Genomic DNA, 239,749 nt, shown 5'->3' with positions numbered 1-239,749 from the left:
CGGGCCGCGGCCCGGTCCCTCCAGGCGGCCGTGAGCGCGGGGCAGCGCCGGTGGGTGCGGAGCGCTCCCGGCCCCACCGCCGGGGAGCGGGGAACGTGCGCGGAGGGAGAGCCGCGGGACCCTGGAGGAGCGCGGGTGCCGAGCAGTTGTAGAGCTGCGCGCTATTTTCAAAGCCCGGGCGGCCGGCGAGAAGGGGCAGCCCGGGCTGCACCGCAGAGCAGCGCGGCTCCCGCGAGGGAGAAGTCGCGACAGCTGCCACGACTGAGGCTCTGACAGCCGGAAGTAACAACAGTGCCAAACATTCCTTTTTTCCCCCCTCTTCCTTTTACAAATCAAGTTGTTTTTACCCCCTCCCGAGCAGGCAGGTATCAGAGAGCAGGCACGTTCCCCCGCACTCCCGCTGCCCGCGCCCCGCCGTGCGGTACAACTTCGTGGATACTCTTATGTGCCTGCGCAGGGCGATGGGGTGAGCCCGCCCTGTTCCTTCGCACGCTCCCCGGGCTGGGAGTTACTGTAGCTCCCCGAGACTGGGGAAATGCTACCCGTCATCGGTAGCCCTAGGCAGTGATAATCGCAGTTGTGCAAGCAGTGTTCCATATATCCAGTTCTCTCGTTTGTTAGTCGAAATAAAAGCATTGGCTTCAATCTGTATCAGAATTTGGATGACTGCCTAGTTTCGAATGTAGCTCCTTCCACAGACCATATATAAAGATCACACAAAATAAATAGGAGAGCACAGAAGAGTACTGGTAGTTACCAATTATCTGGTAACTGTTGTTACCAAATCGTGTAACAACTCTTTTGAAGTCAAAATACTTAACTCCTTGACAAGAATTGCCACTGGTTTATTACTCAGGTCTGGTGTGAAATTTATACATTCTTCCAGACATCCCAATTGACTTTGGCTTAACTGGGAATCACAATGCCTGGAATACTTCACAGCTTGATCCAAAATCGATGATACAGTTTCAAATTAGCCTTAATCATGATTTTACAATAAAATAAGATCTTTTTATTGATACTTTTTCTAATACAAATTAGAGACAACATTGTTGAGACCTTCTTCTGTGTTTTTAAACATTGCAGGGCCAGTGGAATTTCACTGAGGTCTGCCATTGGCAGACATACACTTGGTAACACCATTTGGAATAAAATTTTAATACAGGTAGTTTCGCTGCAAGAGCAACAAAAGTTTCTTATTTTGAAAATATGTAGGTCCTATTTAGAACAGGTAGTGGTGACCCATCTACTGCATGCTACTGAGGTGGTCCTTTGTGTAGCATTTGTAGGTTGGCTTGAAATTGCAAGGCGTAACCACCATCTTTCAATAAATAGGCTACAAGAAGATACTAGGCAAATGTTTTTTTTTCCCAAACCAAAGGTAAGTACAAGGTTGCTCGGCAGCTTGAGTACTGTGGGCAGAGGATGTTCTGCAGTCTGCTCAGGGAGCCTGGCAGTATGTAGGAGACTGTTCAAAGAAAACAAAGGCAAGAACTCAGGAACACCATGAAACCAAAGCACAAAGCAGCTCTAAAGCATGCTCAGGAAAGCCAGTGGCCTTTGTACTGGGTGCTGGCTGAAAGAGGCTGGAGCAGGAAGATACTCATGTGTTTTGAACCCTCCCATGCATGAGAAAGAAAGAATTGTAATTACAGATCCTGAAAACAGATTTAATTGCATCAAAGGACTCTTATTTCTTCACAATTTCCCATCCTAATTAGGAAAACATACAGGTTATTTTGGCTAGCTGTGCTGCTTAGGGAGGACAATATTTATCGGGGTCAGCTGGTTTCTAATGAGGAAAGACTCTGAATTGCATTCTTGGTGAGTGCAACGTGAATGTGAAAGAAATCATAGATTTGTTTACAGAAACAATGATGAAAAAGATGGGAAGAATTCAAGAAAAAGACCTCTGGATTTTGAGCAAGAAGTCTGGGAAGGTGACGTAGTTTATGATTTCATCATAGTGAATAACTGCAATAAAACCTGGGACGAGTACCTTACACATTCAGTCTGTGGTGATTTCCTTAAAAGATAATGCAACAACAGTGAGTAAGCAAATGGTTTGCACTGAGCAAGAAGCATCTACATTTTGTTATCTAAGCTTATTTAAAAAATAGGGGTTTCAAGGGGGACCTTGACAGCTCAAAATCTTCTTGGGGAAAAAGGTGTTGCAGTATATGAACTCATGAGTCTAACAAAGACAGACAAAAAGGAGAATGTTTCCAAGAAAAAAAATAAAATTGAGGGCGATTCTGCAAACTCAGTTCTTCAAACTGCCACTAAAGTACAGTGTTTGTTCAGATGTGCAAAAGGAATCCATTTCAGTGGTCATCAGAGAGCGTTTAAGCATCTTCTGAACAATGTTCCTGTGACTACTCTTGTCTTGGCTTAACAGTTTTGAAATCTCACTCATATTTTACACATAAGCTGTGCTTACGGTTTGAGGGTGATGTTGACAGAGGAACAACAAATGCTCCCTATGAGTACATCAAAAGAGTGTCTAAACTAGAACTGCACAAGGAAAAAGACTCTCAGGAGGTCTAGATGAGAATGATATTCTGTTATTGGTGTGAAATTTTCCTATAAGAAAGCTCCAGTAAATGTGTAAGTACATGAGATTAGATAAACTGTCATTTCTTAAATGGTTTATTATATTATTTCAGCTTGTAAGGAGAGCCATCCTTTTAGACTTCAGTGAATGATTAATGTAGCTAAAATGGGGCACATATTTAGTGGTCTGGGTTAATATTTATTGATACTGGTGGATTCACTTGCTGCTATTCATTCAAGGTGAGCATAAGAAACTACTGAGTATATGTTCTATGCCAAAGAAGTTTGAAACTGGACTCATCACTCCATTAACATACTTTCTTCAACTCACAAAAATTTTGGTCTCAAATCTTTCTAGAAACTAAAAAACTTGAGCCAGCAATGCTTTGGCTGAGGGCTGGATGATAAAGCTCCCTCTCTCTTCATTGTTGCTTTATTGCTCCGTGCAACTGACTGGGCAGAACACGGCTGAGAAGGAGTAAGAGCCCTCCAGGGCAAGGAGAGCTCAATAGCTGGTGTAACAGTTCAACACTGTTAAAGCTGGTGATCAGATGAGCTGAAAGAGCCTCTGAGACAAACCCATGTCTCCAGCATTCATTGCAAAATTTAATTCTCTGAACTTTTTTACTCTTTAAAAGTTATCTGCTTTATCCACATTTTAGTTTTATCATGTAATTTGAAATACAGTCTCACTAGATTTCTGTTTAATCTGTTTAATGTGAGTTAAATCAGCAGTTTAAAGCAGAATGAGTTGGTGTTTTTTTAATATTTTTGCAAAATCCAGGAATAGAAGGAATAATTAAGCATTTAGAGTTCCACAACTATTTCTGTAGATTTTTAAAGTTGTATTTTAGGAAAATATTTTTCTATCATTTAGGAATAATTAAAATGTTCTGGAAATATTTCAGTCACATTCAGTATAATTCAAACAGCAATTCTGAATTTGAAATAGAGCACCTTCTGTAAGTTTGGCAGATAATTTTGTGATGCTTACTTTTAGAATTAAGAAAGCAATCTGTAATTTTAGAAGACTACTTATGTTAAATACAAAGCTAAAATAATAAAGTACCATTTTAGACTCATTACTTTGTAGAACTTCTTCAGTAAAATAAAGCAGCACTAAAGTCCAAAATGGTATTTAATGGTCAATGTGATCAATGAAGGAGGAGCAAAAAGTTTCAGAGCAGATGAAGAGAGACAAGTAACTTGGTAAAGGCAGTGCAGCAATGACTGTGGACAGATATAGAACAAAAATTTGAGAAAAAAGCTCAGGGTCAAGTCCCTGAAAGACATTGCCAGGCTTAAGGGCTGCACCAGCCAGGCTGTCATACAGTACCATATGAAAAAAGGATGCAAAGATATCCTAGAAGAAAATTACAAACAAAAATCAGACCACCACTACTGTAGGAGTTACAGTATGTGAACATAAATGAGGGCAGATTTCAGAATGGGGTTCTCCTAACAGCTTGCATTTTGTGTACAACATTACAGTTGCACAGCAGGATCCTAAAGACTACAAGTGTTGTGGGTGAAGAAATGCTCTAAAGAAAGGAGTTAATTAAATTTGACTCAGTTTCATTCAAATTGTGCTGGACAATGTGGCAATTACTCTACTGCATGCTAGCAGTGCCACAGAGAAAGTCTGAGACATCGTTGTGTTTGTCTTTGCCATTGTGTATGACATAGATGTTCAATATTTATTTTCGTTTCTAAAATTTAAGACACAGTGTTTGGGTAAGTTAGTGCGTGCTCCAGGTTTTTTTTCTCTTTCCTCAAGTAATTATTATTTGGAGTAGTGTTATTAATAAGGTGTCAATACTCAAGACTCAAGCCTTCCGCTTGCCTGTTTCTCTCTCATTGCAGTGATATTTATGCCGCAGAAAACTTTAAAGGTGGGATATCCAGCGGAACTTTAGAAACAGAAGCAGCTCCAGCAAAGGGGGACTGCCCTCTCTCATTCCCAAACATGTCTGTCATGCAAAGCTCCAAGGAGAGGCCATTCTGATGAATTACATATCAGTGTCTACCTTGCTGGATTAACTTCCATAGATCAGTATCTTCTTTGCTGCTTGCTCACCAAGATATAGGTTCTTCAAGGATAAGGCTCTCTGCAGAAGGGTGAATTTAATTAATTATTAGTTCCATTACATCATTTTACAGCCCACCCAGGATGCTGTTCCCCAGAAATGCTCTGAATTAATACCCTGACCACATATTCTGGCCACAGAAACACTAATTTTAGATGAAGGTTGGTGGAACATCACTGAAACTTGCATTGAGTGCAGCTGGTCTTTGAAAGCTAAGGAAGACTCTTTATGTTACAGCTCCAAGACACAGATGGAGATAAAATTAGAAGAATCCCCGAAGTCTCCTAAGCCTCAAAGTAAAATATTGGCAGTTGAATTTCAAAGTTGCATTAAAAGAAAGAAATCTTTATTGCCAGGAAGGCTGAACAGAAGACACTTGAGACTTTCCTCATCTTACAAGCCCCATTCCTGAAGTGTCCAAACCATCAGAGCCACTTGCCACATTGGCAAATTCATGAGAGAAAAAAAGAGGGAAGGAAAGAAATGAGAACATTGTAGAATTGTCTGACATGGTGGTTCAAGACCATGCTGGGTTTCTCAAGCACAACAAGCAGATGTTGATGTGACAAGGAGGCAGGGGGTCCCAATAACAGCATCCCACTGAAAGCTGTTGGAAAACAAAAGTCCGTCAGTGCATTTTTTGGCCTGAAAACTGGAGTAAAAAGTAAAGCTGTTGGCACAGCTTTATAGGATTTACAGGATTTTAAGAAATAAAGTTTGTGGCTATTGTTGATTCTACTGATTTCCAGTGCAAGAAATATTATGCTTTTGTACAGTCCCTGTTTGCATTCAAGTGTCTCCTACTCTGCAAGGACTTTTGAAAATGGGCCAACTGGTTCAACCAGATTTGACACAGGCTGAGAGTTTTCAACAATAATTATGTTCCTACCATTTTCTTAAAAATAGGCAGCCGGAGGGAGAGAGGATAAAGAAAGACCTTGCAAGATCAGTCAACGGAAAGGTTACAGCAAGAGATCACCACTTATAAGCCTCTAGAGGATCCTGTATAAGCCACTCAAGGCTGAAACATGATGAATGTATTAGTCACAAGAAAAGCTTTATTTTGAAGTTGCATCTCTTTTAAAGCCAAAGTCAGTCAGCCAAGAGACACACACTGGGAGGGTAACTGGGTACTTTAATACTGGAGTTCACAGCACAATTTCTTACTCTGATATGCTAGTTTCTGTCTGACCAAGCAGTTTTATAGAAAATCCAAAGTGTTTCTATACAATAAAAGTGCATTCCCTGGTCTGAATTATAATCAGGAAAGGTACAAAAATAATGTGAAATGAACTCTGCCCACACACAACTAAACTTTTTTAAAAAAAATTAATAACATTATACCTCTGTGTTGTTTCACAGCATTATTTAAAATGCCTTCTGTTAAAATGTTTATATCACAGTTACATCTCTTTATGTACATATAACACACTTATTAATGCATTTTTCAGATACATAAAATATAACCCTAAATACTTTGAAAGTAAGTCCTTATAAGGTATCTTATTTTTATTATTCAGATTCCCTAGTATTTTTTAAACAATAGCTATGTATAAGCAAAGAGACAAGTATAGAGAGTCTAGAGTTTAGACTACCACCTAAAACTAAACCAATACAGTTTGAAATCAAATAAGAAGCATTCTGTGTATCTTTTATACTGAAGTATTAGTTAGATTATAAAAAACAAAAAGGAAAAGCATGATCTTATACATAAATGAGCTCTGTCCTTCAGTTATCATTAATTTCAAATAAATAAGGCAATGTTTTGAAATTCTGTCAATCCAAGTATTGCTTGACACCATCTAGGTTTGGAATATACATAGAAAAAAAGTAATAAATGTTAAAGACATTACAAGAAACAAATTTAGCTTCAAAAATATACTTTTTTTTTAATATAGCTAAGTCTGAATCGTAATTGTGTCAAATAAAGTAAAAACAAAAGAATGAGATAAAATAGGACATAGAATTTAGATATATGGTATAAATTTCACCACAAAGAGAAAATAATTTTAAGTCAAATTTAGAGCTTATTTTGACATTTCCAAATCAAAACATTCAGGTTTTATTTTGAAAAGAAATTTCTCATTTAAAAATATTTTACAGGACAAAATAAGTATAAAGTGAAACACTTGGACTAAAGAAAATCTTTTGCATTAACAGGAACTTATTTTATATTTTTTTAATAAAAAACCTTGTATATCACTTGAGCTGAATGTTTTTTTCCCAACCTATTTTCAATTTACATTTTGAATCCAATAATACATTGTCCAGATGTACCAAGAAATAGCAAACTTATTACTAAAGTCTTTCCTACCATAAGCCCTAAAGGAAGTGGGAAAAAGAAACTTGAATTTCCCAAATCTAAGCAAACAAGTGATCTATCAGAAACAATCACTGAGCTTCATGCTATTCTAAGATGACTAAAAAAATAGTGTCTGATGAATAGAATGCATTAACTGCATCTGCATGGGAGAAAGACCTGACAACCACCTGTTCTTATTTAAAAATTGCTATCAGACATTTGCCTTGTCAGCTTCTAGAATAGCTTTAAAAACGTCATTAGCAGCTGGTGGGTTGTCCCTGTTTCAGGAATTACTACTAAGGATTCACTTAGGATTCACTTTGGCAGTATATTGATCCAATTAGACATATTCAAGATGCATACTAGTACTCTGGGAAGATAAACAAAGTGTTTGTTCTTTTTATTGGCAGGCTGAAGTTTCTATTTTCATAGGGCTTGAAACCAGACTGGATGATTTCTTAGGTGTCACAGCTAGAGCTATTTCAGAATTTGATTCCTAGGTTTTCTGACTGTAGAGCTGCCAGCTTGTTTTGCACTTCTTATTTTTGGTACAGAAGGATGAAAGGCTATTCACAGTGACTTTTTAATGCAGGAAATACCATTGAGAGATAACTACTACACTGAGGGACCTTCAACTAAAAAGATCACTCCTATATCATTCTTAGTGTTATTCTTACAGCAAAAGTCACTGGGGATGTACCCATTTAAGGGAAAAAGCACTTGTTTCTGTATCTTCATTCGAGTAGTAATATAGTACAACTTGTGGCCAGAAAGCAAGTTATTGCTTAAAGATTCTGTTTCTGCATTTAGTACCTCTTAAAACTTTAAACAAGAATGTCTTTGGCGATTAATCCAAAGTACAATGAAATAATTGAAAAACCATGTTCCATCTGAAATTCATGTTCTTTGGATGAGGTTCGTGAGCAGAGTCCTTAACAACCACCCCACATGCTCACCTGGTGTATCTTTGCCTGCAAGCCAGCACTAAGGCAGTGGTTTACCTTGACTGTGATATCATCTGGAATGACGAGCTGGCAAGTCCACAGCCTTCCACTGGCACTTGGAGAGCAGGTCTCAAGTGTCACAGCATGGGAATCAAAGCCGGGTGATCCTCAAGTACAGCTATGCTGAATCATAGGAAATGAAAGAGAGCTGTACTTTCATTATAGACTTTCTCCACACTGAGGTTTAAACCTCTAATAGCAGAGTTACAGGCCGAGTCTGAAAAGTTGTGCTTTAATATGGTCATAACAACTGCAATTTAGGCTACAGAAAAGCTGATTACAGCAACTTGGTTTAAACATGAAAATAAAACCACAGAGCTGCTCACATGGATGTCTTATGGGGTGAGTAGATGAGTACAGCAAAACATCACAAGACATAACAGGAAGGAGAGTGGAATCAACAGAATATTTGCCTTGAGGCACAATCTAGCTCTGATATATTTATTGTCCCTGTAGCTCTAGGTGGAGATCATAACCTTGTGGTAAAGTGTGTTGGCAAAGTAAATGATGCTGTGTTTGTAATCTTTCCAAAGACTGGTATCCTAGTGAGACTTTGGAAGACTTAGGTCTAAGGAGACTTAGACCTGCCAGCAAAAAACCAAGTCCTTGTATGCTGCTAATGTGTCCCATTTACAGGTCACACAACAACCTGGCATGCCTTTGGAAGGTCTGATTTGAATGCATGGATGTGCACTGGATGATTTTGGCTGCAAACCTTTCCACCAAGTCATTCCCCAGTACTTGGGCTGACATTCCAAACCACTGAGTATTTTTAAGCAGCTGGCCATTTCTTAACATCAGTAATAGAAAATATTTCTTGCTCCCTAGTTCCTAAGTTTCTTCCCAAAATTACTTCTCAGATGCAGAGTAGGAAACGTTCAGCTCCACAGTAATGAAAGCTCAATAACTTTTCTACTTGTCTACTTGTGCTTTAATTGTTTGACTCTTACTGTTATTTTTTAGCATTTATTTTCTGACCCAAAAGACTCACCAGCATAGCCTAGAGTAGGAATTTTAAATCTAATAAAATTTAAGCAGGGCCATTTCTGGGTTGTTTTACTCTCATTGATTTGATCTTTTTTTCTCCGTTGTGAAAGCTTCGCACCCATGGTCTAACTACCCAGATTTTCTGGAAAAATACAAGAATCAGTTCCATAAACATAGCAAACCCCTTGAAATCTATTCCAAAAATAGTATCTTTCCAGCATGTATGAAATACACAAAAGGCATGTGATGTGGAAAAGAAGTTGAGTTAAAATAAATGGTAATATGCCACAATCTACTAATAAAATAAATTTATTTACTTAACATTCAATTCACATTAGACTTTACAGATGTTCAAAATATGAGCAAGTTAGCTCTACTGGAACAAGACTCTGCATATTTGGCCTCACCATGTAGTTGAGCTCCTCTGTGTGCCACAAAGCCTTAGTTCACTTTCCACAAACTGAGGCAGAAGTGTTGAACTACTAATGCTTGGTGTAGTTTCCTTCACACCCATTTCAGGTGATGGGAATGAGCACAGCTCTGCTGACACTGGGACCACACTCATAGGCATTAGTGAGAAATTTGACCTTTCCTTTCTGTGGCACAGGGAAATTTAGAAAAAGTACAGGATGGGAGTGCAAGAGTAAAGTATTCTCATTAAACTTGAGTGCCATCATTGTGAGACATAAAACTTTTATTAGAGGTCATTGGGTGAGATCTACATAGCTTGTTCATTGCTGTCCTTAGATTATTCCTAGCTAATAAAAGCTCGTAGTCATTAAAAGTTGGTATTGTGTTGCATCACAAAGTTTCTTTTGTACTTAAATACATACATATAAAAAAGGGGAATTCTTTGAGTCATCTTCTCTTTAAAATAAGATACTGTGACTCAGAGCTCCTTCAAATTAGTGTGAAAATACATAGTCACCCATTTGACATGATGACATTCATGTGAAAAAAACCTGTAATCAATCACAGCCATGGCTTTTTTACATTTTCTGCACCCTGTAATCTGCCCACTTAACTCCACCTCCCTGTGGGTTTCCTCTCACACTTCAAGCCCTGAGCTAGGCACCAGGACAGAAACAATCAGAAAATTCTTTTCCTCTTATTTCAAAATTAATTGACCTAGAGGTACAAAATAAGAAACTTTCAGTTCAGAATTAGATGAATTTTTTGATGATTAACTGTTAAAATAAAAGTTCTTAAGAAAAAAAATTATCACCAAAAGAAAATATTACCATGTTCCCATGCCAGTTATTTCTATCCATGATTTTGCTGCTCAGGGAAAAACCAGTTTTGGAAAATATCCTTGAAAAGGAAAGCATTTAGACACAGGGTAGATTTAAAGTCAGCAGGTATATCTGGCTTGTCTTTGCTTGATTTATGGACTGTGGAGGAGATCTACAGTTCATGTAGATAGTAAGTCTGAAAACTCTTTTTTGAACAATTTTAAAATAAAAAAGAGCAGTAGCTTTTGTTTGTTGTTTGGTTGGGTTTTTTGTTTGGTTGCAGTTTTTTGCATTGTTATTTGTATTATATAGTTTTAAATCAGTACTATATGGAGAAATAATGAATAACACTAGATACAGCATATGTTCAATTTCTTATGAAGTTAATTTTTTTGAAGTGAACACTTTGCAATCATTCTTGCTAGCTCTATGATCTTGTTTCCAAGAAAGCCTAGGCTTTATTTACTTTCATATTTTTGCTATATAACTGCATTTAGTTTGACATTCCTCATATGAACCATATTCTGATAAATAAAAAATCCAACAAAATTTAGTAAGTTTTTACCTGCATGTTGAAAAAGCAGCTTCCAAGTTTGTGTGCAGAAAGCAACATGCAGAAAGGAAAGAAAATCAAAATATTGCTAGATGTTTGCATAGATATGAGTTAGGTCCTCAGGATTTTTTTAATCTGTATTTTCTCACATATTAGAATTTAGTTGACAGTCATGGAACTCTGTCTTGTTAAGCAACTTCTATTAAAGAAAAACAGTATTCTCAAATATATCTAGTACAATTCACATCTGGCTCCTTAGAGGACAAGCTCAATTAAGCAACTGTTTCACTCGTGTTGCAAACCACGGTACTCTCTTAGGAGCTGGAGAGGGAGATAAGAATGACCACAGTGACACTAGACCAGGTTGCTCAAAGCCTCATCTAATCTGGCCTTGAACACTTCCAGGCACGGAGTATCCACAACTTCTCTAGGCAACCTCTCAATCCTGTCAAGGTCCCTCTGGATGGCATCCCTTCCCTCCAGTGTGTCAACTGCACTGCACAGCTTGGTGCCATCAGCAAACTTGCTGTCCGTGTCACTGACAAAGATGTCAAACAGTTCTGATCCCAATACCAACCCCTAAGGAATGTCACTTGGACATTGAACTGTTGACCGCAACTCTTTGAGTGTGACCATCCAGCCAATTCCTTATCCACTGAGTGGTCCATCCATCAAATTCATGCCTTTGCAGTTTAGAGACAAGGATGTTGTGTGGGACAGTGTCAAATGCTTTTTGGCAGGTAGATGACATCAGTCTCTTTTCCTTCATCCACCACTGCTGTAACCCCATCATAGAGGGTCATCAAATTAGTTAGGCATGACTTGCCCTTAGTGAAGCCTCCTTATTTTGCATGTGCCTTTCACATGTTTTCTCAAGGGTGGGAATATACATTTACCTCTCCACCCTGTCCCTGAAATACTTTTTTCTTTGTGCAAGTTTTGCATTTGAATTGATTCGAGTTGCACAAATCTATCCCTATTTAAAGAGCTGAAAATTGTAGTAAGTAATATGCTCATTCCTTTTCAAACAAATCCTATTAGTTCACTTCAAAATACCTTCATCTTCTTAAACTACAGTAATGCCACTCTGTTCTGAAGGCCAGTGTGAACTGATACCATTTTTGGGAGACTGAGATTTTCAACTGGCAAGAAATGAATGAAATCAGGGGGAAAAAAAAAAGCTGATTTTGTGCCAATTTTTGGGATATCAGTTCTGCCAATTGACTGTCATCCACTACTAGCAGATGTGCTACAAAAGCAGATGAAATTCATTGTTAGCATGTTGCTTGGTGGCCAAAGCCAATTACAAAATGGAGAATTGAGCCATTATAATACAAGAATTTGCATATGGAAATTACATGTATTTACATATAGTGATAAGTATTTTCAAACTGCTTAAAGGAAGGCTTGATTAAACTCCTTTTATGTTAGTATGCATTAGCATAGCTCCTTATTTCATACACAGTACAGAATTTTTTTACTATTATACTTTAGACCAATACTTTATTTTTTGCTGATCATATTTCTTACTCTTTATAAATGTTTTGCAAGATAGTATACACTTTGATACCTCACAATAAAAATCTATAATGATTGCCAGGAAGAGAAAAACTTTTTTTACAGAACATGAGTTAAAAAAGCAGATTGAAATGGGTTGTTAAATCTGGTGAGGAGAGCCTGAAGGGAGAATTAATAAATATTTTCAAGTATATAATAGTTTGCTGGTTTGAGGAAAGTAATACACTCCTTATTTCTTACCCTTTTCTTAGTGGATAAGGTAATGTGCTTAAAGCAGCAAGGGAGACAGATTACATGCTATGGAAAGCATTTCCAACAGATACAGGTTGTGGAGCACAGAATAGATTGCCTAGGGTGATCGTTGCATCTTTCCTGTTGGAAGTTTTTAAAGAATGCATAATACACACCTCCCTTAAGAGTCTTTTGGGCAGGACTGATCCTGTTTGGGATAGGAATGACTTCTCTGAGTTTCTCCATCCTTAATTTCTATGAATTCTTTGAGTAGTCTCGATAGTTTCCCACAGAATTCATATTGCAAACTGTTCTAATGCCTGTTATAACAACATTGCCAGGTGCTATTTGCATGATATTTGCATGCACAAGTCTTGTGCTCGGCTTTATTTCTGTGACATTAACTGCCTCCCATGTCTTGGCCCCGTTTTCTTCACTAAAGAAGGACAGAAGTGTATGCATCTAGTTTTTTAGAGTAGTAAAGAAAATCTTGCCTCTGTTTTGAATTTTTCTGATCCTCTGTCCAAAAGACTTAGTAGAAATAAGACAGTGGTATAAACGCTGTGATCAGGTCTAGTTTTTCACTTTTCCACCAATTGCAGCCAGAGAAGTTAAGGAAAATAAACTAGATTGGAAATTTCTGTTGTGGTTTCATAATTGGAGGGGACTGAGGAGATGGAGAGACTGAGACAGGGGTTGGATTAATGACATCATATTGAAAAATCTATATTTAAAATAAGTTCTAATTCATACAGTGGTATCTTAAAATATTTTGCTATAAGCCTTGAAATAAATGTTTCAAAACTAATTTATATATTACATATATGCATATATGCATACCTGTACACAAACACATCTTTCATTTTAAGTTAATTCTATTACTGGCAATATTTAAAAGAATTAAATGCAGATTTACTAAATCAGACATTGAAAACATTCACATAGATCTAGTATCTAGAAATACCCTTGCTTTCTATCAATCAAATGCATATTATAAATATTTCTATACAAATTTAATATGCTTCATATTTACAAATATATAGGAATAACTCTTTTGTATTCCTTCCTTCCCAAATTAGGCTACGTGAAACATACTTGATTGCTATGACAGAACCATTTGCATCATTACCTTTTTACAATATAACATGAGTTAATCTTGAAACCTTTTTACCCCAAAAGTCTCACTGACATTTACAGATTTACCTGGGGAAAAAAAAGAGTAACAAAGACACAAAATTTTTAGTTGTTTTATTTCTATGGTACCAGAACAACCCAAACATTCGAACTCCCCCCACGTGTAGGTACTTAATCTCTCTTTAAAATTCTACTATGTTCTTTCCTCAAATGCTGAATAAACATTTCCTTTCTGTAATATCTATATCCAAGCTGAAAAACAGAAGGTCTGCTTTGGCTGTTTTGTGGCATTCCTGTCATGCAAGACATTCATGTGTCTGACTTAACAAGGCAAGTGTTGCTTCAGTACACTCTTTTTTTACAAACAAGTCTAAGATACTCTAAACTCATTGCTAAAACTCACTGATCAAATCTGATTATCTCACTTTCCAAGCACTGCCAAATCCTCTTGTACAGCTTCAACAAATGCAGCTTTCCCCATTCTGTATGCTCAGAAAGCTGCACCAATGGTCATTCTCCCAACCTGGGGCTTTGACCATGGCCCTCCTCCATTGGTTCTCCATAACTTCAGATGTATGGTATCTGTTCTCATGCCCAGGGTCCTAGATCCTCCTAAAATTATAGTCTTTCATTGGAGACTGTGATTGCATTCTGGTCTCCATCACATTACTGATTAATTTTCATGGAAGCACATTTATACATTCTTCTGCTAGAGAGGTAAAGCTTATTATCTGTTTTCAAGTAATAAAACCTATTTATTTATGATTTGCTCAATGTTTCCACTATTTGCTTAACAAATGAGAACTTCACTGCAAATTAATAAAAAAATAAAAGAATAAAAAATGAAAAGAAAAATATGTATTAGTTTCTGCCTGTAGGCAGGTTCTTGTGACATATTTTTAACCAGAACTAATTTTTAACAAAGGTTTCTATTTGTTAATAACTCTAAAACTGGCTGTGGAGTGGTAAAAGAGGCAAGGACTATACATGAACAAAAAAGGCCTTTATTTTCACAGGGAAAATTTTGGACGGTTTTCAGCTTTTACTTGAAACCTTCTATGTTCATAAGATTTTTTTTTTTTTGTAAATAATGAAAACTCAGTTTTCCAAGGATAAGAGATACGCTTTAGAAAAAAACCCAAAACAAACAACCAGTTTATGAGAGTAGTCTGCCATTGAAGAACAGCTTTGATAGCAAATATTTGACTAGCCTGAACAAAGACCTTGCTTTTCTAGGGAAACTATTTCCATTTTCAACACATATTGCTGCTCCTTTCCACTTTGCCCACTGGTATAGACAAGAATCACGGATTTCCACTTGTGCCTGGGAGCCTGGCTGTACCAGCCCCCAGGGTGCAGAGCCCCTGGGGCTCTCTAAGTAGCTTGAACATCTTGAACAGCACTTACTTGAAATGGCTGCTATTTGGGTTTTCATTTCTAAGAAAGAAGAATTGTGATTTTGCTCCCTAAACTAAGTACTGTAGCAGTAAAATAATATGTTCCACAACAGATTCTAGAAAGAGATATTACACTAAACAAAGCATTCTAAGATTATTTCATCCAGAATAACATCACTCTTTTATGGTTTGGGAGACCTATGTTTATCTCTTGAAGAATATGACTCATTCTTCTCCCCGCTATCTTTGCAAAGTAACTCCTCCTATGGAAAAATATAATTTCACAACCGCTCGCTGACTTAGCCAGACACATCATGGGTTCAGAGTGAATTGCAGGTGCACCTAACAGTCTGTTCTAGCTGTTTTGTGCTGTTTTGTGTGAAAAGTACTGGGAAGATTAGCCAATGCTGTGAAGCCTGGATGTAACAGGTAGACTTACATGTGCTCATGCCATAAACTGGATACAAAGGGGAAGGAAATGAAAAATAAGGAAAACGGGTGGATATGATAAACCAAAGCAAACAGATTAGTCAGTTAAAATTAATACAGTTGGTAGCTTATATTCTGCTTCCTGCTTAGCTCATGTTGATTTTTAGGGTGTAAATGAGAGTAATATTTGGTCCAATTCGGGAAGGTTTTGTTTAGCTTGTTTTCAGGCTTCTCTATGTGTGGAAACAAACAAGAATGTGAATTGCTGAGGCTACTTTTTATTTTGGAAAACAAAATCTGAACAATTCTTGGAAACTAGTCCCATGCATTACATTAATCAGATTGCCAATAATAGCTCCTGTTGTGAGAAGGCTGGTAAAAGAACAAGGTGAAAATCTTACAACCAAGCTAATTCTAATTCCTAGTTTTACCACTAACTGGCAAGGAAGAATATACCCTGTTCAGAAATCTTATTTAAAAGTCTATTCCCTTATTACATGACAAACAAGCTTTCAAAATAAGAGGTGAGTGGACTTAATTGATGGAAAGGCCTGGTGAGTGCCTGGGGAAGGAAAGGTTTTCAAGCGCATCAGAATTACCAAAATGTTGAAAATGGATCTCACAGTGACTTACACTCTTAGGGACTTAAGTTATCCCAATTTTTGGGAGAAAGTAAAATTGATATTATTAAGCACACAGTAAGTTGCACAACATATGTGCTTATATATATTAAAAAATATTTTCTAGGAGTTGTTGGAAAAGCAATCATTTGCGGTTCTTTTTTCAATGGTAAGTCATGCATAACATAAAGAAAAGGAAGGGGAGGTGTGTAAAATCAACACACCTCTAACCAGTGCAACTTGTTATAGCATACTGCTTAGGGCACACAGGATTTTAGAATCAATTATTTGCGTTAATAACAAAAGGAATTTAAGATGTCTACAATTTAACATAGATTTAGCTAGGCTTTTGTGGCTAATGATGTGGGTATTCAAAACACATAGAACAAAAGCATGCATGCCCAATTATTTAAGAACTAACTTTGCTCTAAATAGAATTTTCCAAATACATTAGCAAAATATATAATTTTATAACTTATTTCTGACTATGTCCCAAAGTTTTGTAATGAAAAGAAAATGAGGAGTAAAAAAGCACAAAACATAAAAGAATGAGTCAAAATCTTTTCTTCTGCTGGCAAATATCCAGAGTGTTCTAATTGGTTCTAGCATAACTGAGATTAGAAACTCTCGGAGATAGTGCAATAAATTGGCCCAGGAGATGAGAAATATAATTCCAACTCATTCCATGGCCATGTGATAACTCTGTTGAGCTCTGCAAGAAGCTTGCTAAGCGTTACGCAATGCATAGCCATACAAAAATCTTTAGTACAGCTGATACTTGATGAGGGAGATTGAATTCAATTAAATATCTTTACATCTGAGTAGGAGGCAACAGGCACATTCTCTTTTCCAAACAGCTCTGGGATGCTGAGTAACGCTGATGGGATGTAAGGATACCGAGCATGAAAGAAATATTTCTGCATTCTTTTTATAGAATGTGAAGAATAACAAAGTTAGTAGTTTAATTTTGTATTCTCTTAAGTCACTGAGTTAATTCTTTTGAGACACACATTGGCACTGAAAAATATACTGTGCCTGTCTGAGTTGGGTGGTAGAAGGAATGAGACTTATTAACATGTAAATAGATTTATCTGAGCACTAAAATGGACATGCTATGTAAACAGCTGTGCCAGAGAAACTGATTTTACCAAGTGGACTCAGAAGACAAAGGATCACCTGATGAAGATGATGAGAGTCAGCTTTCAAAAAAAATTAGAGATTAGGAAGGAAGTGTCACACACCATTTTAGGTAAATGGTGTGCCATCAGAGGAACAGCAATAATTATAGATATCAAAAGAGGCCCTAATTAGGAGAGAAAGGCACATGCAGGAAGGGAGAGCTCAAATTAAAAAAAATACTCAAGAGTGGCAACAAAATGGGAATGTGGAAATTTAGAACATGTTTTCAGTGATTTCACAGAAGTCCGCAGACTGGCGGCACCACTAAATTTTCTGGCATCTGCACAAATATTGCTGCTATCATGTCCCTGAGGAAGGAAGGTGAGAGAAGAGCCTGTAAAGAGACAGAGATCTGGAAAAACCATGCTTGCTGATATCTTGAGGAAAGGAGAGTATGTACATCCAGTGACCATGGGTTACTGTGGTTCCCTTTGTACAAAGAAAGAGCAGATAGAGCTGCAGGAAGCTTGACAGGGCACTAGAGTTCTCTGAGGCCAATGGAAGCACACAGATTTCTGCCATGCCATGAGCCAGGTGCCACAGCCAGGGTGCCTCTGCCAGTGAGTGTTTCATCATGGCGATGGATAAAGGCACTGGTAAATTTGCAGTTGAGTACCTTCCCATCGCAGAAAAGCCATCTAGAAGTTTAGTATCATGCAGTTTAAAGCAAGGACATGCTGAAGTGAAAGTCTTTGTTTTCAAAGGCATATTTTTCCCCTCTAAGAAATATACATGAAACACCCAAGAATGTGAATAGCATGGACCTATGAATATAAATAGCATAAGCAAGAAGGTAAATAAAGTAAACTTGAGGAGCTTCAGGGTCAGGCTTACAGTAGAAATAAAGGGAAGGAAGCATGTCCAATGAAGAAAGATGCAGTTATTCCAGAAGTGGAAAACTGCCAGGCTGAGATTTGCCACAACAGGCATTGGAAGTCTTCAAATGAAAAGGCCTGGGAAGCATTGCAATTACTCTGTCTTGCTTCATCTCACATACTGCACACTTTAGAAAGCTAAATGCCTATCACGTGTTTCTTGAATAGCATCCCTCGCCACAGAGTTCCAGAACTGTTTCTAACAAGGAAGCTCAGAAACAGGCTCATATGCTTACTAAATCAACAATTCTGCTTGATTTAAAAAAAAAAGGAAAGAAAACCAAAAAACCCTCAGAAAACTACATTCATAACATCAAATGGGTTTATTCTAGTTCATAAAAATGCTGCATAAGGTCTTCAAAATTAAAAAATAAAGTTCCTGGAAGTAAGCCTAATTTCCGTTTTGTGAAGGCCAATATTTGAAGAACTAAGTTTTTAAGTACATTTGGGGTATTTAGCAGTATTAATCTTTTTCCTTGGTGATTTTTATATTTAATTCTAAAAAACATAGTGACAGCAATATTAGAAGTTAATGGTTAAGGACTCATTCATTAATGTTAGAAGTGTAAGGGTACTTAGTTAAAACAATTCCACAGATTACAGTCTATATGGCAGACTTTAATACTCAACACTCCTATAAAAAGAGCTCCCAGGAAATTGGTCAGAAAATAGAAGAATTTGTTTCACTTTTTGACTTATCATATAGTACTCAATTGTACTTTATAGTTAGACACTTAGACTAGGAAAGCTTTAGTCTTCCAAAATTATCTTTGTTCTTTGGAAGATGTTTTTTTGTCACTAGAAGACTATCTGAATGCTTCTGTAAGGAATGAGAAGAAGGATTAACCCACTTTTGATCATTTGTAATCTGCAAAGCTCTAATATAATGATTTCAATGTTTGCTTTCTTGAACAACATATAGTTTCTTCTACAACTATATTAAGATAGTATCTAGTTTAGAGATTATGAACAGAAAACTTAAAAAATTAACACTAACAGTTTAAGAGGTGAGTGTAATGGGGTAATGGAACTGCCATATGAGTCTATCTGTTTCCCTAGGAATCACACCCAAATGGAGGACTGGCTTACAGTACATTTTTAAACAGGTCATAGACATTGCACAGATTGCCACCATTTCAGACAGTCCCTTGCTAAGTAAATACACAAATCTCAGAACTGAATTTTTGTGCTGTATCACACAAATTTTTGCTTACTGGTCCTTAGGAAAAGTTGAAGGACACAGATATTTCACTATTAGTCACCTACCATTATTAAATATTTCTTATATTCTTTGGTGTCTTTCTGGATTTGGCTATCCTAAATAAAGGTGACTTTCCCCATATTTCTCTTTACCGGATCATGAATACACAAAAAATATTGGCTGTCACATACAGTTATCTGTAACATCAACATATATTTGATCTACTCATTATGTTACTAAAAGATTCATAAATTGAGAAAAAAATCCAAGTTCCTGACATGTATTTGGTCAACAGATTACTGTTTGTATGCAATAACCTATGAGCTAATTTCTACATAACCTTTACTTTTATAGCCAGATGGAAAAAGAAGAACTGATGGCATTTGTGGTAGAAAGAATGCTAACCAGGCATTCATTTTGTTACAGATGTCAAACACAGAGGTGCTTCTACATTATTTCCAGTTTAAAGACTGCAGTGGTTGATTTAAAGTACTGCTATACTTAAAACTAAAAGCTATTTGACTGTGATCTGCGTCAAAGAAAAATGCCATTCTTTGGCTTTCCATTTACAGAAAGATTTAATTATACTTGCAAGGTTCAGGTTTTTTTAGAAGCAGAAAACATTTCCAGATATGTTCTTGGATTCCTGACTGTGCTGCAGCTGTTTAGACAGCTCTGCTCTTGCATACTCAGAAGCCAATATAGCTGAAAGTGGAGGGATTGTCAGTGTCATAAATACTGGTGGGGGGCAAACTTTCTAAACAGATCAACCTTGCTTTCACTCCACAGTCCTCCAATGATTGTGACGTATGGAGCATATCCATCCTGCTCTAGGGATACTAAAGGATCCTGTACCACCTTGCATAGCTGCTCTGAGAAGGTTTTGTGGACATTGCTAAGAAAACTTTCAGGACCCCTTTTGGGTCAGCGATGTCATTCAGGGGCATGGCTGGACATAACCACCAAATTTAAGATCTCTTAGGTACTTGTCTGAAATATTGGCTACTGATCTCAGCAGCATTCCAAACCAGTGTGATACGTGCATGCTTGGCTGTATCTGCTACATACTGCTGGGTAAAAAGCATAGGCATAAGGTAATGGTATACCTTTTAAGCGAAGAAAACAACATTATCTCTAGATTAGTAGTCATCAGTCCTGCTATAAAGAATCACTTAAGAACTGCCAAGAACAGCGAACAATCTTTTTCCCCAACTAGTGTTATTCATTGTTTATTTTGTGAAGCAGTTGATACATGAAAATAGAACTTGATTATTTAAATGCACTGATAATCATCTTTTCCCTTTGTAGCATGACATAAAATACAGCTAGGAGATGTGTTGATTCTCGCAGAAATCAAAAGTAATTTTATTCCATACGTAAGAAGTAGAAAATAGTCACAATTCAGATTTCACAGTTCCTGAGGCAAGCATGGTACCACTGCTTGCATGGCTTGCCTCATGTCACACCCAAGCACTGTGCTGAGACACTACTTTTAAATGTCAATAAGGTTGTGAAAGCAATCTAGGTTAATTGCTGAGAATGAGCAAAACCATCTTTATTCTTGTGGTTTGCAGTTCTAGAAACAAAATCAGAAATGTTTTCTGTTGTAACTGGTTGAGCAGAATAGAGAGTGATGTGGTTTTGTGGTTTCCTTAGTTGTACCAGGAACTAACCAAAATACCCACTGGTCTTCTTGCCTGTTATTCTCTTCATTAGTTTTCTTGAGTCATTACTACACAATACAATATAAAAAGGGGACCTCTAAGACATTCTAAGTCGTTTTTTGTTTGTTTGTTTCTATTTTCATTATATTTAATTTCTCTTTTGCAGTAGACTTCAGGTTTGCACTGTATGGATCGTTCAAATGTCATTGTTGAGTCATAATCCAACATGCATCATAGAACTATAAGATGTTGTTAAACATTAATCTCAGTGCACAGTTTAACAAGATAAAAGCATTAGTTTTCAAACACTTATCTCTTACCCTTATGCTATCTTAGTTTTAATTAAATGGTGACTATGTCTCTTTATGGCCCCTTTTTCATGCAAGTAGGATATCTGAAATAGAAGAAAGGGAATTAAATTAAATTCTGCTCCTGCAAATCATTTTGGTAGAACATATATTTACAGCTGCGTGTCTTAAAATGAACAAGTAAATTGTAGGTGAATTGAAAATTGTTTAATGTTCAAAATATGCTTGGTTAATGAGAGGGTAGTCTTGGAAAGCATCCCTAAGATCTTGCCCTGCTTTATTCTTCCCCAGGCATTTGCTGCTAGTGGCAGGATAACAGACTAACATGAACTGTTGATCTGAACTAATATGGCTTCTGTAGAAGTGAAAGAGAACTTTAAATTTAAGTTGAAAGAAACTAAAGACTCAAGAAGGGGAGTCTGAAGTAAATGCAACTCACTAACTCCTGTCCAAGATACTTCAGAAAGAAATACAAACATGTGAATCTGACCACTACTAAAAGAACTTGAGAAAAGCATTTTAGATAGAAGGCAAAAATGGAAGCAAAGATACCATATCTATGAAGAGCCTGGATTAGACATAATAAAATCTTTTAAGATTATGAATTTAGTTTAGGGTGACACTGCCACTTCCCTTAAGGATCAGAATTTAGTGTTAGATACATAAAAAATTTCTTACTATGTCAAGTCACTCTGAGATAAAGAACTACCAGTCAAACCTCTTGCTATGCCACTCACAGGCATTTGTGAGGGCTAGAGGAGCATCTCCTGTCTATGTGAATGATCTTGTTTTTAGAGTTCTTGTTTAATACTTTCTAATATTACTGTAGCAGGTATTCTTTTCCAGATACCAGTAGGACGATCTAATTTTGGTTCAATTTAAATTTTGTAAGTGAAATGTACCCTCCTATCCCAGTACTGTCTCCTAAATGATCAACATTAGCTCCTGACCATTCTCACGGTCCTGCCTAGTGATTTGACTTTTTCACTGTCTCTTGGTCCTCTCTGCCACCAAAGGGGGTGGTAGAAAGGTATTGTTGCTTACAAATATAGCTTTCACCAGAAACACACCTGGACTGAAGTGCCTTTATTGGGCGATTAAGAAGACTGTAGCCCATCAGCTCTGCTCCCCCAATGAAGAAACAGTCCTGTGGCTGTGGAGAGGCCTCTTCCTGGAATGATGAAGGTTTGGTGAGTTGGCACCACTTCCATGATTAATACAACACTTTCATGAAAAAAATTGACCTCCCAATAGTGCGTAGTGGCTGAGGCAGAAGCACTACCACACACCTCACCAGCCTAGACCAGAAGCTGCACAAAACAAGTCAGACTGCACTGACTCTTCCACACAGACTCCACTTGTAGTGAGCTGTCCTGGCCTTTTTGAAATTGTATACAATACGAACTATGGTTTCTGGGTTTGGTTTTGTATTTTTTTTTTCCTCCTCAGGACGTTTCTCTCTCGTTTTCAGAAAAGAAAATAAACAACACCATTTCTGCAGCTAAAATTCTCTTCATTACTATACAAAAATTAGTTTTCTTCCTCATGCTGAATTCCTGGTCCTGAAACATCATCTCCCTCAAACCTAAGTTAATTTATATTTAAAGTTTTGTTTTGGCTTTCCAGCCTTCTAAAATATTCATTAAAAGGTTTATCTAGTTCTCCAAATTATGTTAGTAAACTAGGACAGTTTATTTGTATTTGTTTGCATAAAATCTTCAGTAAACGAGCAACAAATTAAATTTGATTCATAAATGAACAGTGTCTTTTATGAAGTTAATATGAGTTCATACCTCTCTCTGTTGCAGAGCAAAATTTGACTAACTCATACAGTAAACAGTTTCCACTCACTTTTTTTCATATATACATATTTTAAAGTAGCTCCTTTGCAACTTAATGATGTTAATAAACTTTTATTTGTAAAATTAAGTTAATATGATTTGTTTTTAACCCTTTCATATGCCTTCCTCCACCCTGAAAATCTACAAAATCTTGCTTTTTTAATGTTTGTCATTTTATTCACTTAAACAATTTTTTAAAATTTTGTTTCAGCTCCACCTCTGTTTTCACCTCCTTTCAGTAATGCCTGAGTTCTTTTAATTGCGTGTTTCCATCCCAGCTGCACCTCCTTGTGCTGAGCCTGGCTCAGATGTATGTGGTTAATTGGCTGTGCAGGTGTAACCACTTGGAGTCACCCACTGTTCCAAGTCAACAAGCTTTGTAGAAAGGTCAAACAAATAAGTCCAAAGGGAAAATATGTTTTAGAAGTGGCCATTATAGAAGTATATCAGGATTGTAAAGCTGAATTATTCAAGTGCTGCTTTTGAGTTACTATGTGAACATTTTGTGATCTGACTCCTGTTCCTTCAAGTGATGAAGCACCCTGTAGCACTATGTCTCCTTGAACAAATTTAATTTGATTCCAGTTGTGAATGTTTCAGTCAACTGTGTGGCAGATGCTTCAGACTAGCCACTATGAAACAAAACAACTGTAATTAAAATTTCCACTCCAACATGCCCAGGAATTTGCAAAAGAAAGGTACTGTCAACTTTGGAAGTCAGGCCAGGTGAAAACTGGGTACTGTTCTTTCTTCTTGTTTGTGTAGTCCTTTGTTCTGTACTTCATATCTTAATTATTAAAGAAAAAAAATCCTTTGTTTCAAGCTAAACAAAACTGCAAAGTTATGTACATACAGATCCCTGTTCATTGTTGCTTTCTCTGATTATTTTTTTTTGCGTTATAAGACAAGTAAAAAAGGAGTCGAAGCACTATCAAGTCAGGGGATAGCATAACCAAATGAGAAGTATAATTTATTCCTTTGCTTTGCATGGGTCTAATGCCTGCTACACACAGAATGAAGCAAAGAATCCTCATTGTCTTTCATATAGGGGTCAAACATGCCAATACATGTTAAGACAGTTGTAGAGTACTTGCTGCATAAGGGTAAACAGCAAATAAAAAAGTGGGTAGACTTGCTTGTTTGGTATGTGTGAGGTATAGCATAAACACCCCAGTGCTCACATCAGACACACTTTACTTATTTGCATTTGTTTTCAACTAGATCACTCTGTGCAGATGTGGCTGAAAACACTAGAGTTAATAAAACCTAAACAGTATTATTCAAATACCCTCTCTCTATACAAACACCTGAGAAGGTATCTAAGCATATAATGCATTGCTGTTTCCTAGAATTATTCCTGTAGCACAATTTGTTTGCAGAAGTTCAAAGACTAGTAAAATGCTAAAATAGTTACAGAATTATGGAATCATTGCTCCACTTCCTCCGCCCTTTCTGGATCATAAACCCCTGGCTTTCATTTCAACAAATGTGTGGAAATGATTGCCTATAACGAGAACATGCGGAAGGGTTTGGGCTTGCCCACTCTGAATGAAACTGAATGCAAGAACTTCAAACGTGGTTCTGAGGTGGAACAGCACCTCTTCAATACATTCAGCACTGAGCCAGGCCTGTGGATGCACCCCGCTGCCACTCAAAGGGGTCGCTGTGGCTTGCTTGGAAGGGTGCCCTGGAGTGTGCATCAGTATAGCCATACCTCAGAGTGGTTTGTATTTAGGTACATATATTTAGACATGATGATGACGACTGTAAAATGTAGGTGTTCTAGCTTATGGACTTGTATAGCACACATTATATAACCAAAACTCTTTATTTGGTTTGGTCATTGTCCATTTATATTTTCTGTCTTGATGGATTTTTATCTTAAATACTGTTAACGCTACACTCACTTTGGGCACTAATTACCACAGGAATATATTTTATACAGAACAAATGCACCTTTCCCTAAGCTTTCCTCTTTAGTACAAGGCCTATCCCTCATTTAGCCTTGTTTTTAATACATGTGATGTCATTGTTTAAGAGACTGAACACTTTTCACAATACTGGTGCAATAAAAAGAGGTAGTAGTTCATGTTATCCTAGAGATTTAGAACGCTTTTGAGGTAAGTCTGGATTCCAAATTGATTGAAATCAACTTGAATAAGTAATTTCATCTCACTTTGGATCATGTCTTTAATTTACACACACGCACCCCACTCTGGCAGGACATGGAAAAATCAGGTAGTCCTAAATTCCCCATATATGCTGAGGTCTGTTGGCACTTTTTCCTCGTTGCTCAAGAAAGTAGAATAACTGTGAGGATTTTTTTCCCTCATAACTGGAAGCAACAAATTAAATGCTGGATTGTAAATGATCTTCCTTTGACCTTTGTCTGCAACTATATATCTAACTTTGAGGGGTGTTCTATCACTACATTGCAATAGTGGAAAAATGAGATATAGTAATGGGTGAATGATGCCCAGCCACCAGTTACTATCCTACTCTCATGTCCTCTGCTGGAGTTAAAAGATTAACCCAACACTTGCGTCACTAGGGGGAAAAAAAAGAAAAAGATAAGTATTCTCATTAAATAAACAAGGGAGGAAAATGTTCAGCCCATTATCCTGGAAGCTACATACTACAGGAATTGCAGTCAATGCAGTTTTCAATTTCAGTGTTTTATATATAAAATTTTCATACATAAGATCAGTTTGTACGGCTGAAGTATTGTAATTTTGCATGTTTGCTTCTCTTGAAATCTTTAACCAGTTTTCCTTCTTGTTTCTGTAGGTTATACAGGTCTATGTGACAAAATAAACTTTGACAGAATTCAAAACTTGTTAAATTAACAGTTCTAGATAATATACATCTTCAGAGCAAAAAAGAAATATTATCATAACATTTATGTCTAACTCAAATGCTAACACCTTATACTACAGAAAGGCTGCACAAATACTAAAGTACTTTCAGTTTGGCAAGTGGGACCTGTTGTGGGTTTCCTTCACCCTGAAGCTCTGCTATTTACAGAAACACTCAGCCAGGATTGCTCTATCCCTAGTAAGGAAAGACCTTAAACTAGAGGGCTTGGCTGGAACAGTGCAGGTGTTGATCTGGAGATTATCTCAGCTTCCTCATTCTGTGGTCCTGTGTGATAATGTGGGAGGTGGCAACTACCGAATTATTGTTGGGGTTTGGACAATTTTTTCCTTTTTTTGATGTTCTAAATATAATGTTGACACAATGCTTATCAACAGATAAAGCAAGTAATAATATGAAGAATTACTGTCATCTGTGAGATTCTTGTGATGGGTAAATAACAGCTTCTAAAAGTTAAGCTCATCAATGAGACCTGGTATTGCAGAATAAGGACTGATAGCACTGACACCTTATCTACATCTATGCATGGAAAGGTAGAATAGATTGGGTCTGAAGAGACCTGGGCAAAGAAAGGCAATGAAAAGAACCAATCAGTGTGTGCTTCATTATGAAAAGAGGTACCTATTTAAAAAAACAAAACTCCTCAGCCCTTCCTCAGCAGGTTTTATCAAATTACCATAATGTTTTTGGATAAAGCTACAAACATCTGTCCTAATATCAATATAATAAGCACAGATTCTCATAAGACTTTTTGATTTAAGACATCTTGATTAATAAATAAAATAACAAAAGAATAAATGTCATGGGGACTACAACAGCTCCAAAGATAATTTTTAGCATGCTGTTGTAAGCAGAGCATAAAGGTACTGGAAAGGGAAGGAAGATTAAGGGGTAGAAGGGCTTTCCCCTCTTATCTCTCCTCCCTCCTGCTCTGAGCACTAGCAGCAGCAATATGACCACTGTTGGTCATATCAGGCTTTTGCAAATGCTTAGGACTTCTCAAATATCTTTCCTCCATTCACTTTGCAGTAGGGCAATCAAAAGACCTAGAGACCTATTCTACTGATGGTTGTACAGACAAGAAGTATTTAAGTACTTTTCAAGTAAAAAGTTACAATTAGGGCTGAAAAACAGCAGTAAAACTTTAATGAAGTTTGCTCTGTTTAGCTCGTAAAAGATGAGTTCAATCTATTAGAAAAATTATGGAAGGCACAGAAATTTTAGAACAAGGATATTCAGCCTACTGCTCCAATACAAAATAGGAAATTGTAGCTAGACTAAAAATAAAAGATAAGTTTTTAATGGCTACAGTGATTAATGAGCTGGTAACCAAAGGCTGTGGCTACCAGTGTTTCCAGTGATCATCCATTATTAGAAATTATCAAATCAGGAATGAATATTTTAGGAAAGGTGCACTCTGATGCAAGCAGGAATTAAACCATTCTAGTCTTTTCTTTCCTGGCATTGAGACTAGATGAGTACATTTGTTCCTAAAGCCTTAATGATGCCCAACATTTTAGGCAGCAGAAGCCACAGAGCTTCCTACAGAGGATCACGGGACATGGCTTCTCATCATTGGATGAGACATCTGGAATTTAATGAAAGTTCAGACATTGTCTGTCGTGTTGGGTGCAAGCCCAGTGATAGGACAGGACAGGACAGGCAAACAGTCTTGTTGAGTGACCCAGAACACCTCCAAATTCCCCTAACATAACATGCATGCCCTTGCTATGGGGCTGAGGGACTGGTTTTAATAATGTGATTGATACATATCGTACTGTGGAAGGCCGTGGCTTCCTCAGGAAACTGGGGAGAGGAGGAAATAAGCAAGATGCTCTGAGTCATCACCCGTCTGTCTTTGAGATGGGCACGAGGTGCAACCTGCATTGCTTTCACTAGTAGAGTGCTAATTGGGAACTCCTGCCTATATTTATGAGGGTGAGGATTCAGGACTCCTTTCTTAATGCCATCACCAATTTAATGCAGAAGACAGATAATTAGATGTCCTTTGAAGAGGCATCCTGAGGTTAGTCCTATAAAACTAATATCTGAAAAGTTTTCTGATCTATTATTTTATATCAGAATATTTATGATCAATGTGTAAGTGATATAGAATGATACTCTGTTCTAGCTTTTCAGTGAAGTTGCTGCTGGGTAATAGCTGATGCCCTTTCTGAAAGCCAAAGAACAACAGTGTCTCTATCCTGCATAAGGAGTTGGACTGAGATTTTGTAAGTGGAGTGTACTTGGCCCAGAAGGATGTTAAAGCAGTCTTGTTTATCTTCACTGCACGCATTTTTTAGTAAAGATTTGCTGTTGGGAGATGCAAAAGACTCAAATATAAGCAAGCATTTTATGAAATTATTAAAGGCAAATTGTCAATATCCAGTTTATAATTTCCCTTATACATCTTACTCACCTGAATAGCTTACGAGCTTTTCTGACTCAGTTTGGGTTTTTTCCCCAGTCTTCCTGTTTCCATCTTAATTCCCAAATTTCTGGTGCACTTCCTTGTAGTAGCCTCCAGGGAGACAAAAGTAGAACATGAAAGTGGGAGCATAAAATCCAAACTGTTTCATTGCCCACCATATGTAAAGTAAGACATAAGCAGCAGCTACTGATATAAAAGCTTTTAGAAGAAAGGTCAAGCTCTTTGGTAGTGACCAATGTGTTGTAGGACAGGAATAGAAGATTATGTAATGTAGTATGCGATATTTTTGTTGTATATTTGTCTTGTATGTTACTCAGAGGAGATAACAATAATAGATGTAGCATGAAGACACATTTCCTGGCATGAGCTTAGACACAGTAATGCTAGATAGTCCCAAATGGAAAAGAAAGGGATTTGTTGTGCTGAATGTCCTTGTGAGACTAATCACTCTAATATTTTTTTTATGTGTGAGCTCCAAAACTGTATGTTTTTATGGTATATGCAACTCGTTATTAATATAAATACACTGTACCTCAATAATATGTAACTAATGTAAAGAAGCATGCTATTCTTACAGAAAAGAGTACACCTGGAATTATGGATTTAAATAGAAGGAAGAGAATTGGGGAGTATATATTTTGATTCAGCTGTGTTTGAGAAGGGTTTGAAAAACTTTTGTTCCTGGAAACAATGAGATACAAACCTGTTTGCATAGTTGATCTCTGGCCAGAAAGGATTCCTGTCAAGTGAAATATTAACCCATAAGGAATGCAGTTTCTTAGGGCAATGAGCTATTGGCTTCAAACAAACCTTTAATGCAGAGCTAGAGTGACCATTTAAAAAACATGTATGCATCCAGTGGTCTAGATGGCTGCCAGAGCAGAACAGGATTACCCTATCTTTTAGCTATAGCTTACCTGTTTGTAATTGGCCTGGTTCTGTAGTGCTGAAAAGTAATTTCTAGCTGTATAGTGGCCAAATGTCAATTACTTTGGTTGTGTCATTGCTGCAGGCAGGTGTTCATATTATGCAAACTATCATAGCAGCTGGGAACTCTATTAGTAATTCTAATGTTTCAGGATAGAGAGAGAGTTCAAAGAATGTTTTCTTCCATTTCTGTTCTGTGGAGCAGAGTCTCTTCTGGGACTAATGATCTTCCTAAGCAAGGTCAAATTTACACTGGATTCATGACATAAGAGTCATGAAAAGGGCAACACGACAAGCTCTGAGCCTGCTGAGGGTGATAGGTATCAAGTCCCAAACCTAATTCCTTTGCAGCAGGATGTGCTAGTTCTGCTAGTGAGTGCCAAGTTCAAGCTGCACTCACTGAACCCGCCAGGTAGTTGCTGCTACAGGAAATGCTTTTTAGCTCCCGGGAGGTATTTGTGCTAAAATGCCAAAATACCAGTGGAACAACTCATTCCTCTTGTCAACTGAGAAAGGGCTAAGCCTCTAAAGCACAACCTAGACCATAATGTTCATGGTAAATTGTGTGTTTCCCTCTTTTTTTGTTTGGGAAGTATGACTTTCTGTCCATGGGCTCTGATGTGCTTTGCAGGTGTTCGTATGTACAGCTGGGGGAGGTCCAAATGTGCTGGACTCACAGCTGTGGAATAATTAAAAAAAACAACACAACTGTGTTCTCTGCAGAGTGAGTTTCTTCTTTTAAGCACCTTTCACTTCCCAGTGACTTGGTGGCACCATGGAGATACTAACAGTAGGACTGATTTGCTGCTTTTTATGCTGCTTTTTTTCAATCCACTCATGGGTTCTTGTAGATTTCTTATGATAAGAACTTTTTGACTAGGAAGTTGTGGGCAGGGAAGATAGAAGGACGTAAACATTACATGCCAAATCCTACTCACTTGTGACACTGAAATGGGAATTTATTCATGGAAGGCATATGACCTTACAAGAAAAATGAAAGGCTTTATTAATAGCAATATTAAAACTATCATTGCTAGGAAGCTGGGTTAATCCAGAAGAAAGGGGTGGCTCCCTTTGCTGTGCTTTTATTTTTTTATTTTTCACAGTGTCATTCCAACATTCATTTCACATTGGATGCGTTCACAGTCACAGCAGAAAGAGTAAGAAAATACTTCCTCTCGAGTTTCTTCTTGCACTAAATGTGTGACTGTAGCCTCAGAGGAGAACTGTTCTGGACAGTGTCCAGGAAGTGTCTCAGCTCTCATTAAACACAGATCATTAAACATATTGCATGAAGAGTCACTGTGGCTGTCACATATAGTTAAGCCATGCTGCTGCTGTTACCACTATGTAAAAGGTTACATTTTAGTACCGTTACAATTTTGCCCACAAAAAGATGGAGAAAATGAACCAAAGCAGCCACTTTGCTTTCCCTAGATCCTTCCTATCTCATACCTGTTAATATTGACCTGTGGAGGGATTGCACTCCTCAGCAAATAACTTGTCAGTGGCTTACAGGCAGAGTTGATTGAAAACTCTGGCTACATGCATTTGTGGGCCCACAGTTTGTGTTGCTTTCAATGACAAGGAAACAAAGACTTCTAAGGGACTAATTCTTTGAAACACTAAACATTTCTGGCAGGGCCCTTTGAGTAGAAAGTGGGGACCCGATACTCTTGCAGAACCTAAGTGAATGTAGTTTTAAAAAAAGATAAAAGAGAGAAAATACAGCCTTAAAGGGGATTTATAAATGCCTTCCCAACAGGAGGAACTACTGAGCTCTTACAACAGCATCTAGAGTCTTCATAAGGTCATCTTTCTGATGGAGTCATATGGAAAACAGCGCATCAGACTGCCCCCTCGTCAGTTAGTGATAAAATTGCTGCTAAGCCCATGGACAGGATGGGTCCTGATGTGATGGAGATCACTGCTACTATTTTTAGTCTGTATTTCAATAGCTTCAGAAGTCTTAAGCAGGTCTCATCTTGTCTCTCGTCCCTATCACAGAAATCTTTGCTGTACTATCAGTTACTACGTGTTTGAAGCTAGGATGCAGACTAGTTCCAGCCTTCTTCCAATGTGTTTTTGGTAATACACAGGCAGAGCATTTAGTCATCTGTGATACAAGTACACCTGGTGGTTAATGTTATTGCAGTACAACTAGCAGAAAAAGAATAAACTGTGTGAGACAGGGACTAAATGTTTGAATAGAAAATCTCCTTCCTTTAAAAAAACAAGCCCAAAACCAAAAAACAAAACCACAAATACCCCTTACTGATTCCATGTTCCACTTAGCTAGTTCTGCTTTTATGTAAAAAACCCCCAGAACAGAATAAAAACCCCACCCCAAAAGAAACAAACAACCCTCCCCCCAAAGCCACAGTTAAGGTGATAAGGTGACTGATAGATAAATTAACCAATTGGATTTCAGCTTGCTTAGATCTATGTGATAACCCAGATCTTGTAACTGGGAGCACTAACTATATGTAAAACAAAAAAAGAAAAAAAGAAAAGCTAAATTTTGAAGATAATCTGTCACCCCCAAATTTAAGGAAATGGCATCCTGTTGTTTTATCTTCATAATGACAGAAGATAAACAGATAATTTTATTTGTGATCCAAACAGAAACATATTCTGGCATCTGTTCTAGGCCAATAGTTGCTCTTGCTATGAACATGCTTACATTTTATTGCATTGGGCTATTTGCCACTTTATGTAAGCTACACCAGCTGCTCTTGCTCTTGCACGACAGATTACTGTATGCAGCATTCTGGTTTTCCCTAAAGCAGATAACGCTCTGTAAAATCCGGATAACTAAGTCTCTAGGAAGCGATTGTAAGTTATATTAAAGCTGTGATAACTGAGAACAGAAACAGCCTTGAAGAACTGTACTAAAAAGCTGCTATGTCAAGGGAAGATTGTGGTTGTGGGTAGCTGGTTTTGTTACCGTGCCTAATGTATGTTCTGCTTTCCGTAGAATTGGCACACAATTAAGAGAAATATTAATAATAAATGTAAACACTAAGAACATTTCTATTTTGATTTTTATGGCAATGAAATACATTGAAATCGGTTCAGATCTACTTGAAAATAAAGCCCCTGAATCCTCTTTTTTGCATTTCTGTGACAGGTTTCATGCTCTGTTTTCTTGGCAACCTTCTGCATGGAAAGCAGCATTATGCAAATAAAAACTGAAATGCGAATCACAGAGGAAAAATATAACACAATTTTTCTTGACATCTCGGTGATATAGGATGGATCATGTTATCACAAAACTAAATCAAGTTCTTTTTCTGAGTTGTAAACTCTGCCTCACCTACATTTTAAAACCAGTTTTCCTATGATTTGGATGCAACGTGGCCGCAAAATCATATTAATTCCAAATTTAGGAATGTCATGCTTAAGTGGTAGTTGAACTTTGCTGGTTTCGACTAGGTGTTGGTAATTAAAGCGCTTGTGAGTACAAGGTTGTGTAGGCACTGCTGCTGCAGGAAAAAGTCAAAGTATAATTGGTCTGAGGGTGTGGAGAGAAGCAGCAGGGGATGCTGGTAGGGACAGTAAAAGCTCAACAGGGTTACGGAAACCTGCCAAATCTCTATCCTCACTGCAGGGAGCTCCTCATGCTGCCAGGCAGTAAGGAAAACAGATGGCTGTTGCTTTTGAAGCCACTAACATTCATTTCTGTGCCTGTTGTGTATTTTTTCCTCCTTCCCCTCAAGTTTCCAACTCCTGCAGTAGCTCCTGTAGCAGCCAGCCATTGGCAGACATGTTGGAAGGCAGCCACGCAGGCGGGTGAGTTTCAGCTGAAGATGATGGTTGCTTTGTTTTGGTTTTCCTTTTCCCCAAGCTGCCTCCACAATTTGGCAAAGAGATGTCAGGATTAGAAATAGTGGGATTGGAGAATATGCCAGAGTCTATTAGAGAGAAAGAGGCAGAGCTATACTAAATGGGGAGATGGAGCAGTGCCAGCAGGAGTGTGGGTGTGGAGGTTTGGATGCAACTAGCACAGCGGGCCAAACATACCCTAACATGGACCCTTCACAGTTACGCGCTGAATAGTCCTCTATATTTGTGCTTATTTTCAGTGGGGTGTAAACGATACCTATAGATGGGGCCTTGTTTTTTCCTCAGAACCAGCAATCATGTGGATCCTGTGAAGTCTGTAGCATGCATCAGCTAGAAGTCGTTTCACCGAATGCTCTAAATCAAATCTCTGTGTCTAAAAGAGAACACGAGATGGAAAAAAAAATTATGTTTAAGTTTGTTTCCAATGTATTTCACTTACTCTGAAGGATTGTAAGACTGGTTTTTCCCTTAGCTTTCTGGAACTTTTAATGCATTTGTATGCTATTGTGAAGAGTAATAAAGTAGTGGTTTGAAGGAAGACAGAAATGTGTAGGATTTAATTGTATAATATCATGAAGAAGATATCAAAGAAAGAAGCAGGCTCGGGCTGAGTTAGCAAGTCAATGAAATATACGTATAGATTGACATGAGGAGTAATGATGGCACATGGCTGACTTGTCACCTACCTGAGAGGAAAAAATCTGCCCTTGTGAAAGTTTTCTGACTGTTGATCTCAACCAATGAGTGATTCATGCTTTTAACAGATGTTTCTGATTTAGGCCAATGAAAGCTTATGGGAGCTTTTTCTAGTCTCTGAGGGAAGAGCGCCAGCCCAATCAAACAAGCAAATTTGGAGCTTGGCATTTCAATTTATTAGCAAAGCTGGATCATTTCCTCTTGCGGAAGCTGTGTGCCATCATTATTCTATGACACCATAAAAATTTGATAATTAGTACCGACTTGTTATTTTTGCCATCTCGTGCACTTAATCATTTAGCCACTATTGTTATCTACCAAGTAAGACACTAAAGCCACTTATTCAAAAGGCCTGTCTGGCTTGTCCAAAATAGCTCACAATTCCCAAACCAGCAAAATATGTTGCATATAATTACTCATGTAGCTGCCCCAGCTACATGAGTAATTGTAGCAAACATTTCTAGACGCACAGCCACAAAACAAACTCAAGATGGCTCTGTGTTAGCCAGGATTTGCCTTTTTAAAATTATTGCTAATGTCATTAACATCATAAAGCAAAGTAATGGGACTCTCTGGCAGAGGCCAAACACACCAGAAAGGATCTCAGTCAGTAACATAATGTAACAATAAAACCAAATTCATGGGCTTGGTAATCAGAAACTATATCTTGATTTTTATCAGCTACATAGTTACTGCAAATTTTCATCAAATTTCATCTGCATGATGCTCAAGTCCAGTATTGCTTGGCTTTTAGATTGGCATGGCATAATGTATAATTTGTTTCATACCTACCTTGTATAATAGTTGAAAATCAGTGACATCTCTGGAAGACACAAAGTTTCATAATATAAAAAAATATATACAGTGAATCAGCCTTCTCTTTAGAATATTCAGAAGTGATTTGATGGCAAATGTTTACATGGAATTAGTGGGAGTCCCAAGGGACTGTTCATGTCTCCTCTTTGTGCTGTGTGACAGAGTTGCCAGTTCATGGGGTTGGAAAGCAGTTTGCTTCAGTTGCTTCCTCCACACTGCTGCTGCATCTCATCTCACTGCTGCTGCTGAATTTGTCAGAAACCACTTCCCAAAAAAACCAGGTGTCAAAATTTGACAATATTTTGTGTATTTCAGTGATGTCAGTCACTATACTCACACACTCTTTTGTGTGGATATTTGGAAGCCAAACTGAAACTAAGTGTAAGGTCTTTAAAGCAGATCAACAAATGAACCGAGGGAGATAATGAGGGGATTTTGGAGAACAGTTATTGCTACGATCAAGGAACTCCAATAGAGGCATCTAAATATTGGACAGAGGTGTATGTTTAATTTATATTCTTTTACATTTACCTATGATGGCATAGTTTATCATCATTCTTTCGTCTGGTCTTTGGTTTATGAGCCTCACATGGGAAAGATAAATTTAGCATAAAATAGCCATAGTGCATTAAATCACAAAAAGAAAAAAATCCAGTCAATAAGTTCTATGGAAACTGAACTTAGGACTCACTGCTGAGGATTTCAGAGCTATGGATGAGTATTTTTTATTACTGCTGTAGAACACAGTCCATCAAACTACCAGTAAGTATACACCAATAGACTAAAACACCTGTAGACACTGATAAATCTACTTAGACTTGAAATGATCATTTGATAAAAAAGATAACATTTCTAAAGAAAGACTGTAATATAGGTATAGATACTTAATTTATGGCTTCCATTTAGGGATGGTCTGTGATTAAAGCACTACATTATTTCTTTGCTTTTAGCCCCAAGTAACCTTGCGTCCCTTGCAGTATTTGAACCTGCAAGTTGCTGAAGCATCTGGTGCAGAGTGTAGAACACGAGTGAACATTTGAAAATGAGTGGCAAGGGTTTTCTTGGCTCATTAATATTAACATCATTGCCTTGTGGAATCTGAAATAAGATAAGTGTTGCTTTGTTACTTCCTACTCTCAATAGTCTTGGAATTTTATTTTTTTATGTGCTGTGGATACAGGTTTTATACCCCTGCAAAGAGAAATTACATTTTCTCCAAGACCTTAATTTACAATGTGGCACAGTGGTATGTGTGATAAGAGACACGGGACCTCTGGAAGTATACGTAGTTCCCTGTTGTGATGCTGCTGTTTATTTCATTTCTCTGAGCATGTATTTTTTGAAATGTACTTGAGGAAGATGCAAAACCTCATGTTAGTGGATTCAGGGGGTTGAAGGGAATTAATTATATCAGCCTGAAAATGTGGAGTAAATTATTTGATTCCATCCTAAAGAGGGGGCTGAGAGAGCTGTGTGTTTTCTCACAGGTTTGACTCTGGAATGGGAAATTTTTCTCACAGCTGGGGGATTTAATAATCTCCTGGCTGCAGGCTTTGAACTGAAAATACACCCTACTATCAGAGTGAGGTTCCTCAGGCCCTAATATGGGATTATGGTGATAATCGCATGGTTTAATAAAATGTTGTATTCGGGATTTGTGCAGTAGCTGTTCAGACCATGTCAGCATAAGCACTGGCCATGACAACAGGATGTGCAAACTCTCAGCTCTGCTTAGAGCAGAAGGCAGCAGGCCAGTAAAGAGGCAATGTTTCTAAACATTTTTATAAAAGATGACATGGTAAAGTTTCGTGCGTTTTTTACAGGCTGCACTGCATGGAACAGTGCTGCCCTTTGTGTAGACACTGAGATCTATTTCAGTTCTGGGGGAAGGAAAAGAGAAATCAAATGATTAATCAAGGCACTGTTCAAAGTCACAATGTGTGTGCAGGAGGAAAACCTGCCTGAAAATACTTCTAGAGGCAGGGAGTGAAACCCTGAAATGATGATTTCAGGGGAAGAAAAATCCTAAAGCATCCAGTACATCTTCCAAGGTTTCTTTCCCTTCATTTCCCGATCAGAGCTAGAAATGGAGGAGAGAAATGCATTACATGTAGTTTCCCCCTGTTGCTCATGTTGTGCTGTATAAGTACTCAGAAAACCCCCAAAGATTTTATTTGTTTCAGTCACAAAGAAAACTTTCAAACTGTGACATCTTCAGGGAGAAATGAGTGCATAAAATGCAATGGTACTGCTTTCATTGCCTGAGCCTCCTTCCTGCATTACAGCCTGCTTCTCATTTTGACCCAGCTACCCAGCAGTCCCTATTCATGGGGTCAACTGGAATGTTCTCAATATAACGCGCCAAAGTCCAAGAAGGCATCAAAAGTTGCCCAGTGAGCAAATGCCCCTGAAGTAATTTCATTGCTTGGGAATGATTCTTCTTACATGTTGGAAATGTCTTGCGGCTGTAACAGGAAGCTGACAGTGTCCTGCAAACATGTCCCTCTTAGGTTTTAGTGTATGTTTATCATTAAAAACAAGGTACTGAGATTCAAAGCAATACCAGCAAACGCTCCTTCCATGCCACTCTGAAAGGCTTGCTTGTGCGATATAATGAAGCCATTTAAAATTGATACTTTCTGAGAAAAATATAGAAAAGGGACTAAAGTCATTGTGCGCATACCGGACTCCCTAAGAATTTCATCTGGATAACTACTGGTAGCTGTTCTCTTGGGCTGAATTTCAATGAGTGACAGAAAGAAGGGTTCTTGTACCTTTTGATCAATGGAACCTTTAGTAATTCTGTGTAACAACACATATTTAAAGAATGGCTAGAAAATAACCACTAGTAGAATACAAGACACTGTAACTTTTTTTTTAATAGTATTCATTAAATAACTGCTTTCTGGTTACTTCTATACTACTGCATCTTATTTTTTGAGAGTATATGGAACAGTGATGGTGTAGGTTGTTTGCTGTGACTCTCCTGTAAATACCAAGAACATTAACATATAATCAATAATCCTGTGTAATTCTGATAATTTTGGTCAAAAATGTGCATAATCTCTCTCTCTCATTTGCTGGTTTGTTTTTTTTTTTTTTGGTGTTTGTTTGTTTGTTTTGTTTTGTTTTTGTTTTTTTTTTGGTGTGTGCAGTCCTTACATAATGTTAATGGTTGATTTTTGCCTGCCCTGGCTTCCTGAAGAATTGCTGTTCCTTGTATATAAGTATAACCATGTATGGTTTCCTTACTGGGATTATTAGAAAAATCTATTCTTGAGCAGTGATCAAGCTTGAAGTGAAGGGACTAATTTGATCACAACCTTTTAGCATCTGACTTAACCCTCTTTTTGGGACTGTTCATCCTCTCTGCCTACATCTTCAATTGGTAGCACAGCTGCTGCTGATCTATGCAGTGGACACTTAAAGTGCCCACAAATATCCTACACTCTGAGAAATTTTTTGTTTAAGAAAAAACAGATGAATTGCTGTAACAGAACATACTTTAGATTGAATTTGTCTATCTTGTTACCTAGAATTAAGTACTGTTTAAACTAGTACTGCAACGGATCTTAACAACTGCATGTGGCTGATGGGAGTTTCTGATCATACACAATCAGGATAAGCTTTCACTTCACTACAGCTTTGAAATTCTATATAATTATATGAATAAATCTTTAGGGTATATATAGATTTACAATTGCCTTAATTAATTTTTGAAACCATAGTGATGGGAAAATGTCATGTGATTCAATATTTGTTTTCCAATCAGCCAACTAACCAGGTGTCTATATATCTCTATGTATTTTCAGTGTGACACAACTGGGACCACAGGCTCAGCTTCCTTCCTTCCTGTTGGGATGTATACATATGGATACTCAGAAATACTATGAAGAAATTAAATAAGATTATTCAGCAATAAATCAGAATTTCTGGTTCTGGCCGGCTTTTAAGTTTGGATCTGCAAACAGTTGAAGATCAAAAGTTGAAACTTCTGTATTTTCTAATCTAATTTTATATCTCATTCTTCAGATTTCATGAGTATTTTAACGTTTTGCAGATATCAGGACATTTTCCTTTATTGAGCTTATCCAGGGGCATTCAGGAAACCTTACAAAGTGATGATCCCATCTATTTTCTGGGGTATTCTAGTCCTTATAGTATAAATCTCACATTTAAACTCCACAGTAAGACATACTGGCAACTTCTTTTTGAAGAAGATTCATGTTAAAAATGCCTCTGTGGCATCGACCTGCTTTTAATTTAGAATGTTTTCACTTTTTTGCAGTATTACTGGACAAGAGAACCTTGTGGACTTCTTGTCCTTGTAAGGATTTGCAAAAACACCCTGAAACAATGTTTAGTGAGACTATGCTTTGTACTAGCTGAAATTATGTTGGTGAGGGTCGGTAACATGAAATTAAATGATACACACTAAGATAGGCTTTGTTGTCTGGAAAAGTGGAAAGCAAAGAAAGAGGAGGAGGAATGTCTGGGTAAGGATGACTACTGTGTAGTAGCAAGCTGACTGTGATTTCAGAGAAAATACATCTAATTTTGTCTTAGGGAACTCCCTGAATTTGCACCTGGTGTTCTACAGAAATAGGTATGTCTTGAGTCCAAAATGCTGAAAATTTTAATGGAGTTCCAAGTTTTTCCATACCTTTTTTGTGAATGGTAGCTTTCCAGAAATCATTATAACAAGCATGGAAATGACAGGAATAGTGCTAGAAGTGAAGCTCCACATGAATTTTCTATTTCAGCAGGGTTCAGAGTTTCAAGAAAATCAAGCAACTGATAGATGGGTCACATCCCTGCTTGGCCTTAGGGCCAGCTGCCACTCTGCATACATGAATGCACAAGTCATCTCAATGCCTACAGTAGGAGGTAGCCCCATGGATTAGGGTAACATGACAGCTTGTTGGAAATTAGAGCAGAGAGAGGGGGCCTGCAGAAGTTTATAAGCAGAACAGGTGGCGGAAAGTAAGAGGTAATCACACATTTTAAATTAAAAAGAAAAAAGAATCTCTGGGGGCTGTATGGCCTCAAAATCTTCAGCTAGGTCTAGGAAGGCTCCTTTGAGACACAATGCATCAGTCACCTAGCAGCCATGTTTTGGCAGGCTGGTCTGCCTCCAAAAAGCCTATTCCCTTAGTCTTCTGTAGGGGATTTATATGCTTCACTGGATGTCCACCTGCTGCATGTGTATGTCAGTGCCAGCTCCTGAAGACCCATTGCAGGTGCAAGGGGGTTTTGGTGTTGTTTTTCGTCCTTGGGGTAGACTTTTGGGATACATGCTGCAATTTCTTGCCTGCATACAAGGTGTAATGAGGAACAGATAAGAAATGAGCTGAATAGTCTTGCTGCTTCTGATAATATGGAGTTAAAGGATGCAGATCCTTAACTGCATGATGCACTACTCTCAGATCGTTTCAATACTGACTGTTAAACTTTTGTTACCAGAAGGCCAACAGATTCATGCCCTATACTGTCAAAGTAGCAGTGATCCTGAGAGCACAGGGTAGTCTAGAAAGATTTCTATTTCTTATGAGGTAATAGTTTGTATAAGGAAAAAGAATGGAAACACGTCAATGCAAAAAAACTCGTTTTCTGGTATTTTAAGAGTCTCTGCAGGTTTCATCAACAGAATCTCAGTGTGGTAAGACTCCATTACTTCAGAAAAGATTTTATCCTTGCATGCAATTTATATAGCTGCTAAATAAGAAGGCAAACAAAGGAATTTGTCAAAAGCCTTGATTTGATATATAGTACTTCCTCTTCTTTCCCTACTTCCAGTGCCATTGCTTTGACTCTGGGTGGTGGTGGTCTATATACATGCCTTATATGAACACTTGTAAGAATCTTCTCTGTACATTTCCATTTTACTTATTATTTTCACGGGTTTTTTATCCATCTCGCTTGCTGTTCACAATGACTGACCATTCACCTTTTGAAATATTGCTGGCATTCTCATTCTGTTCCCTCCAGGCGCTGAAAGTCAAAAAGCCAAGGCTGTGTGGCAGGTGGGCAAGTGCTTCTTGTGCAAATACATTCATTTGCATGTGAATGTGCTCATTTGCACACAAATACTTGCATTCATAGGAATAAAAGGATTCTCCCCATGTGCACCATTTGCGAAAACAAAAACTGGATTCATGAAACTACTCAGAAAAGTCGGGGAGAGGTCAGGTCTCCTGCCATTTTCACTTTGGTAGCATGTTTACAACCTGATAATATACCTCTGAAAAGAATCAAAATTCAGTCTTCAAGTACTGTTGATTTTTAAACGTTTTACTGCAAAAGGTAAGGGTTGTCTTTCCATAGTGTGCATACAGAGCCAGATGGTCTCAATCCTAATGGGGACCACTAGAAAGTACCACGGCATAAAAAAAATTAGGAGGTCAAAAAATTTCTCCTGAGAATTGCTGATATTGAGCAGAAACTCTGAAAGCCTTATACTATTAATTTTTTTAGATCTATAGTAGATAAATTTGTATTAAGCCTGTGGTTTTGTAATACCTTTTACTTGAGATCATCACTATCACATGCACTCCTGCTTCCTTACCTGGCTCACAATTCTGTATACAGGTCACTTTTCTATGAGGAATTGCCAGCCAAATGCAAAGCGTGTCAGGAAACCCAAACAGTAATATGTATCTAAATAATTTGGGTGATGCCATCAGCAAGAGACAGTCATCGTAAGAGATAAGGTCAGCCAATGCTTGATAACAGACTACTGCCAATGCTTTTTAAAATGGTTTGTACATTTTGAATTGCATTTTAGGTGGGATGAGAGGGACTGTTGGAAGAGCGCACTCATTTAAATTTTGGAAGTTTCCTTTATGTAGTAGATGTTGAGCTAACCAAAAAAGTCTTTAAAATTTTTTCTAATATGACTGCTGCTAATGTTTGAGATGAGAAATTGCAGAGCTTGGAATCTTCCACCAGAAATTCCTTTCTGGACACTGAAATGTTTCCTATTACATTCTGATAGTCATGGCTCTGCTCAGATGAAAATGATCTGAAGAAGATTTTGAAGTAAGAAGAGGTGATTTTAGTGTTTCTTAAGACATTTCATCCCAAGACCTTGATTATATTCCAAGGATGGTTTAGAAGACTAAATAGGTTAATGGAAATGATATGTAATTCTGTAGTTCTTGTTTATTTCTGTCATGCAGCACCTAAGACATTCAATTACATTTGTAGGTCTGCACCAAAGATGAGGGCTGAAGATGCTGATACTGCAAGGTTTATTAATTGGCTTCCCATGATTTGCAGTGTGTAATAATATATTTTGAAAACTACTGGTTCAGTACTTGTGGTGGTTTTAGAGTAGTTGGTACAGTACAGTAAGAGTGACCATAGCTATGATACAGTTGCTCCTTTTACATATGCAGATTGTAATGGAGTTCAGTAGAAGTCTGTATCTGAAACTCAAAGGCCCTTGTTAAGGGAGGTTATCCCCCAGAAACAGAGCATCAGGATGGTGACTATAGGGAGGTATTTGGCAGAGGTGATGTTGGCTAGCAGTCTACTGCTACTTCTGGTAAAGAAAGAGCCAATAGCCCATCATGGGGAGAGTGATTTGGTGAGACTGTCCTGAAATCCAGTTAACTTACAAAATTTTCAAAAGTTAAATATTTGCCATGGTCTAAAGCAGAAGCAGGCATGGAAAAAGTTAGATTCTTCTTGTGCCTTGCACCTTCTGAGAGGCACCTGGTAGCAGCATAGAGGAGCTCTAACACTTTTATAAATCGGGCACATTAACCAGATAATTTATAGTCATTACAGTCAATATGTGTTTCAAAAACCCAAGAAAAGAATAGGATGGGGTTATTCCTGGCCAGTGTTTGGAAAGATGAAAAAGAAATAACAGGAAGATGTTTCACAGCTTTTTCAGAACCACAACTCAAAGGAATCATTATAAAGTGAAGAAGTAAAGGCCAGTGTCGCTGTCTTGCACAGAAGGATCTAAAAACTTTTTGTATTTTCTATCTCTGATTTCATTACTCCTAATAACTCGTTTCCTGATGGAAGGTAAAGAGGCACCTGAAATATAGATTTGAGTCCTTTTAGTTAAACCTTTATCTCTTTGTCATAGCGGGTTTTTTTCTTCTGTAGTTTCATTCATCTGCTCTACTGGAACTTTCAGTCGCACAGTGTTAAAATATGGCTGTTCTAAGCTAATATGCATTAACTTTTTAAAACCTGTTTTATACATAACCTATTGTATTAATATAAAACGTTAAGGCCATTTTTTCATTTCCTGGGAATGGCCCATTACATTGTGAGCAATCTACTCTTGCTTTTTTAGAAAAGACTTTGAACTCAATACAAAAGGAAAATATAATCATGTACAACTATAAAGACTGCTTTTTTCCCTTTTGTGCAGTGTAACAGAGGTGGATGAGTAGCATGGTAATGAAGAGATGGACCGTCTTTATTAGCAGGCTCGGTTAAAGGGTTCTTTTCAGAACTTCAACTTTTCTTATCTTCTTAGTTTTCAAAATGACGTCTATTTGGACTCTTTCCTTTTCTTGACTTTCTTTTAAATATGTCTAACAGACTGGCAAAGCCCAGCCAGTTCATCCTTCTTTCCAAAGAAGGCTAGATACAAAGTCTAGTGGTTTCGATGCTTCCATAGAAGATTTCCATATATTTAGAGAAGTATTGCTATTTGCATTGCTTAGGAAATAGTCACGTGTACTGATGTCGCACAGTCATTCTTTAATTTTTCTAAAAACAAACACAACAAACCCCTGGGATGATGTTTTTATACTGTAGTTAAAGGAGGCTAATGATATAGGAAGTTTCTTTGAGTAACAAAATAGGACTAGAAATACCATTTAACCCTCTGCCCTAGAAATTGGTTAATATAGTAGATTTGTAGAGGACTATTTGATGATCTCTCGCCCTCTTCTACAGTGTGCTCCACAACCTTTTTTGATATTTCTCTGCTCCTCCTCCATGCTCCCTATTTTTCTGCTGTTCCTCCTTCTGCTTCAGCATTCTTTGTTATATAGACAGTTCACTTTTAATCTTGCTCAGTTAAGGATTCCACTACAGTAAAAGGAAATTGCCATGTGACTGCAAAAAAATTCAGTCTGGGTGGTAGAACAACTGAAAACTACCTTCCCTACTGCCTTTCTGGTGCAGAGGAAGTATCCCATCATCACTGTGTTGAGCTCTGAGGAAGGAACCTCAAAAATAACAACCAAGAAGCAGGAAGTATTATTTATTATCTGAGGCTGGAAAACTGGAACCTTAGTTTGTTGACTGGTATTTCCTTCTTATAGCATTATAAAGAATATCACAGATATAAAATGTGTATAGTTATGTTACAGTCCCCTGTGAAGGACAATTATTGTTGTATTACTCCGAGTAGAATATTCAGTCCAGGAGAGTTGCTATTTAGCGTGTATATCTTCGGCACACTACTCTGTTAATAGATCTTGGTCTTGAAAGCATATGGCTCTTATAAAAAGACTACAAAGCAAAATGAAAGTATAAATAAGAAATTATGAATTGTGTAGACTGAAGGATACAAATAATGTCATAGCAAAGTTGATTCTGGTTAGATCTCATCTCATGAGCAGCTCAGAATAATGAATATGATTAATTTGTTCAATAGATGATGTGCTCCAGCAAAACCAACTACTTGCTTTCCAAGACTTCCAAGGCACGTACACAGAAATAGTGTGACAAGGTGATTTAAGGCCTTTGTTGTAACAGGTGAAACAGTGAAAATTTGTAGAACTGCGAATCAATAAGAGTTATTTTGATATGAGTCATCTAGAATACGCTTAGAGAAGGAACTTGGACTAGATGATCTCTGGAGGTCCTTTCATCCTCAAGGATTCAGTGATTCTGTGAACCATAATTTTTTTCTGCATATAAACTAAATCAATGGTTATATAGAATTTATATTTCACTATTTACAGGAATTTACCCAGAAAAAACAACTTAAGAATGTGTGTGTATGTATGTACTTCAGCAATAGTATTACGATCCCAGAGAATTATACCCCAAAACTGACATAAATTGCATGTTTATCAAATCAACCATTACAAAGTGATTTACACAGATATGTAAGAATTATTTTAGATGCATATGGAAATCTTCTGTCATCACTGGCAGTAAGTCTAGGTTTAGCTTTTCATCAAAGATTATTTAAGAATTGATTGTTCTATTTACATTAATTGGCTAGAGGTGGATTTAATTAGATAAAAGAATAACAATTAAAACAGTTGTAGTTTCTTTTTTAATTTTAACCCAGAATGGTTACTATAATCTGCTCTTTGTAACATAGACTTATTTTCAGGATGAAAAATATTCCTCCAAAAGAAAATTATTAAATATAAAGGAGACACTTTTGCCAAGTCTACAAACTGCTTAGGTCATCTTCACTGTTTAAAACTCTCTTTAGATATGAGCACCATCTGTAGTTACAATAGCATTTTTTCTGGGAAATTAGTTTTTTTAAATAAAAAACTAAATTTTCTTGGAAACATACCAAATGCTGAATTTTTGGGGCAAATTCTTTTTTTTTTTTTCTAACATTTGAACACCAGGCACATAACTAGAAGTACTTTCTGTTTCCTTTGGGATCTTCAGCTGTATTTGATTGCTTAGAAATATAAAACAGTTCTATACCTGATGATGGTCAAGAAATAACAAGATGTAACTTGTGCATAACTAGCATATGTGATCACAATAGTGTAACAAGTCCTGATGTGGTTATTTTGAACTGCCTACAAGATGTATAAAATCACTTTTCCTTTGCTGCCAGTTCTCACTCTATTCTTCCTTAATTTTAGTCAGTATATTGCTGTATTGAAGGGATTCACTTTTTAGTACAAGTACCTGCCCAGTATGAGGCTTTTCAGGTGATTGTGAAAGCTCCCAAGACCACATTTTTATACTGATATGATCATTTTCATGTAATTTAAAAAGAAACATATACATTTAAATGGGGCTTTTTTGTAAATTTGAGATTATTAGTCTCTCATTGAGACACAGGTGTGTTGCTGAAGGGTTATCTGGAAGGTAAAGCAAAAACTTTTAAATGCTCTGCAAAGAATTCCTATTGTCCTCAAATAGTTGTCATTCACTGGCTGCAGCCCATGCCAGGAAGGTATCAATCTTAATATTTCATTTGATAAGAGAAAATCATAAAGACAATTTGCATCATCTCTGTAAATGCTGTAGTATCTTTTCCAAAGGTTCAATTATATGAAACATTTCTCAGCCTTACTATATTTATTACATCTCTTCTAGATCAAGTGGTATGCATTCTTCTATACAAAAATGAATTTGGAACTTGGAGTTGAGCAAGAAGTGTTGCAACTATCAGGTTATTGTCATACCATGAAGTATGTGAAAACAGCCTTGGCTCAGTCTGCTGATCTGATGAATTGGGCCTGTGCTATCCAAACTTGCAATATAAACTGATGCATTGTGTCTTAGGTCTATTAACTTCCATTTAAAAGCATGAATTCTGTCAGTTCAAGTGAACTTTGTAAGAGCTGTTCGGGTCTAGGCAGCCCATTGGGACAACATGGTTAAGGCATACTGGTTTCTGTAGCATGCAGCCAGCTTCACACCCATCTGCCCTCTGCTCCTTACAGTAAGTATTGATGACATGCTCCTTAGAGTAAGTATTGATGAAATGGTAAGAAAGTCCCCACATACTTTGTACAAGTCTAAACAAGACTGGAAATGGGTATACTGAATATTCAGATGGTAAGCTGCCTGAAAAGAAACTGTAGGGGTACACTCATTTTGCTCAGATAAATGTCAGTGCTTCTGAGAATGTGCACGTCACACACTACAAAATGTTTGGCCTAGCCACACACTCTACAACACTGGGATCTCCTTTCTAGCAACAGAAAAGCTAAAATAGGTATGAACTTCTAAAAAATTACTTTATTCATTATATAAATGTGTCATCATACAGTATGTCATAATTTAGTCATCATACAATAGTGTTGGTCTTTGCAATCTCATGCATATCCCATTACTTTACCAGAAGAAAACTCATGTCCCTAACTGTGCGTGCAGACTTCCTGTCATTAATCTTTCCCATGTCTTTACGGCAAAGAAAAGCATCAGGTTGGGTTGAAGGACTAGGACATGGCTGACTGGTGATGATACAGCAACCAGCCCTTTTATAGGAACAGCAATTGAGATTTTGGCTGAACAGAACACAGCAAAGGTTCAACAATACATTGCATTTTAACCAGGAAGATGATTCACCATCCTCCAAACAAATATGACTCTCCTTTCAGCACCACATCAGTGCTGCCTGAAGGCATTGGACCCTGGTGCTCAGACTCTGGACGAAGAGGTAAAAGGGACCCCGTGACAGTACGTTTTCATCAGATGGTGGATGTACCCCAAGCACAGCTTGTGTGCTGTGCAGCTGACCAGGCTTGCTCAGCAAATCTGTTCCAATAATCTGCTCATGTCCGTGCAAAGACCTCAAATTTTACTTCTCTCTGAAACGTTAAGTTTAAATTTCGAACATCTATTATCAATAAGCTGAGTAAAGAGACAAAATGCAAAGCAAAATGTTTAGATTTCCAAATGAGAGGAGTTGAAAATCTGTGACTGTGTAGCTTTTTGAAGCTTAGCAAACAAGTAATCTGGAGGTATAAAAAATAGGAAGATAGATTTGCTTTCAATTACTAATTCTGCCAATTCAAGATTAGAGCAGAGATGAAACAGAAGTACCACAGATTTAGAACCTAACTTTGAAACTGATGAATTACATTTTAGATGCAACACATAAATAAATTGAATCATTCACTAGTACAAGACATCTGCAAAACCAATAGATGAGCAGGACTGAACAACAGAATAATTAATTTTTAAAGGATATTAAGAAAAGCCATGAATATTTTGGACAAGATAAAAAAAATGGCATTGTAAATATTAACTGATTGAACCAGAAAGAAAATATCTAGAATCAGGTACTTTATTATAGTCCTCAGTAGCATTTAGTTGCATTTTCTCTGAAATACCTAGTACTTGCTGCTGTCAGTGGCTGAACAATGTGCTGGGCAAAGCAATGATTTGATTAAGGGTGACAAATATGACCTTTCTGTTCCAGAAGAAACAGACTAATTCCTGCATCCTATTTTGTCATTTTCCTTTGAGACTATTGACAAAGGTTATTCCTTCTGGCAAATTTCTTTTTAATGATTGTTTAGAGTTCAATAACTTAGAAGGAAACGCATTGACTGTATATTTCTCTTCAGCCACACATGGGCCTTCTCATGCACTGCAGATGAAAATGGTTACTACCCAGACTAATGTTGGCTTCATGACACACTGGTGTGTTTCAGGCCCTTCTGGCAATTCCCAAGGAACATGGCCCTTTACGGAGGGACTGTTCAATCTGTGGGGAGGGCATGGGAGGGGCTGAGATGAATCAGACACAGGTAGTTGAACTGCCACATTCATGCATAACACTTCATGGCTTTTTGGGGTTGAGAAAAACAGCAAGACTTTTCAGATAGTGACTTGTTTCATTTTCTTTATCTCAGTTATAGTGGTATCCAAATATGGAAATAAGGTTAAATTTGGCTCAGCTTCTGAAAAACCGAGTTTGAACTTATGCTTTAAAGTGCAGCTGCAGTGTTGCTGTGAAATATGCTGCTAAAACTGTATATCTAGATTGAAGGAAAGAAAGTATTTTAGAATTTAGTAAAAGATAAAGCTGCTGGCTGAAGGGTGACAGGTTGCTGTAGCAGCATTTTTTCGTGCTAAGCTTTTGCTTGCTCTGTTAAATAGTCTGGTTATAGTCTTTTAAATAAATTCAGAAATATTTCATTTGAAATATAGGCTTAGGTAAGCCATGGACTTAATCACTATAATGATAGGATTTGCAACTCATTTGTATTTTCATCCTTAGCTGAATGTAATACTATTTTATGACACTCAAACACTTGTAATAAAATCATTTATAGCTAATAAAGAAACCACTGGCTTATTTTTATGGAAAGTATGTACAAAGCTTGTGTAATGTTGAACATTAGAGACAGTAAAAAAAACAGAAAAAAATTAATATAATGTGTTATTTTTCTTCCCATTCTTAACCCTTATTCAAGGAGTTAAGTTATTCTAGTCCATATAGGGTAATTGCAAAGCCTGGATTAATGCTCTGGATTTATTGCTCTTTCAGTACGAAGTCTACTTCGAATGGTATTACATTATACATTTAATAGCACCTTTTTTTTTTCCCCTGATGCTTGTGCAGTATTCTTTACCACTCTAATTGTTGGACAAAAGTTAATGTGACTGTGTAAGCTCAGCTTGAAGTTTTAGATCCCCAGAATTCTGGAGGGACAGAAATCCTGTTCTCATTGTTGACTATTGAGCAAAATGTGCTCCATCCCATACACATACCAAAACAGATATGAATATAACTGGAAAGTAGTATTGCTGGTTTTATTTACTGGTGTGTTGATTCTTACTGTGAGTTTCTGGTTTTAACGAGGAAGTTGGGAACTAGTTTGTGTGAAGAGTAGAAATATTTTGGCTTTTACTGCTTCTTCTTGTAAAGAACAACAGAAAACACCCGGCTCTCAAAACAGTTCAGTGTGTTGCTTATGTGAGGTATTGTACTGCTGTCAAGCTCAGACAGGAATTGTCTCACCTTTCTTTCTTTTCCTCTTTCCTGTAGCTTATATATGCCATCTGAGCTGAATTACCAAAAATATGTAAAGTATTTTAAAATTTGAGTAGAAATTATAGAAATTGTCTTTCCTTTGGAAAAACACCTTCTTTAGCATGACTGTAATAAAAAGACATGTTAAAGGTAGCCATTTCTTATGGTGCATTTAGACAAGGATTCTTCATGCTGTATTTGGAGATCACTGATTATCAGCAGAGCTATTCATGATAATGAATATTGTGATATGTGTACAAATATGTGAATATTGTGATATGTGTAGAGAAAAACACTTATATCTTTGTAATTAACTTATAAAGCATTTAAACACATCTTTTGTGCTTAGTAATTTCCTCAGCCTCATCATTAGTACATGTGTCAATGAAGACCTGAACAGTATTAATATTTTGATATTCTATCTGCATGTATGTAAGCAGTGTTTTGTGAGTGGGAAGAGAAGTTAAAGCTGGTGTAGTTAGTATTTAGAGTTCCTGTTTTCTTTTATACACCCACACAACAGGAAATGTTCCACAACTTTAAAAGCACATCTGAGGTCAAGAAAAAGTTTGTTTTATTGTTGTTTTGTTCTACTTCCAACAGTTTTATATTATCACTGTTTGATTTAAAATTGTATTTTGGAAGAGAAGGAGTACTGTTCTTGAATTTTTTTTAATTGTTGTTCTCTTTATCAATCAAGCTTACTGGAAGTAGGGAAAAGCCTAATGAATTAATAAAAAAAAGAGAATAGGAAAGAAAAAAAGAATAGCTATGGGCCATGCTGATATCATGAAGCTTCTAGTAGCCCTCAATTTGTGCACATATTGTAAATAATTGAAGTACTAGGAAATCAGTAGGCAATAATACTTATAAGGCATTAAAGCATAAATTTAATTGTTGATCCAGTTTTAAATCACTGAGTTATTTATTTCATAAGAAAAGTTTTTATTTGCTTGTTATAATAATATATAACTACTTTATATAAATATAATTTGAGAGACATAAATGTCAGTAATGTGACCTATCGCCTCTACAAAGCAAATCGAAAAGATCCATTTGAGAACCTTGTATTTGAGTGATTAAACAAAATGCAATTATCAGAGACTGAAGCCTAAACTGTGTAAAAACTTGCACTGAAAGGCACTAATACAAACCGAATGTGAACAGAACAAGAATCTGTCCATTCACACACTGTACACTCGGGAAATTTCACAACTTATGAGGGAGGCTCATGTCTTATGCTACCCCTCCTCCCAACAAATCATGGGCCCGTAGATCTGGTAGGAACTTCTAGAAGTCACCTAGCCCATTGTCCTGCCATACATGGGTTCAGTGATGGTTCTATCATTCCTGATTTCTTTATTAATTATTTATTTTTTATTTTTCATTAATTCTTTATTTCTTCATTTCCTTATTTCTTCCTAAAAAATTTCATAACAGACAACGTTCAATCTCTTTAGGCCAACTATTCCAGTCTTCCAGTACATTTGCAGTTAGATTTCTCCCCCCACTCCCAAATTTTCTTCCACTTCATTACTTCTTGCCCTGTGCAAGGTAGACAGGGAAAACACTTAATATTATTCTCCTCTTTACAAAGTCCTTTTATATCCTTTAAGACTGTTACCATGTTGCCTCTAGTCCTCTCACACTGAAACCATCCTGAAATACAGTGCCCAAAATTGGACACAGTGCTTTAGCTGTGGCCTAAGCAATGCATAGCAGAGCAGAGGAATTATTTCTCGCGCCCTGTATGTTATTCTCCTATTTATGCATTTCAAGATCATGTTACTGTTTTGCTTTTTTTGCTTGTTGAAAGCTTTCCTTTTTTGTTTTGCTACAGTGTGCTCAGATGTAGAAAGATTTTTTTTCTAATGCAAGCTAGATGTTGTAGCTAGATGTTCCCAGGACAAATGTCAGTTATTTTTAAAATATGTCAAAACCAAATTCTGACTCTAATTTTAACCTTCTACATGCTGATTGTGAGCAGCACTACATGACTTGCCAAAGATTCCAGCTGCCTTTTTTCTGTCATATTCCAAGCAATGCAAACACACAAAATATTCTGATCTGGCAGCCAGAGCCTGAATGCCGAAGTGTAGAACAAAGTGCATTATAGTTATTTATTGTAAAGATTAGCTGTGCACAGGCATATATTTATACACTTTCACATAGGCTTTTGCACACACAAACACTTTTTCTGTATTCCATACAATGGAATAAGAAAAGCAGAGTAAATGCAAAAGTGCTGGAGCTTGGCTGGTCTATCTTATGCTACCCTGCTTGGTCTTCATTTTCCATTTGTTTTGGTGGAATCGGCTCAGTGCCTTTTACTTTAAGCAGGAATTCAACACTACATATTTTGTTGAGTCAGAAATAAATCTGAATTTTAAAGTCTTTGAACTCTAACCCCTCAGTTGGATAGCGCTAAGAAATTTTGACTAAGTGTCATTAGTATAGGGTGCCATCCATGTTGGAACTGTTTTTCAGAATGTTTTTATATCATATGCCCCTTAGAGTTTTCCTTGACCTGTATTTCAGAAGAAAAAGTATTTCTTTGTTTAAAAAAAAATCAAACTGTTACTGATTTTCAAATTATAAAGTGATGGTTATACAAAATTTAAGTACCATAAGCCTTGTCAACAGATTTAATTGTATCATTTCCATATGAATAAAATGCGATGGATGTGGCTCAAAAGTTGATTCAGACTCAAAGAGAACTGCCTCACAGGCAGTTGAGTCTTACAGCTCTTCCTCAAGTTGATGGAAAAAGTTGTGTGTATCCACATAGAGACTGCTAAATTTCTGTACTGTATACATAGACTTTAGTATCTATGTGGGCCTTTTGAAATCAAGTGGACTGCAGAAAGAGACTTGTTTGGAGAAGATTGTCGTAGCAGGGATTTACCCATATTATCTATATATATCTATGTATCTATGTATGTATGTGTGTATATATATGTCTGTGTGTGTGTATTTATGTGTATACGTATATATATACGTATAAAGGCTAGCCTTCACTAGGTGTTACAAAGGAAGATGTTATTTCTTTTCAAGAATTTCCTAATAATCTTTATGTGCAAACTTTCTGATAGATCAAAACTCACTTGTGATGAACTAATCATATGGTACTTTGCAATGTCAAACACTTTTAACACAATGCATTTTCAAGTATTTCTGCAAGCACAGAATGGAGTATCTGTGGTTTTGGCATTTAGTAGTAGTGATCTGGATCTATATGATGGGAGTGCATTACTTTAAAAGAAATCTGGATAACTGCTGATAAAAATGTTCTCCGAGGAAGGAACGCAAAGACAGCTTCAAGAGGGCTTAGAAATCTATTTGGCTTTTCTGCTGGGAGACTTGGCTGCCCATCAGTCTCTCTTTTATACTTCTCGTTCTGAGTAATGTGTTCACTTCTAGTCATGTAAAAACAACTCCCTTTGTACATTTCCATGAGATCAGTACAGATGCATTCTTATAGTTCAGTGAAGTTTGTTTGACAGTCTGCTAAAATTGTAATTGCTGAATCATCACTGCCTGTCCATTGTGAGTAAATCCCTCTTACCTTTTGAACAACATGACTCATTTTGAAGGATACAAAAGGTATTCATTATTGTTATCTCTTCTTGGCCCAAGTAGCTGCCCACATTTTGAGATCACACAAACTGCTTCTGTTGGAAAAGAAGCTCATGATAAGAGCTCCCTGTACAGAGCTGCATTGAAGAATGTTTGAAGATCTTATTTTGTGCTTATAGGAGGATCTAAATAACAACAAATTCTTTTCCTGTGCCATCACCAGGTTTCAGCACAAAATGTTTGGAAGTTTTTCTAATAATCATTTTCCTAGAGCTATTTTGGGTTACATTTCATGTTTTCTTATTATTTTTTGCTATTTCTCGTGTTTCTCTTCTTTCTACTTTATATAAAAGTAGATGGATATTACCCAAAATCACCTCTTTCCAGTTCATTTCAAATCATTGCAGTCTCATGTAGAGTGATTACACATGTTTGCACAGTTAATTGAAGCCTCTCTTATTTAGTTTATCTACAAGACATTTGTTTCAATAGCCTATTTGAACTTGACCCATGCAAATACTATTCTGTATCAGCTTGGAAGAAAAGAGCATGGTGTCTGTGACTTTCACCTGGACCAGCTTAGATTTAATATTACGAAAATTGAGTCTCTTTTCCTTTTATTTTAGATGCTCCGTCTTCTCCCCTCATCCAGACCAGCAACCTTGCTATCATATCTTTTTGTCCTATGCCCAGGTTACAGATTTGTCTGACAAGTCTATGAATTTTCTCTTTTCTGTGCACTGATCACCTTGTCTGTATAATCCTTACAAAATGTACTTTTGAAAGCATATCAGTTCTGGACTCCAAAAAAAGTAAGTGTGGAAAGGAGGAAAATAATGCTCCTGTGATGCTGCTTCTTCAAGTAATATGGAGTATACAATGCTTCACCTGAGTTAATGAGTTCTGTACTTCACACTGCTCAAATTACAAGATGGGGGAAGTCACGTCAGGCCAAAGGTGAGAACCAAATACCTGCAAACGCAAAGGAGGTTGTGCAGATTTGACTGGTCAAGCTCTCTCCTCTATGTCTATTCTGGTAGAATCAACCAGATGACCTGTGCATAAGCCTAGTTTCACTGTCATATGGCTGGCTGATGAACACATGCACCAAGCGTTAAAATATTAGTTTTCTGTGGTATCCTGAGATGAGAAACTGCTTTCTGTACCCTGGGCCTCTTGAGAACCAATCTCCAGACAGCTTTCTCTTATTCCCTGTATTATGTGTCACAGTTTCTTCCCTCCAGTTTTTCACTTGTACCATGACTCACCTCTTTTATTTTCCTTTCTCCTCTCTCTTCCCCCTGCTTAGATCTCAGCTGAGTAGTAAACAAGTGGCTTAACTACCTCCACCTATGGTCTGGCCCTATCTCCTCCCTAAGCCCCCTCTAAGCTTTAATTACCGTCACAATCTTTGTCTCTATCATAAATAATCTGTAAAGCATCCCATTCATCTCTCACTCTTTCCTTCTTACCCTGTATCACACAACTCTCACCAGCATATGAGTACTTCAGTTCTCTGCCCCACTTGCCTTCAATTTCACTTACCAGGAGGCAGGAAGGTGGTCTAAAGAGGGCTAAGTTTGGATACCCTTGCTTTTATTCCCCAGTGGGCTGGAAGACCAGGACTCAATTGTGAGAATCACAAGGCAGAGGAATACACAGTATTCCTATTGCAAGATGAAACTGTTTGGCCAGACAGTGGTGGTTTCCTCTCGTGTTTCAGGCCATGACTCAGACTAAGCCAGAATTGCAGAATATGTGATGGAAATTGCAAATTGGATGGCTACATGCCAGTTAAATCTGTAAATTGGCCAGTAAGAGTGCCCCACCTGTCTAAGGAGATGATATATTCTTTGCAAGGATCTTCTGTGTTTTGTATGATGGTGAGAACCAGGCAGAATCAGAAAAAAATGAAATTTATGCTTTTTTAAACAGCCACTAAACCACAGCTTTCTGGAACTGTTGGTGTCCTGCTGTACAGCTGTAGGTACTACTTTTCAGACAGAAAAAAACCCTAATATAAGAAAGTGGATGTTAAAACCCACATAAAATGTTGTTGATCACTCTGTTTTTTTCCTTGCATTCCTAGCACAGTAGCCTATCATTCTAGAATAGGTAAATTCCATTGCCAGTGGAAATTTCACACGAGGAAGGATTTCGTAACAGTGGGTTTTGCAAGGCACATTTGTAGCAAACAAATGCCAACCATTCCTCTTCTCTACTGCAGGGTAATTGTGTTACAGTGAAAGGCTTTTAACTACGAATCTGACTGAATTGCTCAAAACCCCCAGGAGACATTCCTGGAACATGAATTTCAGTCTGGCATGCTGAACGCACTGTTCCTGCAGCTGCTGCTATCGCTGACCAGATACTCTGTAGGAGGAGAGCACTTCAAGACAGTGGTGGCAAGGCAATCCTGAGAGAGTGTGGGAGAGAATAGTGCTGCTTCAGAGCATGAAATAGCATTGACTAAAAGCTTCAGCATAGATTTTAGAAGTGTTATAAGAAGTAGCAATTTCATATACAAAACACCCATCTCTATAATGAGTCACTGACTGTCATTCTGCTGACCACAGCCTTCTAAGTACTTCACTGTTTGGTTAATCTGAGAAATGTAATAAAAAAGGAAGCACTTTCTAATTTTTCGGGTTACTTTCAAACCCCAAATAAATTAAATTCTGTCGTGTACTATACTACTTATAGCAATGATCAACTGTGTATCAAGGATTGCCCTTTCTCAACAGTGTCTGGTTCATATATTTATTTAATGAACATAAGCACGTAAAGGTGCTTATTATGGAGTAGCTGTCATAATTTTGATTTATACTTATGAAAGCATGGTGTTGGCACTAAGCTCCTGGAACCTTTTTCTTTTCATCTTGATGCCCTGCCCAAAAGAAATTAAGAGGCCTTGTTGCAGTTCTAATTTTCTTCTGGAAAACAATACAGAAACACACTTCAAATAATATTATTCTCTTACCCTAAACAGCTGAGTACATAAGGAAAGGACACAAGACTTAAAGAGTCCTTCTATAGATACTGTCTCTTATCAGTTTTTTATCTGATATCAATTACTAAACTTTGTGTTCCCAAACTGAACTCACTCTTTAGAAAGAGCATTTTAAATGCTCTCAGCTCTATTTAGGAAGACCTATGCTGCTCAGAACCCTCTTCTCCCTTCCCGGGGCTGACCACTTTCTGAGCAAGGGAAGAGCCTTTACAAGAACCAGTCCTAGCACACAGCTCTTTAGGTAGTAAAACAGAGCAAGCTGAGAACAGTGTTTTAATTTCTCATTGTATCATCTGTGTACCGGCATGTTTCTGTGAGTAATCTTTTTATTTCTGTTCAGGAAGAAGTAGGTGCAAACCTAAACAAAGCAATAGGAGACAGGATACTTCTAACAAAGTGACTCATTTCTTTTTGGCCAGTGGATTGAGATGAAAAACAAAAGATTTCCGAAGCTGTATGACACACACAACCAATATTCTCCTTCTCTAACGGTATTTCAAAAAACAGTAATGCATGAGAAAATCCCTAAAACTGTTCAACAGCATCTTTCAAAAATGTAAGTGCACAGAGGGCTGAATTTTGTTCTGATAAGCAAAATATTCTAATGCACAGGATTTTAGAGTTGTGCCAGAAGATAAATGGATGGGCAGGGGCAGTGTCAGACACTTACCCATCGTTGCAAGGTCACAAAGTCCTAGAGGATGTAAGAGTTCATCCATGCTCACAGAGTTCATCTGTGCCACAACAGCCTGAAAGAGAGAAAATGGGCAAAGTGACAGGTTTGTTATGGAAGTCCATAACAAAAGTATTTGAAATCTAGGATAACAAGGGGCCAGGCTATAGGGCCAGGGACATGGGAAATACTCTGAATGAAGGAAACTCACGACACTTCTGTGAAATATATTCTTTATGGCTAGACCAGGATCAAGCACATTCTCAACAGCTTTTGGGGGGCTGTCATAAATGTACTGGGCTTTGTTCTGGTGCTGTAACTCAGGGAGGCCTCCCATCATATACTTGCAAGGAAGTATAAAGGCACTCAAATATGCAAGTAGTCCATTAAGGCATTTTTATTTTGTCATTTCCTCTGAGAACAAAAATCGTACTCTATTGGCCGTTTATTTTAAAGGATCCTTCAAGAACACACCATAAGTCCTATGAAGAGCTGCTTTTGTCCATTCAGATTTGGAATCTTTCAGATTTGTATGGTAAACAGCTGTCATTACTGGGGTATTGGATGTGATCTCAGTGTGTGCATTGTAACTGCATCCTCATGCAACTCAGCAGTGAGAGACCAGAGTCAAAAAGTAGCATTAGGTTGTCCAAACAGATCTCAAAGCTGGAGGATAGCGATTTCAGATCATGTGAAATTTTGCGGTCTATACTTGCCAGGTATATACAAGCTGTAAATGTTTTCAGATCCCACATAGTAAGAGCTCCAGATTGGAAAAAAAAAAATCTGCTCAGGGCTTAACACCTAGAAGGCATTTGGCTTTAAAAGTTAGATTTTGAAAAGAAGCAGGAACTTCTGAAACTCATTATTGTTTGGCCTGATAGACAACAAAAGCTGAAAAAATATTTTCCTACATTTCCCTTGCTCTCTTTCAATATGGGGTCAAGCTCTATCAGGAAATCTGCCAGATCTCACGTTTCTTCTGCATTCAAGCCTAGTAGAAGTGATACCTACTTTTCTCAAGTCTGTTGAATGACACAGGTACAGGTTGTAGGCATAAAGCACATTTTGGCTCATGGGATTGTATCTAAGCTAAATGTTGCTCTTGGTTGAGGTGGGAGAAAGAGAGCCTTTATTGGCCTGAAAACAGCCTCCAAAAAGCTGCTGGACTGCAACCAAGGAGGAGGATGACAGCCTGAGGAGAACACTAGGCTTATAATTCTTTTATTTCTCATTTGTGCTGTTTACAATTCTGAGAGCTCCTTGTCTTGTCATCAAGTCTCTTACCAAGCTCAGCCAAGAAGCAGCCTATTTAGTTTGCTTTTGTTGAAGCTCCTTTTGCCTATAGCTATAAAATTTGGGGGTGTTAGCTCATAAAGGTAGATCTTAACTCTTCAGAAACCATCATGTTAGGTACCTGTCTTACAGATGTACAATGTCAAGGATAAAAAGAGCATAGATAAGAGTTGTCCTCTCCCAAATATAAAAAAAAACCCTGCAAGTGGGAAATCTTTCAACGATGTGATGCGTGTAGCCCATACAAATGTGATTAATACATAACAAGGGCAGGACCTGTGTAAGATTAATTACTATGCCTGAGGAACATGCATTCTCCAAAAGAGAACAGAATAGCTGGATACTACTGGGGATCTCAGTGAGCTAATCAAAATACATGTAGGTCAGCACTAATGTTGTGAGATTGCTCACAGGACCCCAAATAGCTCAGGTGTCTCATTCTGTTGTTCAGACTCTTAAAGAACAGTTTACAACATTGGTTCAAATGGGATTTTTTTAAAAATAAAATTTTATTCCTTTTTAGTGAAACTCAAGATGGTGCCTTTTTAATGTTTGTGTCAAAATATGAAAACATAAACCAAATTCTTTAGATGGCCAAAATAGATATTTTCAATTTATTTTAAAAAAAAATAGTTTTTTTTTAAATCTGAAACTGATAAGAATTGTTATAAAAATTCAAACTCCCTAACTCTTCCAAGAAGTAATTATAGCTGCAAATGAAGAATTTACTTGAACATTTTCTGAATGTAGCTTTCATTCTGTACCTTGACAATTTGAGAAAAGAGATACAGTATTCATCATACATATTAAGGCGATGAAGGCTGAAATATTGTCTTTGCTTTCAAAGTGCTCAGCATATTTTAATAAGATGGTGTAATATAGCCATGTGTGCAGGCATATTGATTTTTTAATTGAAAATTTCATTGGTTTCTATTTTAAAAGGATTAAAGATGTCTACCAAAGCCCCTCAACAATTAAGTAATAACTGCATATTGCACATTTTCATATGTGAATATTAAATTTTTCCACACTAGAGCTAATTGATGTGACATCAGTGAAAAGCAAAACAGACTTCTTTTGTGGTTTTAATGACCTCTTGGTCTTTTAGATTCAAAGTGCTATTACAAAAAACACCTAACAGGTACAACCCTGCAGAACTCCCATAATATTGGCATTATGAAGTTTTCTAACTTGGACTTTGCACATCTTGCAAGGCAGCTAGTCACAAAGTTGGAAACTTAATTTCTGCTTAAAATTCTGGACTCAGAAGTAAGTTTCAGGTGCAGCCCCCATTTTTTTCCAGTGGAGTTGTGATCTTATGATACTTCTTTAAAGCCACTGGTGACTAGTAGCTTGAAAAGTATTTTTCACCACTTTTTTTGCGTACTTGTCTAAAGACAGAAGATGAAATACTGGTTCAGACTGTAGAAATGTATAATTTCATGGGAAATTACTCATGGGATAATTAGCATGGCATTCTCAAGGAATGTGTATTATTGACTGTTCAGATCTCTTTATACTTGAAAGGTGTAGAAACTTTCTGACTTTCAATAAATACCTATACAGCTCAAGGGTATAAACCAGGACAGATATCATCCTGCCTTTGAGAAAAGTTGCTTCCTGTATAAAACTGAACTCTATAAGAATTTCTAGCTCAGGACAGAGTTGAACAGTAGTTCTGCTACCTTCCTTCATCCAGTGAGACCCAGAGAAAGATGAGGAGGAATAGGATTAGCAGGGATGGAGGAACAGCAGGAAAAACACTTTGCATAACACACTGCCTTGAAGTCACAGTACATGTACACAGAACTTCATGTTGCCAATGCTACTATATCATTGGGAAGAAGGTTTTTTGACTGGTTCAAGTGATGGGTTACTGTGTTAAACACAGATATATAAGTCTGTATTACTGGGACAGTAGCACTCCCATTGCCTGTGAAGGCATACTTCTAAACATCTAAGTAAGAAGCCATTTTCAGTTTTATAAAGAAAAAATGTAATTGAAAAGTATTTCTTGAATTCATTCCATATCTTGTGCTCTGTATAATCATGTGGAACTATTTGAAGTTTTTGGAAATGTTGTGCCTGGACTCAGCTTTATCAAAGGTTCCACTGATTCTTTTGGTGAGGATGTTTCAGTTTCATATTGGCTTTTTAAATTTTGATATATAACACGTTGCGGATTAGTAAAATACATCTTCCAAATAAATATAGACCTTTTAGTTGGGGGCTGAGGGGGAGGACGACATTGAGTAAATTGTATTTCCGAGTCACGAATAACTGAAGTGGTGTTTCTGAGTTGCTTAGTTACAGTTTCTGTTTACTTGGCAGTGGAGTTCACTGAAAATATTTTAGCTTCTGCTCCTGACAGCTACAAACGTGCATTCACATGTAATCTTATAAACTAATATACTGTTAAATGGATGCCCAATACACCTCCTCAAATGTGAGCAGTGGATAGCATTGCCAAGTTGCAAAGTCAACACTGAACAGCACAGTCACGCTCAGCTAATTACAAAAAGTTTTCACTGGTTGGTCCATTTCTTCAGCTGTTAATAGTCTGCCCTGCCATATGCAGAACAAAGTTCAAGAGTAAACACTGAACAAAAAGTTCATGAACAATTTGCTAGACTAGTTGGCAGAAGCCAAGCTGCACTAATGGCCTCAGGAGACTGATGCTGACTTTATGCCAATTTCAAATCTCTGCTCAGCCTCCCCAGTTTACCAAAAAAGCTACTTTTCCTTTCAGCCACACTGATAAGGGCAACATGAGGAAGCCTGGTATATGACTAATGCTTACCAAGTGTTACAAGGCTGTATGGAGGGAAATATGCAACCTTGTGACCCTGACTCAGAATAGCCAAGTTCCATCTGCTCTGGAACTTCAAATGGGAAGAAGACCTCTATTTCTTACTGGACATGTTTGGAGGCAGGGTAAGGAATGTCAATGACTCCAATCTTGTTCATTTTAAGCTGCAAAATTTTCATTAAAATAATCAAAAAAATACCCTAAACCTTTCTGGGAATAGTTAATGTTTAGAGATCAAGACAACCCTCAGATTTGTAGCTTAAAGGATGTGACTTAAACGCAGTCAGGAGTCAAAAAGTAAAGAAAGACTTGGTTGTATTGGCAGACGAAGTAACTTCAGAGTTCAGAGAGCTGCAGGAACACAAAATGCAAATGGAGCAAATGGGTCCATTTACAACAAAATGTTGTATTATCATGACATAACATACCACATATGCATGTTGTTAGGACTAAAATATCTATGGAATTTGAAAAGTTCTCAGGAAGTATTTCACAGCTCAAGGAGCTGCATTCGATACAGTAAAATCCTGTGAGATACTATTTCAATAAGTAAAGAGAGACTAACCACAGTGTTTAAAATTACTGGTAGCTTATCTTGAAAGGATCAGATGATCACATTTTTTATCTGAAAACAGAAACAGTGCGAACTACTTAGAAATATACAGTTGGTGAACTCAGGGCTGAGACAAAAAATTAAAACAGCATTCTCTTACTTTCTGGGAGAATGAATCATCTTCATAAAGTTTTATATGGTAAAATTGTGATAAGTCATGATACATTCAATACTTTTCCTTTCTTTTTTAACACATGACTTTAACCAGGGAAAGCTCAGAAACTGCAACTATAGAATCTCAGAAAACTACAGAAGTAGAATGAACAGGTACTATAGATTACAGCATATTCAGCATATTAATCAGAGCCTGACAGTGTCTTTCACTACAAAATTTGGTATGATTCTTCTGCTGGCATTTGTTGCAGGGAATCATTATGATAGATATATTAAAAAACATACATGAAAAATACGACTGATTCCTCCTTAACCAAATTGAGTAATTCCCAAGTGTGTCATTACTCCTGAAGCCATGTGTTTAAACCCACACTAGAGTATGCCTGAAATCTCACTGACATTTTTCCCCTGAAATATCAATATAATGCACCTTTAACATCCTGAATACTTAGTTTAAAAAAGAAAACCACTAAAGGATCAGTTAGCTGTATAGGAAATACTACTAATAATTCATTATGATTGAGCAGTTTAGGTTTGATTCAATTATTTTGCCATTTCTTAGTCTGATAGTTGTCAATTTTGTGCATCTTTTTAGCTTATTTGAATCCACTAACCAGAGAAACTCTAATCATTGTGTACCATCTTTACAGGACGGGTGCCTTTGGCTATTGTTAGAGATCACTCTTGTTTTACAGGGAGAAATTAATTATTTATGAAATCAAATAACTCTAATTTCTACAACGCTTACAATCACTGACAAAAAAATAGATAATAAACTGAATGATACCGTCAGAGACTTTTTGTTGTTGCTTTTTAAACCATCATCATTATAGTGATACAACAGAAAAAAACTGAAAAGAATTTACAAGAATAGGAATAACATCCCTGATCACATAAAGACTTCAGTATATACATACTTGACTGTCCCTCTACCACTGAAATAAAAGGAATTCTCAAATTATCTAATGCTACAAATGTGTAAACATCTTCAGAAAAGAACACAAAATGTTAATTACTTTCTGCCTGCTTTTTAAAATGCTTTGTAGATCCTCTTTGACAACAGCTGGAATGATAAGCAACAGCACATGGCTTAGAATAATCTAGGAATATGCTTCCATTGCCCCATACATTGCTGCAGACAATTATTTCCTAGATCTATATTTTCCACATTCTTTCTCTTGTTTCCATGTTATTTGCAAAAATGTAGTCTCATACTGAAAGATTTTCTAATCCTGTCTTTGGAGGCAGGAGAGAAGGCTGGGGCTTTTTTTCTTTTCTTTTTTTTTTTTTTTTTAAATGACAATGAAGTCTGAACACTTCTGGTGACAGCCAAAGGCTCCCTAACCTCCAACAGGGTCTGGTCCAGTGGCCTGGGAGCTGATAGTTGGTTCTATTTTCAAAGTCTGACTTAGTTTTGTCTAACTTTGCCAGTCCAAGAAGAATTTCTATTTTATCAGAAACTGAACAAGCCCAGTTTCATAAATGAATGAAGTTATTTTTAGATACTTTGCTTTGAAGAAGATTTCTGGAATTTTCAACATAAGCATTTCAACACATTTCTCAGTAGATGGTCTTTTAATTTCTGGTTTGATACAGAGCTGTGGAGTTCATTTAAAAGTATTTATTCCTCTGTGTACTCTTTGGAAAGTTAAATTTAATTATATTCATTGAGAGAAGAATTAAAGCATGGATCGTGCACACTGACAAATGCAATTCACTTTGCAAATTATTTTTATGGCCATGTTGGAGAAGGCAGCAGGTATTCACTTTTCAGTGATAGAAACAGTTCTGTTTCTTGCAGTGGAATATTAAACAGCAAAAACATTGAGAATTATAATAATGATCTTTCTACCAAGGGTCACGTTGCTGTAAGGTCACTTGGTTACACTTCAGAATTAATTCTCACACAGTTCCTTTTTTATTTAATTTATGAGAAATCTAAAAAGCTGTTGTTAAGATTGCATACAAATCCTTCTTCGTGCACCATGGGGAGATCAGTGGTTTTGGTTAAAACTAAAATTAGAAAAATAAAAATGCCAAGATGAAAAGGCAATAGTCTAAATTAAGGCACAGTAACAATTTAAAGGGAGCAGAAGGAAAGTATTATCAGAAGAGATACAAATCTCATAAGCTTCTTGCACTACAAATGCAGACAACTGAAGCACAAAACCACTACTTTTAAATCCCTCTGGTATAGTGTCTTATATTTGAGGTGTCTGCTATGGCATAAAACCTTCTTATGCCAGAAAATGAGCATAATTTTCATAAGCAGTGCTTTTGAAATAATTTGAAATGTAGAGTACATTAGAGCATAATATTAATCTGATTTCATGTTCTAGCAGTTGCAAGTGCAAAAGCATCATGCAACAGTATGATTTATACCAACCACATTAATACTCTTGGAGTGCTTGTTAATAGTACCAAAATGCTGGCAATTTTTGTCTCTACAAAGTGAATGTGTTTGTATTTCTTGTACCCAGCAGCCTTAGGTGATGGATTGAAAATTTGATTCCACTTTCTCCAAAACCCCATGCAGGGTAATGGCCAGTCTTCGCGAACGAAGATTTGGGGAAAGGTCTTTTACCTTTCCAGCCTGCGCAATGGATTTTTTAGGTGAGACACAGCCTGCGCTGAACTGAGCCCACCCTTTAATCCTAAGGTTCATCTGCCGGGGCCAAGCAAGCTTGGACAATGGCAGTGAGGTCCTCAGGACGTAGGTTTGTTTAGAGTGTCCTTCTCATAGATGGATGGCCTCACAGGGCTAACGGGCTCCATCTGCCCGGGGAACTGGCTGGATTCGAACCTGGGTTGCAGAGGTGAGAGTCCTGCATGCTAACCACTAGGCCACCAGGGGTCCCCACCATGCAGGGTAGTGATGAATGATATTGTCTCTGTGTCCTAAGTTTAGGGTTTACAGGATCTACAGGGCCACTTCTGCATAACTTTCACAGGTGTAACATTTATATTCCACTCCTACTCCAATCTCACTCAAGTTAATGGCAAAACTTCTGTGTCCCTGAAAGCTTTTTCTTGGGCTCTTGGCACCATATGGAAGCAGTACCATTAGCTTGGTTTGCATCCCCTGTCAGACTGCTGCTGCATACCTGCTAACCAGAAGAATCTGTATAAAACAGAAGCTTTCAAGGTTTTCTTCTTCCCGTGCCCCATCCATCTGTTAGCTTTAAATAATACCTTATGGATAAGCTTATATGGTCAAAATAAGAGACCGGGTACCTGTGTCATCTGGGAATATGTAACAGGTTTGGTAACACAAGTAGCTCACACAAGAAAGGCTGGCTGCCTGTTGGAGTGCTCTGCAATACTGAGACCATTGCATTAGTAAAGTTCAGTCAGTAGTGGTGGATGCTTCTCACTAAATATCGCTGCTAAATATAACTGTATTAAGTCTTCCAGACTCACCAGTGAGCAAACATAAGAGCCTTACCTTATAAGTAATTAAAGTTACTACTCTAAAGCCACCACTCCACCGCTGCCTAAGTCTGGGATTTATATGTGCTCGAGACCTTAATACTAAAACTCAAGCACGTCCCCAAAACAAGGCTGTATCATAACAGAGGCATAGGTGCACTTCATCACTGGTGATAATACTGTGACATCAAATATTTTCTTTGTAAAGAACAATGCCAATAGCTAATGCCTGAAAATGTTTTGTAAGGAAGTGAGTGTAGTACTGCAGCATTTTTATATTAGTCGGTCTTGCACAATGCTGTCCCTCCTTTCCTTCCTGTCCAATACTATTTTAGCAATTTTCAAGGTTTTTAAAAGATCAGGCCAGAAAACAAGAGCCAGGACTTGAATTTCATACTATTCACAAATGGAAGGCGTAGGGAAAATGCAAAGTATCGAGTGATCACAATCACTGCCTTTTTTCCTACTGAAAAGACTCTTTCCGTATTCACATAGGGTAAACTCAAAGGAAAAGCACATAAAAATGCTTTTTCTCTTCACGGTATTTCTTTGGCATGGATAAGAAGTATTTAAAGTACAGCAGATGTGCTTATGTTGTACAATGGAAATGGAGTCTTTTATAACATCTGTTTAAATATTTTTACTTCAATACATATATTGCTGTAATTGGACAGTGGCATGCTATCCTCATCATCTTCTTTCCCAGAACTGTGTTAGTTTCAAATATTTAAATGTTTTACAAGATTATAATAAGATGACATAGTATTTCTTGGTTTATTGAAGGCAAAACTAAAAATGCCTTAAATTAAAGTTGTATGATTTGCCTATTTCCCTGGTTTATCTGCCAGCAAATATTAACCGAAGCATTTTTTGTGAATTTTTGTACTATCTTCTCAATAGAAGGATCCTGTAATCTCATCTCTTCCAGAGAGGAGAATGCCTAGAATAAATCAGTCCCTCTGCCAAAGTGAAATGAGATGGGTTAGTCAGAGGCAATGTGTGCTTACAATGTACATCACTTAAGACTCAAAGACCTTAGCTGAAACCCCAAAATTTTTATGTAAGTAAGCCTGAAAAATATCAACAATAGCAGTGAACCTGTGCTTTGCTTTTTTCAGTTTTCCTGAAACCATGCTGCATTGGAAAGACATGAAGTATCTGCATCCCCAATCCACACTGATTTCACCTCAGAAAATGTATTAGGTTGTGTAAAAGGCATAAACGTAACAAAACTTCCCAAACCTTATAATTACTCTGTTTAGAAACTGTTTTGACAAAGGTGGGGTAACAAACTACTGTTATTTTGAGGGTCTAAATTACTAATGAGAGCAAACATAGGTACTTCTATGAACTCTTCTTTTGAGACATCTGCTAAGGAGATAAAAGGAGAAGAATGGGTGCATGTGCTTCTAAAAAATACATAGAGGTGACATCATTTTTTGGTGAGCACAGGGCTCATAGATTGATCAGGTTTAGCTCTCATGCTGGGGCTGTCACATAACGATCCCTGGGGACTACGACAACATGAGGGCAGTTGGATATTCTGAATATCCAGTGAGGGTTGAAAGCATGCCAGAAAGGTCTTCAGAGGGCAATATTGCTGGGCTGTATTGACATCTAGTCCAGCTGTACTGACATCCCTGTCAAGTAGTGAAGTAAAAGGATCACAGGGAATCCTGGTGTGAACTGTCCCCAGAAAGCCTCTTCCAGCCCAGCCCTCTGAGGCACCCAGTAGGTTAATTTTTGCTCTTAGCTAGAGGAAATTTTCACATGCAGTAGGAAAAGCTGGCCACTACTGCTGGTCACAAATGATATTTTAATAACAGCATTAAAATTGCAAAGTCAAGCACTCAAAATCTAGGAAATGACTGATTAAAATTATCCATGGCAAACTTGTTATTTATGATCAGATTCCTTTTTTTTCACACGGTTGCTTCTCCAATGCAGTGAGCAAATAGACTATGCTTCTCCAATGAACCCTTTTTTCTCTGTGTTGCTCATGCATTTTGTTTAATTTAATAGGTCTGTTCAGAACCTATTGTGACCACAAGGTTAATGATATCTTTATGAGCTTTTCTCTGCTCTCATCATTGTAGAATCAAGGTGCTCTTAAAATATTAAGAACTTTCACAACAGAACTGGGAAATACAGAGGTATCACTTATTCCCTCTTTTCATATGACTCAGCAGGATAGACTTAGAGGCTGGAGCTCAAGATGAAGCCAGACTCCTCTCAGAGATGTCCAGAGACAGAACAAGAGACAATAGACACAAACTGAAGTGTAGGAAATTTCACTTAAATGTTAAAAAAAATCCCAACCAACTGTAAAAGCGACTGAATAATGGAACAGGTTACATCAAATAGAAAGAGAACACAAAAATCAAAATGTCAAAAAATGTTAATATGAAATATTCCCTGCCTTGTCAGAAGCAAGTTGTAGCTATGGGAGGATAATGAAAGCTGCCAGCAATTGTGCAATACTTTGTCACTTCTCTTTCCCTTTTCGGGAACGCTTCCAAACACCAGATAGCTGATGAGCCTTACATTAATGAGAAGGTACTTCCTCACTGCATTTCTTGGCTGCTCGTAGAAGCCCAGCTTCTACTGCTTAGAGTCTAAGAGGTCTTTGTCTTCTGTTACTTTCCTGGTGGTAACTTAATTTCATTTCTTTATCTGCACTGAATTTTCTAAAAGAGATTCTTCTCTATGGTCTTTGAGAAATTCAGATCCTGTAAAAAATTGGAGTCAATGCACTTCTGACCCAGTAATCTCTTGTCTTTCCAGTCTGATGCTTGCCTCTTATGCTCTTTTTTTGCCAGCCTCTCATCTGCTTTTTTTCTTAGCTTTTGATTATCTATCCTTTCCATCTTTCTACTATGTAAGAAGCATTAGAAAAATGGACACTTCAAGATAATTTAAAACTGTTAGGCATGAATGTTGCTACTTTCAGGGGACAAGGGAGAATCTGAAACGTGAAGTCTTTTTTCCAGCAGGAAAATCAGAGAATGCCTGAGGTGTACGTTGTACAGCCTCTGCTTAAAGCTTTCAGGTTTGTGTAAATTTTCTTTAGAACCAATACAATTTATATGTGAAAAGAACCCCTATGCTTTGAACTAGATAATTATTGGGTTTATGCTACCATGGTGTCATTAACATATTTTTAATCCATACAGGTTTCGTCCTGTTGTTTTTACACACACGAGGTAGCACCTCACAATTGCTATTTCACTACTTGGCTGCTGTGCTGTGTTTCCTGTTACATAACTCAATAGTCTGGTTGAAAACCAACAAATGCCACCTGTCTGTACCAGCCAGGATGCAGCCCACAGCCACGGCAGATTCTGTCCCCACTTACCAATTGGTTTACCCTTTTTTCTCAGCCAGAATACATTACTAGAATTGCCCATGCTGTATTCAAGTCACTCTTAGTGTGAATTATTTGTGAGTATAAGCCTGCAAGCGAATTTATTGTAAGGTGTATTTTCAAAGCTGTGAAAAGAAGACTGTAAACATTACACATAACCTGAGGTGTACTGTGTAATCTACACAATGTAAATAAATTATGTTTGTCTTTCTTTTTTCATTTGCCTAATTTCATTATTTGATTTTTATGGGTGTGTGTTGGTGCCCCCAGCAGGCTCTCAGAAAAATTAAATCTGTAATCCTGTGAATCACACCTTGCAGAAAGAATTGACTTGTTTACTGTATCGTGATGAATAGAATAGCTGCATTGAATGTATATGAAGCTGCACAACATCTTACTATATAAATGTGTTGTCATGTGCAAATGTGTGTGATGATCTTTACCTAAAGCAGAACATATTGCATTGTAGAAGTAAATATAAAGCTCTGAATGTGTTCATTATAGTACTTCTGTGATGCTAACCACAATCCTGCCTTTAGAGTAGTGAAGAACACGTATATAAAAAGGACAGTCTCAGACCTAATGAATGTCCTTGACTCTCATTGAATGTATTTATGAAATTATTACTTGCGCTGGAATCATTTACGGGTTTTATCTGAATTGCACTCAAAGTAGTGTGCCTCCTTGACTGAAAGAATTTGCAGAAAATAATTAAAAGACTTGTTTCTTTATTCACTGCAGATCACAAGCCATTATTTCATATCAAGTCTAATTAAATTACATGTTCCAGTTTTATAGGACTCATTCATAAAGCTTTTTAGGATTGCTTAGTTTATGACATGGATAATGTTTTACAGATCTCAATTGTACAAACAGGGAATCCATGTGACAGTAAGGTTGCTCACTTCAGGCATTGGGAACTGGAGAGGGAAAGCTATTGAAATCACCTTTGACCTACACAACAGGGATTTTATTTGCCTGGAATCTAAGTACCATGTTCCTTTTCCCCTTGAAAACCTCAAATTCTAAGGAGAGGTGTAGTACTCACATAAATAAAAGTGTCTACTACTGAAAGGTTGTTTCATGAATTATCACGAAGGAGCTCAGGGCGAGTGCAGTCAACTGATTTTATGCCCCATATCTTGTGAATAATACACATACAGAGATAAATAGAAGAATCTTGACATTGCATCGGAGCTTTGTTTTTTAAGTACCTATGCATCAATACAAATACATAACAGAGAAAAAAGTTATAAATAGATATATTTGATTTCTGGAACTGATTGCTAGGAGAAATGGGGAATGGACTTCAGAAAATATAAATTTCCTATAGTGATCAAGCAATGTTAAAAATAAAATCTATTTGAATTTATTCTGAAAAGATCAATATTGTGAAAATAAGGGATGTAAGGAGGATCATGTTCTACCCATTACAAATTTTCTTGCTGTAGTATCATCTATGAGGACATAGAGATCACAAGGTTGTTTAATGGAGTAGCTTGATCCTAAGCATTTGCAGGCTTCCCCTCAGACTCCAAACAAAAAAATGATGAAAACTAGATATTTGATAATAAAAATTATGATAGCCTAATCGCTTCAACAGCAGCGGTAGCAAACTTAGGGGCAGGTCGTGAACTAGTGCTCTTTCTGCCCAGAAGTATATCCATCTGTATCTAGCGGAGAGAGCTGACACCAAGTTGTGAAGATAAAACTTGGCCTGGACAGTTAAAATATGTTCATCTGGCTCTGCAGCTAAGCAAAACCACCTTTTCTTTCAGCCTTCAATGAAAATCTGTGATTGCTGAAATATAGCAAAGCTGGCAAGGAAGGATAAAGGAATAAGGAATTACACATTTAGACAATAAGAACTTTCATTTGCTTTTGTACCTTGGGTGAAAGAATGAGTGAATAATTACAATCCAATGATTAATTCCATTAGCCATGGTAAGATAAGTATGTTCAAGAGAAAGTGAGACATTTGAGCTGACAGTGCAGTGTACTTACTCATAAGTACACTGGTGTTTCCAAGTGCATTCCTTGTGTTATAAATGAACACATGTAGGGTCTGGCCCAGAGACAGCACAGCTGCTTTCAGGCAGTGAGGAGCTGAAATAATGTACCTGTCAGCCCTTGTGGGTAATGTGGAGAGTCAGTTCAGCACTCCATGAACCCTATTCCTACGACTGGACATAAAGCAAGACCCTTTTCATCAAGTCTCTGATTCAGCCCCAGCTGATGAGTTTGATTCGGGTCTGTTAAGAAGCACTGATGTGTCTGCTCTGTACTCAGAGAGTGTGGGTCTAATTCTATTGTCTCCTGAATGCTATACTGAAAGGGACACAGCACAGTACAAGTCCCAGTCTGCTTCATATCTTTGGCAACTGCAAAGTATTTTCCTGATATTTATAATTTTGGAATTCCTTGTGTTGTCCTGGGTTGTGCATACAAAGTTCTGTTTTAACACAGTATGCTGATGTGTCCATAGAACTAAACACTAATAAATTAAAATAATATGTAAAGCATTGCATCTTCACAGAACTATACTTCATCATGTAGTTAATCTTTACAATATTCTTGTGATTAAGTTAGAACTTAGTGTTTATTTATTTCAATAGACTTTCTCTTTCCTGTGAAATAAGATTCTGACATTCTGCCTTCCAATGCCAGCGCAACCATCTAGGTCTTAACATAACTGAGGAAGTATATTAAACAGAATAGCTCCATTTATACCTTCCCCTGCTCATCCAGTTTTGTAAGACTTGAAGAATTTGACAAAAATCCAATGGAGAAAGCCCCTATTCAAAAGAAAGTGGTTAAACAGAAAATATGAAAACTATGCACACCCATAATGTTGTTAACGTTAATAATTTGAAGCCTATTTCTGTGTGGTTTCTCTGAGTCTTTTTTGAATTAATCTCAGGATACGGGCTCAGATTTCAGGTGTGCAAATCAAATGACCATCTGTTCAAAATGTGACGCCACAGAAAGGCTTTGATATTGGTCTTCAAACAGAAAAATGTTTACAGCACTTCTGTGCAACATGCTGCTAAACCTGTGCCAAGTAATAATACAAAAGGGGATTGCTCTGCCTCGTGTTTTCTTAATGAGAAATGTAACATGGACTCATTGCATTTCATGCTATGAATTTGAGAGTATTTTATTTCAAGGAGTATAGACTAACTTAATACTGATTGTGTTGGCCCTTACTATGGACAATGCTTTTAGTTTACTTCATTAGGAAGGACAATGTCATATAAGGATGGGTAAAATGATGCAGAACACAGCGTTATATACAGTGAACAGTCAATCTTTTACTGTCCAGAAAATCTTCATAACTTGTAAGGCCTATATAAATTGGATATACGCTATAAGTCCAGTCAACTCTTTTGCTTTCAGGAATTTAGGAAACAGTTCTGTCCTGTTGAAAAAACAGTGAACTACCAACTAATTTTAAAGAGCCTAGAATCTAAACTTTATCAATTCATATAAATATCAACTCAGTTGTATTTTCTCTGCCTTGCACCTGTGCTTATGCTACACCTTCTATAGAGGACATTGTATGTTTTCTTTCCAGTATATCTGTTTCTTGCTTGTCTGTCCATATCTATCTCACTTATATCTGTTTTGTTCTTGGCAACACTGAGACCTTTTCCTGAGAATGTCTTGGTAGAGCTATAAGAAGTGTGGTGGGCTGCCTGAATTATAGGGGAAATGGCTTTTGGTGCCATGGAATTTCTGAAGAAGGTGCTTTGAAGGGAACTGGAGAGTTGTCCTGAATTAGTAAGGAGAACAGGAGAAAGAAAAAGATAGAACATGGAATGATGCAGGAAGTTAATGTGGAAAGGAAGTCCCTACTTGTTCTAAAACAGCCTTTGTTATATCACTGTATGTTGGGTTTAAGGATTAGCATTGGAGAGGAGAATCAGTATGTTGCTTGTAGGCTTTACAGGACAGTTTTATTAATACATGCATTGGTTTAAAGTTTGTACGTCATCACATCTTTTGCAGCTTCCCCAGCATACAAATCCCAAAAGAACTCACATACAGGTTTCTCCATCTTTGTTCCACTATATCCCAATTACTCCTTTGAAGTCCGTAGGTGTTGTGTGTGTACAACTGAAAATACGTTTTGGTTCCTACAACTCTAACCACACTGAATGTGGCACTGCTGTATTCTAAACATGGATCACAGTTCTGTCAGACTCAATCTTCCTTCCAAAACTTCTGAGTGACACATGAATTTAAACTATTATTTGAGGTAGAATTTATGTACTCATTCTGAACTTAAACTATTTAAATTGGCTTCCACATGACAACACAAAACATGCTTTAAATCAGCCTAAGTGACAAAAATGAGTTTCTCTAGAGAAAGGAAATATTAAATGTTTTGAAACTTGTGGAGCTGGCCTTATCTTACCTTGTGTCCAACTTGCATTTTAGGGACAAAGGATGTAGTCAATGCCTTGTGCTATCAACTAGATTCAGTACAGTCAGCTTGGATTACAAGAGTCCTGAGGCTGAGCAATACTTCCACAGACATAGGAATCAGGAGAGTTCATTGGTGGCTGGAAACCAGCTGTTTCCCCAAGGTATTCTCTTGAACACAGATGGCCAGAACTGAGGACTGAGCTTCTGGAGTTTTTTTGTGAGTTTGCTCTGAAATCAAAATTGCTTTATGATGCTAACTGGGAGGTTATAGATTCTGTGACCACTAATGTGTCACTATATCATAACTAATTTCTTTAGTATGGGCTATCATACATAGCATCCAAAACTGCTGTAGAAAATAAGGCAATCCCTACTGCCCTTTAACATTATTATTATTGCAGTTACTTGAAACCTCTTAAGTTTTTGGTATAATTAGTGGTATAAAGAGGTTTCCACAACAGCCCTCCTCTGTTCCCTGTTACTGTGTAATCATAATAAACATATTTAGTAATTTTTTTCAAGCTCTAACAACTATGATTTAGTCTTTTGGTTCAAGAATTCAACATGATTTGCCTTATGTCCCATAATGCAAACAACTATTTGGACCCTACACATTTGAACTCTTAACACTTTCACAAGCATGTGAAAACTTGAGGTCTGGTTGATTTCTGGTTTTCTGTGGTTTAAGGGCTCCTGCATGGCTCTGTCGCTCCTTCATAAACTGTGGAAAGTTAAAAGGCCAGTTGATCTTTCACATACCTCCGGTGAAAGCTGTCCATTTCCCAGCAGCAACCTCCTTTGAAAGCAGCTGCCATTTTAATTTTTTGGCTGCATAATCAAGTCTCACAAATCAACTGGGAGAAATTAAATGTGAAGCATTACTGTGGAGTTCCACAAATGCCGAAAAAAGGGTTTTGTTTATGAGAAAGGGATTTTCCAACCACCAGTCATTTTAACGAGGCATAGTCCTTTTATGTTTTCTCAAGTGAAACTTCATAAAAGGTGCAATAAAAGGCATGTGTAGATACAGGTGAGACTGAGCACAAGTGAATTTTTGGCCATTAACAATTCCTGGGTCTCAAATATCTTTTTGGGTCATCTTTTTTTCATGCAAGTGTATAGCTTACAAGAGTAATGAAGAATGGACACTGTGAGGCACCAAGAGGAGGTACAGAGTATAAACTAATAAAGTGTGCTTTAGTATTTTCCTTCTAGTGTATGCTCTCCCAAGTGAATGGGCACTTGACCCCATTAACATAAGGCCAATACTCTAAAATTATATGTTACCTAGGCTTGTTATGGTCTGAATTCTTAAGAGTCACAGGATAATCCGCATTTGATTTGACTTATCATAGGAGATATATAACGTTTATTTGACACCTTTTATCTCAAGAGAACATGCACTGACCTGGTGTCCAGGATTTCTGACTTCAGTAGTCAGGAGCTCCTGACATTTCTGTGGAGTTTAGAGACCCTTTGATTGACAAAGGCTGATATCTGTACCCATCAATTATTTATTCACTGCTTCTCTGTTTCTCTGAGAAGTTTTACTCGTGTCTTAATCAGAAAGCTACATGATTACTCATAATACTGAGATAATTCTGGCTGTCTTGCTCTAATTGCTCTCTAATTGGGACACTTCTGAATGAAGTATAGATGTACCCAGGGTTCCTACTTCCTACCAGGGTTTCCCACGCTGGGCCTGTCTAGTTTATATAATCCCCAAAGTGTTAAACTCTCGTTTAATGGTTACTCCACAAAAAGGTACCTCTCTCTGAGTGCTGCCTGCCCACAGCCACGCACCTGAGCCACACCCGCTTAGTGCCGACAGGCCTTGCATTCCTCGGAGTCAAAAGCACTGGTAACTGCAGAGGGCTGTCCCAGGGCAGGCAGGCTGCTCGGTCACGGGTGGGGCCATGAGGACTGACACAGGTTTTCACAGGCCCTATCCCGGTAAAGCACGCCGAGGGGATATTCCAGCCCAGTATTCCGAGGGGACATTCCCGCCCAGCCTTCCTCCCGCTTCCCAGGGCGGTCACGCTGCCGGCGCCCCTGGCGCGGCCTCGCCCGCCCCCTGGCGGCCGGGGCGGTGCGTGCAGGCGCCGCTCTGGGTCCGGGCCGGCGCTGCCCCGGGCGGACCCCCCGGCACCGGCACCGGCACCGGCGCTGCTGCCGTGCCCGCGGAACAGCCCGTGAGGAAAGGTAAAGGCCTTCAGCTAGGAGATATTTCTGGGATCCTTCTCCGGCCTGACGCCAGTTAAGTGGAAAATGCATCTTCTGCAGCTTAAACTGGGCTGAGGGGAGAATGGGCAGTAAGGGCTGCCTTGTGTGACGGCTCTGGAAGGAAAATTGTAATTATGTGGAATAACGTGATGAATGTTTTATAATGGTACAAAATTAGTGAGCTTTATTGATTCGTCTGTAATGTACATACTGTGTTATAAATCATTAATTTGACTGAGAATTTTAGAGTTTCTTACCTTTTAAGCTCTTGTTCTATTGGCTCCCAAACACTTGCATATTGACGAATGAATAGCATTGATTTTCCTCGAGTAGATTGACTGCTTAGATGCAAAAAATTCTCATTTTTTTCCCTATGGACTATAGCAAAGGAAGAACTGCAGCTTTGATCTCACTGACTGGCAGCCTCTTCTATTCCTCTGGCATGCACTTCAATTTTTTTTTTGAGGCAAAATGAAAGAATTCCCTTTTTTGGCATTCTCCTCTGCTATGCCAATTTCTTAGCAGTATCCGTTTAGCAAAAGGGATTTTTAGATACATTTCCTTAGATTTTACATCATACTGTTTAGTATCCCAATGTTAACATTTATTTCTGCTAAAGTGCTAAAGAAGCTGTAGCAGCAATGCAGCCAATTAAAAGGCAGATGTGAAATGTGAAGTAGCACATGTCTGTAAGAAAATTACACTTGGTACAGCCAAAGAAATTTCAACAGAGGGCAGAGAAGATAGCCCATGGAGGACTGTGAAAGGCACTGGCAGATGCTCACCGTCTGAATTAATCATTTGTCCCCACACTGTAGAGCAGAGAGGAGTTATAAGCCTGAAGGAAGGCACAGTTTGAGTTTTACTTTGCTATCATACACATGAAACCCCAAACATCCTGCTGAGATTTGTACAGCTTCCTACCCTTCTCCCATGGTACTCAAGGCAAGTTGTAAGCAGAAGCTTATGGTCATGCACTGATTACTTGGGAAGATATTATCTAGATCCTGAAATATTTTATAGGAAATATTTCATGTAGAAATTTGCAAAACAGGGAGACCTGCTGCTCTGCATTCCTTCTTCCGTTCATCAGTTCTTAAATCATACATTAGCATCATTAAAAATCCTGCACTTTGCAGGCCACACTATGAGAACAGGAGGGTGTGGGTAATTCTCATTGTACAGTAGACTCACCTTTCTCATGCTCTGTCTTGGGTTCCTTCCAAGTGCTAAATCCTGTTCACAGGCTATACTGCCCAGCTCATTTTTCACCTACAATAAACAAGAAGCCTTAGGACACAATTTCATTTGCAATGACAGTATGGACAGCAGGCTGGAGGAAGCCTTCAGGAAAAATCCTGGAATGTGGACTGCGCCTTCCTTTTGCTCACCGTGTGTTTACTGCTGGGGGCACAGACACACAGGGATCTGGAGTGCTGGTAGAATACTCCTGAGCTGACTATTTTAATTAAAAAGCTTGTACTTCCCCCCCATTTCAAACCCAGTCAAGGACATCTCTGGTGAAGCAAGGGCAGGGACCAGTGTGCGGGCACTGGGGAGCTCGCGAAAGCCAGAGGGGGACGACAACACCTCTCAAGAGGGGAGTGACTTCTTTCCGCCCCCTCCCCGGGCCGCTCCCCCCCCGGCTGCGAGGGCGCAGGGCGGGGGTGCCTCGGCGGCTCCGGTCGCAGCGCGGCCGCGGTCGGGAGGGCGGCGGGCGGACCCGCACCCGCACCGCGGCTGCGGCGGGGCCTGGGCGAGCCCATCGCGCCGTGCGTGGAGGGAGGGAGCGAGCGAGGGAGGGAGGACGGACGGACCGACCGACCGGCGGGCGAGCGGGGGGAGCCGCAGCCAGCCGGGTGCGCGGCGACCTGAGCCCTGTCCAACATGGTCGCCGCTCACACCTCCCATTCCGCGTCCTCCGGCGAGTGGATCGCGTGCCTGGATAAAAGGTATCGACATCCTCACGGGAGCGGCTGCGGAGGGATGCTGCGTGTATGTGTACATGTCTGTGTGTGTCTCTGTGTGTGAGTGCGTGTGCGCGCTGACACCCCCTCCCCGCTCCCCATCAGATCCTGCCTTACATAAGGAGCGTGCAGGTGGGAAGCAAAACGCCCGGAGGAAGCCGGGGCGGCGGGGCAGGGGGAGGGCTGGAAATGCACCGGGCAGCGGAGGGGATGGGCAGTGCCCGCTGGGATTGCTGCTCCCCGCCGGGAAAATGCTGCACGTGGTGGAGGAGAGGGAGCTCCGGGGCGGGGAGAGGGCCTGGGGCTGCCGGGCTGGGACCCGCCGTGCCGGCCACGGCAGACTCGCCACATTCAGCCCCAGTCCAACCTCCACCCCGGCGGCCCGGCCGCTGCCGCCCGCACCTCCCCTCCCCTCGGCGCACCGGCCCCGCCTCGCCTCCCCTCAGCACACCGCCCCCGCCTCGCCTCAGCCACTTCGCAGCCTCCGCCCTGCAAGGCGGAGCGGTCGGTCGGGCGATGAGGGACTTTTGCTTCGGTGGCAGCGGCCACTTCTCCTCGCTGCGGCGTCCTGGGGGCCCGCGGTTGTGCCCCCGGCACCGCGTGGGTGAGAGCCACGGATGGGCTGACGTGTGCTCAGAGGTGGTGTGCGCGCTGCTAAAAATACTGTCAAATTCATTATTAAAAAAAATAATTAAAAATTCTTTGGAGTGCTTTCCCTCGGGTGCTGCAGCCAAAAGTCTCGCAGCGTCGAGTTGTGTGGTGGGTGGTTTGAACGCCCTTTTGCTCTATTCCTACCTTCACCAATTCCTGGATTAGTTCAGAAGTCATTTGATTTCCGAGTGCTCACTGTGTCTCCTGTAGTCTAGGAAAATCATTAACAAAAATTTAGACCATAAATACACTATACGATTCAAACAAAGCTTACGTGGTGTATGGCACTTTACTGAGCATCACGAGCCAGCTTTTGACAGGTGGTGCCATTTGGGGCTCTGCTGTGGAGAGAAGCTTTTGTGCACATACAAGGAACATTCCCCTTCTCGTATTTTCTTCCATTTCCAGGTAACCTCCTAGTGTTGTGGGCTGCACCTCTAATTAGGTGTTCCTTAATAGTCCAAGCAACAAACTGTAACAAGTTAATGAAACTTTTGGTCTAGACTCTACCACAGATATTGATTCCCCCTCTGTAACGTGTCTTAAGAGAAGACTAACCTCTTAGAGGTTAAATAATATGTTGAAAGTACTCTTAAATGTACAAGCAGAACTGCTGATGGTTATCTAGCCATATAGAAACCAAATAGAGGCAGAGGGCCTGATTGTCTGTAAGCTGACATTGAGCCGATGTGAAGAAGGAGAGGATGAGCCCCAGTACGTTTAGATAGGTGATCCAATCATTTCTGTTTTTGTAAATGCAATACATCATGAGATCTAAATTGTAAACTAATATTCAGGGTTCATGTCTAATGAAGTGCATAGCCTTGGGGAGTGGATGATGTATTTAGGAAACATATGTGAGGCATTTAATTTATAAATCTTGTCTGCCATTATTTTGTATGGAAATTAATATGCTGACCATTTCTGTAATGGGAATTTCATTAGAACTATTAAGATAAACGTTTTTCTTCACTTTTTGGTATTTGGAGTAAGCTAGTAGCACCGATTTGTTGAGTGGAAACAATCAGTTCCAAGCGCTTTTAAGAATTATGCCTTATCCTTTCTCAGAAGGCAGTCTGTATGTAGGACAAACCCATAACATGAGAGATTGTAGTTTTTTTCCTGGTCTCTGCTATGCTCTGCTTTGTGGTCGTAGGAAGTACACTTACTCATTTTATTCTGTTTTGCCATCTAAAAAACAGAGTTAAAGCCATGTGGGAAAAGTACTATAGGAATGCAAGTACTGTTAGATAAAACATTTTTGATTAATTTACACATTTGTATTTCTTGAGTATTTATTTTCTGTAGATAATGTATCAGTGTACATCATGTAGCATTTTCTATCCTAGGTGTGAGTTCTGTAAATACAAGATCATTTATTGAATCAATTCTCTATAGGATACCATGTGTTTTTATTAAATAATAAATATAGCTTTAGTATGTTTTCATTAATGAGTATATTTTCAGCAGGCAGACAGTTCTAAAACTAGCACGCTTTAGAATTTTGGGTGAGCCTCAGCAAAGACAATTAAAATGGCCTGTAATATGGATTATCCAATATAATTATTTGAAAAACAGAATGGAATTCTAAATGGAAATAGCAAAATACATCATGTACAGAAATTATGTATTTTGTATATGTTCTTCATGTTGTTCCCCAAGTCACGTATCAAACTGGAACTACTGGAATGACTAAGATCTAGAATAAGAGCACTATAAAAATGAAGAAACGCCAAAATATTTTGGGAAAAATGTTATTATTGTGTAGGGTGCTGTGGGCTGGGAATACCAGTGCTTTGGCCATGCATCTTCCAAGTGTGGTTACTAGCCACAAAAACCAAAGATCAGCACTTAAAAATCAAATAGCCAGGACAGTATTTGTAGATGAAGTTACAAGCACAAAGGTAAGGAACATCAGGAACAGAAAATTCAGAACACTGTTCTCCATCAAGAGTATTTTATTTTTGCAGGAGAGAGAGAGGATCAGTGGTGAGCAGCTGTACGTCCTGGTTATACCTGGAGATGTAAATAATTTTTCTGTTGAGTAAACCAGTCCTTTTATATTTGATGTAATATAAAATGCTCCCCTCATTTCTTAGGGAGCAGAAGCATCTCTACCATCTTAGCACTTTTCTGTATATCTGATCTGCACGTAATTAAAAAAGAGTTGCTGATTTATGCAAGTGTGTATTGTTAGCTTAAGAAGGTCTTCTCTATTCTCATGGTTTCTTTAACACCAAAAACCAACTAACCAGACTGAATGGTAGACAAAGTATTTTTTACATAACTCTTATTTCTCTGAACCTGATCATATTTATGAATTCAGTTAATTGTTTTAATTGGATTCAGATGCAAACTTTTTAGTGATGTACAGCATTCACAACAGCCAGAGATCCCAGGATTTCATACCTGCCTATAGCATCTTGTGTTTTTCTCTGAATTAAATGTAACTCTAAGTGCCTTAGCAGACTGGAGGAGCAGATCACACAGCAAAGCATGTAACTTCTCTAGCCTGTCGTGCTAAGTGTATTGTGATCTTTGCCTAGTAATTTATAAATTATTTAAATAGGAATGGGCTTTTTGAGGACATGTTGTGCATCCTAAGCTTTTATATCCTTGTTATCCTTGTAGACTTGCATCATTTATGTCTAACCAAACAGAAATAATGTATACTGTTTAGTATCTCAAATCTGTACTTTAAGCCAAGCTCCCATACGTTTGAATATAAGTTCAGACTGAAGCTGTGTAACACCAGCATATTTGAATCAGGTTTTGTTTTTTTGGTTCATTGTAACATGTATTTGAAATGCAAGTTACTTGTGTTTGCTTAGGAGTCAAAAAGGGACCCCTGGTGAGGATACAGGGCTATAGGCTATGGTATATAAGCTAGAATGAAGAACTGATATTCTGAAAGAATTGTTGTAAAATAAGTACAGAAAATGCTTGTCATCCTCTATAACCTGTAAATATGTCAAAGATAATGGTATATAGATTTATAATCAGGCAATATTATGAGTATTTTAGAGTTGCTTTATGATGCTCTTTTATTTTATAATATATTCTTATATGATTGGTAAAACATACACTGACTTCTATATAAATTTCTCCCTTGCTTTTTATTTGTGACAAATCCATAGAACTGTCACCGTTTTCATGTAGTTTGGCTTGGAACAAAGTCATGGACATACACTGCAGTTCTTGTTGGTCTGTGTGCTTGGCGTTTTCTCTCTGTAGAATGTGACTAAGCTGATATATGCTTGGATCAAGTCCGTGTGGGTACATATCAGCAGAAGGTGCTGCAGTGGATATGTAATCTCAGAGACAGAGCCATATAGACTTAGCCCAAGTGCTTTCTAGCACTCATCTGAAGGTGCAATCTTCTGAGAGTGATGAATAATAACAAATTTATCTTTCCACATCATGCAGTTAATTTTCTAGTCCAGTGCAAAGGTGCAGTCTTTGATGAATAATAAAAAAGCCCTTTTCCTTTCCATATCTCCTTAGAGAAACCAAAATAATTGTTAATATAGCGTGCTGCAAGCTTCTATGTCTGTGCATTTTATGGAATATATGAATTCAGATTAACTCACAGTGAGAGCAGGATTTTGAATTTTAAACAAATTCAAGCTGTTGTATTCTCTACTCTCAGCCTTAGACATTTCCAGTATCAGCTTCCATTTGTTCCGTGTGATTGCAGTATGTTACACACTTGTGCTATGGACAGGTATTAAGAGGAAGAAAAAGTGATTACCGTAGCATTCATGTGCATAAACGTTGTCATGGCCCACCAGAGCAAGCCACTATGTGCACATGCCTGTTAGGACACGGTAAATTCAAATTTAATTGGTAGTCTTGTGAAGTGGGTGATTGGTGTGCTACTTGTGCAACTGTAGGTTTTCTCTTTCAAGTGATACTGGAAACATGACTAAACTCTCATTGCCTGAGTTATTTCTGACATGTTAGGATTTGATCTCTAAAGTCCTGTACTCTGAGCAGATTAAATTTCTTTTATAACAAAACTCCATGTTCCAGCAAAGCAATAAAAACCTACAAACCAGCTAATTGAAATCATGCCCTCAGGTTCACCAGATATTTTTCAAATGCAAGTATTTTTCTTATCCAGTGTGACACCTGTTTTTATCTGCATCTTAAAATTTGCTGCATTTAACAAGCTTATAATTCTAATGATACTTTCTTTGTGCTGTATTTTCTGCGCTGTATTTGGCATGATCACTTACTATTCTTGCTGCTTTATCAATATCCTTAATGAATGTTTCCTGAGCTGACTTTTCATTTCATCTTTGAACTCAGCAGTTGTCAAAATATATGTAAATCTGTAAAAATTATTTCATAGTTGCTCTAAGTTTTAAATATACATTAGCTCTAACGATGCAGATCTTAAATGGGTAAAGGTGCATTTGGTGTGGTGTGTTGGTGGATAGTGGTGGCCAGTTTGAATCACGGGATATCATCACTTATGCATATTGTTCAATTATAAATTTCATTTGCAGTGTATCTCAGAGTCTGTCTTCATATTAAAGTGCTTTTAATGTTTATTATGAAGCTACAGTGCTTGTTAATTCATTTTCATCTAGATTTACTTCTGTCAAATGGAATTTTAACTGTCCTGAGCTCCAGTTTATGTTTATGACAGTTGAAAGGTTTCTTCAACAAGGTTTAGTCACATCCTGGTTGCAATGATGCATGATATGTAAAAAGTTTCATAAAGGAAAGAAAATTTCTGTGCATTTTTATTTCTCTTGAAGGATTCTGTCTTTTTAAAAAGCATATGAAGGTAAAAAAAATCTTTTTCCTACTATAGCTATGTTGTTCATGTAGTGTATTTTTAACTTGAGGTAAATCTTCATGAATGTAATTACTTAATAAATCTATCTTTTGCCATTCCACTGTATGTACAGATCTAAAACTTGACCTGTTGGAAGGACGCATAATTTGTGGATCAGGGTATGTAAAGGAATAAAGTGCACTTGATTGTTCTGTTTAACCCTTCAGTTTTTCAGTGCACTGATCAAACTGGTTAATTGACTAATATGATAATGAGGAGGTAGAGTCTCCCATATTTGCGTTCTTTTGGTCCTCACCGAACAAGACAGAACTCAACTATAACAAATTCTGTCTGACTGCAGCTGGCAGCCAGTCAGTCTGCATTTAACTGGTAGAACAGGATTATCTACAGTATTTCTTGTGCCTTACATAGCACAACCTGAGAGATTATTACAGGGATATTCTGAGTGAAGGTGACAGTAGTAATTTATTGAAAACTAAACATCAGCAATTTTACTTGTGTTGCATTTAAAAAAAACCACTCCAGAATTATTTCTATGTATAAGAATCCTAGGGAACAATGTTTAAATAAAATTTCATTACCTGTGTGTCAGAGGAAATGAGAACAATGAGAACTGGAATCCCAAAGTCTCATAAAATGACAACCAAAAGAAAAGAATAGTAATTTGATTATTGTTTGAAAGCCTCATGATGAAGCCTCTACCATGACGAGGGAAAGAGGAGATCTGAAATGTGAGTGTTGAAAACAGATTTGGTAATACTACTGTAACAAGTGAAAAGTGCCTCTTGAGGGGAGTTAATTGCCTTCTGTTGCCGTTGAAGTAAACCTTATCTGGAAGCTACTTCAGATTAAGAGTAACTTCATTTATATCTAGCATTTCAGCGTCTTACTAAAGGACCAAAGTGCTTTGATAGATCACTGGTATCCCTCTCTTAAACTTTCTTTTCTCAAGGAGAAATTAAAAGTCAGAGAGCCTTACAGCATTGCCTGGATGAGAGAGTTGCTTCAGTATTGTCCTGCTTTCACTAAGAGAAAATGGCATATTGGTACTAGTATTCTTCTGCAACCTACTGCATTGCTTTTCTGCATGTCAGGAAGGGACAGGAGAGAGTACAGTAGCGTAGAGAAATGATCTGGTTTAAATGGCATTCCTTGGTGCTCTCTCCTTGCTCATGTTTCACAGCTGAATATTCTTTAAAGTACTATTAAATTCACTAAATGGTCCATGGTAGTGGTTACTGGTACTTTCCAGCTCATAGAGTTTGTCTTTGCATCTTTGCATTGATGATTTGGTTTTAACCCAGAGATGAACTCGTTTTATTTGTCTGTTATAGTGTGGTAGCTGTTTTCTACAAACAGCCTCACCAGTGGAAGAAATATATCCATCTGTTCATCCTTTGTGGGCTGTTCTTTGGTGTCTGAATTGAAATATTGCCATTTTAAAAAGTTAAAGAGATCATGGGAAGGAAATTCAGTGCTTTCATTCAGTTAGAGCAGAATTTAGGTCATAGAACACGTTATAGAAAAAAACATTTTAAAATTCTAGAGGCATCTTGGCAAAGAAGGTAAAACTACATATATTCTGTTTTTTCTTTCTCAAATGTCAAACCCATTATGAGGAAGAGCCTAAAAAAAAGGACATATCATATGGTAGCAGAGAAAGTAACAGGTTATAGTTGGATTAACTTGATAAAAGCAAAACAAAAAACTCCAACTTGTTCCTTTCTTCTAGGTTAACAAGTCTCTCATAACATACTACATAAACATTCAGGTAGTTAATCTTAACACAATCGAAACAGATTCTTTTATAAACTACATATGTTACACATGAACAGAAATACTTTGCCCTAATTTTATATGTGAAAGATTGTAGAAATTATGCTCTATCTGTATTTAAACTTTGAGCTTGAGTAGTTTGCATTTAAAAATATGAAACAGGATCACAGAATGGTTTGAGTTGGAAGGGACCTTAAAGATCATCTAGTTTCAACGCCCTGTGACAGACAGGGACGCCCTTTACTAGACCAGGTTGCTCAAAGCCCTATCCAACCTGGCCTTGAACACTGCTGGGGATGGGGCATCTATAACTTCTCTGGGCAGCCTGTTCCAGTGCCTCTCCACCCTCACAGTGAAGAATTTCTTCCCGATATCTAATTTCAACCTATTCTCTTGCAGTTTAAAACCATTCCCCCTTGTCCTGTCCTCCATGCCCTTGTCCAAAGTCCCTCTTCATCTTTCTTGTAGGCCCCTTTAGGCACTGGAAGGCTGCTCTAAGGTCTCCCTGGAGCCAGACTTAACAAACCCAGCTCTCTCAGCCTTTCCTCATAGGAGAGGTGCTCCGACCCTTTCATCATCTTTGTGGCATCCTCTGGACTCACTCCCCAGGTTCACGTCCTTCTTATGTTGGGGCCTCCATAGCTGAACGCAGCTCTCCAGGTGGGGTCTCATGAGAGCAGAGTAGAGGGGGAGAATCATCTCCCTCAGCCTTCTGGTCACATTTCTTTTGATGCTGCCCAGGATATGGTTGGCTTTCTGGGCTGCCAGTGCACATTGCCGGGTCGTGTTGAGCTTAATATCCTTTTGAAGATCAGTCTTCTGGCAGATTTTTTTTTACAATCACCTTTTACAGATAGTCAAGCAGATGGTGCCAAGAAGATGTTTTATCTCTATAAAATATGCGCCTGAAATCGTCACATCCAAATAAGTAGGGACAAAATTTCCTTTAAAAAAGCCTTACTGATGTAATTGACTAGAGATGTGTAACTAGTGTTGATGCTGTCACTTGTATATGTAGGCTGTGATGTTGTATTGAAGAAGCAGAAGGAGAAGATAGATGACGTCCTGTGTGAAAACATTATTACCACCTAATACTTTCTATGCTCTGAAGAGACAAATTAGTGGTATCAGTAAAAAGCTGGATAAAGCATTCAGGGGTCAAAGTAGAAAGGCTTATAGGATAGTGAAAATAAATTACTCTTTCCTAATAATTTTGTAGCCCTGCTTTGCAACACTGAAAGTGCCCTCCTCTCTTTTACTACAGTGAAATGGGATGTCAGCACAGTTGGAGGTAAAATTTATTTCAAATTGGGTGGGGCAGCCTAGGGCAGGGGTGCTTCACTGGATAGAGTAATAGATTTTCTATGAGAAGAGTGGCCTTGCCTTAAAATGCTTCTGCTCTAGCTCATATGTCCACCAAACTGTTGAGAGCTGAAGAATTTTAATTGATTTAATAGAGGTGTCCACATTTGTAGATAATTCTGTGGTCCTGTTCCATGCATTGGTCTTGAGCTTTCAGAAACAAGAGTACACTTAGGAAAGGACAGAAGCTTTAGCAGAAAATCCAGGGGTAGCTGAAGTCTCACTGAAATGCATTTTTTAACTTTGTATGCTCATGAATGTGAAGTTATAACTCTGCAGCATCAGCAGCGAGGGGACACTTCAGTAGCATATCATCATCAATGTGACAGAACAAAACTAAAAGAAATCCTCTCCAGCACTAGTTTAGCAGAGGAGGACTAAGCTCAGTGAGACTGAACAGCAGTGGTGATTACGGAGGAGTGGCCTTAGGTGCTCTGATATGGTATCTGGAAAAGTCTTTCAGAGGCTTTTGGAGCCATGTAGGAGGCGTAGGGAGATTCACCTTGGGGTTGATTTTTGCAGCCCATCTCCCTGTTTTGGGGAATGGTTCCTTTCTGGATTAATACCACTGCCTTCTGTAAGTGTGACAACAATGAAAATAGACCTTGAATAATTCTCCATCTGCCATCAGCTGTACTTTTCTAATTAATAGATTGAATCATTAATGTTCTAAGGACCATAGTATAATATTAGTTGCTTAAATATTATTCCAAACTCTGCTTTACAGAAACCAAGTTTAGGGCAATTTAGTAAGATAGCTGTGATGAGGAAATAAATTTATTTTGTCCTGTCCTGATGTTGTTCCAGGCAAGGCAGCTTGTACTTCAGAAATAGAACCCAAAATTTGGCATCATAAATAGATTAATTAATGTTAATTTAATGATATAGACAAGTTATAATTATGATAATTTTGTTAAAAGATGGTTTGTACAAAGTGATCAAAGTTTGCTTGAGTTTTGTGGCAAAGCAATTAATTGATGCCATGGTGCTTTATTGTTCTCATACTCTCTCACAAAGTAATACTATGCTTTTGAAACCAGACTCGTTATAGATTATAAACACTTAATAGAAATGAGTTTGAGTGCTACTAATACTATTGTTACACTGCAGTCTGAAGTTTTTACACAGGCAAAATTTCATGTGCTACTAAGGACTAGGGGCCATCTCAGCTTGGGACACCTATTGTTAATTAATTCCGTACTCCTAAACATTGAGGACATTTCCCAGGAGCTCAAAAAAAAAATCCAAAGACATTTTGTTGCCAAACGTTTTCATTTTTATGAGTAAGAACTCATGATCTTAACCAAACAGCTAAATCTTAAATTAGGTGTTTGTCTGTGTGTCTGATTTGAGAGAAATGAATAAGTTGTTATTCTGGGGTACCATTAATATTTCTTGCCTGTTTCCTTGCTGGTTGCTGGTTTTGCTGTTTTGGTTTTGTTGTTGTTGTTTTTGTTTGTTTGTTTGTTTTATGGGGTTTTGTTTTGTTTGTTTGTTTTTGTTGTGGTTTTTTTGGGGTGTGTTTTTTTGTGTGTGTGGTTTTTTTTGTAAAACACAGCTGGAGGACAACGTACCTTTTCTAAGATAGATTAATGGTTAAATCATTCACTGAAAGCCTGTCCCAAATTCTAGCTTTGATACTAAATGTGCTGGATTAAAATATATGCCCTCCCAGTAAAAATATTTGTGGAAATATATTTTCATACAGTGATATTAAACCCAGTATGTTTTGAAGAAAGGCTGTTGGAACAAATGGCTTGCTTAGTAGTAATGAACTACTACGAAGCATTGTAAGGAATATAACAATTTTGGGATTATTACTAAGCGTATTTCTTAATAGTTTGTGTTCCTTTTTTTGTTTAGAGCATGTCTGTGTGCCCCTCTTCAAATGCCCACTTCACATCCTCCAAGTGGAAGTAACTGCTGCTAACATGAAGGGCTGTAACTCAATTGCCTGCTGAAGTAAACCACTAGGAACACTGAACTTCAATTTGTCTTTCCAAATATATATGGAGTTTGGTTTCCCACTCCTGTGCTGATGTTTAAAACTAAAAAGCATGGCTCAGCTACCTATGAGAAGGCTTGTCCTTCCATAATAACTCACTGTACTGGGATCATAAAGCAGTTCCATCAGAAGAAAGTGGTTTTCCTGCAATCATCTGCCTGGCACAAGACACTTCTTGCCACATCAGTGGAAGTGAGCCCTGCTCTCACCTTCTTATGAACTAAATGGAAACGGTGTCCCTGGAGCAACTCAGGAAAAAATGCTGCATAGCCAATGAATTAAATCCCCCCAATCTTGTCCTTTTGATAGAGTCAAAAGTGGAAGAGGTTTCTGCACTCATATTTCAGAAAGAGCACTGAGACAACAATGCTGATTAACCTGATGCATGCTGTTTGCTAACCCTGCTTCCTTTTCCCCCGTCTGACTGCATCAAACTATTAAAACCACTAAACCCTTGAGCTCCTACAGTCAGTTCTATGCAGATGAACTGACTGACTTGAATGGAGTCAGCTGAGAGCAGTTGTAGGAATGAAGCAGTTGCAGACACAATTTTTGTAGGAAAAGGAGATATTCTGTGAATGATCTCATTTTCTTTCCTTGTTGAGTTTTGCTGTTATTTTTGAGAGTCCATAAATTAAGGGAGTTAGTGATTCAAGTGCTAGTGTAGTTTGGGTAGGGATCTTGTATAAGTGGATTTTAAATCTGTTAGCAAGCTGCACGTCCTAATCTTCTTAAAAGGATTTTGACAAGAGAGTTAATGCTTATTAGTACTTGTCAGCTAGTGCACAGTCAAAAAGAAGGAATGGGTGAAAATCTTACTTGAAATATTTCAAAAGAGAGCTGTTGTAGTTGATTGTGATTTGAAGTGGTAAAAGGATGTCACTGTGATGTACAAGCAACTGCACACACCAGAGAAGAATTATTCTCATCTGTAGTTAATAAGGGTAAATTGGAGTATAAACGAGGATAGAGATTTAATCCCTCCTAGACGTAATTTAATAAGAAAGATGAGAGACAAAGATTCAATGTGAGTAGGATCTGAGTTTCTTCCCTGAGACAAAGCTTGGGATTCCTTAAGTCTTTGATTTCAAAGAGGAATCTTAAAAAAAATCTTATTGGAAGGAGTGCTTACACTGTGGGTGTAGCAATAAGGTGATAAAGATGTATTTGTGAACTTAGTCTTTGTTCATTGTAGCTCCCTGACTTCTGTTCATTATAGGCTCATCCACTGGCTAAAAGGACATTTTTGTCAGTAAAATTAACTAGCAACGTTTGAGTGAGTGATAGGTCTAATGATCACTGACAGTTGTCTGTCTCTGTGGTGCAGCTTTATACATAAATGATTTCTGCATCTGATCCAGCATGCTCTCCTAGGGAAGTGCTATGTTTCTTTCTGTGTGTGGTGGTAGGCATTTGGTCTGTTATAAGCAATTCTTTCTAATGCTAGTGGTTGGCTTACCTGCTGATTCATAACATTTGATAATCACTTTTAGAATGTATGTTATAGAGCTAATTCACTTTAGTTTCATAAATATGTAGTAATTTTCTGAACCTGCTGAACTGCTGGTCCACATGCTTCTGTGTTGGAGGGAGTTCTACAATTTTTATTGAAATCTTGTCTTTTTTACAGGTGTTGCTGTAATAGGTTTTAAATATTTTAGACATTTGAATTAAGATGTTTTACTGTTACCAAGGAAGAGTTAAGATTCTTGCTTGCATATTTAATTTGTCCAACACTAAGAGGCAGAAACTTTGTGAAAGAGAATATACTTGTGAAAGTTGTCTTTCTTGCTTTCAAGTGAGAAAACAGAACAATCAAGTCAGTTTATACTCAGTCAAATGCAGAAGAGAAGCTTGAATATAGGAGTTATTGTTTTTATCTAAAGCTTTTCATTAGCCAGATAGAAAACACTGATTCCACAGACCTCTTGTATGTTTGAACATCTGTTTGTTCATGTTCCCTTACAAACCTAAAACTATATATCATTGTAAGATCTTTAGGATAAGAACTGTATCATTATATATACTTTTACAGTGACTGTTACAGCAGAACTTTGGTGCTAAATGGGCTTCTGGACATTGATTGTGTTGAAATGATAAAAATCATGCTCAAGTTGATAAAGGGCAGTTGTTAGGATGTGTCGAAAGGGTTTCATTATGTAGCTGTGAAATGCATTTTAGTTGGTTTATATTGTAGTGTGACATTTAATGCAAACATTTTTAAGTTCAGTGCATGCAGGTGGGGATGCTTCTCTGATAAAGCACTTGAGAATTTTGTCCTTTGTTTTCTTGCAGACCTTTGGAACGTTCTAGTGAAGATGTAGATATAATATTCACACGACTGAAGGAAGTGAAAGCTTTTGAGAAATTTCATCCAAACCTCCTCCAGCAGATATGTCTCTGTGGATATTATGAAAATCTGGAAAAAGGAATCACATGTAAGGGAGCTTCATATATTTATCTATTTTATGTAGATAAAATTGGGGTTAGGCTGTGATTGTCTTTATGAGATCGATGAGAAACGTCCATGAAATGTTTACAGTCGTAGTCATGGGGCAAGGCAGGACTAAAGTGCTGCTTGCTCTACAAATGCAGTGTGTATTGAATCTATGGTAACAAGGCACACGGATGTAGGACTCTACCACTGTTTTGTTGAAAGATTACAAGCAAGTCATTGGACTTAAGCCTCATTCTTCCCCTGTAAATGTATTATTGATCTCTTTTGTAGGTGCTTTGTGCTGTCAGGGGCAAAGGTGTATCACCTAGGCATATCACTAACAATGTGTGCTTTCCAGTCACTCTGGATAGCACAAGCCAGACTAGCAGAGCTGCATATTGCTGCAGGGTGCTCTGTGCCTGCCCTGGCAGCACATGTGCCAGGTGCATGTGGACAGCTGTGCTTGGATCTGTGAAGCTGAGATGGAAATAAGTGGTGGTCCTGTGGTAGGAATCTACCAGGGAAATAGCTGATGACAATATGTGGTATTAGTAGAGTCTCAGATACACCTCAGGTAAATCTGGCATACAGCACTGGGGTTTGGTTAGAGTAATAGGAATTTCAGTGCTCCATAATCACACAGTTGGAATGCCTGGACATCAAAGTCCTGCAGTTACTGTTTTGCCAGAACTCTTACTGAAGTCAGTGGTAGCTGTGTCTGTGTTGGAAGATTATGAATTTCAAAGGGACATTGATCAGAAAACCTTTCTGTTTTGTTTTGTTTGTTCTGTTGGTTTATTAACTAAGAGAACATTAAAAAAGAAGCAAACTGGGGAGAAGTGTGAAGCAGTTCTATGGGCTTTCATTGTTTCCACAGTGTATTGACCAGTTTACTAAATATGTGCTTTCTAGCGTCATTGGAAATATTATTCTAATAGTAAATAAGTAGTCTGATATGGCAAACTATATAGTGCCAACAGTGACTGCAGAATTGCAGTAATATGTGGGAAAAATATTTGTTAATGTTGCTGAACTAAAAGAGCTCTTATTTACAAAATTTCATCTTTCCAGTATTCCGTCAGGGTGATATTGGGACGAATTGGTATGCTGTTCTGACAGGATCACTGGATGTGAAGGTTTCTGATACAAGCAACCACCAGGTAAAATAGATTTTTCATTGAAACCATCCAATCAGTAGTACAAAGAAAGAATATGACTTACAGTGAGGTAGATAACAACATACATTGTACAGATATTTTGTCATATCAAAAACATGTTTCTCTGAGTGTCTTTTAGTCTCATTTGTCCTTTGTTTATGGAGGCAAATCATGCCATTGATTTCAAGAAAACTGAAATGTAATGCTCTGGAAAGGGATCATATGAAGTTAAGCTAAAGATCTAAGAGTTGTTAATTCATTCCCTAGAAATATTTGAATTCAGTTCTTGTTCAGAAAGTTCAAACCAAACCCACTAACAGTGCAGTCTGATAACAGCATAATGCAGTCTCCACTGCAAGAACGGGGAGGTATCTAATAGCAGAGTATTGGAACTGCTGCCATGTTAGACCAGAAGCCTGGAGGTAATACCTATCCAGTGTTAAGAAATAGAAAAACAAGTAGAATTCTTCCCAAATTCCAAATGGTTTCTCAGTACCTTGGTGCTCCTGGATTTACAAAATTTAGGGTGAATAAAAATCCAAAAGGATGAGCTACTTCACTGAGAGAGAGTCTGCCACCCATGTTGTCAAATGTCATGCTGACAAGTCAAGCACTTCTTGCTGTGAGCTTAGTCTTCTGGGAAGGCATCATGTCCCATTCCCTGCTCCTGTGTTTGAGATCTGTGATTGTCCCATCATGTGGCTCAGCATGGAGTTATACCTCTGACATGGGATTTACTGTGCCTTCACAGGAGTGGTATAGGTACCCAGGACCTGATGTATAACACTACCCATTTTTCCCACCTTGACTGAATATAGCATATGTAGCAGGTGTATTTTTTGTGCAAAGTTTGGCTGATTGAGGAAGGTTTCTTGCTCATAGCAGAAATTGGATTTTTTCACTTTGTTGAGCATCACAGCACCAGGGAAATCGGGTCGGAATGCAAGTCAAGGCAGTGTGTGAGTGCGGAGTCTTTCTACTTCTTGCAGTACGATGATAGATAAAAGAGGAACTTATTCATATAATTATTTTTAGCAATCTCTTCACTGTTCTAAGTAGAAATTGATTGTGAGTATAATTAGCCTAATTTGAGCAATTCTTGGCATGGCCTGGCTGTCATTGGTGTAGTCACAATTTGGAACAGTACTGGGCTCTTATGAGACCCTTTTCTGTGCAGGTTTGAAGCAATTAGGAATATTTCTGGTGTTTGCCAAAAGATGGCACTGCACTATTGTTAAGGATCAATGCTCTTTACTGCATCAGAAAGGAATACATCTGCACAATCTGGATCTGGGAGTTAAATTAAGAATCTGTTTGGAGTATTGATTTGTTCTATTAGATGGAGTATGGAATACTTCAGTTTTTTAATGAATAAAATGTAAACAATTTTTTTTGCTTGTTCAGGTTCAAATCTTTTTCCTGCCAATATGAAACTACAGAACCACAGTTCATGTAGTTCTAGTTCTAGAAATTACATTCTGCAATAGTTTCTTAACCTCACATTTCCTTCTCACTGAAGCAATGAACTGAATTCTTGCCACTGCCTAGTTGCCATAGGACACAGCCTCGCTGCCAAAAGGACACCAGCTCATGCATTTACCATTCCTGTCTGGATAAGTTTGATGTTTGAGGAGTCCTAAATACTATTTATGTCCAATATTTTCTCTGGTTTTGCTCCAGCTTGGTGATTATACCATGTCCCTCCATTCTTGGTCTCCTACTCCGTCTCTTGCCTGTAGCTCCTGGAGGCCCAGTCCAGTCTCGTCTGTACTTCGTTGTTGGCATGGTGCTGGTCATTCTTTAGCTTGATGTACTTGCTAGCACTGCCTGCCTACCGTGCTCACTACAAACCCAGATGGTGGAGGAAATACAGTGTTGTATTGCTGTCAGGGCAGCCCTGACAGACTCGGTTGCCAGGAGTGTGCTCCCAACTGGGAATGGATGACCAGTGCTTAAGATATAGGGTTGCTTGTAACCTTCCCTGGAGCACATTTTCCAATAACATCACCCAGGAGCCAAAGCTTCCTTTGTAAAGTCATAGCAACGACTAATTGCTCTGCTGTTGCTATTATAACATAAATGGCACTCACACTAATGAGAAATTTCCAGCAGAGCAGAGGAGATACAGAAGTTTACCTGAGTTTAGAAATTTGTAGTCCCATGTGAGAGTACAGGATTACACCATCTTTTCAGGAGAGAACCTAACTTGTAAATATGAAGTGCAATATGGTTGAAATATCTTTAGACATCATGACATCTTTTAATACTTAAGATGAACAGGGGGTTGTATTAGATGACCTCCTGAGTTTTCTTGCGGCTTGAATTATCCTATGATTATATGATGATGCCTCCAGTGTTAATGTAAATAGGGAAAATCAGATCTCTTGATTTAAAATATGAGTCCCAGTTTTACTAGGTGTTTGTCTACCTGGGGAACTTAAGTGTCATCAAGGCTGGGAATTAATGCGTTGTGTAACAGCTACCATGTGCTAACTCATTATGCAGTCACCTTTGGTGTTTGGTAGCTTTCTCCCATAAGAAGTGCGGTACATTTAGCACCTACTAAGAATGTCTTAATGGCCTTTGTTCCTCCAGAATCATGTAGTTACATGTCTTGCACTAGAAATGATATCCTAATGCACTAATGGATCAGGACTTCAGTGTAGCTAGTGAGGTATTCCCACACATTTTGCTGCACATTTTATCTTGCTCATATAGACGTCTGTGATTTCTCACAGAAAATGTTAGTAATACTGATTAGGATCAAGTTGAGAATTCATATAAACAGAAATATTGACATTAGCTAGTATTTGATATTATGATAACAGGAACCACTGCGTCTGCTGATTTAGTGCTTTAGTAAAGACAAACACACATATTTAGAACCTCATAAATCCTTGCTTTCATACTGATTTGGAAAAATCCTTTCTGCCTGCTTGCAAAACTGTGTTTTGTCACAAGAGGGCAGCGTTATAACACATAACAAACCGAGTGCCGACAGTGCTTGATACTGAAATGGCTATTCCGAAAATCATATTCGCCTATTTGCCATATACCTGTTTTAAAGAGTTTGGCCAGATAAAATGTCTCTGTTACTGTTAGATCTGTTCCACTGAGGTGGTAAAATATGCTAGTGATGCTGGTAATTTCATTTGCCATTGGAATGGATACAGAGATCTGATAGGATTACTCATCCAATACATCCTGAGCGGTGTCTGGTCTGCTTTTTGTGCAAACTATTTAGGAATTTTCTGGGTGTTCAACAACCAAGAAGAGACTGAAGAGGACTTTTTTAAGGTAAAAATGTCCCACTGTGAATTGCGGAGGTAACTGTAATGAGCTGTTTTGGTCTTGACCTAACTTGTTTGTAACAAACACCCTGATAAATATAGTATTTAAAAGTCACAGAAAGACATAGTTAAGTCACCTTCAAAATAAACAGAAAATGTAGCCTCTGTAGAATCTCTCAGAAAAATGTCTTTACCCTCAGTTATGAACAGGTTCTGACTTTAATTTTTATTTGGTATCCAATGTTATGACAGAGATATATAGTAATAAAAGTTTCTCTTAGAGATATTCCTGGTTAGGTGTTGTCTTAAAAATGCTGCTGACTGCCTTGTGTATGTTTGATTTTTGAACTCTGTTTTGAAAATGAACGGAGTCAAAGGATGACTGTTGGCAATGTTTCAGAATAAGGCTGGGAATAAATGCTTTATGACAGAAGCATCAGGGTTACATCATTGTCAGATTCTGCAACATTGTGATTTACTGAATTAGATTCAGAGCCTTTTACCCCAAATGACTCAGATTTATATTCCTCTCTGATGAAATGTGAAGGAATGAAGAGAAGAAAGGCAAAGACCAAACAGCAATTTGATCTGCAGTTTTCCTACAGTGTGTGCTGGGGCCTATTGCCAACTTATCTTGCGTATGTTTTGGTGGAGTTTTTTTAAGCTGATCAATTTTTAAAAACAGACCAAACTGAACACAGGGCTTGACTTAACAAACAACTAGCCTCTTTTAGAAAAGCTTTAAAGGAGGAGCTATGAGTGTTTGGATGGTACAGCAGTGTCAGCTGTAAGAAGAGGCAGAGGGCTGGGAGTGAAAAGTTAGTGGGATTGCTGAGAAGAATGATTGTGAAGGAAGAGGTTCATGTCCACATAGGAGCTAGAAGAATTTCACAGCTGTTTGAAACTGAGGGCAAAGTAGGTATATAAGATGAAGTGGCAACAGGGAAAGGGATTTAAACAGGACAGTTCTTGCAATACTGCTTTCCGCATGTAAATGCCATTATGTGTGTGTGTAAATAGCCATAATGTATTTTGGAGATAACCTATGTGAAGTTGCAACATAGGTTTGCACTGTAGTTTGTAGTGTAGTGTAAATATGCCCAAGCTTACTTTAAAGTGTTTAGTTTCAGCATGAAAACTGCTCTACCCGTTGTAACACAGAGATTAGCTGGACTAATACTCAACTGTGAAGCAGGGTGTATTGGCTCATGCTCAGCTCCACAGTGTCATGGTTTTTAACTTAGCTTATTGAAAGTTAATACAGAAAAATCAATTCACTTCTCTCTGCCAGGTGACCTAGGAAAAAGTCCAAGGCATCACAGGTAGTTTTTAGAAGATCAGACAGAAAGAAATGGGAATAATGAATGTGTTATTACAGTACAAGTAATCTGAACCATAAATATTTTAATTAGGTACTAGAAGAATAGCTGGTCACAGTCTTTCTAGAAGCATAATGCCTCCTTTGAGCAAGTCACCTTGTCTTGTGTAAAAAGGATGGCCTAAAATATGTTTACAGGCTGCAGTTTTAGTGTGGGAAGGTATTTCTGTTATTCTTAGAAGTAGTTTGATAAGAATTTCTTATATGAATGGCTGAATCACTCCAGTAAATGTAATGGAACAGAAAAAGCACTTCTTAGATAGTTTACTTTCATGTATATCCTTGGTTTCTCATTATCAAAGGAAATTTTTGCTGAGGACAAACTGAACTGTGTCAAAGTAATAATAAGCAAACTTCTCAAAATGCCAGCTTTTGCAAATCTCCAATTAAATATGGAGATGGTGTGGTGTCCTAGAGGGACACAGGTGCAAAGGTGAGATAAAGGTGCAAAGTATGGGAAAATGATGAAAATAAAAATAAACTAGCTACATCAACTCCCTTATAAACTCAAAGTGTTGAATAAACTAAAATTTCAAAGAGATGTCCTTAATCCCTTTGAGCCTGGAATCTTGTAATTTTTTCCCTATTTTCTTAATTTCTCTTTCAGATACCATGATTTTATTTACACACAGTACAAAAATTCTGGTTGCCAGGTTGAAAAACAGAAGGTGTCACAAGTCAGGGAGGAGCATGTGGGGATGAGCCTTGTGATGGTGGGGGAGGGAATAAGGTAGAGCCTTGTTTCTGATTTTCATCCGTTCCGTAGAATCGTCTTACGAATTCAATAATGTTTTAGATTGATGGGGGGTGACAGGGAGGTTTAACAAATCTTTCGCTGCATGTGTCTCACTTGGCAGTAACAGTCAGTGCAACTGAATACACAAACAGCCTCTGAACGCTACCATTTTATGGTGTGTTCAGAGGACACCAATGGAAACAATCTCACCTTTTTTAAGTCTCTAATACTGCCTTTTAAATAGCTGTTTGAATGTTAGCTGGTTACCAGCAGCTAGAACCCCCTGCTGCTTCTGGGATTGCAGAGGGGAACAGCAAACTGAGTTTTGAGCTGCCAGCAATCCTCCTGAAGTCTACACTGAACAGCGGGAGATTCTTGAGTGCAAGGTTAACAGGTGTAATAGAAAGCACACCTGATTCCCCAGGAGGCTGGAGATGTATAAACAAGGGGCAGCGAGAAAATGGGGCTCTGAAGTCTTGAAGAAGACATAAGGTCCTTTGCCCTAGCTAGATGTGAAACTGCATCTCTGTGGAGAACAGTGATGGCTGGGAAAAAAACCTGAAAGAACTTTATAGAAGCCTGGACTTTCATTTAATGAATGTAGATAGACCATTCCAGCCTCTTGACCTAACACCCCACAGTGTTAATTTATTTCTCCAGCTGAACGGCTGCCTCATCAGAATTGGAAACAGTCAAAGAAAGATGAAGTGTTCCAAATGAGTTCTATTTTTTTGGAAGGAGGGAGTGAGAAAAAAAGTTGGAAAATATAGACACTGTTTATGATCCACCTAATGGAAAAGTTTCTTTTATGCCAGGCTGTTTGGTTGTCCTGCCCTTAAGAGAGTTCTTTTATCTGAACTTTCTAAATAGAGTTGAGAAGAATGTATTGGACATTTGGAGATCAAATTTTGTGTGAGCTCCTTTGAGTGCAGTTGTGAGCATGGTAGCATGCATATAGCGTTTCATCTCGGACAGGTGAGCTTGTTAAGGCAGAACTTCAGTGTATAACCTATATTATAGTCTGTTTGCAGAGACCTCTATTTAGCTGCCTGGGTGCTCATTCCCAAATATTCTTTCTGTTAACAAAACCTGTTCTTATTTGCCTTCCTTGAAAATTTATTTCTGACAGTTGTTAAGTTCTTCCTAGATCTTTTCTAAGATGTAATTGATTTTGTTTTCCTGAACATATAATTTTATATGGTAACATCTGTGTAAGAGCAATTTGCTATGGTTCAGGGAACTGGACTATTATGGGCTTTTGTCTTTGTATTGCAATTATAAAGCTACTAACTTGATCTTAGTAACATTTGCCTATTACAACATATTAGATGCATGAAAGGAAAACAGTGCAATTTTAAACACAGCAAATGATGCTGAAATATGCTCATGTATCTCTCTTGGATTATCTACCAAAAGGATAACAAAAGTTTCTATTTTGATTTTTGTAGGCATTCCATGAATTCTACATTTTGGAATTAAACTAAATTTCTCAGGTTTTATCAAGTAAAGCTAACATGTGTTTTTATGTATTTATGTGTATTTGTGTGCGCATGATTTCCTTTGTCAAGTGCAGTTTTTATGATTTTAATTTCTTAATACTGTTGCTATTTTTAAAAATTACTTAACAGACAGTCAATTAAGGCCCATCTTAGAAAAAGACATATGTAAGTGTTCAGCTTCAAGCTTGTGCTCAGGAGCATAGCAACTTGTAAGCCTAGAACAGAACATGTATCTAAAGATTTTGATTCAGCAAGTTCTTTAGTTGCTAGTAGTCTTAATTTTTTGTCTGCAGTAGCTCATAATTTTTATTGGAAGTATTACAGAAGAGTTCCTGGCCAAGGGAGATTCATTTAGACATCTTTCAATCACATGAATGACATGTACTCATATAGACTCTTTTGAAGTGGACTTTACTGCTTGTTTGGGACCCTTCTGAATACTCTATACATGGATACGATTATTTCAGGTTATTTGGACTTTAATCGTTTCTTTGAAATCCCTGACTTTATGTGACAATAATAATTTTTTTTATCTGGTACTTAATTGGCAAATATCCATTAGCAACTGAGAAATTTACTGTCATTTTCAACAGAAAGGCCGAGACGGTTAAACTGTTCAACTGCGTTGCTCACAGACCTTGTACAGCAAGGAAATGAATTATAAATACAAGAGGATATTATAACTGAAAAGTATGTTTACTGAGAAACAAATTTTCTTTCTGATGAGGGTAGCCTATGTAGGACAGAAATTTATATTCCAAGATTGTATTTCTGACTCTAGTTACCTTCTCATCACCTCTGAGATTTCTGAAGATCTTGTCGTCACAGCAGTGTTGAGACGTAGATGAACGGAGGTCATACTTTCTTCCAAATGTGAAGGTGACTCTTGTGTTCTCAGCTTTGCAGAGGGAAATGTCTAATTCAACTGATGGATATAGAACACAGAAATCCTGCTTGTTTCCACATTAATGCTTCCTGTATTGTTAATCAGCATATGATTTTTTTTTTTGTGGGCACTTTAATTAATTTTCTTTTAAAGCAGATTGATGAAGAATCTTAAGGTAGTGCTGTTAGAAAATGTGACACAAAGACTCTTAAAATATCCCAGATTATTTGATATATGTACTTTTTTCTTTTTTTGTTTAAAGGATGCTGTGACAATATGCACTCTGGGAATAGGAACTGCTTTTGGAGAGTCCATTCTGGATAACACTCCTCGACATGCTACCATCGTTACCAGAGAATATAGTGAGCTCCTTCGAATTGAGCAGAAGGACTTTAAAGCACTTTGGGAGGTAAATTCAGATTTATTTGCAGTTAATGCAGAAAAAAATGACTTAAAAGGTTAAGTGTTTGTAATGAAATAAAAGCACATTTATACCATGAGTAAAGTATAATTCTTTTAAATTAGTTTAGAAAAAAAGTTTTTACTTCGCTTTAGTGTTTAATATTCTGTATGATTACATATTCCTGTATTTCTTGTAGACCTCTTCTAATGAAATAACTTACGTGAAATTTCTGGTAGAATTTATTTGTATATGGCAGGTGTTGATTTCTTAGCCTTAAACTTGCTTTTATTGCCAACATTTATGAGGAGAGTCTATCCTTAATATACTCTGAAATTTTAAATTATTCTCCTTTACTCTTGTCTCATCACCAGCTGTAAGGGGTTTAGAATTTGCAGATGGATCAAGATCACTTAAAAATTAACTTACTGATTACATGTGAATTCCCTTAAAACTTTCCTTTGTGGAGAACATAGTGCTGAGGTTCTTCATTCTATAATCTGCGTGTACTTTGGTACCCACTCAGAGAAGACTTCATTAACATGTTACTGTGGAAAGTTACTGAACTTGAGTCTGTCTGCATTTTTGTAAGCATTACATTTGGTTTGAAAAGTGTTCTGGTTCCTTTTGGCCTGGCCTATGCTATTGCCAATTTGTACTGCCAGCTTGTTTTAAATGGTGACTGTACAAGTGTAGGTGTTGTGTAGAGCTGTCAGATGGTGTGAGTGTCCTGAAGTTGCAGGTCTAGGGATGCTAACTATATTTAAGAAATGGATGCTGGTTGTAACATTTTAGTTCAGTTTCTCTCCTGAGTGCAGGCAGATGGGTTTTTTTTTGCTTTCTTCTCTTGAGAAAGAGCAGTATTATACTGCAAATAATTGTCCTAAAGCAGTACTAAAGTCAGTATCAGAAAAAAAATCAAATCCACAACTAACTACACTGATAGAGAAAACAGCACTTCCATCACCTGTCTGCAAATATGTTACCTTGAGCATAATTGATGGTGTAGCATGACCAAGGTGTGAAGGACCTCTATGTGAATGAAACATGCTTGCCATTGATGCTCTAATTAGATATCATTCTTTGAATTGCATAGCCGTGATTTGTACTGGGTTTTTTTGCAAGTTCTACAGCTAAAATAAAATGCTGGTAAGGTCTTGTAGCAAGTTTGAAGAATTTGACAAGGCAATATTTTTCTGCAGTTCATAATCTTTTTTCTCTACAGCAGCTGCATTATAGTTTTGGGCCTTGGCATTAAAAGATTAAATATGCCAGTGGTCTCATCAGTTTTAACATATGCAGCACTTGCCAGTGGTCAGAAATTTGTTAATGAAGATAGTGCTTTACAAGCACTATGTATTGTCCTCCTGATGGAGGAGAATAAATCCAATTGTAGGTTTCCCCAGTAGTGTTTTTTTTTAAAAAATCACTTTTAATTGGTATAAGCACAGTCATTTCTCCTATGTATATGAATTTCCTGCTAAGCATTCAGAGACTGTTGTTTTCCTATCAGGATTATTGGGGGAGTGGAGGTTAAGTTCCCTTCTTAAAATTTTTGAAGTTGTTTTAAAACAAAAATTTGCATAATTTGCTCTTTAACCATCAGTACAGTGTTGTTTCTAGCAATTTTGCTGATTTTGGTGAGTGTTTTTATGATAGATGCTTTTGGGAAAGATCATGTGTGTTGGAAGTATTGAGAGTGATCATAGGAAGCTTTAGCACACATCTTGTATGTTGCAGCTTTTATGAAATTGTGCAGTAGAACATGTCACAAATGCTGCAGGTGTCAGTCGCAGACCACAGTTTAGATTTGTGGTGCTTCTTTGCCCTTTGTGCCGTTTTACAGTGAACTTTTGGTGTGCTTTCTTTCAAGGAGGCTATCCCTGTGCTCTCAGTAGAAAATTATGTCATGAAATACAGCTTTACTGATTAGTCTGAGGTAGAATTAAGTTGTTCATTTTTTCAAGGCAGTATTTATTTCCTTACAATTTGCTAATCCCAGAGCCTGCATAAGTTGCAGCTAAGTATGATAAACAGAAAATGTTTAAAATAGACAGAAAATTATTTAAGAAAATTCCCCCCAAATATGCTACCAATAGTAACAGTAGTATGTTATTATTAATGTTATTGTTACCTGAAGAAAAATAAATACTTTTCTAAAAGGAGACTTTTTTTATGTTATGGATGCTGCTTTGTTCTCTCTGCCTTATCGTTTCACCTTTGCTGTGACAGTCTATATGGGGAAATTGTTATTGATACAATGACGTGCCATTCAGATTTGTTTTAATTTGGTTTTAATGAAAACACACACAAAGTCAAGAATAGATAATAGATACTTAATATCAGTGGTACCATGGAAAAATGGGAAAAGGCAACAATGTCAGTGCCATTACAACCCAGATATGGTATAAACTAAAAACTACAGCATGCAAATTTCAGCTCTCCAGATAATGAAAATTCAATTCATGAGAGGAGTTGTTTATCCAGAAAATATATTGTTGAATAATTCCAAAACAATGTAATATTGTATTATAAGAACAACTTAAATAAATTGTGAGGTTGGAATTCTTAAAATGGTTACAGATTTTATGTATGTAGGATTTTTATGATTACTAATAAAAGGGAAAAATACATTTTATAAATTATTTTTTCATTTGTTTGTGTGTTTTTCCCCAGGAAATTTACTTTTGTGGAAATTTACTTTTTTCACTCTTGAGGCAAAGAACAAATTAAAACTCTGCTGACCAGTTAAAGATTTTTGACCTACAGAGCATGGAAACCCCAATACTGCAATTTTTAATATTCTTTCTTATTTTTAAGTTGTGAATGTAATTTTGGAACATGAACCCACATTCATTGATTCAGTATTGACATTTATGTATTGTGCAACTAATCTGAAATGCTAGGGCTAAGAGCTATGAACTATCTTCCTTTATAGTAAAAAATTTTTAGTACTGAAACCTACTGATGACGTTCACATTTGCAACACATATTTTTCTACCTCAAATCTATGCAGTTCTTTGAAAGACAAATAAATATTCTTTTATATTGCTTATAAAACTTTTAGTATATTCTGAAACTAGATTTTAAGTGAGAGAAAGGTGTAATACCTGTCTATTTCAATTATTTCTAAGTTTAGAAAGAATTTTCAGAATCTCTGAAACTTCAAAATGTGGATTCGCAGGCCTTTTGAGTTTTGTTTAAATTGAAAAGTAACTTATTCTGTATTAGCTGTATTTCTCTAAGAAACTACTGTATTGGCAGAATGAATCACAGATCAGATGTGGTTTGTTGACATATTTAATACACAATATACAGCAAAGTTACTTTCTTAGAATACTATTGGAATTGAGTCTATATGTGAAAAAGAGAGATAGCTACTACTAAACAGACTTTTTCCTTTTTTTATCAGTATTCTTTTGCCAGTTTTGTAAATTTAAATACTCTTTGAGGAAAAGGGAGGGTATTCTTTATAAAAAATATAGTAAGATGTCTTCTGTAATACACAGAGCCCCATATTCAATCAGTCCTTTAAGTACAGAAAGATTTCCTATGACCTTCAATTCTAACAGTCAGGGAATGCTGGTCAAAACCAATGATACTGTCCTGAGAACAACAACTACCAGTTAAAAGGGCATAGTCTTGTTTCCAGTGACCGTATCCGTTGCAGTAGCATCCTGTTTGGGCACATTGTGGAACTTCTACGCTTACTCATCCTTGGAGACTTGTCTATCAACAGCTGTTACAGCAGATTAGAGGTGATGAAATCTCTGGTTAGATTCTCACACAGCTTGATGCTGTTCTCTGATGAAGAAGCTTTAGGAGGTTGTGGGAGTCACTGGGATGTGCCTTTGTGCACCACATGTCCCGGCTTTGGTCTCTGAGGACCACTGACAAACACGAAAAAAGTTACTGGTTACTGTAGACTTCCAAGGTACTCTGTGAATCTGTAGGAAAAGATACTATTTGTGTTGATAAATACTTGCTTTCCTTCTTTAGCATGGATAAGTGTGGTTGTGGTGCTAGCTACCTTGCCCAAAAATCTGCTCCAAAACACAAAGGAAAATACATCCAAAAATAAACATGAAAGCAGAAGGCTACACATGAGGAGCTCTGGTCATGCACATCCTGTTGGGCCACTGGCTTGCTCCACCCCTAATAGCTGGCTTCTTTTAAACAGAGTAGGAGTGAATTCATTTGAACAGTGTGGTCATTACAAAGTTCTCCATAGTTCATCCTCAACCTTTGTCCTTTCATGCAGTTGCAAACTGATTCAAACCCAGACAGGAAGGGAGTGAATCTGCTGAGAGGTGACTTATTTTTAGAGGTCTTTCCTACCGCAGTGTATTACTCAGCCTTCCTTGGATAACACACAAATAACCAATTTCCTTTTGTGTGGAATAAGATTATGTTAGAAGTTACTGAACATGCCTTGAGAAACATTTCAGTTTAAGTAAATGAAGAACAGCTACTACTTCGGTATGCAGTAACTTTGGAGAGAGGGAGACTTGGCCCATGTAAGGTCAGAATGAATATTTAAATTTTTTTTTTAATTCATATTCAGCAGCACTTACACATCTTGTAGTTTGATAACTGTAGTGTAACTTACTTCTTGCTTTTGCCCATCAATGTTCATTCCGTAACCCTCAGCAGACTTCACTGCTCTGTAATGATAGCTTTGGGAGAAGCAGCTTTCTTACCAACTTTGTTTTTTGAGCATTGTGAATGTTAGTTTTCAATGAGCTAGTTCAAAAACAGATCTGTCAGAATAGAAGAAATTTTACATGCCATTTCAATGGGATGCTGTGTAGGAAATAAATGTATGAAATGGCGTGCTGCAGCACTGTTCACTGGGGTTTCTGAATAACGCTTAAGTTGATCAGAATTGAGACCACAGCTCTCAATGCATTTGCATGGAAGTTTGTTGCTTTAAGGTATATCTAATCATACCCTTCATATCGAGGTATAATATAATCTTATGCCTCATTTTATATTCTGGGATTATGGCAATAGGAATTACGAGGGCACTATAAAAATACATTAATTAATATAAACATGTAAGGATTTTCATTTGGTCTCTCTGTTTGGCCAAATTTTAAGTACATTGTTTATCAAAGGATGTTACTGTATCTCGTGGTGTTTTGCAGTGTAATGCAGTAGTAGCACTTCAGAGAGGTAACCTTTTCCTTGCCTTAGACTGTTGGAAAATATATGTTGCTTTGTTACTTGAGAATGTTCTTGCTTCTTTCTCTAAGAGACTCCTAAATATTTCAACATGTGTAAGTAGTATTAGAAATCTCATGTAAATGTCAGTACTTTCTAATACACCTTTTCACCAATGAGTATTCCATACTAGAAATTCTTTCCGGTTCATCTGAGTGAGAGATTAAATTTGAACTGAGAAATGAAATATTGAAAGGGGGGAATCAAAGACAAAAACCAGATTCATGTCCAGCCCCTTAACCATCAGCTTGATTTATGGTATACCGCTCTGCCCATTTATTGCCCAGTAATCAATTGCAGAAGTCTCTGCTCTGATTTACTGATTTCCCATAGGCAAACAGAGTAGAGGTATGAAACTATAGTTAATAAAATACAGAATATTTAGCTTTGCAGGATGGGTGATCATGTGATTTAAAATAGTGAAGTGCTTGGAGACCCACAAAAATATAAAAAGGTGGTCATGGAACACTCAGCTGTCTTTACCCGCTTCATGTCACGGTCTCCATTGACTGCTCAAACGATTCCGTGATGATTTGTCTCTCTAATGGTGTTTTATTGTAAAAGTGATGAAATTGTGGTAGCCTGCATTTTCAGTGTAGCTGGAATACTGTGTTCACCAACATCCCAAATAGCCACCTTGGCAGAATAAGGAAGAATTATTCCATGTTATAAGACAAAATACAACACAGAAGGAAGACATGGAAGGACTCAAGTGTGTGAAATGTGTTGCTTTATGCTGTCTGCAAACCTTCAGTTGATAACCAGTTCAAATTCGTATGCAAAGGAACAGAGTTAGTGTAAGAGACATTGAAAAATGAAGTGATGACAGGCAAGAAGGAGATTTTTTTCCTATAGGAACACATGGAAGGAGGAAGAATATACCCCCCCGCCCAGCTTTAGAATATGACAGTAAACACAGAACTGGCAAGATGTGAGCAAACCTTTGAAAATAGCTAACATCCCTCCTTTATACCTTCTGTATTAATACTGATAAAGCATGCAAGTAGCAGGGAAAGATTCTGAAATTGTTATTATACCAAGTGACAGATAGCACTCCCAGTTTTGCTGGTGTGAATTGACCATGTTTCAAGTGAATACAACACAACTGCTTTGATACATATGGAGCTATATGGGGGCAGAGTCTGGCCTCTAGTGCTGCTGTTATATTGGTTTTGACCATTTTTGTGATATGGTTTTAGGTTTTTCCCTCTTGTTTTGCTTTGTCAAACATTTCTAATTTTAACAAGTGATGCTCTTCTAGTAGAGGAGATTTTAAACAAGTATGAAACAGCATTTTATCCTCAGTAGCCAAAAATACATCAGGACGAGCCATGTTTGTCAGCATAGCAACACAGTGACTGCTGCTTTCATGCAGCTGTGTAAGTCACTTCATATTGTAAGAATGGATGCAGATTTTGTCAACACTGTTTATGACAGTGCTATCTTCTAAAGTAATCTTCCTGGCCACTGGCAGTGGAGAAACTTATGTAGGAACTAAATATTTCACTTCATGTGATATGTACTGATGTGATATGTACTGATGAAAGTGTATAAGTGTTTTGATAGAGTCTTGCCATGAAGTGTTCTTTCCTAAGTAATGACATTGTGACTGAAAAGTTCATAATCAATAATTATCCACTCTGTTTCAGATAATTTGCTATGCCATTATGATATTCAATATTGCCAATGAGGCAGACTTCTTGCAGAAGATCCAGTTAGTTTTAACTCTGTGAGTTTCCCTTTCTTTGTTGTTATCCTTGTTTTAAGGTGACAGACAGTGGCACTTCAGACACCCCTTAAGCAACTGAAAATACTGAAAAATAACAAGCTGAGTGGAAAGGCCTTATCCTTCCTCATGTCTCTCTTCAGCAAACTTTCCTGGTGCATGTTCTTGTGTGTCATCCCTACAATCAATTTGCGTCTCAGTCTCCCAGTTTATTCTGAATTTCAGTAGCAAAATTTTGTGACTCTGTGCCTGATCACTGTGTGAAGTGGAATAAGGCTGTGTAGATGTGATTTCTCTTGAGCCCTCCTACCGTGTCATTGCTTTTGGGTGCAATTCTGAATCACTGTAATAATGACCATCAGATTGAAGCCCCTGTTGAATCCTGTTATACCAGATAAAATGTGCAAAAATATATTGTCATTCCCATTTACAGCCCTTGTAATTGTTTATATGTTTATTAGCACTTCAAAAGGTCTTAAATTAAATTGCAGAAAGCTTGACTTATTTGAGGTTTCTTCTTTGATAAAAAGGAATAGAAACATCCAGAAAGCGTGTCAGTCTCCCTGTTAAGTAATGCCTTTATTGGTTTTCTCATATTTTATCATGGTTAGAGGTAAAGTTGAAAAATATGAATTCATCTGATTTTCACAGAAGTAAATTATTTTGATTAATTTTTAAAATATTTAAATTACAGAAGAACATCTGACAAACTGAAATGTATACACTTAAAGTCTGCAGATGTTTTTCAGGCTGCAATTTTTCTTGAAAGCTTTACTGCCAAACTTGCACTTTCTATAACCAGCTTTTTTATTAGCAAAGAAAGTGCTTTTCATCCTCAGCAGATTGTATTATTAAATGTGGTATCTCTAAGCGTGATTTGCTAAATGGCAAAAACATATATTGCAAAACACAACTGGGAGCCTATGAATATTATTTCAGGATACAAACTTCTGGTCTTTATTTGGTAAAAATGTCTTTCGTAGAAGAATTATAAGATTTGAAGCTTATAAACTAGATTCTGGCTTTTTTCCCCAACATACATTTTAACTATTAAATATGCGTCTGATTCTCATCTGTCACAGAGAGAAAAAATACATAACAGAATTATATCTTTGCAAATATATGTGTGTAAATAATTGGCTATCTGTCTAATCAGAATTATATCTTAGCAGATATTGTGTGTGTATATGTTACTGCATTAATTTAGATTTGCCTTGTCAAACTTCTATGTCAGATTGCGTGGAGCTTTGGTTCTAGCTGTGTTTGTGGTTGGCAGTGTCCTTTCCTGACAGAGTGGATACCAAAGTGATCAGCTGCATAGGGCTTTGCTTACACTTCTCAGCTTCTGGATTTGACACAGACCATTCTTCACTGTGGGATCATATGTGAATGAGGTTATTTTGGAGATTGACCCTTTCTGATCTTCTGTCCAGTGTTACCATCTCAGTCCTTCATTTCTTTTCACATGAGTTGTGCTTTTTCTTCCTTGCACAAGAAGTTGATCTATTATTACTGTTTGCCTCCAGGTTATTGAGAAAAATAGTAAGCCCTTAGAAGCTTCCTTTTAACACTGAGTTTTTGTTGCTTTACAGTAGTTGATGTGGTTGCATGTGCTATAGAGTGCATGCTTGCATTCTGCATTTGAATGGGTGCTTTCTGCGTGTACTGTATAATGGGTGAGGCAAATAATGTGATGCCATTTCTTAGATCAATGGATATGTTTTAATATCGACATTTTAAAAATCCATTAGCTTAAACCTGCTGGCATTAAAAAAATTTAGAGATCTTTGACAATGAGATCTGTGGCCGTGGAAGATCTTATGCAGTTTGACACAAACTGAAAGCAAGGCTATTGTATCATAATATATATTATTACTTTTGATTCTCACAGTTTTGTGTAGTTTATAAAATATTTTTAAAAGTATTGTAAAAGTGTTCACTTTGAGATAGCAAGAAAAATGAAACCTACAAGTCCTATTTAGTGGAATGTAAATCTTCCTTCCTTATGGAAACACTCCCTTGAATGAGCATTCAGCAACTTAAAACTCTAAACAAGCCAAACCTCACACATTATCAATTTATTAGGCATATGGATTAATAAATAGGTTCAAAAAGAAAGTGCTCTTTGCTTGCCTTGATAGTATGGTTCTGATAGATGTCTTTTCCTGGTCATAACCAGAGCTGTAAGGTTCAGTGTTAGCCCTTTCCCTTAGTCTAGTTTCTCCTCTCTCTTCATCCATATTGAAATCAGTGAGCATTGTGGGATTTCAATACAGATAGTTACTAATTGCTTTCTTCTCCTTGTATGATATGCAGCACAGGCTGGTGGCAGCAGGTTTAGGTCTCTAATCTTGTCCATTCTGTAATAGCTTCTATCCACCGACGTAGCTGGTATGACGTGAGAGCAAGAGGCTGGAATCACTCAAATGATTTTGTGGCTTAGTAGTTCAGGGGTGCTTAACAAAAGGGTCAGCCCAGTCCTGGTACTGAGGTAAATTGTATCAAAGCCTTACAAACTCTAGGCATCCCATAGGTACGCTTAAAAAGGACGGTATAGACAACTAAGAACTGAATATGGAATATTTCTGCTGTGGCAGAAAATAAAACTACAAGACTTATTCCCTCATCTTGTCATCTGTGCTGATTATGGCCAGTCCCAGATGTCAAGAAAAGAAAGAGATTTAAAAAAACCCCAATTGTCCATGTACTTGCTCTTGAATCAATTCTTCTTTCAATCTGAGGAGTAAAACTCCAGCAGTTACGGTTCTCAGGGTTAGTGAGTATTGCTCTAATACCATTAGTTCAGTTAGCTACAAAATTCCTAGAAATCTGTTCACCAGCATTGTGAAAGGACCTGCAGGCCTTCAGAAATGTTTAAATCTCAAGGGGATTTATGGAACAACTTGTTCATGGATAATTTTTTTCATTTTGGTGAATGGTTGTATATGTCACAAATACTTGAGAAGAGCACATAAGACGTGATGGCCTTCTAAGGCATGTATTCCATGTACTTTTAAACTGTGTAATGCATTGGATGTTCACAAAATTTGTGTTTTCATCTAGTGTTTCTGTTACAGGCTGTTGTTGAGTACAGTGGTTTAGCAGAATATGTGAATTCATATGAACAGTCTGATGTGATGGTTAAGGCTCAATTTCTTTATCCTTCATCCTATGGCTGATAAGACCATTAGTGTGTATTTCCCCTGAACTCTGCTTAAAATACTTTCTCAGTTAAATCCCAAGTGGAGAAGTTAAACCTGAAACTCACAAATAAAAGTTTACACACTAGATATCTTCTGACTGAACTTTACTTCTGTTCGTTTTAAATTACACTGATAAAATACTCTTCCTCCTAGATGCTATACATAACTCTAAGCCAGGCTTGTATAACATTTGTTTGAGGGTGATAAATAATCAGCATTTAAAATTAAACCTTGCCATCCTGCATTTAGTAGTTACTGATATATTTCAACTTGCTTACATTGTAACCTCTGACCATTTTCTCAGTAATTTCTATTTAATTTTGCATTCCACAGCTATCTTGACATTTGAAAAATATCTTTTCTGGCTACCAATGCAAACCATTTTCCTGAAATATTAACCAAAGTATACAAACAAACTCTATTCTGTTAATTCCCACAAAACCCTATCTACATTTTCCGGAGTAGAGGTTAGTGGAATCAGATACAATTTAATAGTTTTGTTTTAGCATAATAAAAATATGCATTACAATATGATTTTTGTATGACCTAGTCTTTGAGAAACTGAGTCCTTCAAAGAAGTCATGCTGTTCTGAAAGGACTGAGTTATAAAGGAACTTGTTTGAGTAACTTAGGCTTTTATGCTTAATTCTCTCTGGGGATAATGTTGGAGACTCTCAGTACAATTAAGGAAAGATTAAAAGCTCAGTACAGACTTATTTTCTTTTTTCTTTCTTTCTGCCAATACCCTTCAAGCCTGTATCCTCTCTAGAAGCATGAAACATTTTTCAAATGTCTTTTTTCTTTCTGCCATCTTTTCTCAGGCAGTTTTCTGGTATCCGTCTCTTCCACAGATTCATTAATGTAGTTTCTCTTTCTACATTTGTCACTTTTGTTTCTGCTATCATGTAATGGAAGATTTGTTGATCTCTGATTGCAAGTTCATTGTGTGTTTTTCCTTAGGTCTGTCTATGACATTTAGGTCTTACTAGTTAACCAGGAATCACAAAGCAGTTAGGAAATAATTCTTGCACTGTTGAATTATGCCATCACTTAGAATTTCTTAGCACATTTGCTCTGCAGAGCTAAAGGAGTGAAATGTGGTAAAAGAGTAGACAATTAAGCAGAGATGTCTGAGTACACTGATGGAGCAGGAGACTTGATTACTGTACCCATTTTACAAAATGTGTTACTAAAGAAGAGCTACACTTCAATCTGAGCATGTCACAACTGGAGCATTTACCTGTGCTGTTGCTGTGGTATGGAAAGATTATATGCTTTGAGATTACAACAGAAGTTCACATCAAAACTCTCATCTTTGCAGATTTTTTCTGTCTGATGTATTTACACACCTGTGCCCTACAGAGGGTGTTACCTCCATCTGATTTCATATACAAAAAGTACTTGGTGTCACTTTATTCTGAGACAGACTTTTCCTATTTTAACAGCAGAATATGTATTTTTCTGCCTTTTAACCTTTCTGAAGAATTACTTGGTATTTGACTTAAGAAACTGATGTATGCTACCATTCAGCTCATAAGTACTGATACTTGAGTGGATCGTTGTCAACTTTGCACACTGAAATTATATAAAGGAGTGAGGCAGAGGAAATACTGGAAATGCTTCAAGCCCTATCCATAGTAGGAATACATGATTTGCTACCGTAAGAATTCCGAAGACATTGATTTTACATGGGCATCCATACTGTTAATCCAAGTATGGTTACAAAATGGTAGGTGAATTACCTTTGCTTGTATCCATTAACTGGACAATGTCTTTGCATAAGAGTTGCGTTAATCTGTATTGAATACAATGTAATAAATGGTTGTGATATCCTGAAGCAGACCATGAGGTGTATTTTCCCTTCTTACTTAACAAAATAATTCATACTACTGGTATGAAGTTTCTGCTTTTTCATGTGGGAGTAAACAACCTGCAAAAGAACCCAACCTTTGTGAAGCTGTTCTGTTGCAAGTAACTTCTGCAGGGAGATGGAGAGGTACTTTATATCTACCTACTCCCCTGTGGGAGTGGCAAAGCTCACTCTCTGTAGTAGTATGTACATGAAAAATAATATCAAATGTCTAGAAAAAACTAGATTCTTGACTGTGATTGACTATTTATTCTTCCTTGTCCCCAGCTAAAGCAAAGCCTTAGCGTGTTTCTTTTGTCTTCACCAATTAACATTTCTGATGATTTTTTCTTTTAAGTATACCTTTCCCGCTAAAACTCTTTAGTCTATATATGCATATCTTCATTTTCTGATAATGCTGCTGCTACATGTACAAATGAAAATTATTATTCTAATATGCTAAAGAATACAGAAGGAAAAAGCAACTCTTACTTTGAAAGTGGTTAAAGTAATAATGAATACTGTCTTTATATTAGATGTGTTCTTTTTAAATGAACATTCTTGAATGGCTTGCTTTGTGTGAGTAGAATTTGCTAGAAAAGATGTCCTTGTGACTGTCCCCAAAATCAATTTGCTCAGCATGATGAAAATAAGTAGAAACATGTATGGAAGTTTTGATACTATAGAAGGAAAATCTCTTAATGTTACTAGTTTTGTTTTCCAACTGTGCTGCATTACTGGTCATGACTGTGCTACCTTCTTCAGTAGGTCCTTTATTTTGGCATTTTTACTGCCACAGCAATGCTCATCTATTTACACTAGGCATTACTCACAAATTGCTGCATAAGAGAAGTGGGGGTAAGATATTCTTATTTTGTTAGATGCTCTACATGGTGAGAGAACAGCAGCATGGAATAAGTATTGAAACAAGATGCTAGAGTTCCAGTAAGTTGTGTTTACTCTCGTTTTAAGTGAAACCTGTCTGATTACACTAATTTCATTGCAATAATGGACAGTAGAATTTGCTGTGTGTTATGGTTTGGAGCTGGCTCCCTGCCAAGTCTCCAAACCTTACCACAAGGAGTCCCCCCCACCCCAAACCAAGGGAGAAGAGGGGAAAAAAAAAAGCAAACCAAAAGAACCGAAAACGAGAGAGAGACAAAGTAATGTATATAAATATATTTACACTTATATTTACAGTTATATACAGTTGAAATATATATATAATTTCACAGGGAAAAGGGAAAGGGGAAGGGAAGAACAAAAACCAAAATAATATATATATATTATATTATCCCGCTCAATAGCCCAAGGTCTATCAACTAAAAGAATTAACAAAGAATATCTTACTACTCTCCTTGGGACAACGCAGAGTCACGCCGGGGTGACTGGTGACTGCCGGCAGCCTCTGCCTCCCAAGGTCGACAAGGCCCCACCAGGCCTCACTCTCCAAGCCGACAGACTCAACACAGGGAGATCTGCACCTCCAAAGCCGCCGGAAGGAAAGAGAGCAAAGGTCTCTCCTCCCTTCTTCTTATACCCCAGTTTACGTAAAAATCGTAGGGAATACCGGGTAAATCTGGGCACTTCCTTGGTTACAAGCTGGTCACCAAGGAAGGCCTAGGCCAAACTACCACACTGTGCTTGTGGCCAAATACTCCACATACTGTATCTTCTGTCTTTTGCTCTGACCAATACCTGCTATTTCAGGGAAAACTGTAGAAAAACCTTCAAACTCTTTATATATTATAAAAATGGAGTGTAACAGTATACCATACTGTATAAATAAAAAAACCCCTGTCATTTGTCTTCCTCATCAGTCTTCATGTGTAGGACTATTTATGTCCCTTGTTTTGGAACTAAAATTATGTCTTTATTTAATGAGAGCTTTATTTCCATTTCTCTCATTCACTCTCTCCATTTCCCCTCTGAAGAGTCCATATTGTATGCTCTCTAAAGTTTTGTCTTTGCACATTTTAAGTATCCATGCCAAATGGCTTGTGAATGGGTGCTTCTTTTGGAGAAACATTCCACAGCCAAGTACATCACATGCTACTAACGAATTTATTCTGATTTCCCCTCCAGAATTTGTTTTCAGAGTTCATTCTGTGGTTCTTTTGTGTACTCCTTTCATATCTCTTGGATGATTTCTCTCTGTCCTCAGTATTTACATCCTTCACTTTTTGCACACTGTGACCATATCTGTGTTTTGTCACAATTAAAAAATATAATTACATGACTTCTTAAATTACCTAAAATGCCATTGTGTTTCGTGTGAGCTCTCTAGAACACAGAATTATGTGACCCTGCCTTTCATGTGTATCTGGAACATATCTAATCTGATGTTTACTACCAGTTTTACCTGCCAGAATTTGATAACTGCTGACAGAAGAGTGTTTTGCCATTGTGTGAAGAAAAACTGTCACTAGTTAAGCTTACATAGATATCTATACAGAGTTAGAAATTATGGCAGTGGGAGATGTGCTGTATACTCCAGCTGTGTTCAGGATTATTGCTTCCTAGACTTTGCTCAGTCACTAGCTCTATTCAAGTGATGTCTCCACTAAGTTTCTCCAAATGTGTCTTTTCCTCAGCATTGCTAATTCCCTAGAGACTTACATATTGTATTTATTTTTTGTTCAGTTTTTTAATCTTCTCCTTCTCCAGTGTTTTCATGTTATCAAATTGTTTATTCTCCCTCTGCAATTACGAATTAAAAAAAATTCAGAACCCATTCCTTTAGTACTTCTTTAAACACCACCTTTTTATGTGTTGCCATGTTTCATTATCTTTTGTTTGCAGTCATTTAACTAATTGTTAATTTTCATGACAGTGCTTCTACCCAAGGCATTTTCAGTTTTTTAAAATTAACTATGACTATTAAATGTTTTACTGATATCCAGATATGTGGCAGCTACTGCATTTCTTTCTTCTACTACTTCAGTGATTCAAAGAAAAAGCCAACCACAACCCACATAACCACATTTAAAGCCTCCAACTTTGGTTAAATGAGTTGGGAAAATTCACTCTCAAATGAAAGAAGGAAACGTATTAGAAAATAAAGTATTGGCAAGCATATATAATTTCAGTTATTTTTTTCTGTTACTCGTGTGTTTTCATTTCTCTCCTAAGTTATCCCTAATTGTCCCAGGACAGAATTCACTCAGTATAAACTGGTGCAACCTGCATTCTATTATTCTTCAACACATCTGCTAACATTTAAATTAAAGAAAATTAAAGTTTTTATTGGCACTGCCTCACAATGACCTCTTAGCATGATCATTGTTCTGCTACATTTGCCCCTCTATCAACATGTACATCATTAAATAAATAAACCCCTAATTTCTGAATGACCTCCTGTCTCAGTGAACACTGTTGACTACTCTGTATTCTGATAAAGTATTTATTTCCACATGTTGCAGATATGTTCTGGTGTTTGTGGAATGTCCCTTTGTGCTCATGTTGCAAGAAAACGTGGGGGGAGGGAGTGACCCCAAACTAACTTTCAACTTTACCTTTTTGCTTCACGTCACGTTTTGTTTTCCAGTCAAAAATTGGCTGGCTAACTGCTTAGTAGCATCTAATCAAGTTCAGGAAGATAAAGCAGAAATATAGCAATTATACACTGTATTCTGCAGAAGCTGCAGCATTCAAAGCACACACGTTTGATTTCAATGACTAGTAGAAATTATTTCCAGTCTCCTTCTGTGCAGAACTTCTGTAAATATTCAAGTGAAAGTATACTAAGCAACTTCATTCTGTCTTCAGAATGAAATTGCTCATCAAAAGTTTGATAGTTAATGTTATGCTCCTCCTTCAGACATGGCTGAAACAAGTAACTCTTGTTTCTGTGCCTGCTTAACAGATCTGATGCTTGTTGGCCTCTCAACTGTTACTCATTTATGTTTTCACAGTGTCTGATTTCCAAAATGCAGTGATGTTAAACAACCATAGCTCATTTTTCGATGACATTCTAGTACCGGGTCCACCTCCTCTTTGGGCTCCTGAGTTCTTGCTAGTGCATGATTGCCTTTGCCTTTTGCAGCATACTTCTTTGAGAAAACTGTCTTGTGCAGGTCCTACTGATTGACATTAGAGGGAGGTGCCAGGAACCTGAAACTTACAGAAGCTTTTTTGCATGGAAAAGTGAAAAAAAATGCACCAAGTATCATAAGTGCTTATAATCAAATCCAGGCTTGTTTAAAACAAGTAAAATTGTGAAAAGAATCTCCCACTGAGAAGAAACAGTGTACTCGGCATGTCTAGATTTACTTATTCCAAACATAGTTTCAGGTGAAGAAAGTTACTATACCTAATGAACAACTCATGGCATTGATCTCTGGGTAAGAAACCTATCCCACATTCATTGTATGAAATGTTAACCTCTTTGCCTAGGGCAACCGTCTCCATTTGCCAAAACAATTTTTCCCTGTTCTCTTCACCCAAGTTGGATTTTGACCTTCTCTAATTTTTTTTTAAGTGTGATCTAAAATGTGTCTTACAGTGGCCGTTACACATGGGCTTTTTGAAGCAAAACATCTTTTTGTGAGACAGTTATCTGTCCATTGGACAGATGCACCGTTATCAAATGAGGAAGCTAGTTCGTCTGGCTGGGTTTGAAGGCTATAAAGCTAAGTTTGTCTCTCTCAGTTATTAAATATACATTTAATGATAGATGCAGCATGCCAAAGATTCTTTAAGGGAAAGTAAGGAATAAAACACTTATCCTATTATATTGTCATGCAGTAAGATAGTTTGTAACTATCATCCTTTATTTTGTCTTCAACCTATAGTCTGATCTGAATGGAAAAGGGACATTTCACAACACTGACACTAAAGTGCAAGCAGACATAGATGACCACTTTGAGAAAAGTAAGAAATTCAACTTAATTCTAGCCCTGTTGTTCCAAGGAGAACCATGCAGTTGATTGTTAGCTATTCAGAAGGATAACATATAGACTTGTACTTTCTGTATATTCAGCTTTATCCAGTGGTTCTTAGAACAGTGTTGTTTGGCAAGTGGATTCTGTAGCCCATGGGACAGTGTATAATCTCTTCAGTTTTGTTCTTGATCCTTGATGCTTACATACCCATATTGTGGCATTTGTAGTTTGCAGCTAGTAGACTACCCTGATTTGTAGGGATCTCTGTATTTCAGATCCCAACTCAACTTTAATTTTGGAAAAAATGTCCCTTTTTTACTTGCAGAGAGAGCCTTGAAATGTAAACTGGATACCTGCGGTTAAAGTGTTCCTACTGATTTATTTTCCCTAAACATTATTTGTTCTTCTACTCACTAAAACCATGGTCTATACTAAAAATTTTGCTGGCAGGGTTGTGAGGAAAATGTCATAGTGTTAGGCTGAGAAAACGGGTTTTGTGTGGTATAGTTAGCCTAATGAAGGACTGGTATAAGGAATAGTTGCAAAAGAGCTTTTGCTGGCAGAAATCCTATTATCCCTAGGATAATTTGCTGACCGAGGTTAAAATGTAGGGCAAGCTCTGAGTTGGCCTTTGGAAAATTGTATATTCCCTTATTTTTTCCACATCATGATAGTGGGAGAAATAGGTTGTCAGTGATTAGATAAATTACCATTGAATTCCTGTGTTCTTCCCTGTGGAAAGCCTAAAGATGTACCAGCTCTGCTATGCAGCTATTGGGATTTCTAGCTGCCAAAAGACAAGTCATATAAACTTGTCTCATGAAAATCATTAGTCTTATTGCAATTTTGATCAAGATATTTAGTTTTGCCCTTTTGCTTTCTCCATGTGCAAAGTGAGAATATAGTATGTATTTCTTTTCTGAAAGTGTTTTGATGATTGTTGAATGGTTGAACAAGCTTTTAACATCCAGATGGATCATATGCAACACTTACATGACCACACAGGCTCTCAACTGAAGAGATTGCCCTTTACTAGGCTTTCTTGTGGCCTTGGCACAAGCAGCTACATGCCCTCTCTGTGATAGGACTCCAACTGTGGCTTAAAAATTGTGTGTGTTTGTTTGGGGTTTTTCTTGTGTATAGTTTTTGCTGCATTTCTGATGTTGGTGTATGATTCTTTAATACTTTTTTGATCATTTAAACTCCAAAATTCTTCCTACATGTATCCATCTAATATTTGATGCTTTAAATGAGTCAGTTACTTGCATAAATAAGTATTCTAATATCTTACCTGTGGTTTTGAGAACCTGCATTTTTTACCTGCATGTATGTTTTTGCTTGAAATTGAAGTGGGCTTGGAATCAAGAATAAGTTAGAAATACATTTAAAAGTCTGCTTTGTATAATTTTTTTCCTGAACAACACTCTCTTCACAAAACATTGTTTTGTTCATTCTTCTCCCTCCCTGTTAGCTATCTTCCCTTTTAGTAAGGTTTTATTGTGGGTTTTTTTTTAATAGAGGAATCATGTTTAATTAAAAGTTACTTGCATGTTTTCAATTATTGATGGTAATTTGTTTGACTTTACACTCTCAATTGCCTTGAGTAGTTTCCTGTACATTCCTACATACAATCCATTTGCATGTTTCAAGTATTAGTGTGTTGTTTGCACAACTAGTGTGTAACACTTGAGGAAACCACTGGGGCTTAGGAAGGACAGATGATGCTTTTTGGTGGCAGTGACATGATGGCTATTCTTTCTTCTCCTTGCTGAATAGGTATGTGTCACGTGAAAGGTGTGGGGGGTTACCTGACCCTTAGTGTGGGGAGATTTTCTCAGTCCTTAATGATTTATTTGTCTGTCAGTGCCCCAGGAAAGCTGAGACCCTTATGCCCGACCAGTCTGTCCACATCCCATAAGGAGACCCTTCACTGAACATATTCACCGGATTGAGGATGATTCGACTGCCTTTTTCAGGGGGGCTAAGCCAACAGTGTGGAGACCCCTCAGTGGGTCTTCCCAATGTACTGTCCAGTGCTAGCAACTGCTAGCATCTGTAAAGGACTCACTCTAGCAGTTTATGGAATAACACTCATTATTAATACAAATTGTGTCAGGTTAATAAGGTTTGAGGGTTGTCTGTGATAGTGTCTGACTGCAAAAATGTGTTTAAAGCCATCTACTGTACTATAAAGCAAGCACACTCTAATCCTAAAAGCAGCATTTAACACGCGTAAAGTATAATTCTTACCCAATAGGCGCCCCTATGGGGGAAAGACAAGTTCAGCCCATTAACTGATCCCAGCAGTTTCGGTGGAGTCTTCCTCAATTTCCTCCCTATTCTCAGCTTATTTTTATATTATCTCTTTAGGTTTAGGGGGAGCTTGAGTGACCTTAGTCATAAGTTATAGTATCTCTGATTGATGTAAAATTCTCTCGCTTCGCTTCACCTGCTCATTGGGGTGGTCATATCTTGGCATCTGAGGAGAGGGATTTTGACATAGTTGTTGGCTCAGCTACAAGACGTCTTCATCCGTCTTCCTTGTTTAACAGGTACTACACAGTCTTATGAACTACAAAGTACCACCGTGGTCCCCTCCCTGCAGGTACTTCTTATGGAGGGAGGCTACAGTGTCTCCACTCCACTCCACCCTCCATCTCCTGTAGCAGGTGCATATCTCTGTGTAGGGAATCTTTGTGGACCATGTCGACTGTGTTCCATCCAGAGAGATGCAGCTGCATTTTACCCTGTAGTTCTTAGTCTCCTCTAATTTTTAACCCTATCCATCTCCCCACAATATGGAACCAACTTTTTTGAGAGAAGTGGAAAATATGTTATCAAACCAACATGTTGTTTCAGTAGATAACTGGGAGTTAAGCAAGTGGACCAGCAGTAATGTTACATTCATATTTTTGCTTGACATAAATCAATGCTGATTGGTTTTGATTCCCAGCTTCACAGCCTGATTTAGTGTAGCAGAGAAAATACATATTAACACATCCCAATTGATATATGTCAGAATTCCATTACAGATAAATCTGTTGTAATTTTTAGCTGCTGGAGATAAGGTGAGAGGAGGTTTTTTATTGCACCATGTATTAAAACTAGAGCTTGTTTGGTCTACTGAAATAAATTCTATGTTCAGTCCAAGTGGAACATAGTCTGTATGGTTCTGCTCACCCATGTTTAGAAGAGATGAACTCAAACAGGGATAGATGCAGAGAAGGACTATGGTGGTAAGGGAGATGGACAGTCTATTTTATACGATAAGACTAAAACAACATGTGTTGGTTAGTCTGTGGATAAGAAAGCTGATATGGAGTACAGTTGCTGTCTGTAAGTACATAAGACCACCATTCAGGGCATATGAACTATTAAAGGACAGTGCTGCTCAGGAGCAGGTGGGTACTAATGCAGCTTGAGTGTTTGAGTGTACATTAGAAGTTTCTTTTTAACCATCAAGAGAGATGAGGTTCTAAACAAACTTCCGATGGGAGTCTGGGGATGACATAAATGGTAATGTTTAAAGTGGAATTGATTTTATTTTAAGAGTGATTTTCTATGTGTTTCTGCAGTAGCAGCTCCAATGCTGTTTCTAAGCCAGATTTCAGTATTTTGGCTAAATACCTTTTTCCTAGTACAACAAAGACGTACATGAAACCATGGGATCCAAGTTTTGTTTCAGTTCTTAGTGGGAAAGTGTCCTTGCAACTGATACTGCCTTTAGAATTGACAGCACTTTCCACTTTTGTCTGCCACATCCATGTCACACTCCCTTTTGTTGGTGTAAGCCTGTTGGGAAGGTCAACATTGTTTTGTCCTCTCTGCCGTAGTGAATCTTTCATTTTTTGGTATTGTAGCATGTTTCTCCACAGAAGGTGAGGAACACTCCTAACTGCAGCATTGCTAGTGGAATAGAGCTATTTCTTTAGGACACTGTCCTGAGACATGAAAGTTGGGAGTTTGAATGTCATTCCCCAGGGAAGACAACTGAAGGCAGAATTACTGTTCTTTGGATGAGTCCAGTCCTGAGGAGGATTCAAAGCCAGATGGAAGCGCAGCACCTGCCTCCATCTTTCTTGAAATAGAGACCTTCAGTTCTTTGAATGTCTGGTGGTAGGCACCTATCACACAGAGAGACTTCTCAAATTCAAAATCATTAAGATGCTTAGCATTTACAAGTTACTGTCTGAAAGCCACGAGGGCGTGAAGTAGAAGGTGCCTCAGCTCCTCAGTGTTTCCCTTTAGCCAGGCGCTGCCAGCTCGGTATTGGGGATGCTTTGAAATGTTTTTTTCAGGTACCTTTCCTCACAAGATTCTCCATCTCTGGATGCCTTTCTTCAGTCCTATGTTTCATTCCTTATCAACAACACACAAAGAGAGGAGGAAAGCTGGGGAGGCTTGAAGGAGTCACGTGGAGTTCCACACCTGGATCTGAAACTGCCTCTGTAACAATTCTGTGCTAATGAGCGTGCTTAGGTCTTTGTTACATTCTGTCCCCAAGGTTGTTGTGCTCCTGTGGCAGGTGTAAAAATAAGTATATGTAAAATCCAGAAAGCACTTTGAAATGGATGTTGCCACAGTAGACTTTCACATTAGAGCAAAAATAGTCATTCTTTGTTTTAGTGCTTGTAAAGTAATGAGTTAATTCAATTTTGCTCTTTTTTTCTTGGTTTCCTGGCTAGGGTAAGACACTATACAATACTGAATGCTGATAATAGATACAGAATAGGTCTTTATGAGTAGCTGAAATTTTTCTGCTGTTTAAATATTGGTAATGATTAAGCAACACATATTTCTTGTTTAATATTCAGGTATGGCATTTGGTTTTTAAAAACAGAGAGAAATACTTCTGTGATCAGAAAGAGTAGCAGCTAGGAACAGCAGTGATGTGAGTCATTTTGACAGTGAGCAAACTTGTCAGAATGTTCACATTTTCAAGACTAGATGGTCTAAGACATCCATTTTTTCCTAAATATTTTTCAAAGTCCTAATGAAAATTTAAAGAGCTGTGTCTCATGGTGTCTTGATTTGAAAAGATCATGAATTAACAATTGCATTTTACTGCTAAAATACTACTTGTTTACTGGAAAATCAAAATAGTAACAAGATTAAGTCAGGTTCTTTGTAATACTTTTAATAACTGAATTTGACAATCCCATAGTGTAAAATATGTCAATCCTAAGGCAAAAAAGAAAGAATTTGTAATGAACTACACTGTAAGATGCTGAAATAATTTTTAAGCAAATCAGTTATATGTTAAGTACCTTTAACATATAAGGTACTTAACTTGTCTTTTTTTTCATAAACCCTGTTTACATTAATTAATTTCACATTGTCCACTTCTTTGGGATAAACTAGAATTTCACTGTGTGTAACACAATACTTTTGTGTTACAAAGTGAAAATCCCATGGTTTTGACTGAAATGCTGGTTTATTACAGCCCTCTCTTGCCTAGGGCCATCTGCATAGGAGAATATTCCTTTAACAGAATAAATCACTGGAAGACTATAGCAGACTTACTGGAACCATTCTTCTGTATCTCTGACTACTGTTCTTGCCAAAAGTGTTAAAAAAGAGGCTCAGTGGATAAAAGATTCTATTTGTGAGACTACCTGCTTTGCAATGGTTTCAGAAAGAAAATTGTACTACATTCACTGGCTCTTTAATTCAGATTGCCAATGATAATGCAGAGTCTGCTGCTAAAGAAAGGTAGGATGCAGAAGCAGAAACATTAGTGCTAATCTGCTGCAGAAGGACTAGATAAATCAGCACAGCTCTCATACATCACAGAGAGAGAAGCTGATTGCAACTTGACCATGTGCCTAAGTGGTCACATCAGCAACAAGAACGGAGCATGGATAAAAAAACTAAAATGTATCCTTAGGGCTACTTGCTGTGCAGGACGTATAATAACACATCAATGTAAGTTAAAGATTTCATTTTTGTTGTTTCCTTCTATTGTAATTATTGTTGTTTACAAGAATGTGTTTTTATTTTGCATAGATTTAGGGGAAATAAAATGAAGTGTAATACTAAGCAGATAATACTTCAATACCATTTATATCTGTGAATAGTAATGGGCTTTATTGCTGTGTGTCTCAACATAGTTCTTTCTTTGAAGATGTCTTAATATTTAATCTTAACAGTCATATTTCGGGAATTGAGTAAGGTTTTGGGTGAGATGATAGTGTGATCTCTCTTCCTCATTTCTGTCATCCTATGTTTCAAAATGATTTAAAAGACAGAATGCCAGAAAAATATATGTATATTAATTCTATTCTGAGAATTTTTGCTTTTTTTAATTCTTTCTGTTAAGAAAAATGCTCATAAAGAGTGATTTCTCTGGACCTTTTTATTTCTGAATTTAGTGCAGATGGTAATTTTCCTACAGTTTTTAAAATTTGTGCGATTGTTTAATGTCACTTAAGCATCTGCAAAAAGGGAAGGCAGGGATAAGATGAAAACTGAATAAGCATTGATTGCTAGTCTGAAAATTAAATTTTAAAAGTTTTTACAGTAAATCTGATTTCAGTTCATTTTTACTAAATTAGATTATCATATTTAAATTGAAGCTACTATACAGCAAACAAATGTGTGAAACTATCCTGGGTAGCACACATTTCCTGCTGGATCAGACTATAAAGATATTGTTGATTGTAACTACCCAGGAATACCCTAATTGTAGAATTCAGAGCAGCATGTTTAAATAATGCATGGGAAAATAAAAAGGAAAGATGGAATTTTACTGTTCAGATGTTAAGGTGATGCTTTGTTCAAAGAGAAAAATTGTGTAGTAAAAGCTATTGATGTGAAATCTCAGGCTGTCTCTCATGGCTTTAGGGAAAAAGGCAGGGAAACCCAAGACAGGTCTTGCTGTGCAGTCTGAAAGCGAGGGAAATTTGGAAACCTTTATAAAAACCCACCAAAAATGATGTATTTATTTACTTATTTCTAGGGAAAGATAGGGGCTTTAAACAAACAAATCTATGAAATACAAAAAAGGAGGCATGAAAGGTGCCTTAGTGATAGGAGCTTGATAAAGTAGGTGTAAAGATACAGAAGAACATCAATTTATTTTATAGTGTTGTAACTATGGCCAAATATAGTAACAGGAGGCTTAGAAACAGAAGTAGCCTGCATGTGTGTGTCTGCAAATGGTTTACTTTTGTGACAATTGAAAAATGTTGTGTGGCTATTGTCCCCTTCACTGACCTAAATTATTTGGAGTATTGGCCAATTTCAGGTCTTGTGACACAGATATTTTGTGTAGGTCTTAGCCAAAACAAAAATTAATCTATTAATAGTTGCAACTTTCCTACAAGAATGATGGATGAAAATGGAGAAGAGGGAAGGTAAGGCTTCATGGCAAAAAGGGTGCTCTTTCTTCCCAACAGAATAAATAACCAACCTGGCCAACTGGCAAATGGAACATGGACCAAGTAGAGTGTTTATTTTTGTATGAAATGTGCATATGGATGATCACAGAGGCCCTCAGTTGTACTTAGCCCTTGAAGCTGGGGTTCCTTTGGGAGCTCATAGCTTTAGCAGTCTGACTTACAAAATAATAAACACAAAAAGAGAAGAAAGCTGTACAGCAACAGGAAGCAAAGAGGAGTAGTGATTTCTTTGACCTTGTTACATCTTTTCTAATGTACCCAGTGTGGTCTTAAGTTGTAAACTGCATGCCAAAGATTCCTATATTTTTGTTCTGCTAAATATTCTCCTTTTACATGTGATGGAGTAATATAATCAGTCTGGCTCCTCTTAATGGAGTTTGGCTTCTGTTGGTAGAATAAAAACATCCTTTTTTTCCTGTGATCCATGTTCATTGAAACAGCAGGAGATTATTCTGGTTTACAAAGAAAATGAAATAAGTAAGTAGTTTTCCTTGTCTTGTAACTGGACACAATTTGTAAAGATTCCTACCAAAGTTGTCTCTGACAGTTATAAGTACTGTGTCTGCTAAGATAGTCTACAGTTGTGTTGATGTTATGATCTTAAAACAAATATTTAGTTCTGTGTGTTTCTGTGAAGTTCCATAATGCAGTCACACTTAAATTAGATGCTAAATGAATTGTAATGCATATGACAAAACTGGAATTTGGTTATTGCTTTTTAGGTGAAGAGAAAAAAGTCTGTTGTGAGCTGAATATGGTCTTGGATGCACTTTTCAATTGTCAAAACAAGGCACATCCTATTCCTCCAGAGTGAAATTCCATGTTTATCTGTCTATTATGCTGAGTGTTTCACTATTACCTGTAAAGCTGTTGCATTAGACTCCAACCTGGCCTTCATTTCCACCTTCAGTTTTAGTCAATAAATTTATGCTAATTAGTTTCTTGTACTTTAGAGAAAAGTATGCTAATGGACACTAATACCTGCACTTTCAGAGCTGCAGGAGGCTCTCTGATGCCAATTTTAGTGTACTGAATTTGCTTCTACCTATGATATTCAGGAAAACAACATACAAAATGTTGTTACGTTTGAGTTCAGTGGAAAAACTCCTATTAACCGAAGTTGCCAAGGCAGGGCCTGAAACCTTAAAAGAGCATGAGCCCTATGGTGGCATCTCATACAAACAAAAGGCTGTCCTGAGAAACGTACCTGAATATAGTCATAGGGGTTCAAAATGTGTTGACTAAATATAATTTCTTCTTTTCTGTCTACGAAACAGTACATTTTCCACTTGAAGTTGAAAGTCTGATCTCTATTATTGCTTTTGGTCACAAAAGAAAACTGCATTGCCCCAAGAAGAGGCCCTTCAAGTTCCATGATGCCAGAGAGAGTGAACTTCTGTATTGCTGCAATGAATATGTTGTGTCCCCATCCTAAAGATTATAAAATCTACTGGCTAGGAAAAGGAATGACACGGCTTTCTGTCCTCCTGCTCCTTCTTATCCTTTCTGGGTTTAGTCGCTTTTGATAAAAGGAGGCACAATTTTGCAAGTATACCAAGAAACCTAAGAACTGTAGGTCTTTGTAGTATGCATGAAAAGCTTCCATGTTGCTTTATGCACACAGGCCTAGAGCTCATTGATTTCTTCCACAAGTTCAGTAATCACTAATCCATCCACTGAATTGTGTCTGGAATACTCACAACCAACACTGAGCATAAAATGTTAGCACACAAGCTACAGTGTATAAAGTAGCCACAGATCAACTCGGGCACTTCCACAGCTTGAGTTACCACCAGAAGTACACTTAGAAAATTGGGATAAACGAGTTTGCCCTCTGACAGCATTGCACATGCTATGAAGAGAATACATGTTCTAACTGTCTCAGCAAAGTGAACTCTCATCCAGATATCATTTTCTTCTAGGGAAACAGTGAATCTCCAGAAGGAGCCAAAATTTTTTTAATGTAAATTGACTCTAAAAGAAACAGTAACTTTTACAGCTAATATGAAAAACATACTATTTATACCTTAATTGAGTTCTCTGAGCAAATTTTGGAAACTGTGTTGAAAATCATTTAAAAATTACTAGCTATTATTGAAGAAGATCATACTTGGAAAGGACTTTTCTTGCTATCTCTCTCCTTCTAGGTTTCAGAGTCTTCCCAGCCTTGCTAAATGCTATCTCTGAAGTGGATATCTTCCAGAACATAGTGAACTGCATGGTATCAGACCCTGCTGGGGCATGCACAACAGTGATCTCAAACAGGTAGCTCCTAAGAACAACCACTCATCTGATCTTTCAGTATTCATTATAATAATGAAGGTGTTTTCGGAAAGGGGGTCATGCAGACTGATGGCTGAAACTCTGCTATTCAGTGAAAATCATAGACTACTAATTAGGGGGACAATCTTTTGTGAATTTTGTGAAGCTTTTATTGGTTTTTGTTACCTCTGTGATTGTTCTGGAAAGTAAATAGTTACATATTGGATAACCATATGGATGATGTGTTAGTGTATTTAAAGAAGATTGCTCAGATGGCTCAGAGCCCATAGTGGCAATGCCAGGATTTTTATGCACTAAAAATCTAAACAGATAACTACAAGATGAAGGGAGCAATCACTGAAAGGAAAACTGAGCAATAAAACGTAGAATTCACCTTTAACGTCTGTGACAGAGATTAAGGCCATGGGAGAAGTATAGTGTGACTTCTTACACTTAAGCCATGTCCCAATTAGCTTTCCAGTTTGGGCTGGGAAAGTAGTATGGGTGGTTGTTCTGTGTTTCCAGTCACAGTGCTAGACTGCCAGTGCTCTTTTTAAAAGTCCAGGTTTCTCCCTCTGTTTTGTTTTTCCTCAGTGACTCCAGTTGAACTTCCCAGCAGAAGCGGTGAAGACTCAGGTTGCACTTTTCACCACAAACCATACAAACCCCATTCTCAGCTTACCGATATAGCATAACAGCTTCTTGTGATAACAAGGCCTTTGAATAGCCTGGCATTATTTTCCTTGGATAGATGAGGAGTGGTGGGAGGAAGGAAGGACGTGGAAAGAAAAGTATGAGGAATAATGCAAGAAAATTCTTGCGGGACTGGGTAATTCCTTCAGGGAGATGTTTCTTGTAATTTTTGTTCGGTGCTTGAACACTGCGCCTGCAATATATACATATATTTTCAGTCTGTTCGAGTGAAAAAGAATCCTGTAATCCAAGTCCACTCATTGAACTGTAAATGTAACCTCACCGAAGGAAAGGAACAGTTTGAAACACTGACTCTTTCATATTTTAGTTAGGATTTATCATGATCTGTAAAGCACATAATTCTCATAACAGGAAAGCTTCAGCTGTTTTAAACCCTGGCAGTTTTTCATTTGAGAAATACCCAGGCAGCAAGCCTTCTCTCAGATGAGACAGAGTGGGCTGGTTTATATCAGGAACTGCATTTCCTACTTTGCTTCCTCTGCCAGAAATTCTCTTGCCAGAAACTCTGTCATTTCAGTTTTTATCTGTTTTTGAGGGGAAATTAGTTAACCATCTCAGTAGCGTCACCATCACTACAACAAAAAATCTGCAGACAGTGAAAGGCTATGGAAAACTGATAATTGCCCACAAATGCATAATTTTCCCCTGGCCATGATAAGCAGTGATTAAGTTGCCAGCTCCATTTTACAGTGGAAGGAATTGTGGTACAGACCTATTCCTTTAATATTATAGTGTGTGAACAATTCTGAAACAACAAGGTGGCAAATACGTCTGGTTTATGTCTGTTACTACTTTTGCTGTATTGATACTTAATCAATCAACTGTTACAGCCAGTACTGTGTTCTGGTACTGGATCCTTGTCTTTTAAGGAACATACAAACACAGGTAAGATTTTTCAGGACCTTTAAAAAATTAAATGTAGTAAAGAAAATTTTCATCCTTTGTCTACAGAAATCGAAACTTTGTCCTCTTCAATTAGATTACACACACAGACCACATAGGCTGCAGAGGGAAAGCCCTTGCACGCATTTGACAGGGAACTTGCGCAAAACTGTTAATGAAGCAAGCAAACTGGAAGCTTAAACACACGAGACACACTGTTTTTATACCATGTGATGACAGTGTTGCTGATTGAGACTTTATTGGTAGACTGAAGTATTGGTAGTAGAGAGTATTTGAATATAAATATGGAGCTGAGCTTTCTGAGAGTTGGTGTGTAGTGCTCAGCAGTCAGAGAGATCTCTGTTTCATTTGTTGCTAGTCATGTCAAGAATTACCTCTTTGGTGCGTGGCAACGTTCCAGGTTGCATCTCAGTCAAATGGATTAATCTTCAGAGCAATGCTTTTATAGGGAAGAGAATATCCAGGGTCCAGATTGGAAGGGTCCTTTGCAGTTTTGCAGAGCTCACCTGAGAAGAAGGGTGAATTCTTCATGCATGTGTAACTGCTCAGTCTGTAATGTATTTGCTGTCTATGCTAAGAGGCAGTCAATGAATGTTTGCAAAGGGAGTTTTTTGAGTGAGGAATAAAAAAGCATAACTGAGGAGAAACTGTGCCAGGGAATAAAGTAACATATGATGCATCACTTCTTTTTTTTTTTTTTCCCAAATTAAGATCTGTAGTATGTTAATAACTTATGGCAGTGGTGACTAAAATGGTTATTATCTTGGTTGTACGTGCATTAGAACCAATTCTGAAAGCGCCTAGCACCTACTGAAAAGGTTCTGTGGCATTTTTAGAGCAGTGGTGATAGTGGTAGTGGTGTGAGGTGATGCAAAATAAGACAATTGAATAGGGGGGAAGCGCAGACTTTCTGAAGGAGCTGGAGCACTGGAAGATTGACAGAAAGCTGTGAATGCAGTACAGCTTTCATTTCAAATACACAGAGAGCAAGTGATCAGAAATACAAGCCCACTTGCATTCTTTATTATCTGAGAGCATTTGTTCCCATTGAACTTATCTTGAAGGCACTAATACTGCTTTTCACTCCAATATGCTCTCCCTAATTGACTGTATTTTTACTCATATATGTACATAATGTCCTCTGAATAATCTAAGCACAAAAATTCTGCAAAGAAAGTGTGTTATTAAAAAACTGGACATTAATGTTCCAAAGGAGACCAGAGTATCTCCTGGGATTACTGAGTAGATGGGAGGAGTTGATTGCCTCAGGCATAGCCCAGGGCCATTAATTGCAGCTAGTCATTAATTCTCCTGTAATGCCCTATGCTCATGCCACTGTTCCTGTTACAACACAGAAATAGAAAGCTGACTGACCTATGGACTTTGATGGGTTATGTTATTCTTATAATGATTACGTATATTTCTAAACGCTCATCACTATAGTGGTGGACAGAGTTTCAGTTCATAATGAAACTTTTCATGTCTTTCCAGAGAGTTAATGTTTCGTTTGTTACTCACAGGAAGCCTTTAAATAACTCTTGAAAACATTATAGCCTATATGAGGTATACTCTGTGTATTGAGTCCTGGGAAAGCAGAATTGATATAAATACTCTCTAAAGATAATCAGCATACATATTTTCATATCTAGAGAAAATGAAAATTGAACATGTGGTTCCTTTACTCTGTGGTTGCCATATCAGGCAAAGTGCAGTCTAAGCTCTAAGGATGAAAATCTAAACATATAGTTTTTGGTTTGTTTTTGAAAAAAGTCCTGAAATTTTAATTAATTTATTTAAATAACTGAAGAAATGCTAACAAAGGACAGAATAGTTATAAACCATTTAGAAGCAACTTGTCATCATATGCTCTTTACATGCAAGCTCATGTACTCAGCACTACACAATAAAAGCATTGCTGGGCTGATCTTAAAGTGCAGGAGGAAAAAGTTCAAAAGCAAGAGACAGCCCCCAGCGCCCAGCTTAGCAGATCATGTGAACACACATGACTCTAAGCAGCACAGAGTTTAGGTAGCAAACAGCAGCTGTGAGAATTTCCAGATTGCTAGACTTGCATGTCTGTTTAAATTATCCTAAAATGTTTTTGCTCAAGAAGAAAGTTATTCATCTGACCTTTACATAGAGTCCTTCTTTGTCAGGGATCCCAAAGTGTTTTACAGATGCAGAGATTTAGCACTGACATGCACATGTCAGAGGGAAAATTAACAGACTGACTGCACCATGGTTGCAGAGAACTTTGGCAATGCAGAATTATGACTACTGATGGCCTTCACTGCTACATTTCCTGAAAGACCGTACAGCAGTACTGCGTAGCAGCTCAGGTCGGGAAGTGTGGGATACTGTACTCAGCTGAAAACATAGGTGAGTTAACACCTAGCCTGTATGAGAACAATGGTAAATTACTTTAAAAAAGAAGCAGCAGCAGCTGAACTCTCTATAATTATCACTTGTGGTGAAAATATAGATTGTTTTGCTGAAATGTGAAATTCCAGCACTACATTGATTCCAAGAAACAGGGTGTGAGGTTGGTTGAGGGTGACTTATGATAAATAACCACTTCCTAAGGTACATTTGTGCTCATTGTTTACCCAGCTGGACCTTGTTTACTTTACGGATTCTAAATTGATCACAGGAGTGGTGGGGTATATTAAAGCAAAAGAGGAGGCTTAGGATAGACTTATAGGATAGTCTTTGGTGTACTTAAATGCCTGAAATTTAGAGAATATATTCATAGGAGAAGTTGTACTTTAAGTTTAGTAATGGCATATGGTGGAAGGTTGGTATATGGATTTTTTTCTCCCCCTTATATGTTAAATCTCATTGACCCTTGTGCCTATCTCATATACATAGAGAGAATAGAGCCTAGAGCCAATGGTTCTTTCATTTTAAAAAGACTAGTTGGAATTCTCTTTCATTCAGCTATGTTTGCTAATTCCAATATTTAGGGATGGATGTTTTGAAAATGATTTATGTTGTTCCTTTTCCTTCCTCTGACTTTACTGTTACAGTTTGGCTTGCTACTGTGCAGAGGGAGGAGAGATGACGGATGGAAGAGGTGGTAGCCCTCTTTGCTGTGCCCATTTCCCCCCTTTCCACTGGCACAAAATGAATTCTCTACTGTTTACAGGGTTGTCAGAGAAAAATAGGGGTGGGAGAGAGGGAAGGAGGAAGAGGAGAGGAGAACAAAGTGAGAATGGGAGGAAACCTTTTCCCTCTGGGATCATTGTGAGGTCAACATGCATCAATCGTCCATCTGAGAAACCCTGTAATATAAATTAGACCATCTTAGTGCATCATGAGGACTGGAATACAACTGGAATTTAGCTAATTAAGTCTTAATTTCATTTCTCTGTGACCCAATAATTTTTAAAAACTGAACAAGTTAAATGATGAATTGACTCAGCAAACGAGTCCCTCAGACACTGTGTTTACCAGGTGAATCAAGGGAGCTGTCTGATCTGGTCCTGATGTTCCATGAAGTTATGGGTGAGGCTGTATCAAGTTCTCCCTATTGGCCAAAGCACTCCTGCAGAAACCCACAGGGGATTGTACTGACTGGCAGTGTATGCACAGTACTGAAGAATTTGTGTGGAATTAGGGGGTTGTGTCTTTATTCCGGAAACCTGAAAGTAGTTTCCTCTGTTATGGTTCTTTTTCTTGACAGATCTCCTGTCTGTTCGCTTTAATCATCTGTGGGATCTGGAGTATTCCAGCCTTCTGTTACAAAGGTTATTCTACTGATAGGAATGTCTGAAACTGAACGGAGGGTGTATGGAACTCTGTGAAACACCTAACACAGCAGAGCTTAATGTGTGTTGTACACAAATGAAGGTCTGCACTACCAGTACGTACAGGGACAACTGGAAACCATAGGGCTAAACACACCAAAAGATAGTAGTGACTTTCTGCTCCCTGTCTCAAATATTTCAGAGGTACAAGCAATCCTGATGTTCTCAGAGAGACATGTCACAGCAGTTTGATGCTGACTTACTGTTATTTGAATTTATCTGGTTTGAGTTTCCTTTTTCTTTGAAAGGACTTAAATGTCTTTTAAATTTCCTTCCTGATGTTTGTCTTTTTTCCAGATTCCAAAATTAGATCAAGTCACATTTCCTCATGGAACTTCTGCTTCAAGGAGGCATTGAGCTATTGCAGCCCCTAGTCTGAAGGTGCCTGCTCCAGTGGATGACCTGCACTGTCATGCACGCTATCCAAAAACAATTGGACAATGGCAAACTTTAAAAGTTAATGCATGTCCTGCTTACTGTCCCATCCCCCTCAGCTTGTGCTTTCTGACTCTTGCTTGATGTCGCTGAGTCCTATTTGTTGAAGGTGCTATTTAATCTGTGAGTTGCCTGCTGCATTCTCGTTTGACCTGTTAACTGTTAAAGCAAAAAAGTTATTTTAAGAAGCAGCTTGTCAAAGGGAGCATATTTCCTCCCTTCAAAGACCTCTAAAGATTAATATTTGATTAAAATGTGACTGGAGCATTAAAATGGGTGCCTTGTGTCTTTTTGTAAATGAATGACTGGCAAGCTTGTGGACTGTCTAGTTTTTAATTGGCAAATTATTCAATGAATGCTTCAAGAGCAATTGCAGGGGAGGACAAGGAATTAGATGATTTTTGGATAAATTCATTACTACTTTTATTCCTAGAGATAGTCTGAAGATGACTAAATCCCTACATGCATCCAGAGATTCAGTTTAAATTTCTTCTCTGGAAAGAAAGAAGAGGACATGCTCTGAATCCTGGAATAAAATACCAGGTCCTGTTAGGCAACTACACCTCAAAAACCGGGAAGCTAAGTTTGTGGTCAACTTAGTTGTGGCTGTACTTGTGACCCATACATGCTGCACTGTTCTTTTTCCCTGCCTCTGTTTGCCTGCTGCTTTCTTTTTGAACTCCACTAAATGGCTGCTGATAAAATCTGCTCTCAAAAAGACTCTGAGACCCAGTACCTGTCCATTTTAATACTCTGATGGATCAGAAAGACAACCAAATATTTAGATATTACTATATGCTCTATGGAATACTCTAGGACAGTCAGTACACAGGGGGAAAATAAAGGGTAGACTTACTGTACAATTACCTAGATGCATCAGAAGAACATTTAACAATGTATCAGTCTACTGAAAAAATATCATGGAATAGGGTATCAGGACAAGGAAAGAAACCCAGCTTGAATCTGTTGAATTTTACTTTTGAGTTGAAAGTCTTGATAGCACTTTGTAAAGAGAAGAGACTGTTCCATTTTATGTGTATGAGTTTGATATTGCTACCTTTGCATCTGTAAGTAATGTAATCCAATGTAACAGCTCATGAGAATTAAGATAATACCAAAAGGGCTCCAGAAACAGTCTCTTTGAGTATATCTCTTGTTGTGTCAGTGTGGGGCTCCTGTGAAGGTCTTTGACTAATATTCTTCTCTCAGTAGCTGACTGTTGACTTTTTAATAGAAACAGAACAGCAGAAAATGTTTTAAAATGAAAGAAAAAAGCCTAAAGGGCTACTGTTGTTTCTCAAGTACTCTCTTTCGAACTAGAAATCTTGGTAGAAATGAGGTATGTGGGCAACCTCTTGTACCCAGATTCTCCCAGCCATGTAGACAGGCCAAGGACTATGGGTGGCGTCTGCAGTCAGAGATTTTTTTTTTTACATGCTCCATGATCTGGAAGACAGACAATTAGAAATGATTGATTAATCTGGATATTCATCTTTGTACACTTGGAAACAATGAGACATTCCATGCAGATTCAGGGCAAATGGCAGTCAACTGTCATTTGAGCTTTTCTTTCAGTGGAAAAAAGGACATTATTTGAAATTAGAAGAAAGATTATACAGATAGATCTTGAATCACCCTCATGTTACATTTTTCTTTTCTGGCTGATGTTAATTAAATTGGTTCAGTGAAATACTCTGAAATGCAGTATGGAGTAGAGTATATTCAGTATGTACATAAGTGTGCATCTTCATTTCCATTGAAAGGCTGCTAAAATTTTATTTCTAAGATGTAAAAAAAACTTAATGTAACACTGGAAAGCAAAACCAAGTGCTCTGTTGCTTTTTTAGAGTTTTGTAGTATTCTTTGGTTACTTCTGTAGATGTCTAACTGGTCTTCTGCAGAAAAATGTGGGTATTTTCTCATGTTACAAAGAGGCAAATGTTGTCTCAACATTTGCCTTGTCCTTTTCTGACTGTTCTTTCTTGGCTGTGCAGCAATTTGTAAAAGCCCCAAATCTGTTCACTGACCCCTGTTCACTGTAGGGCCCCCCTTCCCAATCTTTGCAGACCTGGCCAGTAAGATGACCTGCTGGGCACAGGAGTAGGAGCTGGTGGCTGGCAGGGCATAGGTCATTGTTGCATTGAATACTTTATGTTGTGGAACCACAGCCAGCAGCCGTGGGCTGCATGGGAACATGTGAAAGGCTTGGATATAATCTGGATTTCCACTGGTTCTTCAAAAGGCAATTCCAAGAAAAGAGGTTTATAAACAAAGTAACATCCTGTGTTGCCACTCAATATAATCAGTGTCTGCTACAAAGTTTTCAAGCTGGGAATATAGGTAATTAGATGCTGAGGCAGATAAACTGCAGGAGCGAGGAAAGGGGGTTACAAGACGGTGGTTATGAATAGCTACATCCATTGAACTCCTTGAAAAGTACATTAGAGTTGTACCTAATGGAAGCTTCTTAGCATGTGAGATGTTTGTTGAAGTAGGAATTACTATGTTGGGGGGAAAGAACATTTCAACAAATGTTTGGTTACAACTTTGTTGTATATTTTTAAGGTTAGAAAAAGGTGCAGCTGCTATGACTTCGCTAGCTAACATAAAAGTCTCAATGGGTTCATTCCACTACTCTCTTAGGACTTCCTGATTTAGCCAGCACCTTTGGCTTTACTAATATTGGTTATTGCTATCACTTCTTAAGAGAACACAGAAGGGCCAGGACTGGGTTTTCCAGTGATCTTCAAGATAGATTTTGAAATGTCACAGAAGTGTTTTGAATCTGATCTGATCTTACTGTTGTGTAGCAATGCCCCAAACACTGTGGACTGGCTGTCATCATCTTTGTAGGGCTGCTCCTCCTGGAAATTTCTAGGGTTGGTCGTATGGTCTGGTAGTGAGACACATGCAGTAGTACCTCTTTAACATTAGCAATTGATACTCAATATCAGCTATATCTATCATGTACCTATGTAATTTAAATTGTAATGTTGTGCAACAAGAACAATAGCCCAGTGAAAATGTATTTAGAAAAAAATGCACATGGTAGATTAAATTATTGGTCTAATGAAAGTGTTGAAACTCCAGGTCTGTTGTTCTGAATTTGGACAGAATGGAGGCCTGCAAGGAATATATAGTCCCTGTGATGCTGCTGGACAAGAAATCTTTTAATTATAATGCAGTTGTAATTAAAATTCCAACTGGTCTTTCACTTGGTGCAGAACACTTCTGAAATATAGTTCTCATAGCAGAGTTTCTCCAGCTTTCCCCCATCTTACTCACAATGGGAAAAGGTTTTCCAGGTATCCAGGAGAGCCTTGTCAATCCCTAGTTATGGTCCCATCCAAGCTCCTATTTTTGTGCCAGCTTGCTTACTTACCCTTAGCCATATTCATCTCCCAGGGAGAGACAGTGCTGGCTTGCCAGACTGGAGTTGCCCTGAACAGCCCAGCATAATGGTTGAAGTCAGAGCTGCTGTTTCAGACACTGCCTCTGACATTAAAGGAAACAGAACTGACCCAGCACTTACTACTTTGGAAAAGCCATCCTCTTTGAAAAAAGCATTTTAATTCTGAATAAAACATTGGGTTGGCTTTTAGCTCATGAATAGCACTTTATTCCACTTGAATAAATATCAACACCGACAAGTAACCACATCATGCCATGACCTTATGTAAGTGCATGGCAACATTCCAAGTTAATTTTGGCTGTTATTTCCACAAATGCATAGGAGAGGTTTTTGTAGTTACTTGATTCTTAGTTAGGCAGTGCTTCTGCAGGTGGGCTGTAAAACAACCTGACAATTATCTATGCTCCAAGGACTAGTTCTGGCTTCAGATACTGACAAGATCTCAGATACTTCCTTCCCAGACTCCTCCTGAAGTCTTTTCATCTTTAAGGAGCATGTGACAGATAAGTGTTGACAAATGACTGAGAAACTGGAATTTTATGGAAAGTTTTTGAAAGCAACATTGCTTTATTAATGGGGAAAGTTCAAGCAATTAAAAATCATTGGAAGAGAAATGTCTTCTCATCCTACTTTTATTCTTCAGAGTCCATGAGGAAGGGCTGTCTACCAGTGTGCAACCAGGGAAACAAGTTTTCTTCTTGCCTTACTGGGTGCATTATTCGGGCAGTCTGCCTTCTGCTTGGACAACTGAGTGAAATACCCTGGACAACGGAATGAAGCTTCCAATGCTGCTGTAAGATCACTCCTGGCACAGTCCCAGCTGACAGTTTCTTGTCCTTGTCATGTGCTGTCATTGCAAAGGTGAACTTCACCATTGTGTTTCCCCTTTTTAATACTGTGTTGGAATAGAGGGTCATCTTCATTTAATAACCCTCTTATTGGACTTGGAGGCTTGGTAAAGATGCGACTTCATAACCTCACATGGAAGCCCCAAGTTGTCATATGCTTCTAGTGAGATTTTTAAGAGGCAGAGCACTTGAATAATTGTGTTTCTAAATGCTTAAATATCTTTAAATTCTGTCCCTGGGGTCATTGAACGTCAGTGCTGTGTAGTTTCTGAAATGCCTAAGTCATTGCTGTAAATGCAGAGTAGTTATTTAAGTTATTCTGGTGTTTTGGGAAATTTTGTACCTTCAGCTTGTTTGCCAGTTAAATAGGGAAGGTTATTTTGTTTCAGATGCTCTGTGTAGGCTATCACTCAAAATATTAATGTTAGGACGGGTAGACTTCTGCCAGATTTCTCTTGACATTTTTTATTTTGTGCGGAGAAAAGCAGATTGAGGTTCATATTTAGGGTTTGATGGAAGGCCCTCTCTCTTTCTCAGTGCTCTGTTTCTGTACAGCAATCAAATCCCACATACTTTACTATATTTTGCCAGGAAATCTGCTAACCTTTCATATAATATGTAATAGGTTTTATAGCCGGTGCTGCAGAGCTGTTTTTCATGCAGGAGGATTTTCAGCTATTTTTTTCTGCTGCCTTGCTAAGATTTGCAGTGGTACTTTCTACAGTGCCAGATGTTGTACATAAACCAGGAAATTATATACTATTCTCTTGCTTATTGAGCAGAGAGAAGAATCTACTTTTAAAACCTAGTTGGGAGAGGTTGCTAGAAATGCCAAGTTTAAAGAGATAGATCAATTATGGGAGATGAGAAGGCAAGACAAAACTTGCTTGAATGTGATGAGGAATGCAAAATCTCAAACAGTTGATGTACTGACATTAAAGGGATTGTACTGAATATATAATCATTGTGAATATATGCAGAGGATTTTGTATTGTAAGATAATCAAATGAGTATTTCTTTGTACACACAATTACTGACACTGATGGGAATCTCAGGAGAGCTCTAATGATCTATATTTAAAGAGATATCAGAATTACATACTGTAGTATTTGTCCCTGAAGGAATGCAATGTCAGAATAATATATTGTTTAGCAAATATATGAGATCCTTTATCTACATATCTTGAAGCATTTTACAAATACTAAGCACATAATTGAGTAGCATTCTGCCGGGCTGTGTTCACAGGCATGGTGATGCACTGGTTACAGAGCTCATGGATAACCCTGGTGCCCATCTGGCCATGCCTGGCCTGCAGGTTCTTTCTCTTTGGCCTACAGCTTTTTCCTGTCGGGTGAGGAGCAGTTGGTTTGCCACCATGCTGCCAAGTGTCCTCTGCTTCCCATGAGGCTTTTTCAGTGTCTGCAGACTGAATTCTGCCGCCTGTCCACACAGGAAGAGGGTATGGCCTGGGCTGTGTGGCAAGGGGCCACCACAATCCTGGCCTCTGGATGCCGCAGCTGCAGAGGTTTAACCATGCTGCTGCAAGGCATGTGAAGAGAACCATAAAGGAACACATCAAACACACTATTAATTCTCATTAGTAAGCAATACATAACATGTGACACTGAGAATTATAGATCTAAGGGGATACATCTTTTGTCTTTCAGAAACTTTTAAAACATACTAATAAATTCAGAGGTGATTTGGATCAGGCTCTTTGTAGCATTTTCTACTAGACAGAACCACTTTAGGAGTTGTTATATGCATGCATGGTGCTGTTCTTTGTACTGTTTAGGGCTATGGTGAGGGATCTAAATAAAATAGCTCTGTGAAAGTTAGAGGAAAGGCGATCAACTTCTCTAGTGGGACTGCTGCTCCAACAAAGAGTGTCAGTTGAGTACGAAGTCTTTTGTTACTTTTAGCTTTCATCTTCCAGTACCTTGAAATGGCTTTTCTGGCCACCATCATCATCTGCTACTAGTGTACACTCTGGAAACCTCGTAATTAAGTCTCTGTGGCTGTAGCTAACCTGATATATGAGCATTATTTGAGTTTTACAGCTCTTAGAAAAAAGTCACACTGGTCTGAAACTGGAGTAACACACTGGTGCATCAGACCCTTAGTTTCTGTTTTGAGGCAGAGCAAATCAACAGGTCTGTGCTGACAGCATTGGTCTTGCTTGGCATCTTGGTTACATCTGCTCTTTTTTGCTCACTTCTTTATTAAAAAGGCACCTTTGGACACTTGCAGCAATTTTCCTTTTTAAGATACCAGGTTTTATCCATGCTGTTGTTGACAAATAATTCCCTTTCAAGTGTTCAGGCACTAGCATCTTTTCCTCAAGACTGAATTTTTGCACTTGTTTCTGTTTGCAGGAAGAATTAGCTCTATCTGATGCTAGCACTGCTCACACTCGCTGGGCAGTGCAGTCATCCAGTAGGTCTGCAAGTCTGTTTTTGCTCCTTTTCCTAATCATGTCAGATCTGTAATACCTGTCAAGTTTCCTAAACTTACGTGATACCAGTGATGTGAGAACATTTTGCTGTGAGAAAACACCACCAGGTGTTTTCCAAGACAAGAATATGTGATTCCTATTCATAGAGTTTTTGTTTACTGCTTTTGAAACCTACTATGATTTTCTAAAGTTTAGAGCTGAAACCAATTCCTGAAATTATGTGATTCTTCTGTAGCATGAAGGTTGTGGTGGGGGTCTTTTAAGTGCTGCACATATCTATGTTCCCTATGGGTAAGGCAATAAAACAGAGCCTGGGAATAGAAGGTGGCCAGGACATGGCTGGAATGTAGGCTGTCTGCATGTAACCCTTCCCAAGGATGAAATTTCCCACTGCAGAAATGAACAGGAAATCTAAAGGCTACAGTGTAGTCAGACATCACATTTCCCAGTTCAAACCGGTTTTGTTTCAAGTATCAGTTGTGGTGAGTGAGTGGCATACTTGGGAATATGGCAGTGATCTCCTGAGACCTAATCTTCAATACTAGCTAGTGGACAATATGCCTTCCTATCGGAAGATATGTGATCATTAGTGCTATTCAGTTTTGCTGAAGCCAGAGAAACTGTTAATTGATGTCGGCTGCGGATCCATTCCAACACAGGTGTATATAATGAACTTTAACTCTATAGGAGATATGCAAATGATAATCACGTACAAAAGACAGAGATAACAATGTCTATCTTATCTAAGAGCTATGAAGATTTTTACAGAAGTCTGAAGTTTATAAAACTTAAGAGACAGTATAATGCTAAATTATGTTCCATGATGTTCCCTGAACAAGTAGCTATCAGTATGCAGGGAAATACTTGTAAAATGAAAAGTAGCCAGTTTATGTTAGGCATACATGTGCAGCCTCCTCATTCTGTAACACTGAATCCCTCTCAGTACTAACAAAAGAAAATAGATCAGATAAACAGCAGTTACCAGGTGAAAAAAATAATAATTATATTAAGTGGACAACATATTCTTGCTTTGTTTTCAGTGTGTTAAAATATGGTTTGCAAAACTTGTTTTGAAGGTACCAGAAGAATTATGTGAAGTGGATTTAAATGTGAAGCCAGCTTTTTCTCTCTTTTAATGAAACCTTTCTTAAAGACTGTTTTATAATCACACTTGTGGCTTGGTGGATAATGCCTTGCTCTCATATGCAAGTCATTTGATTCCTCTGGTGCCTTATAACACTCAAGAACCATGGACTCTTGCCGTGTGACTCATGCTGTAGCTTATTTTACTGTATATTCTATATAAAGGCTTTCTTTGAAGGTGAGTGGATATACAGTATCAAAGTGACAATAACAAGCTTTGTCTGTCTTGCTTCACAACAGAGAAAGAGCCCTACAAAAATAGACTGAAGTGTAGGATGTTGCAAATGAGGTAGCCCTTCAATTAAGATGTCTTCTAGCTCTAGTATTACCAGTGACCTCATCTTATTTTCTAGAGGGACTGAAAGTCTCATCCCAGTATAGCAATACACTTGCTTCAAGAATTAATCGTTTTTCTTGCTGTCGGAAAAGGGTGAAGTATAGCAGATTACTTCTAAATGAAACTTGCCATTCTTCTGTCAGGAGTGCATAAGAATGCTCAGGTATATTTTCCACCGCTGCAACAGCAGGCAATAGCAATGCATTCCAAGCCAGAGCTGTTTGTTTCAGGTGTTTAGCACATTCAATACTGGTGTCCACACAAACCTGAAGAATTGCAACTTTAGGACATCTGTGCATGGTCTTAATGAAAACACCTAAAAGAATTAATATAATTAATTCATATAATTCATTCTTTTAATAATAATAAATATATAAATATCATTATAAATATAAATTACAATTATATAATATTTATATATTTATATTTATATTTATAAATAATATAAATATAATTACAGCCAGCAAAAATGATCGAAAAGTTTTTCTGTGAGTGGAAGGACTGAAAAAGCTTATTTCCTTTCCATTTTTACTCTTTCCTACCACCAATACCACCATAACTTCCGTGATGTATCTATTTGATGGTAGATAATGTATGTGGCATTTGGAGTTCTACCTCTGAGGATTAGCCAGCTGGAATATGTGTACAGTCTGCTCAGCTGGCTGTTACCCTGTGAAGTGGATGACTGAGAGTGCTTCCCTCTGTTCCCCTGGTATATTCCACTGTATTTGGGATCTCTTTTTTAGCTTGTAGGACCCCATTTGTACCCTATCTAAAATTTGGTCAAATTTTTTCCACTGAAATCAAAAGAGTTTCTGTGGAGAAGGGAGGAAGGGGAGGAATTTCCTGCCAGGCAAAGTGTTTGCATTTTGTTAGGAAAGTAGACCAGCAGAACAGAATCTTTGTACCCATGCCTGAGTACAGAAGGTCTGGCACATTGTGGCCACAACTATAACACAAACAGCAATTGAAGTTTGTTGGGGTATGCTTTTAATGAGAAGGTTGGAAAAATCATCCGGGACATTTCAGTGTAAAAGAAATGGATAGAAAGATGAGTGGACAAGATGCTCTCTCCTCAGCTGCCACTGCACAGCCAAAGATAGGATTATTTACTGCATCCTCCAAGCAAGGCTTTTTGAAAAGAATTTTGTATTGCCCTTGTTGAATTTTCAAAATCTGCAATAAAAGTCTTAAACAATCCATCTGTGTTCATATGATAATCTACAGAAATTACTTAAAATCACAGTACAGTAATATCATGCAATTGTTATTTCTTCCTCCTCTGCTGAAAACCAGCTTAGTTTGCTCTCCATGTAAGAACAGTGTATGTATCTAGCACTGTTTGGTTTGTGTAAGTATTATTTCTTGTAATACTTAATTTCCATTGGGTTCAGAACAAGAACAGCCAAGGCTCATGAGAAGCAGGTGGTGAGGCCTCCCCATGCACAGCCTGATGTATTTAATACCTTTCTTTCATCTTTTAAATCAACAAATGAAACGTGATTCCTTAAGGAATGAGCAGGGAATACAAAGATGTCTAAGAAGTGGACAAGTGAAAGCAGAGGACTAGAAAGATGTTTTACTTTCCAAGTTGATGACCTACTACTGTATGCCCTGACTTTATGAAACCCATCTATCTAATGGGGTAGGTTAAGCTTTCAATATGCCAGTGAAATTACTTTTAGCCATCTGCGAGGGGATACCCAGAAGAAATGGCTGTTTGCTCCAGTGGAATGGAAATACAAAAAATCAGAAAATAATTTCAGTTCCTAGTGAATTGGCTATCAAATAGATAACTTTTAAAACCAAATATAAGTTTTAGAATATACTTTTAAAAGCCAGGTCTTTCAGAATGCCAACCTAAGATATTTCACTGAAAACATCTTTTAGCCAGTTTGACAGAAGTTGTCTCTCTCCCTCAAGGTCAGTACTTGGATGTTTGTGCTGATAGGTTTTGGATGCTCATGCTTGGCAAATTTTTTTCCGGGGGAGTCGTAGTGCTTTCTCATTGCCCCTCAGATGTGGAATATCCTTGCCAAATTGCCTCAGAACTGCTGTGTTGTTACATTCATAGTACGTGGCTAAGTTTAATGGTCTGTTAGTGAGTCTTCAGCAACCCCCTGTCTCTTACAGTTGATTGTTTACAGTCTTTCATCGTCATCATCACCATCACCATCATTTGTGTAGTCCTCCTATGTTAGCTTAATGGTAATAGCTGAGTCTCTTTTAATCTGGTTATATCTAGTTAAGAACTCTATTTGGGACAGTGTTGGCTCAGTTTCTTTATTAGTTGCTTCCCTTTTTGGTGATATAGGTTCAGTGCACGAAGAGTATAACAAATGTAATTCTTTCAGATGGGAAAGTGTTTCCTAAGGCATTTTTGTTTCAGCCTTTAGAGGTTTGTCCTACAGTGGATGCCAAAGCTGTGAACTTCTTGTTCTCAGTTACCTCATGCTTCAGTATAATTGTACTTGCTTTATGTGAAAAAAAAAAAAATCCCTGTGAAACATCTTCTTCTTGTGTTTAGTTAATCAGAGCCATTCTGCACCTTTTGTGCTGTGCTACTTGCCTGCTCACATCCTGCCTCTAAGTGCACTCTGGGCATTTCTGTTGGGGAGGAGGAAGAGACAGGATCTGAGCTTTTATTTTGTGGAGAACTTAGCAAAGCTGGACCCCAGTTAAGCTGATTTCAGGGTTCTGTTGGACAAAGGAGGAGGCTGATATGATGTTACACTTCTCTCCTTCCACTCTCTTTCTTTTTTCTGGAAATATTATTATACAGTTTAGTTTCATAGTTTACCCTTCATTATCTTGCGAGTTGTCTCCATTATTTTCATGTTCCTCTTGTTTCATTTTTCTCTTTTGGTCATGTATAGGTTCAACCTTAACATCTCTTTAGTATTTTTTCCACTTAAAAAAGTCTACAGTGCATCTTCATTACTGTGCTCTGCTGCATATCTTAAATGCTGCTTTAATCTTGGTGATAGATAACATGACAGATCATGGGTAGAATGAAGGCTGATAATGAGGAATGAAAATCAAGTTGACTGTTTTTTATGATTATATATTATACTGTGAAAGAAACTACCATTCAGGAAATGAAAGAAATAGAAAACAAAAGCTTTTTAATACAGAATTCCTGCCCGCAGTGAAGTGTCAGCTAGTCAAACTAGGCTATATAGCTGATGCTCAGCTCAAGTGGAAAAGATCAACAATTTGAGTAACTTTTAAATGGTAACCAAAAGGATTTGGATTTTTTTTTTGCCCAGCTGAATTAATCTGTGAGAATGTTTGTAATTTCTTTAAACAAGACACTCCTCAGAACCATAGAGTACTTCGGTCTCTGCTTTGCGTGTACTATTTTAATCCTTCAAAACTCACATTTTCTATCCTATTTTCTTCTAATTTTGCTTATAATTGACATCCCAGAGCCACATCATGAAAAAGGTTGCAAACATTTACAATGCCTCACTATGGAAAATAGAGATTAAGCTTGTGATTGGATAGCTGGCAAAGACTTGATGTTGTATTATGTGATGTTCATCTTAACCTCCAGAATCTTTAAGCCTAAACTGATTTAAGGAGTTGAACTTCTGCCTATTGTGAAATTGTGTACCTATTTCTAAGACATCAACGTGTAGAACTGCTTCTTCAGTGGCAACAAGAGAGAGGAGGGAGTTCATTTATTAGGCATATTCATTAGCCAGTTCACATTCTCTTTTTTTTTCCTTTTTTTCCTTATAGTGTGCCTTCTTCCCTGAAGTAGTCTGTTCACTCCTTGAGGTATCTCTTCTGTTCAGTGGATTGAAGGAGTCTATTTAGGCTATATATTGCACTCCCTCCTGCCCTTCACCTATTGCTCCTTAAAACATTTTCACTTCCTTCCTTCTAATTTCTTGTTATTTTTCCTTTTTTTCTAACATTTAACTTCCAGTGGGACTTTCTTTCTTTCTTTCCCATCCTTGCATGGCTCCATTCCTCACTGTCCCCTTTTATCATGAGGTTTGAAAATGTTTCTAAGGCTGAGCTGAAATGAATAATGTTACTTTTTTACCTAAAGAAAGGGTCACGCGAGAAACAGTCACAGCAAGACTCTGGGTTAGAGCTGCAGAACAGTACTTGGTGTGCAGGCTTTTTCAGTCTTGGTGAGGGATTGGCAGCTAAATAAAATGTCTTTGATTTGAGGAAGTCACTTGCACTGACTTCAGTCAGTAGGAAAAACCTTGAAAACTGCCCCATCCGTGCAAATGCAACCCCAAATAAGGCTGTTGCATTGTTGCAGTTTGTTAGTGCTATTTACCTAATCCTTATGCTATAGCACAGCTGAATTGCTGTTGCTAATGTTGTTTGCATTTCAGTTTGATAACGATCAGTCATTCCTATCCAGTACGTTTTGATATGTTCAGTTAAGATGCTGTTGCGCAAGAAGAGACTGTTTGACAGAGTGTGTTTAAAGGTCTTTATAGGGACCTTCAAACCTGAAAGCCATGAGATGTAGGACTGCACATGTGGATGTAAAGTCAGGTAACAAAACACTGTGTTACAAAATAGGTGAAATGATATTGTGAACTCCAGTGGGGAAGTACCACAGGCAGCATTTATTATACTGCACTGTGCATGAAAGGGACTCCAGATTTGAGCAGCTTGGACCCATGAGAGATTTGTGCTGACAAAGCAATTCTGGTGGTAGAGTACCATTGCACTGACTGCTAGCTGAATTGGAGGCCCAAGTATTTTGGGGTCCTGTTAAGTGATATCAGTCTGATTGTGAGTGATTTTCCACCAGAATACACTGTTTTCTGTCTACTGGAAAGAGTAGATTGTGTTCAGTCGTACTTCCTGAAATATAATTATTTAGTTTGTCTTTACGTTTCCCCTTCTTATTTTGTATTGTACTTGTTTTGATTTCTCAGCAGTGTTCCCGAGTGAGCTGCAAAAACTGCTTTTAAAGCGGCTCACACTGTAATCAAAATAATATTTAAAAAGCATTGAAGAAAGACTAATGTTATAAGGGAAATTGCATGTTTACTTATTTACACTTATTAAATAGCCTCATTATTGTTAGGCACAATTGAATAGAAACAATCACTTTGAGGAATTATCCATGAAAAGGAAGCCTTTGATAATAAATGAATATTGGAAGTTGATGTGTGCTTGTTTCTCTGAGAAGCAAAAACGGTGTTAGATTGACCCCAATGAACTAGTTAAGAGGTTTATATTGATTGTAGAGGAATTAATATTTAACCCAGACTTTCCTTCCAAATAAAAACAAATTTCTAGACTAAACATACTTCTGCGCTTAAAGGTTGTAAATATGAAAAGCAGAGTTACAGATCAGCTCACCATTTTACTTTATTTGTTTCAAATCTTCTAATAAAAATATATATAATGGGAGGGAAGAAAAGAAGCTGTTAATTAATTAATAAAGCCACTGCTCGACACAGTGTCATCATGCAGAGACCTTGTGGTGACCTTACAGAATTACTGCAGAGAAGTGTGACTTCAGCCACTGTCAGAGCACAGCCTGCGCTGGGGGGTTTCCAGTTTTTCTCTATCTCAGCAGCACACACCTGATTGCACACACATTTCCTCAGATGAAGTCTGTTTCATAACACTTATGCAAAAATATGTTGGTCATATGTATCAGGCCTTCTGTATTTTCAAGGTGGCAATCTCAGGGTGGGACAGTAACTTGGCTTGGAGGTTCTTGCTGACTTCTGACTAAGTACACACGATCCTTGCTTTTTGCTTGCTCTGCAGGCTAAGGTATGTGACCAGAAACAAGGCACTTGTGTTGCCACAGTTACAGAATTTACCATTCTGTCAAAGCACGTTACAAACATAAATACCTTTCTTGTGTGACCTTTCATCTCAGCTGAAGCTCTACTCCAGAAAACTGCTAAAGATCAGTCAGGGACACACACCATATGGAAGAAATAGTGTAGGAGGCAGCCCGTAGCTGCCCAGGTGAGGAGCTGAACAAAGCCACTCTCATCCTGTATTTGCGAGTCTCATATGACCTGTCTTTAATCTTCTTTGTACACTGTCTTCTTGCATAGCACACCCAAACTGAGCTCACCTGAAGGAGCATATCTTTGCTTTCCCCTCATTAAAATAGTGTATCTGAAAAAAAGAGGTGTGACTGTCTGAGGGTAAAAGGAAGTATTTTGTACCCAAAACTTTAGGAAATTTTTCTTCCTCTTGTCCTCATGTTCTTCCCCATGAAATGATTCCAGACTTGGCTTCATCTAAGTCCTATCAGTGTAAGTTTAAAGGTTGACTGTAATGGTAAGAAAAATTATGTTAAAATGGCATATTTTTCGTAGTAGTTCTGCTCTTTGTTTTTGAGGCATATCTGCTGGCTTTGCTAATAAAGTCACAGGTTTACAATTGTTAGTGTCACAGAACAGTTTGAAGAGGTGTGAGGTTCTGTTCTGCCACAGAAAATTCTAGCTAATTTTCTGCCTCACTCCTACAAGTGGTAATGAAAGAAGAGAAAAGCTTTATTTTACGATCTTATTTTGATCTTAGTTTGAGTTTGAAGCACTGTCGCTGACAGTCATCGTCATCTGATTTTAAAGCGAACACATTCAATACAAATCACTGTGAAAAAGTAAATATGGAAACGTATCATTCTCTTTTTCAGCCTTTTGGAAACTTGGACTTCATGTTAAAGGCAGTTAAAGGATTATTTTTTTCCCTGTAAATATATTATCTATTGTATGTTTACACAAATGTAGTAAAAGAAAACACATAAATCAAATGGACTGTTTGTTCTTTTTATATTTTCTTTGTCCTCTTTTAAGTGTATGCAATCTTTCCTCCCCCTCCCAACCAAGTCCTATCTCCACCCAAGTGCATTTCCGTAGTGGATTTCTCTAGGAGACAGAATCGGAGAGCTGCATGATGGCATTTCTAAAGTTAAATTAGATGGAGCAGAATAGGCTGTGTAATTTGCTTAATCACTGCTCATGCTGTAATTTCCTTGGATTTGATTTTTTGCTGTGCAGTCTTATCTTTAAGTTTCTATCTGGTAGCCAAGTCTGCTATTTGGCATGATTTCAGAGAGCCTGGGTGCATTTTTCTTCTTGACAAAATATCAAGGGGATTCTGTGATAAAGCAAATTCTGCACACAGAGCTTTTCAAGCACGATAAATTGATTTAAATGGGAATGTGACAGAAAAATATATGCCTCTAAAACAAAGAGATGGAATAAAATCTAAAGCATAGTTGATTAAAGCCATGCAGAAACATTCAGAAGATGGTAAATCAGTAAATAAATGGAAAAGATGCAGATTCATCTGCTGTTACATAAACTGTACCTATTCTGAGATTGGGATTCAGCAATTTCAGTTCAGGCATTTCCTGTATTTATTTTATCTGAATATGACTAAATGGTACTTCACTTCTGCTATTTCAGGCCTTGTCTATCTCATTTTAATGACTTGATAGTCTGACGTATACAAAACAGTCTGTCTGTGTTCAGTAAGTTGCGGTAAGATCTTCACGTGGTTTATTTTCTATTTTCCACAGTGCATAAAGATATGTTTTTGCTATTGTAGCATTACATTTTCCTAATTTGTCTTTATTCTTTCCTTTAGAAATACCTAAATTCTGTTCTTGTACCTATACTGTCAGTAACAGTGAATTTATATTCTGTTAATGACAAAGGCAAATATTTAGCAATAAGCAGGTGTTCTAGAGTGAAGCACCAGCTTCAGGCAGTGATTCCCCATGTAGTGTTAAACAGCCATGGGTCAGATCCTTTTTGTGATAGCCAGTTAAGTGGCGTTGACCTGAAATGTATGGAAATTTCTGATTGAGCTTGCTTATAAGAAATACACTTATTAATTTGTAAATGTACTAAGAAGACATAGAAGACTAAGAATCTGAAATCAGAATTAGGCCAAAGTCTTCTGTGGGTCTCAGAACATAGAATTAGGCAACAGCAAGTGTGCTATTTGTTTTCCACTTTGTAACAAGATTTGGATAATAAAGAACTATCAGTATGATAATCAGTTTGGGATTATTTTGCGAAAATCTGTAAGAACATGAGGCACTTTATATTGGAAAACACAAATGGATAGCAGACAGATGACCTGAGATTTTACCTGTCAGTTAGTTCAGTAAAGAGCAATCTTTGGAGTATCAGATGTAAAGGCAAAGGTCTGGATTTTGAGACAGCAATCTCTGCTTGATGTGATGGGTGAAAAGAGGGCCCAAAGATCTTCAAAGGGTCTTTCTTTTGGGGGCTCTTTCTCACAGGGGCTTTTCTCCTTATTGTTCTGGAGAAAAGAGCAGAAACAGTGCACCATGAGAGTGGTGTGCCCTTGTGAGTAATGCTCACAAGGGAGATGGTTCATTGCCAAAATGGTGCAGGCAACTTAGACGAAGAACAGAGTGGTACTGAGAGCATCAGTGATCAATTATTTATTGTCAGAAGAAAATAGAGAAGCTGGCTCACATTGTTAAGCTACAGCATATATTCCCCGAGAGAAACCATTGCAGGAGTATGGACAACTAGTACAAGAGTATTGCAGAACTCAGGTAATAGTCATAGTAAGAGCATCTGATAAAGTAGTTACTCTAGGTTTTAAAAAATATGTGTTGGAAGATCACCTTGATGTTTGGCCTAGGACTTCTACAACTGAAATGATTTATTTTGTGTTACTCCCAAGTTTGCAAGTAATGCAGGCCCTGCCTTCTCACCTTCTCTGCTGCTGGTTAGTGGTAGGCAGGAGATAGCAGAAATGCATCTGGTGAAAAGTGACACTGTGGATTGAGAGTGGGGAAGAAAGAGAAGGAGAAAGAGAGAGAGATATATTCGACCAAGCACCTGTTGTGGTGTACAGAACTTTCTCCAGTGTTACAAGACAGTAATCCCTAGTATCTGGCCACATGTAGGTTCACCTTTGCATGGGGAAGCATCAGAAGCCTGACTCTCTAGGGCTACAAACCATCACTACCTGAGTCCTTATTACACAGCCCCTACGATAGCTTTTGCCAACTGGAGAACTGCTGCACTTGGGGGGAGTATTTGGTGTGGAACCTGCGTTCAAATCTTTGTACAAAGGTTTTCCCTTCATCATTCCTGAGTCTTTCCCATTAGAGTGCTGGGGTTGTGCTATGCAATGCACATGGACAAGGTTCGTTTATTTTCTTTACATGTCCCTGGCTTATTTTGGAGTGTTTGTATTGTAAAAATCTCTTTTTTGCTGCTTATTTCCCTTTAAACAGTTATTAGTTCTTCACTACTTGCAGCAGAAGAGAAGGGACTAACTGCAACGATGTATTTTATGTACCTTATGTGTACCAAAAGCATTTTTTAGGAATTTGGGGATAGCTTGCATCAGAACGATAAGAATTGCCTTTCTAAGCATTAGCATATAAAAATATAGCCAATTACGTTCACAGAGTAGAAGAAAACCTATTGTAGTGGTGAAAACCTCTGAGACTAACTGCAGCTAATTGCAAATAAAGTCTTAATAAGAGCATGCAAAGAAACACACTGAAAAACTTGACAATGAGTGGCCTTAAAAACCGTTGGTATGAAAATTCCCCCACAGCACCTTCCCAGTAAGGCAAGCGTGTGATTCTGTTTCCTCCTTTTCTCCTATCCCCAACTGTTCCTTGTCAGTGCTCTTCTTTGCCTTAGGCTATAGCAGTAGTTGAAAAGGTCAAAATGTGTTCATTTTCACCACTGCATGGATATGAGGCAGTCAGCAACTGGAAAAAAATACTGTCTTTATTACTCGTGCTGTCAGATTAGATGCAGGAAATGTCTGTTCTTTAAGCTGTTGCATGATAGAGTTTATAAATCGGTAGAAATCTGAAGACAGAGTGAATAGGTCACTGAGTGTAGTTTTAAAAACTGCTGTCATGTTGGATTTACAAAACTTGAAGACTTCTGGTAATAAACAAGCTTATGATGATTTGATAACCGTTGCTGTCTTTCATAAGGAAAGCCTTTCCAGGCTTCATACCACCTGTGGAATACATTGTCAAAAGCATTTTGTAAATATTTAGTCTGTTAATCTTGAATGATTTAAAATCATTCTATGATGCTACCTATGAGTACAATTTAATTTACTGCATTTTATTTTCATTTCCAGACATTAGAGTAACCAGATAGGTCTCATTATCTCAGATTTCAGAGATCTTATGCCTGGAACTTCATTACTCCATCTGAATCTTTAGGCAGTTGCTTAGGTCTTTCTTTGTGTGCTTAGGTTTCCCAGCAAATGGTGTTTCCCTAACTCCTTGGCAAATAAGTTCCCTTTGACATTTAATTTGACTGATGAGGTGACACAATTTTAGGCATAAATTATACCTTCTATGTCAGCCCACACCCTGCTGAGATATCTTCATGAGAGACCGTGTGTAGGCAGTCCTATCAGTCTTCCCCTCAGATACCCAGGTATAGAAGGAAGTTTCACTTTATGCAGAGGTGCCCTGGAGGAGTCTGAACAACTGAGCTTTCTGAGGGCATGTTTTGAATTAATTCCTCTCCTTCACTGGCAACACTGTCCACAGGGCTTGCTGTATCAGACTCATGAGTAGACTTGTCCCATGGCAGAGTGGGACCTTCATGCAGAAGATGACAGAGTTGACATCCTTGGCAGTCTGTGTTTTTGTTTGGCATCCTGAGCGTGAGGTGGGGCTAACTGAGATTGGATGCCCCCACTGAAGTTGTATATACGATTCCGGCTTATTCTACCAGTAGTTTTTTTCTGAAGCTGAGTACTCAAATCTTTTGGAAATTTTATGGTGTATTCTATGTTTTGTCTCATGAGATGAATAATCAGGAAAAAATTTTAGAGAATTAATTGGAAGGAAACTGCCATGCAGTTTATGATGGCTGTGGACGTGGTAGAGGAAATAAAAGAGAAAATTACTGTCTTCCTACAATTCAAGTTCCTTATAAAGGTAGATTAAATGTGGACTAATAATGTATTTCTGGGAAAATGCTATTTTGGGAAAAACAGAACAAAAAAGTATCAGCTGAATGGTGAGGAAGAAGAAAAGGAAAACACCCTATACAATTTGGTTTTTATCTTATCCCAAATGAAACATTCCAATTTTCCATCTAAAAATAACATTTCAAGACCAAATTCAGTAGCAGGTGGAACAAAATATTTATCTGTTGTTTTAATGAAGTGTTATTTCAACCCCTTGGGACACACTTCTGTTTTTTTAATTTGGGCAAGGAAAATGAGTTTTTCCCTTGGTTTATGTGCATGAATTACTAGTTGAACTGAGAAAATAGCTATTTCTCATGTTCTTCCTCTCACTAAGTTCCAGGCAAGGACTAGATGCAGAGTATGGGAAGGTGAATGGTTTGGGAAAGAAAATGGGAGAGTTTTATCCCCAAGTGAAGTAGCATTTGTTTTGTGTGACTGACCAGCGATATAACATAGATTTGCTTCTACGAGTATTCAGCTGGATTATGGGTGAGATTTAAATAATATGTTACTAAGCTTTAGGATGTAATAGCTTGTCTAAAAATAGGATTGGATTATTAAGATTAATGTAATCTTGGTAGCTTTGGTTATTATTTAGAATGCAAGACATTCAGTCTTTAGTGCTAGAACTGATGATATTTTCATCTCCATTTCCAAGAAAAAGAAATGTTAAAAGAATAATTTAAGCATTGTTAAAATTCAGCAGGCAACATTTTAAAAGTTAATACATCCAAACAGCTCCACAGAGCAAAGGATAAAACTTTTGAATTAAAATCGCACCATAAAGGACATTTTCTGTCTCAGTTGTTATGTGTGCTTAGTTGAAACCTATGTGAATTTCAGCTGATTGATTGTTCAGGTTCAGCTCTTTGCGCACCGTCAGGACTGCATGACGCATTTTATTTACACTGAACATCAGCATCCCTGTTGCCCAAGCTTGTTTTCTGGCGGTTCCAAAAGGGAATTATAATTGTTTACCCTTAAGCATGGCAGTAATATAGTCTGATTGGAAACAAAGATGTGTCATTTATTCATTGAATTATTTGTATTTGATAAAAGGACAATTTTTTTCCTTTGGTGTTATTTTTGTAGCTTCTGTGAATTTCTTAAGCCGTAGACAGAGCTTTGAATCCTATTGATCATGTCACCAGCATGCACTGAAGAAAAATACCAGTTGCTGACATCATTTACAATTATGAAGCTTACAGTGGTACAAGGGGCATTATTTTTATAGCTACAAAGTTTCATCTGCTAATACAGTTTTTGTATGAGGATATACATAATATGAGGTATTTGATATTTGTGTTTCATAGCCTTGTCGTTTCTGAAAACCAAACGTAGTGTCTTGGAAATAAACATTTAGAGCTTTTATACTAAATCCTGTATATTGCAAATCTGACACCAAAACTGTCGTGGTACAGGATTCTTATGAATCCTTAGTTAACACTCTTTCTCCATCCTTGAAATAAAGTAGCTTTCTAGCTTGAGTTCAGATAAGTAGTGCAATTCCAAATAGGCTTTAAAACAGCCTTTATGGGAAATCACACAACTAAGTAAAATATCAATTTATTAGAACCCTTAAAGTCATGCTTTGGAGAAGATGAAAGGGGGAGCTGTTTTAGCACAATTTTTGATGGAACAAAGGCAGTGTGCTCCAGTCAAGAAAGCAGAGCTTGTAGTGTTAAGAGTAAATACATGTTTGATTGCCTCACATGTGTGCCTGAGAAGCTAAAGGCAGCAGACACAAAAATGTAAATAGCACATATTCCCATGAATGATTTTATACGTCTGTACCTGACTGAATGTGCCATCACTGTCTTTCAGAAATATCGACAGTATATGTCTGGACTTCTCACTCCTCCTTATGGTGTTATGGAAACTGGCTCCAACAATGACAGTAAGTATGAGAACTTAGAAATCAGATGGTAGAAAAAAAGAGAAAGGGGAAGAAAGGGGAAGATGGAAGTCCTCTGGTTATGGGGTTGGAATTGAAACGTTAAATTCATTTTGGTATTACAACTGTATTTGTACTGCACGTAGCAGGAAACACTTTGGAACTTACCTGCATGTCTTCCCAACTGTATACAAGTGTACACGGAGCTGTACAAAAATCTGCACTCTAAGCCAGGCCTGTTGACTAAAGCTTACTGTATGATGTCATGTAACATTTAACTAGTTATAGATGTTACATTAATTCCATGGAGTTAATGTAACACCATGGAGTTACATGAGTCCTGCTAGTAAAGTAAAAATAACAAAATGTCTAATTTTTTTAGTTAGGATGGGCTACACAACTTGCTAGAGAATCTAGGTTAGTGCCTGAGCAGACAGCTTGCAGTAAACATGCTGCTCTCTGACCTTCATTATATAGCTGAATAAGTTTGGGTATGTCTCTACCTCATAAGAACCTGTCAAGTGGGATAGTGCTGTAGACATGAATCCAAGGGCAGCCTTTGGAACTCATCATTTACGTAAATCAAGGTACTTTTATTTATTGGCCAGGGGATTATTTAGATGCCAACCAGAACAGTATCTGATGGCTAACAATTGCATCTGCAAGTTTTGTGCCATATGCTGTGTGCTCAATATGTTCTATTTGCAGGACAATAGCATAGCATAGCATAGCAATGCTAGTTAGTGCAAACTCAGTATCACGTTGACTTCCAGATACTAAGACATAGATTATGTTAAATGAGAAAGAATAAATAATTCCTATATACATGCTTCAGATATTAAGTTGTGAGAAAAGTACTATGCTTAGCAAGCAGTTTATAGTATTTACACAAATTAGCTTTTTTGTGTTCACAAGAGGAAACTTTTTTCTGAATAAATCTGTTTTTGTCTTTAAAAATCATAGATTAATGTGTATGTTATCAAAGTATTGAACCATCAAACTCCCTATTCTATCAATAAATATCTTCATTGTTACTTAAAGAATGTACAATATTTATTTATTTATTTATTTATTTTCTGTATTCTTTTTTAGGAATGCCAGATAAAGACAGTATGTCAAGCAGTGCTCTTTGCCAAGTTGCTAAAAATTGTAATAAGGTAAATCGCACATAGTTTTGCCCTTTTTTTTTTTTTTGCTGGAGGGGGGGGAATTCAGTTATGAAAAATTCAAAAGTGCAGCATTAAATTGAAAAGAACCAAGTGCTAATGCAAAGCATGTGTTTGATGCATTTGAGCACAGTATGCAAATTATAAGGATGCTTTAGACATTGTGTCATATAACTGAAGAAAGTAACTGGTTTGGGATTATTAGCAGGTGTACTGCTGCCAAAGTTTGTGTTACAGTCTGGTTTTCCTATCTTTGTTGGAGAGGTGCTGAGGGTAAGGAAGAGAAGCTGCACTGTGACAAGACCAGTGGATAACCAGTGGATCATAAAATTCATTATTAAATCCTATTTTAAGGCTTAACTGAGTCTGAACTGATGTATAGGTATTGTTCTGGCCCTTTGCTCAGGGAGAATTTTCTCCTGTGTTCAGAGAGCAGCTTTACATTCCAGTTCCCCTTTGTAAAACAGTTCTTTGCCTTCAGCCTCACCAGATGAGGACCCATGTGAAAGAACTCATGAATATTTCTATGCCTGGTTTAATAGTGGAATATAGTATTTATATAGATAGAGAGTAATAGTGGGAAGAAGTAATGTCAGGCATCGCTATAAAGATTGATAAATTTTAGAATTTTTTATGGCAGGAGTAGAAAAGTTACAGTAATAAACAGATGCTTGGATGCCTTCTTTCTGGACACAAGAGTTTAATTGAATTCATTTATGTGATGTCTTTAAAAGGTTGAAGGTATTTTTATTGCACAAGAAAGATCTCTTGACAGCAGATAAAAACAAGGAATATTTTAGCATGTTTCCTTGACGCAAAAATAACTGCTTCCACCTCTCCCTGTCTGTCTGTCCTGCTTCCTCAAGGGTACTGACCTTTCTTAATTGTCACATTCAGCCTTTATTAAATGTATACATGTAACAGTATGCAGTTCCTTTTCCTACAGTTGTATTCACTAATCATATACCACTTCCTGACACAGCCTTATCCTGTAGGAACATAAACATTTTTCCATGCACTGAGTAATAATTCTTAGATACTTAGCACCTTTCATTTTGTAAGCATTTTACAAACCGGTTAACGGATTACGCCTAAGTGCTTCTTTAAGTTGTTGGCATTTCAGTGGAACACTTGGAGTTAAGTCAGGTCAGGGGTCTTGCTTGGCTTCTCAATGAAAGCACCAGGTGCAGAATCCAGAGTAAAAGATGTTGTTTTCTGAAGCAGATAAAAATAACTGATAGAGGTAAGGAGGTAAAAACATCCGTCTCCCCTAGAAGGTGATAACCTCCCAGTAATGGGAAGTGATACTCAGCTGAGGGTAGTAAACACTCTCAGGTACAAAGTATTTTAGAAATTGAGCAAAATTTAGTGATTAATACCTTTGCCAATAGCTGGGCTTTTCTAGCACAACAGGACTGTTCCTGCACAAAATAATCACTTGAGTAGGAGACAGAACTTGTCTGGGGCTGGGTCTGAGGCAGGCTACTCGGTGACTTTTACAGGAATAAGGTCCTTTGCAAACCATATTATCTTTATTTCCAAGACATGTGTAAAAAACAGGCATCCTTCTACCTCCCACACCGTACACATTTCTGTGGAGGGAAGCTGAGTGAGTAAATATGTGACAGATGCTTGTCACCTTATTTCATCCTGAAGGAGCTCAGGCTGTCCCATGACAAATGTGGCAGAAGAACCTACACAGCATAGAAATGGTTCATGAATTCTAGTTCTGTGTGTTTTCCATATGACCACAGTTCCCTTTAATTATGTTAAGTGAAAGGTAAATGCAGCAGAGGTAAATACCTGAGTATTTTATTTACTGCATGCAAGCTTCACTCCTGCAGTTTTAAACTGTACAGCTGTTACAATGCTTACAAAAAATGTTGTTCTTCATCACCTATAGTCAGTTTTGAACAATCAGAGAGTTAGTGGAATTGCAGGGCCAAATTCCCAGAGTTGTTGACAGCTATTCGAAACAAAAAATCAGGGTACCAGAAAACAGCACTGTGTTTGTAGATTTTATATATTTTGCTTATTTTTAGGGGGATATATGACTTCCAAAATGATGTATCAGGATAGGAAAATGTTTCCAGGACATCTTTAGACTACTTTATATCTTTAGATTGCCAGAATGATACCTATAGGGCAGGCAGCAAATGATCTTGGAGAGGCCTGCAGACTACTCTGTAATGTCCAGAAAAAGGCTTGAGTGAGGAACTCTCTGAGATTCAGAGAAAGTCTTAGAAAGAGATAACATCCTCAGTAGTTCTGATCATTATGCATTTCAAGGTATGTGTGTGTTGTTTTAATTTTTCAGGGAATTTTATAGCTGTAAATAATTTGCTTCAAATGAAATTTAATATATTCCAGTCTGGAAATATGAAATGCATGCTTTTCTCTTTTAGCCTGTGGTGAGTCTTTTAGAAGCACTGTAATAGATGATTTTCCATAATTGCTAATCATCTGAATTTCATCTTCATAGCTTAATTTTTTTCTCCTGTCACATCTATTAGTTTTTGATGAGTAACGTAAGATTTTTCTTTTAATGCATGCCTTGAAATTTTCTCACCATATGGGGATGTTTGGTTTTCCTAGTTCATTAAAATCTACAAAAAAATTTTCTATTTGGAGAAGGCAGCAAAGAGATTTTTTTACCAAATATGAATTCATTTGCGTTTAGGGTTACATTATTGCACATCATTTAATGCAATATAGCAGTTAAATTGAGCATAAAATACTGAGAGAGGGTATACTATTGTCTTCAGTTATATTTTGGAGAATGGGAACAAAGTCAATTTAATGCTGACTTATGTAAGGGAAAATAACACAGCTTCAGTCTTTTTAACTAGGACAGGCCAATATCTGTGTACTGGTCTATGTAGCTCTTTGTTTTTGAAAATTCCCATGGGGTAGAGTTGGATATGTGAGATGAATGTAACCCTAAAGCCAAAATGACAAAATCAATAATAATTTCAAATACATTTTTGGAAAAGACACAGAAGAGTACTTAGAAAGGATGGGAGGTCAGGTTCCAGTGTGCAGGCAGAATAGGTAGTAGTTCTGGTTCCATGTGTTACCAGTAGAGCTGGCAGCAGGGTTGCGTGACTACAGGATCCTGTTCTTACAATTTGGCCACTTTTCCACTGTTTGCGCTGAGTTCACCATGCTGAGTATGCCCCTGGCTGATCGTTAAATTGAAATGGATCAAACCTCTCTGACATTGAGTTGGAGGAAAACACATAGCACATATTAGATAGCTTTTCCCAGTTATACACCAGCTGTCCTGTCCTTTGGACTAGAAGCTTGACATTTGGGACTTATTCTGGAAGTAAAGAATACCAATTGTGACCCCTTAAAAAATAACCGTATTGTTAAGCATTGAAAAATCTCAGTTGAAACTGACCCACCAGAGGCTCGGTACAGTTTCACTGTGAACTTGTGCACACAGGCTGTGGGCGTTGCACGTGCAGAATCCCAGCACTGTTTGGTCCTGGGCTGCTTGGGCATTCCTGTGTCAATGCTTAACGGTGTGAGGTTTCTCTCAAGGACTTCTTTTAGTTGCTGGAGCAACATTTTGACTATTACAAAGACAGACACTGACTGAAAACCAGACTTATTTCCCCTGTGCTTTTACACCCTCTACTGGTGTCCAAGCAGGAACTGAGTTAAGGAATAGCCTATCTGCTCTGGAGAATGTGAGATGTAGGATAGTTTAAAGAAGAGGGCATTGCAGGACTGAGTTGCAGAGACACAGGAATGAATGTGGGTGGACCTGCTGAGAGCACGAATCTCCACTCTCCAATGGACACTGGTGCTGAATACTACTTTCTGGTATCAGCAAATGTCTTAAACTGCTTTGCAAACTGTCAATGCCTAAGAGAGCATAGGAATTATCCACAGAAGGAACAGAAATCTATGATTTATAAGTTATTTATTTAAGTAGTAGATAGTAAAAAAATTCTAACCCTGCTAATGATCGAAGCTGAAGTTTCATATTTTTTTCTGTTATGGAATCTCCATATTGCATTTTGCTTAAAGAACTCCCACATCCTCAAGAAGCTACACAAAAAAATTCTGCTTGAAAGGAAGGCTGAAAAATTAAGTGCTCAAAAGCAGAGTATTTCAAGATTGGAGGCTGACTGAGCAGTGTTAATGAAGACCTCCTAAATGTGTTTGTTATGCTACAGACTTTGATTATCTGCTCACATAAATTTTTCCTGTGACACACTTAATTAAAACATCATCTCACCTCAAAAACCATGCTAGCTTTCTTTTTGTACAACTTGATCTTTGTACAAGTTTAAAACCTACATAAATCTGTGCTTTATTCATTGAAAGCATACATCCTAAAAGGGGGAAGGTGCTTCTTCCTCTCCTTTGTGCTGATGAAACCATACTGAACTCAGAAGATATAAGCAGATTAAGTTGTGCAAATTCATACAATAATTCTTGCTATTGGGTGAATATTATGTATTTTTTTCTGAAATCTCTCACGCTTTATTTCCATTTGGTTCCCTATATTGTCTTCAGGTTTTTATTGTCATAAAGAGTTACAGGAGCTCCCCCTTGTGCACTATGTAATATTCAAAAAACGCATGGATTGAGTGAACGTCCCCTTTATGTTTTTCATGTAATGTCTCCAAATCCTGTAGACTGGAAGCTTATCAAAAGTGATTTATTTTAAGGTATTTTGTATACCAAAGCTCCTATAGGATGTGCTGCAATATTCATCTGAAAGTCACCTTTTCATCCATCTTCTTCCCTAATTAATTTGGTGTGGTAAAATATAGATTCCTTTTCTGAGTTTTCAGTAAGGCTTAGGAGCCATGTTGACATTTTTGCATTTAAATAATTTGGGTGATTGTGAAAACATAATTTGCTTTTCTATCAACTCTAAATGCATTTAATGCAATTATATAGAAAAGATTTTTCACTGGACAGAGAAAGACATAATCAAGATTTAATCCTCAAAATATTGCAATTTCAACATTGCCAGGCAAATGAATATTCACTTATTTCAATTTTCAAGCACTTAAGTATAGCTCTGGGCATTTGAAAATACACTGTTTGTAAAGATGACATTGCAATTCAATAATAGATGCAGCCTTGAAGAGCCCACACAAGACACCAGTAATAATCATGTTCATTCACCATATTAGCTACTCTAGCAATACACACAGTCATTTTCCTTCTGATTTCTCTATATTTCAGTTTACTTTTCTTGGACAAGTGAAAAGAAAGCTTATCTTTTAACATATTTGGTGTATTGTCAAATGTGGAATTTGATAGAGCATTAGCAGAATTCTAAAGGGAATGTTTCACATTCTCATGAAATTGTGAGCCAAAAAAAAGAATACAGAGAGAGAGAGAACAGGAAAGCAGACAGTGTTCTATCAAAGTGCAGTGACAAGGTGTTGGTTTAGAAGTTGTAGTGTCTCCAACATACACATGACAACTGTGTGAAAGGATAACTGCTGTGTGGATGGTTTATATAACTGCCCAGTGATATGTGTGCATTAATTCCTATTCTCTTTTGGACTCCATGCCAGAGTCGGTTTTCCTATACATTGTTCACATATGGTTAAAAAATAATTTCATTTAATTTTCTGCTTTTGAAGTGATTGCATCAAAGCACTATGTGCAAATATTTCTAAATAATGTCTTTGTGCAGTCCTAACTGTACGAATTACTTTAGGGGGCTGCTCTGATATTTTGGCACCAATGTCACATATGTGAAAGTAGTTTTCTTAAAGTCTGTTCAAGTTTGTCATTTTGCTTTAAGTGAAAGTGCTCAGAGTTCAATCATTATCACAGCCTGTAACAATTTGGCTAATGCAGAGGCTGTGCATACAGTCCTTGGCGATGAGTCACATGGTGACAGCATATGGCAGGGGAGATAACAAAGACAGGAGTGTGAGAGGAGTAGGAGTCTGTGAAAAATACATTTTTCATACATTAGTAAGGAACTTCATCATGAAAAACATGAATGTCTTTCTATGTCATCAGAGCTCTTTAATGTAAACAAAATTGTTAGTAGGTCTGCTGGCTTACATAGGTAGACTCTGTGTCAGCTAAATTGTTTCAGAACCTCCAGGGAAGGGTTTGGGTACATCACTATCTCCAGTTCCAGCCGTATGGAGATAATACACAGCTGTAGGCTTCCCTTCCAAATGCCAGTGTGAATAGCAATATTTCAAAGGAAAGCTTGCAACACCCCATCTTCTGTTATACAATTCAACTACCTGGTAATCTATGAAATATCTATGATCCATGATTTCATTGGGTACCCTGACTTCTGGAAACCCTAATGGGAGTTTCTACTGGAAACAGTTTCTTCTGCTGTATCTAATCATGTAATTGAGCAGACCAATACAGAAGTAGCCAGAGTAGCCCCAATATGAAACCTGCTGGCCTTTTTCGGAGTAGCAGAGTAATCAAGTACTGACCCCCAGGACTAACCTTCTCCTCACAAAAGGGTTATGGAGATGCTTGGGGGAGCACAGGGAAGGCAGTTTGGCTGAAGAGACATTTTCCCTTTCAGACTCCTCATGCCTAGCTGAATGAGTATTTAGATAAATAAACTAAAAAATGGAAAAAATAACAGAAATTCCTAGAAAATACTAAAATTTGTAGAATACTCAATATTGTGAATTAGATGTGCGACCTTCCTTCCATAGGAGCATCACTCTAGTTTGATCCACTAGTTTGAGGACACAGCCTACTGCCTTACCCAGCCAGCACTGGCAAGGTCAGTTTGATAATATATATTGTGGAGTCACATTTGATGACTCTTGCTCCTTGGCTTGTTTTCTGTGTGATTCTGTCTCAACCCATGAAAAACATGCACATATGCTCCATTTATCTCCTGCAGTTGAAAGGCAGAAAGAGGGGGTAATTATATTGAGAAAAAAGATAGTCCTTTTCAAGGTTCATGTCTTCAAGCAAGTCAAGCGTATACAAGTAACACATTTGGCACTTATATTTGAAACAGCAAAAGGAATTTTTTTGAATCTTGTAATTATTTTCTCAAGTTTGGCAGAAAAATTGCATCAGGGATCTTAAAATCAGGTTCTCTCTAGTCACTCATATCATCTCTCACAGCATTTTGACTGCCTGTCCTGCAATGCATGATGGAAATTGGGATTCAACAAAGTCAATTATAGTTCTGAGTGAGTAAGAAGTAATCAATGTGTCTGATCTGATCATTTAGCAGCATCTTTTTTTGCTTGTGTACGGATGACAAAAGTTTGAGAGGTTAATAAATAGTGGGGAAAAGCTGTCCCGTGATTTTGTTCTTTTTCTTGCGTTAGCTCGTCAAGAGCAGAAGCCCATTGTGCTGGCTGCACAGAATAGCACCACTACCAAAACAAGTGCCCAGTTTGTGGAGCTCATTTAGAGCCATTCCAAGTTAGAATTGCATGGGCAAAAATATCAGATATCTACGACAGAGATGAAAATATAATTAGGACTGTTAAATCCAGTGATGGTTAAGGAGAAAGTGCTGTTGAGGTATTTATGATTTATGACTTTCATTATTTATTCTTTTTGTAAATTTCCTTCTGGAAGAAAGCTTGGCACGAGATTTGGAACATGTTTGATCTTTGTGTGCTTTATCATCAGTGATGCAGCTGTCTTAAAATTAAAGATAGCAGTTAGTGAGGAAATACAAATACACATAGCTGAGTTGAGTAGTAGAGAAATAAAAAGAATATATAATTTAGGCTCCAAAATAAAAATTTAAAAAAAAAATCTTACTTCCAATACCAGTTGTTACACTGCTTCTAATTAGGATTACTCAGACACTCTTGTTTTCATCTCCTGAAATGAAATTATATAAACAATTTATACAATAACCTTAAATATGAACTGGATGGAGAAAGAACCAGTAGCTTAACAGAGAAGAATTATGATTATATCTTTTTAAACCTCCAGTACTGCTTTGTCTGTCCTCACTCTTTAAAGTAACTGGCTTCAAATGTATGAGTCTGAGGAGGCTAAAAAAACACCTTTTCTCATGCCACTCTTTCCTTGTAGCCATTTGCACAGTGGCTCATATGGTTACTTTTCTACCAAACACATTTTCTGACCCAGCCCACCTTAGAGCCTCATGAGCAGTGGCACCAGAAGCAGAGGTAGGAGGGGATGGCTGTGCAATGCAAAGATGGTGGGAACATCAGCTCCCAGAGCAAAGCACATTTGAGCCCAGGAAGAACTGTGACACTGTGGCTGCCCTTCCACAGCAGCTTCCAGCGGCCTGCACCGGGATTGAGGGCACACATCCTCTCCCACGTACCTTCTCCTACATCTCTTCTGTCTACAACCGGCTATGGATGCCCTCTCCTTCATCAGACTGACATTCCTGCTTACCTGGTGGTAAGGGAGCAGAACTGTCAGAAACACATAAACAGCTGTAAACACCTGACTTTGGCACAAAGCACTGCCGAGTTTGATCACTATGGATTGTCACTCTTTTCTGCCCCAAACCGGCATTTCTGCCAGCCTACATTAGCTGCACAGGAAGCAGAGGGATAACTGGCAGGTGATCGCTTTGTCAGGCCAGCTTGCAGCTCTCTTGCACTTCACTGCTAAATCACAAATGAATCTGTGTGATTTCAGTCTCCTGTGTTTAAATACAGATTTGTATAATGTATTCCTGTTATTGCTGTAATACATATACAGATCCAGTTAAATATTTGTTCCCCTCTCCCTCCCTCCTCTTGAGTTGTCTTAATTGTGTTCAAAGCCAGTCTAGATTAGGGATTTTCAGCTTGTGGTCTGCAGGCTGCTGGGTTCTGACAGCTATTCCAAGTGACATGGAGAAACAAACCTAAGAAAAGCCTCTTGTCACTGCCTGAACAAGGTTCCTTATCTTGACTGGCAAAACTGTAAGGGTCCACAAGATAAAGGAGCCTGACAACCCCCCCTTCCCTTTTGTTTCCCCCAATTCATTTCACACTCTGCCGAGTGTCAGTGTTAGCTGCTATGAATTCCAGGGCAATGTTGGAAAAACCTGTGTTGACAAAACTGTAGCAGTAAGTTTCTGATATTCCTTATGTTATAAATATGTAGCCACTGCTCCACAGCAGTCCTGGTCCTGTGTAATAGAATAGCTCTCCTGTCTTCCTAGTATGCTGGTCCAAACTGGGAGAAGGAGGAAGGAAATGAAGACCAGGGATTTGCCTTGCTAGAACTCCTGAATGCTACTTATTCTGTTTGGTTTCTTCAATGTTACAGTCAGTGTTCTTGAAATGCTGTCTTTTGTCTTTTGTCTGGCTTTTCTGCCATGAGGTTTGGGGTAGAGAACCTAGATTTCTGCCTGGAAAGTGCCGTGTGACCTAGTGGCAGTGCAGACACTGGACAATCTGCAATAATATTGGCCTTCAATATACCAGAAGTTCCTCAGGGTGCATCTTCCTTTCCCCAAGACAGTCTTGTAGCCAACTGTCATGGAGAAGCTGAAGATTCCTACATTATTGCAAAAATTATGTTTTTTTTAACACAAGGTAGCTGGGAATACTCTGTGTACATTCAGTATTTCCAGGCAAACTGGTTTGGATTACAGTAATTAAATTTTTCTGGAACAGGAAACATTTTTACACTGTGATTTGCTTAACATAGTGCAACAGTCATCATCCTTTATACAACCCACAAAGAGTCACTAAAGAGTCAATTAAGCCAAAGAAGATTTTGAGATTATGTTTAAAAAGGAGGTGAGTGGTTGGCAGATGGCAGGAGCAGAATTTTGGCTGGATGAAACAATATTTCTAGCAGTGATGTGAAAATAATGCCAACATTAAAGAGAAATAGGAGAAAGGGGATAAATTACAAAATACATACAATAGGTACTTTTCCATTTCACAAGGACAGGGCTAGTTCTGTGATATCCCTAAAAGCCAGACATCACAGAATTTACACAGCTTGGGCTACATACTGAGAGAGGTAAAAAGAGGTCATCTGTTTCAGAAACATACTGTGGTGAATTGGGATGTAAAGAGATGTGGTTAGCTAGGGAAAATGTCAGGTAGAGTAATTTCACCTCTCCATATCAGTCTTGGGTTAATTATTGTACTGTTCTGTGTGCATTTGAGGTTCTGTGTGTATTTGTGGAGACAGTTTTTTTCTCAAATTGTAATAAAGATTCATTTAAGCAACAGAAGCATCTCAGAGTATGTTTAGAAATGTCTATCCCTCATTAGTTATCAGGGAAAATGAGCTAAATTCAAAACAATAAGAAAAAATGTGAACAACCTGGTTTAAATAGTAGCAAGTTAGGGAGCTGCAAGCTCTGTAGGAAGTTAGGAAAGAAGAAGCAAATTTACAAATATGAAATATTTACTATTTTTCAATTAAAATCATATTTTATTTGAATTGGCAGGAATGAAAAGTATTATTCTTTTACTATTTTATTAGATAATATCTAGTGTTCACACAGATGCCCATTAACTCAATGTTTGTATTTTATTGACTGATTATACCCATTGCATTATGGAATTAATGTGAAAAACAGGGTGTGTTGACCTGTCTTGTTCATATCAATAATTTGATTCCAAATGTCTCTGTATGTTTTCAGTCAGTACAATTACTGACACTGTGTCTAAAGAATGCTGAATTAACTGATTAACTAATACAATTATGAGTTTCATTTCATGTTGGTTAAAAGTGTGAGACCACAACTGGATTTCAATATAAAAGAAAAATAAAAACTCTTACCCTACACGGCCTGAGAAACTTGGATGAGACAGGATAGGTAGCATGGTTCAGCACATCAGCACCCTCCACTTTGACAAGCTTTTTGTAGACATCATGGGAAATAGAAGTTTTAAGGAAGATAAGAAAGTTGTTTTGTGGATATTTGTCAAGAGCAGAATGCTTGTCTTTTCCACTGACACACAAATATGTAAATTAAACAGAAGTGCTTGAATGTTTTTTTTATGTTTATGACAGAAGACTTAAAGCTGTTAAGTAGAGAAATGCTTGGCTGAAAGAAGAATGTTTGTGCTTTTTGTAAAATGTGTTCTGGTCTAGCCATCAGTTTGGGATTTCTTTCCTCTGTTTACTTTCATATACTACAGGAACAACCATTTATGTTTTTTAGGAAATATATTCTATGTAGATGGAAAACATTGATATAGATCATTAAAAATCTCCTTCCGTGAAGTAGAACACCAGAACGTGTTGCACTGGATATTGTTGGATTATTTCTTCTCAATTTGATTTTTAGCAAAAATTTATTTCTGAAAAGGATGACAGGAAGAAGAATGAGGAGTAGATAGGGAAGCTGGAATCTGAGGCTGATGTGCTGCACTCCTTCCATGTTTTTTTCATTTGATGTACTTTCACACAATGCACTGTCCTGAACTTGAAGAATAAGGAATGTGGAATCACCAGAAGAGGCACAAAATGGATTTAAATTAACTTCTCTAGGCCACTTGGCAGAGGCTTTACAATTGTTGCTGACCTCCCCAGGGTATTCCGGAGCTAGCCTTAAACTCCCTCTAGCCCTGTCTCACTTCGATGACTTTTCATTTCTGTGTTAAAATCATTATAAAATTCCCAGTGTGAATTTTTAGGCACTAGACTTCCAGGATTTGAGTTGCAGCATTCAGCAGTGTTTTCAGTTGCTTATTCTCATCGCTTGTTGAAGATGTGAGTAGATACTGTTGTCCCCATTTTACTGATGGAGAGATTGAAACACTCAGAGGTGGAATAACTAACAGGGGTCGCACAATACATAAACTGCTGTCACCCAGGAGGCAGTGGTCCTCTTACCTCACTTGGTGGTGTTTTGCCTACACTGAAGTCAAGAGTTTTACCACTAATTTTAATAGGTTCACAATTTCACACCATGATTCACACTCCATCCAGGTTTTGGTACCCATGTGTTTGACATGAAAACGCTTCATTTAAAATTTCACTGCCTAGTCCTCAGAGGGCAGTTCCGGCACCTGGATGTAATTGAAGCCTACACGAGCCCATCGGATCCTGTTCATCTAGAGGGAGTGCCTTCTGGGAGGCTTGGAGGTGGGAAATGCTTACCAGAATTGTAGAGGTATCTGGAAACAAGTGAATTAAATCCATCAGAAGCTCATTAGTCTTTAACTTAATTTCATTTTGCTTGTGTATCTATAACATGGGTGAGACACAGGTCTTAAAAACTGGTAACCTTACTATCTATTATTTATTGTACTTTTTAAATCTTCATCATTATAGTTTGTTTCTCAAGAAGTAAATAATTTCAGGTAAACATATTGTTAGAACCATGAATACTAAGAAACCAGTAACTTGAATGAGAGACAATGAAAAAAAAGTGGTTTATTCTTTTGTAGGGTAAAAAATGCCACAGCAGACAAACCCATGACAACATTGGTTTGAGATTCTTTATGACAACTGTAGTCACACCTCTGTCAGAATATCAGGAATGCTCACAGCAGAGTTAGCATTTTCTGACATTTCATTCAATGCATGCAGTGTAGTTATAGCAGCTGTTTCATTGTAGCAGGGAAGCAGAAAAATGACAGGAAAATAAGACATCATTAGCCATGTTCTGAGGTTTTTTTGTGCACTGGTCATAGTCTGTTTCAATATTCCTTTTGCCTTTGACATTCACAGTGAAGTATGATTTTTGGTAATGGCTGAATCATTTTGCGTTTAACGGACAGACATTTGTCGTTCATCGAGGAAACATTGTAGAAGTGTTAATAATGCAATTTCAATTTACCTTTCTAAAATAATTTTGCTACACTGAATATTTGAGAATTTAAAGGGAGGCATTTTCCTGTTTATGTAGATACCTAAAGAAAAGCAATTTTAGAATGTATTTTAAAATACAGCGTAGTCTTCACATTGTATTACATTTAAAGAATATAGATTTTAAAACAATCATCATTATTCTGAGTGTTTTGATAGTAGCCCATTTTATGACAGTATTCAAAGCATTTTACAAAGGTAGAAATTATTAATATCCCTCTCTCTAAAAAGGGGGAAATGAAACACACTGTGATTACGTGATTTGTGTAAGGTCACACAGTCAGAAAAACAGAATAGAAGTGAGCTGTCTTTACCACTGGTCCTGACAATTTCTACTAGGCTGTTTTGCTTGGTTTAGTTAGTTTGTAGTTAGTTAGATATATGGGTATTTAGATTACAAATACTGTAGCTTTATGAAACTCAGAAGATTTTTAAAATGTGACTGCTTCTTTCCCTAATTTTGCAAATATCCTGTGACTGTGTGTTCCTGTGTTCATACCTTGCCCTTCTTCCTGCTTTTGCCATTTAGGGATGTTTCTTAAGAAACTACAGTGGTTTGGTAGTACAATTTTAGACTATGCAGGCTGGCTACAGATACTTTTAGAACAAGTTATCTTTTTGGGTAATTTGTCCTTTGTTAGTGGCGAAGTGTTGCTAAGTCACCTACAGACCTGGCATGAGGTCAATCATTAGCAGTTTTGAACTTTTCCAGTTAGGAGATGTGAGGAGGCACTTGGCTCTTTGGCTGCCAGTGCTGTCTTGTGGAGAGTGCTAGGGAGCACCAGGCTGATCCTGCCAGCTGCTACCTACATTTGTGAGAGAGAGTGAAGATGAGAATGAATTGTTTACACCATGGTAGTAGTGATGGTTGCATTTCCACTTCCACTTTTGTTGTCTCCTAAAGGAGTATGGTGAGGTCTCCCTGTACATATGACTGTGGTCTGGGTTGGACAGAGCTCAGTCCTGGTAATGTGTTCCAGCCATCAAAAGTCCCCGTGACAGGGAGTATGTGCCAAGGTTTCTTATGGACTGTGCACCCTGGGGTGTTGCTTAGAGGTCATAACATAGGTTGTTTTCTGATGACAAGCAGTGGTCAGTGTATCAGCATGTTCTACTATCAGAACATTCAGGGCTACTCCAGAGATCCAGTAGGCATTAACAGAACACAGAAATTCCTACAATATTGGTTACATTTTCCTTCAAATTTTGACAAAAATGTGTTTCAAAGGACTTTTTTTGTGAGAGGATCTTTGGTCAGCTGCTTCTCTGTTGTTTTTCAGCAAGCTGCGTTCAATAAGTGTATTGTTTTACCTGTAATATCCTAGCAGAGGTTGATGCAGTCTGCATAGATACACTTTCACTGCACCTGGAAATATGACCAATGGAATTACCTTTAGGATACTCTATCCAAGACTGCTTTCCATCTGAAAACGCACTCTAACTATAGCTGCACTCCAGCTATGATACTGTATGCTCAGCTTTGTCCCTGCTATATGGTTATTCTGTAGTGCTGGAAATACTGGTTTGTATTGGAAAAAAAGCCACCTCTACAAAGGCTCCACATCTTTGGAATTGTTATCTATATGTTTGGTCTGAAGTAGCTCAGGTAGATGACATTACAAAAAAATGGAGAAAGAATGGTAAGAGTAGAAGGGGGAGGTGGTGTGTGGGAGGGCTGTGAGGACTTTGGCTAACTGTCAGCTGTATCTTACTGACTGGCTATATTTTTGCCAAAATTGTGGGAATGGTTTTATGGTATATTTTATTTCCTCCCCTGTGAACCAGAGAGGGCACTGGAAACCTGTTGGGAGATGTATACAAGGATTTTCAAACATGTCAGTCAAAATATCAATCATCAGGAATCATTTGGAACCACTAAGAGCTAAATGCTCTGCTTCCTGAAATACACTTAAGAGACTCAAATGGCATGGGCCTGACTCAAAACTCACTGAGTCGATTAGGGACTTCCCAGTGATTTCAGTGGGATTTGGATTAGACCCTAAATCACCAAGAGCAGTAAATACTGAGGATGTAAAACAAACAGACCTCTCAGTGATGTGACTGTTGCTGCTGACACCTTTTGACTTGTGTGGCTTTTGTCCTTTGTTTCTTCTGGATCCCCTGCCAGCCAGCAGGAAAACAGATGTCACTTGCAATTCTTTTCAGTGTCCCAAATGAAAATAAAGGGATCAACAGTAGTGCACAGGTTTATCTGATCACCCTGGTAACCTCACATGCGATGGTTAACTCCAATCAATACCGAAACTTGTTCTCTGTTCAGAGATGAGCTACACTGAGGTCATGGGAAAAACATGATTCATTGGCTTTTGTTTTATTTCGTCTTAGTTCTATGCAAAACACATTTCCTACGTTAGTATTGCAGAGTAGTAAATTAGGTCGCCTCAATCCTTTCATTTTATAGATCCAAATTGCTGTAGATCTAAAGCATTCATTCATATGTAAAGGCTCAGAAACATCCCTTTGCAGCTATTTAACAAGAGGAATAGAAAAATCTATAAGAGATGTTCTTGGATTTTATTTAGCAGATTCAAATAACTTGACAAATACAGAGCTCATGTTAGGTCTCTATTATTGTACTTTTCATTATGTTATTTATTTGTTTGCACATGGCTTGCTCAGTGATGTAAGAAACACAAAAATAAAGGCAGGCCTTGGCCTGTAGTTAGAAATCTAAGGCCTATTTCTCCAGAGATTAGGCGTGTGCATAAAATTATACACATGAATAGTCCTATTTAAGTCTATGGTATTGCTCTCATGCATAAATATTTGAATCTTCAAAGGAAAGGAGGCTAAAATTATTACTTTCTCTGCTTCACCCCAGTTTAAATAGGGAGTTTTGTGATTGTCTTTGTGAAGGGTTTGTTTGAATGGCCCAAATGTGAATCCATAAATGTACAGATAGGGAGTTTGTCAATGTTAATGCTGAAAGCCTTTTTATCACAATTTCTCATAATAATTTTGTGCTTTTCCCTACCAACACCTGCAGTTTTTCCTTCTCTACCTTCCAGACCCATATGACCTTCTCCCCTACAGGGAGGATCAGTAGGTCATAGTAAAGTGTTTGAGTGTGCACTAGTTGGAAAAAGGCGTGAAGTAGCTAAAGCTCAAGATGGTATTGCTGTGTTGCTTTATCTCACACTGAAGGAGAGCTAAGAGGAGGTACACTGGTCATTCCTGTGGCCAGGAGATGAGTAATAATTTGTAAACTGTTCTAATTGGCTTGCTTATTTGAGCTCTTTGCATGATAACTTTTCCCTTATTCGGAAGTCCTGAAAAATGTGATCATCAAGGAGCTCTGTGACACAGGTATGTGCTTTAGTCACATTAATTCTTCAAAGATACCAGAATGTTTTGTGACGCTCCGCTCACTCTCTGCTGTTTTATAGGAAGAGTTACTTATTTTTTTTTCTAAGTGCTTTCTAAGCATCCCTTAATGGGAGATCCAAGATTGTAAAAATTCACAAAACATTTCTTGGTCTTCAGCCAAGCTGTGACAATTGTCCTCAGATACTGTCCCTTACAGAATCCATATCTGTTCTGACAGAAAATTGTTGCTGGAACACTGTATCTCCTATTAACTAATTGATGTTACATTTCTCTGCCTTTGAAGCATGACTTGCCTTTCTGTAGTAAACTCAGTCCAAGCCCCTTGTTTCCATTTGTTGCATTTCAGCTCAAATAGTGCAGCCAGAGTTCACTGCGACAGCTTTGAAAGGCTGTAACTTTGGGGGACTCTTTGCTGGGCACGTCTTTTGGGTGGTAATGACGTTGTTCCTCAGTTGGAGTGACTGCCTTGCTCTCTGGTGTTCGGGCTCACTGCTCGGGGAGCTCTATTACTGATTGTCTCTTTAAGCTCCACCCTGTGCTTGAACTTATTTTAGACTTGTAAAGCCGTTCTCAAAAATTGCACGGTACCATGTAATGAGGCTAAAAGCTACTTCAGGAAAGCATCCAGTCCATCCCCGAGCCACATTGTTACTCCTGACAGATTCCTTATGTATCCTCCCAAGCCTCTGAAGATGGAGGAACCAGACCTCCCTGGCAATCTGTGCCAATATTCACTGTACACACTGCTAGAAAAGCTTCACTGATGCCTAAACCGAATCTTTCTTACAGCAATTTAAATTATTTCCTGATCTCTGCACGAAGGACTAGGTCACTTCTTTCTTATTTTCAAAGGCCTTTTAAATCTGAAGACTTTTTTTATTACACTTCTGCTCAGACTTGTCATTTCCTTAGCTGAACAACTTTGATTATTTATGTTGTGCTTTCTGATTATTCTTGATGCTTTCCGCTAAAATCTGTCCAGCTGATTTAGATGCTTTTGAAGTAAAGTGGGCAAATGAGACACAGTGCTTTAGTTTAGGTCTTATCTAAGCTGACTAAAGCAGAAGAGCATTATGTGTCTAATGTGTTACTACATCCCATTGCTGCTTTCACACAAGTGTGGCATTGATTATTCAGTTGTTTTTAATATTTAAATATTTAAAATATTATAAACCTTATTTCTTTTTCTGTGGAACTGCACTAAGACACTTGTTCTCCATCCTGTCTTTATATAGCTGATTCTGCCTGCTTCAGAAAGGTAGTCAGCACTGCAGTGCATAAAAGCATCGTTTTTTTTAGGCCAGTGTTACAACTGTTTCAAATTGTAAACTTATTCTGCAATGTACATGCAGTCCCTCCCATTCTGAAGTCTCCTGCAAAATCAATAAACGTACATTCTGCTTCATCCCATGTTAATATTTAATATAATCAGATGTGATATATTCCTGAAAATGCTTCTCAGAACAGACCTCTTTACGACTGGCAGTTTGACTTTGCTTCACTAGTAATAATTGCTTTCAAAATACACTTTTCCAACTGGCTTTGCACCTATTTTGTAAGAATTTAATCTGCCTGTTGCAGAAGAGAATATCTGATGAGACAGTGCCATAGTCTTATTAAAGGATTGAAAATCTACTGTTTCTTCTCTAATCTATCAGTGTTGCTACCCAGTCATGGGAAGAAATTAGATCAGTGTAGCATGATTTGTTCTTGGTTAATATATGTCACATATGACTCATCTCCCTGTTCTTTTCCAGGTGCTTACAAATGGACTTTTTCTAGGAAGACACATTAAGCTGACATGTCTATATTTTTTCAGCTCCTCCTTTTCCCATATTTTTGTCTTCTGCTGCCTTCCTTAGTCCCAAGAGTTGTCAGAGGCAGCTGCTGATGGTTCGGAGGTGGCTGCTGACAGTTCCAAGATGGCTGCAGCCCTCTTTTAAGTTTCTTCAAGCTCTTCAAGTTTCCTGCATGAAATTCTACAAACGCAGCCAATCTGAAAACAGCTAATTTATGTTTTCTTATCCTTTTTTTTTTTCCCAGGCTGAAATTTTATTCTTGTCACTCTACTACTTAGGAGATTAGCCATCTGTCTGCCACTGATCTTTCTAATGAACACTGATGAAAAATAAATCACCTGTTTCTGGCCTTCTTGAACTGTCTGTCAATAGATTTCCCTCTTTTGAACAGTAGCTCAACACTTTTTATTTTCTTTGTTTTACTATAATGTATTTGTGAAATATTTTTTTATCTCTTAACATTTCTTGGCAGATTTGTCTCATTTTATACCTTTGCTTTTCTAATTCTGTCCTTTGTTATTCAATGTATGCTTTATACTTGCCTTCTGTAGACCCCCTGCTTTCTCCTTTCTGTACATTTCCTTCTTGTGTGTCAGTGAAGGGCTCTTTCTTTAGCTGAATCTTTACTACACCTCCTAGTTAGTTCTGTGCTAGTATATATTGTGTGTATGATTGGTACTGTTTAAGTTACTACCAGCTCTCATTGACTCCTTTTACCTTAAACTTGGTCCCTCATGACCCACTCCAGGAATTTAGCTATCAGTACTTTTTGGAAACTTTTCTTCCTAGTCCATTGTTTGTACTTTGATGTTCTTTCTTCCTTCTGTAAAGTTCTGACTCTGGATCATTTCATTATCACCTTCACCCAGGTTATGTTCTGTCTGCAGCTGATGCTTCTGTATTGGTCAGGATCAAATGTAGGTGAACAAGCCTTCCTACTGCTTTCTGCAGATTCCTATGCTGTGTCTTAGCTTTCACCTTGTTTTTTTTCTGTGCTTTTGAGTTGAATCAGATTTCTTCTAAATGCTGTCTTTTATTGTGTTCTGCTTAGGTTGGGAGATCTATTGACAAATCTTCATCCATATTCAATTTTTTCATCTATTACTTTTATGCATTTTTTGAAGCTTAATTGAAACTCCAAAGAACAAAAATGTGCATTTGTTTTCACTAGTCTATTGCTGTAAAAATCTCCTATATTTTTCATCTTACACATTTTCTCTCTCCTGTAAGTATATTCCTAACTAGAATTAAAATCTGAAAGTTAGATTGAGTGTATTGTACCTGTTTGAAATTGCTTTTCAGTGGTTTTCTTTGCATTAGAGGCATCTTTCAAAAGATTCTTGCTATTCTTTGCATGCTTTAACTGCAAATGTAGACTATCTAAACCAGGATCCGCACAGTTCCAGAAACCAAGAAATACTGGAGGATGTGCTACCACCCTTCTGGTTGAACAGAATGGTTTCTAACTTAAATTAGTCTATGAAAAATTGTGGACTTATTAATGAGAAAAATCAGGAATCTCATTTTAATTGTATTGATTTGCCTTTTCAGAGACTTCTTGTAAGGTATGAGTAGAAACAAAAAATGTTTTGCATTAGTTTCCATGTGCAGACCTCTCTGTTAAGGTTATTGATTTCTGTCATGTGCTTCCCTCATTTTCCCCTTCCCGGCTGGCCTGTAGTCTCTTGGTGCATTCCTAGCTCTTAGCACTATTTGATTACTACAAGGACTTTGTCGCATCATTAAAATCCTGTGGGAGGTAATGAACAGATGCCCAGCTTAAAGAAACTGATACCTGGCAACCCAGAAGTACAGAGCACATGTTTCACCTTATTTGTGACCGAGTTGTCCTGCCTTTGCTGTACAGGTGTAGGGGAGCCATGGCTGCCACGGGCCAAAGTGCAAAGTGTTGCCCTTGTGGGAGACCTCTGTGTTGGGTATGATCTGCCCTGTCGGCAAGACCAGAACACCAGCCAAATTCAGCCCTCGTGTCGTGTCTTCTGACATTTCACACTAGAAGTGAATTTGCTTCATGCTCTTAACTACCAGTCACAGCAAAATGTTTTCCCATCATTCTGAAGTGGCTACTGAAGTTCAGTTTTGTTCTCCTTTTGTCTCCATTTCTACTGTCCTTTAACCCTCTGCTTTCCTTTTTCCTCTGTGTTGTGCCATGTGCTTCCTGTCTCCCCTTTCTTTTCACATGTTTATGTGCCTATTTTCCCATTTCTCTTATCTCCTTCTCTGCTTCTCCCCTGTAGAGCCCTGATAGTCTTCCCTTTCACTCTTCCCTTTGCAGAACCAAGCCACTTGCTTTGTTCTTTTCTCTTTCCCTCTCCAGCCTCTTTGTGCAAGTCCTTACCTGGGTCTCTGCGAGTGGCCTGCGTGCCTCTACATTTCAGAGTGTGGCAATAAAAGGATTGCCAGCTCAGCCTGGTGATAGTTTAGAAAACATAGATAGTGGAAGCAGAGCTTTATCTCCATTCCTGTTTCTTGTGCTATGCTGTGAGGAAGAAGAGAGATGAATAGAAAAAGGTGCTAAAGGAGGAGAGAATTTCCGTGGTGGAGGGCTGGATGGCAGAGCAGATGCTTGTGGAGGAACGCTGTTGTGCCCACTGCAGGTGGAGAGCAGGAGGAAGAGCTAGCTATGCCTGTGTAGGCTCAGATCTGGTTAAGATTTGGCCATTGCACAATTCATTAGTGCTTCAGAAAGTTTAGCATGCATTTGTTATCCATCCTCACCTATCGTATCACTGTTTTAATTTGCCGAGCCTCAAGAACCAAGTTTGTCTTTAGGATGTCTTCAGAGAGCTTTTTCTATTTGTGTCTCCTGGGCAGAGCTTGGACCTACACATCATTTTTTGTTATTACAGCTTTTTTGTTCAGTTTTTTACTTTAGCCTTTATTTTATTTTACTGGTCAACCTTTAAAAAATTATTTAATTTCGTTTTATTTTTCAGACACCTCTTATTGAACCTCACATCCCACATCGTCCTACTAAAACCATTACACAGGTAATAGGATATAGATGTGCTGTAGAGCCAGGCCATTAGACAAATGGAAATAACTATTTCCAGCAGTGTGATAGGAGTCAACTGAAGTGATGCTTTCTGTTAGATGTGATAAGTATGTGAGACTTAAAATCCCAAATTGCTCTGCAAAAGTAAGCATCTGTGCAAGGACTTTTAATTCAGGGAAAAGAGAACTTGTGTTTTGTTTTGCAGAAGGCAGTACAGAGATTCCAGAAAATTTAAAATCTGTCTGTCTTGATCCTTTTTTTTCTCCATGATCACCAAGGTTCCTTCAGAAAAGATCCTCAGAGCTGGAAAGATTTTGCGGAATACAATTCTGTCCCGAGCCCCTCACATGATAAGAGATCGTAAATACCATCTGAAGACTTACAGGTGTGTGAGCTGATTGTAGAGAGGTCTCTGAATTCTATGCCTGCCATCCTCTGATTTATGATTTATGCCTTACCATACTTGCAGGTCTCAAAAGGTCTGAAATTATTCTGTGATGCTATTTGAGTCTGGATGTTATGCAGTCTTTAATGGGCCTGGTAAATCCTTTCTGAAGTAATTTGACTGGAAATTGGGTCCATGATTGTGAACAGAGTATTCAAATACAAAAACTCTTCCAAAGTTAATAGCATAGTTAGCTGGAATATTCTGTGTAATGCCAAGTTAAAATGTAGATTCTGTTCTTTTCATCTATGAGTAAGAGATAATAGAAAAGCTCATTAATATATTATGTTACTGTACTGATTGCTACGGCAGTGTTGCTCAGTGTGGAGTTCTGAAAATTCACCTGGTGAGAAACATTCCGTATGTAGATTTTCTGCTCTATTTAATTTTTTTTTCAGTGTGTTGCCAGGATTTCTTATCTTCCTGCTGGTGGCAGCACAGTCTTGCTGAAGTGGGATGATAATGGCACTTCTAGAATAGAAATGTGACTGCAAGATGTCAGAATCTATCTACTGTTGGCTTAAGAAATAATCAATTTGTTTTAGTGTCTAACATTTAAATCAAATACCTAATGCATTATTCAGAGTATATTTAAGTAAAAATTGGTTTAAAATCTCTGGGTGTATCTTTTGCTAAATAGTAAATCAATATGTTGCTGATCTGCTTTTGAAATAAGTGCATTGATTTTCCATATTTCAGTCCAAAATGTATTTAATATGCAGAGGTATTTGGAGCTTGTGAGTTGATCTGAGAATATATCACAATATAACACTGTTGATTGTTCTGCAAGAACAAAAGAGCCTATATGATAAATGAAGACCCAAATAACTGCACAGTTTTCTCTTATATGTAACTGGGAAAACTCTTACTGTTCTGCTGAACCAGGGAGTGTTATGAGAAAGAATTTTACTAAGTGATCATGTGGCTTTTTGAGTTTTTTTCCCCTTCTTTGGATGTTCTCCAGAACTTGAGGCCTACTGTTGTCTGCCTCTGGGTCAGTCAGGAGATGCGAGGTGACCAGCACTTGGCATGAGAGAGCCTCAGGAACACTGTAGACCTACAAACCAATTTGCCTAAGTTTATACAGAGTTCTTGGCAGTCACTGTGTGCGCTCTCTCTCGGCTGTCTCCCTTTTAATTTCTTTCTATTTATTTGTCCTTCAGGCAATGCTGTGTGGGGACAGAATTAGTTGACTGGATGATGCAGCAAAGTCCTTGTGTCCATTTACGAACCCAGGCTGTTGGCATGTGGCAAGTATTGCTGGAAGAAGGTGTTCTTAACCATGGTAAGCTAAAGAAAATTGGCATCTTGACTAACATATGGAAAGTGTGTGACATCAGTGCCTCTGTAGTGCTCTTTCATGAAAAAGAAAGGGATCATGAGCCCAAAAGAAATGCTGCAGAGCGGGCTGCTCATTCATAAGTGTAACACACAGACATTATTATTTGAATCTTACTACTAGTATACTTTTTAAACTTATGAGCATATTGAAAAGTAAATGAACAATTTATAATGTTAACACCAATTATACATAGGAGTACACTGGCTTGTGCTTATATCGCAAGAGCTGGATAGCACTGAAGCCAAAATCAAGAGATCTATTACCATACATAAAACTGCTCTTCATCAAAGACTTGCAGTTTTTAAAAGTTAATGTGAGCATTTGTGTTTGCTCATATCCATAAATCTGGAGTGATTTTCAGTGGTTTTGGAATGGTTCCTAAATTCAGCACTCCAGATATTCCAGTGCAGAGATATGGGATTTTATGTTAGCTTTCTGACTGCATTTTATGTTGACTTTCAGTTTCCATTTGGCAGGATTTACTTGGTAACAGGATATTATAGCCCTCAAAAGGGTAGCTTTGTAAAGTAATATTCATATTTGAAGCTTTGCACATACATTTTTATTAAATTCAGAAGAGCAACTCTATTACAGGATACTTCCATTTATCCTCTGTTGTGCTTCCCATATCCCAGTGAGAAATTTCCACACTGAGGAGACAGACTGTTTCCACTGCTCCCTTACCCTAAGGGCTCTAGCTTTAATTCCTGCCAAATATTCCCTTGAACTCCCAGGGGCAAGCTATTGCAAGCTGCATCACAGTATCCAACTCAACACATCACTCTGACTTGCTTGGAAGACCAAGGGTTTGTCCTTTGCAATATCATAACGTTCCTTTAGAGGTCTTCTCTTGGCAGTCCTTCCATTAAGTTCTTCCACCAGGACACAGGTCCATGAACTGGCCCCAGGATTATATCTTGATGATATACATTTCTGGTACATCACAAAGACTTTTGATGCTTTTGCTACCTTTTGTCAGCCTGTCTAAACATGCTAGAGAACACCTCTTAGAAATTGATGATGTAACCATTACCCCAGTGTGATTTGTCAAATAGATCTAATAAGAAAAAAACCACATGTGCACACACACACGTGTGTATGTACACCCACAACACATATATATGGAAGCCTTTTGAAAAGTATTTGTAGCACACAATTTAAAAGCGTACCCTTCAAGCTACATAATTTGGACATATGTGAGAAATAAGAGTGTTTCATACTCTCGCAGTTTCTTTGTAGCTTTTTTTCCCTTCTTAACTAATATATCTGTGACATGATGCTACACAGATTTCTACAAGGTTAACTTCGATGAGGAGTGCTTAGTATTTGATATGTTTTGTTGTTTTCAGTGGATCAGGAACACCACTTTCAAGACAAATACTTATTTTATCGATTTTTGGATGATGAACGTGAAGATGCCCCTTTGCCAACTGAGGAAGAGAAAAAGGAGTGTGATGAGGAGCTACAGGACACTATGCTGCTTCTGTCTCAGATTGGGCCAGATGCTCATATGAGGATGATTCTCAGAAAACCGTAAGCAGATTAATGAGTTAATATTACAGGCCTTTCTTGTGATATGGACACAAGAGAAGCTTATGTTTATTATCAGGCATCCTTTGGCCAGCTATTTCACTTCAGTGCCAGTTTCTCCAACCTCTGAAGTTTTTACATCCATGTTAAGTCATTTCTAGTCCTCATTAATACTTACAAGTTGAACTGTGTGTTGAGAATAACCATGAAAGGCCATGAAGGCCATCACACTCACCTGGAGGAAAATGCTGCATTATGAGGTTTTTATTTCATTTCTGAGTCTCCCCTGAAGTAAGTTTCAGGTGGTAGCAGGGTCCTACTCTGATAACACTTTGTGTGTAGAAGTGTCATTCAATTAACTAATGCTGCTTTCAGTTACTTTGAGTGAGTAGAGTGGTAGGATGGCAGTACAGCAGGTCCCTTTCAGTTACAGTTGTCAGTGGCAGCCATTAATTAGATTCAGCCTTAGTAGAACTTTATTGAATCAAGATAGGCTGGACTTTGCCTGTTGTAGTTTGCCAGGAAGGTGTGAAATGTGGCTCTGTGAGTTTATTTATCAATTCTTATTGTTATAGAATCAATACTTTAAGAAGAAAAACCTTTCTGTACATAGGCCACAGAGGATGTTTGCCTAACCTTTTGATAGCCACCAGATCACGTCCCCTCACTCCTTGGTTGGCTAACCATCCTTTCAGCAGTGCACTCTGGTTGCACTGAAAACTGTGTCAAAGGCTTTTTTTATAGGCAGCTTTATAGTGACTTCAAAGCAACCAGTATAAACTCTGTTTGACCCTCCATTGAAGACAACCTCTTCATTAAGCAGGTAGTGTTTAGTGGCCAATGAATATTTTCTGTGGCCACTAAACATATTTTTCTGCTAATTAAGCACACTGAGAATAAGGAATTACTTTAGCTCACCTTCACCGAAGATTTACTTGTAAGGGTCAATTCAAGACAGGTAAGCACACAAAGCTGGATCCTGCTTCTTTGAGGCCATTGGCAAAGTTTGTCTTTGCTATGGGATAGGATTGGGCCCTGCCTACAGTGTGAGAACATTTTTCATACTAAAAATGTTTTCAATCACCTAACACAAATGTTTGCTCCTGTTCTGTTTCCGTGTCCTTTCCCTGCTCCATTCTTGTCCATGTGTTATGTTTAGATTGTTAGGCTCACTTAGACAGCACTTTTCCAAAAACTTACTAAAAGCATTAAAAGCAAGAATTTCAAAAAGTACCATCAGACACTTGTGTTTATAAAAAAATGTAATACTGCCATGGAGCAATAGTTTTAAGGTAAATATTTGCTTTCCTCTGTTTGTTAGAGGTCTAAGTCAACACAAACAAAGGGGCGGTCACTCCCTGTCACACAAAATACACAGACAAACCAGACTGGGAATATGGTGCTTCCATTACCCTTATGATATTGTGGAATTGAGATATTCTCTCCTCACAGAATGTCCTGTGTGTTCTCCACTGAGAAGCAAAAGTGGGCTTTTGCACCCCTGAGCAGACAGACGCCTGTCATTAGGAGGCTGAGCAGTGCTGTGTGTGCTCTGACCCTGCTCCTCTGCACTATCTCTTTTGCCTCCAGCTGACCGAGCAGGTTGCTCTTGGAGAATTTCTCCTTAGCCTATCACGGTTTTTGGCTGCCTACTACATTTGCTTTCCATCATGACTTTCAGAACAGCAAGTGTAAGTTTACCCTGCAGGATCAATGTTTATTATCATCTGGACTCCTTGCAGAGAGCTGAAGGGCTGGAAAGATGCTCTGGAAAGTATTGCTCTTCTCTCTGTGTCGTCACTTGCACAACATCACCTGGGAGAATATTAATAGGAGATTTTTCGTGTGATATAGTGAGGGGAAAGAGGTTTTCTCAAGACTGACATTTATCTGACATCTTTCCCTATCCCTGGAAGTGCTTATTTTGGCTGCCCTTTGTTCATGGAAGTAAGCTTGTACTGCCAGGCACCATATTAACTACTGCTCTAGTATTCAGTTTACATACGTTATGATTTTGTTAGTTGAAAATCCACCCTGGGCTGAGCTGCAGCAAAGCTGTTAAAATCTCCATGAATCCTCAGAGTCCTGCTAGTTTTGACTTGCCACTGCTACAGCTGCCAAGAGTTCAAAGGAATTGTCAGAGCTTCAGAGATACTGGCTCTAGCTGACCTGAGCAGGACCCACAATTTTCAAACCAACACAGCTGCATTTTGTAACAGTAACCATTTCCAGAGAGGTTGCAGAACTCAGATAATTACCCTGAAAGAAATAAGACAATATTCTTTGATGAGAAGATTACTTAGAGAATTTGATTGTATAATGAAGCTGTTGCTTTGAAAGGTACTTTCTATTGTTCGAAATCTGAAAATCTCTAGCAAAAAGTGTCACTTGTTTTGACAGCCGACTTAAAAAATTCTCTGTTTATTACATTAACTGCAGCATTTTAACTGTCAAACTGTGAAAGAATGTTCTATAGTTTAAAAAACAGAATAGAGCTCAGGGAAATTTTTGGCAGGCTCTTGTTGCTATTGGGTTTTTTTTTCCCCTTTGGAAACACATATACTGAATGTGAAAATAGCTTTTTGTGAAGTCGCAAACACAGCTCTCTGCTCCTTATAATGGCTGGAGCACAGGTGCAGACCTTGCACAAACCCCTGGAAAAATTATTGTGGAATTAACACAACTCTTTGTTACAAGTGTTTCCACCCTTCAGTAAGAAAATACATCCTGATGGTAAACTCTAATTAAATATTATGCTATAATACAAAGTTAAACACAATAATAACAGGAGTCTTTAAAGGAAGAATGATATTCATCAGACAACAGTATTTAACTCAGATGATGTTATGGATTATATTCTTTTTTTAATGCCCTAGCCTACAGTAAGTTAGCAGTGTGACTGAAATAATAAATGTGTGCTATATATTCTTGGTGACTTCACTCAGCACATTTTTTTCTCAGTACAAAATGTTTGATTCTACATGTGATCAATAATCAAATTTTAGTGCCATTTGCAGAAGTAAATGCAACGGGATGCTAGAGAGAGGAAGTGAAAACAAATTAAAACATGTTAAACATAACAAAATACATATATAACAATTTAGTTTGTACTAAGAACATATATTCTTAAGCAAGATGTATTTATTCTCTGGTTCTTAAATTTTTTTTGTTTAGATGTTCCACCCAGCTGTTAGTAGTAAGAACCACACTGGATTTCTCTCTAAAGACAGTATTAACTTCCATAATCCTTGGAGTTTCCCACCAATGAAATTTCATAAACCAAGTTTTGTTCCTAGGACAGGAAATACAGATTATCAGTTCACTGATGGTTATGGGTATTATGTGTGGTAAATGGTATTTATGGAGTTAATCAAGGCACACTGATTCAAGTACAAAGATTACATAATAAACTTCCATGCTAGAGTAAGTCAACATGCATTCACTTTCACACACAGGTAGTGGATAAAATTATTCATGTCTCCTATTTATTCTTTATGGTACTTGAAAACAAAATTTGTACTCTGGAAATATATGCTTATTTGATGCTTAGTCACAGTGTTACAGGGTCTCTGATCTTTTCCTTTGTTCTTATTATCCAAGAATTTTCCGGTTAGCTGTATAATAAAAATAATCAATGATATTGCATGTACATGCACGACTTATCAATGGTGAAGTTCTATATTATTGTCAACATCCTAGTCACAGAGAAGCTCAGTGTCTCTGACCTTGATAAATTCTCCAAACACTGAACAGTTTTTATTGATCACTTAATATCACCTGAGTTCTGTCCATTAATGTATACCCTCGTTCCCTACCTATTCCATTTATTATCCTCTCTGTAACCAGCTATTGCTGTTAGAATGTGTCCCCTGCAGAAACTAGGTCTTTTCACAGCAGGATCCTACAAATCAACATCAGTGGGTCACCGCACAGGTTTTAAAGACACAGTGATGTCTAATATCTCTCCACGTGACATCTGCAGGAGCAGAAGTAAAGACTAGGTACTGATATCCACTACAGATTGCCAGTCCTCCCAGTGTGCTAACATAGGAGGCAAATGGACATACTGAAAGAAGAGTGTACCCTTTTGTTTTGATAGAGATCTGATGTAGTTAGGCATCATCCTTTTATGTTTCAATATCATGTAAAAATTTGTTGATTTGTTACAGTATGTTTTCCATTTTCAAAGACATGCTGTTTTTAAACTGCCCCTTGAAATTATAAGGCTGACACTAGGAGGGTCAGCCTTATAATTTCAAGCCAGAATTAGAAATAGTAAAGAGTATTTTGAGTCACTAGAGGGCATAGCAGTACCAAACCAGTTTCTGTTTTTCCATTAAAAGTTTATTCCATTCAGTACGAGAAAAGAGTAATTTTATCCAAAACATTTTTTGTCTAAATTGATCTTTAATCTGGGTAATAGTACATGCATGTCGTTGGTGAGTAAAGAACAGATGAAAAATATAGCTTGCTTAGCAGAGATGTCAGTTGTCCTTATGTTTTCTATGACTTCTTCAGTGCTGCTTTCATCCAAAAGAAGTCTTCATCAAGATTCTTTTGTAAAAAGATACAATATAACTCCAGAGTGACATGGCTGGGTACTCCCTGTACCTCACACATGATATAGACAGACTGTTGAACCAGGCAGTGATTAGGCAGAAAACCTATAGAGCATAATATTTCTTCATGTGGCTTTCCTGATCCTCTAAATGAGAGTTTCCTGTAATACTGACATTTCAGGAGGAAAACTTCTATCAGGAGGGTTCATTGTAACCTTTGTTTTAGGGTTGTCCAAAGATTCACTTGTGCTGTTAACTCTTTTGACATCACACATTGCAGACAGCAGGGTTTGGAACTGTGCCTGTTCTTAATGGCAGAGCATATAAACCTTCTCCTTTGGAACTCCTGCCCCCGACTGGACTTCCTGTACCCCATTTCCTCACATCTTAAATTCCTCCTCTCTCCCTTCCTATGACTAAGTGGCTCTTTTCTTCTGTTCTTGGCCCATTGAATTAATTACCTGTATTCTGCTTTTCAGAAATCTAAACCATATTGTTTGAAAACACTTAGTCCTATAAAAATTACTTGGGATAATGCTTTAAAGGATTACGTAACTCCAATGTGTGGTCTGAAATTATATCACAGGAGAATTTGTCCTTTTAGAAAATGAAGTTGTATTAGACACTGTAACTAAAGAGAAGCTTGTGAGTGGGAAAAAGATTGGGATCTGCTCACAAGCTCCTACAACTCCTTCTCTTGGGTACTGTTTATTAGATCCTCCAAAGCATGTCCACTACACTGCAGTCCCCTCAGTATTTGTGTGCTTCTTAAGCAATCAGAAAATTTTGTGGTGCATAGGCTACAGAAATGCTACTATTTCAGTCACAGTGGCAACCTCGTTACTCCTTGTCCTGTAGGAGAATTATTCCTTCATCAGTGCCTGCTCTTTAGTAATGGCAGCTTCTTGTATTTTTCAGTGAGAGAAACTGAAACTACTGAATGGTTCCTATTTGCCTTTGTGGCTACACAACAGCACTCAGCATTAACTGTATAGCAGCTGTTTGCTGTACTCCAGGATGCACTGCTGCCTCTCCAATTTGTTCAGCAGAAATTCACACACTCCTTTACAAACCACTACTACTGTCTGTTTGTTACAATAATTAGTGCTGCATGTGAAAAATAGTGCATGTCCCACAGCCAGGAGTTCTTTTGAAAGGAACAAATTTTTACGTACCATTTCAGATTTATGTGACCATTTTACATATAGAACACTTGATTTAATCAGGAAAGCTGCCTAATCAGGATCTCTGTAAGGTGGTTGCCATGGCTGCTGCTTGGTGTCATTCAGGTAGCATTGACAGAGCTTCCATCCTTTGTGTGTTTCAGCCTCCACCCAGAAACATCACTGAGGCTCCATTTAGTGAGGATGTACCCTTCAGTACAGTAGCATTTTGTGTTGTTCTGTCCTTCTCTGAAGCATTTATTTTGGGTGTTTATTGCATTTTGCTATCCCTTTTATCTTCTCTCTGTAGGCCTGGCCAGAGAACTGTAGATGACTTAGAATTTATATATGAAGAACTTCTCCACATTAAGGCCTTATCTCATCTTTCTACCACAGTAAGTAATTTTAAAAGTTATAACTCATCACCAAAGGAAAGGCTGAATTTTTACTTCTGGTGTTTTTTAGAGTTGGAGAGCCCATAACCATTTCCATTTATACTTCCCATGCAAAGAAGTTATTCCATCTGTGAGAACCACCCAAGCACTGTGTAGTGTAGATTCTCTTTTGGATATCAGATATAATTCTCTTCATGTATTTCTGCACAGCTCTTATCTCACTCACTTAGCGCGGGTGCTGCTGTCTGCATCCATATTCGAATTTAAATGAAGATGTATCCAATCTGACTGGACACCCAGGATTGTGGTGCTACTGAATTTTGCAGAATTGATTTCTCATCTGTAAGGAGTCTTGGCTTGAACCAGTTAGGAGGAGGAATTACACTGTGCAGAAAGGTCACCTGGCGGTTCTTGGTGGTTCGAGTTTGGTCACTGAGTGAAGGAAAGCTCATCAGATCAGACACTCTCTCTGGGTGGTCAAGAACAGTGCAGAGAACCACAAATAAATGAAATGGAGGAGAGAATGCATCTTTGAAAAGTCTCACCGTTGTTGACACACTGTGTAGGTAACTGAAACAAGATAAATAACACTTCTGGTCTCAGCAGCATGTGGATGCTTTCAGAAAAAGGAAGCCAGTCAGAAAGTAGATCTGTGTTTGATAGTAGCTTCTTTGGAAGCACTTGATACTTTCAGTAACTCTCAGTTAACTTGGGCAGATGCAGCTGATTATGAAGCTGCATTACAGAAAGATAGTACTTCATGCAAGTATGTAACACCTGAGCAGCGTTTTTCAAAAAAAAAATAGGCATCCAGAGTTTGTATCTGAATTACAGAGGTGTTAAGGAAACTTCCCAGTTTGACCATTCATGAGACTCTCTGGCAGTCACACTCCCAACACCAGAGACTTTCACTGCTGGGACCGAAGCCCCTTCACAGCAGGCAGCTCCAGTGAACCTTTCTGGTTCGACCCCAGATTTCCCAGTGGAGTCACAGATGTCTCGTTCCATGAAGCAGTTTATTCACAGTGCAGTAATACAGAAACAGCTTGAGCTGGTGCCTCCAAGGAGGGACCCCCAACAAAGGGGGTTTTATCCCCTCACAGTCCAAGCCATGTAAGTCTTGCTCTTCCTCCTGTGTCCTCCACTCCTGCTTTTTCTCTCAGTATCCGTTTACCTGGCTGACACCACCAGTCTTCGTGACCTTTGCTATGCAAAGGATTGGCAGTTCACAGCCTCTTGTCTCAGGCTCCCACCCAGAGCTCAATCTGCATCTCAGTCTGCATCACTTACTACAGCTTGCAAACCTGCACCAGATGTGCTCCTCAGCATGGGAACAGCCATCCAAAATCCTTAAGCATCCCTGAGATGTACAGAAAAAAGTATTTAAAGACTGCTGTAAGATCCAGAAATGACCATTTAAAGGTTAAACAAAAGAAACTACCCAAGACAGATACTGAGAGGGAGTAAAGAACACTCTCGATACTGCAGATATAACCCCGAACAAAAAAATCCAAAACACTAAATATTTTCAGCTCTGAAGAAATTCAGACTTGAGGTGAGAATCCACAGGAAGTAGCATATGGAACAAGTAGGGTAAATGATACAAACTGCAAGAAATACATGGCATTTTGAATTACAGTTGATTCCATGTTTTTAGTAAGAATCTGGAAGTGCCATCCTATTACACGTGAACTAAAGCAGAGGACAGAAACCGTAACTAGTCTTCAGAGGAACAACAGACAGCATTGCTTCTATGAACCAGAAGATTGTTGGTCAATTGACTTGAAAGGAAATTAAATGTTTAATTTATTTTAAGCAAGGCATAATTCCTGAAGTAATAAGTTTTCTAGACATCCCACGAACAGCAGGAAATAAAATGGATAAAATTCAAGTCGCATGGTGGTGAACTAATCCTTGCTAAACCTGTGAAGTTAATATATGAATGAAAAACAATTATATAATACAGTGTTAAAAACAAATTTTTGGCTTCATCAAGAGGATTCCTTCACTGCAGAGTCAAATGACTGAATCAACTGAGAAGACATCTGAGGACATACGTGGATAGGAATGCTCTCTGCAACGTGCAGAGCAGTGTTAATGGGGCTGTATTTCCTGTCCTTATGAAAGCATTGCCTTTGAGCAGAGGTTATAAAAGAGTTTGTTGAGGTGTTATAGAAGTCACAGGTCTGTGTGTTTGCTGATCAGTGTGCTTAAAAAACCTGTCCAAACACCTCTATTTATCTCTCTTCTTCTCCAGGCTGCAAACAGGCACTAGCTGTCAGGAAGGAGTTCTGGGAGAGGTGGCTGGTGCAGTATGTTTGTGCTTGGTGCCTGAGCAGAGGTTTGGGTGGGCACACAGGGATGCCTGAATTTGTCCACCCATCTTGGGAGATGCAGCCACCAGACTCCCATCTGGATTGTATCCAGAATTTGAGAGTTCCTTCTCAAGTTTTTCTTCATCGCCTAAAATTTTTTTTCTATTTAAACAGTTGAGAGAATGGTGCAAAAATGCTACTAGTAAATATATGGTGGAGCCAGCTTTTGATCTGTATTTGGCACAGTTAAGTTACATGGTAGTACCTTTGAAAAAGGGATTGTCACCAGCTGACATTCTCCGAATACAAGAATCCTGCTGCTTGGAAATTTGCCTCCAATTTACCTTGGAGTCTTGTGGTTGTATGAAGAGATACATAAGGCACATAGAAAAACTCGGAATCTTATGAGGTTCCCAGTTGTTCTGCTGTTTTGTGAAAGTAACGCTAACAGTGTTTACAGTGACAAAAAGGAGTTGTAAACAGTGTCTCACTAGAGGCAACTGCCCAGTCAGTTGTAGGAGCCAATCACACAGAGCAATACAAACCCAGTGAGGAGCAGGCTGACACCAAGGGCATCATCATGTTCTCCAGTTCCTGGAAGAGGTAGTGAGGTGGATGTTTTGCCTGGAAGGGTGTCAGGCAGAGAGGAGACTCAGCCAGTCCAGGTGGCTGTTCCTCACAGCTTGACACAGCAGAAGCAGCCAGATTTACATCAGTAAGGGGAATGGTACTGATTTCTCAGGGAAAAACAGGAATATTTCCATGGAGTAACTGTCAATCACTAGCTATCTTCTGTAACAGATCACTATTACCATTTGAATTTTTCTGCCATGTTAATTGTTGATAATCATTTCACATATGTGTGTATGAAAAAACATGCAGAGACCCGTATCTTAGAGATGCCCTTGTCTGAGCCATTTGGAGCTAGGAAATGTATGCTCTGTAAAGCCAATCAGTAGGAATTAGGACATCAAGTGAAGCAGACCATTGCCTGGCTGCATGGCTCTCAATGACTGATGAGTGATGCAGAGGGAAGAAAAGCGGCAGTTGGACTATGTGACTTCCTCTCAGCAGGAGGAATAAGATACGTATAAAAACTATAATTTCTCTCTCTTTATTTTAAGGTAAAGCGAGAATTAGCAGGTGTCCTCATTTTTGAATCACATCCCAAAGCAGGAACGGTCTGTAAGTAAATGGAATCCTATCAGATCTTCTTTCTCATCTGTGGCATGAACATTTAAATTCTTAATGTTTAAATGACAAGAACAAAACTTGGATGCACTCTTCAAACTCGATTGGCACTTAGTGTTTAAAACCTAGGGTAGTAGGTGTTACTAAGTGCAGGGACAGTACCAAAATTAATTCTGTATCTTGGTTGAATGTATATATCACTTACAATTTGGGTGTATTTTTATCTAGAATTTTTGGTTGGACTAGTCTCTGTTTAAAGTGTATTTTAATATTATCCTATATTAAAAAAATCTTGCTGTACAAAATGAAGGATTTGAAATGTAAGATTACTCAGACCTGTAATACTGAGAAGCTTTATCAAATGAATGTCAAATTCAGAGTTGCTTTTAAAATCATAGTATGCCCTTTTACAAGGTAGATATTAATATGACTGTAGAGTTACATTGAATTTTACTGAATGCAGAATCTGGCCCATTTATATTTTGAATAACTCTATTCTCATCATAAAATCTTTTCTCTCTCTTGTAGTATTTAATCAGGGAGAAGAAGGTACTTCTTGGTACATTATCCTAAAGGGATCAGTAAACGTAGTCATTTATGGCAAGGTATTTTTTTCAGAAGCTATTTCATATGATTGTTATTATTGAAATTGTAAGAGTAAACTTTGAAGGAATATAGTTTAATTTAGAGCAAAATTGCTTTGTCTGACAAAACAAACAGAATGTAATTTTATTAAGAAATGATCCAGTGGTTTCACTGATTATACTTCCAATTGATTGCTCTATAATTTTGGGATATATTACACGGTTTCTGAATATAATCCATCAGAGTTACATCAGTTCTTTAGGACAAAGCAATTTGCTGGAATTTGGTGAATTGCCAGACTTCTGTCTCATGGGGGTTTTTGCCCTGTCCCTTTACTGCGATATTGTCATGCATTTGTATGACTAACTTTTCTCATACATGTCAGGCATGTCTGACAGAAGTACTGCTTTGTGGCTAGTGGTTCTCAGGTTGGATGAATCCTTCCAAATTTATGCCAACTCTTCATTTTACTTAAGCTGTAGACCAGAAAGCATCTCTAATAAATTCTTGCTTACGAGAGAGATTTTTCAAAGAAAAAAAATAGGATTTTGGTACACAAAAATCCCTTGAGTCTTTAAAAATCTTTACTTTCTTGTTGATTTTTCATTTGGTGACTGCAAATTCTCCATTTGAATGCCAAGCATTTCACCAAAATCTAGCACAGGGCCTAGGTGCACAGTCTGTTTCTAAGTAACCCATATTTACCTACATTTTTCACATCACTGGGTGGGCCAGATTCTCTGTTACTGTAAATTGGAGCAAGTGGAGCACTGCTGTTGTACACCAGCTGAGGATGTGTTGTTATATGTTAGTTCTGCAAACTTGATTTTATTTTTTATGGCCTCTATAAATAAAAAACAAAACACCAAAGAACTTTCTGTCTTGAGCAGGACTGCAAGAGTCCTTCAAGCTGAATGTAATTTCAGAGAACAAGCCAATTCTTTTCTATTCTTGCCTTTCTTTAGTAATAGTAATAACCAGCTATCAAGTATTGTTTCCTAGTCATTATTCTGGCTGTTGATTTCCTGCCAAATAGATTTGTTTTGGTATTTGATTGTGAAGTCCAGTGTTTGTACGAGGACTTTCAATAGAATCCAGAGTAATGATGGGTTTCTGCATGTAAATGTTTTGCTCTGTGCAGGGTGTGGTATGTACTCTACACGAAGGAGATGATTTTGGCAAGTTAGCGCTTGTGAATGATGCTCCCAGAGCAGCATCCATTGTACTGCGTGAAGACAGCTGCCACTTCTTGAGAGTAGACAAGGAGGACTTCAACAGGATCCTTAGGGTAAGAGCTGCCCCAACAGCATGATATCAGAACTTGCAAATTTTTTTAGAGCCTGTCTTATTTCTATGAATATATTGATGTTGATAACCTTGTTTCAAGTATCCCTAATAATGGAACAGAGATGTAACAGTCTGGAAGATCAAGTAAAGAATATATTCATTGCCTGTCCTCATTTTCTGTTCCTAGCTCCGACATGAAAATGGGACCAAATGGAATCTTCTGTCTCTCATATTTCTGTGATCTAGAGTTCGCCCTGCTCAGTTTTTCCTTATGCTGCCCAGGATTTCTGGGTGATATTCCATCCAAATATTGAAATAAACCAAGATCACCCGTTCTCCCACACAGGTCATGTCAGGTACCTTAATCTCAATGAATTTAAGGCAGAATCAATTGGCAAATTGAGTAAGTTACAGATAAATACACAGATGTCTTTATCAGAGAACTCTAGAAAGATATACCCAGACTAATTTTACAGTTGTTCACTTTAGGGCAAATGTGTTCCAAAGTCCAACTGTAATTCAGTAAATACAAGCTCTTTTGTGTCCATTCATAGTATAGCAAGTCAAAACTAATGTCATCCTGTATTTGAACCTATATATGCCCAGTATTGCAGCAATAAAACCAGTCCAGACAGAGTACTCCACTAGAAAAATTACATAAGACTGTGATTACTGTACAAAAGGGAACAAGGATCCCATTGGCAGTAAGGCTGGGTTGGCCATGGAGACTTACAACTGATTAAGCTTTGGTCAATACTTCAAAGAAGATCCAAGTCCACGGTCTTACTGATTTTTACCTGTGTTTTTTGAATACACATTATATTTAATTTTTTTTCTTTTTCTACTGTGACCTGGTAGTAGAAAATGAACAGTTTACTGAGCTAAAATTTACTGTTCTTACATGCTATTTTCTCTTTTTTTTTTAAGCGAAAAGTCAGATTGTAGGTAATAATATTCATATATAAAAGTGGGGATAGAGATTATATTACATTTGGAAAGTTGTGGGGAGACTGTTTTTCAGAAAACTTTTTTTTAATTTCACACAGATGCAGATTTTTCACATCGTTCTTGCTCTAGTCTCTCCCACAATTGTCTGCCTCCTCCCCCAATGCCAGTGCTTCCTTCTTCATCCTGTGTATGAGGAAAACAGAATAAAGACAGATAAATACAGGGGGAAAGAACCAACAGCAGTCTTCATGTTTGAAAGTCATGCACTTTGTCAGAGTAACTAATCAGCTAAATCAAGTGCAGTTACATTATTAAAAGTACCTTGTCTTGCAGGATGTGGAAGCAAATACAGTAAGACTCAAAGAACATGACCAAGATGTCTTGGTGTTGGAGAAGATCCCAGCAGGAAACAGAATTTCTAATCAAGGAAATTCACAGCTGCAGCACAAGTATGTTTTCATTCAATAGTGCAAGTGTCAGACAATTATTAACCTTTTTAAATGGTGTTATTATCCAAACAATAGCATATTCCCTTTCTATGTTAGAATGCAGTGCATATGAAGTTTTCTTCTTTTTAATCATCAGTTGATCACATGCTGCATACTGGATAATATATCCGTTTCTTGCAGCACACCAGCTCTGTGTCTTTACACAGTAATTCTCTGAAGATCTCACTGTAAATACTTACCTTGTGTAATAATTTCTAAGTAGTCTAGGCAGAGAGAATGATGAAACCATACTAAGCTGAGCTGCTGTGTAAAAGATGTGAGGAAAATACACTGTTTTATTGTTAAGTACAGATATTTTTAGTTTGGATTTTGAGCTCTGGATTCTAATAAGAGTTTGCTAGGTACAATTTGTACACAAAACAAAGATCTCATGCAAGGAAAGTTGCAGAGCTTATTTTACACAATAGCTTAGCACTGTAATAACAATATTCACTACATTTTCCTTACTTTCTTACTGAAAGGGAAAAAGTACAATTCTGTTTGGATACTACTGTGATAAGAGTAGAGTGAGGCTATTACCATTTCAAATGTTGGTAAAACCCCTAAAGGCTTTGTAAATGCATTATTCGCAAATGGATGCACAGTTTTCTTCAGAAGCATTCAAAGAACTTCAACAAAATAAGCAACAAGAAGTTTTGAATCTTCTCCCTGAACCTCACTTTTTCTCAAAGAAAGAGCCAATTTACTGTGGGATTTTTTGGGTACACTTTTTATCTCATCTGGGATTTCATATACCTATTTTATCTGCATAACTGAATGCAAAGATTTATAAAGATCTGTGAAGGTTGAATAAATCATTCCTTGCATTTTATATACACATTTCACGTATTTCAGAAACTGCCATTTCATCTTGCACTTGATCTGTTAGAAAAGCAATCTATTTTACTAGGAAAACTCTTACACAAGTTTGTCTAAATGAGGGGAACCTGACTGTAGCCAGTGGATTTGCATCAGTGGCTGCAATACACGGCAACTTGGTCTTGGGTCTGAGGCATTCTTCATGGTTCCAAAAGTGAAAGTTTCATTTCAACATATTTGAAACACTGCCTTCCTTGCAAACTCTTTGCACCAGCATTATTTGTATTATTTAACAGTTTGTTCTTCAGACTTTGATAAAAATAGCCAGAAAAATTTATGGTAGATTGTTAAGTTAGGCTGTATTTTAGGTCTTACATTCCAGGAATATTTTCAGGTAAAGCTCAGAATTTCATTTCTGTAAATATTTTATTCATTTGGTCAGCTTTTGGGGGCTATCAATGTGTCAGCAAGGGAGCTTTTGCTGTTAACAATGACAAATAGACATAATCTACCCAAAAGAGGAAGTTACCTTGAAAGTTCACTATCTGCTTTTCACCAGTCAGATTACTTTGTTAATAGTGTGTTGGCAGTGTCTTTTTGTTTAAAGTCTTTCGAAATGAGTTCACTGGGTTTGAAGATGACATTTCTTTTGTTTCTTTTCTTAGTAAATAGTGTAAGTGGCTGCATTTATGCAGAGTCCAAATCAAAGTTCCTGATGTTTTTTGGTTTCCAGAATGTGTTATTGGAATGTGTTAGTTGAGTGTTTAGTACTTTTGAAAATCATTGTGCCCAAAACAGAGACCTAACAGGGACCTCTTCTCAGGAAGAAACTAATTTTCTTCATCTTAGCCTTGGGGAAAACTTCACTTTGGCAGCAGATTCTCTCAGTTACCATTTGGATTCCACTGCTTCCTCTACGGAGTCGTAGCTCCTACATAGCTCCCCAAGCCATGCTTTCAAAGAGTGACAGTTTCACTTCGAAGGACTAGCTCTGAAGTTATCACTCCCAAGATCTAACTCTTTATGGGTGATCACACTCATGCAGGATGAATTCAGCAGCCCTGCAAGTCACTTCACTGTTCATTTTCACTTTCATATTAAGAGTACTGCAACCTGTGATTTCTCTGCTTCACTCACTTAGATACTTGGTTAGTATCTCTGTGAGAATGTGCACTGGCTTAACAAGTGTTTGTGTTCTTGGGACATCAATACAGTTTTTCCAAAGGGATTGGCAGGTAAAAGAGCTGTGACGGTCAGTGCTCAAAGTGAGGAGGAGCTCCCAGGAGCTCGGCTCCACCACTTATTTCTCAGCAGGAGCAGAGTATCTTCACTTCTCAGGGTTTTTTCTTTCTTTTTTTTAAGTTTCATACTTTATCAGTTGAATTCCAAAAAAAAAAAAAAGAAAAAAATGCAAAGATTGAAAGAATGTAGGGAAAGATAAAAAATATCTGATCTGCAAGAAAAGAAACAGAAAAAGATGACAGGACAAGTTTTGCAATATCATATGATATTCTGCTAGTACTTAAAATCTTGCCAGTGTTTTTGCATGAAGCAAAAAAACCCTGGATATTGCACTAGTTCTCTCACCTCCCTAAATTAACTCCAGAAAATGGTATAATCCTAAGTTTATCCACTTGAAACACTTACATACTTTCTTACTTCAGCTATGTAAGGCATTGCACAAATTTGAAGATACAGTGTGCTATTTCATTATCTGCCTCCACCTTCTGAGACCAACCCCTGTCAGTGATGCTGAAGGAAACTATTTCCTTGCTCTGACACTAATACGCAGCAGTTCTTATTTCATGCTCATAGAAAGTCTTTTAAGACCCTTTAATGACTGCAAATTGCTATTTATTCTCAATGGAGGAGCATTTCTGCTTGCACTTCCCCATGTTTGCACCAGTGCAGCTCTGTGATTGTGGTGTAATTGTGGTGGTGTTATACTGGAGTACTTGTGCGAGGAGGGGGCTGTCATCTCACACTCCCTGAGCAGGGTGGAGAATGTTATTGCTACTATTTTACAGGGGAGAAGCGTTTTGTCCTAAGCACACAGAGATTCTGGTCAGAGCAGGTATTTGTACTCTGGCGCTCAGCATTCCTGGTCTTCTTGCTCACAATTATTTCTTGATTAGCTGTTTTGCCCATGAGATGCTAACTGCTTCTTTCCCTCCCTCAGGTATATTGTGATGTCAGGAACCCCAGAGAAAATTTTAGAGCACTTTCTAGAAACTATGCGCCTTGAAGCAACTTTAAATGAAGCAACAGGTATCAAAGGCTATTTTATTATTACTGCATAAGATGGCCTTGCTGGGGGAACACTGCAATGTGATGCTTTGAAAAGCACCTAAGTGGTAGTTTTTCCCACAATGAGAACTATCAACTGCTCTGAAACAATCCCAAGAAAACCTAGGAAATCTGGAATTAAAGATAACAATCCACTCCTCCAAGCCTGCTCTATCATATTTGTACTTTCAGGACATAGTAGAACAGCAAAATCCTCCAAGGTGCCAGACCACTAGTTATGACTTTAATTAGGCACAACTATAAGGCCAGGATAGAGCACACAATAATAATGGTACTCATACTTTTTGTTCTGGATATCACTTAATCCTATGAATTAGCTTGGTACCTCCAGATGTTGCATTATATGTTCTCAAATCTTCATATCACATTTAAGGTATCACAATTTAAATTCCTTGTTTGTGATACTTTCCCATTTGCAGGGAAAGAAAAATTGTTACTGAAAGGAGAAGAACTTAGCACACCATGGGCTGAGTGCCAAGAATGCAGGTTGCAGCATCTGTACTTAGTAGGCGGCTTTTCATTAGTGTAAAGACAACAGAGAATTTACATCTAGAGATGTAGATATTTGCTGACTTACTATTAGTAAGTATTGTAATTTCTAAAATGACACAAAAAATCCTCATAATTTTGATAAAGTAATGCAGAGACTTGTGTATTACGCTACATAATATTGCTTTTTCAAGTTCTTTTTACATTGCAGAAGTATATATTCAAAGATGTTCTTAAATCCAGTTGATCTGTTATTGACCTCATAGTATTGGAGAAACCTGTATAGTGGTCCCTAAAGGGTGGAATAATTGAAAAATTACAGAAATCCTTTTAAAGTGTGTGTTTTAACTATTTAAAAGACAAAAAAAAAATTCCTTTTTTTTTATATTATATTCATGTTTATTCATGTTATATTGGGATTTATATTCATGTTTATTAGGATTACAAACAATATTAATCTTTAAGCTTGCAGCTTTTTTATCACAAGTTCATTTTGCACAGTATGCATGTAGTATACATATTTCTAAAGCAAATAATTTTTAAAATATTTTAAAACTTTTCACCAAAACATTTCATTACAAGATTACACCTATATCCTAATGCAATACAAAGTGTCACAGTTCATAATGTTACTTTTAGTATGTAGCATCTCAGAGTGCTGGAAAATTGACTTACTGGTTTATGCATTCCTTTAATTTAAGAATATGTAAAAACCAGTTTGCTCTGGGTATTACACAAAGAAAAAGTGAGAGAAAACTCATCCTTCCAGATGTGAGTTTTGTCAACTGAGAGATATTTTCATATATGAATTATAGGAGTGGAAGCAATGATGTAATATTATATTATGCAGTTATCTCACCATATTTTTTCTGCCATCCCTTACTTATGGTGTTTATAAATGTTTCTGTTATCTCAAAAGCTGCGCTGTAGAAATTATACCCTGGGGTATTGTGTTTATTGTTTCTCAGTGATTCCATATAAGCCTGCCAAACTTATTCTGGCCTCTGCAACCAGGCTTTATAAATCCTTGTTGTTGTCACAAATACAGAGATAAGGCAAACTGGGATTTACACCAGTGCTACCACAGATCATTTTAATAGAAAAAAACAGCTTGCTGTTTTTTGCTAGAGAAAATGTCAATCATATTGTTTATGTATGTTTTAATGTAAGTGTAGTGGCTATGATACTTTTGAATCAAAATAAACCCAGAAATTTGACTATCCATTTACTTCTTTTAAGCATTCTGCTTGTTGGTAGGAAATCAGCTAAGAATTAAATTATTTGCCTTCTCCTGTGTAGTATACACTAAATCTGCTGTCTGATATTGTATTTCCTAAAGCCAAATGTAGCAGCTCTTTTTAGGTACCCATGTACCTACCCGTTTCTTTTTTGCACAGAACTCTACACTCGTACAGAAGTATATCCAAATATTTCACTTTAGCGGAGACTGGGTTTTTTTTGCTATGCCAAATTTCTCTTTGACATGGGCAAATGCCTGTTAATGTAAGTGCAATAAAATTAAAGACTAAGAGCTTAATATTTCAGCTCATATTTCTCCATTACCCATTTTTCAACTTAATGCCTACAAAAAAAGTGCAAATAGACCCCTTTATTATCTGCAGAGGGCTTGTAAGATATTTTAGCTGAAAAAAACCTCATCCCTGTGTTCCCCAAGCTGTTTGCAAAGGCTTAATTCACTGTTTTCTTTCTTCTCTTTTCACAGATTCTGTTTTAAATGATTTTATTATGATGCACTGTGTTTTTATGCCAAATAGTCAGCTCTGCCCAGCCTTGATGGCACAATATCCTTTTGTAAGGGAGAAGTTTTCTCTTTAGCTGCTATCTCTATCGGTGATGAGGTTGAAGCTTCTCTTTCTCAAGAAGTACATCACATTCCATGTAGTCTGTGCCTTGTGGGTAGGTTCTCAGTGTCGGACTAACAGCTGTCCGTAGCTCAACAACTCTGAAAGGGATAGCGTATACCCATGATGAGATACCATCCCAGACCATGAAAACCATAACTTTCCTGTGCTGATTCCTATTCCAAGGGAAATAAATGGACTGTCCCTCCACCATATAAGTGAAATTACATAAAAGTTTGGGTTACCCTTCCTGTATCCTTCCTGTCTTTCTTGGTTTTTGCTGAACTAAAATGCATCTGCATTTTAGCTGGGGTAGCTATGTCTTGGTGATTTCAGTGGCCCACTTTATGAATTACAGGCTGCAAACTGCGTCAAGCAAAAGGTTGCTTAAACTCATAGAATAATGGGTAAGTAGTTCCTAGGTGCTGTCACAAAATACTTATGAATAAAAATAGTGATAATCTCTAAGAATAGCCTATAGCAAATGCAAACAAACTGTAAAAAACTTCAATGGCGTGTGAATACTAGGAGATGAAATCTTTCCATGGAGAGCATCAAGAGCTGAAGTGATTCTCATACTGTCTGCATGTTTTACAGGAGTCTGAAATGTCCATCTGTCAATTACTGCCAGGTTATTTAGTTTGGAGAGCTGTTGTGCCCTGAGAGTTTTCCTTGTGCACAGTGACTTGAAGCTATCAAGTGACTGAAGCATTAAATAAACATATAATGTTTTGTGTTTTATAGAATTCTGACAGGGGCATAATAACTTCAATTCCCTATTTATTTGTTTAGAATCCCATTGGTGTGAAAGTGTGCTTTCCTTGAAGCTCAGCAGGGCGAGTGACATCTGGGAAAGCTCACCCCCTAAACCACAAAATAGAGCATTGTGTCCTTGTCTGGCAAGCTTGAGAATCCATTGTGTTCCTCCTAGCAGGAACAGTAATTGTTTTTAAAACCTTTGGACCCATGAAACTGGTCTGCAGAAAATTGTTCGTATACCTGAAACACATTTTCCAAGATCACATTGTTTTAGATATCAAAGGTATTATAAAATGCTGTTGCTGACAGCTTTGAGAGGGGAAGAAAGGGCAGCACTTTTAATGGTTTTGGGTTTTTTTTCCATGATTTATCTAGTCATATTTTTCAGTCAGTCCATTGGATATTCAGACTTGTCTAGCCTCAATTATAATAGTATACATCTGATATCCAATAACTGGGAAAATCAGACCCGTAAGAAAAACATACCTTATTGTTTATAGGGGAAAAGTGTTTCTGAAAATCAAAGTGATAGTGACACTTAAGGATAAATATTCATTTGTGATGAAATCTATTCTGGAGAGGAGGCTAAGACCATGGTCTTAAGTGGATCATGGCAGGCATCGTGCTAATTCTTTTCAAAGAGGAGGAGAGCTGGAAGTCACTGGTGTCCTGCTGCTTTAGTGTCAGCTTTTCCTAGAACCGAATTATTGTTTATTTGGTCCATTCTGAATATGGAAAAACTAACTGTGCTTTGTTGATTGTACCATTGAAATTTATTGTCAGAGTTGAAAGGTTCCTAACAAAGCTCATCTTTTTTGAGCAAAATCACTCCACAAAAATGTTTGTTGGTGCTATGTGACTAAGGAGAGATGAATTATGCTCAATGAGGAAACTAAAACAGAAAAAAAAGGAGAAGTAAGGTGATTCGTTTGGCAACTTTTGGCTTCAGCTCCCAATTTTGAATCAAAACAGGTCTATTTTCTTACACTCACAATAGCTGGAAACATGCAAGTGTGAGTAGAGCTACACCACTGTAGTGCTTTCAAGCATAGTACAGGGTATGAACTATTTGGAGTTTCACTTCCTTTATAGCAGCATTTTGTTGTCTGTAAGTTATTTTAATCCTGAAAGGAATGGACAGGTGCACCATTTTGTCTCAGAAACATTATTGCTGTCCTTTGGCACACTAGTCTTTTTTAGTCATTGAAGTACATGGATCCTGCAATATTAAAAAATCACATACTTCTTTTTTATAGGGAAGCAAAGGGTATGCTCTCCTGTCCTGGATCAGTCCCTGGATCAGTCAGGGACCAAGGCCCCTGTTTCCTTCTCTTCTTTACAGAGATGGAAATGGACAAATTCTCAGAGCTACAGCTTGTCAGAGGGAGGCAGGACAAAGCCCAAAAGAAAACTTGAAATAGAGCAGCACCTTCAGAAGTGAACTTGGGTTAGTGCAAGTTTGTGAGCATGTGTACAAGTGTGCATCTTTAAAGGACCACTGTCTAAATACTTATGAAATATAAACTCCTCTTTTGCTCTCTGTAGATGATGGTTCTTTACCATGCTTCTGTATGAGTGTTTTGTGAGCCTCCTTTACCATCATGCCAGCAAAATAGTTTACATTCTACTGTAGTAATGGGTGCTGATCTTGCACAGCCCCTGATATAGTTGTTTTCCTATAGGGGAGAACAGACTTCAGAATTGCTTCCATTTCTTAGCATATGTTAGAGATAATTAGAAATATATATATATTGAACTCTAAACATGTTGGTGTTGATAAATATTTTGCAATTATCTGACACTCGTTGCAAGTATACATGATAGTTTATTTCTGATTGCAGTCTGCAGTGAAGCTGCATCCTGTAGGTCCCATAAAAATGTGACAACCCTTCATTGACTTTCCCCATGATAATGTTAATAAAACTCAATATAAATGAGCAGTAAAAATACAGAAAAATACCAGTGCCTGTGGTGAGTCAGTTAATAAGAAAGTAAAAATACATTAAATAATTATAGCATTTGAAAGGTAAATATGGCATGAGAAAAATGACTCAGTAGAATATTAAACTTGCTCCCCGAGGCATTAGAGCACATAACTTACAACATATTATTTACTTTTTAGGACCTTTTGACTTACTGCCATAATTGTACTGATATGTTCAGTTCTCTAGTCATTTTAAACCTTTTCAAATGAAAGTAAAATGCAGATTTCTGAAAGTTTGTCAGTCAAATGAGTGCCCCAGTAACTCTGGTAGCATGTCAAATCCTTCCAGGGATTTTGGGCAGCAGGATCATTTGGAAAGTGTGAGTTAATACATACTTTTCCCCATTATATTTTATTAGTAGTATTTGTTAGATAAATGCTTCTAAATTAAAAGCTTAAAATAAATATCTTATATAATTTGGATTCTTCATTAATATTTTTATTTTCTAATTAATATTTCAAAATATTTTGTTAGAGCAACTGAAAGTGCACCTTGAAAGGATGCTGGACTTTGCTGTGAATGAGTGTCAGTATTTTATGTGTTTCCATGTAATTGGGAATAGTATTATTCATAAGAATCCAGAATCAGAATTCTGATATCTGGGAAGCCAAGTTGAAGATGCAATTGCACTCATTCTATGCTTACTTCACATTCAGCTATCAGTTTATTGGGAAACATTTTAAATATATATTGTTATCCTCTGATCAGTGAGAAGTAGACACAAATTGTCATATCCTGTTTCTGCTAGGGATTCTTCATTTTCACAGAGGTTAAAAGCTCAAATTATCTCAGTTTATTGCCCATTGTGCCTTTATTTTTTCTTGGTTTCTTCTTTCAATTAATGTTACTTTTGGCCTTTTAGCTATTTGCCTATTTTTGTAATGTTGACACTTTATCATTAAAAAGGTCAATGAAATGTTTCCCATTTTTTCTTATTGTTCATCACAAAATAACTTTCCCAAAGTATTGCGCCCTAAATACGCTTTATTTGATGTAGTAGAAACAACTGATTTCCTCGTAACGATGAGGCTACTACAGAATTTATTATTTTACCTTGTGTCTCTATAGTCAGTTTTGCTTGTAAACTTCCAGGTCCCCCTTCCATAATGGTACTGAGGTTCACCTTGAGTTACAATAACTTGTAAAAATAAAAGAAATAACACTGGTAGTTCATTACAGTAGTCTTCATGAAAAATGAAAAACTGAAATTGTTAATAAACACCAAGTGACATTTTTCTTTTTCTTCAACTGTTTGCGAAGAGGAACAAGGAGATATATCCTTCTTCAGTCTCCATGGTTAATCCTCTTCTTTGTGGTTCCAAGTGTCATTTCTGTTCTGCTCCCCTACAGCAACCACCTCTGTGATGGGATTGTGATCATTCCTGTGCTCTTCAGAGAATTCACTGTCTTTTTACTTTTTAGTATGAACGTGAAAGATTTGCAAATCAGTGTGCTAGTGAATGTCATAATTTAAAAGTATATATTAGAAAGTTATGTTGGAACACCCTGAAAGTGATTTGTTGGAAGTCAGTTGTTTGTGAGTTCATACTGGTTTTGATATTTTCAATCACTGAATATTTTCCTTGACACCATGGCACCTATCATGCCCAGCCTTCTCAGGGTACAGAGCAGGAGAAAATGGATTATGCCCTCAACAATAAAAGGCGAGTCATTCGGCTGGTTCTGCAGTGGGCTGCTTTATATGGAGATTTACTACAAGAAGATGAAGCAGCAATGGCCTTTTTGGAGGTATAAAGGAATAGTCGTATCACTGTACTGAAAAGTACCTGCCAAGCAAAATAAGCTGAAAGCCTGTTCCCAGTCTGCAGAATTCTGTCACAAAGTGAAGAGAAATAGGTCATTTCAAAGTGCAAACTGATAACTCTGTTTTCTTGGTTTTGGCTGCCGACAGTAGATGGAACACAACATGCTTGAACCATTGTTCAAGCCTGTGGACCTCTGAAAATACTGTTGCAGACCCCTTTGAAAGCACTGCATGGGTAGATTGCTTTATAGCAGTAGATGAATTTGCTTTTTTTAGTATTTACTTGTGAATAGTTATGCAGCGCTACAGGTTGAACTGGAGGGCTGTTTATGCCTGCCTGCGGTGTGCCAGAAAGGAGCTGCAGGGTTGTCAGTCTACAAAACCGAAAATCCTTTTCATTTAAAAGAAAGCTGTACTACAGCTATTGGAATTTAAGATCTTTGTCTTCAGACCCTTGTAAGTTCTTTGTGGTAGGTGCCATATCCTTGGATTTCTAAGACAAGATGTACTGCCAAAGTCACGTTAAGTCATCATGATTACCATTATTATTATATATTGAGTTAAGGGACACAATCCCATATGTTAGTGTCTGAATGAAAGTTCTTGCCCCGAAGAGCCTAAAATTGAATCTAAGATAAGAATTAGCAGAGGGGAATAGAGAGGGGCCTTAAGAATGGCAGGCATCCTACAAGGCCACATGGGAAAGCTTTTCAAGCTTTGGAGACAACATAGTCTTTCATTAGGCAAGAAGTTAAAAGTTAAAGAACAATCACTAGTTGAAACAGGTGGATCCTTCTTTGGAATCCTCCTTTTTATGTAGATGTATCAGGAAGAGGTTTAAGTAGGGTTTAAGAGAGGGTGATACTGCAGCAGACTGAGTAGCTGAGATCAATGACTCAGCAGCAAATGAACCACTAAAGACTACAACAGCAGTGAATAAAAAAACCCTATTGTGGCAGATTATTTGTGTATTATAGCCTTTATCCTTGACAATCTGAAAATGCAGTTTTTGCACAAGCAGTCAGTGGTTACAGAATGTGCTAAGGAGCCTCATCAGGCTTCCCTTCTGCATATCTAACTCTTGCTTTAAATCAGCTGGAGATAAACAAGTAGAAGTAATAGAGGGTTGGGCCCAGCATGTGTTCCTCTATGCATATTATCATTCTTTATAATCATTAAGCTATCAGATGTCATCTCATAATCCTCTCTCCTGAGTACTGCTTATTTACCCCTATAGTTATTTAAAGACTATTCTGTATCATTTACAGGAATTTTATGTATCTGTATCAGATGATACTAGAATGATTGCAGCACTAAAGGAGCAACTTCCAGAGCTAGAGAAAATTGTAAAGCAAGTGTAAGCACAGTTTTTACTTCTTTCCCCCCCGCCCTTTTTCACAGTAAACTGGTATCATCTAGTCTTTTTGTATATAAATATGAATATATTGATATTTTAGTTTGACAAGTAGCCCATGTTCTGTAGGTGATTTTGCACACAAAGTCTTACAGGTAATATTTAATTATATATTCTATGCTTTACCTTTTATAGTTCTGAAGAACCTAAAGCACCACAAAAGAAGGTAAGATAATTTATTTGTTCACTTTCTAAAGTAGAGTCTTAAGCACAGCAAATTCATAAGCATCTTCTCTTTAGTAATCATGGATATATTAAAAAAACACATTGAGGAAATAGCTTTTAACATTGTCAAATTTTGCATTGCTAACTGTTTTTTCCTGCCATTGATAGGAGCTCTATTGTAATTCATGTATACCACATAACGTTTCTTTTTGCACTGATGTGAATCTTGATGATTCATTTTCAGCACAAAGTTCTTCTGCAGCTGTTCAACACAAGTGATGACAGGGCACAGAAGCGCCAGCCTATCAGGGGCAGCGACGAAGGTGAGTTCCTTCTCTGCAAAGTTTTCTTGAGCCACTGAGATTTGTGTAACTTTGTCTATCTCAAAAACGTGGTCTAAAAATAAATAAAAGTACCTACCTACAGTTTTGAAGCCTGGCCTGAAGCAAACCCTTTTTACTTGTGCTAGCCCAATATTCTCCATCGTTGATTTGAGGTGCTCCTGGTCTTTTCCCTTAGTTGCTTGTGCTATCAAACACTGTGCTTCCTCAGAGGAAGATGTAAAAACCTTTAAAATAAGGAATGAACAAAACAGGTAAGAGCCAGTACAGACAGTCTACTGCTGGTAATGGCAGTGCAATAAATAGTGGGTGCTGAAGATCATGTTTGAGCCTCTGTATCCCCAACATAGTTTGAGCTAACATGTACAGTTGTTGCTTTGCAAGATAGGACTGGAGCAGATAATCATGACACAGATCATACAATCATAGAATCTAGGCACACATCCTAGAAAACAAAATCTGCCGATTTGCCCTATTGCTAATGTTTGATTCTCTAAAGAGATTAAGGTAGCGATTACAGCAGCATATAAGAATATAATTTTCAGATTATCGAAAAGGTGCTTTCAGTGGTTCCTTTGGTGCATCTTCACCTAAACCAGCTTCTGTTTCAAGGTATTTGATATTAAAGGATAGCTCTTGCTAATGAACAACAATAAAAACAAGGCAACAAAATGCAAGGTCACGTAACTTAGAAAGCTGGTGGCATAAACCAGATCAATGGAAGAGCCATGTCAAAAGCTGGAACTAACTACATATGAACAGCAGACATCCTGTCAGGCATGCAGCCTCTCTTGTCCATATCAGTGTTTCTTCTAGGCCTACAAAGAGGAAAACAGTTCCTGCTACCAGGGAAATACTACTTCTTGTATCTGTCCGGACAGGCAATAACTGCTCCTTTCATGGCTGCACCTTTCTCATTCGTAGGGCAGGCAGCACACTGAACACTGAAAATCCATGGATATGTAACCCTCAAGGCTGCTTGACTTGGCTTGACAGCTAAGCTGAAGGAGTATTTTGCTAACTTCTTCTGTCCTAAATTGATGTAACTTTGGGCTGCCTTACTTTTTGCAGGCTAATGTACTATCATACTGATTTCTAGGCAGCCAGAGGCCTGGCTTTGTGTATTACTCTGTGAGCCAATTTGATCTGTACACACAAGTGTATACTTATTGCTCTGTGGTATTTTTTTTCATCATCTACCATATTCTTGATTCAGCAATTACATACTTGCTTGCAAAAAACAGGTTGCAACACAGTTTGATTTAAGTTCTGGTTGTAACCAAGACTATTTTCTAATCTGTTTTGTAAATATGAAAATTATTTTCCTGTAAGTAAGAGAGTTTGCAGCCAGTTTTACTGACTCTTGAAAAGAAGTGTTGATTTAAAATAACATAATGTCTGGAACATAACAAAGTGTCTGATTAAATTAGCATCCGTAAATAACGGAACATCCATAAATAATGAATCATGGAATGGTTTGGGTTGTCCAAAATCCCATTCCATTCTCTCAGCTTCTCTTCATAGGGGAGGTGCTCCAGCCCTCTTGTCATCTTTGTGGCCTCTTCTGGACTCACTCCAGCAGGTCCACATCCTTCTTATGCTGGGGACCCCAGGGCTGGATGCAGAACTCCAGGTAGGGTCTCACAAGCAGAGGGAATCACCTTCCTCAGCCTGCTGGCCACTCTGCTTTTAATGCAACCCAGAACACAGTTGGCTTTCTGGGCTGCCAGTGCACATTGCCGGGTCTTGTAGAGCTTCTTGTGAACCAGCACCCCCAAGCCCTTCTCCTCAGGGTTGTTCTCAATCTGTTCTTTGCCTGCCTGTGTTTGTGCTTGGGATTGCCCCGACCCAGGGCAGGACCTTGCACTTGTTAGGCTTCATGAGGTTTGCACAGACCCACCTCTCAAGCCTGTCAAGGTCCTTTCTGGGTGGCATCCCTTCCCTCCAGCGCTTCAGTAGTGAAACACTAGTTTATTAAAACATGGTTTATTAAAAGCTCTGAGAAATCAGAGATTTCTATATTAGAAATTGTAGAACATCTGTGAAATGGGGAGCTGTCAAAACTGTAGTGGTTTATTGATGCTTTGTTTCGTTTGTGAGAAGTGGTTACTGAAGTGAAAGTAATTTGGTACAGTAAATCTGTGGTTTTTACACGTGAAATGCTCCATTCAATCTTCTTTTCTTTAGTTCTGTTTAAGGTGTACTGCATAGACCAAACCTATACCACTATCCGGGTGCCAGTGTCTTCCTCTGTGAAGGAAGTGATCAGCGCAGTAGCAGACAAGCTGGGTTCTGGAGAAGGCCTCATCCTAGTGAAGATGAGTTCAGGAGGAGGTACTGTATTTGCATCATCTTAAACACTTCTCAGTTATGGTGAAGCAGAATGTTTGGAGGGATTAAAAGACTAATTCTGTCAAGGCTTTTATACCCATGTGCATGTTCAGCTAGTACACAAGTTCTGTCTTAGAGGCAAGTCCTTCCTCTACTGCAGGCACAGGCTGGAGCTCCCATGGGAGACAGGAAAAATGGAGAAGCTTGTGTACCTGCATGCTAAAGAGCAGAGCTACCCCAATTTTCCTTCACTGTTAGACTTGTAAGAGTTTTTAAACAACAGGAATAGGAGGTAAGTATGGATAATCTCAGGCTAGACTTAGGAATCAACAACCTCAGAAAACACTGCAGTGCAGACATTCTGGTAGTGGTCATTACCATTCTGGCTGCTCTGTCCATGCAAGGCATTACAGAGCAGCTTAGTACCAAACTCACTGACCTCATGTTCGCTGAGGGTCAGGAGTCAGACCCCACTAATAGGCTGTGAAAATGTTAGAATAGCTGCAAGGTGAATTCTTCTGGAGCATTGGTGTTGTTCAAGTGCCTTGGTTGAATATAACTGTGTGGAGGCACACAGAGGTAATGAGAGCTGTGTTGGAAGGCATTTTTGCAAACAGTGGTGCCTGCCAAAAACAGCTCAATTCCTGAGGACTGACACCAGGCAGCTTTTCTTTTTGCAGTTGCAGCAATTTTTTATTGTCAGATTTGCTGACAGCCATCACATGCTGAAAGAAACTATTTTGTAAGTTACTTCATTATCCTTTCTTTACCTGTGATGTGATGCTCTTTTAGAACTGCTCTAAAGCATTTCATCACCTCCTTATGCATTTACTATCTTCCAAAGCAATTTCTATTAAGAACAGCTCTCCAAATGCTTACAGTTCAGCAAAGAATGAATGGAGTCCCTAATTATGGCTGAATTTTTGCAGGTAGTTTCTAGAGATGGCATCACAGGCTTCTTGAGCTGTCTATACAGTTTGGGACTGGGATTCTAGTTCTGTAGGAGACTGGTTTGGGCTGAGTTTATCATCACATTTCTTCGATAAAGAGGACCTTGTTGTCATCTATCTTGTATCCTGGACAGTGGGTTACTGAGAAAAGTTTGTTCCCAGGAGGGTGATCTGTGCCATTGTTGGATCAGTCCTGCTGTAAATTCTACATATATACAATAAATAATAATTTGTTTAATTTTTACAGAAAAGGTTGTGCTCAAACCTCATGATGTTTCAGTGTTTACCACTCTCAGTGTTAATGGACGGCTGTTCGCTTGCCCCCGGGATCAGTTCGATTCATTGGTATGTATGTATGCAGTTCTCAGGAAGGTCAGTGCTGCAGTTCATTTGGACACTTGGCCCTTTTTGGATTATCAGTGATTTAGGTAATAACTAGTGGAAACCTTCACAACAAAGGGCTTGTCACAGTGCTATGGGATGAGCTCTGAAATTAATACAAGCTAATATTACGATTTCCTAAAATAGACCAGAAATCCATCCATCTGATCCACATAACAGCACTTGATCCCAGGACTCTCAATCAGTCAGACTGAGCATTTGGGAAGAGCATAATATTGTCACTAAGACATGCAGCAATTCCTCATTACAGAATTATCTCCTCAAAGCCATAGGGATACATTCTCTAAGATAGGCGTTACCAATTAAAGCATTCTGGAGATTTGATTCCAACAGTAAATTCCTTAAAATTTTTTATTTCTCATCCCCACAAAATACTGTGTCAAAATCTCAGATTTTGATTCTAAGTAGGATCACAGAAAATATTCCTGGTAGAAAGTCTATTTTTTCTTAGGTAGAATTGCTCGTAAGTACTTATAGTTTATACAGCCATTCTAACAATCTGCATGGGGTCTGCTTTTATAGAGTTTGATTTGACTGTACTTTTTGTTCCTTTTATTTCATTAAAAACAAATGTCATTGCCAAGTCATGTCAGCGTGAACTCTATTACTCCTAGCCTTGTTTCAGCCTCCTGTATGCTTTTAACAAGCCACTTAGTATGTATGCCTGATTTCTTTTATAGATATGGTAAAATCTATGCTTTGCTGCTGCTTTCAATTTAGTAACCAAGGAATGAACATCCAGCATATGTAGTTCCATGCAGAGATACCTCTTGTTCAGTTTATTAAATTCTGGTGTTCCCTTAAGGTTAATTAATCCTGCCAAGTAGATACCCTCATGGGGTATGCTACTGTAAAGCAGGGGTGTTGCATCAGTACAGCTGCACTGGGCACTTACATACGGCTCTGCATTGTCTGTGTACACACAGCTCTGGCAGCAAATTGTCATGGCTTTCTGTGCCTTTTCCCTGTGCCATTTACCATGGATCAAGTCCTCAAAATGCTGCAGGAAGCTCGGTACAGGCCTGCAACGTGCTCGTTTTCATCAACTAGACTGACTAGTAGGAATTAGAGAGGTACATTCAGCACCTTAAAAATGGTTCTCAGCACTGCATAGCACAATACATCCCATTTGTCAGCTGCATTTTTTCAAAGAGGTATAAACAAATCGAAAAATGTTACAACCTTATCTGTCTCCCAGTTTAATCCTTTCACATTCCAATTTCTGGCTGCTGCCTGTGCATGAACATTTATTCACATTACATTTGGCAGTTCTCATGTGAAAATTGTTCTGGGTAGATGAATTTTCAAATATGCTGTGAGTTTGCATCTAAGTGCTTCTTTCCTAGTCCTGGAAAATATGTGTTTGTTATGGTAACAGCTATGTTGTGTTTTGTCTCCAAATAGGGGAAAAAAGCCCTCTTTCAATCTCTGGGCAATTCTCTTTCCACAGATTTCCACAAATTAGGATTTTCTACATAAAACTGCTGTGCATTTATTTCATACGTTGTCACAAACTAAAGAAATTTTGTGTTTGTGCAAATCCCAGTTCAGAGCAATCTGCAGGCTTTTATAAGATTGATGACTGTCTTGTTTTTTTTATTAGAGGATACTTTTCTTATATACACTTTTTTTAAAAGTTGTGGATGAAGCTTTTAAGGTAATAATGCTTGTTATTTGGTTTAGTAGTTTTTAATTAGTTTGTATTATGCTGATATTTGAAAGAAAAGTTTTCCCTAGAGCACAAAGCAAGAATGCATACAGAAATAAAGCTCCTACATACTGTGTGTTACTGAGAAAGTGATTTGATGTATTAATCCAGTCAGTCCTTTTTCTATTGCTAATATATTAATCATATGTAAAAAAGGATTCATTTAGTAAGCTCATTTTTTATATTCCAGTATGTAAATATGGTCTGTTAATCTTGCGGGCTCCACTGAGTTTGTACTCAGAAAGGAGTCTGTTGACAATTCCGTGCTCCATCATTATCTGTTTAACAAAGAGGCGATGAGAAATTGGGAAACTTGTCAGTGAACTCTGCTGCCCTCTCCTGGTAACAGAACAGCTGACCTGCGAGTTCACAGGCGGCTGTACTGATGTTACACGTTCGAATTTGTTAGGATTGTTAGTATTTGTTAGTATTTTAGCAGCGCTGGTTCAAACACTTTGAACCTAATATGTACAACAGACTGTTTCAAATCTGACTTGACCTCAAGCCACGTTTTAAATCTCTGTTTAATGTAAGATTTACTTGTATGCAAAACTGTAGGTCACATCTCATTTATTAGGTGCTATGCAAGTGTCTTTCAAAAATGTTTTATACTTGATTCTTTCTCATAAGACTGTGTGCATACCATTTTAATTGGCATAGCCAGGATTTTTAGAGTCACAAATGGTGCCTCCCTATACCGTCAAAGAGAAAGTATGAGGTTTATTTTATAAATGATCAGAAGATCTTGCAAGCATTGCAGCTTTCTGAAGAATGGAAGATGTAATAATTCCCATCATTAGAATCAGGAATATGTAAAATTATTTTCCTTGTGCTTTGTGGCCTAGGTATTTGCATATGTGATAGGGAAACATAACAAAAGTTTTGTGGAAAGATCCTAAACAAACACACATGCTTTAGTTAGCACAACGTGTATTGAAGCATTTATTTCTAGATTCAATTTTTAGAACAATGTTAAAAATAACACACTGAGAACAGTCTGGTTTATATTTCTTATGGTGCCCTTGAAGAGCTTTCAGAATTTTCCTGACTATCCTGTACGTATTGAATACTGATTTTACACAGGGCTTTTCATTTCCTAATACCTACCTGTGGTTAAAAGCAAATTTCAGTTTTACTGCGAATTTCAGTTTTACTATGAATTTCAGTTTTACTATTAGAAACATGCTTAGAAAAGTGATCACACTGAAAAAAAAAGAGTTAGAAACATTATGAAAGGAAAGCATCAGTCATGCACTTTAGCATTTCTAAAATATTTTTATACCATTTTTCTATTTGTAGGCACCATTACCAGAACAAGAAGGACCATCTACTGGTACAGTAGGAACGTTTGAACTGATGAGTTCCAAAGACTTAGCACATCAGATGACAATTTATGACTGGGAACTCTTCAACTGTGTGCATGAGGTATGAGGATCTATCTATTCAGCAGGTTAGAATCTGGTAGAAGATGTTTAGTTGTACATTGTAGGTTTGTGCATTATTTCCAAAATTTTTTCTAAGCTTGATTTTCAAAAATACTACAATAAAGCCACCTACAGGTTTCAAAAGTATAAGACATTCTTAATTCTATAGGCAAAATACAAAAATAAAGTTCTGGACATGTGCTGCTCATTGAATTACTTTTGTATGTTTTAAGGTATAAAGCATCTGTAGTTATGCTTTTGCTATGCCTCAGCTATTGTCTACTGGATTTGTAGCCTGAATCCTTGTCATCTCTGCAGCGATAAATGTAAACTGCAGAGCAAGTTTCAGGCTAGATACTCACCTGGTCATTCTTAGCCTCTTTCATCTGTCCAAAAGATTCGAAAAAAAATTCCAAACCGTTTTTTCTTTTCTAGCTGGAATTGATCTATCACACTTTTGGAAGGCACAATTTTAAAAAGACCACAGCAAATCTGGACTTGTTTTTAAGAAGATTTAATGAAATTCAGTTCTGGGTGGTCACCGAGATCTGTCTTTGCTCTCAACTCAGCAAGCGTGTTCAGCTGTTAAAGAAGTATATTAAGATAGCAGCCCAGTAAGTACACAATCATATGTGAGCTGGAAGTGAGTTTCAGTATGGTCAGTATGTTTTTATTTTCTATTTTCAGACAGCCACACACAGTAGAGGTTAAAACATTTTCTATTTCATAATTCTGTCCATTTTCCTACAGGGCTGTATAGAACCTTGTTAATGTATATTCTTCTTTCCTGTGCTGCTCTCCATTGCTCCTTGATCTGTGATTTCTTAGGGCCATGTTTTCACATCAAATTTCTGAGTAAATATATTTCAGTTCATCATGATGAATCCCTCATTTACCTTTACATACAATAGCAATTATTAATAGGGAAATCAGTAAGTATTAACAAAATCGAGCCTTAATTTTCCTGAAAACAGAATTACTTCTGGTGCTGCTCAGGAAAACCATTCTCAGAATTGCCCCGAGTGGGGAAGCCAAGAGGAGACAGCAAAGAGATGATGATGCTCATGTTTCTTTCAGTCTGCTTGGGATTCGCAGCAAGTTTGCTCACAATACAAAACTGGTGGGAGTGTCTGATACACCTCAAGGCTGTGCTGCCATTCAGTGGGGCTTTTGATAAGCTGGAGAGTGGGGCAGAGAGAAACCTAATGAGGTTCAACAAAGGCAGCTCCCCAGGGTCCTGCACCTGGGGAGGAATAACCCCAAGTACCAGCACAGGTTGGGGGGCTGACCTACTAGAGATCAGCTTTGTGGAGAAGGACCTGGGAGTATTGGTGGGTGACAAGTTGACCATGAACCAGCAGTGTGCCCTTGCAGCCAGAAGGGCCAGTGGTATCCTGGGGTGCATCAGGAAGAGAGTGGCCAGCAGGTCACCAGAAGGAGGTGATCCTCCCTCTCTACTCGACCCTAGTGAGGCCACATCTGGAGTACTGTGTCCAGTTCTGGGCTCCTCAGTACAAGAAAGACAAGGAGCTACTGGAGAGGGTCCAGCAGAGATCACAAAGATAATTAGGGGTGTGGAGCATCTCTCTTATAAAGAGAGACTGCAAGAGCTGGGCCTGTTTAGTCTGGAAAACAGAAGACTGAGAGGGAATCTCATCAATACATTCAAATATATCAAAGGCAGGTGGCAAGATGGTGCCAGACTCTTTTCAGTGGTGCTCAATGACAGGACAAGGAGCAATGTCCATAAACTAAAACACAAGAAGTTCCACCTCAACATGAGAAGGAACTTCTTTACATTGAGGGTAGCAGAGCACTGGAATAGGCTGCCCAAGAAGAATGTGGAGTCTCCCTCTCTGGACACATTCAAAACCCACCTGGATGCATTCCTAAGTAATCTGCTCTAGCTGACCCTGCCTTGGCAGAGGAGTTGGACTAGATGATCTCTAGAGGTTCCTCTGTGATTTTTTTTCAAATACTTTTGTTTTAAAATGCAGGAATATGAATGTCCTAATTTTTTACTTACTGCTGGGTCTTAGGTTGGATAGCAGGCAATTCTTGCTGTCTTCTTTTATTCCTGTTCAAACGTAAACTACTTGGAACCTTCATGCCAGACGTCAGCCTTGACTCCTTAAAGGCAGTGACCGACTTCAGAGGGAGCAGGGGCATGTCCGTGCCCTGCATAGCTACTAATTTTTATCAGTGTTTCCCTTTGTTTCCAGTTAGTGGTGTATTTATTGCGTTCATTGCTGTCTGAACAGTTTGCTGAGGTGTGGAGTGTTTGTCCATGGCTTTGGGCATTGTGACTAGAAGCCTTTAGGCAGTTTTACCCAACAGGCACGTTGTTACTTGCAGTTAAACCATAAGTTTTAACTTTTTTGCATCATTAAACAGACTTGAGTAAAGGAAGAGATTACTATTACAGCTGTGGTGCCACCCTCCTCCCAGTTAGTAATTGCATATAGCTGAAGTCTGTGTTCACACTGAAACTGGGTATCAGCGTGGCTCCTTCCTCTGGGATACCCTGCTCTGCAAGTACTAGCTTCCTTCTGGGAGCTCCTTTGGGCCCTTGTGTTGGATTACAATTGGTCAAAGCTGAAGACTTTCAAAATCTAGTGGTAGGCATGCAGGATCAGGTTTATAATTAGAACAGAGAACAGAATTTACCTCTTTAGTTTCTAAAAATACATATATCGCATATTCCATTATCTCACTGCACAGCGCAGGAGTGGGAAGGCAGCCGCTGGCCTGGCGGGCTGCGCCCAGGAGAGGGCAGTGGCACCCACACACAGATGTGTCGGGGTCTTTCCTAAACTCAGGCATGAAGTGGGGAAAATGTTGAAATGTGGCCATTAAGATACAGTAGTAATTTCCATGAACACTTGAAATCAAAGTATCCTAAAAATTACAGTTAAATACCTCCTTAATAAACTGCCCTAGCCCATGGGTTTTTCAGAGTCATGGGTTTAATCCTGTGCTATTTACAACAGCCTGACAACCTCCTGTTTACTTCCATGTTTCTGGTATCACTACAATGCTAAAAATAAATAGCTAAAAGCAGTCTGCTCTGCTGAGTCCTCTTTGTCTCCTAAAAGCAGAGAAATCTGAAGCACAAGATTTTCCTCTGTACAAACCAAGAGGGCAGGTTTAATTGCAGCCGCTGGAAAGGCGCTGGGAAGTTTTGCCAGGCTGCTGCCCTCTGTGCAGTGCTGCCATGGTAACAGGTGCTACAGCATGCACTAAAACAAACACAAAGTGCACCGAAGTTAGAGGGGAGAAAAAGCCCAGGCCTTGAAGCAGTATCTTTGAGGAAGTTTTGCCTGTGAAGATCCTTGAGACCTAATGAGAACTTTACCCTACCTAGAAGTACTAGACTCATTAGAAAAGTGTTTGGGGAGAACAGCTCAGTGCTGCACTATTAATCTTAGGCATAGCTGGTGGTAACAAGATGCCTCACACGTACCAATTTTCAAAGATAACTGCTACTGAGAACCCTGTTTCAGTTCTGTGGCTTGGGGCTCAGATGCCATCACAGGAGGCACATCATTTTGTGTCTGCCACCCCACTCACCCTGTGATGTGTGCTCCCAGTCTGCGCAGGCAAGGCCAAGTGCTGGCTCCAAGTGCTGTGCACATGTGCTTTCAGTTCCAGAAGCCAGAGTCGCTTTTGCATTTGCTGGAAAAGGATGTAGAGGTTACCAGGTTCATCTCTTTTCTCCAGCTATTGCAGGATTAAACTTTCAAACAAAAGGGAAAAGTGAACTATATTTCCAACAGTGAGTTCTTCCTATATTAATTTTATTAGAAAGGCCTTCTGGGATGTGCTTGCGCATACTCTTATGGATCTCCACAAACCCAGTTTGTGTATATTTCCTCTTTGCAGATATATGCACAGGCTATTTAGAAGCCTTCTTGTGTGTCACTGTACTCAGAAACTTTCATTCAGTTTTTGAAAATCATTCTTCCCGTACACATGCATGTGTTATAAGCCTGAGGAGCCTATAAGAAATTTTTGAAGCGTGTGTGTGTTTATAGAGAAAATGCCAAGATGAATATGCTCGTGTAAGTACCGAGAGATTCTAACCACACATGTTTTTGTGTTGGAGACGAGAGAGTATGTGTGTGTGTGTGTGTGTGTTCACTATTCATAACAACAGGAGGATTTTTCCAGTACAATCCATTTTGGAAAACAGAGGGACCTCTGTTCTGAGCACAATGTGGTGCTTTAGAGGATCCACTTTCTGACATTTTACATGCAGTATATATGCAATGGAGCCACGCAGCACTGTTTCTACTACCTTACAGAGGTCCTCTATCTGGAACTGAACTATTTAGTGTAAAGCTTGTAGAACTTGCAGAAGTTCTAGTGTAGAATGTCATACATCTAGATGGATTTTAACTGGGACTTTGTCAATTTGCATTGCTTAACGAGGTATTTGGCAAAACATTTCCTTTTTAAAATGAAGAGAGATTCAAATTAAATATTGCAGATACAGTTGCAGCTGCCTACATTGTTTGAGCACTAGTGCTGTGTGGTACTAATTATTTTTACTGTGCCACAATTTACTTCTAATCCTGTCATGGGCTGTGGACAGGTATCCCTTTATGGATTTAGTTGTGCCTAGGGAAGAGGCTGTCACTGATAGCCTATCCTGGCTGCATTTCATCTTTATTTCCCCTCAGATCCACTAATGAGGCACTCCCTGACCTGCTGGAGTCAGAATAAGTTGGTGTAGCTTTAGCGTTTTGATTTGTCCTTGCTAACCTTGCTCACTGTCCCTAATCTGATGTGGGAGAATTGTATGAGAAGCTCTGCCAGAAGATCTGAGGGGGCAGTAGTCTCCCAACAGACAGACCATCAGGTGGGAGAGGTCATTTATTCACATGCTCAGTGTTCACACAGTGCAGACACAAGTAAGGCCCAGATCTAAAGGACTCACCCACTCAATACATCAACTCTGGTGAAATGGAGGGCCAGAAAGTAGAGAATGATGTGGGTGATGGATGATAGAGATTAGCATGATGTGGCAGTTACGGAGTTGGACAGTAGGATGTGATGATGATTGTACTAATTTCATCTGAAGCTAAGGATACCTCAGTGGAGCTAAGAGTTTCAGCATGAATCAAAAAATCTGTCTGCGAATCATAGTTAGAACCTTATTAAAGTTTTCTTGGTAAATCATAGAATCATAGAATAGTTTGGTTTGGAAGCGACCTTAAAGATCATCTAGTTCCAACACCCCTGCCATGGGCAAGGACACCTACCACTAGACCAGCTTGCTCAAAGCCTCATCCAGCCTGGCCTTGAGCAATTCCAGGGATGGGGCATCCACAACTTCTCTGGGCAACCTGTTCCAGTGTCTCACCATGTCACAGTAAAGAATTTTTTCCTAATATCTAAACCTGCCATCTTTCAGTTTAAAGGCATTACCCCTTGTCCGGTCACTACGTGCCTTTGTCCAAAGATGCTCTCCAGCTTTATTGCAGGCCCCCTTTAGGTATACTGGCAGGTGCTCTAAGGTCTCCCTGGAGCCTTCTCTTCTCCAGGCTGAACAACTCCAGCTCTTTCAGCCTTTCTTCATAGCAGAGGTGCTCTGTCCTCTCATGATTTTCGTGGCCCTCCTTTGTATTCACTCCAGCAGATCCATGTACTTCTTATGTTGGAGGCCCCAGAACTGGACACAGCACTCCAGATGGGGTTTCACAAGAGTGGAGTAGAGGTGAAGATTCACTTCCCTCAGCCTGCTGACCACACTGCTTTTGATGCAGCCGAGGACACAGTTGGCTTTCGGAGTACAAGCACACACTGCAAAGTCATGTAGAGGTTCTTGTCAACCAACAACCCTAAACCCTTCTCCCCAGGGATGCTCTCAATCCATTCTCCACCCAGCCTGTTATTTATGCTTGGGATTGCCCTGACCCAGGTGCAGGACCTTGCACTTGACCTTGTTGAACTTCATGATGTTCAAACACAGTTCCACCTCTCAAGCCTTCCTCCACCGTATTGACCACACCACACAGCTTGGTGTCATCAGGAACCTTGCTGAGGGTGCCCTCAGTCGCGCTGTCCATGTCACCGACAAAGATGTTAAACCCCAACAGTCCCAATACCAATGCCTAAGGAACACCACTCACATCAGAAGAAGCAGAAACTGAGGTGCTGAAATTGGATGTTGGCAAATCAGTTGAGAAAAATAGCGAATTATTTGTGAGAATCTAGTGAGATGCAGATTTATGAAGTATAGGCTTTTGTTCTCTGTCTCTCTCTCTTCCCTTCCCATTGGGTCAATGAGCCACCTGATGCAGTTTCAGCTGAGAGCTGTGTTGACTGCTCCTGTGCCTACTCCTGCATGTGGCTTATTGGATCTTCCATAATACTGTTACATGTTCCAGTTTTTCCTGACTGGTAGCAAAAGTCCTTCTTTGCATCAGAGGTGAAGTGTGACCCAGAGCTCCTAGTGCCCAGGGTCTCTTTAGTGATGCTGGTAACAAATGGCAGTTTTTTGCCTGAAACATACTAAAGAGTTGAGAATCTATAAGTAATAGAAACCCTGTACTGCAGGGCAGGTCACTGGCATGGGACATCTCTAGACAACTGGTTTTCTCCCTTTAAAAAGACTCAGTAACCCTGAAAACTGCAATGAAGACCATCTAGGGAGAACTTCCAGCCTTCAGTAGCTGTTCAGAATCTGTCAGGAAATTCTGCAGCAAATGAGGTTGTAAACTACTTGCTTCCGCTGTTTCTGGTATCCCTTGGGACTGAATTGAGCCCAGTTTCAGTACTGTGTTTCTGGGTGGGGAATTGCTTCAAAAACTAGGGGTCCTTCCAGAATCTGGCACCCAGTGAAGTGAAAGTAGAAGATCATTTTAGGAGGGAAGGGAAACGAGCCTCCAGAGTGTGGTGAAGTACTAGCACATTGGAGAAGAGGTGTCTGCAGACATGCTAGCCAGAACTGCCCAAATTAAGTCACATGTAAGCTAGATACCTGGCTGCAACTCTCTTAAGATTGTCATATGTACTGCTCTGACTGATGTATACAACTTAAAACCTTGCCCTTTGTGTTTCAGCTGTAAAGAATACAAAAATCTGAATTCTTTTTTTGCTATTATTATGGGACTGAGTAATGTTGCTGTGAGCCGTCTCTCATTAACATGGGAGGTAAGTCTTAGCTAAAATCCAATTCCAAGAAACTTGACAGGAATTTATGCTTTTAGTTAGGAAAACTGTGAATTGGGTCTTTATTATTGATAAAATTAGATCTACTAATTCAGCTCCTGACCATAAGTCTTTAGTTAAGGCTGGCAATTTTTAATAGTAAGGCAGTACACCATACCCATAAGATGTGCTGAATACCCACAAGCAGTTAACAAGAGTGACAACAGTGGCTTCAATTGATGAGCTAAACTGTCCAACAGGATGAGCAAGTTAGCCAGCTAACCTCTGAGATCAGCCCATCCTCTGTGTGCCTTTACTGGTGGTTCAGTGAGATCACTCCATGGATAATTCTCTAAAATTCATCCTCTGTTTATACATATTATTTTCTGATCTCCATAGGGACTCTGTTGCTCTGTTAAAGTGTGGGTTTAACCCACATTTAACTGTCTTAACCAGTTCTGATTTTCTCTCTGACATGCATTTCCCTGCTTACTGTCAGGGGTGCTCTTCATTCTCAGAGCTTCCACCTTTTTCTGTGGCTTTACTCTTTTGTAAATCAGTATATAGAAGGAGTGCAGTGTCCAGCAGGGTGAGGTAGTAAACACATGTAACCTCTGAGAACATACTGGTCGTCAAAAGCAGTGCAGATTTGAATGTACATGTATTCTGTTCATTAGAAATTCAAAATAATTAGCATGACTATGTTATTGATGGAACTGAGACCAAAATTTGAACACCTTTACAAATGTGCTCTGAAACAGGAGATCAGACTAACACATCCGAGAAGTCACCAGCCCTAATTTCAAAAGTACATGTTGCAAGGGGCATATACAATCGGTGCTATAGGCAAAGATTTTCAGTTTCTTAAAATAATGACCATTTGTGGCCACTGAGAGGATTTGAGAGAGCTGAAACAGTACAGTAGCATGAAGAGAGAAGAAGGAATTGAATATATATACTACATACAGCAATCTGAAATGGGCTCCGGGTCTGAGCTGGGGGGAGCACGGATCACTTGTAGGTGTGGGGTATTAACTTGAGATCAGGGAAATGTTATCACACTTTGGTTCTGTAGAGCAGTCAGTTTATCAAGAGAATTTCTGCAATTTGATTTTTACCCAGAAAAATATACAGAATAGACTTAAAAACAAACATATCAAGACCTGATTTTTGCTATATTATCATGCATTTGCATTAGTTGCATGCACAAATTAGATATTTGCAGGTGCAAATGTCCAATTATACCACTTATTTCACAAATACCTAATCTGCATGCATATGCAAACTAGGCACACAGTTGTTGACACACATCATTAAAAATTAGGCCCTTGCTGTGGCACAGTGTAAATAGCTTGCTAGGGTACACACTCCAAATGTAGAAAGTATTGCAAAAAATAATTTCTGCACTAAAAAGTCTCTATTAATTTTTAATGTTATCCACTTCCAGTGGTAGTCTAATTAATTCAGCAAATACAGAGAATTTTCTTATTAAAACTAGAAAGCTGACATATTCTGAATATACCTAAAAAATTACTGTGATGTCTGAAACTAATTTATAACATATCTTTTAGTCTTTGTAGTGAAGTTATTTAATCTGTATGACATAACATGCATGAGGGGGGAAAAAAAGTATTTAGTAAAGCCCATTTCATCTCAATCATTGCATGATCAACCGGCCATGTTTTATTTGTGTAGGTATTGTGGACTGAAAAAATATTCATTAATTTATACCCCAGAAAGTGGTAGAGGCCCTTTGCTGCTGGCCATGCCAAGATTTTAAGCAATAGTTGGAGATGCATCATCATGATCAAAAAAACCTCCTGGAAATGCCCAGGCATGGATATGAATGTTTGCAAGGGCAATTCATCATAGGTATGAATAATTAAGCTGAGCTGCCCCTACACAAGCTATGTGTAAACTGTGCTTTCAGATGGGCTACAATCAGGAATGTCCTGAAACCATTCGCTTGAACTGAATTCAGTGATTGTGATGTGAGCCAAACAAAAATCTGAATCTAAACATCCCAAAGGAGTAAATTCAAGTCGGGGTTTAAATCAGGATCCAGGTTTCATGGCTGGTCCCGTCTCTATTTATAATCTGGTTGCTAGGAAACGTTGTATTTTAGATTAGCACATTGTTAGAAATATCTGGCAAAAAAGTGCACTTTCCTGACTTAGGGCGTTGTAGAGGGAACTAGCATTTACAGTAAAATTACCACACTAATCAGATTTAATTAAGGTTTGCTATTTTTGTTTTTATTAACAGAAACTTCCAAGCAAGTTCAAGAAGATCTATGCAGAGTTTGAAAGCTTAATGGTGAATAGCAATAGATCCCTTATCCTATGCACAATCTGAGATAATTCAGTTTCTGAGTAATTGATTTGAATTCCTTGATTCAGAACATTTTATATGTCCTTGTTTGACTTTAAGAAGTTTATGATCCCTTTTTAGAGCTGCTAAAACAAGTATGTATGACTAATAAATTATACTCTTAGGAACCTACTCTGAGAGAACTTATGTGCCACTCAAAGTTAATCTGGGAACTCAGGAAAGCTTTATCACATGTTTTCTGATAGTACATATGGGAATTTCTATTTTTCAACCTGGATTTTTCCAGGCAATACATTTTAGTGTTACAACATAAGCAAAACTGGATCTGCAGCTGCAAGGAGGGAGGAAAAATGTGTGGTTTCTTTTATGAAGGATGTTTTTGTAATCATATCTTACCTCGCTATTTGGCATGAAAAAATGTTTGTGTTTAGTGACTGCATTCTCATCGTGTAAGCAGTCTGGGAGAAGGATGAAAGGTGTCTGAATTTGCAGATACACTTTTAAAGGCACAGGAAAAAAAAATTATTTTAATAAATGCCATGACACCTAAATGAATGCATACAGTGTCTCAATACATATAATAATACATATTAGTAATTATTTGATTTCTCTTTTTTCCGTAAGGATCCATCGAGAAACCACAGGGCCTACAGACTAACTGTAGCTAAATTGGACCCTCCAATAATTCCTTTCATGCCACTACTTATAAAAGGTAAGCTTGGAAGTTACCAGAATTATTAACTTGAAAGCTATTTGTCAAATATTTGAAGGATAAGAGTAGCAGCAAGAAAAAGCAAAAATCAATCTCAGTGTGAGGTATGATCTTTTTCCATTATAAAAAGCATGACACAGAGACAAGAAAAACTGCTTTCATACATCTGAATATCATGCCTTGATTTTATTAGTCTTAGAAATGCTGCAAATTAAAACCTAAATGTTTTACTTTTACAGCTGCTGTGATTTTTGTAAGGGATACATTAAATGTTCTGCTGGTTTGTATGGCCACGATTCAGTAATGGACTTTTATGTGTCTTTTATTTCTATACAGACATGACGTTTACTCATGAGGGAAACAAGACATTCACTGACAATCTAGTAAATTTTGAAAAAATGGTATGTATAACATATTTGAAAGAAAACTTTAAAAGACTTCCCTATTCACCTCTTCAACTGTGAACTTCTCAACAATGACTTCCAGGGCTAGAGAAAGTGAAGGCAGGAGCAAGAGCTGGCAAAAATAGTCTGTGTTGTGCAAAGCACCTGGGACCTCTGGGTTTTGGAAAACCTCACAGAGGTGGAGAAGGAACTGCCCACAGCCAAAGTTTTTCCTAGGGGAGACAGCAGCAGTGACAGGAAGCAAAGCTGTCAGACACTTTTTAACAGCCAGTTTGGGACCAACCTGTGATTTTAACTGCTGTTCCTTGAAACAAAACTGAACTGCCTCAGGTTGGGATAGTTCTGCATTGCTCCTCAGAGAATGAAGGAAGCATTAAATAGAATGTGCACAACATCTTATTTTCTTCTTTCCTTTAACAAGTGAAAGGAGACATCTGTGACTTGATTGCTTTCATATTGGAAAGGAGAATCAATGATAAAAGGTTAGATTATGCTCAAATTTGATTTATTTTAAATCGTACACGTAAGCTGTCATCATTTCAAACACTGTTGTCAAAAACCGCAGGCAGGCAACTTGCCATCACAGAAATCTCAGCTGAAATTCAAGTTCCTCAGCAATGGTTGCTAAGGCCATGTTCCTCATTAATGACACCTGCATCTGAGAACCTACGATAGCCAACCCAGCTATGAGCATCTGCATAGGAAAACAAAACCTGACTTACTGTTCTGGCAGTAAATTGTAGAATCATAGAATCACTAATGTTGGAAAAGACCTGCAAGATCATCAAGTCCAACCATTAACCCAGCACCAATGTGTTCACCAGTAAACCGTGTCCCCAAGTGCCACATCCACACACTCTTTGCACATTTCTAGGGATGGTGATTTCACCACTTCCTATGCCTATTCCAATGCCTGACCACCCTTACAGTGATGAAATTTTTCCTCGCATCCAATCTAAACCTCCCCTGGTGCGACTTGAGGCTGTTTCCTCTCAGCCATTCAGCAGCCATGCTAGAGCATATCTCCTCTGGCATATATGCTTGTTCTTAGTACTACAGTAACCAGAACCACTCCATGGTTATTTCCACTGCATCGTGGAGGAGTTTGTCTGACCCTCTGAGTACTGATAACTGCAGAGGGGGGAAAAGGAGGACTTTCAGCTCTTGAAAAAACTTCAGAGAAAAGTGATCATCACCCTGAGTGAATTCTCTTAGATTTTAATCTGTAGCTCCAGGACAGCCTCTGTCCTAGGGTGAAAATACCCGTCTATTATGAGACTTTTTTGTGGGTAAATGGCAGCATTAATGCCTGAGTAAGGGCCTGACCTCACTTTGCATATGCAGCCTGTGTTGCCATCTCCTTCCAAAGGCCTTGAGCTTTCTACCTACAGAAAAGGATTTTTTTTTTCTCAATTGCCTGTTCTAATTAGGTAGATAAATGTATATATTTTAATGTAGATACTAAGTACTTTGGGGAACACAAAGGGATCTCAGGCTTGGTTGGAGCACCTCCAAACCAGAAGGGATGGCAGCTGCATTGCTATAGCCGTGGTTCTGTGGCTGGCTCCAACATCTCCTCCTCCCTTGGCCTATTTACACCTCCTGAGCCAGAAGAGCCGGTACATCCACTGGCCTCAGAGCTCTGTTCCTCAGGCTCTTCTTTGTGCCTGATTATGTGTAAAAGCCATTACAGGAGGCAGGAGTTCTCTTGTAAGCACTTCCATAGACAGAACTTCAACCCAGGCTTGTCATTTAGAAATAGTTCTGCACCACTGTATACCACACTTTGGCACTCCTAAGGCCAGGAGTGAATTTTATAGCAGCCTAGACTGATCTAGGCTGCTGCAGATCTGACCTTTTCACCCTAGTCTGCACATTGCCTTCTCTTCAGAAGGATGTTATCTCCAGAACAGCAGTTTATTAGTAGTATCCAAAAGTCTTAAATAATATTTTACACTGCAAGAAGGTAGTACCAGTAATTGGGGTTTTGATCATTTTCTTTAGGAGGGGGAAGTGAATATCAATTAATTTTTTTTGATGCTATATGTTTTTTAAAGAATCAATATTATGTCTCATGTTGCTCCGCTCAACAGAAAGGGAAACATTATCCTCTTTTAGTATTTTAAACCTTTCTTCAGTTGATGCTCTACCTAAAAGCTCACTCTGCTTTTTCTCTTGGCCTTACTACAAGTATATCTTTTGTATTTTTATTGTTCTTCACTAGCTATTCTGCATGCTTCTGTGGTGTTTTTACTGGCTCTCTCAACCCATAGCTGTTCAAAGCAACCTGTATTCAAATTCCACCCACATAATTCATTCAAATCCTAATGTGGACCTGGCAGGTTTTAGCTTTTTGCATGTGACATCAGGTCAAGCAAAGAAGAAAAGCCTACTGTTAAACCTCAGTCGCTGCCGCCTACTTGTGTTGAGCTTACAACTGTCATATCCACACATAATTGCCAGATATTAACTAGTGAAGACAAGACCACTCAGCCAGATAACTCTCAGATAAATTTTGCTCTCTTTTACATAAGGATAAACCCAAGGTAATGGGATGTTACTCTGCCATTTTCAGGAGAGAAGCAGAAACCAGAGTTCCTCACAGGAATTGTGTCCTGGCATTTGTTGTTTCTGTCTGTTTGTTCTGCTGCATGATGTTCTCTTACAAGCAGATGGAGATTCCTATGAATATTGCTGGGAGCTACCCTTATGGATCTTTCTAAAACATCTTTGTTCTTTGGAAAATTGTTTCCCTTGATCCATCCTAACTTTAATGTTTGCTGAAGTTTATGAATAAAAATATCTGGGTAGTTGCCACTGGTGGTGCCATTTGCCACCAGAGGAGGTGGGTCCCTCCAATGCTCATGTAAGCACAGTGATGAAACTGAGAACAGCCTCTGGCATCATTTCTGCATTCTCACCACAGAGCTCTGATCCCGACAGCTGATGTGCTGCTGACAACTTTATTCCTGTAACTGGCAGCCAAAAGTAAAAGTTTGATCTAGTGGCATCCCTTCAGCTGAAACAGCTTCCTTTAAATCTTTTCTGTTTTGTGATGTTTCTGTTATTATTTATATTAAACGATGCGTCTTAAAACATGCAGGAACTGTGAAGCAGTGTCGGAGCCAGGAGCTCTCTGAGTGCCAGAAACAGCGAGGCCTGGTTTCCTAAACATTTGTGTTTCATGGCTGCCTGAGCTCTGCTCAGAGCTTTCCTCGTGGCTGGGGCATGTGTCGTTTCTTCATGGCTGGGGAATTCTGTGTGAACAGGCTTTTGTCATAACATAGGAACTTGCACTACAGCCTTTTTCCTGAAGGAGACAGGAGGGCACTTACACAATCTTTCTCTTGTCCACAGCCATCTATTTTCACAGAAAATTGGTAGGAGCTGTCTTGAATTTGAAAACTCTGGGTTCTTTTTTCAAATTGACAAAAATTATCTAGAGAAGAAGGGAAAAACAGACAGATGGTGTGAAACCACATTAGCCTAGTCATTTTTAGCAACTCAAGCTAAAAAGGAAAGAGCCTGAGTCGATTTTTTCCTGCTACACTTTCTTATAAATTCATCTTTTCAGGGTGTAGTGACAGAGCTGTGGTATTGGCAGTAGTAGAGGGACATCACTCTGCAGAGCATTGCTGAGCTTTTGTGACTGCCTTTGTGACTGCCTGCTCCTTCTTCCCCTTCCCCGTCTTCTGATCCCCCATGGATGCCTTATTTGGAGGAGGCTGTGAGGAGTGGGAGGACAGGGACAGCTAGCCATGGAAGAGAATAACCAAGAGAATAACGGCTACGTGTAAAGAGGGACGTTTGTAAATGGACCCATTTGGTTTGTACAACATGTGGGCAAACAGTATTGAATGTGTCAGAAATAGGTATGCTCTTACTCTCTGTATTTGCACTGTACTTGTGCTCTTTACTATGCCATTTACTACATGAAGCAAGGGGGAAGGTGGAGCAAACAAGCATTTGGCCTTAAAATCCATCTGGGAAAATGTTATTTATACTTTTGTCAGTAAGTAGACAGAATAACTAAATTACTAGTCTCAGTAGTGTAAGTCTTTAGTAAAAGGCTTTGTCTTCAATACCAAACAAGATATGGTTTTAGAGAAGTATTGAAGGTCTTTTACTTATCTTCCTTCAAGAAGCTGATGGAGACCAGTTACAAGCTGTTTCCACATGGTGTTGCGCAGATGTCCCTTCTAGTTTGGCATATACTCCATGACACTAAACTACCTGCATCTCTTCTCCACTAGTGAGTTGATAGTAGATGTTAGCTGTAAGTGTTGCTTTAGAGGACTCATCTGCGTAATAACTGAAGACGTATTTGCCATAGAGAAACAAAACTTGTAAAGTTTTTTAAATGCTGTAGTTTTAGTTTGGCAGGTGGGGGATATTTTGAGAGCTGCAAATATGTGAAAGATAAAAAGGTGTCAGTAGGCAGCAAACAGTTTGCGATCTGTAATGACCCACTTTTCAGGTGAAGACAAGCACCCAAAGCTGTCAGTAGTAATAGTTCCTATAAACTCTATATGATTTAGCAGATACAGGACAACCTACAACCTGCAGTGCAGTACATGGCAATATATAATGTTCAAGTGACACTGCTTTTATAGCTGTATATTTAGAAAAAAATTTAAAAGCCTTTTCCTAGAATTATGTCTTGCCAGGGAAAGAAGAGAGAGGAAAGGGAGGAAAGTACTGAGCATGACTCTCCGTAGGGACAGGCAATATTTCACACTCTTGACCACTTACTGATTTCTGCATTTTTCAAACCTCAGCTGCATAATTCTGCACTCTGGCTGCCAGTACAAAATTTTGTATTCATAGACAGAGGAAAGATGCAGTTATTTGGGAACTTTATCAGTGACATTTCTCAAATCATCAGACAGTCTGAACAAAGATCACTTTCAGTGGCACCATCTTCATGTCACACTACCCAGCATGTCTCAGAAATGGAACCTGTAGAGGGAGCAAAAGTCAGGGAAAAGCTCTCTGAAGGTGCTGACCTGTCATGGTGGCACAAGACAGTGCCATGGTGCTGACCACTGATGCTTCTTTTTGTCAAGCCTCTTCACCCTTCAGGTGTGAAATGAGGATTAGAGAATCTGTGCATATTCGTTTTCAGGTTCTGTGGAGATGAACAAAAAGGAATTCACCCTCTGATCCATATGCAAAAAAAAGGGCAAACATTCTTTCATTTTTGGAACATAAAGATTATGCAAAAAGTATGTGACTAAAGCCCTTAGTAGTTTTCTATGGCATATATGAATATTTATAATATTTAGCAACCTGGGTTTGAAATGGATTAGAAGATAATGTGCTGGCCTGCTGCCACAGTTCCAGACTGTGTAAAACTTGAAAGGGTATTGTTGTGTATATATAGCATGCTGATAGTAGCCGTTGCTTGTTATATTATGCAGTTGGTTGTATTTCAGAAAGATCCAAATTAGGGTTTGTATGGCTTTTTGGTAGTGGTCTTCCTTAGCACTGTGAGTAAACAGAGGTCAATCTTTGCAGGCATTGACTAGAGGTAATCCTCTGCTCCTGTAAGGAGCAGGCAATTAAACTTCCATGTGAACATTTTTTCTGTACATGTTTCTAGTATTCTTGCATGAAAAGAAGACAGTCCAACTTATCTACAAGATTCAGGAAGGGAAATTTACTTTTGTTTCATATGCTGTGTTTCTGTTCATTTTGCACCTTACAAAGAGGAGCTGTTATGAGCTTAGACATTATTAGACAGTACAACAGTACTTGGAAAAAAAGCAATGTGAAAGAAGATTATGTATCTTCAAGGATACATAATGCTTCAGAATCTCCCCATTGGGCTGTGGTGCTCTCTTTGGGCCACAGTTTCTCCATTTATTCAGCCTTAACACCCACTTCCTCATTCATTTTGTGTTTCATCATTGCCAGGATACTTCTGAATGCACAGATTGAATCACATTATCCTCAGGAACAGGCAAAGTAACCTCTTAAAATGAAGTCTTTCAGCCAATTGAAGGAAGCCAGGCAGTTCAGCCTTTCACCAGAAGTCAGACAAGTCCATTGCGACTTTGATTTTCCTTGCCTGAAAGAGCCCATATAATGAGAAATTTGGAAATAGGGAAAACTTTCTAAAAGCCTTCACTACACCCATAAATTGTCTTTCAGTACAGTACAGCATTACAGTATTTATCCTGAATGCTATGCTTTGAGAAAAAATTCCACACAAAAGATGTAAAATTATTCCAAAGAACACGCTTTTTTTTGATAAATCTAAGTTTTCACATATGAAGCTTAATAATAAGCTAATCAAACCCTGAATTTAGTCGTGCTCCAAAGATTATTATGAAATGAGGCTTCAAAACCTAAACATTTACAGGTATGAAAAATTAGGGTGTGTATTAATAATCCATCTAGAAAGCACATAAAGCACAACTAGCTGTCTTCATAAAAATGTAATGTCCTTAGCAAAGCTTTCCTTGAAGCTAGACAGTCTTGAAACTTATTGTGCTGGTTCGGTTGAACTTTATGGTCTCTCTTTGAAACAGTTATTGTAGGTGGGTACTTTTTGAATTGGTTAAAATCAAAATAGCATCATCACATAGTAGAGCCAAATATGAATCCATAAAGGTATGGAAGTCTTGTTTATACATTCGTGTTGTTTTGATTTTCATTTGATTGGATTAGACTTGAAGAACTGACACTGTAACGTGTTCGGTCTCAATCCAGTGTTGTAATAGGCGCTTACCTTTGCGTATTTAAGAGGTTCCATTGAAGTCAATGGGGCTTATTCACATGCTTAGTGCTAAGCACCTGTGAGAATGTTTTCAAGGTAAGTGTCCTAAAAAATATGCCTAGTAAGAATGGCTTGAAGAGGTATGAAAATTAACATAGGATAAAACTTATTCTTACTTGAATTCTACTTGTTTTCCACATGTAAATACATACGACTTTAGGAACAGTATAAGCAGGCCCATATCCAAATTCCCTAGATCTTTTGGGAAAGTGTGTTTTAGAATTAAGATATTTTAGATCAGTTTCATAATAGCTACATCTCATTTGATGATACAAGGTGTAATCCACAAACATTTAGTACATTGTGTTTCTTATGCTGACCAGCAGCCATACCCATTTTTGTAAACTTGACAGGACGTTAAGATGTGTGAGATTATTCAGTATGTGTATAAGGAATGTTTTGCATTGCTGCTTCCCACTTCTGGAATGACAGATTTCACAAACATTTTTCATTTAGAACATCATTTTCATGTAAGATTATAATGCTGTATGAATTTTGAGGAGTGTATGCCCTAGGCTTTACTGTTTACTAGTACAAGATATATAATTCCATTGTGTGAGGGCTTATGACTAACTAGCTTGTTAATCTCACACAAAATTTCCAGAAGGTATGAAGCAGCCAGGTGAGAGTGTGCTGTGTTAAAAGATGTAGCTGTGTCGGAACAAACATTAGAGTCTGATTGGGAATAGCATTTCCCTCCTCTACTTTTTCTTAATCTAGGCAAAAGAAATCGAAACTAATGTTGTCCTCATAGCAGTGATTGAATCAAACTATCTAACTGAGGAATTAAGTCTTACTGCTGAAGTTTCGGTTTATTTGATATAATGCAGAAGAACTAATTCTGCCCCTGCACTGATGGGTGTATTACCTGTGTGGTGCTAATCACACAAGCCAGTTAAAATTTTGCAGTCCAGAACTAAATCTGAAATGTTTTTCTTTATGGTTTACCTTAATTTCTGTTCTTAAAAACTGTTGTAAAATAACATCTGATTTATCAGAGCCAAGTGCATTGGTTAATATTTTCTTACCTAAGTGAGTGAAATGATGTCATTGTTTACCGAAAAGGAGGCACAGCCAAGAAGGACTGAAGTGACTCGTGGGGTTTTATTTGTGAATTGATATTAGAAGGGCCCACCAAAAGTAAATCCACTTTTCATGTTGTGTTAGATACACTTGTGCATGCTAACATGATCGAACAGGACTGTTTGATGAAACTTGTCTACAGGGCCACAGTTCTAACTGTGGCCTTCTCACCTGTGAATTGAGCGTTCTGCCAGAGGAATCAGTGAACACGCACCCTCATATGCTCATTTACACTGTCATTTTCCAGGAGGACTGCATTTTAAACTCAAGCTCATATAAAAGGTGAAAGCTCTTTAATTGCTGAATATTTTCTAGAAATGGCTTTGCTGTTAGGCACTGATGGTCTTTAAATTAACATGTATATACTCCACGGAGTTCCACATGATATTCCTTATACTTTTTAATGTGGTAAGATGTTATCAAAGAAATGCACATCGAAGGGGCCGATTTTCATTCTTAGTTAGGGCCTTTTACAGCATTCAAGCAAGGGAAAGGGCTCTCTGAGCACATGTAAATTATACTCATGCTTATTTAAAGCCTGTGTAAGTGCAAATCACACCCTACATATGAGAGTATCAGCATTAAAATTATGTTTTCATTCATATGACTGCTTTTATTGGCATATGTCTTCACACTCAGGCACAGTTAGGTGCTTCGTTTAAATAATGATAAAATACAGTGCTTGTTCTCTGATTGCATCCCATCTTTTCTTTCCAGCGCATGATTGCCAACACTGCCAGGACAGTGAAATTCTGCCGAAGCCAATCTTTCAGTAAGTGTATTACAACATCTGCACTGTCAGCATTATCATCAGTAGCTACAGTAATTACAACTAATTCTGTGTGTACCAGAATTGAAAAGCCTGGTTTCCAGTGATTCTTCCATGTTTGGATCCTGTGATGTTTCACAGGGTGAAATATCCTTCAGGAAGCTCTAATAAGCCCCTCCTCTTCCATCTCTTTTCCAAGCATGTGAAAGAGCTAAATATCTGTGAGGTCTCTACCCATCTGTCAAATTAGAGCCAGTTGAAATTAGCCAGTGGGCTCAGAAGTGGTTGAATAAGTCTAGCAGGCAGCAGCACACAGGTACATGCAAGATACTTGCTTGGATAAACCCTGTTTTAATAGGAAACCAGTCCGGAACCATGACATTTATAAATGACATAAGGTGATGAATTTAAAACCTGTTTGTCAGCATAATTACCAGAACTTACTTGAGGCCCTGTAAGATGACAGAGCTGTATGGTCAAACTGGCTTGCTCTGTGGGTCTCGTCCTGTCTAGGTGCACTGTCAGTCCCAATCACAATGACATTTCCTCAGGGTTTCATCCATTTTGACTCAGAGCAGCCTTCCTCTTTCTTGAACAACAAAATAAATTATGTAAACCAATATCTTTTCACAAAAATAGTTTCTTTCTATCTCAGTCAAAGCTTAACTTTAGATCGAGTAGAGGGTAATTCTTTGGGGTTTTTTTTCTCCCACCATTCAGGTTTTATTGTCTGTGTATCTTTAATTTTGATGTTTTAAGCACTACAGAGACCTCCACATATTTAGAAATGGAAGTAGATTTTCACTACATTTGATATAACAAAATCTCAGTATATAGATCTACTGGATCTAAGTCCTCCACATTTTTTGTGTATGTGTATTCATGTATTATAGATGCTTCGGTATCCTTTTTTAGTCAAATTTAAGTTACCTAACACGTATTTCGTTACATTGTAAGGTATTCCCTGTGAGGCTGAAGATACTCATATTTTAACTCAGTGGTATTCCGTAATTGTTGCTGGAGCAGATATAATGTGGTTATGTTAAGTAATATAAAAAGGTAGTAAATTCTGAGTCTTGAATGGGACAGCCACTAAGCGCTACATTGTTACAAATATTTAACACTGAGCTAGAAATGGGAATATTACATGAAAGAGGCTTAAATCAATTATATAATTTTGAATCTGTGTAAAAGTTGCTGGTTCAAAAGCAGATGGGTAGCTTTAAATCATACTTGTTAGCTATATAATGTATAGGTATTGACTGGTAAGGTAATTATAAAACTGTAACCGAGGACCATCAATTTTAGTAAATGTAGCCAAGGATATCCAAGAGAAAAAGTTAATTTGTGGGGGTAGTAACCAGAAAGACTGTCAGATATGGAGGAAAGGTTTCAAAGAGACCGATTTGTAAATATTTTCTTTTTAACTCACCGGGATCTAGTCTTTCCTGTGACAGCTTGTAAAGAGTTATGCATTCTGTTCCGGCATTTGTTCGTTTAAGTGTATCAATCCTACATCATTTCTCTTTCACCAGATCCTGATGCAGCCATAGCTAATAAGAACCATCAGGATGTTCGGAGCTATGTGCGGCAATTAAATGTGATTGACAACCAGAGAACTTTATCACAGATGTCTCACCGACTAGAACCGCGTCGAGCGTAAACATTTGAAGCAATGATGAGAAATGATCTTTTATCCTGTCAAGGTCACTTGTTAAGAACTTCACTTTCTCTGCTACTGCACTGCCACTACAAAAATAAGCAAAAACATATTCTAAGGTCTTAGGCAACGCACAATATACCAGCCTGTTGGAGAACTTTGGCTGAGGAAGAATTTATGCATGTAGGCGTACAGGTGGCAATGTTGTGAACTGTTAATTCCTCTTAAAGTGTAGTGATTTCTCATATGGATAAAAAAAAGGCAAAACATAGAACAGAATAGTTAGTGGGAAATGCACAAAAAGCTTCTAACAGTTCTAAGGTAGGTAGTGATTTCTTCTCCCTAATTAAAAAATCTGTATTTTATGATTTTTTCTCCAGGTCAGGACCAAAACTGATCATCAGTTTAGCTTGCTCAGCTACTGTTCACCTCAGTAGATGTATGTAAGCATCTGATGAAAGAATGTAGGTTCAAGACCAGTCTAAGATGTAATTCCATTCAGAGAAGACTTGCAAATATTTCCATTTTAAATACAACAGATACTAAGAAAATTTCCTAATCTTAATCATACTGCCTACTACTACAAGCAGTGTGGCCATTTCAGAAAACTGACAGGACTGAAAATATTTTGAATGATAAATAATCTGTGTTTACATTTTACTTCTTTTTTTAAACTACGAATTAGGTTTTTACAAAATTCCATTACAAAAGTAAGGTTGTCAAAATCAATAGCATTAAAGGTAGCAAAGGACTGGTTCAAAAAGAGCACAATATGCACAAATGGATTTCAAGATATTATTTTCCTGGACATTAAAACCTTAAACTTCAGCTATAATTGATTGTGGCTGGTTAACACATATTTTCTGGTCTTAAGCATTTACAAATATCTTAATTTTCAGCCAATTGTTTTGCACTTTCAATAGACTGTAAATAAATGTTAATTCATTATGTTCTAGAATATTTATTTATGTAATAGTTATTGTGCCAAAATAATTCCACTTTATTTATTTTGTTTAGCATGTTATGGGAGTGCAGGTTTTGTCTTTACACTTCGTGTGCATTTATGTGTAGGAATTGTGCGATCTATCTTTTCTGTAAATAACACGCAGTACCTTATTAAATGTAATTGCTGGAAAGGTTTAGTCACTGGCCTCATTTGCACTTCGGCTTCATTCCTGCATAAATAGTGATGCTACTAGTTGGCTGATATATCAAACTTGGCTTGTCATTTGCTGGGCCTCGAAACCACAGTTGGCCCACATCCATTGAGATATGGACGACGAGTTTAAAGCCAGTCAGATCCATCCCTGCCACGGGGGATGACAGGCCTGCCGCGACATAATACTATGGTTTTATTAGCTGGTTTGTTTCTAAGGAGAAAACATTTAAATTGGAAAGAAGGGATATAAAAGAAGAAGGGATATATTCTTAATTTTGGCTATCTGACTGATTTGTCCTGCTCAGTCAGTAATGTGAGTACTACAAGTGATCTTATCTTGGACAGGATTTTACCTCAGGTTGGTTAACTCGAGAGACCTTGGCTAATGTGGCACTTGAGAGACCTCTGGCTTCAGTCACCACAGGGCCTGCAGACATGAGGGAAGAGGTGATCTGGCATGAGCCCTTTCCGCTCCTGAATACTCCCTTAGGATGGCTGTACTACTGCTGGGCAAGCCCTGATGGTGGCCAAGTGCACGCCAAGGGAATGACAGTGTTCAAATGGCAGAAGTCTTTCCTATTGCATTCACACTAGTTGTGTGCTGTGGAGCTGGTTGTCATAAAACTGATTAAGCCTGAAATTAGAAGTTGCAACTATTATCTCATAATTACGCTTCAGAGATGACCTAATTGATATAGTCTACATTTTGCTTCAGACAAAGAGTATACTTTTCTTGGCATTGAGCAGGACTGTGTGGAGTCAGTATACACATAAATATTTTTTTTATCTATAAAAAAACCTGCATCCTTTTAGTCAAAACATAAATTCTGCAAAAGCTGAGAGTCACCAGGGAAATGCTGACACACAGAACCACAATCTGCTCGCTACCTGCATTCTGCAAAGGAAAGAATTACACAGTTAAGAAATATTCTGCAGCATGATGAAATAATTTATTTTAACTTTGCTGTCTGACTAGAAGTTCAAGATGATTCAGAGGAAAACCAGCTAATAACATAGAGACAAATTTGTGTCTTATTATTTCAAGTGAGAAATATTTATTTCCATTCGTACTGTTCTATGAATATACTTCATATGCCTTTTTCAAATACAAAATCTTCCCAGAAGCAAAGTATGCAGTAGAATAAACTACAGGGACACAATTAATTCAAAAGGCATTTTTATCTTTACAATCAATTTGTAACATTTCTGAGTTCATGATTTTATTTGTTCCAGAGTTGTTCCTATTGTTAAGACTTTCATTTACTTCTGTGTTAGCTGGTTAATAAAGCTGCCAAGTTTTGGCTTGGCTCTGTACATAGACCAATTCTTCATCTGTTTAGTATGTTTTTATCCCCTTGATTTATTCTTTTTTTCTTTAGAATCTTGATCTGTTTTACTTATTTGTTGCCAACACTCTCTATTGTGTAGATATATCCCAGTGATACAAAGAGAGGTTTTATGGCACCTCCATATCAACAAATGAATGCAGTTTACCTATTCAATGAAACTAGTATCTGACATTTTTTAATTTTCCAATAAAGGGTGCTGTATAAATAACGAGTGTTGCTATCTCTCTGTATCTAACTCGTTCAAGAGACTCAGATAGTTGCCATGGTGCTGGTCACTGTCTACATACTTAGATGAATAAAATTACCTTGTGGCTCCAGGATCTGTCCTGGGCTTCTCTTGCTCCCTGTGTTGACTTTACAACAGGAAGGCAGCTGTCAGTATATTGCTCTTGCTGTATGAAGTCCAAACAACTGTTGCAATAGTGTGAAGAATGAATAGGAACTCAAGAAACACTGAAATGTCAAAATGCCCATTCTGACTTCACCCTGTGCTCGTGGCAACTTGATCCTGCTTCAATGAAGACACCCCTTTACCTGCTGACTCGGGGCCGGTCTGTAAGCCGGGGCTCAGAGGCTGTGCCAACACAGACAAGCTAAAGAGAGTTGGGTGATCCCTAGCACTGCTCTGCTCATGGTCCACACTGCTTTAGTTGCAGCACTTGGCCTGGTTTTGGCCCATGCGAACTAGCAACAGAGGAGACTGTGTCCAGCTGTTATTTGTGGGGGAGCATGCACCAGGGACCATTTCCAGTGGGAACTACAGACAAGCCTGTCCTTCCTCTTTCCACGTCCCCCCCCCCAGTCCTCTGCTTCGCACCTCCATCACACCCACTTGCATGAACAACATAAACACTGCAGCACAGCCCCCTCTGTATTTCAACACTGCAGGTGGAAATACAAAATGTATTTTGTATTTTCACTGTTCAAAATAGTGATTATACCTGAGGGTCACAGGCCACAGAGTGCTAGTATGGATGGTCCATGCTACTTGGCCTCAGGCCCCAGAGCCCCTGACCCTGTTTTATTTACTGGCAGGGTCATAGCTGTAGTTTTCATATGAGAGGTGACCGGGAGGCAGTGTCCAAAATAAACATCCAGTGCTGAGGACCACTGAGTCAGGATGGCTTGGGCATTTTGGAAAATGTTCTGCATTACAGGGTTCCACTGTTGACATGTTTTTTTTGCTCAGGCAGCAATGGAGAGGACAAACATCTCTGTTTAGGGCTGCAGAGCCCAAAGAGTCACAGGGTACAGCTCTCCCTACCTGGCACATTTCACTAGTGTCACTTTGTTAGCATTTGCTCTTTTTCTAAATGATCAGACCTGGTGCTGACAAAGGCAGGGAACAAAGGTTAAATCCAGGAAGTCTTGAATCCTTCATACCAGGAGGCTACAGCTGTTTGGTAAAGGCAGGATCCAAAATATTTTCCATGGACATCTTGTTCAAACCCAGTCAGCCCCAAAGACATGATAGTGCCAGATAAAAGAGTTCAAATGTGTTTGCAGGACTCTGCAGATTGAGGATTTGGGTTCTTCCTTCCTAAGTAAAATACTGTAAAGGCACACTGCCTCTGCAGACCAGGTACAAAGAGAGAGACAGAGATTAAAAAAAAAATCCCTCTTTTCAGAGACTGGCAAAACAACCTTTAAGTACAAGAAGTTTAAATATAATTTAGAAATCTTACAAAATAAGTTAGAGAGAATTCAAAAGGTTTAACCTGCAGGGGTTCCAAAAGAGATAATGAATTTTGCTGGGAAAAAAAAATTAACAAAATTATAAATCTAAATTGTTAACATAGCTTCTTAGTAAGGTCAACTGCATAATATACAGCACCTTAACCTCTTCCAATAATTTTTAAACACCATGCAGCTTAAATAGACTACCTCTGAATTCAGCAGTATTTCTTCTGGGAGCTCTGAATGCAAATCAAGAGGTAATAGTGGAAGAAAATTAAAAGATGTGCTATTCTCATTTCGGTTTTTGTACTGATAATAAGGAAACCAGCATAGAGTAACATGGCAAAGTGAACCTCTAACTTGAATAGCTTTTCTTTCACTGTTAATCTGAAATGCATTACACTCTGCCTTTTCAAATAATCATAATGTTCTTTACTGTAGCCTGCATTAAAGTTTAGCAGGCATAAGCAGGAGCTGTCACCAGAGGTCAAGGTATTAGCAATCAAAGGAAATAATGACCAGATTAAAAAGTTATCATTAAAATTACTAAACCAGAAACTTCTTCAGTAGCCTATCTTTTGAGCCCTGCCTGCAGGGCTGTAGCTGTGCCCGTGGAACCCCTGCCACCCTCAGACACCTCACCACAGCAGTACCGTGGGGCTGGCCACCCCTTGGCTGGGGTTATGACATGGGAGCCTCAGCGGCCGGAGGGACCCCTCGCCCCTCTGCCTCTCTTGGAAATGTACATTGCTGCCCCCAAACAATTCCTGCAGGACTGGTGGCTAAAACCTGACCTCAAGCTTCTCGTGTGCTACAGGAGCACGCGGGGTACGTCCCGCATGCGTTTAGCTACACGCCATCCAACAGCATCCAGAGACTGGCTCCTACTTCATCTGCCCTATGCACTGCTTTAGCAATTACAGACAGCTCTCATACACCATCTAACTAGGGAAGCAACTTGTAAATTCACAAAGGAACATAATCCAACCATGGGCTTGGCAGTTTATGACTCAAGTGATGGGGGGACTGCTGTAAAAAAGAAGATTCTTAAAAGGGAAAAAAGAGCATGTACAGCTACAAAATCTATCACATCTGACTGCTGAAGGATATTTCACAAAGGGTTCACTTTTAATAGGCCTGGCATTCAAAGGTAATTTCTGAATTCAAAATAAACTCAGAAACCGACATGATAATGCATAGAGAACGAGTAATTACTGACGCAAATTGGAATATTTTTCTTGGAAACTCCATGTAATAAAAATGTGACACATGGAGGTACTGGTAAGAGCTTGACCTTTATTTCCTGGCCCCAATCCATTTGGGTCAGAGTGACAAAAAGCGAAGCCTTTGTCACATGGCAGGGGTCAGCCAGTCGTGTTTAATTTTTTTCCTCTTTTTGCTTTCAAATGCAAATAAAGCACATTACCAATGAAAATAATGATTGTAAATGAATACCTCAATTAAAGGAAATTTACATAAAGATACATAGGATAGAGGTGATAGTAGATACTCCAACATCCTAACAGACAATAATCCATTTCTTAATCAACTTCTGTCAATAATCATAGGCTTCCTGCTCTCCATGGTTTCCTCATTATAACACCACCTCTTGTGTTTTTAAATAGTTCTTTCTTCAGATGCAGTCCAAGCCAGCAAGTGAATCCGCTAGCTGTATTTGCCGACTCTTTGTGGTTTTTCACAGGTGTACATTATTTCTGCACAGGAGTACCATCAGCAGCATTGTGGTTGTTCTCAGATAACAGAGAGCCAGTGTTGCCTTGGGTTTTCTTTAGATGTCCTCATTCTCTGTAGGACTGACCCTTGAGGGCTGCAGTACTGGCAGGTTGCTGTCTCATGTCTGTTTGAAATCCAACATTTCCTTCCATTTGTGATTCCTGCCCTAGTGTTTCTCCTGTTCCAGTTGTCTGGCATGTAACTCCTTTGTGGTGCTCCTGATCAGTTAGCACTGTTGCCAGAAACGAGTTAGAGGTTTGCATAGATTTTTGTTTCCTTCTTGTCATAACTAGACATTGTTAATAGTGTGCTTGTGTTTTGGGGGGGTTGATCACCTTTTTTTGGAATCACAGGCAAAGGGACTGATGATGATATAGCTAAAGAGATTTATCTAGAATAAGGGCTTTTCTGAGGCAGTCTAACATTATGGACATTTTCTAGTCTTATTTAATCTCTAAATCCAAAGAGAAAAAGATGTGATCTCAAATAGATTTGTTTCTAATTCATGTACTCTGGACTAAACAAGTAGCAAAAAACGTAAGCTATTAATACTACAGTACATCATTAAATGGAGCTAATATTTTAATTTTAATTAAAACTGATTCCCTGTCAATGCTGGCCAAAATTTTCATGATTCCAGTACCTGCATATACTTTCAAAGGAAGATAAATGTGCTAAATAGTTAAGCACTAATCAGTTTTAATAAAGAAAATATAATATTATGCTTTAAATCAGTTGTTGAAAGTTCTGTGATGTCATCTTCCCTTGGTGGTCCTCAGAGGTGGTGGAATTGTGCCTGCCTCTCTCCAGACTCTCTGTGACTGAGCAATCTATTGGAAAAAATTTTGAGGGAAATGAAGGGACTGTTGCTTCAGTGGAGCTCGCAGTAGTGTGGATTAGAAAACACAAATGGGCACAGCTACAATAAATTCAGTACAGCTTTAAAACAAAGGAAACAAGGTTAAGCTGTATTACACTTTAGAGAAAAAAAGTGCCAAAATTAGAATAACAAATTAAGTCTATTGGACCACAAAATTTAATAGAAGAAGGAGTATGAGATATATATATATAATTAAAAGTAGGTAATGAAATGGTAACTGAGCAGAGTACTACCAAGTGGATTACAGCTGAGTATAATGATCAGCTAAAAATTGTGGTGCCAGAAAAAGATAAGAAAACCATTCTTGTAAAACAATCAAGAATTGGATTTCTTGTTAATATTTTGCCATTTCATGGCTATCTCATTGTTAATTATATTGACATTTTTGAAGAAGTTATATGTGCTTTTTATACTGCACACATGCCTGATCAAAAGGCAAACAGTGTACAAGCTGTAGCCTGCCAGTTCTGAAAACCACTGTGCACAAAGCAGGTGTTTGATCCACATGCAACACACCTACTGCACACAAGCATACTCTGCCACATGAATGTCTGTATTAAATAATTCTAGTCTATATTTTAAAATTCTGTACTTAACAATTTTATTATTAATTAATATTAAATAATGTAGTTATTGTTTTATATTAAATATTCCATATAGGCAATTTCACTAATTCCTTATTTTTCTCTCTAATAAAAAAAAAAGACAAGAAAACAGCAACAACAAAGAGGTCTAAGAGATGTATGATGGTTAGTACGAGCTCTTTCTTCATTTCCCATGAAAGTTGAGAAGAAGCCATTTCCCACAGCACTGGGCAGATAAAGCAAACGAGAATCACAGCCTGCATGTGCAGGCATGGGGGCTGCATGTAGCATCAGGCCGGTGTTTGTGGGTAAATTTACAGCAGGGATGGCAGGATTGCCTCAGAGCCGAATCCAAAGAGAATTCCTTAGATTTTCAACTTGCCATCTCTCAGAAAGAGAAAAGGCAGCTTATTTTGGCTAGCAGTACCATGCAAGTTGTCTTTTAGTTATGAAATCACTCTTGCCAGTTGTGTTTTGGGGTGTAATTGCAGAAATGGATTGCAGCCTATGTGGACATACCTGCATGAATTTCAGTCAGTACAGTGCAAGCAAAAATAACATAGAGAGGGCTTTCATGCCAGCCACCAATCTACCTCTTCCAGGTCACAAACCTGATTGAATAAATGGCATAAAATTAATGCCACCATCTTGTTACTGCTAATACTGCTTGAACTAGCTGTATTACCACTAGCATACTCTAGTGCTACATCTTCTACAGCAATGTGTGCACAACCTTCCCACTATACCCCAGGCATGACCTCCGCCTGGGCAATGGTCACCTGGCCAATTTTTAAGCTAGAAATGGAAGCAAGCCATAGCAACCAGAGAAATGGCAGTGCTTCAGAGAAACCTCTGTACTAAGCCCGAGATGAACTCCGAGACAGTCTTGAAGGAGAATTGAAAAATATGGAGCAGGTGTCCACCTCCAGATTATCTGTGTCTAGAGTTTCGCGTACAGTTTAAACTGGCATAAACCAGCACTACTGCTAAAAAAACGCTTCCAGGCTCCATCCTCTCTCAGCTGCTTATATCAGCCCTTGCTCCTTTCCTGCCTTTGCACTGGCACGAGTCTTCATGCAATTGTCCAATGACCTGCATGCTGATCAGGGTGAAAACTGCTTTTCCCTGCAGTAGCTTCTCCACAGCCCAGTTCCCTGTGCAGCCGTGCAAACACCGTGCTGGCAGAAGGTGTGGGCAGCAGGAACAGGGCTCGACAGGCAGGGGAGGGGTGTGCCTGCTGCTTTTGGCAGGCAGGATGATTTAAACCTCCTGGGCGCATGCATGAAACTGTATTTTCCATGTTGAAAGGTGGTGAGACAACATTGCACACCCTGTGATGAGATATAAAGAGACAATTCATATGAATCCTTTCAAGTCTAAAACTGAGTTAAAAGTTGCTAGACCTGCCTTTATCCTTTGCCAGTTGTTGTGGCTTTACAATAACTTAGCTTGTTAGCTTTTAAATATTTTCTTTTTCTGCCTGTTCCTTATAAATTGAAGAAGTCTGAGATGAGGATTGAGCAATCCAGAGGTAACTTTTGAGTTTCTCAGGTTGAATTTGCTGCCTCAAAAAGGGGGGAAAGCCTAACATACCACTGTGTGCTGGCTCACTGTTTTATATCTTATTATGACCACTTAAGAAACTCTGATTATGCCGGTTCCTAGTCATTTCTTAAAAATATGCAGACTAAGTAGCCACAAGGCAGAAA

General features: G+C 38.1%; 1 protein-coding gene and 2 long non-coding RNA genes across 8 annotated transcripts; 1 reads left to right on the top strand and 2 right to left on the bottom strand.

Moving 5' to 3' along the window:
* Window positions 1-7,980: 7,980 nt before the first annotated feature.
* Window positions 7,981-76,160, bottom strand: LOC113965323. 2 transcript variants are annotated; one of them, XR_003533514.1, is made up of 5 exons: window positions 76,106-76,160; window positions 56,633-56,711; window positions 33,450-33,566; window positions 21,287-21,360; window positions 7,981-8,064 (listed from the first exon to the last, which is right to left on the bottom strand). It is a non-coding gene; the product is annotated as an uncharacterized LOC113965323 (long non-coding RNA). The 2 variants fall into 2 exon arrangements; XR_003533513.1 differs by lacking the exon at window positions 7,981-8,064 and having other exon boundaries at window positions 20,871-21,360.
* Window positions 76,161-76,683: 523 nt separating this feature from the next.
* RAPGEF4 (Rap guanine nucleotide exchange factor 4) lies at window positions 76,684-233,373 on the top strand. 5 transcript variants are annotated; one of them, XM_027678540.1, is made up of 31 exons: window positions 76,684-76,863; window positions 89,775-89,917; window positions 90,988-91,076; window positions 99,125-99,271; window positions 152,648-152,720; window positions 153,810-153,874; window positions 174,735-174,788; window positions 175,072-175,178; window positions 176,402-176,523; window positions 177,930-178,113; window positions 184,143-184,227; window positions 187,667-187,727; window positions 188,262-188,338; window positions 189,460-189,606; window positions 190,887-191,002; window positions 194,040-194,128; window positions 196,380-196,458; window positions 200,861-201,011; window positions 202,296-202,384; window positions 202,577-202,607; window positions 202,851-202,929; window positions 205,135-205,281; window positions 206,476-206,573; window positions 209,638-209,763; window positions 210,198-210,376; window positions 216,830-216,920; window positions 219,183-219,233; window positions 219,873-219,960; window positions 220,297-220,361; window positions 228,946-229,000; window positions 230,533-233,373. In XM_027678540.1, exons 1-31 carry the CDS (start codon window positions 76,799-76,801, stop codon window positions 230,658-230,660), a joined length of 3,081 nt encoding a protein of 1,026 aa, XP_027534341.1. In that variant the 5' UTR covers window positions 76,684-76,798; the 3' UTR covers window positions 230,661-233,373. The 5 variants fall into 5 exon arrangements, 4 of the variants coding, with proteins under 4 accessions (XP_027534341.1, XP_027534343.1, XP_027534342.1 ...); XM_027678542.1 differs by lacking the exon at window positions 174,735-174,788; XM_027678541.1 differs by lacking the exon at window positions 219,183-219,233.
* LOC113965322 lies at window positions 203,053-215,074 on the bottom strand. The gene is made up of 3 exons (XR_003533512.1): window positions 215,027-215,074; window positions 213,333-213,437; window positions 203,053-203,174 (listed from the first exon to the last, which is right to left on the bottom strand). It is a non-coding gene; the product is annotated as an uncharacterized LOC113965322 (long non-coding RNA).
* Window positions 233,374-239,749: the final 6,376 nt, after the last annotated feature.

The sequence above is a fragment of the Neopelma chrysocephalum genome, unplaced genomic scaffold, assembly GCF_003984885.1.
Source record: "Neopelma chrysocephalum unplaced genomic scaffold, ASM398488v2 Primary Assembly neopelma1_44, whole genome shotgun sequence".
Classification (NCBI taxonomy): Eukaryota; Metazoa; Chordata; class Aves; order Passeriformes; family Pipridae; genus Neopelma; species Neopelma chrysocephalum.
Note: the sequence above shows the minus strand (reverse complement) of the source record. Positions and strands in the feature narration are given on the sequence as shown.

Excerpts from the sequence above, each read along its gene's own strand:
- RAPGEF4 (XM_027678540.1), top strand. The coding sequence starts at position 76,799 with ATGGTCGCCGCTCACACCTCCCATTCCGCGTCCTCCGGCGAGTGGATC. Across the intron at positions 176,524-177,929 it reads AGAAGGTGTTCTTAACCATG|TGGATCAGGAACACCACTTT; the intron begins GTAAGCTAAAGA and ends TGTTGTTTTCAG. Across the intron at positions 202,930-205,134 it reads TATCAGGGGCAGCGACGAAG|TTCTGTTTAAGGTGTACTGC; the intron begins GTGAGTTCCTTC and ends TCTTTTCTTTAG.